This window comes from Ictidomys tridecemlineatus, chromosome 15, assembly GCF_052094955.1.
Source record: "Ictidomys tridecemlineatus isolate mIctTri1 chromosome 15, mIctTri1.hap1, whole genome shotgun sequence".
Lineage (NCBI taxonomy): Eukaryota > Metazoa > Chordata > Mammalia > Rodentia > Sciuridae > Ictidomys > Ictidomys tridecemlineatus.
Genome location: NC_135491.1, coordinates 13,708,294 through 13,952,277, shown reverse-complemented (window position 1 = coordinate 13,952,277; position 243,984 = coordinate 13,708,294). Strand labels below are relative to the sequence as shown.

Here is a 243,984-nt window from a genome sequence, read left to right as displayed (position 1 = left end):
CACAACCCCAAAATTTGAGTTTCCTCTTTTTCAGTGACTGTGGGCAGACGGTTTTCTGTGTCTCAGTTTCCACATCTGCAAAATGGAAACAATCACAGTAGCATCAGTGGGCTGTTGAATTACTTTATGTAAACAGAACGATTTTTATCAATATGACAATCTCTCATTCCAAAATCTATATCCAAATAAATATGGGCTGTATATCTTTTTTTGTGGATCAACTTGGGCCCACAAAAGTCTTAAAATCGCCCTGCTAGAAAAGAGATTTAAACAGATCGCGGCCCCATGTATTTGCTAGTGTACCAGACAATTGAAAGACCTCTGGCTCCCAGTCCCTTCTCATCGTTTGGGAGAAGATTGCTACCTTCTGAATTTGGGTTTCACCCTGCCAAAAAGCTTGGCAAGTATGCACCGGTGAGCGAGAAAAAATGGCTCCAAGCTCTATCCTGGCTCCACCTCTGTGAGAGGGTCTCAGGCAAGTCTCACCCAGGGCTAGGCTTTAGTTTCTTCAAAGGTCAACTAATACTGGTACTAGCTCTTAGTTAAGGGATTTCCAACTTGGAATTCGCTTGCTCCTCTGTATTCCTCTATTCCTCTTTTCCTTTTTTTTTTTTTTTTTTTTCCACCAGGGATTGAACCCAAGGGCACTTAACCACTGGGCCCACATCCCCACCCCTTTTTGGAGACAGGGTCTCACTAGGTTGCTTACAGACTCATTATGTTGCTGAGGCTGGGAATGAACCTGCAATCCTCCTGCCTCAGCCTCCCTAGCTGCTGGGATTACAGGCATGTACATCACGCCCAGCTGTGTTCCTAATTTCTGAACTTCCCTACTCAGGGTTGATAATTCTGACCAATGCTTCTGAGATCTCTGACCATTTTGGTATATTACTGTCTGGTGACAAGTCTGTCTCACAACACAGGGAGCCCACACGAGAGGAGAGACCAAGACTCTCAGTCATCACTGTGTACTCAGCACTGCCCCTGCAAGTCCTGCAGGGATTGGACTCTTAAGGAATATTTAAAAATTAGCTCTGGGGCTGGGGTTGTGGCTCAGCTGTAGAGCGTTTGCCTAGCACATGCAGGGCCCTAGGTTCAATCCTCAGCACCACATAAAAATGAATAAATAAAGGTATTGTGTCCAACTACAACTAAAATAAATAAATACAAATTAGCCTATTCTAGACCAGTTACTGTGGCCTACCCTCTTCATTCTCATCAGTGCCAAATAACTCACAGCCCACCGTTTCCCTACCTCTGAGTCTCCCTGGGCTAACCCTTTTAGGGCACCTGGTGAATTACAACACACTAAGACCTCATTGAAACCTTCCATGTGCTTATGTATAAACTCTTTGGGGAAACCTGTCATCAAGGACAATGGCTTTCAAACTATTTATTTGAAGACCTATTACACCCATGTGTAGATTTTTCAGAATAATGAAACTAGAATATCACCAAATGTATTTACCCTCATGTACGGTACACTCTAATATTTAATATTCTTTTTACTTTTTCAATATTGAGACCTTGCTGAACTTATTTTATGAGCCACTAATGGGTTTGAACCTTTCTATTTGAAGATGGGCAGGTTCTAGTCACATCTTTCCTGTGTTCTTGTCAAAATAACTTTCCTTTTCTGGATTTTGCCTTTCCTTATTGGAAAATAGTATTAATGGCATTTATTTAGCATTTGCTATGGCCAGGTTCTGTGTCTAATACACTACTACTGATACTACCCTGTTGCTATCTACACAGTAATCTTGAGGATGAAGTGCAATGGTTAAAGGGTTAGCTCAAGTTCCCAGGACAATTTAGGGATAGAGATAGAGACTCAGACTGTCAGATACCAGAGCCTGTTCTTTTAACTCACATCATGCTGGAAAACAGAAAGTACAGGCCCTACTTCTTGGGCCCACAAAAGTCTTACTACTTCTGGGCCCTGTCCTGCTTCAGCAAACCACCTAATTATTGTTTGAGGGCCTCAGTCTTTCAATTTCAACATCAAGGGTGATGGAAGAGAAAATTCCCTAAAACCCAAATTTGTTCTTTTCCCTCTAATCTAGTCTATGAACTCCTGCCCATAACTATAAACATGGGTTGCACATACATTTTTTGGAGGGGTGAGGAGATTTCAGATGAAATCTTGATTAACAACAAAAAAGATTAAGGATCCTTCCCTGAGGGATAAGGAGGGTATTTTCTCAAAGCCTCCTACTGTCCCAGGAGAGAAGAGATCAGGCCCCAAGCCTGTTCAATCCTTGCCACAAAAAACAGTTTCCCAATGGTGACTGGACAAACTGCATGGATCAGCCACAAAGAACCTCTTAGCCCCAATCAGAAAGACTCGCACTCCATCCCTGGGAGGTCTAGGGGTCAAAGCCTGGCAATGGTGGAGGATGCCATTAGGAGAGAACCTTCCCTTCCCTTCTACGTGGGCAATCAAGAGAGACAACCAGGAGGAATGAGAATCCCCCCTTTCTCACCCTAGTAAAGCGTTTGGGGGTTGCAAGGAGCAAGTCCACAGCGTTGATCAGATTCTTGAGTCTGGAACTTTTCATTTTAATTTAAAATATTTTAAAGAGGTTCCCATGTTATAAAGAATCATTGAAACAATATCTTCAAATCCCCAGCCAGAAGTCACTAAGCTCCCCCAGATGCTACTGTATTGGGAAGATCTTTTTAGAGTAATGTTATGTGTTTGGCAGAAGTACAGATAAGCCTCAGGGATTATGTTGGTTCCAATTTCCTCGTTTATAAAATGTTTCAAACTCTTTCAAAATTGTTAATAGAAGACACCATGCACATTGCTTCTTTTCTTTTTTCTTTCTTTGTAAGGGGTATTTAACCCAGGGGGATTTTACCACTGTGCTCCATCCCCCAGCCCTTTTTGAGACAGGATCTCACTAAGTTGTTCAGGGCCTCACTTAGTTGCTGAAGCTGGCATTGAACTTGTGATCCTCTGTCTTAGCCTCCCAAGTCACTGAGATACAGGCATGCATATAATGCCTGGTTTTACACATTCCATCTTGTCATACATCAGAGATTCCCAGTTTAAACAGCTGTGCTAGGTTGATGCACTTTAGTGCAGACTTTTGGGAGGAAGTTTTCTCAACTATCAATAAGACTGAACACCTTACCAACGTGCTTCAGAGACACAGATGGCTTCCCATCCATGTGGAATAAGAATCAAAGATTTTACCCTGGCCTCAGGGCCCTATGCAGGCTGCCCCTGCATGTTTTTTAACATCACCTCAAACTACTCTTGCCTGGACCCATGTTGCAGACACACTCACCTCCCCTGGTTCCTGCAGAAAGACAAGCTTGAGCACGGAGTGGTCCCTCTGCCTGAACTCTTCATTGTCCCCAGCCCCATCCTGATCCTTACATGATTGGCTCCTTACCTTTCACGACTCAGTCCAAATTTCACCTCTTAACTTTAGCTTGGTACCCCAAATCTGAAACAGCCTTGCTGTCACTATCTTGTTAGCATGTTTGAATCCCCTGTACAGATGTAACCTTAAAAGATACTTTGTTCATTTTGTAGCTGTCTTTTCACAAACCACTATACAAATATGCCTGTAAGGATGAAGGCCTTGTCTTGAGCATCACATCTTCCCAGCCCACAGTACAATGCCTGGCACAGAGTCAGGACACAGGGATCAAAATATAGTTTTTGACTGAATATGGTTTTAATAAGGTTAAAGCTCTGTAATGGTCTAATTTTTATTATACATCTGAACTGGTAAACTCCTGAAGAATTGAAATGAACAGTAAAGTATCTTCCCAGCCTTTATTGAAGAATTTCCATGTATCAGGCACAGTATTAAGAACTATATCCACATTTTTACTTTTTTTCTTTCTTTTTATTTATTTATTTATGTTTGGTATTGGGGATTGAACCCAGAGGTGCTTAACCACTAAGCCACTTCCCCAGCCCTTTTTAATATTTTATTTAGAGACAGGGTCTTCCTGAGTTGCTTAGGGCCTTCCTAAATTGCTAAGGCTGGCCTCAAACTTGAGATCCTCCTGCTTCAGCCTCCCAAGTCACTGGGATTATAGGCATGCACCACCACATCCAGCTCCACAACATCTTTACATATTCCTTAGGCAGAAGTCTCTAAGGCTGATTTTGCAGAAATAAACACAGACCCAGAGAGGGGCAATCCCCTGCTAAAGATCACACATCCAGAATGTTGTGGCTCCCAGATTATCTTCAAAGATACCTCAGACAAAGCCCAACCTTCTACCTGCAGCATCAGACTTCTTTATGTGGGTCCAGATTTGAGATACAGCAAAGTCTCCTTTGTGTTAAGCTAAAGTAGGTAATTTTAAAACAGTGAAACACCTAAAAGTCTACCCTATTATGAAAAATTAAAATATCAACCACTTTTTTTTTTTAATAATGTCATCAAGAAGGGAAGCCGGATGCTGTGGCACTTGCCTCTAATCCTAGGTTCTTGGGAAATTGAGGCAGGAAAATCTTGAGTTCAAGGCCAGCCTGGATAACTTTGCAAGAGCCTGCTTTATAATGAAATAAACAGGGCTGGGATATAGCTCAATGTACAACACCCCAGGGTTCAATCCCCAGTACTTCAAAAACAAAGAAAATAATTTCTCAGATACTGAAATGATTTATTAACTCTATTCACACTACTGCCACAAGATGGCACCACACAAGCTGGCCATCCCTGCTTGAACCTACTGACTAGGTATCAAGACTGATTTTTTAAAATACATGTATTTATTTTTTTGGTTGTACTTGGACACATTATCTTTATTTATTTTATGTGGTGCTGAGGATTGAACCGAGGTCCTTGCACATGCTCAGCGTGCACTCTACCACTGAGCCACATTCCCAGCCCCTAGGTGTCAAGACTTTCTAGAGCAATTGTGGGGACCCTGGTCCCCTCCCTGTTACTTCAACATTCACTGTACAAAAGGAAGTTCTTATATGACACCTAAATGCAACATCTGATTCTAAACTGCATTCTAAGTCAGAGGGGGGATAACAATAAGGAACACTCTTCAGATGGTTGATGAAATTGGAACAATGAATTTGAGTACCGTTTCTATGTTAAATTTATTTATTTTTTGTTCTGTTTTGTTTGTGATGTTAGGGATGGAGCCCAGAGCCTCTACCATGCTAGCTAGGTGAGTGCTCTACCATCGAGCTACCTCCGCAGCCCAATTTCTTGATTTTGATAGCTGTGCTGTGCTTATGAAAGAGAATGTTCTTGGACTGGGGGTGCTCAGTGGTAGAGCACTTGCCTAGAATGTGCATAAGCTCTGGGTTTTTTCCCCTAAACGCCCCCCAAAAGAGAGAATGTCCAAGGTAAAGGGAGCATGATGTTCTCTGACTTAACTCTCAAATCAGGACTTGCATACATATGTAATTGTTTCCTTATGCAGGGGAGAATTGCCAACAGTTAAGACAAGCAGCACAAATTGTAAACAACTAACCAATCAGGGTATAGATTTGCTACTTTTCTTTTTTTCTCTTTATTGGTACTCCAGATTTAACCCAAGGGCTCTTAGCCACTGAGCCATATCCCCAGCCCTTTTTGGTTTTCATTTAGAGACCAGGACTCACTAAGTTGCTTAGGGCCTTGCTATGTTGCTGAGGCTGGCCTTAGACTTGCCCTCCTTCTATCTTGGCCTCCTGAGTCCCTGAGATCACAGGTGGGCACCACCACGCCTGGCTTGTTCCTGCCTCTTTTTCTAAACATTTACAATTATATTAAAATAAAAAAAGCTCTTTTTTTTTTTAACAGCCTATAAGAATGTCATTAAAGGGTTCTTTCGATGGTGGTGCCAATGCCAGTGCCGAAAACCATCAATTTCAGAGAAAGCTAGATAGCTCTGTGTGCCTGGCACAGCTTTAAGCCCTTCACACTAATGGATTCATTCAATTCTCATAACCATTCCATGGGGGAGGTGCTATTATTAATCCTCCCATTTTAGTGCAGAAGAAATTGAAACAGAGAGGTTGAATTATTTGTTCAAGATTACACAGTTGTAGAGCTTAGGTTCTTAATAATAATACACTGTCCAGAAGGCCAATCAAGCCAGATGTAGGCTTCAGAAGGCTGAGGCAGGAGGATCACAAGTTCTAGGCTGTGGCAAGATCCTATCTCAGGGAAGGGGGGGGCAGAAGCTAAGAAAGTTGGGGATGTAGTTCAGTAGTAGGGTGCCCCTGGGTTCAATCCCCAGTAGCACCCCTGCAAAAAAAAAAAAAAAGCCAAACAAGGGGCTCAGTGGTATGTGGGCTTAGCACATGTGGGCCCTAGGTTCAATCCGCAGCACTAAAAAATAAAAATTAAAAGGTAAAGAAGACCAAATAGTTGCCAGAATATGTGATACTGGGGCTATTGCTAAAAAGGGGTAGAGAAGGCAGCTGAGGGGAAAACTTTGCTAAAACAAATGTAGGTTGATGTGTTCTGAATCTCCTGCCTCAAATGCACATTTAATCCATATCGTTTAACCAAAATAAAACAGCAGGAAAAATAAAATAAATAAAATAGGGAGATAAGGTGGCTGCTAAGTATGATATGATTGAGCCCACTAACCATTATTACGGAGGAAAAAATCAGAATGTTCCTCAAACAAATCTGGTTATTATCAATGTCCACTTTTAAATACACAAATGGCATAAATTCAAACTTATTTTTAATAAGTACTTTTTAGTTGCAGTTGGATACAATACCTTTATTTTATTTATTTTTATATGGTGCTGAGGATTGAACCCAGGGCCTCTCACGTGCTAGGCCACCACTGTTGAGCCACAACCCCAGCCCCATAAATTCAAACTTATAAAGCATAGGTACACTTCCCTTTGACCTTTACAATTTTACCCCTGGGCATTTACCCTATGGGTATGTTCACACATGAACAAAATATAGCATGCATAAGAGGCACTGTCTCTAATAGCAAAGCATCAGGAAACCAACCATCTAAGTGTCCACAGTACAATGACAGTTAAACACACCATAGTGCGTCCACTTGAGGGAATACTATGCAGTTATTTTAAAAGGAAGTTTTTTTCCAATAAGCATACTAAAAGGCATTTAATAACATTTAACATTATTAGCCATCAGGGAAATAAATGCATATCAAAACCACAATAATAAGCTACCACTTTGTACCAGGTTAACTATAATAAAAAATTCATCCGGTCACAGTGGCACACATCTGTCATCCCAGCATCTTGGGATGCTGAAACAGGAAGAGCAGAAGTTCAAGGCCAGCCTCAGCAATTTAGTGAGGCCCTTAGCAACTTATTGAGAACCTGTCTCCAAATAAAAAGTGCTGGAGATGTGGCTGAATGGTTAAGCACTCCTGGGTTCAATCCCTGGAAAGGAAGGAAGGAAGAAAGAAAAGGAAGGGAAGGGAGAGGAAGGAAGGAGGGAGGGAGGGAGAGAGGGAGGAAGGAAGGAGCTCACTGGTAAAGCACCTCTGCATTAGATCCCCAGTATCCCCCAAAAAAGTTCACTAGGGATAGAACTTAGCATGTTAGCATGTGCTTAACATGCTTGAGACCTGGGTTGGATCCCCAGCACCACAAAAACAAAACAAAAAAAAACTTAAGTAATAATAAATATTGGCAAGAATGTAGAGAAATTGGAACCCTCATATACTCCTGGTAGAAAGGTTAAAATGGTCTAGATTCCCTCAAATGGTTAAAAACAGAATTACCAATGAGCCAACAATTCCAATCCTGGTATCTGGCCAAAAGAATTAAAATAGGAGCTGGGGATGTAATTCAGTGGTAGAGTATTTACCTATCATGAGCAAAACTCTGGGTTCCATCCCCAGAAACCACCCCCCCAACACACACACACTCAAATTGAAAACACATCCAAGATAGAGCTGGGCACAGTGGCACACTGTAATCCCAAAGTTTAGGAAGCCAAAGCAGGAGGATCACAAGTTCAAAGCCAGCTTTAGCAATTTAGTGAAGCCCTAAGCAACTCAGTCAGACCCTGTCTCTAAATAAAATATTTAAAAAAAGGTCTGAGGATGTGGCTCAGTGGCTAAGCACCCTGGGTTCAATCTCTGGTACCAAAAAAAAAAAAAAAAACCAACAACAACAAAAAAGTCCAAGACAGGATGGATGGCACATGCCTAGAATCCAGGAACTTGGGAGTCTGAAACAGGAGATCACAAGTTCAAAGCCAGCCTTAGCAACTTAGGGAGACCCTGTCTCACAGTAAAAACTAAAAAAGGCTGAGGGTATAGCTTAGTGGTAAAGCAACCCTGGTAATCACCAGTACCACAAGAAAAGAAAAAAGTACAACTCACACATGAATACTTATAGTAGGGGCATTGTTCATAATAGCCCCAAAGTGTAACAACCCAAATCAGATAGATGTCCATCAACTGATGAATGGGTAAAAAAATTGTGATATACATTCCATAAAATGGAATATTATTCAGCCATATAAAGGAATACATGCTAAAATCTGAATGAACATTGGAAACATGCTACATGAAAAAAACCATGCACAAAAGGCCATATATGGTACAATTCATTTATATATGTCCAGAATAGGCAACGCTATAGAGATGAAAAACAGATTAATGATTGCTGTGGGGGTGGGGGAAGAGCAAAGATGGAAGACTTGGGGAACAGTGTTTAGGGGGTGTAGGATTTTTTTGGAAAGGATAATGAAATGTCCTAAAATTGGTGGTGGCTTCCCAGCTCTGAATAACTAAAAGCCAGTGAATTGTGCACTTTAAATAGGTGAATTGTCTGGCTTGAAGATTATATGTCAATACAGTGTTTAAAGGGAAGCTCTTTACATACTGTTATGATCTCCAAAATATATTGAGAAAAAAAAAGTAAAACACAAACAATTATTTATGTAGCTGTATAGGAAAATACAGCTGTTTGTATAGGTACAGGATATTTCTGGAACACACAGAAAGCTCCAGTAATAGAAATTGCTTCTAGAGAGGGAAACTGGAGAAATGAGGGACCCAGAGTAAGAGAGGGAATTGCTAGTTTTTAATTAACAGAGATTTAGAAAAGCATAAAGAATAACACAATGTATACCCACATGCCCACCTGCCTATATTTTTTTATTGTACTGGGTGTGAACCGAGGAGTGCTTTACCACTGAGCCAAATCCTTAGAGCTTTTTTTTTTTTAAAGTTATTTCTTTTTCTTTTTTAACTTATTTTTTAGATCATAAGTTTAAGATCAGGCTCAGCAACTTAGCAAACTCTTGACTCAAAATAAAAAGTAAATAAAATATCTTTATTTTATTTTTTTTATGTGGTGCTGAGGATTGAACCCAGAGCCTTGCATTTGCTAGGTGAGTGCTCTACTGCTGAGCCACAACCCCAGCCCCTAGACCTTTTTGTTTTCTTTAATTTTGAGACAGGGTATCGCTAAATTCTGAGGGTCTCACTAAATTGCTGGTCTCAAACTTGCAATCCTCCTGACTCAATCTCCCAAGTCTCTGGGATTACATGTGTGTGCCACCAGGCCCAGCCCTCACCACCTGCCTTTAAAGGTCATTACTAGTTGGGCGCTGGAGGTAATACCTGTATCCCAGCTATTCAGGAGCCTGAATCAAAGGATCATAAGTTTAAGATCAGGATCAGCAACTTAGCAAACTCTTGTCTCAAAATAAAAATAAAAAGGGCTGTGGATGTAGCTCGACAGTAGAACACTTACCCAGCATGAGTGAAGCCCAGTTCAATATCCAGCAACACAGACACACACACAAAATGTATACTGTGTTGAATCTCATGTGTCCCTCTCCAATCACATCCCAGCTACCCATGGAGGGAACTACTGTCCTACATTTGGGGTTTATCTTTCCCATGCATTTTATACATTTACTATACTTTAAGTATCCCTAATCAATACTGCATGTTAAACTATACATATTCTTTTACAATTGTTTTTTTCAAGTAATATTTCGACTCATTCATATTGATATGTGCAATTTAGTTTGTTTTCTTTGCTGTATAATATTCTATTCAGTATATAATATACCCAACATTGATGCCTAATTTTCCAAGATGGCCATAATGCAATTTCTCATCCCACATGCTCTTATTACTGATGCTCCTCTCACTGAGTGGTAAAGTCTATGATCCCTCCTGTGAATTTGAGTGGGCCAGTCACTGTGGCAAAAGTAAATGCAACTTTCAACGCCACATTAGAAGAGACAATAGTTTCCTCTGGTTCTTGAGAAGCTCCCTCTTGGAACCTAGCTGCCATGTTGTAAGGAAGCCCAGGCCACATGGAGAAGCCATGCATAGGCATTCTGGTCAATGGCACACACTGAGGTCCCAGCTTAGTAGTAGCACTGGTTACCACCAAATACGTGAAGAATCTTTAAGAGGACACCAGCCCCAGCTAACATCTTTCTGCAAACACTTGAGAGACAATAAGTGACAACAGCCTAATTGAACCCAGTAAACCCCCATCACCATAAAAAAAAAAATTTAAAAATGATTGTTGATTTAGGCAACTAAGATTTGAGGTGATTCGTTAGGCATTGGACAACTGGACTCTGTCACAGTCTGTCCTTTCTCCGGTTGATGGATATTTAGGTTGTTTGAAAGTTTATGCTACTACAAATAGTACTTCTATAAATACTTTTATACATGTCTTTGTGTGTATGTGGAAGTTTTTCCAGGGTACATTCCTAAGAGGAAAATTGCTGGGTTGGAGAAGAGAGTATGTCAACCTCAACTTTACCATAGCCCATCAAATTATTTCCAAAGTGGTTGGCACAAAGTTATGTCCCGTCAGCAGTGTATATACTCTCGTTATTCCAAATCTTCCCTGACACTTGAGACTTAGATTTTTGCCAGTCTACTGAGCACAGGATGGACTTATTGTGTATCTTTTTTGCCCCCTCAGTACTGGGGATTGAACCCAAGGATGTTCAACCATTGAGTTACATTCCCAGCTTTTTTTTAAACAGGGTCTCATTAGGGGGCTGGAGATATGGCTCAAGCGCGCTCGCCTGGCACGCGTGCGGCCCAGGTTCAATCCTCAGCACCACATACAAAACAAAGATGTTGTGTCCGCTGAAAACTAAAAAATAAATTAAAAAAAAATTCTCTCTCTCTCTCTCAAAAAAAAAAAAACAAAAACAGGGTCTCATTAAGTTGCTGAGACTGGCCTTGAACTTGCAATCCCCCTGCTCAGACTCCTAAATTGCTGGGATTACAGGTGTGCACCACTATATCTAGCACTGTATATCCTTTTGAACCTTTGAATTTTGTACTGTTTGCATGAATTAATTCAAGATAAGTACTTCAATGTATGTGAATAAGTGCTTTTCTGTTTTAAACATGTGGTACATATTTGGGTTCCATATTAAGATTTCATTTTTTAAAAAAAAGAAGATATGCTAGTAGCAAAAACTATATTTCACAACTAGACATTGGTGTCTCTATCTCTTTGGTGCTGGGGACAAAACCCAGGGCCTCATGCATGCTAACCATGTACTTTACTACGGAGCAACACCCCCAGCCCAAATATCTTAGTTTCTAATACTGTTAAGGAATAAAAGCAATTGGGCTCCTTGAAGACAGGGCCAACTTTAGGACTAGGGCAGGAAACATAAAAGATGAACTGGAGCACCATGCAGTGCCAGAAAGTAAGGATGTGCTGGAAAAACAAACGCCAAGCATGGTGGCCCACACCTGTAATCCCAGAGGCTCAGGAAGTTGAGGCAGGAGGATTGGAGTTCAGGGACAGATTCAGAAACTTAGGGAGGCCCTGTCTCAAAATAAAAAATAAAACAGGTAGAAGTAAGTCAAGTCAAAGAGACACAATAGCCAACTGAAAGAGCTCCAATGGCCAAACCCAGAATAATGAAAGAAGAAAAAAAGAGTCATATAGGTTTATAACTTAAAATAAATATCCATGAGTCTGGATAAATAAATATATCCAGGCATGGTGGCATATGCCCATAATCCCAGAGACTTGGGATGCCAGGGAGGAGGATAACAAGTTGAGGCCAGCCTTGACAATTGGGCGAGACCTTACCTCAAAATCAAACAAAACAGAAGCTGGGAATGTAGTTCAGTGATACAGTGTCCCCACTTAATTTATTATTTTTTTTTAATTTTTTTTTTAAAGAGAGAGTGAGAGAGGAGAGAGAGAGAGAGAGAGAGAGAGAGAGAGAGAGAGAGAGAGAGAGGAGAGAGAGAGAGAGAATGAATTTTTAATATTTATTTCTTAATTCTCGGCAGACACAACATTTTTGTTGGTATGTGGTGCTGAGGATCGAACCCGGGCTGCACGCATGCCAGACGAGCGCGCTACCGCCTGAGCTACATTCCCAGCCCTCCCCACTTAATTTAATTAATTAACAATGCTTGGTTGATTTTTTTTGGGGGGGGTGGTATTGGGGATTTACCACTGAGTTACATCTCCAGCCCTTTAATTTTTATTTTGAGGTGGGATCTCTTTAAATTGCTAAGGCTGGCCTCAAGCTTACCATCCTCCTGCCTCAGCCTCCAGAGTCACCAGGATTATGGGTATGCACCACCAGCCCAGTTTAAAAAGAATTCATTAAAATTTAAATTAAAATAAATTACTGGCTGGGTACAGTTGTGCATACTTGTAATCCCAGCAGCTCCAGAGGCTGAGGCAGAAGGATTACAAATTCAAAACTAGCCTCAGCAAAAGCCAGGTGCTAAGCAACTCAGTGAGCTTCTGTCTCTAAATAAAATACAAAATAGAGCTGAGGATGTGGCTGAGTGGTCAAGTGTCCCAGTACCAAATAATAATAATAAAATAAAATAAATTATTGAATAAGTTAATAAATCAGAAGCAACGGATCATGTAGAATTCCAAATAATTTACGTAGGTACTTTGCCCTCAAAAAGGACAGCGCAGGGCTGGAGTTGTGCCTCAGAGGTAGAGTGCTTGCCTGGCATATGTGAGGCACTGCGTTCAATCCTTAGCACCACATAAAAATAAATAAATAAAATAAGGTATTTTTAGCAACACCTCCCCCAGCTCCCTAAATGTGGACTGCACTGAGTGATTTCCTTGAAAAAAAGCATAAGATGTAAATGGAAAAAGAAAAGTAACTTTACAAAGTGAGGAACTTGACAAATATAATCACAACTTACATAAACAATGCAAACTTGGGTTGGAGTGTGAAGGCTTGATATGATAATGAAGTGGCACTAGATGGTTAAGGTCTTCTGAAAAGTTCCTGACCTCAGTCTGATCTTGAAAACACATCAGATAAGTTCCAATCAAGGGGCATCCTATAATAAACCTGACCAGCACTTTCCAAAACTATCAAGGTCATCACCCAAACCAAATAAAATCTGACCAACTGCCACTGCTAAGAGAAGCCTAAGGAGACATGCAACTCCTTATTTGATGACAATGTCACATTTGACAACATAAATGTAATATGGTATCCTGAATGGGATTCTGGAACATCATCTACTGTCATGTATATTAGAATATATAAAAGAAAACTAAGGCCATCAGAATAAACTTTGGATTTTAGTTAATACTAATGCATCTATATGGATACATTAATTATAACAAATATACCATTTCAAGGTACTATGTTAATAACTGGGAAAATTGGGGACGGGGCATATGGCAACTCTCTGTACTACCATTTTAATTCTTCTAGAACTCTAAAACTATTTTTAAAAAACCCACTAATATCTATTACTAAAAAAAATGAAAGAAAGGAGGAAAGAAGGGATGGGGAAAAAGATGAAAAAAAAACGTTTTGCTATCTCAAGTCTGTGAAGCTCTAGTTTGGAGTTCATAAAGCAAGTGAAGTTCAAAGTAGGGAAATACATCCTCTCCAGGATTCTCAGACCTTCCAAGGCAGATCAGTCTGTAGGAGCAGTATTTACCAAACTAAGTCAGTTCAGGATCCCAAAGCAAGGGACAAGGTCACTGCAGCTCAACTTCTGGCTCATCTCAGGCACTGGAGGAAGGGATAGGGAGTGGCCTGTGCCCTGGCTGCCTGCCACAGGTTCTGCAAATTCCTGTTTTCCTTTAGTATCCACTGATGTGAGCCACCAAAGGAGATGACAGGTCCAGAGGCGACCAAGACCACCGTCCAAACAGAATCATTCTGCTGGGCTGTCTCAGATCTGACCCTGGCCCTGGGCTCACTGCACTTGTCTCCTCACCTGCTCACCTGATGAAAACGGAAAGGCCCTGCATGGTGCTGCCCTTGGGATTCAACAAGTCCACCAACTTAACCAAATGCTTATTTAGTACTTCCTAGCGCAGAGGTGGTGGTCAGTGTTGGCTCTTGGCATCCCTTGGCCCAATTTCTCAAGCAAGTCTTCACTTAGAAGAGTCCAACTTCTATTCATTTCCTTTTATCTTTTTTTTTTTTTTTTTTTTTTTTTTTTTGCAGTACTAGGGATTGAACCCAGGGGTGCTCTACCACTGAGCTCCATCCCCAGCCCTTTTGATTTTGTATTTTGAGACAGGGTCCCACTAAGTTGCCAGACTGGCCTTGAACTTGTGATCTTCCTGCCTCAGGCTCCCAAGAAGCTGGCTTACAGGTGTGCACAACTATGACCTGCTTTTCCATTCCTCCTCCTCCTCCTTTTTTTTTTTTTTTTTTTTTTGTAGTTGTGGATGGACAGAATACCTTTGTTTATTTTTTTAATATGGTGCTAAGGCTCGAACCCAGTGCTTCACACATGCTAGGCAAGCACTCTGCGGTTGAGCTACAGTCCCACCTCCCTTTCATTCCTTTGTGAAATGGGGTGGTCATTATAAAAATATGCCAGCTGAAGAATACCAATAATCTTGGGGGAGAGCCTGGGTCAAATTTGCTATTGACCCACATCAGTATTTGCACTTTAAAGATATCGCTGGAGCAGGGCACAGAGGTGCAGGCTTGTAATCCCAGCTACTCCAGAGGCTAAGGTAGAAGGATTGTAAACTCAAAGTCATCCAGGGCAATTTAACATGACCCGATCCGGTCTCAGGTAAATTGGGTTGGCCTTGTACTTCAGGGATAAAGCACTTTCCTGGCACGCACAAGTCCTTTGGTTCAATCCTCCGAATCTTAAAAAAAAAAAAAAAAGCCAGACTTGGTGGTGCACATCTATAATCCCAGCAGTTTAAGAGGCGATGGCAGGAAGATTACAAATTCAAGGCCAGCCTGGGCAACCTAGCAAGACCCTGTCTCAAAGTAAAAAATAAAAAGGTTTGGGGATGGAGCTCAGTGGTACAGTGCCTCTGGGTATACGCACCAGTACCACAAAAAAAAAAAAAAAAAAAAAAAAAAAAAGATATCATTGAAGATCTTCAAATTCCCCTGAGAATTGATCCTACATGTGCTTCATTCATCATAGCACTACTAATGATAGTAAAAAATTGGAAACAATATGGATTTCCTCCTAAAAGGAACCAATTAAACAAATGAGATTGTCAGTATGTATGTGTGTTTGCTTGTGTGTACGTCTTTTCCTCTGGTTTATGTATGTATTGTATATGTAAATTTGTGTATGTGTGTGTCACATACGACTCTGTAATGTTCACACAAAAAAATTAGTAACCTTGGTGGCCTCTGGGGAAGGGATAGGGTGCTAGGAGACATGGGAAGACTCTTCATTCTTGTTCCTTTTCCATCTTGAACCATGTGAGTATATTATTTGTGTTTAAAATGCTTAATAGAATCAAGAAAAGAATAATCCAGCCCTGTGGGGCACAGCTGTTTGGGTTGATTTGGGGGAATCTCTGAGTCAAGTGAATGGGACATTGTAAGTCTGGAGAGGTTGAGAGGTAGAGAAGGCATCAGTTCTGGTCATTCTGAGGACAGTGGCAGGACAGGGCAGGACTCCCAAGCCCTGTGGCGTCTTAGAGCTACAAATGCTTCCTAGGACAAGTTGATGGGGTGTTGAGGACATGTTCACATAGATAACTCTAGTCTAAAACCACTGTCGGAGGACTGGGGTTATGGCTTAGTGGTAGAGCGCTTGCCTTGCATGTGTGAGGCGCTGGATTCAATCCTCAGCATCACATAAAAATAAATAAATAAAATAAACGTATCATGTCCACCCTCAACTAAAAAAAGTATAAATAAATAAATGGAATCACTGTCCTAGGACCCTGCCCCCATCCCCAAAGGGTCATGTTTCAAATACAGAATGGAGGCAAGACAGGGTCAAGGTAAGGATCCTGGAGTCAGCTCCCTGAGGTCAACCCATCCAGGCACATGCCAGCTGGCTGAGGCCTTCAACAATATACTCCCCTCTGTGAGCCTCTATGAAAAGCAACAATGACAGAACTTACCTGTGGTGCAGGTAAGCCTTCTGTGGTAAGTGAGCTAGGTGTGTTTTTCTATTATTATAGTTCCTATTACACATCAAGAAATGACAAGGACCAGGGGTGTAGCTCAGTGGTAGAGGGCTTGTCTTGCATGTTTGAGTCCACAGGTTCAATCCCCAATACCACAGAAGAAAACAAATTAAGTAAAATAAAGATATGAGGTCTAGTCTGATTATCACTGGCTCTCTTAGATATCCTCCAAACCCCTGCCCCCTCCTGGGTGGCTCCTTTATCAGATCCTGTCCTCTCAATAGGAAAAGGTCCACCAATTCTCCTCCAGGGACCTCCCAATCTCTCTGCTCTTACCAGCTGGTATCACCGGGCCTTCGGCTTTGGCTCCAGCCTGCAACCTACCCACTGGGAACCCTAGCAGTGCTTCACTCTCAGCATGGTCAGAACAAAGCTCCCTGATCCCCAGCCTGCTCTCTCTCCTGCCTCCCTGTCTCTGCCAATGGCTGTTCCCCAGCAGCTCAGGGGTAAAGTCTGGGTGGGATGATGATTCCCTTCTTCCAATCAGCGTCTGCTGCTGTACTTCCAAAGCACACCCTATGTCCACTGGTTTCTCTGCCCCCCCCAATGCCATGGTATCAGGCAGGTCACCTTCGTTCCCTGCCTGGAAACCTCAGTGGCCTCCACCTCTGCCCTCCCAACAATGCACTCTCCTCACAGCAGCCAGTGCCACCGATTGTCACACACGGCAACTCAGTTCATCACTCCCCTGCTTCAAACCCTCCAAAACTCAGAGCCCTCAGACCCATATCCACATTCCTCATCCTGCGTCCCAAAGCCCCAGAGCATCTGCTTCCTGTCTACCAGCCCCCATCTCATGGTAGATAGCTGCCCCTCACTGGCAGCCCCGTGGTCTTCTTCATGTTCCTTGACCCACCTCAAGGCCTTTGCCCCTGCTTCTCCCTGTGTTAGAATGTTCCTACTGAACTTCACAAAGCCACTTCTTGTATCCCAGTTCAGTCAACATGTCACCTCCTCTGAAAGGCTTTCTCATCCCATATACTTACAGTGGCCCTGGCCTCTTTCTCTTATCCCTCCAATTTTTTGGACAGCACCATCCTGTAGCCACCTTCTCCCTCATTACAGAGGCTGACCACTCTGGCCAGCCCTGCCCACCTGCTAGAACAGGCGGGGGCTGCGCAGAGTGAGGGGGTGAACAACTGAATCAACAAGAACTAATTTCCTCACAAATGGAGCCCACAGTTTGAAGAGCCACCAACAGGCAGAGTGGCAGAAACAGGTGGAATTGTGGAGGAAGGGCAGAGTGGCAGAATAGTGGCAGCATGTTGGGGGAGGAATGAATGGTGACTGTGACCATTACTCCCTCTACTCGAGGCCCACACGTGTGCAGGAGCTTGACCTTCAGTGACGGAGCCCAACCCTTAGCCAGTGCCCCTACCCCACACTAGGCTTGCAGTGAACACCCTTAGCTCACCCTGAAGGAGGGGAGAGAAACGGTTTGGAAGTCACAAAAATATATTAAATCAGCTGTTGTCTTCTCTCTCCAAACTGGCCTCCCTTCCCAATGCCCACCACCCACCACAGACTTTTAGAGAAAAAGATGCCCAGGGCAGGAAAATGGAGGTGCCCCAGCAGTAGCCCAGGGCCTGGGAAGTCCCTCCAGCCTGGGCGTGGAGGGCAGCTAACAGTCTCTACAGGCTCGACGCCACCGTCGACGAGGGGGCCGCTGGGAGGCCGGAGGTGCAGGAGGGTCAGGCAGGACGCAGCGGACAGTCGGGCCTTGCCACGGGGACAGAAAACAGAAGAGAAATGAACAGAGTGAAGAGGAAGAAAGAGAGGAGTTACAGCAATGGGGAGGGGCAGAGGAGGGAGAAAGGCTGGGTGCCAGGAGAAGGGAGACCCCCGGGGGAACAGGGAGTGGGCAGGGGAACAGGGAGCTGAGGAGCTAGAATTTGAGGCAGCAAGTGCTGCTAAGAGGGAGGAAGGGGTCACAGGAAAGATGATGGCACTTGGCACTTGGAAGAGGTAGAAAAGTGGATTCTGCCAAGGCCATGGCCAAAGAGCAGAGAACAGAGGGCAGGAGAGAAGGGAAGTCCCATAGCAGGCAAAGCCAGGCCAGTGACCAGCCAGACCAGGAACTATGGGCGGCGATTCCCCAGAGTGCTCAGGCCCAGTGTGAGTGCCTGAGGGAGACAAGCAGTGTCACCAGGAGCTGGCAGGTGGGCGGACAGGCCCTTGAGGAAGGCTCTGAAGGGACCAGGAGCCTGAAGAGGGGCCGGACACAGGCCGGCAATTCTGCCATCTGCACCCCGCCCCGCTCATGGGCTAGAAGGTCCTGCGGCCCAGTCTTTTGAACACGCTCACAGTGCCTGCATGGTCCATCTGGGCACCAAGGCCCTCAGTGGAGCTGCTCCCCCGGGGCCCCACCAGAGTCCTCTTAATGGTGACCTTGACCTCAGCCGAGGACTTACTCTTGGTGCTTGTGACCTGGCTGTCCTGGGCCTCAGGCACAAGGGTGGCCTTGCCCAGTCTCTGGATGATGCTGACTTTGGACAGAGACTCTGGCTTCCTCTCCAGCCCAGGGCGTGAGGAAAGCGTCAGGCGCCGCAGTGTTGGGGCAGCCATCGTTGTCATTGAGCTTGTGGCCTTGGCTTTGACAGTCAGTGCTGGCTGGGGACTGGCCTTGGCTGGGCCCCGTCCTAGCTTCTTCAGGACCCCAGCATACTGCAGGACAGAGCTGCTGCTGTCGTTGTCGCTGTCCCATGCCAAATCCTCATCCATCTCTGGAGTGGCCCCGAGGCGACTGAAAACTCCCGTGGGCTGTGGACATCAGAGATAGGACAGTGAGTCATGTAGTCACTCAACACACTGCCTTCCTGGAACTCAATGCTGGAAGAAACACCCATCAGTCAGATGGTGGTGACAGCATGGGTTGGAGATGACAGGGAGTAGGAAGCCCAGAGAAAGCACCAGACCTTGCCTGGAAGTTCAGGAAGGCTCCCTGGACAAGGACGTAGCTGGGCTGAGATCTGAATAGTAAAAGAAAGGGTCCAATAAAGCAGGGAAGGAACAGGGTGTGCCGCATAGAGGGATGACATGGGCGAGGTCTACAGATGAGCATGGGGAAAAGTCACTTGGTCATTTATTCAGCAAATATATCTTGAGCCCCAACTCTGGGGCCTGGCCCTAGACCAAGCAATGCTGGGGATACAGAGCAGTTCCAGACCTGCTCTCAAGGGGCTCACAGTCCAAAGTGTGACAGCAATAACTGCAAGTATGGGACTGGGATTGTGGCTCAGCGGTAGATTGCTCGCCTAACACGGGTGGGACCTGGGTTCGATCCTCAGCACCACATAAAAATAAAGGCATTGTGTTGTGTCCACCAACATCTAAAAAAATAAATATTAAAAATAAATAAATAAATAACTGCAAGTATGACAGTGAGGTGTTCTCTGAGGAAGAGTATGCCAGGGTTACAAACACCTCAGTAGAGCAGATTCCCACTCGGAGGTGTGAGCCACCTGGGAAAATAAAAGTCTAAAATAATCAGTAAGAAATAAAGACAGGGGCTGGGATTGTGCTCTCCTAGCCAGTGTGAGGCACTGGGTTCCATCCTCAGCACCACATAAAAGTAAATAAAATAAAGATATTGTGTTCAAATACAATTAAAAAAAAGAAGAAGAAAAAGAAAAAAAGCCAAAGCCAGTCAGAAATCAGATTTAAAAGGGGGTGCCTGATGGGTCTTCCAGCCCAGCTAGGAACTGGAACTGAACAACTGAAAAAGGCCCCAATCCTTTATTTAAGGGGAAGGATTCAAAGGCAGGGATCTTGAGGTAAACAGGTTATTGGGTGCTTGGCAGGTTATGCCCATCTCCCCACCTCTGGGTGGCTGTGTTTGATCCTGAGGCTTTCTCAAACTGGGAAATTTCACCCAGGAGTTCCCAGAAAAGCAGCTTCCCTGCCTTACTGGCTCAAATAAACGCATAATTTATACAACAGAAGAATGCGGGAGGGGAGGAGCTATGGGCAGCTCAACCATGCTTAGAGTTCAGAGGGACTCCAAACTCCAGCTCCACAGCCAGGCACCCTGCAGGATGGATGAGCACAGGGATGCCTCCACCTGCCTGATCCCTCAGCCACATGACCCTGAGAGTGATTATCATCCCAGTGGTAAGAGGAGGTGAGAGACAGCCAGAGCAGTGGCACCTGGTGAGCAAGGGAGTGAGGAAGGAGAAAGAGCCAAGGACCCACAGTTCAGCAAAGGTGACGTGGCCAGCCACAGCGCGATCCAGGGTATGCTCCAAACCATACTCCATGCCTGGGACCCAGGGAATTGCAGCCCACTACAAGACAGTGGGCTTCGTCACAGAGATAGGGAAAAGCCTCAGAGGGGTTTCTAGCAGAGGAGGAAGCCAGCCCATCCTGCGGGCAGCACACCCTGCTGTTGGGGAGACAGGGACTGGAAGGGGTTATCGGCAGCTGTGTGAGACCAGTTAGGAGGCTGTCACCCCATCCAGGCAGGAAGAAGTGGCAGCAGAGGTAGAGAAAGAAAGTCACCCAATTCAAGGACTAACTGGAATGGAGGAGGGGGACATCCCTAAGAAGGGGTCCTAGAAGAGGAGTGACTTTGGGGGAAGATGCTGAGGACAGTATGAGTTGGTGGGAACAGGAAACGACCGGCAGAAATCAGGACAGATTAGGACTGGACTGGAAGAGAGAGAGAGAGAGAGAGAGAGAGAGAGAGAGAGAGACAGACAGATAGACAGATACAGGTAGACAGACTACAGACAGACACGGGGCAGAAGACCCAAGCAAAGAAGGGAGCAGCCTGGGAAGGTAGGGAGCCCGTGCTGGGGCCCATAAGGGGTGAGATGCAGGAGCATCAGGAACAACATCCAGGAAGACAAGTGCTTTCAAGCCCCATGAGGCTCCACCTTTGCCAACTCACTTTATTCCCCGTCGTCGTGTCTGCCTTGGTCTCAGCACCGAGGCGGTCAAACACGGACGTTCTGTGGACACCTGTGAGGGAAGAGAGGCCATGAGACAGCACCTGCTCAGCAGCCCTGCAGGCCTAGGGCCAGGCTGAGCAATGCAGACCCTGAAGCAGGGATGACAAGGCCAGCAGACTCTAGTCAGCTCCACTACAGCCGAGTCAGCTGTACACCCGCACTACTGGCTACTGTTGACCCTCACCCTCACACCGGCTAGAGTTAGTGTGGGAAAGATCATTGCAAACTGACACCCTGACACCCCAGACTCCTTACTCCTTAGTACAAATTCATGAAATGTGTGTAAGGAAAGAGTCCTTAACTCCTATTTGTTCCTTTCTCTTTGGGGATCATGGGTCCTAGGAGACTCTGACGAATGGTAATGAGTTCTCTCAGCAAATAATAACCTAAATCTCCACCAATGGAATGTTTACCAAATCATGGTTCACAAATACTATGGAAATAAATGGCCATTAAAACCGAATGAAGAGTATAACTAATTAGAACAAATTTTAAAAAAACAATAATGATGAGGAACCAGGCACAGTGTACACACCTGTAATCCCAGAGACTCAGGAAGCTGAGACAGGAGAATCACAGGTTCAAGACCAGTCTTGACATCTTAGTGACACCATCTCAACATAAATTTATTTTAAAACACATTTTTAGTTGTAGATGGACAGAAAACCTTTATTTTTATTCATTTTATTTTTATGTGGTGCTGAGGATTAAACCCAGTGCCTCATATGTGCTAGGCAAGTGCTCTACCACTAAACTAAAACCCCAGGCCCCAACATAAAATTTCTAAAAGGGCTGGAGATGTGGCTCAGTAGTAGAGCACTTGGCAAGCATGCTTGAGGCTCTGGGTTCAATCCCTAGTACCAAAAATAAACAAATAAATAAAAAAGTAAGATGATGCTATTTGTGTTTAAAAAGAAAAAAATGTCCATATGTGAGCAGATACACACAAGTTCACAGATGTTACCCTAAACAGGTTAACAGCAACCATGGGATACAGAAATGATGGGAAAGTTTTTTTACTGTATGATTCTGCCCCATCTGAAAGTTTTTCTATAAGAACAAACGTAACATTCTTCTATTCTTTTGGTACTGGGAACTGAACCCAAGGGCACTTAACCACTGAGCCACAGAGCCACATCCCCAGTCCTTTTTGTAAATTTTGAGACAGGGTCTTGCTAGGTTTCTTAGGGCCTTACTAAGATGGCTTTGAACTTGTGATCTTCCTGCCTCAGCCTCCCAAGTCACTGGGATCACTGGAGTGTGCCATTGTACCTGGCCTCAAACACAACATCCTAAAACAATGCTACCATAACAAAGTACATCTCCATGCTACCAGCCCCCACTTGCACTGACTCTCAGTCTAACTGGCTCACAATGACAATGCTCACTTTGGGGCACCTGCCCTCACTCAGGCAGGGTCATTCACTTCACAGGCAGCCATCACTGACTCCTTGCCCCTGCCCCTCAGGAGCCTGGCTACACTAACTGCAGGACAACAGGACACAGGTGATGTGTTCCCCTCCTTTATGGCCACTGTTGCATCTCCTTGGCCCAAGGTCCCCTAAGTTCATTAGTCTACTTCTCAGCCCCCACCTGCAGGCCATGATGGGTGTTGTGCGACATAGCCAGGAGACCCACAGTCTCCAGGACACATAGGCCAGTACCTTTTGCTGCCTGCTGCTGCTCCAGGATCTTGCGGGTCCGGGGGGTGGTACCCTTGGGCATGTTGATGATGTACTTCCCCTCCATCTCAGCAGTGACACGGCGACGCTTGGTGGGAACAACCAGGCTTTCCTCCTCCCTGCGGGCCAGAGCTGCTAGGGGAGGGTTAGGGTTAGACTTTAGGCAAAGGGGACATATGTTCTTTATTTCCATATTTGCCTGACTGGACCCCTTATTGGCCCCATCACCACCAACTGAGCCCTGAAGAACTCAAAGGTCTGGGTGTCACAAGGTCACAGAAGGCACTCGGGATCTCCAGACATCGGAGGCACCCAGGCTCTCTGTGATTCACCCAAATCCAGCCCAAAAGCCCTCAGATGGGGATCCTTCTGGGTGAAGGGAAGGGTCTACACTTTCACAACTGTGCTCCCCCCCCCTTTTTTAATGCTCATTTTAGGACAACTAATAAAGCTGTATATGTATCACTTAGGCATTGTGCATAACTAAATTAAACTTCAATTAAAAAAAAAGAATTCCTCAATGTGTCAAGAGGTGAAAGAGCCAGTCACCATTATTTCAACACCTTATAAACTAATGGTAGCCTTCTTATTTGTGGCAAACAAATCAAGGCCAAAAGGGGGCAAGGCTTCCAAAAAAAAACAGGCAAAGGGGAGCCCATGTGGGAAGAGTACGATGGAACTGGCCTGGGAAACACACAGTCCCCCCTGGGCCTCAGCTTCCAAGTGCCTATGACACCACACTGTGGGGCTAGGGCCAACCAAGGCACAGGAGTAGGGCAGATCTTGGTGTCCAAAGGTTCGAGTCCCACTCTCAGCTCTCAAGGTGAGACTGGGAAGAGGAACACAAGGCAATCGTGGAGAAGCCTGAGGAGGCTGCCCATGGAACGTGAGGGGCAGAGGTCCACTGTTGGAAGGAGGCCGGAGAGGCACTGAGCCAGAGCATGCAGAGGAGATGCAAGAGATGAGTCCAACCCACGCAGGGCTCCAGGAGACCATGGGACAAGGGTGGGCTTCATTATCAGAAATGGGAAGCCCAGAGGGTTACAGACACAGGGTTACAGGCTCAGACTGACAGCTGGAAGGAGGCAGTAGGTTCTTTACCTTTGACGAAGGCACTAAGCACAGGGTCCAGCACTAATGGGGCTCAGTGAATGGCTGCTAAAAAAGACTGAGCCACTGAGTGACAAGAGAAATGTACCTGCGCCAACATGCCATTGAGCACTTCCCACCATCCTCCCAGTTGGAGACATGAAGAGAGCCCTATAGAGGTGTGGTGACTTGACCAAGTTCACAGAGGTGATTTAAGTTCAAAGGTTTTGTAGCCCCTGTAGCCTTCAAAGAACCTTGCAATATTGGGGATATGACCCCCCCCCCAAATACCTTCTGTCAACACATATTCACCTCCAGCTCTTCCCACCACCTGCCCAAGTCCCTCACCAGCAGCCTTAGCACTTTTTGCTGCCATCTTGTTGGACACAGTGACAGAGATTTTGGAAGTGCTGGTGTCTGACCGTCTGGCAGGAGTGCTGGGTGGGGAGTCTCGGTTCAAGCTGTTGGCGATCATTCGGGAGGCAGCTGAGGGGAGAAAAGAGGGGTGTCCAGTCAGGCGGGGCCCTGGGAGGAAGGCCTGAATCCAGCAGCCTCAGAGCCAGAGTGGAGAAGGCTGGCACTGGACAGCACAAGGAAGGGGCAGCCCATGTCACCCTGTGGCCGCACTCTCCTCATAATAGGGATGCTTGGAGGAGGGCTTCACCTTCCTTGTGAAGCTCACCCCTCCCAGGGCCCTGGACCTGACTCATTTCCACCACGCCTTGCCCATCAGGTGTCCAGCCCTGGGCTGAGCTCACTCCTCCCCTCCCCACGCTCCTCAGCTGGCAAGCAGGAGCCTCCTGGGCACTCTCTGTTCCTTCCGACTAGAATGCTGCTCCCCAAGTACTGATAGGCTGGCTTTCTCTTCACTCAGGACTCCTCTCAGGTGGCAATTCTCAGTCAGCACCCATCACCTCTATCGCCCTGACCCACACTATGCTTTCTTGTTCTTGTAGCCCTCAACTCTGCTTGACAGTCAGTTATATCTGTTTACTGGTGGACTCCCCCACAAAACCAGGAGTCTGTGAGGAGACATGGCCTGCTAACTGCAGGGTCCCCAGTACCTAAAGTGGTTTCTACCCTTCATACGTCCACAGTGAAGTCTACTGAAGAGATGAACCCATTGCTGAAAACACCAACATGCCCACTAGAAAGGAGCCCCTGCAAACCAATCTACAGATGAAGGATCAGGACTCAGGGAGCGGAGTCACTCAGCCAGGCTCCTGAGCAATGTGGGTCTGGCTCTAGTTGTGCTGGGGCAAGAAAGAGGTGGCCTCCCTCTGGTGATGAGTGGGCAGTCTCTGGTAGTCTGTCGTCTGTGAAGCAGGAGCGGGGATGCCTGGGGTGCGAGGGTGGGAGCTGCAGCATGCCAACAGGAGGGCCAGCCCCAGAATGAAGAAGATGGTCTTGCCTAGGGTTTGTTGCTGCTAGCTCAAGGGCATGGGTTTCAAGAGCTCTGGGGGAGCTGCTGCAGGGGAGGGAAGGGAGAAAGTCTTCATGCTGCCATTACTTTCTGACTAGTCCCAGAAGCCTCACCTCAACCCCTACTTTCTGCCAACTGGCTTTCAGATTGTGTGTTGATGTTTTCCAGGTGCTAGGGATGGAACCCAGGGCCTTGTGCTTGCAAGGCAAGCACTTTACCCCGAGCTATATCCTCATTCCCAGACTTCAGTATTTTGTCTCACTACCCTCCCAAAGCCATCTTCTTTTCCTGTAGGGACTTTTTCTCCCATAATGACTCTCAATGCACTGCTATAATTACCGATTGCTTTTTTTTTTAATAATAACTATAACATATAGAAAACTAAATTAAACCTACCCAGACCATTTAACAAAAGATGATCCTCACATACCCAGCACCCAAGTCTGGAGGCAGAGCAATATTAGTTCCTCAAAGTCCTAGGACTAGAGCTGGGCATGGTGGTGCACACCTATAATCCCAGCAACTAAGAGGACGAGGCAGGAGAATTGCAAGCTTGAGGTCAGCCTGGGCAACTTAGTGAGACCCTGTCTTAAAATAAAAAAATAAAAAGGGCTGGGAATGTAGCTCAGTGGTAGAGAAACCCTGGGTTCAATCCCTAGTACCACACATGCACACACAAATGTCCTAGTCCTATCAGACTGCCTCCCTCTCTGGAAAGAAATGCCTGGTTCCAGCCCTGGTCTCTTCTCTGCTCAGGCTCTGGTATATATCCAGGGTCAATTTCCCAGAGACATCTCTCCAGCTCTTCCTTCAGCTGGATGGGGTGGCGTTATGACCAGCAGCTACAAACTCTTGGGCTGTGTAGAATCTGCCCCAGGAGAGCCTCCACTCACAGCATTGTACCTGGCCAGGTGCACCATGATCAGGAACTTCTACAATAAAAGGAAGGCAGCTGAGACGGCCACACTTCTTGTATTGACACAGAGGGAACTATATTGCCGACAGAGGCCAGGGACCTGCTGCTTTATCATCATGACAGCTAAGTACTGTTTGGGTGGAGGTGAAACACTCTGTCTTGGCTCCACTGAATTTTTGCTTTATTTTCGTTTTGAGACCGTCTCTCATTATGTTTCCCAGGCTGGCCTTGAACTGCTGGGCTACAGCAATATTCCTGCTGCAGCCTCCCAAGTTGCTGGACTACAGGCATGCTCCAGTCTGCCTGGTTTTCCATTGAAATTGAGTTGAGTCAGGATGTCAGAGAACAATGAACTGTCCTCCCTCCTGCATCAGAGAGACACACGTGACGTGACGGATACTAGGAAGTGCATACAAGTGATCTTAGTGGGAATGCTGTTTGGAGAGCTCTTCCACACCCTTTTCTTTCTTTCTTTGCCTGTTACCCCTTCTCTTCTTAATTGCCCACTGTCTTCACTAGTTCTTAAGTATATGCGTTCTCATTTTTTAAACTTTGTTTTGGTAGTACTAGGGACTTGAACCTAGGGCCTTGCACTTGCCAGGCAAGTACTCTATCACTGAGCTCTACCATCAGCCCTTTTTATTTTTTGTTTTATTTTATTTTACTTTTTAAATATTTTTTAGTTGTCAATGGACTTTATTTATATATATATGTGGTGCTGAGAATCGAATCCAGTGCCTCACACGTACTAGGCAAGCGCTCTACCACTGAGCCATAACCCCAGCCCCACTTTTTATTTTTGAGACACAGTCTCACTAGGTTGCCCAGGCAGGCTTTGAACTTAGCATCCTACTGCCTCAACTTTCCAAGTAGCTGGGATTACAGGTGATGCACCACCACACCTGGCTAAACTTAAACTATTAACAATATTCAGAAAGGTATAAAAATGTCCTCATTAAAGATTTGAAAGACTGGCAAAACTACTCTATGCTATTAGAAATCAAGGCAGTGATGCCCCAGAGAGGGGAAGTGACTGAGAGGACCTCAAGGGGGATTCTAGGAGGCTGGTCATTTTTGTGTTTCTGCATTTGGATGCTGGCAACACGGGTGTCCTACACATAAGTCATTCAGCTGTACCATTATGATCAAACCTTTTTCTGCATATATGTTGTGGGACTATTGTAAAAATAATCACCGATTTGTTCAGTTCCCTGAATTCATGCCTTTGAGTTGGCGCTCCTACAGTGATTCTGGCCTTAGCACAAAGTGCTTATGCTGGCCAGTTGGGAAGAGCAAATATTATGCAAGCAGAGACTAAAGCTGTGCTTTACACATATCTGGGGACTGACCCTGCCTCAAAACAATAAAAAGGGCTGGAGGTGTAGCTCAATGGCAGAGGGCCCCCTGGACTAGATCCCCAGTCCTGCAAAAAAGAAAAGAGGGCCTGAGATGGCTTTGCTTCTACCTCTTAGATTGCTTTTGGGCACCCTGGAACATGTCCACAGTGAATAAGAACACACTGTAAGAACAGCCACTCACTTCCCAGTTTATTTCTCTCCCTTAAAGAGGGCTGCAGATGGCTGGGCACTATGGCCCATGCCTATAATCCCAGCAACTTGGGAAGCTGAGGGAGGAGGCCAGTCTGGGCAACTTAGCAAGATCCTGTCTCAAAATAATAAAAAGGGCTTCAGGTGTAGCTCAATGGCAGAGGGCTCCTGGACTAGATCCCCAGTCATGCAAAAAAGAAAAGAGGGTTTGAGATGGCTTTGCTTCCACCTCTGCAAAATTCAGAAGTGATGCCATGGATAACCAGGTGTATCTTCTTTGCTGACAGAGTGCGAAGAGGAAAAGAGGCCTGAATAAATGAGACTCACCACTAGAGGCACCACGGCGAAGTTCTCCTGGGAGCGGGCTGGGGCTGCAGGGCACTGACTCAGTGGCAGCTTTACACATGTCCTGTAAAAAACAGGCACCTCGATTAACACAACAGAACCAGGGACAGAGATCCGAGCAACGTGGAGGAGGATCAGAACCTGACTGCCAGAGAAGGGATGTTCAAACATTTCATTCATGACCAGGAAAATGCACTATGCACACCCAAACTGAGGGACATCCCACAAAGTATCTAACCAGTACTCTTTAAAACATCCAGAAGAGGGCTGAGGATGCAGCTCAGTGGCAGAGTGCTTGCCTTGCACAAGACACTGTGTTCAATACCCCCCCCAAAAAAAAGTGTCAGGGTTGGGATTCGGGTGTAGCTCAGTGGTACAGCACTTGCCTGGTATGCACAAGGCCTTTGGTTCCACCCCAGCACTGCAAAATCAAAGCAAAACAAAACAAAACCCTGCTGTCCTGGGGACAGATAAAGTTCTAGAAATAAATGATGATTATGGGGAAGGTACGAATTCACAATGATAAAAGTTAGAACCTTTACTGAGGCTCTACTTTAGGCAGAGTACCTGTGCTAGCCTAACACAGCCACACTTCAGGATAGGTTTACCTCTCTGCTCTTTATAGGCAGAGAACATAAGACACAGAGAGGTTAGGCCATAAGTTAATGTCACAGAGCAAATGGCTGAATCAGCTTCAGAACCCAAGTCCCCCTGCTGTGCTGCCAGGTCTCCTGCTAGATCTGCAACTGCCCTCCATGCAGAGCACCCACCTGGCGGTGTACCACCTTGGCATGCTTTAGGATGGCAATGATGTCACCCACCACAGTCACGCCCAGCTCATTCATGATTTCCTTGTTGAGATCTAATAGCATGCTCTTTTGGATCCTGCAGGGGAGGGTCAGCAGTGAGGCCCAAAGTGGGCAAGCCAGCTCCCTGCCTCCCCCCACCCAAGATCAGCCCTGTCCCCTCAAGTCACCTCACCTATTATCCACAAACATCACAGCATAATTAACAGCAGGTCCTGGAGGAATGCCGGCTTCCTTAAAGAACTGGATCCACTCAGAGGTGGCTGGGGAGTTGAACAGAGCTTGTTATTCTCGTGATTCTCTTGAGGGAAGAGCAGCACAGAACCCCAATGGCAATGGCTCCCGGAGATTCAGAGCCCATCACCTGCCAGGCCACCCGCTGAGTGCACACACCAAGGAAGGAAGCTGTCCCCTCACCACCGACTTAAACACTATTGAGATTCCCCCTCCTTTGATTCCAAGGAGGAATCAAAACCTAGGCTGAAGAGGTTGGGCAACCCACCCCAGGGCACAAAGCTAACCAGGAACAGAGCTCCCAAGCTCTCCACCTTCTCCTCACAGCTCTGCCCTGCCCTCAAGCTGCCACAGCATTGCAGGCACTTGGTCAACGACTAATTTGCAAGACCTGGGATGAGGGGTTCTCTTCCCTTCCCCTCCCCAGGCCCAGGGGGAAGGGTCACAGAGCTAGCCCACAAGTTTCAGCAAGATCCTACCCACCGTAGAAGCAGCCCTGCCTCAGAAAGAGACATGAAAAGAACCAGCATAAGCTTTGGCTTCTGGGTTCAAGTCTCAGCTCTGCCATTTCCTGCTTGACTAAGGGACTCTGGGCAAGTCAACAATGCTCAGTGCCTTGTTTTCTTCATCTATTAATTTGGGAAAATACTGTTTACTTGGGACAGTTCAGGTTTTGTTCTAAGCACTGGGAGTACCACAGGGGACAAATTGAAGTCTCTGCTCTTGTGGAACTGACATTTTATTGGTGGCATCACCAACATCCTTGGATCACTGTGCAAACTCAATGAGAAAAATCACATAAAGGCCTTCAACTGGTGGTTGGCCAAAGGATCTCCTCAACCCATGTCATCTTTTATATTTATTATTTATTTATTATTACCATTACTACTGGTTCTCCTCTCTCCTCTCACCATCACTAAACATGAAGCCGGGCTGGGGGTGTAACTCAGCGGCAGAGAGCACTTAGTATGCTCCCGGCCTGAGTTCTATCGCCAGAGCCAAAACAAAACAAAAACACATGGAGCCACTGGCAGACTCTGCCATGAAGCATTGTTATACCTAAACTTCTTTTTCTGACCCTGACTTGTCAGACCAGGTGGAAGATAAGATCAATGATCCCAAGGGCTGGGGGTGTGGGTCAGTGGTAAGGCAATTAAAGCTCTGGGTTCATTCCCAGCACTGCTAAAACAAAAACACACAACAAGACCAATGGTTCCTTGCAGGGCGGGCTTAGTGGCTATAATCCCAGCAGCTCAGAGAGCTGAAGCAGGAGGATCACAAGACCAGATTCTGCAGTCTAGGGAGGCCCTAAACAACTTAGGAAGTTCCTGTCTTGATAAATAAGGGCTGGGGATGTAGGTTAAACACCCCTGGGTTCAATCCTCTGGTACAAAAAAAAAGTGGGGGGGTCCAAGTAGACATTTTCTTTTTCACATTTTAATATCTCTAAAATAAAGATCGACCTCATAATTGATGGTGTGCCAGTTTCACCAGCAACTTCTTTCTCGTGGTGATAATAGTACACCTAACAATCCATTTTGAATTAGAAAAGATGTGGGCCAAGTACAGCAGGGCACGCCTGTAATCCCAGCAGTTCAGGAGGCTGAGGCAGGAGGACTGCATTTGAGGCCAGCATCAGCAACTCAGTGAGGCCCTAAGCAACCTAGCAAGACCCTGTCACAAAACAAAACATAAAAAGTGCGGGGGATATGGCTCAGTAGTTACCCAGTACCCAAACAAAAAAGATTTAGTATAATTTCACTCATTTTCCTTTTAAAACAACTGAAGCTTAGAGTGGAGAAAAAGACACAATTAGGATTAGGTGTTTTATGGGTGGCATGCAGGACTCAGGCACAGACCCCTAGGTCACATCTTGCCAAGGAGGACCCTGCGCAGCCAGTGTCTTTCAGTGGCCTGAGCCCTGTGGGGCTAGAGAGCAGACAAGGCTTCCTGACCTTAAGGCTCCCTCCACCAGCCCACAGGAAAAGGGCACTACCCACTGGCCAAGACGCAGGGCTCTGGATGCCATTAGCCCACAGTAGGCAATGTGTCTATGTAGCAAAAAGTACCACATAATGATTCCATTTCTACAAATGTCTAGAGCAGGCAAATTCAGAGACAGAAAGTAGATTAGTGGTTGCCAGGAGCTGGGAGAAAAGAAGTGGTGACTGCTGATGGGCATGAGGTTTCCCTGGAGAGTGATAAAAAGGCTTTGAAATTGACTGTGGTGATGGCTGTACAGCCCTGTGAATAGAGAATGTAAAAACCATTAAATTTGTATACTTTAAATAGGTAAAATGTCTCATTTATGAATTGTATCTTAATTAATCTATTCTTCAGCAGCGAAAAAGCATCACATAGGTTGGAAATAACTCTCTGCCTGAGGAAAATCCTGAAATTTTAACCATAAGATTATTGAAACCCAGTGTCCAAGGAACTGCAAATGTCCCCACCCAGCACACATCATCATCTCACGTATTACTAAGAAGGAAAACAAGCAGCCAATTAAACTGTCAAAAGCCGCTGGTTGTTAAGTTGTAGCTCCACTTCAGAAATGTTAACTGAGCAACAATGTATCTAGGAATGGGTGAGCGGGTGTTTGCTGTACACACCAGGAGGAGACAGATTCAAGAATATACATGGCAGGGCTGGAGTGTACTTCAGTGGTAGAGTGCTCGCCTATATGTGTGTCGCTGGGCCTGATTCTCAGCACCGAAAATAAATAAATAATAAATAAAAGGTCCATCAACAACTAAAAAAAAAAGTTAAAAAAAAAAAAGAAAGAGCTTCAACCCTTGATGGTGGCATTATGAACATACTGTGTCACTTTGTGAAGTACTACACAACAGCGAAAAAGAAAGGACAACAGCTATGTTTGACCACAGAGATGACCCTCAAACAAGGAAGTCAGACACCAAACAACACAGAACGGAAGACTTCATCGCGTAATTTCAAAATCCAAGACTGGGGCTGGGGGTGCAGCTCAGTCAGTGGTAGAGTGCTTGCTAGCATGCACTAGGTTCAATTCCCAGCACTGAAAAAAAAAAAATCTGTAGAATAGGAGAGTGATAAAAAGTCTGTAGAATACGAGAGTGATAAAAAGGTTTCTACTGGTGAAACAACTACACAGAGATAGAAAGATAAGGAAATATGTCCAGAAAAGATGAGAGAGTGGTTTACTCCACCTGGAGGAGCAGGTAGGACCAAGGCAGGACCCTGAGGCATCTGAAAATATTCCACTTCTTGACAAGGATGGTTAGAGGGAGTTTGGTTTTTCAATCATTCTATTGCACTATGTGTAAGCCAAAAGGTACACAAGTCAATAGATTTTCTTAAACCAAACACACCATGTAACCAGCACTCTGACCAAGAAAGAAAATATGCCCAACATCCCAGATCCCCCTACTGCCACTATTACCCCTTCCCAAGGGCAATAACTACCTTCTAAAATCATGGATTGGTTGTGTCAGCTTCTATGCTGTATTTAAATGGGATTATAATTATTTCAGATATTTGCTTTTTAATTGTTTTAAAACCATGGGAGGGCTAGGGTTGTGGCTCAATGGTGGAGTGCTCACCTAGCATGCATGAGGCACTAGGCTCCATCCTCAGCACCACATAAAAATAAAATAGATATTGTGTCAACCCAAAACTAACAATATTAAAAAAACAAAAACAAAAACATGGGAGCCAGGTGTGGTGACACATCCCTGTAATCCTAGTGACTCAGGAGTCTGAGAGGAGGATCTCATGTCTAAGGCCAGCCTCAGCAATTTAGAGAGACCCTCAGCAACTTAGCAAGACTCTCTCAAAATTAAAAATTAAAAAAAGACCAGGGAGGGCTGGGGATATAGCTCAGTTGGTAGAGTGCTTACCTTGCATGCACAAGGCCCTGGGTTCAATCCCCAGCACAAAAAAAATAAAATATAAAATAAAGGACCAGAGAAGCATTCCTGGGTTTAATTCCCAGTACCAAAACAAATATCATGTTAATGGGTTTCCTGTACTTCACTATACGTATAGTAAATCTCAAGATTCTCCAAAGCTACCAAGTAATTTCTGTGTCTGGGCAATCCTGAAATCAGAGTGTAAAGAAAATCAGGTGATACAGCTCATGAAAATCACAACAGTTAACATTTGTTGAGCTCATATGACCAAGAAATGACCTGCAGTAATCTCCAGAATGCCAGGATGCAAGGAGTATTATGATCTCCATTTCACAGGTTAGAAAACCAAGGCTCTGAGAAGCCCTGTAGGAGATCTGAAAGACATCATACTGCAAGTTCTTTATGGCTAAACTACGTAGTCAGTAGATCCAGATACATAGAAGGGGCAGGCAGCCTTGAACTGGCCCCAGCCCTGCCCCCCACCTTCGTCAGAGTACAGCTGTTCCTGCCAGTTTCCTTCCCTCCCTCCCCCTCCTGGCCATACCTCAGAAAGGGCAGTGGGGAGAGGGGGCCATCCAGAGAAGGACAGACTCACCCATAGTCACTGAGACCATCGTCTCGCTGGGCCAGACACTGCTCCCTGGAGCCTGGAACACAGAATAAAAGAAGGCCCATGAATCGCCACCATGTGAGCATACGTTCCTCTCCCAGTGCCGGCCGGCCGGCCTGCCTGCCTGCCTGCCTGCCTGCCTGCCTGCCAGAGGAGCATTCCTGGGCTAGGGGCTCACAGTCCAGGAATAGCCTAGAGCAACTGGCAGAACGTCAGCTCAGACAGAGCTGCCACCACAACTATCACTTGTGCCTGGGACAAGTCCCAGGGACAACAAATGTCCACAGCTCTGATCCCACACACCTCAAAGGTCTGATTAGAACAGGGACAGAAAAAGACACTTCCTGCCCCAAAATCTTCTTCATAAATACCATTCACTCACCCATTTACACATTGTTTACTGAGAACGTACTCCATGTGAAGCACTTAGAATACTGAGATGAACAAAATATGGAGCCTAGCATGTGCAGAGACAGGGGAGTGAGACGAGAGTCAACAAGCAAAACAGCTTACAGTGCAGAGTGTTGGAAGCTACCAGTGTTATGGAGAAAACATGTAGGGCCTGGGAGGGGACAGTCGCAATCCTCAATTGGATGATCAAAGAAGACTAAAGTGACACAGAGACCTGAAGGAGGGGAGGGAGAAAGCTGTGTTTTTTGTTTTTGTTGTTGTTTTTCATATTTATTTTTTAGTTATAAATGGATACAATTTCTTTATTTATTTTTATGTGGTGCTGAGGATGGAACCCAATGCCTCATGCATGCTAGGCGAGTGCCCTACCTCTGAGCCAGAACCCCAGCCCAAGCTGTGTAGTTTTACAGAGAAGGTCCAATGAGTCCGGTGCCCTAAGACAGGGGCTCTGCTGGCAGATCTGAAGGATGAGGAGCCAGTGTGGCTGCAGTGGAGTGAGCCAGGACAGCAGGAGCCTGGTCAGAGAGGTGGGGGGCCAGAGAGGAAATGGAAAGCCAATTTTCACTTGGATAAGACCAGCAGATGCTGAAAGGTGTTATAGACACATCAGCACCAATGGAAACTTTGCAGGCATGAATGGCAGTGTTGAAAGATAACTAAAGGAAATGACTTTCTCATGTGCTACCTGCCTCCAGGACCACCTGGCCACACTGTCTTGGGCCAAACTTACTTCCTCTCTTCCATCTCCTCTGCCCTCTCAATTGACCCTGCCCTCTTCAACCAGGCCCAGTTCCAACACTGATGCTTCTCCCTCATCTCTCCATTCTGAGGGTATAACAGAGTGGTCAAGAGTAAGGACTTTGGAGCCAGGCATGGTGGCGTGCACACCCGCAACCTCAGCAATTTGGGAGGGGAGGCAGAAGGATCACAAGCCTCAGCAACTTATGGAGACTCTCTCAAAATAAAAAATAAAAACGGCTGGGGATGTACCTCACTGGTACAAAAAAAAAAAAAAAAAGAAGAAGAAGAAGAAGAAAAGGGAAAAAAAAAAGAATAAAGACTTGAACTAGACTGCAAGGGGGTTCAAATCCAGCTGTACCACTTACTAGCTGTGTGGCCTTGACAAGTTACTTCTGCAGTCCAGTCTCAGGATCCCCTTCTGTGCACTGGTGTGGCTGGATGTTACTTACTCTAGAGGACTGCTGTGAGGGCAAAGTGGGCTATGTACCAAGACCTGGGAGGGGGCTGAGACTAGGCTTGGTGTATACTAAGTGGACTGGGAAGGGCTCTTCCTGGCCTCATCCCCTGGTCTCGCAGTCAGCCTTCCTCTCCATCAGGTGCTTTACCTGTGTCTCAGTTTTGTTTTGTTTAATTTTGAGTTGGGGGTCTCACTATGTTGCCCAGGCTGGTCTTGAACACCTGGGCTCAAGTGATCCTCCTGCCTTACCCTCCCTGAGTAGCTGGGACTACAGGCATGTGCCTCTGAACCCAGCTTGCCTCCTAGTTTCTACACAGGATGTCACATGAGCCTGTAATACCTATCTCCCATCATCCTCCTGGCAAGCTCTTCTTCCCTCTGTTGGCTGTCCCCCACTTTGTGATGCTTTCCCTCAGTTCCCACATGTGAGACTCTTTCCTTTTCCCTAGCCTTTTCTGGCTTCTGCTGATTCCATGATTGACGAACATGACCAGACATCATTTTGCACTGCACCTGACACTCATATTTACTTTCCCTTCTAGATTTTACCACGGGACAAAGATAATACAATATGCATCCCTCAAAGAGCAGGGCATGGGGCTGAGGTTGTGGCTCAGTAGAGCATTTGCCTAGCATGTTTGAGGCACTGGGTTTGATTTTCAGCACCACATATAAATAAATAAAAATAAATAAAAGTCCACTGACAACTAAAAAATAAAAATAAGTTAAAAAAAAAGAGCAGGGCATGGAGAGATGTCAGTAAGATGTCAGCAACTCACAAACCAGCACTAACAGCATCAGGACCAAAGTTAAGCATCATACTGATTGCCTTGCAACAGCCTCATGAGCAAAGACTATTATTAGCTCTATTTTAATCAATCAAAAAACTGACTCATAAGGAGCAGTCATTTGTCAAATGTCACATTTAGCAACTGACCTTACTGAGATTCAAAAACAAGTTCTCCTTGATTCCGATGCCCATGGAGTAAGTCCTTGTGAGTGCTTCCTACATGCCAGGAATTGAGTATGTAGTCAGTGACTTCTCACAGCCAGCCTGGGAAAAAAGTAAAAATGAGCAAAAAAGTCAAAAATTTTAATATGAGAGAGGTAGGTTTAAGGTTCACACAACAACACCCAGCAGGGCCAGGAACTGAATTCAAACTGTGGTTAATGCCAAACAAGGTATTACTAGCCAAACAAGGTATTACTTACTATGAGTCTGTCCTTGCAAGATCTTAGCTAATGCTTATCTGAATCCTTTAAGTATTGGTATTCTTCCCCATTGCTGTGGAATTCCCTCTTGGACCCAATTACCTTTCTCTACCACCTTAAAAGCCACTTCCAGCGCATTCTTCAGAGTTGAAATTTAACAAAATAGAAATTTTTTACATGGCAGTTCCCAAAACTCAATTAAATAACATGTACCAGATTCCATGTGCTAAGCTCTTAGATTTGGATACATATCCCAATTTTACCTCTTCCTAATCCTAGGCAAGTGGCTAAATCTTTCTGGAACTCATTTTTCTCAACTGTACAATAAGAAAGAGTATCTATTGCTAAAGGTTTTAGAGGGGTTAAATGAGCCAATAAACTCAAAGCTCTTGGAACAATACTCAGCAAGTGGTAAGTGTGCCTTAAATAAAATAAATCTTCAGTAAGCTAGGTTCAGGGTGGGACACGTCAGCTGCATGCCAAGACTTTTGACCAGAGTCTGAGGCAGAAGAATTGCAAGTTCAAGGCCAGCCTGGGCAACTTTGCGAGACCCTGTCTCAACATAAAAAATTGTAAAAGAGCTGGCACATGGTTCAGTGGTAGAACATTTGCCTACCATAGTGGGGCCTTGGGTCCAATCCCTATTACTATCAAAAAACAAAAACAAAAACAATTTGATGGAGTCGATGGGATTTGACAACATGGACTCATAGAACATAAATTATCCTCTTTTCAATTATATTTCATTCACTGTCTAAAATTTAATGGGCTGTTTTGTTTCCATTGTATTTCAGATTTTTTTTCCTTTCTCATGGCAAGCAATGCTAGGTTTCCATTAGGACAGAAATGTGAATTCCTTCTCAAATGAATGACAAAGGAACACGCAACAATCATTTTCAAGAAAAATAAAAATCTATACTACAAGACTGGACAAAATTGGCCAAATAATAAGTGGCAGAATGTCGATTTTCCCAAATGCGGTTCTGTTTTTTCTACTGCTGTCTCTGAGATTCCTTCCTCCTTTTTATTGGAATTCCCAGCTACACCAATGACTCTCTGAATCATTATCATTATAGTCCCAATCTACTGAGCTCTTGCTATGCTAAATGCTTAACGTACACGTCTCATCACAATCTGCAAAATGACCATATGATATTGAGACTGTCAGCGCAGGAAACTGCGCTTCAGGGAGGTGAAGGCACGGGCCCACTGCCACACAGTGGATCTGGGACTGGAACCCAAGTCAGTAGGATTCCAAGTCCAACAATCTCTTACGCCCAACGCAAACATCACCAATGCTAACAGTGGTATAGAAAGGCAGGGAGCACTAGGTACAAGCTCTGAGCTAGCGGCTGTGACCTGCAAGAGCTCACTTTGCATTCGACCTCTGAAGCGGGTGCTACAGTTCTATTCGGACCCCCATTCTACAGAGAAGGAAACCGAGGTAAAGAGAAAGAAATCACTCGGGGTCTCCCAGTGGAGACCGGTACTCCCTCCTATCCCACCGCATCCGGCCCAGGCCCACCTCCCCACCCCCGCCCTCGCCTCACCTGGCCCACCGGCCCGGCGCCCATTCGCGCAGCCGGCCCACCCTCCCGGCGGCGCCAACTGTCAGACACTCCTCCTTGGTCCCGGATCCCCGCCCCGGAAGCCCGCCCTCAACACCGGAAGCCTGACTGACCGCTTGCGACCGCTCTACCCCGCCGGGCCGCTACCATCGAGAGTGCGGCGGATGGTCACGTGAACGTGCCCAGGCTCCCAGGCGCTTTCCTTCACCCGACGCTAGGTAGGAGCTCAGCCAATGAGAAGGGCGCAGGCCTGGCCCCCGCCTGCCCGCCGTCCAGCCGGAGCGAGCCTGCGCTCAGGTGGGGCAGGAAGGCGGGGCTCCAGTCTAGAAGGTGCGTGTGGGGTCCCGCAGTGGAAGGCAAGGAGTGCAGGTATTGTGCGATCCGGGGCACGGCGCCCCGCTGCCTTCCTTGTGTTATCCTCTTGTCTATAATGCATCCCTCCTCTTATGCCATCCATGTTCATGTCACCCATTTCTTCTCTTGCTGTATCCCACTTAAGTCGTCACCACTCCCCTTGTGTTGCCATCACCCTCGTTCTGCAACCACCAATCCCTTTAATTCTCTTTCCTTTCCCTTAAGTCCTCATTGCCCCCTGTAAGTCGTCATTGCCTTACGTGGACTGCATCCCTCTTTTTTGCCGTTTCACCTTCATGAAATCCTCACTTCTAAATCGTCATCAAACCCCACCTTCGCACCCCCCCCGTCACTATGTCGACGTTTACCACGCTTCCCTTACGACGTTACCACCCCTTATGTCTTCCTTTCTCCCCTGCCACCACTGCTCCTCTGACAGTCGCCATCTGTGCCTCATGCTCCTAGTTTTCTCCATAGAGCCAACCGGCCGTACAGTTGTTTCTCTTCCCTCATTTTCTCCACCCTTTCCAGAGGTCGGGTTTCATACTCCCACCATATGGGGTAGGAGAGTCCATCATTTGGGATGTGTCAGTGTCCCCGCTCCACCTCTAAACGCCCAGGTACCGTGGACCAGCTTAACGCTCCTCTCCAATCCCCTTTTCCTCATCTGTAAAATACACACAAGGACATGCGTGTCAAGGATGAGCGGCAGGAATCTGCAAATCCATTTTTATGGCATGGTCAACCTGACACGGCCTTTGGGATCATATTGTTATTAACCATGTCATCCTCATCCAGTCACCTTCTTCACCTTCTCATGATCCACCCCTCCCCCTTCCCAGCTGCACTCATTCCTGTGGTGACCTCCCTCATTGCTGTGACAGACCGTGCCCCTGCAGCCACCCCACCCCACGATCTTCATATTGCCTTCACCTCCACCACGATTACCACACATGAACCTTGCTTCTGTAAATTCTTAATCCCTGTCTCTTTCTCCTGTTTTATGGAGTGACCCCACCCCAAAAATGACAGCATTCAGCTAGAACTGTGGGAGTAAGAAGGGTTCCACAAGGGAAACTACAGTTATTTTAGACCCAGGTCTCCTGGGTCTTAGTCCCAGATTCAGCAGTCCCGAGTCCTATTCATTCAGCCCATCTTGGGCAGTGTAGTACAGTGGTTAGTGCTGTGAGCCTTGGGGGCTAGAACACCCTAGTCTGACTAAGCACTTAGTACTTAAAGAGCTGCATGACCTTGGGCATGTGGCATGTGCAATATAGGAATGAAAACACAAGTTAGTCATTCAACACATATTTCTTAAGAATGTGTGTTCAATACGGTGCTGGGCATTGGGGACAAGTCAGTGAACAAAGCAGAAAAGTCCCTAGTCTTAATGGGGTTTGCATTCTAGTATGGGTAAGAGACAAGAAGTGAACACTGTAAGTAGGTAAATAGATTATTTGATGTGTTAGAGGAGGGGTGCAGAATACACGGTCAAGGTTGTAGTATGTATGTATGTGTTTATTTTGTAATGCTGGGGATGGAGCCCAGGGCCTTGCACATACTAGGCAAGTGCTCTACCACTGAGCTATACACCTTGCCTGTGATGTTTATTTTTGCTGAGTGTGTGTATGTGCTTGGTTTTTTGTTTGTTCCTTGGATTCTTTGTTTTGACAGTACTAGGGATCACACCCAGGGGGCACTCTAGCACTGAACTACATCCCAACCCCTTTATTTAATTAAAACAGGGTCTTACTTAGTTGCTGAGATTGGCCTCCAATTTGCAGTCCTCCTGCCTCAGCCTCCTGAGTGGCTGGAATTACAAGCATGTACCACCTTGCCTGGCTAACCTGTGGTTTTAAATAGGATGGTCTTATAGCTGGGGGCTGTGATGCATGTCCATAATCCTAGCAGCTCGGGAGGCTGTGGCAGGAGGATTGCAAGTTCAAAGCCAACCTCAGCAACTTTACAAGACCCTAAGCAACTTAACAAGATCCAGTCTCTAAATAAACTATTAAAAGGGCTGGGGATGTAGCTCAGTGTTAAGAGCCCCTGGGTTCAATCCCCAGGACCAAAATAAATATATCAGTCTGTGAAGGTTTTCTGAGAAAGTGACATTTTAACAAAAACTTTCAGGAGAGGAAAGAGTGGCATGGCTATCTGGGAGAAGGGCATTCTGCAGAGAGAACAGAAAATGCAAAGGCCCTGAGGTAGGAAAGTACTTAGAGTATTTAAGGAATAGCAGAAGCCCAGTGAGGGGAAGAGGTGTAGGAGATGCAGGAAGATTGTTTGAGTGACAAAGAAGACTGACTTTTATTCTGAGTGAGGGGGGAGCCACAGGAGGATTTGGAGCAGAGGAAGGACACAATCCAAAGTGACATGAAGCTATCACCCTGAGCACAAGCAGCTCCAGAACTTCTACTCAGGATGGATTGGCAAGAAACAGCCTTGTTGGAAAGAGAGTCCTCTTCACTCTGTACTCAGATATCCTTTATATTTGGACAAAGCTTCTGATACCCCCTTCAGATTTTTGGAGAGGGATGGGGTACTGGTGGGGTTTTGAGAGGCAAAAGTCACTACTATAGTATTCAGCTGGTATTGGGGAGGGTAGATGGGTGGGCAGCAGGAATTTACAGATTATAAACAAAAGGAAAGGGGGTTGTCACGGGGCCGCTGTCCCTGGATCCCTGAGACAGCCTGTGTTCCCCCCAAATCCTGGCTCCCCATTTCCTGGCTGTGCCAACCATGGAACACGTCAGCCTTTAGTTCCCTTGTCTGTTAAATGGGATTTTAAAAAGGACTGTCATAAAAATTAAGTATAGAAAGTTCTTGAGCAGAGTGGGTCCTAACATGGGAGCCTGCCCTCTCCCCCACACCCTGCACCTCCACAGGCTCACACCTCCCTCCGGGTACCTGGGTCCCTTGCAGGAGGCCATGACAGGAGATCTGCTGTATTTTATTTGCTCATGAATTGGTTCAACAGTGTATGGTTCTGAAACAGAACTGAGTTCTGGATTCAAAATCCCAGCTGAGCAACCCATACTGTGCCACCCGAGCAGGTGGCTTCCCTGAACCCTGACACCCATCTGAAAAACAGGGATGGTGATAACATTCCTCGCCCCAGACTTGGCCTGAGTTAGTTTTTGAACTAGAACATTACCCATTTCCAATTGTGATGCCACTGTCCCCTGCTTTATTTTTCTCCAAGGCATGTACCGTATGTTACTCATTCATTCTTACTCGCCCAGGAGAATTTCATTATTAGAAGGATCCCGCCCCTCCCCTTCCTTCCCCTGCCCTCTCCTTTTCTTTCCCCAGTACTAGGGATTGGACCCAGGGGTGCTACATCCCCAGCACTTTTATTTTGAGACAGAGTCTCATTAAATTGCCGTATTCAGCCTCAAATTTATAATCCTCCTGCCTCCTCCCCTTGAGTTGCTGGGATTACAGGTGGACATAGGCCTACCATGCCTGGTTAGAAGGATTTTTTTTTCCTATTTTGCACTGTATCCCCCACCCACCCCCTTTATTTGGGCGGGGGAGTGCTGGGGATTGAACCCAGGGGCATGCAACCACTGAGCTACATCCCCAGCCCTTTTTATATTTTATTTAGAGACAGGGTCTTGCTAAATTGCTGAAGCTGGCTTTAAACTTACAATCCTCCTAAACTGCTGAGATTACAGGCGTACACCATCGTGCCCAGCTTATATGGCTTGTATCCCCACTTTTTAGAGCAGGGCTTGGCCAAATAGATGGATGAGCTGGTCTCTGAGCATGGTATGTGTTGTTCCTGTGCTCGCTGGTGCTGGGGACACAGTGGTCATGGAGACAGCCTGGCCCTGCCTCTTGGGACTCATTAGCCCAGTGGAATAGACAGACATGTCACCAGGGAGTGACAGCCCAGAGAGGTCAGGGTCAGGATAAAGGAGAGACTGGCAGAGTGTCAGGGATGCGATGGGGAGGGACTGGGGACTGGGGGACCCAGAGGGGATACCTAATTCAGCCATGGGGGATAAGGAGAGCTTCGTGGAGGAGGCGGTTTGTGGGTGGAGAGGGACGCGCAGCATGGAAAGGAGGAAAAGGTGCGCTCAGCAGGAGAAGCAGCGTTGCAGGATCAGTGATGCACATGTGGTTTTGGTTCCAGGAACTGAAAGATATTCAGTCTGACTGTGGTGAAAAAATGAACCAAAGGATAGCCGGGGAAAGAGCATCCCAGGCCCCGGGAGCACAGTGAGGAGCCGGGACTTTGTTCCGAGACACTGGGGAGCCACAGAGGGTGTTTGAACTGGGATGGACAAGTCAAATTCAGATGATGGGGCTGGGGTTGTGGCTCAGTGGTAGAGCGCTTGCCTAGCCTGTGTGAGGCACTGGGTTCCATTCTTAGCACTGCACATAAATAAACAAAATAAAGTCCATTGACAACTAAAAAAATATTTTAAAAAATTCAGATGGAGGCAAGATTGGAAGGTCTAGTAAAAGCTGAGAGCAGAGGGAGATGACTGAAATGAGGACCCAGGTGGCAGAGGCCAGATTGGAGCTGGGAGACATCATCAGGAGGCCAAATGGGGTCCTAAACAAGGTCCAGGACTGAAAGAGTCAGGGAGGGCTTCCTGGAAGAAGTGGTACCCAGGCTGAGACCTGAAGAATAAGTGGGATAGCTCTTCTTAAAATGAGTACGGGGCTGGGGCTCAGTTGCAGAGCACTTGCCTCACATGTGCAAGGCACTAGGTTTGATCCTCAGCACCACATAAAAATAAACAAAGATGTTAAAAAAAAAACAAATGAGGGGTTGGGATTGTGGCTCAGTGGTAGAACACTTGCTTTGCTCTGGCAGGACCTGGGTTCGATCCTCAGCACCACATTAAAAAAAAAAAAAATGAGTACCTGGGCGGGGCGCAGTGGTGCATGCTTATAATCCCAGCAGTCTGAGGCAGGAGGATCTCGAGGGTGGACAGCAAGGATCTACAGATTATAAATATAAATAAACAAAATAAAGCCAGCCTCAGCAACAGCGAGGCGCTAACCAACCCAAGGGAGACCCTGTCTCTAAATAAAATACAAAATAGGGCCAAGGATATGGCTCCGTGGTTGAGTGCCCCTGAGTTCCATCCCTGGTCCCCGCCCCCCACCCCCAAATGAGTACCTGGAGAAGGACCCAGTTTAGGAGAGATGGTGAGGTCAGCTGGGGATGTGGTGGGTGTGAGGGGCCCAGGGATACTCAGGAGAAGCGTCTAGGAGGCCACGGAGCCTCCAGAGCTAAAGTTTAGGCAAGAGGAGGAACCAAGAAAGGGGCTTAGGATTCACAAAGGGGACCTGGGGCTGTAGTGGAGAGCGAGGTCCACAGGCCCTGTCTGATATGGTAGAAAGTTTGCACTTTGGCTCTGAGGGTCACAGAAAGGTTCCGAGCAGGAATAGGAGCAAAAAGGTTTTGAGTGGGAACTCAGATTTTTAGATTTAGTAATATTTACCATTCAGGATGGGTTTTTGGACTTATTTAATCGTTTTTCAGACCAAGCCTCTTCTCTCCCTACAGGGGTATTTATCTTAAGGGGTTCTTTGAAATAAAACTTCTACTGTTAAAAATAAAATAGAGGCTGGGGCTCAGCGGTAGCACACTTGCTTGGCACGTGTGAGGCACTGGGTTCAATTCTCAGCACCACATATAAATAAATAAAATAAAGGTCTATCAACAGCTAAAAAAATTTTTTAATTGTTTGCAAAATTAGTGTACTATTTTCTGTAGAGTTGGCCACAAACTCTTGATTGTTCAGTCCAAAAGGGCCTGCCCCATCAAGTGAAAATACGTGCCTTTAAACTTGAGGGCATTTTTTTTTTTTTGGAAGACCTGTCGATTTCTAGATGATTCGTATATGCCTCAGCAGTCTCCTGCTCGTTTTTTTTAAATTTGGTTTTTCTTAGTTATACTTTTTTTTAAAAAAGAGAGAGGAGAGAGAGAGAGAGAGAGAATTTTAATATTTATTTTTTTGTTCTCGGCGGACACAACATCTTTGTTTTTTGCATTTGGTGCTGAGGATCGAACCCGGTCCGCACGCATGCTAGGCAAGCGCGCTACCGCTTGAGCCACATCCCCAGCCCTTCTTAGTTATACTTGACAGTAGAATCCATTTGATAAAAATCATACAAGCATGGAATATATCTTATTCTAATTAGGACCTCATTCTTCTGTGTGGACACGGTGGTGGGATCCACTTAGGTATTTTTGTATGTCCCCTGTTCTTTATTCTCTGCTGGCTTGAATCCACCTTGAATTTCCCCCACTGTCAGCTGACATCCCATTATCTGTACCCACCCAGTCTGCTCTAGGCTTAGAACACAAGCTGTTTATCATTGTGAATAAAACAAGTATCATTTGGTCTAGAAAAACGTCTAGAAAAGTCTTCCCTCAAAGTTTTCCATTCTTCTGTATTTCTTCTACTTTCAACAAATATTTATGGAGAGAGTCCAGTGTACAAGACCCTGGGAAAGAGGAATAAATCAGATACAGACTACAGCTCTTTGAGGGACATATGAGTCTATTAGTGGTGATAACAGTATGTACAAGGTACTAGGGGCCACAAACCTCACCAACCAGCATCTAGCAGGGGATGGACTTGGTGTCTGCTGTTCATGATCTCCTTGACTTTTTTTTTTTTTAATATTTACTCTTTAGGTATAGATGGACGCAACAAAATGCCTTTATTTTTATGTGGTGCTGAGAATCGAACCTGGGTCCCGCCTATGCTAGGCCGGCGCTCTACTGCTGAGCCACAATCCCAGCCCCATCCTTGACTTTTTTTTTTTTACTGGGGACTGAACCCAGGGGCACTTTGAGCCACATCACCAGCCCTTAGTATTCTGAGACAGGGTCTCACCAAATTGCCCAGGCTGCCCTCAAACTTCTGTTCCTCCTGCTTCAGCCTCCTGAGTCGCCGGGATTACAGGCGTGCGCCACCACACCCAGCTTGACCTCATTGATTCTTCCCAACGAATGTGATGTTGGTATTATTTATCTTCCAGTTGATCAGAGATTGAAAGAGGCTCAGGGAAGGGAGCCTCTTCCCCAGAAAAAAACCCTGAGCCAGCAGGGCTGTGGACTGGCCCAGGTAACCATTTGGAGATTCCTGTTTAATAGATGAGACCAGTGCTGGGGCTACAGCTCAGTGGAAGAGTACCTGCCTCGCATGCACAGGCCCTGGGTTCAATCCCCAGCACCACACACACACACACACACACACACACACACACACGTACCTGAGGCCAGCAGAGATCAAAGAAGTAAAATCCATGGCCAAGGTCACTTGGCAAGAAAATGGTAAAGGCTTTGAACCAGGGCTACTGGTGAAGGAGAGATCAAAACTGCCACTGTCACTCTCACTAGGAGGTGGGATGCTCAGGAAGCACAGGTCTTAAAAGCCCAGAGGGTTCTGCTTCCTCATTTTCTGTGGGTTGCGGTATCACACCCAAAAGCAGGCATGGCCACAAGCCAAGGGGCCTGGGGGAATATTCTGTGAGTTAGAAGGGAATGCGCTTCCTGGCCGTGGTGTGCTCCACATCATCAAGAAAGCAGAGTATAAGGATTTGCCTGGGTTGGTTGCACTGAGGCCCTGTGGGAATTCTGGGGTCCTGGGAACACAGGCACCAAGGTGGGCCAAGCAGACATGCGAGCACCCACTACAGGGTCTAATTCAGTTTTATTGCTCAACCCCATCTTGTGGGGGGGGGGGGGAGGCAGATTACTTCTCCAGCTGAAGCCTCAGCCCTCTGCAGGCTGGGGTACCCCAGCTAGGTGCCTGAGCCTCATTATGACTTAATTTCTGTAGAAATTATGCACATTCCAGCCAGGCATGGTGGCACACACTCCTTTTGGCTGCACTGGGGATTGGGCCTAGGGGTGCTCTACCACTGAGCCCATAAGTTCCCATCCCTTTTTATTTTGACACAGGGCTTCCCTAAGTTGCCTGGGCTGGCCTTGAATTTGCAGTCCTCCTGCCTCAGCCTCCTGAATTGCTGGTGTTGCAAGCGTGTGCCACCACACCTGGCTTCAGAGGCTCTTCTTACCCTTGCCTTTTTTGTGTGTGTGGCATAGGGGGAGGAACACAAGGCCCACATGCTAGTCAAGCTACACCCGGCAAACCATACTGCTGACTCTATATTTTTTGTGTTAATTGCTTTCTTTTAGTCATCTTAAATTTTATATGTTCAAAACCAAACCCCTGATCCTTTTCCCGAACATACTCCTCCCTCGGTCTTCCCTGACCATTCTTCCCTGGGGACAGGCCAAAACCCTTGGAGTCATCTTGGGTGCCTCTCTTGTTCTTGAACAAACACCCAATCCAGAAACCTCATCCACTCCATGTTCAGATGGTTTCCAGAGTCCACCCGTCCTTCTCCCCTGGCTGTCCCATGCTCCTGTCCACCCTCATCTCCTGCCTGTGCGCTCCCAGCAGCCTCCCTGGACCCCACACAGCCAGAGGGAGCCATGAACATCTGTGCTAGTTAGTGTCCTAGGCGCTGCTGTAGCCACAGCTTGGCAGCTTGAAACAAAAGAAATGTGTTCTCTCCCAGTTTGGGAGGCCAGAAATCGAAAATCTCAAAGTGCTGGTGGCACGGCCACACTCCTACCAGCAGCTTTAGAGGAGATTCTGTCCCCAGCACTACACTGAGCTTCTGATGGCTCCCCATATCCCTGGGCTGTGGCCACCTCATCCCCATTTCAGCCTCCCTGGTCATGTGGCCTTCTGGGTATCTTCTGTTTCATAAGGATATTTGTCACTGTGTTTAGGGCCTACCCAAATAACCCAGGATGATCTCATCTCAAGATCCTAAATGTAATAACACCTTATTTTTCCAAACAAGGTCACACAAGTTCCAGAGGTAATGCCACTGGACATATCTTTCTTCTTTTCTCTCCTTTTTTAATTTTTTTTTTTTTTTTTTTTTGGTCCTGGGGGTAGAATCCAGGGGTCCTCACTACTGAGCTACATCCCCAGCCCCTTTTATTTATTTTGAGTCAGGGTCTCACAGAGTTGCTCAGGCTGGCTTCAAACTTGGGATCCTCCTGCCTCTGCCTCTCAGTTGCTGAGAATACAGGTTTGTGCCAGTGTGCCCTGCGCAGACATATCTTTTCTGAAGCCACCATTCAATCTACCAGTACACCCAACATCAACCTAATTCGGCTGGGAACTCACTTGTGACCCTGTCCTACTCACCACCGTCCACATAGCCCTACAGGATGTGGCTCCATCAGATCCCTGACTCACCTCCCTCTCTCCCCAGCCTACTCCACCCCAGCGCACTGTCCTCCTCCCGCCTCCCCTCACGCCTGGCCAACTCCTGCCTCAGCCTTTGTACCCTTTCTCCCCCTGAAGTCCAGGTTGTACTCTCCCTCCTTCCTTGAAGCTTTCCTCTGGTAGCCCCAACTCAGTGAGGACTTCCCTGACCTCCTTGTTAAAACTGCACCCCCATCCCTCCTCCCCAAATCTCCACAGCAGGTGTTACCTTCCTGCATATTCCATTCATCTTCAGTATCCAGGGGTCAGGTGTTAGCTCCACAAACCCTACCCTCAGGGATACCAAAATTTTCAGATGCTCAAATCCCTTATATAAAATAAAGTACACCAGGGGCTGGGATTGTGGCTCAGCAGTACAGCGCTTGCCTAGCACGGGCGGGACCCAGGTTCGATTCTCAGCACCACATAAAAATAATGGCATTGTGTTGTGTCCATCTACACCTTAAAAAATAATAAAGTATGCCTATAATCCCAGTGCTCAGGGTGCATGCCTATAATCCTAGTGCTGAGGCAGGAGAATCAAGAGTTCAAAACCAGTCTCAGCAACTTAGTGAGGCCCTAAGCAACTCAGTGAGACCCTGTCTCTAAATATAATGCAAAAAAAAGGGGATGGGGTTTTGGCTCAGCGATAGAACGCTCTCCAGGCACTGAGTCCGATCCTGAGCATCATAAATAAATAAATTAATGTATTGTGTCCAACTACAACTAAAAAATATTGAAAAAAGTTATTAAAAATAAATTGCAAAAAGGGCTGGGGATGTGACTCAGTGGTTGAGTACCCTTGAGTCCAATTCCTGGTACCAAAAAAAAAAAAAAAAGAGAGTACTATTTGCATATAACATACCCACATCCTCCTGTGTATTTCAGATCTTCTCTAGACATAGTGTCTAATACAATGTAAATGCGATGTAAATGATGGTTATAATGTATTGTTAGGGGAATAAAGGCAAGGAAAAAGTCTATACATGATCAGTACAAACATATTTTTTTGTAATATTTCCAGTCCACAGTTGGGTGAATCAGCAGATACAGAACCCGTGAGTATGGAGGGCTAATTTGCAATCTTACTGGTTATGTCTTCCCTCCTGTCTGTTTTATTCACAGCTGAATCCCCAGGGCCTAAAACAATACTTGGTGCACAGCAGATACTTAATAAATGAGTGAAACTAATGAACTTTATGAAAAAGATACTGTTGTCACCATGCCCCTTTTGCAGAAAGGGAGACCGAGGCATGAAGGTATTAGCAGTTCTCTGAAGTCAAGCGTCACACAGAGGTACTGAAGCTCAGGCTCAGTTGGGTATCTGGCTCCAGCACCCACAGTTTTAACTGCCTTGCAATCTAATCAGATCTAAACTGCCACTCAGTGGTTGCTAGAAAGATCTTTGGTATATTGCTTTGGTTAAAAATAAAAAGAACTAAAATTGGATACCCATCCTTACAGACCTGTAACCTCTGTACAACTTGAAAGCCAGAGGCCCCTGACAGTGTGAATGGTGTCTGTTCTCTTCCAGTCTTGGGTCTAGCCTGGCCATTCCAGTTCTCCATGCCCCTCTGTTGTATTTTTATTCATCTTGACTGCCCTAAGTTCACCTCACCTGCTGTTTCAACCCCACATTCTTAAATAAAACATTTCTCACCAATGCCTTCAAAAATTAAAGTCTGACATTTCCTGCCTCTCCCCCACCTCCCCACAACACTCTGGCCCACTCCTTAAGACTGCTCTGATAACCTCCTGGGTTTCAGGTCACCTTGAGCTATTGCCCTTTTTTCCTGCAGAATCCTTTTTAACCCATCCCTCTCTGGGAGAGAAAGAGATCTGGAATTCTCTTGCCTTCCACTATTGGGATCAGATGCTAATGAGGTGTTCTCCAGATATTCTTTCAGATCTGGGCTGAATCTTGGAGTGACAGGGAGAACCTTTTGAGATTTTCTTCTAGAAGAAAGAAAAAAAGCAATGCATTCCCTTAATTTGGGGGAGGGGGGAGGCACCAGGGATTGAACTCAGGGACACTCAACCCTGAACCACATCCCCAACCCTACTTTGTATTTTATTTAAAGACAGAGTCTCACCGAGTTGCTTAGCACCTCGCTGTTGTTGAGGTTGGCTTTGAACCCGCCATCCTCCTGCCTCAGCCTCTCATGTTGCTGGGATTACTGGCTTGCGCCACCATGCCCAGGTCCCTTAATTTTTTTTCATGTCTTCTTACATGTATACTTTGTGTTTTTTTTTAAATTTTTTTATTATTAGTTGTTCAAAACATTACAAAGCTCTTGACATATCATATTTCATACATTTGATTCATGCGGATTATGAACTCCCATTTTTACCCCATATACAAATTGCAGATTCACATCAGTTACACATCCACTCCTTAATTTTTTTTAAGTACTAAAACAAGCAATAGCTGTGTTCACTTTATACTTTCTTTTTGGTAGCAGAAATTGAATCCAGGGGTGCTTAACTATTGAACCACTCCCCAGCCCTTTTATGTGTGTGTATATTATGTATATATATATATATATATATATATATATATATATACACACATACGTACATATATATATACACAAATTTGGGTGAGTATCAGGGATTCAACTCAGGGGCATTTGACCACTGAGCCACATCCCCAGTCCTTTTGCATATTTTATTTAGAAACAGAGTCTTACTGGGTTGCTTAGTGCCTCCCTATTGCTGAGGCATGCGATCCTCCTGCCTCAGCCTCCCTAGTTGCTTGGATTATGGGTCTGTGCCTCCACACCTAGCTATACTTATTTCTTAACCTGTTCTGAGATGTTTTCTATACTTCTCTGTAAGTAGCTTACATTTCACAGTTTTCAAAACTAAAACGGACCTAGTGCTCTGGCATAGGCCTGTAATCCCGCTACCCTGAAAGTTGAAGCAGAAGGATGGCAAGTTCTCAAAATTTTCTAAAAGCTCAGCAGTAGAACGCTTGCCTACCATGCATGAAACCCTTGGTCCAATGGGCAACACTGCCAAAATCAAAATAAAGTAAATCAAAAGGAGAAAAAAATAGGTTTATATAAAAAGAAGAAGCAATCCAAACCCTCCCAAAATTCCACTTCCTTTCAGGCAACCACTTCTGACACTTGCTTCTCTCTAGAGTTTTCCTTTTCTGCAGGTATCTCTTGCCTTCCTGTGTGTTTGGGGGACACGGGTTCAGAGGAGAGAGACGGGAAAGGAGCAGGAGCAGGGGTCTCCAGTTTATTTCTAGAGGTGTGGCTTTAAATCCTACTTGGGAGATATGGGATTGGATCCAGAAGCCTGGACCTCAAAAATATTTTTGTCTTAATCCCTATAAAAATATCAGTTGGCTTAAACAAAGAAAAATCAAATACCGTAATCCACACAGACTCCGCCAGAAAGTCCGCCACCACCCTCCCCCACCTCTCTCTTCCCATCCGTAGCGTGGGCTGAGTCTTCTGCTGGTTTTGTCGCTTCATCTCCAAATCGTGCCATTCAACCTTGATTTTCCCCATTTTATTTTATAAGCGTTTTAATTATTAATTTTTATGTATTTATTTTTTGACTAGGTAATGCATGCCCACGGTACAAAAACTCACAAGGTTTGTAGACCAGAAAAGATGCGGGGTTCCCATTTCTCTGTGGTCTTCCCGCCCCTCCCGGGGGCTCGGGGTGGAGTGTGGCGAAGCCCATCCCCCAGCCACACACGCCCCCACTCGGGCCAGGTTGGCGGACCGCATCTGGGGGGCGAGCCCCCCTTCTCGCTGCGGTGAGCTGGGGCTGTCGGCTCGCACTGCGCAGACTCCCCGCTGCAGTGGGCGGGGCCGACGGGAGCCCCGCCCCTCCGCTCCTTACCTCCCGCCCCTGCTCAGCCTGTTGGGGCAGAAGCTGGGGCCCCGCGGAGGTAGCTGCAGACGCCTGCCGAGTAAGGCCGAGGTCCTTCGAGGCATGGGTGGTGGGGGGGATGGGCTAGGGGTGGCGGGGAGGCCCCGGTGGTCCTGGGCTGCGAGCCTGAGCTGTCTTGTGTGTTGGGTACCTGAGGGCAAGGGCAGAGGAACCACCTGGAAAATGCCCTGAGTATCCCAGTGCTAATAAAAAACAGGCACAAAGACTCGGGGCCTCCGCAGACCCCATCCAGGGCTGTCTGTGGGAGACTGTCTAGATTAGAGCTCCGAGGAAGGATAAAGGAGGGTGCTGGTGGGGAGCAGCGTGGTGACAAATGGGGGGAGGGGGCAGGGTGGACGCCAAAGGCCGGCAGGGTAAGTCTGAGTGATGTAAAGAAAGCAGAGGCGTTGGATCTTAAAAGAATTTCGAAATCCCTGCTGACCAGCGACCAGTTCCCTCTTTTTGGGGTGTCAGGCACAGTGCCAAGGGCCCCCGTGATCATGAGCAGAGGGACTCAGTGAATCCCACAAGCCCAAGACTAATCTGCCTTCTCTGATGTCCCTCAAAAGCCCAGAACACCTCACACAGTGCCTGCTTTTGTTCCCCCAGTTCGGAGACCCTGACACACCCACCTTTCCGCCTGGGCTCAGCATATCCCCCAGCTGCAAAGCAAGATGAAGCCTAAATTGATGTACCAGGAGGTAGGTGGATGGGGACTAGTGGGGATGGGCTTGGTGCGGTTGAAGGTTGGAGACCGGGTGAGCCATGCTGTCGCCCCCCTCCCATCCCCATCCCCATCTCCCAGCTGAAGGTGCCTGTTGAGGAGCCAGCCAACGAGCTGCCCATGAATGAGATTGAGGCATGGAAGGCTGCTGAGAAGGTAGGAGCCCCCTCCGATACCCTCGATCCGTCTCAGGGATGGATTGAGCTGCCCACCATGGGTCGCCTGACTGCCTCCTTTTCCCCACAGAAAGCCCGCTGGGTCCTGCTAGTCCTCATCCTGGCGGTGGTGGGCTTCGGTGCCCTGATGACTCAGCTGTTTCTATGGGAATACGGGGACTTGCATCTCTTTGGACCCAACCAGCGCCCAGCCCCCTGCTATGACCCCTGCGAGTAAGTGGGAGAGGGAAGATGGGTGGAGGGGAAGAACCCTGTTAGGCCAGGGGACCCTTAAACACACACTGAGCAGGGGCTGCACCCGGCCTCACCCCGTGCAGTGAGAGAGTGAAGAGATTGCAGGCACCCAAGTGCATGCCCACCCCCCTTTCCCCCCACATGCAGTGCAGTTTCCATGGCAGCCACAGCGTCATCGTCTCTGCAGGTCTGTGAACAAATAGACAAGCACACCATTCCATCCACATCTGTGAATGAAGACATGCACACACGCAGTCTCCCCACCACACCTCTGGACGGATAAATGCACACACACAAATATACATAGCCTCCCATCCACGTCCCTGGGCAGACAAGCACTCATCCCAGCCAGTCCTCTCCAGCCTCATGGCTGATACTGTCCCCATCACCCCCAGAGCAGTGCTGGTGGAGAGCATTCCTGAGGGCCTGGACTTCCCCAATGCCACCATGAGCAACCCCTCCACTAGCCAGGCCTGGCTGGGCCTGCTCGCCGGTGCTCACAGCAGCCTGGACATCGCGTCCTTCTACTGGACCCTCACCAACAATGATACCCACACGCAGGAGCCCTCTGCCCAGCAGGTACCTGGCAGCCTGGGCCCTGGCTGGGAATGGAGGGGGGTGACAATGGGGAGAGTGAAGGGGTTTCCCCTGATGCCCTAGGAACAGATGGGCACGTCTCATGTGGCAGATTGGACACAGGTGTTTGGAAGCAGCTGTCTGCATATGGCCCTCTGGACTGAGGGTGTTTGTCACGATCATCTGGAGACCTCTGAATGTCAGGGTGCAGGTTTGGTTACAAGGGATTAGCCTGGCAGATGTCACTTGCCCATAAGCTGCCCTGACCCCCTCACACAAAGAAATGGAAGAGAGAAGTAACAATCTATCCTTGAGCCAGACTGCTGCCTCCTTGCTATGTGACCTTGGATGGGTCACCTCTCCTCTCAGGCTTTAGATTCCTTACTTGTAAAATGAGGCCAACAGCTGGGTGTGCCTATCATCCCAGCTGCTCTGGAGACTGAGGCAGGAAGATCTTGAGTTCAAAGCCAGCCTCAGCAACTTAATGAGGCCCTAAGCAACTCAGCAAGACTCTGTCTCTAAATAAAATATTTAAAAAGGGCTGGGGATGTGGCTCAGTGGTAAAGCTCCCCTGGGTTCAATTCCTGGTGCCGAAAGAAAGAAAGAAAGAATAAAATAAAGTGGGGCCAAAAATATAACACCTATTCTTGCAAATTTTAACACAGTGCCTTGCACAGAATCTGCCCTTGATAAGCATTTGCCAATAAGGCACCCTTGTTACGAGCCAGGAATGATGACACACACCTGGAATTCCAGTGATTTGGAGGCTGAGGCAGGAGAATCATAAGTTTGAGGCCAGCCTGGGTTATTTAGTGAAACCCTGTCTCCAAATAAAAAAAATAAAAAGGGCTGAGTAGAGCACCCCTGGGTTCAATAGTCAGTAGAACAAAAAACAGAAATTCTTGTTATGATTTGCTGAAAACTTTAAAAATCAAAAAACCTTCATCACTTGAAACAACATAGGTTAACCCCTACTGTTGAAAAACATGAGTACCTGATCCTTCTGTTTTTTTTTCTCCCTGCTGTCTCTGTTTGTGAGAAGTAGACTCAAAATCTACTAAAATCTCAGGGCTCCTTAAATACCACCTTAAAAAATAAAGTTAAAAGCCATAAGAGTTCCAAGCGTGGTGACACACGCCTGTACTCCCTGGGACTGGGGAGGCTGAGGCAAGAGGATCACACGTTTGAGGCCAGTCTCAGCCACTTAGCAAGATTTGTCTCAAAAAAATAGAAACAGCTGAGGGTGAAGTGGATCAGAGCTTCAACCTGGTGGCAGTGTTCGGGTTCAATCCCCTTCCACCACTCAGTTCTCCCAACTCTGTTTCCTCATTTGTACCTGGAGAATTGTAAACAACTCTGCTTCATAGGATTTTGAGAATTCAGTGAGTTCAGGCGTCAAGGGGCCTAGAATCAGAGCTGATGTACAGAAGGTACCAGAGAATCACTGGTTCTCACTATCACTGGGGTCAGTGTGCCTTAGCCCATATTTTCCTGGACCCTCAGCCCAAGCCTCACCTCAAAGCCTGTGATATGCCTGGAGGCTCCTGCACTGACATTTCCAATGTTCTGGATCTTGGGAAGGTTCCGGAAGGGGCAGAAGGGACAGAGAGGCCTGGGGGCATAAGTCTCAGAGCAGCCAGTGACTCAAAGAGGTCAAAGTTTAAGACAGATAAAGAAGTGTTCTAATATTTTAACTTTAAGCCTTTAAGATTTATATTTAAATTATTATTAATCATATCTCAAAGCCAGATCTTAAAAAGGTGCCTTTCGAGGTGCCTTGTGGGTTTGACATCCTGGTTGGCCTAGCTTCTCCAAAACTGTCCCCTCCCCACAGGGTGAGGAGGTCCTCCGGCAACTACAGACCCTGGCACCTCGAGGGGTGAAGGTTCGCATCGCCGTGAGCAAGCCCAATGGGCCCCAGCCACAGGCGGACCTGCAAACCCTGCTGCAGAGCGGTGAGCGGGGGACGGCAGGGGTGGCAGGCCTGGAGCTGCCCACCTTGGCCCCTGACCACTGCCCCCATCGGTCACAGGTGCCCAGGTCCGCATGGTGGACATGCAGAAGCTGACCCATGGCGTCCTGCACACCAAGTTCTGGGTCGTGGATCAGACCCACTTCTACCTGGGCAGTGCCAACATGGACTGGCGATCACTGACCCAGGTCCGCCTGCATCCTGCCTACCTTCCCCCCAGGCTCCTCCCCCTCTACAGAACAGCCAGCCTCTAGCTGGACCCCTCCACAACCCAGCATCCTCTCTGCCCGTTCTCTGCGGTGGTTCCTTCCTGCTTCATACCAGGGATCCCTAAATATTCCCCATGCCAAGGGTTGCCCTCTCCCGCTCACGGGTGCCTGGGGTTCCCTCTGATCCTTGATGGCAGCTGCCAAATGTGTACAGAGCATTCAAGGCCCTGTCTACCCATCTGGCCTTCATTACACATTCCCTGTACGCCTGTTCTAAACCCAACTCCATCCTGGGTGGTGCTGGGAGCATGATGGTGACAGGTGGACTTGACTGGAACTCCCAGTTCCATGTGGAGCCTGACCAACCACCAGGCAGTGAGCCCCAAGGACTCAGGGATGGAATGGGGGAAGCAGTGAGCTGTGGAAGCCCAAAGGAGACATCTGACCGAACCTGAGGAAAGTTTTCCCAAAGGAGGTGATAACTAATCTGATATTTGAAGGATCAACAGGAATTGGCACAAGATAGGGATGGGGAAAACAGCTTATGCAGTGACATGAGGGTAAGAGAAGACAGGACATTAATTCAATTCAAAGGATAGTTCTCCAAATCCCTAGTCTCACCAATTATGCAGGGAGATGCTGAAGATACTCAGACATCTCTGTTCCTGTCCTCCTGCCTGATGGGGAGACGGGTTTGTCACCAGAAAGAATGATGAAAGAAGCCCAAGAGTGCTAGGAGAGCCCAGGGGAATGCCTGGGCAGCCCAGGGAGGCTTCCTGGAGGAGGAAGCACATCAGCCTAGACTAGACCTAAGAATGAGAAGGAGCTGGCTCTGTGCAGGGTAGAAGTTGCAGCCTATGAGAAAGTTCACGAAACCTAGAACTCTGGAATAACTGAATGATTTGCTCCAAAACTTAAGTTTATGCCTATGAATTTAAGTGGGATGGGATGGGGGAACAGTGGGCAGAGCTCAGCTATTCAGCACAGGGGCGGGAGAAAGACTGAGGGACAGAGGGGAGTAGACCAAGAAGCAGACTGGATGGAGATGTCCCTGTCCGCTGTGGGCACCTGGCTACTGTCCCTGGACTCAGCACTGCCCTCCCGCAGGTCAAGGAGCTGGGCATAGTGATGTACAACTGCAGCTGCCTGGCTCGAGACTTGACCAAGATCTTCGAGGCCTACTGGTTCCTGGGCCAGGCGGGCAGCTCCATCCCATCCACCTGGCCCAGATCCTATGATACCCGCTACAATCAAGAGACACCAATGGAGATCTGCCTCAATGGAACCCCTGCTCTGGCCTACCTGGCGGTGAGTCTGGGAAGAGTGGGACCTGTCACATCCTGGTGTGTGTCACCCAGAGTCTCCAGCTAGCCCTGCCCGGTGATTTTCAGGGAGGGGTGTCCTGATACTGGCCCTCACCCCTGCTCGCTCTGCTTACCCAGGGTCCTGGGTCTGTGTCTCAACTTCCTTGAACCTTGGTTTCATTAAGAAAATGGGTCTCCTAGTATTTCCAACCTCTGGGTGGGGGATATTTGCTGGATTCGTGCACACCAAGCCCTCCGTGTTGTTCAGCACAGCCACAGAACTTCTTTCCATTTAAGTTAAAAGTAGAGCCAGGTATGGTGTTGCACACCTGTAATCTCAGCGGCTCAGGAGGCTGAGGCAGGAGGATCGCAAGTTCAAAACCAGCTATAAAATAAAGGAGGGCTGGGGTTGAGGTTCACTGGTAAAGCACATGTATGAAGCACTGGGTTCGATCCTCAGTACCACATAAAAATAAAATAAAGAGGGCTGGGGTTATGGCTGAATGGTAGAGCCCTCGCCTAGCATGCATGAGACACTGGGTTCATCCTCAGCACCACATAACAAAAAATAAAATGAAGATATTGTGTCCACCTAAAACTAAAAATAAATAAATAAATAAATAATAAAAGAAAGGTCTGGAGATACGGCTCAGTGATTAAGTGTCTCTGGGTTCGATTCCCAGTACCTAAATAAATAGATAAATAAATTTAAATTAAACATAGCGGACAACTCAGATCCTCAGTCACATGAGTCACATTTCAAGTGCTCAGTAGCCACATGTGGTAAGTGGACAACGTAGATGCAGGACATTTCCATCACCTTAGAGGTTCTGCCAGACAGTGCTCACTTTTCCTGTAGCGGATATTGAGCACTTTAGATAAGGCGCTGCTGTTTTTAACTGCTGATGTTGCCTCTAGTTGTTGGGGGACCACCTGGATCCCCCTCAGTGCCCCTGAGCGTGTCACCTGGCCAAGCCCTGAGTCACTGTGGAGAGCATGGTTCACGGGGTCCTCTGCTACAGTGGTCCACTCCCCTTCCAAAGTCTCACTTTCCTCTTCTGTCCTGAGGATTAAAGGAGCTAGCCAAAGGGCCTGGGGTGACACTGAACATCGAGTTGCCCAGTTAGAGCCAGCTATGAGGCAAGGCAGAGAGTGAAATAGAGCAAACCATGTGCCCCAGAATCACCTGGAGGGCTTGTTAAAACCCACACGGCTGGTTCAGGATACTGTGTGCAGAGAGGCACAAGGACTTGCATCTTGAACAAATTTCCAAGGATGCTAGTGCTGCTGGATCAGAAAAGCATAATTTCTGGAACCAGGCAGCCTGGGTTCCGAGTATCAGCTATGTGACCTTAAGGAAATTGCTTACCCTCTCTGGTCCTGATTCTTCACCCTCGAAACACAGTGAGCATCTCTCCTTCATGGAGGCTTAGAATTCAGTGAGATCTACAAGACCAGGCTCATGGTGAGCTGTCCCTCTTCAGGATCCACTGTGACCATACCCCTGGCAGGAAAATTGTCTTGACTCTCCCCTCACCCCCAGAGCGCACCCCCACCCCTGTGTCCAAGTGGCCGCACCCCAGACCTGAAGGCCCTGCTCAACGTGGTGGACAACGCCCGGAGTTTCATCTACATCGCGGTCATGAACTACCTGCCCACCATGGAGTTCTCCCACCCGCGCAGGTAACACTGGGCACAGAGACAGGGCTCGGGGCAGGGAGCCCCTGCAAGTGGAGAGGGGTGATGGGACTCCAAGAGCAGGCCAGGAACCTGAGGCAAGAGGACAGATGGGGAAAGTCACAGGGAGACAGAGAGGGCCCAGGTGCTTGAGGCAGGAGAAAGGGATTCCCAGGAGAGGAGGATGGTGGGTGATGGAGAAAAGCATAAGAATATTGGGACTGGGGCAGGGCCTGGCTGGAGGCCTGAGGTAGGAGTGCAGCGGGAGCAGCCAGGGAGGCAGGGGACACAACTCCACTTGGGATGAGGGACCTGGGGGAAGAGGCCAGGGGTCCTGGGGTTGGGGCACAGGGCCGGCTTGTGATCTGGGATGCGGAGGATGACTGGGCTGGAGGAAGGTAATGTGGAATCAGTAGATAAGATGAAAGGACTGGGGTTGGAGGCGCAGGAACGATGGCCAGGAGCAGGAGATGAGGGATAGATGGAGGAAGGAGCAGGGACCTGAAGTCCACAGTGGGGTGCTCTTGAGGTTTGGGGAATCTCAAGCTAATGCAGGGCCCAGGCTTGGTTCCCCAAAGCTGAGGGTGAAGCTGTGGATAAAGCTGCTCTCCTGCACCCCGTCTCTGCCTTGCCCCCAGGTTCTGGCCTGCCATCGACGACGGGCTGCGCCGGGCTGCGTATGAGCGGGGCGTCAAGGTGCGCCTGCTCATCAGCTGCTGGGGACACTCTGAGCCATCCATGCGGTCCTTCCTGCTCTCCCTGGCTGCCCTGCGTGACAACCACACCCACTCCGACATCCAGGTGGTAAGCACCCACCCGCCCACCCCTCGGCCTGTGTGCAGGGCAATGCTAGGGACACAGCCCTCGTGGAGCTTATGTGACATCTGACAAGCAAGACCCAGAGTGAACCAGGCTGTGAGGGAGAAAGCATGGGTCGTGGCTGGGAGAGGGAAACACAGAGGAAGTCCCTGCCTCCGGCTGAGGGGTCAAGGATTGACCCCTCAAAGATTGTTTGAAAAAGTAGACATCAAGCTGGGTTTGGTGCCACAGCCCTGTGATCCCAGCTACCTGGGAGGCTGAGGCAGGATGATCCCAGTTTAAGGCCAACCTGGGCAATTGAGAAGCGATCCTGTCTCAAAAAAAATAAAAAGGACTAGGGATGGAACTCAGTGGTAGAGCATCTCTGGGTTCAATCCCCAGGACCGGAAAAAAAAAAAAAAAAAAAAGAAAGTAAGGGAAAAGAAGAGAGATCCTCAGAGATGTGATTTCAGGGATGAACAGGAGTCACTCCTGGGGGAATGGGGTTGCAGTTGACAAGAGGTCCTCCCTTCAGCTGGCATTTACTGGGGACCCACTGCATGGGGCCCTGCTCTGGCCCCAGGGATCTCCGAGGCCTTAAGACCTGGTTGCGCACACCCCTGTCTGATCCCAGGGCTTCTCTGGCTCCTGACCTGCACCTCGGGCTCCATGCCACCCTCTTACCCCTGCCCCATTCTCCACAGAAACTCTTTGTGGTCCCTGCGGATGAAGCCCAGGCTCGAATCCCATACGCCCGTGTCAACCACAACAAGTACATGGTGACTGAACGTGCCACCTACATTGGTGAGTGTCCCTAGCACGTCCACAGTTACTGAGGAAGGGACTATCCGGGCACCAGGGCGTGGCCACCACGGGGCCCTTACTCTGCGCCCCACCCTCCCTAGGAACCTCCAACTGGTCTGGCAGCTACTTCACGGAGACAGCGGGCACCTCGCTGCTGGTGACACAGAACGGGCGCGGTGGCCTGCGCAGCCAGCTGGAGGCTGTTTTCCTGAGGGACTGGGACTCCCCTTATAGCCACGACCTGGACACTGCAGCGGACAGTGTGGGCAGTGCCTGTCGCCTGCTGTGAGGCCTGATCCAGTGGACAGGCCGCGGCCTGCGAGGCCCCCATGGCCCCAGACGCTCTGGGTCCTGGTCCCTGTTCCCGTGTCCCTGCTTCTGTCTGCCCCATCGTGGCTCCACAGGCTCTGTCCTGCGCTCCCGCCTCTACCTCCACCCCCAGTGGCCTGATACTACGGCCCCGGGACCTAGCAGAGCTGGGGGAGGGATCAGCCCCCAAAGAAGTGGGGGTGCATGCTGGGCCTGGACCCCTGGCCCACCCCCCTTTCCAGGGCAAAGAGGGCCCAAGATTATAATGACAAGTAAATAATGGTCTGTATAGCCTGCGCCTGACTGAGTGCTGAACGATGGAGTATAGGGCAGGGAACAGCTGGCATGGGCCTCTGCCGGGGACATCTTATGTGCTGAGCCCTTAGTTTACCACGTGTGTGGGCTGGTATGTGCTAAGCCCTCTGCGTGTAACCAGTGTGGCCTGGCGTGTGCCGAGCCCTTGGCATGTATCACACATGGGCTGGCGTGTGCTGAGCATGCGGCGTGACCATGTGGGCTGGCACGGACCAAGCACCTGGGTAGCCAGCATGGGGAAGCATGTGCTACACACTGAGCATGCTCCCAGGTGATCAGCCTGGTCTGAACCATCCCCTATCCCAAGGGGGACCAGCATGCTGGATGCTGGAGCGTGGGCCAAACCTGAACCTTCGCCTGCCAGGTAAATTCACACCTAGCATGTGCCAAGCACAGGTGAGTGCATGCCCGGCCCAGAGCATAAGGAGGGACGAGGAACCCCGGGGCCTCTGTGTTTGGTAAGCTCAGACGAGTTGTGCTAAACACAGGGTGTTCTGGGGGGAGGTTCCACGGTGCCCGGTGCTCAGCATATTTAGGGAATGGGTTAGTGTCCAAGTCTCCTCCTCCCAGCTTCATAGCCTGCTGTATGAGCCACCTGGGCAGAGCATCGCAGAGCCAGGTCCCGGGTGCCCGCTGAGGACCCCACCCTGGACCGGAGAGGCCTCAGGCAGTGAGGACAGGGGAGGCAGCACTGATGAACGTTTCTTTATTGAACTACATGGAGGCAGCGGGGCCAAGGGCGAGCTCAGGGCCAGTGGGGTGCAACCCTCTTCCTGCCGTCCCTGGCCAAGGGGGCTATGAGCCAGACCCTGAGGGCCACCTATGGGTGGTGGTGCAGGCATGCGCTGTGGGAGGGGGGGTATGGGGAATTTCTGGATAATTATCTTTTCTGTAAGAATAATTTGTGGATTCAGGGGTGGCACTGTGGAGCAGTTCAGGTCAGAGGGATGCCAGCCCAGCCAGCGCAGCCCCCAGCAGCAGGCAGGGGGGGCCTTGCCATCAGTGGTGCCCGCCAACGTGCTGCAGAAAGCTGGTGGCCCGGGGCGGACCATGTGGGTGGGGGTGGCGGGGTGGGAGCCCCTGAGCCCGTGGCCCCCTGACTCCCTCCAGGGTCCAGTCGGGCTCACTCAGCCACTCTCCAGGACAGCTGCTGGGGTCGAAGAGCTCAGGGCCTGACCTCTGTGGGGACAAGAGAGGGGCATCAGCAGGAAGTGTTGGTGTCTGCTGGGCCTCAGTCCCACCTTCCTGAGAGGGACAAGACGCACTAAGGGCCTGTCCAGTCTGGGTCGTGGCTTCTCATAGGAGGTTACTGGGTCGCAGCGTGAAGGTGGGACAGTGTGGTGGAGCCTTGTCCTGTCCTGAGGGCATTTGTGTGTGCTGAGCCTCACGAGTCAGGGTGGCCTCGCGTTGGCTGGTCCTTGTGTCCTGAACATGGGCTAGTGTGTGCCCGGTCGCCCCACATCCTGAGGGTGGGTCAGTGGGTGTCTGCACCAGGGAGAGGTGTGTGGAAGGCCAGGCCCGGTGATCTGCGCCTGGAGCCAGCTCTGGGGAGGCCCTGGCCAGAGCCACTGCCCACTGCCCACCGTTGGCTTACCTCAGCGTCCATGGTCATGTCCTTGATGTTGGGTCCATCTCCCTCCCGCTGTGGGATGGCAGGCGGCTCCGCGGAGGCCCCTTGGCACTCGCCTTCCTCCCAGCCACTCCCCCGGCAGGGCCCATCGTCCTCGGGCGAGGCCTGGCTCAGCCGGATGAGGTTGCTGAAGTTGGAGTCGGACTTGGAGCCCGCGGGCGGCTTGCGGGCCTTGTGGCGTCCTGCTAGGCGGCTGCCATAGAAGGCCAGGATGGGCTCTGGGCCAGAGTCGGGGACCCGGCGGCCCGTGGTGGCCGCCTTGAGAGGGGCCAGCATGTCGGAGACCACATCGGCCCGGGTCTCCCCCCAGAGCCCGCGGCCGGCCTCCTGCAGGCTCAGGTCGTCCAGCTGGTCGATGGCTCTCTGCACGGCCGGAGCCTTCTCCTCCCGGAAGAAGGGCCCGCTGCCCGCCACGTTGCCCATGCCCACGGCCTCCTCCTCCTCGGCCAGCCGGTAGTAAGGTGGCCCATCTTCTGTGGTGGCCATGACAGGCGGGGGTGGCTTGCCCTCCACCTGCAGCGAGAGGCGGCAGCCGCGCAGGGACAGCTGGTAGTACCGCGTGGTCTCGTGTGCACTGCGCAGCTGCTGCATGGACACGAAGGGGTGGCGCAGGGCCGCGCTGGGGCTGATGCGCTCGTGGGACTCCCACGTCAGCATGCGCTTGATCAGCTCCACCATGCTCTTGAGGTCCGCGTGCTCGGCCAGTGCCTCCCGGTCCGGGAAGGTCAGCCGGCTGGCAGCCCCGCCACCATTCACCGTCTCGATCTGGTCCAAGGACTTGAGCATGTACTTGCGACGCTCCAGGGGACGCACCTGGTGGAGCATGGGGGACGTGGGGTTGACCTGCATCAGGCCTGGAGCCCCAGACATGCCCCTGCCCCATGTTTGACCCCAGACTCCCAGTTCTGCCCATGATCTGATTTGGGGCTCTCGGGCTGCCAAGTCGGACACACCTGATCCATCCCACCAGATGCCTTCCTGTCTAATCCAGACCTCTCCTGCTGCTGCCGGAAGGACACCTGACGATGTGCTCTTTGGTCCTGCTGAGACCTACCCAGAGCGCTCCATCCTCACCCCAGACCTCCAGCCCTCTCCAGAGCCATGGGTTCAGCCCCTGCCAGCAGTTGCCCTAAACCTCTAGTCCTCTCTGGAATCAAATGCAGATCCTCTTGCTGCTGCAGCCTCCACGCCTGATCCCAGCCCTCCAGACCTCTCGGGTCAGATCCAGACCCTTCGTACACACTAGTTTGACAACCCCTAGAACCATCTTTGATCTCACCCAGATCCTTCTGGCTATAATAGCTCCCAAGCTGGCCTCAAACTTCTGGTCCCCTCTGCCATCTAACCCAGATTCTCTTGCTACGCAGGTATGATGACGACACCATAGAAATAGCAAATGAACTGCCCACCTGGGGTCTCTCTCACATGCCTCTTTCTGTTGGAACTCTCTCACCAAACCCCACATCTGGGGTTTAACCCAAATCCCTCATGCTACACAAGTTGCTGAGCCCAGAGCCATATTTCCAGTCCCACCTTTGGTCTCACCCAGATCTTTCTTGCCATGACAAGCCCCATAGCTGATACCCCAATCTTCTAGTCCTCCCTGAGGTCTAACCAAGATTGTTCTTGATATAGCAGTCCCCCTCCACTGATTGCCCTCACCCCACCTCCCCCCCTACCTTGGTCTCAGCCAGGTAGTCAGCTGAGGACTTGAGCTGCCAGGGATTGGTGGCATCAGGGTGGGGGTTACGCTTGAAGAAGTGGTGGGCCTTGCGGGAGGCGTGCAGCAGGTGTGGCTTGGGCAGGCCCTGGGTCTCACAGATGTAGCGCACCTGGTCATACTCGTTGTTGCCGGGGTAGAGGGGCCAGCCCAGGTGCAGTTCAGCCATGACACAGCCCAGCGACCACACATCCACCTTCTCACAGAAGGGGAGCCCCAGCAGAATCTCAGGGGCCCGGTAGAAGCGAGACTGGATGTACGGCTCTTTCACATAGCGCACCTCACTGAAAATACTGGCTGAGCCAAAGTCAATCACCTGTTGAGAGGAGGAGCAGGTGGCAGGGGAGTGGCAGACAGCCCTCCACGCCTCCCCTGCTGTCTCTCACCTGGAGTCCATTTGCACCCAGCCCTGGACTCTGTCTCAGTGAGACTTCCTTCCCCATGGATGTTCCTGTCTTCCAGCCCTTCTGTCCCGTGTGTGTCTGGCTCTGTGTCTGACTCTCTGCACTAGAACTTGTGCCCAGGGCTGGGGATGTAGCTCAGTGGTGGAGCACCTGCCTAGCACATGCAAGGCCCTGGGTTCCATCTCCAGCACCAAGAGGAAAACAGACTTCATGACTGAGGGTTAGGACGCTCCTCTTCCCCTTACCCACACCTTGTTTAGCTCCACTTCTAAACGAACCCAGAATCTGCTTACTCTGCCTTCCATCTGCAGTCCCCACCCTGGTCCCCTCCTGGCCTCCTCGCTGGTCTCCCTGCACCACCTGTCCACCCTCCATCTGTCCACTTGAGTCCGATCTCCTGCCTACACCCACGTCCCTTGATAAAAGCCGAAATCCTCCCCCTACTCCACCAAGCTCCAACATTTGCCCCTGCCACTCTGTGCCCTCACCTGCACCCCACTCACCTTCCTCCAGCCACATGGGCCTCCTCACTGTTCCTTAAGCCAGACACGTCCCCTGCTCAGAGCCTTTGAACCACTTCCCGTTGCCTGGATGCTCTGCGCCACATGTCTACAAGGTTCCCTCACCTCCTTTAGGTCTTTCCTCAACGTCACCTTCTCCGTAAGGCCTCCTGCCACTCTCCCCCCCTCCTAGCTCTCTGCTTTTTGCTCTTACTGTTAACACCATCTCACGTTATTTTACTCTTTCATCAAGTTCATTGTGTTTTTCTCCCCAGCTAAAGAGGCCAGGCCCATGAGGTCAAGGATTTTGTCTGTTTTGTTCCGTGCAGCATCTGCAGAGGCCGAGAACAGTGCCTGGTACTCACTCCGTAGGGGCCTGGCAGAGGGAGTGAATGAACACGGGGCTTCACCTCCCTGCCATTCTTCAATCCTCCCTCCCTCTCTTCCCCCACGGTGGTGCTGGGAAAGGAACCCGAGTGAGTCCATGCCTGCCAGGCCGCTGCTCCACACTAGCCACACCCCTTGGCGATTGCTTCTTGCATGGTTTGTCTCTTGTCTCTGTGTCCCTCTCTATCTTTGTCTCTATGTCACCCAACAGAAGGACACCACCACCCTGAAGGCCGGGTCTTCTTCTGTCTTCACCGCCAGGCACTGCTGACCCCCCACACGGGCCCTGGGTACATGACAGGTGCTTGAGGGTCACCCTGGACAGCTGCTCTCTCTGTCTCTGTTGAGGCCCTGACTTCCCTCTGAGGTTCTTTTCATTGAGCTGTTCCTGACGGTCCATCCCCAGACGGCAGCGTCATGAAGTGGTTACTAATCTGAATTCAGAGCCCTGACCACTGGGACCTGGTTCCCGGAGAGGATGGTGACTCTGTCTACCACGAGAATGGCATCCCCACCAGGACAGGACAGGACCAGAGGGACTGAGGTTGGAACAGGATGGGGAGACGTCAGGGCCTAGAGGAGGCGCAGGAGAAGCCTCAGGTCTGGGATGGAGAGATGGAGGGATGTGGGGCCAGCAGGGAGGGAGAGCTCGAGTCCAGGAGCTGAGATGAGAAAGACCTCCGTGTCACCAGGGTGCCCCCCCCCAGCAGCTGCACTCACCTTGACCCTGAAGGGACAGCGGGTCTGATCCACCAGCATGATGTTCTCGGGTTTGAGGTCGGCGTGGATGATGGCCAGCTCCTTGAGCCGGGCCAGGGCTCTGAGCACCTGCAGGGTGACCGTCCGGATGTGACGGGCCGGGAGGGGTGCGAAGTTGTTCTCCTTCTGAAACTCAAAGAGGTTTTGCTCCAGCAGCTCGAAGACCAGGTAGAACTTGAGGGCGTCGTGGAAGAACTCGAGGAAGCGGATGATGTGGGCCTCGTCGGGGTCCAGGCCCCGCATGCAGCGGAGCAGCTTCAGCTCGTTCTTGATGATGCGGCTGCGGTAGGCGTCGTTCTTGAGGATCTTGATGGCCACCATCTCACCCGTGCTTCGCCGCCATCCCTTGGCCACTTCCCCAAAGGTGCCCTTGCCCAGCACCTCAATGATGTCGTAACAGTCGGTCTCCGACTGGATGGTGGCCATGGTGCCCCTGCTGACACACGCTGTCCTGCCCCGACCCCGGTACCAAAGGCTCTGCCTCCGAGGTCTCCCACCCCTCCGACGGCCCCGTGGCCCCCCCAGTGGGGGAAAGAGAACCGCACTCGTGCCTTCCCCTACAAGGTTGGTCCCCACCTCCCTGGCACCCCTCGGCCCCTTTGGCCACACGACAAGTCTACCAGGGGCTGCACCCCTCCCCCAAAGCCCTCCCGGCTTGGGATGAGGGGCCCCAGGCCCCCCAAATGGGTTCCAGTGTTGCTGAGTGTCTCTGGTTCTGTTGTTGGAGACCTGAGCCCTCGGCTGGAGTGGGGGTGGGGTGCCAGGCTGGGCCCCCTCCCCCACCCGGTGGCGGAACCCTAGAGAGGCTGGCTGAGGAAGGGTTGACCGACCGAGAAGGACTCGGATCATGGACCTGGAGTCTGCAGGAATCGGGGTGTACCTACAGACCAGGGAGAGAGGCAGACTTTTCCAGTTAAGGGGATGTGTGTATGCGTGTGTGTGTATGTGCGTGCGTGCGCGTGTGTGTGTGTGTGTGTGTGTGTGTGTGCACGCGTGTTCATGGCCAGAAAACACATGTGGTTGGGAGCTGTGGCTGGGGCAGAGCCAGGTTGTAGAAGGTCCTGGATACAGACTACAGAGTTTGGATTTTATTCCGAGGGTACTGGGGAGCCACAGAAGGACTTTGAGCAAGGAAGGGTAGGGTCCGATCTGAGTGTCCAGAACAAAGTGGAGAGGCAAGAGTGGAGGACCCAAACCCAGGAAGGAGTCCAGGGCAGGGCCCAGGTGGGAAAGGTTGGGAAGGATACAGAAGGACGGGCCGTGTGACAGACAGGTTGGGGGAAAAGGATGAATCTGTGCAGGACAAGGCCCAGGGAAGTATCTGAGAAAGGAACATGGAGAAGGAGCAGTTTGGGGGGAGAAGACGCTGGGGCCAGATTACAGAGTAAACATTAAGATGTTTAAACCCATAATAGAGTAGGAATTGCAGGGAAGAGAGAATCAAGGCACAAAGAACGTGGAGTTTTTTGTTTGTTTTTTGGTACCAGGGATTGAACCCAAGGATGCTTAACCACTGAACCACATCCCCAGCCCTTTTAGTTTTTGTTTGGGGACAGGGTCTAAGTTGCAGAGGCTGGCCTCAAACTTGTGACTCTTCTGCCTCAGCTTCCTGAGTCACTGGGATTACAGGTGTGCACCACTGTGCCTGGTCCAAAGAAGTTTTTTTTTTTTAATTTTAATATTTTATTTTTTAGTTATTGGCGGACACAACATCTTTGTTTGTATGTGGTGCTGAGGATCGAACACGGGCCGCACGCATGCCAGGCGAGCGCTCTACCGCTGAGCCACATCCCCAGCCCCAAAGAAGTTTTTAAAATACCTAAAAAGTCCCTTAACTGGGTGCTGGAGACAGGCATTGATTGACCCTGCGGTCAGCCAAGCTCTGAACTACCACCCTCACAGTCTCTGAGTGTCCAAGGGGAGGCTGCAGAGGCCACAGGCTCCCCAAGGTGGATGCAGGAGAGAGTCTGGGAGTTGCTTGCACAAAAATAAATAGAAACAACAGGGGAAGGGGACGCAGCCCAGAGAGGGAGTGGGGATGGACCAGGACCTTGTAGGAGCCCTGATGGCCCAGGGGCAGGAGGAGAAAGAGGAGTGGGGAAGACAGACAAGAGCCAGGGCCAGAAGATAGAAGTTTCCCTGGGAAGTTGGAAAAAACTGCAGGTGAAGCCACAGAGAAGCCCCTGTGTGTGCTGGGGGGGCAGATAAAGTGGGAGGCAAACCTAGCACGCGAAGGGGGGCGAGTGGAGCCGGCTCCTGTGGTGTGTGCTGGGGACACAGGAAGTGCGGGGCAGCCGGCCCATGGGAGAAGGTGCTTCAGTGCATGGAGTCTGCAACCCTCATCCTGAGACAAGGAGGAGGAGGTGTGAAGAGGGCAGAAGGACTGAAGTGGCACTTGGTCCTGGCAGGGTAGTGTCCTTTTATATCACAGCAGAAACATGAGGTAGGATGGAGGCCCTCGGGGGGCTTAGATCCTGAGTGGGGATTGGGCAGGGAGATGGGCGGCCCACGATCCCAAGGCTCAGCACTGAGAGGTGCTGAGGATCCCAGGATCCAGTCCTAAGAGGCAGCCAGGTGTCTGGTGTGGAGGTTCTGAACCCATAGTTCTGGACACCAGGACAGGCCTTCCTGGGTGGGGCCAGGTGGGTGGGGCAGTCGAACCAGCCTGACGGGAAAGAAGGCAGGGTGTACAGAGGTGTGCAGTGAGCAGGGGGCAGCAGCCGTCCTGTAGGAGTGGGTCCCCCCGGACGACAGATTCCCTGGCAGAGAGGTTGATCCACTGCTGTGCCCTGCTAGGGAGCTCCCCAGCGCCCTCCTCAAAGGCCTCTGGGAATTCTGAAGGGTGAGAGCAGGCGCCCTCCACCAGGGCTACCTGCCTCTTCTAAGACCAGAGGTGGCCTGTTTCTCTCTCATGCCAGAGGACCGCCTTTCTCTTCCCCTTCCCACCACCCCCTCTCCTACCACACACACAGGAAACAGGACACATGGCTACCTCTGGATTATTTTATTCACATGGCTTGGAATGATACAGGCACTCCTGCGGATGAGAGGACAGGCCTCCACCCTGCCCTGGTCAGTCGCCCACCTCCTGGCCCTCTGAGGGTTAGTGCTAGTTAACTCACACACAAAACGAGGGGAGGGGATGTCTCCGTCTGCCCAGGGCTTCAGACAGCAGCCGCCTGGGCCCCCTCCATCCTGGTGGGGCCTGGAGCCCCTGTCTCAGAAAACCCCACACTGGGCAGCCGGACCCTGAAGCCACCCTCTTCCTGGTCCCCACTTCCACTCCGGGTCTTAGGGCTTAGAGACACCCTGGGGAAGCGGAACTTGGGTGACTTCTCCCCTACGGGGGACTTGGAGGCTGCATCACCCTCCTGTCCCTTAGAGGCCTTAGAAGGGGCTGCTAGGCCCACACGGGGCAAGCGGACCCTGACCCGGCCCCGGCGACCCGAGGCCCCTTCCCCACTGCCCTCTTCTTCTTCCTCCTCAGGGCTGGGGGAACCTTCTCCAGGGGCAGACTCGTTTGGGCTGAAGCCCACCCGGGGTAGCCTGAGCTTCGGGCTCTTGACCTTCTCACCCTCCTCCACCCCCTCCTTGGCCCGCACCAGGCCAAACCGGGGCAGCCGCACCTTGAGTTTCTGTGCGGCTTCTCCTTCACCCCCTGCCACCTGGTACTCGGCGTGGCTGCCCACGGCGGGTGGCGAGAGCTCCACGTCTGGCAGCGAGAGGCGGAAGGTGTGCTCGGCCCCCGGGGGCTGGCCCTCAGTCCCCTCTCCCCTGGCTCCTGCCCCCAGCGTGGGCAGCTTCAGCCTCAGCCCCTCCTCGCTTGTGGCCACCTCATCCACCTGGGCCTCCCGGCTCAGCCCCACGTCCAGCTCCAGCTGGGGCACGGTCACGGTGGGCATCTTGAAGATGCCTTCACCCACCAACAGCTCACCACCTGCCACTTGGCTTCCAGGCAGGGACAGGCTCACCTGAGGCACCTGGACTTTGTAGCCTGCTGTGCCCTCTGCTGGAGGGGACATGCTCTTGGCCTGCTGCCCTGGGGTGCCCGCCTCCCCAAAGCCGGTTAGTTCTACCTGGGGCAGTGTGATGCCCAGTGGGGGCATCCTCAGCACCCCCTCATGGCCCTCAGTGGTCACCTGCCCAGTCGTGGACACCTGCAGGCCTGATGGCCTCACTCCACTAACGGCCACTGCTCCCTCTGCCCCTGCTTCCTCCTGAGTCCCCAGGGTGACCAACTCCACCTCAGGGATCCTAAGCTGCCCAGCTATGGACTCTGGCTTTTCCCCAGGGCTGATACGTCCACCCTGGACTTCCGCTTCCTTCCCTCTGACCAGCCCAAAAGAGGGCATCTTCAGCTTGGGCATTTTGACCTTCCCATCCCAGCCCCAGCCCTTGCCCTCCAACTCAGCTGTCCCTGGCACTAGTTCTCCTGGCTCAGCGTCCCGGCCTTTGACCCCAAACTTGGGCAGAGCAAACCTGGGCCCCTTGAACTTGACATCGGCCCCTGCCACCTCCACCTTGCCCGAGGGCAGGTGGGCATCCAGGCTGAGCTGTGGAATAGACAGATCGAGGGCAGGCAACAGGCCTCCATCTCCTGCCTCTTTGGCCTCAGCTTCAGTCCCCATCCGAGCCTTGGGGAGTGAGATAGCAAACTTGGACACCTTCAGCTTGGTGGCTCGTCCAGCCCCCTCGGCCTCTGCCTTGGCCACCTTTGGTCCTGAGAGTCCAAACTTGGGCAGGGAGAACTTGGAGGAGGGCTTGGCCTTCATCTCCGTCATCTCCAGCCGCCCTTCCTCAACCTCCACTGTGGGCAGCTGAGGAGTGACAATCTCAACAGAGGGCACTCGGAAGCCTACTTCCCCAACACCAACTGCCACCTGGGGACCCTCTGGCTGCTCCACCTTGCCCACTTTGGCCTCCTGAACCTGTCCCTCCAGGCCGAGGGCCCCCGGTAGGTCTAGTTCTACAGAGGGCAGAGTGAGAGAGGGGACACCCACACGAGCCTCACCACCCACCTCCGGCTGCAGACAAGGAAGTGTCACTAGCTTTCCTGAGACCTCCGCACCTGCCTCACCAGGTTTGCCTTGGGACGGAGGCCCCACCCTCCCCAACTTGGGCATGGTCATCTTGGGCATCTTGAAGCCAAACTCCATCCCCTCTGCCTGCTCCGCCCCAGCAGCTTTTAGCTTCACCTCCGGTGCCTTGGGAGCTGCCAGCTGCACATCTGGTGCCGCTGGCACCTGCATTTCTGGCAGCCGAATCTCTGACACTTTGGGCAGCTGCACCTCTGGGAGCTGCACTTCAGGCACAGCCATCTCGGGGACTTTGGGGAGTTTCATCTCCGACACTTTGGGCAGCTGCACCTCGGGAAGCCGAACCTCGGGCACGGCCATCTCGGGGACCTTGGGGAGCTTCATCTCTGACACTTTGGGCAGCTGCACCTCTGGGAGTCGAACCTCGGGCACGGCCATCTCGGGGACCTTGGGGAGCTTCATCTCTGACACTTTGGGCAGCTGCACCTCGGGAAGTCGAATCTCGGGCACGGCCATCTCAGGGACCTTGGGGAGTTTCATCTCTGGAACCTTCGGGAGCTGCACTTCTGGGAGGTGCACATCGGGCACAGCCATCTCGGGTATCTTCGGGAGCTTCATCTCTGACACTTTGGGCAGCTGCAGCTCCGGAAGTCGAACCTCGGGCACAGCCATCTCGGGCACCTTCGGGAGTTTTATCTCAGGGAGCTTCATCTCAGACACCTTCGGGAGTTTCATCTCTGGAACCTTCGGGAGCTGCACTTCTGGCAGGTGCACATCGGGCACAGCCATCTCGGGCACCTTCGGGAGCTTCATCTCAGGGAGTTTCATCTCTGGAACCTTCGGGAGTTGCACTTCTGGGAGGTGCACATCGGGCACAGCCATCTCGGGTACCTTCGGGAGCTTCATCTCAGGGACTTTCATCTCTGGGACTTTGGGCAACTGCACCTCTGGGAGTTGAACCTCGGGCACAGCCATCTCAGGCACTTTTGGAAGCTTCATCTCTGACACTTTGGGGAGCTGAACCTCTGGGAGTCGCACATCTGGGAGGACTGCCTCAGGCACTTTGGGGAGCTTGATCTCAGGGGCCTTAGGAAGCTTCACTTCAGGCCCTTTGGGCACCTTGACCTCAGGCCCCGCAACTCCAATACCAAAGGAGGGCATTTTGATGGTGGGCAGCTTCAACTTGCTCTCAGCAACAGCCTCAGGGGCCGAGGGCCGGGGCTCCAGGAGAGAAAGGCCAAAGGTGGGCATTCGAAGTCTAGGACCCTTCACCCTGGCCTCTGGACTGACCTTGGTTACCTTGGCCTCAGTGACTTCTTTCCCTCGGGTCCCAAAGCGGGGGAAACTGAGGCGGGGCATCTTCAAGGCCACCTCAGGCACCTCTCCCCGGGCCTCTGCCTCTTTGCCTGGCAAGGCCAGGTCCACCTCCACAGTAGGTGCTGCTACTTCCAGGGTGGGTACTGTCACCGCCACAGCCCCTTCCCGGGTCTCCAGGCAAGGAAGTGTGGGGAGAGTGGGTAGTGAGGGCAAGGTGGGAAGCTCCACTTGGGGGACCTGGATCCCTACAGCTGGAGGCTCCACAGCAGGTGCAGCAGGGGCTCCCAGCCCAAGGGTTGGCAGGTGGAGGCCCAAGCCACTGGGAGCCTCTGCTGAGGGGGCCACCTTGGGAGCTGAGACCTGAGGGACACCCTCAGCACCTGGCAGCCAGGGCCCAACCAGCTCCACCTGAGGGGCTGGGAAACGGGCTCCTGCTGCCACCTCTGCCTCTGCCTTGGCCTTCCTGGGGGGAGGAGCAGCAGCAGCCAGCCGGGCTACCTGGGCCTCTTCGGCCACTTCTCTTACACGCAGCCGAGGCAGCTGGAGGCGCCGGCGGGCAGAGGCAGCTGGGACAGGACCTTTGACAGCCTCAGCTTTGAGGCCCCGACGCAGACGGGAGAACTTGGGAAAGGAGAACTCGACGTCAACGGGGGCCAGGTCTGCAGGGGCCCCCAGGGCCCCGGGCACCACCAACATCTTCTTCTTCTTCACAGGGGACAGACTCTGGATGTTCTGGGGAGAGAGGAGAGAGGCAGGAGGCGGTGGGACAGTGGGAGGCCGGAGCAGACAGGAAGAGCCCCACTGGTATTGTATATCAGGATGGAGATATTCTGGGTAGAGTATCTTGTCCCCCAAAACCATCCCCACTTCCTGCCTTTCCCCCAGAAAGCAAAGACATTCATGTAGAATCAACAGGAGTGTGGGAACTGGACCCCAAGATGTCTAAGTCCTCATCCAGGAATTTCCCCAGCACCCTTATGGTGCAGATGGGGATTGAGGCGTGCTCAGACTGGAACCTGGCCTTCCTGGTTCCAAATCCTCCCTAGCTGGCCTGGATCCGAAGATGGGAATGCCTCTTCAAGACGGTTGAGGGCCAAGGTCTGGGGTAGATGGGACTCCCTCCAGGGGGGGAGGAGTTTAGGGACAAAGAACGAGGGTGGGATTAGCATTAGGTTAGTGACAAGACAGAGGGCAAGGATGGCCCACGTTGGCGGGGAGTGGGGCTCACGGCGCAGAGACAGGATCGCTGGGGCTGTCCAGGACCGGGGCCGGGCTAAGCACGCGTACCAGCTTGGCCACCTTGGCCCGCGGCCCCTTGATCTCGTAGCCAGCCACGGTCCCGGGCCGCAGCGCCAGGTCTCCGGTGGGCACAGTGCGCTTCAGGCAGAAGGAGACCTTGTAAGGTTCGGCGCATTGCAGCAGGCGTAGTGCGTCCTCGTACTTGAAGTTCTCAAAGAACACGCGGGCACTCAGGAGCTGGTCCCCTGCAGGTGAGGTGGAGGTGGGCAGGGCATGGGCATCTGCCAGCTCCGCCCAGCTCTGGTTCCGCCCACTTCCTGGGAGCTAACGCAGTGAAGCCCCGCCCCCGGGCTTAGCCCGCCTATCCCGAGCGCAGGCTTGAGAGGCGTTCCAACTCGACTAAGCCAAGGCCCTAGTAACGAAGCCCCGCCCATGGCTTTAGCTCCACCTCTCCCACTGGGCGCCGAACAAATCCGCAACGCTCAGGTCTCGCGGGTCGCCTTTCCACTTCTCTACCCCAAACTCACACCTCAAAAGATGACTTTGTTTTCTTTATGGTGAGAACAAAATCAGAAGGTAACTTCCGCAAGTTCCCACACCATCTATTTACCTCCCTGCTCTGCTGGATCTTTACTCCTGTTCAAGGGACGAACTGTTCTCACTCCCGGCTCGGGTCAGTTCCCCCGCTGTTTGCCCAGCGATTCTCCCCTTTTCCCACATCACCATGTGCCCTTTTTTCTACATTATCCTATCAGCATAACAATATACCATTTCTCCCATAAGAATGAATGTCTGGACCTCACAGTCTGGAGCTCCTGTCCCATAGATCTGTTTACCTTGATGACAAAAAATGTGTCGGCGTTATTTACAATTCTCCAGTCACAGTTTCCATCTGCTTACTAGCGCCCCGCTTCACCCCACATACATGAACTGCACCTTTCAAGGTCTCAGGCAGTGACCCCTGTGTAGTTCAATGGTCAAATCCCAAACTTCATCTGCTTGGACCACTTTATTTGACCCAACTTTACTCTTTTTCTCATCTACTTGTTTCAGTTGGTTTGGGGGGGGGGGTGTCACACCTTCTGGAACCCCTCTGGAGGTTGCTGAGGCTACCCTCGAACTTGCATGGACATTGGGATCCTCCTGCCTCAGCCTCTCAGGTTGCTGGGATTATGGGCATGCACCGTCTTGCTCAGCAAGTTTCTGAACTCTTAAAGACACTGTTTGAGGTGCTCAGGCCTTGGGCCTCTTCTCTTCTCCATAAACACGCTACACTCGGCTTTGGGGAATTCTTGGGAAGCTCATCCAGATTTAGGAGTTTAAGGATCATACATCTGCTGATAACTCCCCAGTGAATCTCTCCAGCCAGCACTCCCTCCTTCATTCTGGACTCATAAGGCCTCTCTGTATCTGTAGGGGGTTGTTTTCAGGTCCTCCCCTCCTAGACATCAAAAATCTGCAGATGCTCAAGTCTCTTATATAAAACAGCATAGTATTTTCATGTAAGCTACATACCTCTTCCCACATATATAAAATGAGATCTAGATTACTTAGTTATTTTTTGGTAAGGAGGATTGAACCCGGGGATGCTTAACTGCTGAGCCACATCCCCAGCCCTATTTTGTATTTTATTTAGAGACAGGGTCTCTCTGAGTTGCTTAAGGCCTTGCTAAATTACTGAATCAGGCTTTGAACTCACAATCCTCCTGCCTCAGCCTCCCTAGCCACTGGGATTACAGGGATGTAACACTACACTCTGGCTAGACTACTTATAATACCTAATGCAGTGTAAATAGTTGTTACACTGTGTTGTTTAGGGAATAGTGACAAGAAAATGTGTCTGGACGTGTTCAGATACAATTACAGATGCAATTTTTAAAAAAAATATTTTCAATCTTTGGTTAAATCCTCAGATGCAGGACCCGAAAATATGGAGGGTGGACTGTATATCCAACTGCCACTCCACATCACCTGGGTGTCCAACAAACACCTCGAATCTAAGAGGTCCAAAATACACACCTGGTCTTTTCCAAACAAGCACCAGCCCCATCGTTCCCCGTTTGTTAGACTAACAGCTCCATCCTCAGGTCGAAAATCCCTGGAGGCATCCTTGACCCATCTCTGTCCATGATATCTCACATTCAGTCCTGAAGGTTTCTCCTTCAAGGTATATCCAGAGTCCTTCTCTTCACCTCCAACAACACCGTTTTAGTCCTGAGCATCACCATCTCTTACCTGGATAATCCAAGTAACCACCTTGTTCTCCCTGCTCCCAACCCTGCCCCCTACAGTCTACTGTTATTGTAGTCATTCAACATGATCCATTCCTGTTCCTCTTCTGCTCACAACACTCACAGAATACAATTCAAAGTCTCCCCTGCTGCTGGGGAGGCGAGGCAGGAGGATTCAAAGTCGGCCTTAGCAACTTAGTGAGGCCCTAAGCAACTCAGTGAGATCCTGTCTCTAAATAAACTTTTAAAAGGGTTGGGGATGTGGCTCAGTGGTTAAATACCCCTGGGTTCAATCCCTGGTACAAAAAAAAAAAAAAAGACAAAGTCTCTGAGTAAATAGTCAACGTCTCGCCATGGCTTATTAAAGCCTTCCAAAAACTGCTCCCCACTTGCCTCTCTGACATCGGTCTTACCCTTCACTTACTGCATACACTGTCTTCCATATTCTTCCTCCAACAAACCAGCCATGCTCCCACCTTGGGATGTTTGCATTGGCTGTTCCCTCTGCCTGGAATGCTTTTTCCAGATGGCCACGTAGCTTGTTTCCTTACTTCCTTGCAGACTTCCCACCCTTCCTAGACCACCTTGTGTAAAAATGCAGTTTTCTTCCAGGCATCTATAGCACATACTCCCTTCTAATTTACCAGAGATTTTACTTATTTTAACTCCTTCTCCCCTAGATCGTAACTTATAAGTGCAGGACTGTTGTCTGTTCACTGCGATAGCCCAAGCACCTAAGTAATGCCTGAAATAGAAGGCCTTTAATAAATAGATGCTGTATGAATAAATGTGAGCTTCACTCACATTTCCTAAAACACGCCTCGCTTACTGAACCCCTCTCCAACCTCTCCAGGTTATTAACTCCTCCCCTTTTCTTCTGCCCCAACAACACAAACATTAACTAGCAATTACATAGTGCTTCCCATGTGCTACTTAGCTGTGTGCTGTTTTCAAATACTGACTTATTTAATCTACATAATAAACCCATGAGCTCAATACTAGTTGTTCCCATTTTAAAGATGAGAAAACGGTGGCACAGAAAGATCACAAGCTAGTAAACCGGGCCTTAGGGATTCAAATCAGACCAGGAGCCCCCAGAGTCAGCTCTGAACAATCACAGTGCCAAAAAAAAAAAAAAAGCCCCGCCTTTTAGAGACCACGCCCACAACCCTGAAGTCAGTTTCAGCCCTTGGGCCCGGGACAGATTCCTAACTCCACCCCCGCAGGTCGGCCCCGCCCACGCCCCGGCCCCGCCCACCTTCCTGTAGACTGAGGCTCCTGGCGGCAGGTGAGTCCTCGCGCAGCTCGCGGACGAAGATTCCTTCTTTACCGCCGCCGGCTACGTTGATGCCGCTGACCCCGGTCTGCGCCTCCGTCTCCACTATAATCTCCACCAACTCCGCTCGCCTCAGTTCCTGCAGACGGCGGCGAGGGGTCGCCATGGGACGCCAGGGCTACACCTCGCCCGGAGGTCGCCATCGCGCTTAAAAGCGGCTCTTAGGCGGGTTCCCCGGGCACCTGCCCCTCGGCACGGCCCAGGCTGGACGTCCGGGCCACTCATCCGGCACCTCTTTTAGCACGCGCGCGGGCGGCTAGCTCTCTGCACTACGGTTAAACAGCTCCGCGGGCGTGAGCGCCACTGCCAGCCCCCACCGCTGCTGTCCCGAGGGGCGGGGTTGGAAGAGGCGGGACTCGGCGGAGGCTGCTAGAGGGGGCGGAGCCAGGTAATGGGACCGGACCGTTCGGGGAACCGGGATCAGAGAGCACCTGGCGAGGTTGGGAGCAAAAGGAGTGTGGAAGAGTACCCCGGGGATGAGGAGTCTATTGGCCCCAGTTTATGAGGGGTTTCTTTGGCGCTGGGGCAGTGACCCATATTCTAAGCGTGGGATTGAGCCACGAGGAAGGGCTTTAATAGCAGCAGAAGAAGGGGCGAGGGTGAGGATAGGATTCCTAGGAAAGGGTTGGACCCCTAAGCCAGGCAAGATGAGGCAATGGGGAATGGGACTTGCCCTTGGCCCTGCAGGCTTGAATGTGTGTGACTGTGCTCTTCTGTAGACTCTATAACCTAAGACCTGCATAACGCCCACCCGGGAGGGAATCCAGCAAAGTGTGGGGTGAGGGTCGGTGCGTGGGTAAATGAATGGTGGACCAACAGTGGTGGCATTCCTGGTATTTACTGTAAATGGTGCACACTGGCTGTGGCCCAGCGGCATGCTGTGTGATTGACGTCGTTCCCAGAAGAGGAAGTGAGAGGCCTGAGTTCTGTCTAGGAATCCAATCTGCTGTGTCTCTCTGGGGGAGCACCTTGCCCTCCCTGAACCCGTTTCTCTGCTGTAAAGTTGGATAACAGAGGTGTACTGGAAGGAGTCTGTGATTATGAGCTGTGAACTAAACCAACAGGGATCAGAGGGGACAGGGCAGGGCATTGAGACCAGCAAGGACTGGAATTGAACTTAGGGCTTGAAGAGGGGAAAGCAGTTCTGAGCCTAATGCCCCACTGTGGTGGCTCCCAGAGGGGAGAGGACTGGGCAATGTGAGAAGGAGTAGGAAAAGCTGTGGCAGTGGCTGGAAGCTTATGACCATCCCTACCACCCTTTGGCTGTGCAGGCCCTGGTCTAAGCATTCTCTGTTCAGCCTCTCATTTCATTCTCCCTTCAGCCTTGGGAAGTCAACAGAGGAGGACCCTGAGGCCCAGAAAGGTAGAATGTCTTGCCTAATGTCACACAGCAAGTTAAGCCACTGGGCCTTGACCTTGGGTCTGTGGTCCCAGAACCCACAGGCCATCGTGAAGGCAGTGACCCCCTTGCCTGCCATTCCCAGCCTCAGCTTGGCTCCTGTAAAGCACACCTGCCCTGTGCCTGGCATACAGTGGGGCACATTAAGTGCCACCGTCCCCATTCTCCATAATAGCCAGGGTAGCTACCTTTAGAGGAGTCTTCCTCAGTGCCAGACTCTGCAGATGGCCCCAGGGTGAGTCCTCAAACCCCACAGATATGGGAACCATTATCTCATTTCACCAATGGGGAATTTGAGGCTCAAAGGGATGAGGTCACCTGCTCGGGGCTGCACAGCTGACATGGTGGGGAGTGGGATTTGATAATTCCAAATTCTTGTCTTTAACCACTGTACCACACTGCCTCTTCTGATGAAGGCTTTCTGCTTGGTTTCCTTAGCTTATTATCAACTCCTTTATGATCCAGTGAATTAGCTGCTTTGCATCGATTTTAGCCAGGCACTACACTGAGCCCTTCCCATCGTTATTATTTCCCCCTCAATTATATTTCCATTTCACAGATGGGGAGACTGAGGCCCAGAGAAGCCAGGAAGTGTCTCCTTGCTGTCCTAGTCTGTGCTCCCTACACATTCCCTGCAACCCCCCTTGCAGGGCCTGTGGCACTCACCTCGGCACTCCGGCTCCTGGCCTCCATGGCACTGCTGGGAGACACGTGAGCCCCGGGCTCCTGCTTCCTTTCCCCCTTCCGCTGCAGAACCAACTTCAGTTCTGCATGAAGCAGCTGCCTCTGAGCCTGGGGGACAGGGATGGAGGGTTGAGGGGATGAGGGATGGAAGCCCAGCTTCCAGGGGGAGGGCAGGGTGGGCATCAGAAGGAGAGAAAGGCCCCGCACCCCAGCTGTCCCCTCACCGCTGCCTGGGCGCAGGTATTCCCTCCTAACAGGAGCCCGGCCCCAGATGCCACACAGCTATCTGTGGGGCTCCCGGCCTTCCGCTGGGGTCTTGCTGCCTGCCAGGGAAAGATCAGGGAATGAGGCTCCAGGTAGGCAGGAAAGGGCAAGGAGGGGCATGTGGCACCAGCCAGTGCTCACCTGAGGGTCACCTTCAGCTCCTTGGGCCTCCTGGGTCCGGGGCTCTGAGAAGAATAATGGGAGCAGTATTATCAGCTAACACGCACTGTTGCTTCCGAGTGGATGACCCTCCCCACTCTATCAATGTCCTGTCCCAATAATGGAGGTGGGGACAATGAGGTTCAGAAGACCCCCCCACACACACCCCATGACAACTGGAAAACAAGAGGCAAAGCCCAAGCTGACTCCTGGGCCTGTCCAGCTGCAGAGCCCCAGGGCCAACCACCTGGACCAAACACACAATATAATGACATCCACTCCCATGTGCTCCCCGAGGTCACAGCCCGTGCCTTCCTGTGCTTTTTTAAAAAGTGAGGGGAAGCATGCCCTCCTTGCAGGGCTGTTCCATGGATCAGTGACTTAGAAGGTATAAAGTGGCCCACACGAGGGAGGAGCTTGTAAGTGTTTGCTGTTATTACCAAGAATGTCCTGGGGTCCTGACCTTGTGTCCTGTCCCCATAGGTATCATTGCACGTGGACCCCAGAACAGCTTTGTGAGGTCAGGATTGTATTGAGCCCATTACAGAGGAGACAACTGAGGCTGGGGGCAGGGGAGTCACTTGCCTGGTGGTATATATGGCCAAGCTGGGACTTGAACTTGTCTGACACCTCCAGCCCCTTATATGGCAATAATAATAATAACTAATGGTTATGGAGTGGTTATTATTGGCCAGTCCTTGGACTGAGACCGCCACCTTCTCCCTCACCTCTGAAAACCCTGTCCCCTCAGAGAGGCCAAGAGAAGTCACACAACAAAGGAGGAAGCAGCTGGAGGTCACATGCCCTCTTCTGCCACGCTGTCCCTGGGGGAATGGTCATAGATATTGTGTCCCCAACCCCCAACCCAGGTCACACAGCAAAGGAGGAAGCAGAGCTGGGGGTCACATGCAGTCTTCTGCCAGGCTCTCCTGGGGGAACGGCCATAGAAATTGTGTCCCCAACCCCCAACTCCCGGCTGGTCCTCACAGCCCCCACCTGGCATGCCAACCCGCCAACCCCTGCTGTAGAGGGAAAGGTCAGACCTCACGCGGCACATTCCCTCACACAATGGCCCATCTGCTGGGCCAGCCACATTCCACCCCGCCCACCCACCCACAGCTGCACAATGGCCCTTCATAGCCCACCAGCGGCCAGGACAGAAGACACGGGGACCCCCTCAACATCCTGAGCAACTATTCCACTAGCAGGTCCCCCACAGTGTTGGAGGGCCCCTCTCTGGATTTCCTAGGGGTCTTGGTCTATGTGTTCATCCCAGCCTCCTCTCTCAGCCCCTACCCCTGGGAGCAGGGACAATCTCTCCCAGGCTGGCTCCCATGTCTGGGGTGTTCCTCTGAGTTGGGCCCTGTGTCAGCACCCAGAGGCCTCAACGTCACCCTGGATAGGGTGGAAACCCAGGCTCGGAGGGGGAAAGTGTCCAGAGTTAGACAACCAGGAAGAGGCAGAGCTAGGGCCTGTGCCCTTGACCCTTACTTGGTACCTAACTTGCACTGGGCCACAAAACAGCTGGGCAGGAACTAGGTGGAGCAAGAGAGGTAGAGGGGACTGTGAATGCCATTTCAAAGTGAACTTGTTGGAGCCAGACCTGGCTAACTTGATCCCAGGGGGCCCCCATTTTTACCCATGAGTAAGAGAGTAAAGAGGCAGGACATCACGACTGAACCCAGGTGTGAGAGCTATCCAGGACCAACACCAGTATTCTAAACTGGGGAGTGGGGGTGAGACGGGCCCTTTGTAGGCAGCGGCAGATGGCGGGGACAGTCTCCTGGCCCAGGAGCTCCCTGCTCCAGGCCCTGGCGGTGAGAGTCACACCCAGAACCTGACATAGGAAGCCCAAGCAGGGCAGGAACAAGAGAGTGCCCTCCTTCCTCATCCCTACCTGGACAGCTGCCCAGCCCAAGTTATATTTAGCTCAGAAGTGCCCTTCCTGAGGAACGTACCCAGCTCCTGGGGTGGGGGTGGGGGCAGCTTCGGAAGGAAGCCCACTCCACCCCAAGCACTCTGTGTTCCCAGTGATGCCCATCCTAGTAGGCAGGGGTAGGAGGTGGGGGAGACTCTCTAGGAGTCCCTGAGTTGTGTCAGAGGCGGATCTGATGGGGTCTCCTGGTGAATCAAGACTGGAGCAGTGACTGAGACCCTGTCCTGGTTCATGCCTGAGTTCCCAGAATTTTCAGCGTTCCTGTTTCTTGAGCACTTACTATGTGCTTTGGCACATTCAACCCCCCCCCAACACCTCCATGAGGCAGGTACATCTAAGATATCCATTTAGACGCTGGGGCCCTTCAGAGTGGCTGGGAATTAGGGGTTGTCCCCTAGGCCCCGCCCTTCGGCTGAGCTAGGTCCACTGAGGAATCTACTGAAGGCTCTGCCCTTCTAGCGCTTTCTTCAGTAGCTGCCACCAACCTCACTTGGGAATTCTGCCTGCCTAAGAGTGTCAGCTTTCCCAGCCACGGTGACCTGGTGTCCTCAGCAGTGGGAGCTGGGGGTGACCCGACTCATTCAGGCACCTGGATATTATCTGAGGCCACACAGTGGAGCCAAGGGGAAGTGTAAGGCAGTGGCCTCTGGCTGCCTCGGTGAGTCCCGGCTCCAGCACTTGCCAGGTATGAAAACAGGGGCAAGGTCCTTCTCATCCGAGACCTCAGTTTCTTATCTGTAAAATGGAGCCAGTAAAAATGGCTTTGAAGATTCGTGAGACAAGAGCAAGTCCTCAGAACATCCCAATATAAAGTGCTCGATTAACAGAAACATCTCTGATAGCAGAGTGTATGCAGGAGGGCTCCACCTCTCCCAGGGTCTCATACCCAGCCTTTGCTCCCCCAAAACCCAAGGGGAACTTCGAGTGAGAGATAAAATCCAGCCATCTTGGGCACCATCCTCCCACCAATAAGATCACCACCACCATGCAGGGCGTGGTGGCGCATGCCTGTAATCCCAGTGGCTTGGGAGGATGAGACAGGAGGATTGCAAGTTCAAAGCCAGCCTCAGCAACTCAGCGAGGCCCCAAGCAACTCTGTGAGACTCTGTCTCTAAAATACAAAAAGGGGTTGGGGATGTGGCTCAGTGGTTAAGCGCCCCTGGGTTCAATCCCTGGTACAAAAAAAAAAAAAAAAATCACTATGTCCCCTGGCATCCTCTTCCAAAAACCAGAAAGCCTGCCCTAGCTCTTCACAGGCAGTAACTCAGGAATTCTCTGTGAGTTGGCCTCTGTCAGCCCATTTTAGAGACGAGCAAGTAGAGGCACAAAGGCTGCACAGCCAGAAAAAGGATGCAGCTGGGATTCAGGACTGGCTCAAAGTCCTCCTTCCTGAGCCCCGGGCACCCTCCCAGATCTCCCAGGACCCTGGGTCTCATTCTCAGCCTGGTCCCGGGAGGCGACCGGCTGGCTGATCTCTTACCTCTGGGCCTCCAGACACAATCGAGAGCTCCCCAGTCCGTCTGTTCAGTCCCAGCCCTAGGCTGGGGGGGAAAAGGAATCGGGAGGGGTAGGAGGGAAAGACCCCAGCCATTGGCTGCTGAGATATGATGTCACCAGAGGGTGGGCAGTGGGGAAACAAACATCCCCTTCTCCCAGCTGCATCCATGTGCCAGGGGGTGGGGACCGGGAGGCACCGCCTGTCCCTTGGCTGAGCCCAGACCTCCACCGGGAGCCCCACTTCTGAGACCTGCGCGTGGCCACCCCAACTTAGAGACTCGGCACCCCACCCCCACTGTTTCCTGGTCCCCGACCCACCCATGGCCCTGATGTTTCCTGGGGTCCCCAAGACAAACTCCTTCCTGCTCTCTCCTCTCACAATTTTGGTTTCAATCCCAGTTCAGCCGCTCCTGCCTGGCTGGGTGACCTTCCTTAGTGAGCCTTCAGTAAGTCACAGCTCATCTCTGGCCTCAGTCTCTCCATATCTAAGATGGAGCTCGTAACACAGTGAGTGCTACCTATACACATTTTGTTATTTATGGTTACACAAATTAGAGGGCCGGGTGGTCCTCTCGGGGGACTTGGGAACCCTTTCCAGTGAGACTGGGCATGGCAGAACCCTACTGCTCCATTTCATGAAGTTGCTATCTGGGGCTCCTCCTAGGTGCTCAATACTGTGTGGGGCGCCCACAGTTCTGCTTCCAAAGCAAGGAGGGTTCATGGGGCCCAATATATAGCTACAGGAGGTTGTGGGGCTGGGCTCGCACCCCCACTCTGCTGGACCCCCAAAGACCCTGCTACACTCTGCTATCCCTCCTTTTCACAGATAAGGAGACAGAGGAGGTCAGTGACTCACCCAAGGTAGCACAGCAGGTAATTGGCAGTGGCCCAGCTTTTAATCCAGATCTGCCCAACTCCCAAACCAAGGCCACCAGGCCTCACCCCAGTTCTCTGGCCCCTGGCCCGGCCCCCAGCCTGCCCTGACTCACCAGACCCCGGGGGGCGGCACAGGGAGCACAGGTACCCCCACATGCCCCTCGCACCCACTGGCCGCTGCCCTGGATGCTCGTGGCTCTTTGAGCCTGGGCCTGGGGCTGGGGCTGGGATGAGGCTGGGGGATTACCCCCAAAGCCCGAGTCAGCAGCTTCTGTCCCATTGTCCCGCCAGGCGCCAGCACCAGGCCCCCAGTTACACCCCAGGCCCTCATGCCAGCATGGGTGGCCCCTCTGTGGACCTGTCCCCCACTCCACACATAGGAGTTGGGGACTGCTCTTGAGGACATGGGGTACAGGAATAGGGTGGCTAGAGCCCAGAATACTGGGGGCCTCCCCTTTCTCTCTGAAATGCCCCCTGCCCACTCTCAGCCACCAGGGGAGGCAGGAATGTGCTGAGCTCTGGGAAATGCCTTCCTGGCCTGGCAGCCACCAAGGGGTAGGGGTGTGGCCGGAACCCGGCCAGCACCCTCCTCCTGAGCTGGGCGGGGTGGAAGGGACCTGTGGTCAGGGCTGCCATTGGGCCTGTGACCCTTATTTTACTGCAGTCTCTTCCTCTCTTTCATTGACCTCCTCAAAGATTCATTTGTTCACTTCCTCATTCAACAAACATTCGCAAGCCCTTGACCAGTAGCAGGTCCTTTGGGGCCACCAACAGACCCACATCTACCCTGGGAGGCCAGACTCAGGAAAGGATTCCTGTAGGAGCTGACATTGAAAGTCAAACTGGAGGTTGAGGCTGAGGGAGAGGGCGGAGGAGAGGGTTCCAAGCAGGGGGATCCACAGGGAACAAACCCAGAATGGCCATGATGGGAAGTCCCAGGCGGAGTGGTCAGGAAGGGCTTCCTGGAGGAAGTAGCCTTTGGGCTGAACCCGTAGGATACATAGGAGTTAATGCAGAGCAATGGGTGGTGAGCAAATGAGAGGTAGAGGGAGTGACCTGTGCATTGGCCCTTTGAGAACGTGGTTAATTGAGAGTGGGGGGAGGCTGAGTAGAGGTCTCAGGCTCAGCCAGGCAATGAGGAAAGACTGAGACTTTGTACTGAGGGCCCTGGGCAGCTATGGAAGGACAATGTACAACTGAGTTTGTTGTTGTTTTGCAGAATGGGGATTGAACTACCAGGGGCAGTTGGGCAGGGTGGTGCACGCTTGTACTCCCAGTGGCTCCAGAGGCTGAGGCAGAAGGATCATAAGTTTGAGGCCAGCCTCAGCAACTTAGTGAGGTCCTAGGCAACTCAGCAGGATCCTGTCTCAAAATAAAAAATAAAATGGGCTGTGGCTGTGGCTCTATGGTAAAGTGCCCCTGGGTTTAATCTCTGGTACAAAAAAACAAAAACCAAAGTCTTGAACCTCCAGGGACACTTCACCACGGAACTATATCCCCAGACCTGTTTTTTATTTTGAAACAAGATCTTGCTAGGTTGCTTCAAACTTGTAATCCTCCTGCTTCAGACTCCCAAATTGCTGAGGTTACAGGCCTGTGCTACCAATGTCTGGCTCAAAGGTGATCTTTTAAGTGCTTGATGGTGGATATAGTCTGAGCTACAGGTCGGGTTAGAAGGAGGTTGAAAATCTGCCTCTCTCCACTCACGGTCAAACAGAACATAGAGTTTGGGACACACTGTCCTCTGTGTCTCTCCCAGCAGAGAACCTTGCCGTTCCCAATCTTAGGGAAAGAGCTTCCGTCTTTAGCCATTAAATATGAAGCTGAAGGGCTGGGGTGCAGCTGAGTGACTGAGCACTTGACTAGCATATGCAAGGCCCTCGCTTCCACCCCAGGACAGAAAAGAGTAGGAGAAACCCCAGCAGCAGCAGCAGCAGCAGCAGGGTGACCCACGGATATGTCCCAGCACTCAGGAGGTTGAAGCAAGAGGATTACTGGGTCCCAGGAGATTGAGACCAGCCCAGGCCACATGGTGAGACCACATCTTAAAAATAAATAAAATAAAAATTGATGCTAGTTGTATTTTTTTTTTTTTTGTAAATGTCCTTACTCAGATTAAGGAAACCCCCTTTTCTGGTTTGCTGTGGGTTTTTATCATGAACAGTGTGGTGTGTCTCTGCCCAGGTTTGGTTCCTCTCTTTCTCTCTATCCTTATTCTTTGTCTCATACTGTGTCTGTTTCTCTCTCTCTCTCTCCCTCTCCCTCTCTCTCCCTCCCTCCTGCTTTCCCTCACCCAAGAGGGTGTGGCCATGGGAAGTTTGAGTTTAGGGGGTGGCACCAATGTCCTGGTTCCAGTCAAGGCCACCTCAGTAAACACAGGACATCCTGTGAGGCCAGGAAAGGAGGTAGAAGCTCCTCATGGATCACCCTCTCAGAGCCAGCCTGAGCAGAGGAGAGCTGCTGCCCTGCCCCAACACACTGCTGGGCCCCACCCGGTCCAGCTGGGGGGCACTGATGTCTCCCTAGCCCCCACCCTTCCTGCCCACTCCTGCTCCCTGGCCCTCTCCACTAAGCTTCAGTCCAGGAGCCCAGCAGCTTCCACGCCTTCCCCTAGGATCCCCCAAGCCTACTGCATCCACCATGGCCCTTCCTGACCTCCAGCATCAACCCCAGACCCTGGTCAGAGTCCCAGAGGACTATGTCCTGGCCCTCTGGCTAAAGCTCGGAGCCTCTTCCTAGACCCCTCTTCCAGCCAAACCCAGAAACTTAGAGAATCCTGAAAATGTTGTAGGGCCCCTTACCCCTTAGCCCTTGCATATGCTGTTTCCCTTTTCCCAAGAACAGCCTCCCTTTAGGGTGGCCACTATTATTGTCGCAGTTTACAGATGAGAACTTGGAGACCCAGAGAAGTTAAGAGGCAGATTGGCAAAGCTGGGTTAAACCCAGGAGGTCTGGCTTTCAAGCACAGCCTCTTCTCTTTCTCTCATTGATTCAACAGCATCTGTGAGCATCATTTCTGTAGCATGTTTTCCGCTGTGCCAGTTTAGCCAGCGATGCGCCCTTTCTCCAGTGCCTCTGGGTAAAGTTGCACAGGTTGTGCACTGCACATTGGTTCCATATTTAAGAGGCGTGTTTCAGGTGCTATGGGTTTACATACTTATTATGACAATTTTCTGGCAGGTGGAGGCCAAGTGCCTTGAGGAAGGGGTGTGTCTTTTGCACAAAAGCACCTCATGGGCCAGATCAGCCCTGATTCCATCCCTTTGGCATCTTGGGTTTATGATGGGCCTGTGCTTGAGGACCTGCTTGTCCTTCCCCAAGTCTGACCCCCTGGATGGCTGCAGAGACTCTGGTGTGCCACTCCACCCTCAAGCTCGACCCTAGGAGGCCACACCACGTCAGCCAGCAGATTCCAGGGCCCACACCATTCTGAACTGACTGGCGCTGCCACTGCTTTTCACAGAGCCTTTGTGTATTCTGGCCATGACACCCCCCCAGGCCAGCTCCCTTCTGCAAACAATTCCTTGACACCTAGGAGAGTGCGGTCCATGTCCTTGGCCACCTTTTCCTCACTCCTTCCCTCCTTTTTTACCTTCCCTTATTCAGCAAAGATTTCTGAGTACCTACTCTGTGCCTGGACCATGCCTCTTTCATAGATGGGCTGGCTGGCGGCATCTGTGGGTTTCACAGACTACCCCCAGTTTGGCCCCCAGAGGTTTCAAGAAACCAGCCCCAGCATTCAGTAAACTGAGGGCACGGGGTTGGCTGACACCCCCCATTCCGCACAGGACACAGAACTCCACACTGGACACCAGGGGGCGCTGCTGAGCTCGGCCTAGGCCCCCAAGGTCTCCATCTGGGACAAAAGCCGGAGTCCAGTTGCCCAGGCCTTGGGGTCACCAGGGATTGGAGTCAGGACCCTGAAACACGCTCCATCTAGGCACCAGCTCCCGACGGTCATCTCCACCCGCCGGCCCAGCCCGCCTCCTCCACTTCCAGAAATGGGCACCGCTTCCTCGGCTCCTCCAGGAAGTCGCGCTCTGCCCGCCCCTTCCCGGCCCCGGGGGCCGCCGCAGCTCGCCGCCTCCCCCGGCTCATCCCGCCGCCGCTCCCCGAAGCTTCCGGCCCCAGGGGAGGCACCGGGGTCGGCCCACGTTTTGCTGTCCCCCGGCTGGCGTTTCGGCGACCCAGCCCAGCGGGGGCTCCCGGGTCGCAGTCCAGCCCTCGGCTCCTCCCGGTCCCCCGCCCACCGCGTCCACGGCGACACTCCCTCCCCCCCGCAGTGCCCGGCACCCGGAGCGCTGCCCTGCCCCCACGGCCGCCAGGAAGGACGCAGCCCGGGTCCCGTGCCAGGCCTGTGAGTGTGCGGCCCCTCCCAGCAGGGCCAGGAATGCGGCTGGACCGCGGGGGCGGCCGCAGACACCCGGCGCGCTCCGGCCAGCCTATCACACGGGCAGTCAGGCAGGTGGCCCCGGCTTGCCTGGGCCTGGGTTTCTTCTCCAAGGAAAGCCAACTGCCTGCCCCTGAGGGCCCTCCCTTCGGTCCAGCCACCAAACTTGGGGACTTTATTTTGGAGGCCTCTAAAGTGCCCTGTCCTTTCCCCAAAGGGAGACGTGGAGTGGGTTTTATTTTGAAAAACTGGCGGGCACCTCCCCCTCTTTCACCAGGTTCCTGGAGAACTGTCATTGCTCTCAGAAGCAGCTCTGTCCAGCCTCCAGCTTTGTGTTGTGTTCAATTCTGGGCCACTCTGGGGACCTCCTCCCTCTCTCCCCTCAAGGTACACAAGGAAGGACTAGGTTCATTTTTTTTAAAAGTGGCCTGGGGCTTCAGCACACACAGGCAAAATGCAAACCAAGTTGAGTATGTTCTGGGGAGTTTGGCCAGTTGCCAAACTAGTTAGCCTGCTTTTGGGCTCAGTTCAGCAGTAAAGTTCATGATGTGAAACCCACCTCCCCCATGATGACCTCCCAGAGCCTCGGTTTTCTCACCTGTAGAATGGGGATCATAATAAGAATCCCCATCTTGTGGGGTTGCTATAGGATTAAGTTAACATGTCAAGTGCTTAGAAGAGACAAAGAAACACACAGACTGGAGACTTCCTAGGGCCTGGTTTTAATTTCAAAAAATGAGTTGCTATCTCCTCCCATATTCGGGAAGGAATAGCCCAGGCTGTGACCCCACAGGATTCAGTCCAGCATGGGGCCTGACCCAATCACACTCCAGCCACCAGGCCCTGTCATTCCATCACTAGGGGTCAGTCCTCTTCCACCAGCCTCAACAAAAGAAGACACATGTAATGTGCCCAGGACTGGATTCATTCTCTCCAAAGAGGCCCAAGCCCCCCCTGTCTGTGCTAGGGAGCCAGCTATGTCTTTCCAAGGGGGGTTGGTCCAGCCATCAGGCTCGATTCAGGTGCCAGACAACCATCCCAGCCCTGGGGGTCAACGCCCTGGCCCCGGCGGCCGCTCCAATGCCTGTGTGCCCACCAGCACGTCCATGAGGTAGTCCAGCTCAGCCTCATCCAACTCTGGAGCCTCCTCTTTGCCTGGCTCATCCTCAGGGCCAGGTTTGAAACCCTCAGAGGCTGGTGCCCAAAGTTCACTGTCATACATGGAGGTGTCAATGTCCTCAAATAGGCCTTCAAGCCCATCGTCCAACAGACAGCCAGTGGCTGGGCCTAGCAGGTCCAAGGCACCCAAACTGGGTGGGGCTCCTCCAATGGGGCGGCCTGGAGGCCCCTCATCTGCTGGTGGTTGTGGAGCCTGGTTAAGGTCCTCAATGTGGCTGAGGTCCTCCAGGAGGCTGGCCACAGAGGCCGAGAGGGCGGCATCAGAGCTGGCCAGGAGGTTATCATCCATGCTGGGGGCCGGGGGTGGGTTGGGCACAGATGGCAAGGCAACTGTGGGTGCCATGGATGCTTGGATACGCCGCAGGGTGTTCACCACCAGCACCAGGTGCCGTAGGTCTGGTTCACTCTGTCGCAGGCTGTGGTGAAGTTTGATCACAGAGAGGTCAAAGAGGGAGCTGGAGGCCACAGCTGGGGGTGCCTGTGCCACTGCTGGGTGGCCAGGATCCAGCCACCAGGCGTCGACTGCCAGGGTTTCCTTTTCCTTCTCCTTTTCCTCCTTCTTCTCTTCCTCCTCCTCCTCCTCCCGCTTGCGCTTCAGACCCTTGCTCAGCATTGTCTGCAGGGAGGGAGAAGCCCTTCAGTTATGGCAAGCAGATATAGAATTTACACCCTGCCCATGTGATCTTGGGCAAATTATTTAACCTGAGTCTAGACTTTCTAAAAGAACTTTTAAGTTATGGTTAATAATGATGTCTATAAGTTTTAAGGATTAAATGAGATAAACCAAAAGCACTTATAACATTGTCTGATACTGGTAATTACTGATACTCAATAATATTATTTTGTTTGCTTCTTCAGTGGACCATGTGGAATGACCAATATTCAACCTTTTAAGATAATTTCAAAAAGCAGATTTTGACATTTTGTTTTCCTTTTGTAGTGCTGGGGATTAAACCCAGGTCCTTGTGCATATCAACTGAGCTATATCCCTAGCCCCCAAAGCGGGTTTTGTATAGCATATTTACTGAGTGTCTACTATGTGTCAAATAATACACAAATACAGGAAATGCACAGATAGGGATGGGAAGATACTTAAAAGGTCCTGGAGATGATCAGTATAGGCACCTGTAAGGAGCTGACACAATGAAGGAAAATATTCGAGAGAGAGGGAACAAAAGTAAAGAAATACCCACAGGCTGGATAAGCCTGAACTGAAAAAAGACCAGTGTGATTGGTGTCCAGAGTGTGACAAGTAGGAGTCCAAGTGGGGGTGGGGAGCAGGCAGAAGAGGAGTGTGGATTTTGAGTGTGGCAGGGAGTCATTGAGGGGGTTCCAGCAGGGAGGGGAGTGGTGCTGTGAGCTGATTAGGTTTCCAGAAGATGCCCTTTGGGGCTGGGGGACTGTGGGGTGGGCCTGAGACCCATTCAGTGGCTGCTGCACTAGTAGGGACCTGTTATGCTGATGGCTTAAGAATGTTGATCGATTCGATTCAGGGCTTATTCGGGAGACGGGGCTTGCCGCGAAATCCTGCTGGACACCGTGGGTCTGTCACTGAGAGGCGTTTGAGGACTAACACTCTTCCCGGAGTGGGGGGCGGCTGGAGTTTTAGAACCCTGGCCCAACCTACGATGGGGGCCACGAAGACTGAGGGGTCCAGTCCCCAGGAGGGTTGTCTAGCAAGATCCTAAGGGTGAACCACCGCACTACTCAAAACTGGATCTTTGCCGCCTTTCCCCAAGACCTGCAGTCCGGAACCACAGGAATTCAGCCCCCACCCCGACTCCGCCCCCGACTCCCGGCGCCCCCTAGCGGCGCCCAGGCCGGCTTTCCCCCGGGGATTCCGGTCCCTCTGACCCTGACTCTTTACACGGCCCCGAGTCCTGCCTACGGTTTCTGCCTGCCACTCGGGGCCGTGCAGGCCGAGACCCCGGCCGGCGCTTCTTCGATTCTGGCCTCCCCTCGTTTCCGGAAGGCAGTGGAGGCGGCTCCTCCTGAAGCGGCGGCGGCGGGGGCGGGTGAGTCACGCAGCCGGAGCCAGGGAGCCGGCGCCTCCGCCCCCTTCTCGGGCTGCGGCATGATTCACCCAGCCCGGCTGGGGCAGGCGGCACGTATAAGCCGAGAGTCTCGATCCCGGGCATCTCGATCCGGGCAGTCCCGGTACTCATCTATCTGACCCGGGAATCGAACACACCAAAAGACCGGTCACCGGTACCCCTTCTTTCCCCAGGCCCCTTCATTTACATACCCAGCTCACTCGCTGCCAATCAGAACAAAGAGGTAGCCACCCGCAGCCAATCAGAAAGCCTCGGCAGCAGCATCGCTCGCTCGCTCTCCTTCAGCAACCGGCGCCTGGGTCGGGAGACGCAGCTCTGACTCTGGAGCACGACTCGGGACTCCTGACTACCCTTAGCTACCGCCCACTCGCGTGGCGGCCCCGCCCTTCACCCCAGGGATAGGCCCTGGACGGGTGGTGGGCGGAGCCGGCATGGGGCAGATTCAAAAGGAGGGGAGGTTGCCTTCAAGGCGCATGCCCGGGCAGCCGCTTCAGGGAAGCGGGTAAAGACCGGTGGCTATTTGCCCTGTGGGACGGTGGCGCATAGGGGCTTTTCGGCCTTTGAAAGTGCAGATTCTTCACATCTATTCATGCACCTGTCAAGCCGAGCAATTGAGGTTCTTACGTACACAGCCTCAGTAGGGGTCTACACTCTAGGCTAGAGTCGCCTAGTTTTACTATTCGCTCCGTGTGTGACCTTGGAAAAATACTTGACCTCTCTGAGCCATACACAGTCTGTTAAATGGGGATTCTCTTGCCTAACTTTTAAGCATTAGCAAAGTTAGGTGGGCGAGGTGGAGCATGCCTGTAATCCCAGCGACTCTGGAAGCTGAGGCCAGAGTGTCACACATTCAAGGCCAGCCTCAGCAACTTGGTGAGGTCCTAGGTAATTTAATGAGACTTTGTCTCAAAAATAAGAAATAAAAAGGGCTGGGGGTGTAGCGGTAAAGTGCCTCTGGTTCAATCCCTAGGACCTAACAAACACTCTCCCCAGAAAAAAAAAAAAAAAGAAAAAGAAAACAAATTGGGAAAGTTCAAATAAAATTGTATCTGTGAAGAGCACTATACCAGACTCAGCAAAGGCTGGACAATTGAATTCAGCTGTGGTTAAAGAGTACAAAGGTTAAGTGGGAATGGAATATCCCTTGTCACATCTTGGTCTCTGTTCCCTAAGTAGCTATGTGATCTTGGCCAAGTGTTTTAATCCCTTAGAGTCTCAGGGTTTCCTCTTTAGAATAAGGGTAACAAACAACATCTGGGTGTTTTGTTTATTTGTTTGTTTTTGTTTGTTTTTGTTTTATTGGTACTGGGGGGTTGAACCCAGGGGTGCTTTATGACTGAGCTACATCCCTAACCCTTTTTATTTTGATACACAGAATCTCTCAGTTGCTGAGCCTGGCCTCTAACTTGGAATTATCTCAGCCTCCCAAATTGCTGGAATTACAGATGTGTGCCTCTTCACCATCTCATGTTCTCTTGTGATACTGGGAATGAAACCGAGGGCTTCACATATGCTAGGCAAACGCTCTACCACTGAGCTATATCCCCAGCCCCCATGTTCTTATTATTTATTTATTTATGTACCAGGGATTGAATCCTGGGGTGCTTAACCACTGATACACATCCCCAGCCCGTTTATATTTTATTTTGTTTTAAAATTTTTATTTACTTATGGTCTAGGGTGGGGGGTTCCAGGGATTTAACTCAGGGGCCCTTGGCCACTGAGGTACATCCTCAGCCCTATTTTGTATTTTATTTAGAGACAGGGTCTCACTGAGTTGCTTAGCACCTTGCTTTTTGCTAAGTCTAGCTTTGAACTTGTGATCCTCCTGCCTCAGCCTCCCAAATTGCTAGGAGTACAGGCTTTTATCACTGCAACTGGCTCCATGTTCTTATTCTTAAGAGATGCCTGGTGCAGTTCAGTGGTAGGGCATTTGCCTTGCATGAGCAAGGTACTAGGTTCAATTCCCAAAAGAGGGAGGGGAGGTAGAATTTCAAGATGTCTGCAATTTATTCTTTATTGTTTTAGCAAAACAATAACAATTTCCCCAATAAAAACCGAACACACACGTGCATGTATAGATAAAGGCAATTTAGCAAAATGTTAACAACTATTAATCCAGTTGGGAGTCTATTTGTGTGCTCAGAATATTTTTTCCCTTATCTTTTCTATGTGTTTGAATTTCATAATAAAAACAGAGTAAAGAATGCTAATTTGAACCAGGCTCCTGCTAGGCAAATCCCATATTTCTACCCACAATCCATTTTTATGACCTGGCAAAAATGAGGTTCAGAGTCTCCAAGTGGCTTCTTTCAGGCTGTACACTGAAGAAGAGCTTACAGAAAACATTTGATTAACATGTACATTTTTGAGCACCTATTATGGATGGATACTGTTGATGACAGGGATACAGCACTGGATCAGGGGAGGGGATGTAGAGAGGAAAGAAATAGGAAAGCAAATGTATTCACTGATCACAAACTTTTCTGCATTTTGAACCTCTTCTGTGGACCAAACACTGAAGATATGCTAGTGAAATTGTAGATCAAAATTCCTGGTGGGAGGAGACGGACCATAAACTTAAATTACATAGTACTTTGGGAGCTGATAAGCGCTAGGGAAACCCATAGCACGGGGGAGGTAGTAATGAAAGGGAGTGCAACTTTGAGGAGGGGAAAGGGGTTCTCTGAAGGGGTGACATTTGAGCAGAGTCCCGAGGAAATGAGAGAGGTAGCCAAACTCCTGGAGAAGGAAAGAGCCCATGCAAAAGCCCTGAGGTGCTGTTGGCAGCGAGGCCAGGGTAACTAGACTGGGAGATGCCGAGGAGGAGAGCACAATCCAGGGACCTCACTCCCAGTGGGATTCCAAGACCCTGGAAGATGAATGAATGAGACAGAATGACAGAAGGGCCTGTGGCCAGGGTGGTCCCCAAGGGAGCCTCCCCGAGGAGGTGACACTGGAGATGGAACCAGAATGTGGAGAAGGAGCCAGGAATTCAAAGGCTGTGGGGAGGGAGGAAGAGCGGACCGGGGCCTTGGGAAAGGAAACCAGAAGCGAAGCCACCAGGCCCGGCTGGCCGGCCGGGGAGAAGCCACCGCCAGCTGGGGAGGGAGGGAGGGAGGGAGAAGGGTGGTCAGGGGAGCGTCCCGCCCCCAGCCGGCCGCCCCGCCCGGCCTCTGGGGAGGGAGGAGGCGCCAGGCCGGCTCCGGGCCGCGGCCACCTCCCGGGTCCGGGGCGAGCTGGCCAGCCCGGGCGGAGGGGGCAGGTGGGAGGGACCGAGCTCTGTGCCACGCCCCGGGGGCGAGCGACCCAGCCCATCCCCCGGCGCAGGACCGTGCAGGAGGCAGGTTGGGGAACGTGGACTCTGCCCCCAGGGTTCCCTCGGCAGGGCCAGCCTTTCCACTTCTGTGGCCAGTTCCTTGACAGGTGCGACATTAGGGCAGGAGTTGGGCTTCAGTTTGTTCACCTGGAAAGTGGGGGTGCTCCTGGTCCTGGCTTCGCCCCGGGTACTAAGAACCTCCCGGATTCTTCTTTCTCTGGGTTCTCTTTAGGGAAGTCAAAAAGAGAGTTCTAAGAAAAAGGTGAGTCAGGTTTCATCCCTCCTCTGCTGAACATCCTCTCTTGGCTTCCTTGTCACTCAGGGTGAAGCTGAAACTCCCACCAGACCCTTCCTGATTTGCCCCCTCACCTCCTGCACCTCTTCTCCTGGTATTCTGGCCTCTGGGTCACTCTGCTCCGGCCCCCTGACCCTGCACACTGACCGTCAGACCTACTCAGGCTCTGACCTCAGGGCCTTTTGCACTGGCTATTTCCTCTCCCTGAGCTGTAATCACCTGGCTCACCCCTTACCTCCTCAGGTCTTTACCTAAATGTCACCTTTTCTGGCCATCTCATCTAAATAGCAACACCCCATCACTTCCCCATCTTCTTCCACAATACTTATCATCACCTGACAGTCTACTGGGGATAAAACCTAGGGCTGCTCAACTCTAAGCCACATCCATGGCTCTTTTTATTTTTATTTTTTATTTTGAGACAGGGTCTTACCAAGTTGCTTAGGTCCTTGCTGAGTTGCTGAGGCTGGCTTTGAACTTGGGATCCTCCTGTCTCAGCCTCCCGAGCCCCTGGAATTCCAGGCCTGAGCCACCACGCCCAGCTTTTAGCTTCTTTTTAATGTTTATTTCACTTTCCTGCCATGATCATTCGTGCCAATGGGACTTGTCCATTTTATTCATGTGCCTCCTAGAAGAGTGCCCGGCCCACAGCAGACATGCAACAAATATGAGCCATTATTGAGTCTCCGGGATGCACACCTTGCTCTGTAAAGCAGATATTACTGTAGGATGGCGTTTGAGGACTAGCAGGGACTAGTGTGGCTAAAGCACAGGAGTAATGTGTGTGAAAGATGAGTTAAGAGAGGTGGGAGGAGGGGTGGCTATTCAAGGCCTGGAGGGTTTTTTTCCCCAATGTCAACAAATAATTTTTGGTTACCCACCTGTGCCTGCTACAGTTCTAGGCCCTGGGTAGTCGGGGAGGATACAGCTGGGCAAAGCCCAGCACCGTCTCTCCTCTCGGTTTCCAATAGAGAGGTGGAGGCTAGAGAGGCTATCATAAATGGGTAATAAATAACTTGGGATTGGGTAGGTAGGCGCTACTGAGAACAGGAGGGCGAGGTGGCACACGCCTGTAGTCCCAGCAACTCAGGAGGCTGAGGTGGGAGGATGGCAAGTTTGAGGATAGCCTCAACAATTTAGCCAGACCCTGCCTCAAAATAAAAAGGGGCTGGGGACAGGATTCAGTGGAAGAGTACCCCTGGGCTCAAGCCCCAGTACTGAAAAAGGAAAAGAAAAAAAGCAAAAGAAAGTCAAACAGGATGTGTGATAGTATGGTGGTACCCCTGGACATGTCACGCTAGGAAGGATAAGTGACGTTTGGGTTGGTGAAGCTGTAAGGAAGTGTCCTCTGGGTAGATTACTACCAAGTGCAAAAGGCCCTGGGGTGGAAAATAAGTTTGGGGTCTAAAGAGACCAGCATGATAGAGCTGAGTGGAGAGTGAAAGACGAAAGGGGGAAGTTGTCAGGAGTGAGAGTTAACACAGGCTTCGGTGGAGTTGGGGTTTTATTCTGAGTAGGACAAGAGATAACTGGAGGTTTCAGGAACAGGAAGACATGATTCAATTGGCATCCATCTTGGAATGCAGGCCTTGTGTGCTTTCTTGAGATCCCCCTAATCACTTCCTCCCTCTCTCTCTAGATTGACATCTACCTCAGGTAACCTGTCTAATTTTTAACTTAAATACAATGCCCCTCTCAGAGTGAGATATTCAGATGAACCAGAAACCACAGGCAAAAATCCTCATCCTTTCTCTGCCCACCAATGATATACTCAGGTATCGTTCCTCCTTGCAACTCTAGAAAAGTCACTTTATTTTTTTTGGGGGGGGGGGTCCTGAGGATTGAACACAAGGGTACTCTACTACTGATTTACACCCCTAGCCCCCCCCTTTTTTTTGAGACAGGGTCTTCTACATTGCCTTGGGCTATCCTTGAATTAGAAATCCTCCTCCCTCAGCTTCCCGAGTACCTAGGATTATGTGGGTGTGCACCACAGTGCCTGGGTCAGAAAAGTCCCTAATGCTGAATAAACTCACCTGGGAATGGTCATGCGGGAGTGTATGACATTGCCTTCCCTCTGGCCTCCCTTCTTTCCACCCCTACTCTGTCCAGGCCGGGTTTGTGTCTCCCAAACAAAGTATCTGTTCCTTAACTCAAGCAGGGCTCTGCTTCCTGGCAGTCTCCTAAAAAGATCTGCTTTCAGCCAGGCTTGGTGGCACACGCCTGTAATTCCAGCAGTTGGGGAATCCGAGGCAGGAAGATTGCAAGTTCCAAGCCAGCCTCAGCAATGGTGAGGTGCCAAGTAACTCAGTGAGACCCTGTCTCTAAATAAAAAATACAGAGTGGGGCTGGGGATGTGTCTCAGTGGTTGAGTGCCCCTGAATTCAATCCCTAGTACCAAAAAATAAAGCTCTGCTTTCAGGACTGGGAGGGTGTGGATGTCTGTGGGCATGATCTTTCCCTTCTGGGCCTCAACAGCATAGTTCATAACAATGAAAAGTTTGACTTTCTTTTTTTTTTTTTTTCTTTTTTTGTAGTTGTAGATGGATAGCATGCCTTTATTTCTATGTGGTGCTGAGGATCAAACCCAGTGCTTCACATGTGCTGGCCAAGCACTCTGTCACTGAGCTATAGCCCCAGTCTGTTCCACAGGGAAGTTTAAATCGATAGAAGCATCATAAACACAATGGCTAAGGGCAAAGCTCTTGCTGGGGATGTAACTCAGCCCACGGCCCTTCAGGCACTTCACCTGGCATGCCAGAGGCCCTGGGTTCCATCCCCAGTGTGGCAAAACCACCACCAAACAAGAAAGCTCTAGAGACCAACTCAATTTAAAGCCTGTCTCCTTAGTCCTTGGTCTTCCTCAACTGTGACCTTGAACAAGTGACTTAGCCTTTGAACTTCACATTTGTTTTTTTTTTGTAGTGCCCAGGGCCTCGCCCGAGTTAGTCAAGCACTCTACTGCTGAGCCACTCCCTCAGCCCCTGAATCTGTTTTCTAAGGAAAATGTGATAACAGTACTTACTGCTATATAAGGATGTAGGATTAAAGGACTTAATTCAAATAAAGTGGTTAAAACAGTACCCTCAACAAGCACTCAGTAACTGTTAGGTACAAGGATACTCCTGCCTTACCTTTAGCAGAGAAACGTGCAGGTGCCCGGGGGAACTTCCCAGGTCCCTCTCATCAGCACCTAATGAAGTTTAGAAACTGAAGGCAACACCACTCCTCTCAAAATACTTTTATTTAAAATAAAAAAAATTACAAACAATCAAAAAAAAAAAAAAAGCCACCACAAACCCTGCCTTTCTTTTTAAATAACGCGGCATGGAGCGGTTTGGTTTCCACCCTATTGCACGTGGTCCGGCCTGGTTCTGAATCAGGAAGCTGCTGGGGCTGGGGTCCTGCCAAGGAAGTGGGGTTCAACCTGGGGGAAGGAGACCAGCCCCTCCCACTCCCTCAAGAGGCAGAGCCTGGGTTTCTAGAGCAACCTGGCAGCACACCCCTGCCACTGTTGACAGGCCCCACTTTATCTTCCCTGAGGACCCAGTGGTCACAAGGGGAGTGGGAACTGGAGGAAAGGCAGAAGAAATGTGAGAAGTCAGACTCCCAGAAACAGAGTCTCATTAAGGCATTTGGAACAGATAAATTAATTCAGGAAGACCCACCTTCACAGAAGGCGGGGGTAACCAGACACACACACATGCAAGTAAGTTTGTGGAACCCTGAAATGGGAGGAAAGGAGACCGTAGTCACTATCTGGAGCCCCCATCAAAACACACGAGTTGCATCCAGGGATCCAGCCCACTGAGGCCGCCGTGAGGAAGGGTTCTGTCCCCTTGGTAGTTTTTAGGATCCTAGAATGATTTCCATGATGTGATCTAGTTCATTCCACTCCCAGGACCCCGGGGCACAGAAGAGGTTGTGAGGAGGTTCTGGGGGGGCCAGTGCAGGCTCCTTTTCCACTGTAGATGTGTCAATGTCCAGAAAGAAGTCATCCAGGCCAGAGTCCCCCAGGTACCGGGAGCTCAGAGCTTCTAAGAAGACTGGGTCAGGTTGGGGTAGCACTTCATTCTGGAGGCCTGGGGGAGCCACTGGATTCTGAGGTGCTTCCGTCTCATCCATGGATGTCTCCAACTCCCTGAGGATAGAGCCGATGGTGGTGGACAGGGAGAAATCTTCTTCGCCCAGGAAGAGGGGCTCGGGGGGCAGGGCAGGTGCTGGAGCCAAGTGAATGGCAGCCTGGAGTTGCTGTAGGGTGTTGTGGATGAGGACATGCCTGCGGAGGCTGGGTGCTCGGGGGCCCAGGCTGCGCTGGACTTTGTCTAGGGAGATACGTAGCAGAGCTTGTTGGCAGCTCCGAAGGCTTGCTGGACTCCAGTCCCACTTTTCATCCTCCTCCTCTTCTTCCAAATCTGAGTGTTTCCTCTTCAGGCCTCCCACCATGATGCTCTATAAAGAAACGAAGGGCAAGTACAGATACATGGTCATTCGGATCCCACTTTTCCAGGTAGGACTGTGGAATTGGGAGTGACTTTTTTTTTTAAAAATATTTATGTATTTTTTAATGTGATGCTAGGGATTGAACCCAGTGCCTCACATATGCGAGGAGGCAAGTGCTCAACCACTGAGCTACAACCCTAGCCCCTTGGGAGTGACTTTTTAAAATGCACATAGCCAGAATCCTACAAATTTAAGAAGGTGATAAATGCATGTGATTAAGAACACAAGATGGGAGCTGAGCGCAGGCAGGAGTCCAAGTTTCAAGCCAATCTGTGCAACTTAGTGACACCCTGTCTCAAAAAGTAGAAACAGTTTGGAACTTAGGTCAGTGGTGGAGCACCCCTGGGTTCAACCTCAGTACCAAAAAAAAAAAAAAAAAAAAAAAAAAAAGGAAATAAAACAAGACGTGGACTTTTAAACAGCTGGGTTTGAATACCCCTTATTTGCTTGTTGTGTGCTGTAACAATGAATTTACATCCATAAGAATCAATCTCTTTGGGGCTGGGGTTGTAGCTCAGTGGTAAAGTACTTGCCTAGCATGTGTGAAGCACTAGGTTTGGTCCTCAGCACCACATAAAATTAAAATAAAGGTATTCTGTTCATCTACAACTAAAAATATATTTATAAAAAACATCAATCTCCTCATCTGCAGAGTAACTCAAGATCCCAACTCAAGTCCTTCAGAATTTTTTTTTTAAATTTAACCTTTATTTTATTTGTTTTTATGCAGTGCTGAGGATCGAACCCAGTGCTTCACCTGAGCCAGGCAAGCGCTCTACCACTGAGTTACAACCCCAGCCCAGTCCTTCAGAGTTTTAAAACTATTCTCCATAATACTAATTTCTTCAGACACCTCACCCACCCCATAGGTATGGAGTACAGAGACCTGGATCAGAAGTAGAGAATTCCAGGTCTGAACTCTGCCTTGGACACTGCTCAGTTGTGTGATCTTGGGAAATGATGTGAGGTCACTTCTGTGGGACTCATTTGTAAAATGGAGATTGTGAAAATACTTTCCACCACATAGTCAAGGAGACACCTAATGTGTAATATGTACAAGGCACAACACACAGCAGAAAGTACTTAATGAACAAGAATTAATTTATTCGTTCGAATTAATTCATTTGTTCAATAGTCGGTCTCTCTCCCTTCATCCACCCTATTCTCACCCCCTGCATCGTACAGGGGATGAACCCAAGGCCCGGTGCACACTAGGCAAAGGCTTTATCACTGATTCCCCAACACCAGCTCAATAGTTGTTTTCTTTGTATTGGACACCAAACCCAGGAGCACTCTACCACTGAGCCACATCCCCTGTCCTTTTTTCCACTTTGAGACAGGGTCTCTCCGAGTTGCCCAGCTGGCTTCGAAATTGCCTTCCTCCTGCTTCAGCCTCCAAGTCGCTAGGATTACAGGCTTGGTCCATCGCGCCCAGCTCAGTAGTTTATTCGTGCTACCTGGAGAATGTTAGTGCACCTATTTGTCGGTTCTTTTTCTTACAGGGAGGTTAGTCTGTCCCTTTTCTCTTCCCTAACTGCCTGGGAGCACTCCAAAGAGCAGGGAAAGGACCTTCCTCATTCCTTCCATCGGCGCCTTCAGCTTCCCCCAAAGCGCACCCCACAGGAAAACTTGCTAGAACTCAAGTAACGCCAAGACCCGCCCCTTAGCGATCCACCCAATAAAACTTTGGTGTCCCACAGGCTCCGCCCCTCCTTAGGTCTATATTCAGCACCCAGGAACGCCCCAATTGGACCCAGGTGTTTCTGGGAAATGTGGACCAATAGCCGCCACGCACAAACAGATCAAGAATTCGCACTACAATCCCCAGAGGGCCCCGCTCGCCAAAGGGACAAAACCACGCCCCTACTGCCCTTAGGGCATGCGCACAGGGGTCCCGGTTGTTGGGGGAAGGGAACCCGGACGTCCAGCTGCCGGGCGCCAGGCGAGCCCCGCCCTCTCTTGCCTCCGGGGCGGCGAGTCTGAGCTCCACGCCCGGAACACCCCTCCCCCACCCAGCTCAACTCTAAAAGTGCTTCTCCCCGGTCCCTAAAACCCCAAAAGGTAAGGGATTCTTCTCCAGACTTCTCTCCGGTCCAGAGACCCAGGCGTTCAAAGACGACAGATGCTCTTATATCCACGTTGTTGGGGAGACTGGGATATCAATTTTGAGACCTCCCTAACCTCTCTTAATTTTCCCCTTTGAAAGGGCCCTAGATCTCAGCTCAAACTCTCCGTCCGTCTTCAAGACCCGAACATTGAACTCTCTCCGTGAGCACTTCTTCTCCGCCACAGCGTCTTGGACTCTTTAAGATCCCTTGACTCTAGTTCTCTGGTTTCACCAAATGTTCATGATACCAGCCTTCAATTTCTCACACCTTAACCAGAATACTACGGAGCCCCGAACTCAGCCCATCGGGGAAATCTAAACTGTCTTCGAATCTTTAAGACACCCTGCCCCAAAAGTTCCTTCCCCGGGTTCTCTGGCTTCTCCAATTACTCCATGTCGCAGCTTCAAATTTCCTCCATTTGAAAATCCTGCCTCACATCCCGCCCTGGATCGCGAACTCAATTCTCTGGTCCTCAAACTCTTCACACCTTATCAGTCATCTTTAATCTGCGCCCTCCACTCCCGCCCAGACCCCACCTCCACTAATCTCTGGAGCACGCCTCTACATCCCCCAACCCAAGGTAAATCCCAAATCAAGTGGCCACTCCTCACCTCGGATGCCAGGTTCGCAACGACCACCTCCTGGAAAGCCTACCGCGTACCGACCCACCAGTGCCGAGTAGAGACCTAGCTCACCTCCCGGGGGCCTCTCCTCCTGGCCTCAAACTACCCAGCTCCGCCCCGGAGCCTAGCTGCGAGCCAAGATTGGCTGGAATCCTGCCCACTGCGAGGCTCCGATTGGCTGGGCGGAGCCACCGTCGGACGCCCGGAGACCCGACCCGCCCAACCCGCCCTACTCCCCTCTCCTCCCAACCCGCCCTAATCCCCTCTCCTCCCCTCTCTTGCGCCCGCGACCATTTAAAGGATTCCGAGCGGTCAGGGGCAGAACTACATCGCTAGGGTCCAGGACGGAGGGTGGTGGAGAGCAGTCAAAGCCGCCCCCTTCAATTTAGCTACGGTCTTTGCACCAAGATCGTCAGTATTGCTGTCTACGGTCCCTTTATACCAGGCCGGGACCCCATTGCCGAGTTAGACCGGTAGGCACCCGTCCCCCTCCCTGCTTTTCAGGCGGGCGGGGCTGAGCAACTGGCAGAGGCCCCGCCCTGGGTGTTCCTAAGGCTGGCACTGTAGCGAAGCTGGGGGGGCGGATGATGTAGCTAAACGCTAGCCAATAGTTCTGCGCGGCCTGTGTTGCCTGGGCGACTACGGCCCCGCCCCTTCGCTGCCAGGGTCCTCCCTCCCTGCCTGACACTGTAAGAAGTTGCAGCCCTTTCTTAATCCCGCACACTTCTCAGCACGGCCTCTGGTGGTCCCCCGTGGAATCCCTCTGGCACTCCATTCTTCGTCTCAGGATAGCCCCTCTGCTGCTGGAAGCTTTTCATGGCTTCCCACAGCCTTGAAAATTCCAGATTCCTTAAGCTTTTGCCTCAAAGCCCTTCACGATCTGTCCTGTGATCCTCTCCCCCACGCTAGAGACATCACTTTCAGTTTTTCTAAAACTTTCAGTTTTTCTGAAATGGCTCCAGTCTTTCCTCAGCACGAATTAAGGGATTTTGTCCGCTTTCTTCGCTGCTTTATCTTCAGTACCTGCAACATGACAGTTCCGTAGCACGCACTCAAAAATGAGAATGGGGGACTGGGATTGTGGCTTAGTGGTAGAGTGCTTGCCGCGCATGCGTGAGGCACTGGGTTCCATCCCCGGCACCACATAAAAATAAAAACAAATAAAGGCATTGTATCCACCTACAACTTAAAATTAGAAAAGAGAAAGAGAGGGCTGGGGTTGTGGCTCAGCGGTAGAGCTCTCACATAGCATGCGTGAGGCCCTGGGTTTGATCCTCAGCGCCACATAAAAATAAATAAATAAAATAAGGGTACTGTGTCCAACTACAACTAAAAATTTTTTTAAAAAATTAAAAAAAAAAAGAGAGAAAGAGGGCTCTTTAAATTTATTTCCTCGTCCTGAAGTAGACTACCTCTCTAAGAATCCTTCTCCAAATCAGGCGGTGGCTTATGCCTGTAATCTCAGCAACTCATCAGCAACTTGCAGCCATCTTGGCAATTTAGTGAGACCCTGTCTGAAAGTAAAAAATAATCGGGGCTGGGAATGTAGCACGGTGGTGGAGCCCCCGGGGGGGTTCTATCCCCAGTACTGCAAAACACACAAAAATTCCAAGGTTTCCTCCTCCCAGAAGTCCTCATCCATAGGCTAGATCCGGCCAATTTTGGGTGCCCATGGTTTCCTGTGACACCCCCCACCACCACCTTTTTGCCATCCCAGTCCTGGGCCATCACTGTTTGAGCTGTGGGTTATCTCTGTCACCTACTGTTTGTTCTGTCGCAGCAGCCCCCCCCCCCAAAGTGAGGCCTGGTGTGTGTGTGGGGGGGAGGGGCGTGCCAGACTGTCTTGCTCCACGATTGGGTCCAGGCCCTGTATGCTGGTATCAAGAGGCAGCAAAGAGCAGCGGTGATGATCTTGTTGGGAGGCCACAGAGCTCATACACAGTGAAAGTTCATTAAATTCTTGGGCAATGTGACAGAGAAATGGGAGGGCAGAAATGGAATCCTGCTGGCTTCCTGAAGTCTGCACCAGCAACCCCCCAGCCCCTCCAGAAGTGTTCACTAAGGGGAAGGGGAGGTGTTTTCTTTAGCCATCCATAGAATGGAGGAGGTTTAAGACTCCTCAGGTCAGTTCTCCAGGGTTGGAATTTGTCAATCAAGTCATCCTGGTGCTTGCAGTGCAGACCTGGAAGGGATTTCTAGGGCTACAGAGGTGGGGAAATAGGTAGTGAGCGGGGTGGACTAATCCCTGTGGATTAGTCTTCCCTCCCTTCCCCCACAGACTGTCCATCTAGGCTCCTGAGAGGTTCTCCCACCTTCTCTGTCCTCCCCAAGGCCCCTGCTTGGGTTCAGCTCTCCCAGCCTCCAAGGCTGTCCCCCTCCTACAGATCCACCTCCAAACAGTAGCCAAAGAAACCCTTAAAAAACACACACCTCACTGTCCCCACCCCTGTCCTGCATAAAACCTCAGATTAAAGCTCAAACTTTTTACAATGACTTTGCACAATTTAGCCCCCATGATCCAGCTTCTTGTATCTGACCTTCTCACCTCAGAGCAGCAGTATCATTAACTGTCGGGGACAAATTTTAACTCTTCAAAGAAGCTATGTGCTTTCTGGCCTCCTGGCCTTTGCTCCTATTATTTCTTCTGCCCTAGAATCTTCTCTTGGATTAGTCTTATCAAACCAGGTCTCAGGTTGAATGTATATCCCTTTTCCACAAAACCTTTCTTGCTCTATAAGCTGGGTCAGGTACCCCCTTAGGGATGCCACTGTTCCATGTACTTTATGCATCAGAGCTCTGACCATTCTGGGTTGTCACTGTCAGTGGCAGGGCTGTCTTTCTCACTACATTATGAGATACATGGCAGTAGAGAGAGCAGGGGTCCTAGCTACCTCCTCTGTGCACAGGGGCTGGGCACAGAGAAGGGACTTGATAAACTCTTACTGAACAAATGAATGAATGAGTACCTAGAACATTGTACACAGAGACACTGAAATTCTCACAGGCAGAGAGAGTCCCATTGTCAGGTTGTCTGAATAATTTCAAGCTCTTGGCTCAAATTTTATTGTTCCTTTCTTTGTGTCTCATATCCCAGAATGCCGTCCTTCTGGATGGGGACAGGGTCCTACTCGTACTGGTGGGAGGGATAGGCGCTGTGCCCATCATACTCATCAGTAGTGAGGCAGCGCAGCATGAAGTGGCCCAGGTCATGTTTGGAGATGACCCTTGAGGGTCCTCGTCCATCCAGAGTCACTGTGTAGGCCCCAGTTAGCGGCTGGTCCCCTGTGAGGTAAAGACAGAAAGGATGGCTGAAGCCAATGTCCTTTCCCACCCCCAGCGCATGATGACTGCAAAAGCTTTGCCAGTGCCACCTGTGCCCTGCCCAGGTAGCACAACAGCCCAGAGGGACTTCCCATGTGCAGGCGCTTATCTGTACCGTTTGCTTCATCTGTTCAACAACTCCTTGTTTCTTTCCTATTATGCACCAGTGCAGTGCACCCAGTAGGGGACAAAACTGATGAGAATCTCTGTCCCCAGCAGACAGACATGCATTAGAAAAAGGCAACTAAAGCAAACAACTAAAGAGACAATGTTAGGAGGAAAGAGAAAAATCAGAGGTCAGGCTGGGACCTAGGGTTACAAATGGGCCAGCTGAGCCTTAGAGGAAGTCACCTCTCAGGCGTGCAAAGTGTCACTCTCCAGTGGTAAAGGCTGGATTTGCTATGGATCCCCCCAATTCTGGGTGCTTTCCTGTCTCTGGACCTCACTGGGAGGACTGAGTGTCAGGTCTCAAGTATGATTCTGTGTTTTCCAGGCCCTGGAAGAAGAGACACATTCTGTGACAATGAATTGGTATGTTCCATGCTAGAGGTACAACTAGGTCTTTTTTCTTTACGGTGCTGGGGATAGAATCCAGGACCTTGTGCATACCAGGAAACACTCTACCAGGCCCAACTAGATCTTCCTTAGTAGGGACAGTGGACAGGTATAACCTGACTCTGGAGAGGGCATCTAGTGGCTGCACTATGATAATTAAAAATTGTATCTGACAGCAACCAACTAAATGTAGGGATCATATGTGATATCACCTGTGCAGGGGCAGCCTGAGATCATGTGCAATAAGGAACACATACTCACCCATGTGGCATTGCTGCCAAAAATGTCTAATTTGTATCAAAGAATAATCTAGAATATGGGACATTTAAAAAGAGCCAGGTGTGATGATGCATGCCTGTGGTGCCAGCTAGTCAGGAGGGCAAGAGGGGAGGATCTCTTGAGTCCAGGAATTGGAGACCAACATAGTGAGATCCCACCTCAAAAACAACAACAATAAAAAATAGAGCTGGGCTCGGTGGCATACAGCAGTAATCCCAGCTACACGGGAGGGTGAGGCAGAAGGATTACAAGTCTGAAGCCTGAAGTCAGCAATTCAGCAAGATTCTGTCTCAAAAAATAAAAAGGACTGGAAATGTACCTCATTGTTGACCTAGGTACCACAACAAACAAATAAATGTTTAAAAATAAAAATAATACTTGGCTTGATTAATATTATGGAAAATGTTGTTGTTGTTGTTGTTGTTGTTTTTAAAGGGCAGGGGATATTGTTTCAGATTAAAGGGGAAATACAACTGAATCTTGATTTGGGGTAGAAGAGGTAGGTTGAAAAGATATTTTCTGACAACTGGAGAAATTTGAGAATGGGGTGGATAAGGAATGATGTAAGAGTTAATGTGGGGGAGGGGGCTGGGGTTGTGGCTCAGTGGTAGAGCGCTTCCCTAGCACACCTAAGGTACTGAGTTCTATTCTCAGCACCACATAAAAATACATAAATAAAATAAAGGCATTGTGTTCATCTAAAACTAAAAATATTTTTAAAAAAGAGTTAATGTCCATTTCCTTAGGTGTGATAACAGTTCTTATACAAATATCCTTCTTCTTGGGAGATGCCTGTTGAGGTATTAGGAATGAAGTATGACATGGCTGAAAACTTCTCTCAAATAGTTCAGAAATGTACACACACACACATACACACACACACACACACACACACATACCACACACACACATACTAAGGGGAAAATATTTATGGAGAGAGAGGTTCAGGACATGGCAATATATTAACTAATAAACCTAGACAAAGGGATCTCTAATGCCTCCAACATTTCTAGAGGTTCAAAAGTTTTCACATACACCAGAAAAACAAAATCTACAAACACACATGGAAAACATCCTAAAATATACTACTCTGTGTCAACTACTTTTCAGACATGATCTCTGAGTAGTCATTTCAAACAAGGTTAAGAAGTAGAATAATAGAGGCTGGGGTTGTGGCTCAGTGGTAAAGCACTTGTCTGGCAGGTATGAGGCCTTTGGTTTTGATCCTCATCACCGCATAAAAACAAATAAATAAAATAAAGGTATTGTGTCCATCTACAACTAAAAATATTAAATTTTTTAAAAAGTAGAATAATAGAGCCGGGCATTGACAAATACATCTGTCTCTCTCTCCATTATTTATCTATCCCCGATAGAAATGTATGCCTCATGAGAACAGGGACCACATCACCAGCACTTAAATGCCACCTGGCACCCATTCACAGGTGAGAGGCATTTGTTGAATGAATGAGCCTCTCCCTAGGCCTGACTCTACTGCTCTCAGAATGGGTTCCAGACCTGAGAGGGGAAAAAGAGGTGCAGTTGTGTTTTACCTTTTCATTCTCATTATGATTTGGGTCTGGAATGTTCCCCAAAGTCTCATGTGTTGAAGGCTTGGTCCCTAGAGCAGCAGTGTGCTGAGGTGGGGCCTTCGAGAAGGTGACTGGATCTTGAGGCCTCTAACCCCATCAGGAGGTTAATCCATTGTTAGATTCATAATTTGATGTCATTACTGAGAGATGGTAGAAATTTGGGGAGGGGTCTACTTGGAGGAAGGATGTCACTAGGACAAGATCTGGAGGGGTCTAGTTTATTTCTTTTTCTTTCTTTCTTTTTTTTTTAGCTCCTAGGGATTAAACCCAGGAGCTGACCTACCTTTCCCACCCCTTTAATTTTTATTTTGAGAAAGGGTCTCACTAAGTTGCTGAGTCTGTACTTGAACTTGTGAACCTCCTGTGTTAGCCTCCAGAGTAGTTAAGCTTACAGGTATGTGCCACCATCCTGGATGGAAGGATATATTTGTATTTGTCCCCAGTCCCATTCTCTCTCTCTCTTTCTGTGTGTGTGTGTGTGTGTGTGTGTGTGTGTGTGTGTGTGTGTGCTTTCTGGCTGTCATGAGTTCAGCAGCTTTCCTCTGCCATCTTTACAGGCATATAAATAAAGGATTCAGCGGACCATGCACTGAAATCTCTGAAACCCTCAGCCAAAATAGACCTTTCCTTCTTTCAATTGCTTTTCTCAGGTATTTGGTCACAGTGATGAAAAGTTGACCAACATGCTCTATAACATGACCACAAGTGTGTTTCCCCACATTAGTTCATCTGACAACTACTAAGCACCTACAACATGCCAGGCTTTGTATTAGGCATTAGGAACACAGCTGTGATCCAAACAAGATAAAACCCCTACTTTGGGTGGGGGGTGTAGTCAGTGGTAGAGACCTGACCCAACAGGTGCAAGGCCCTGGGTTCCATCCCAGTACCACAAACAAAAACCCCTCTGCTGTCAAAAGCTGACGTTCCAGTGAGGGAGACACATACTCAATAAGATAAAGAAAGCATCTATCTTCTATGTGTGGTAAGTTTAAGTCCCTTCTTCTTGATTTAGGTCAGCCCTCATAACGTGTGTCACCCACCCTCTGGCCCTGGGTGCTGAGGATTGAACCTAGGGTCTTGGGCATGCTGAGCAAGTGCAATAACTTGCTTCTAATCAACAACATGCATTGGAAGTAGCACTAAAGCGGCTTTTGATACCAGGCCATAAAGATGATATAGCTTCCATAAGGCCCCTCCAGAGACTCTCACCTTGGGGATCCAGCTACCATGGTGTGAGGAAGCCCTGGCCACATGGGGAGGCCACCTGAACATATCCAGCTGATGTCTGCATCAACCAGCAGACATATCTATGAGGAAGCCTTCCACTTGACACTAAGCCCAGCCACCATATGACCACAGCACTCCTTGAGACTCCCAAGAAAGAGCCACCCATTGAGCCTAGTTACCTCCCAGTACTGGGTTACAGTCACCATAAACAATAGTAGTGGTTTCACATTTCTACATTCAGATGTCTTGTTAAGCAGAGATAACAGCATGTCAGGAGATGAAGAAGGGAGATTAAGTAAAGCAGGGAAGACAGGGAAGGGTAGGAAGCATGTTTGCCTTTTTTGTTGTTGTTTTTTGGAGGGGCACCTGGATATGAAATGGAATTTCTTTCTTTCTTCTTCCTTTTTTTTTTTTTTTTTTGACACCGGGGATTGAACCCAGGGTTCAATCAAAACTGAGCCACATCCCCAGACCTTTCTTTCTTTTTTTTTGGTACTGGGACTGAACTCAAGGGCATTCAACCACTGAATCATATCCCCAGCTCTTTTTTTTGTATTTTATTTAGAGACAGAGTCTCAGTGAGTTGCTTAGGGCCTTGGTAAATTACTGAGGCTGGCTTTGAACTTGAGATCCTCCTGCCTCAGCCTCCCAAGATACTGGGATACAGACATGAGCCACCAGACCCAGCTGAACTGGGAATTTCATGATGTGCAATTGCCAAGGAAAGCCTTGTAGATCTCTTCAGAGGGCAGATGGGAACAAGCTGGCAGTGACAGGGCTGATGGGTCCCAGCTCCACTCACCTATGTGTGGTGGCATCACGGCCACGTATTTCAGGCCTGATTCCTGCAGCACTTTGTGCATCCGGATGTGGTCATCAGTCACGTCCTGCAGTCGTGGGGGCACCTTGGCTGGGTCCCATAGCAGGAAGGCTGATAGGGAGACACAGGGCAGGGTCAGCCTGTGATGTTTTGACTTGGGGCCAGGACAAAATGCTACAGTGGCTCACTGCAGCCTTACAGTGAGTTGCAAAGGTAGATCTCTTCAGCCGCTTCTCTCTCAAACCCCACCTACGAGCAGTCTGCGGATCACAGTGATTCTAAATCTGACCTCCCGTTCTTCTCTGGTCTCCTTGTCCCTGACTCCCATCCCTCCCAGCCAAGGGAGCCTATGAACACCTGAGTCAGGTCCTGTCCGTGGATCTCACTCAGGGTGAGAGCCAAGTCCTCAACAGGTTCAGCCCAGAGTCCCCAGCTGATCTGGCCCCATCAACTCCCTGACATCACCGCCCAGCATTTCCCTTCCAGTTGGCCTGTGCCAGCCACGCTCCACCCGGCAGCCTTTGCAAGGGCTGGTCCCTCTGCCCCAGTGCGATTCCCTCTCCCTGCTTTTCCTTGCACACTTTGGTTAAAGGTCGCCTCTCAGAGCAACTTTCCCTGAGCAGCCTACTTAAAATTGCAACCCCGCCCTACCGACCACCCCCTTTACTCTGCCTGTTCTTTCCCCCCTGGTATCCTTCCCAGCTTTCACACCAAAGTCACCCTTGGGCCTAATACACTCCCTCCCTCCCTCCCTTGAAAGCTAGTTCCACAGACAGGGACTTTGTCATGTTCACTGTCCCATTCCCAGCCCTTAGAAGGGCTGGAACCCTGTAGGTGCTCAGTACATATCTGAAGGCATTCCATAGCCTAGCCGAGGCTCCCTTTTATAAAATGCTAACCAAGTCCCAACCCTGCTAAATGCTTGTTTGTTGCTTTGTACTGGGGATTAAATCCAGGGCCACTCAACCACGAACCCACATCCTCAGTCCTTTTTAATATTTTATTTAGAGACAGGGTCTTACTAAGTTGCTATGGCTGGCTTTGAACTCATGATCCTCCTGCCTCAGTGCCTCAGCCTCCCGAGCTGATGGGATTACAGGTGTAGGCCAGCCCCAAGCTAAATGCTTTAGGAGCAGTTTGGTAAGATGATCAAGAGCTCGGTTGGGTCTGAGTTGAAGTTCTCGGTCTCCCGCTGGCCAGCTGCCTGTTTCTTCATGTGTAAACTGGGGTGATAGAAGATTGAGTTGGGGCTGGGGACGCTGCTCAGCAGCAGGACAGGTGCTTAGCATGCACAAAGCCCTGGGTTCCATGCAAATGGTTATGATGAGGTCTGGCACAGAGCAAAACTCAGTCACTGGTCACTGTGATTGTCCCATTGGTTCCTGGACAGCATGAGTCCCTCTTTACAGATGAGGAAACCAAGGGCCTCTCTCTTCATTCAGCACTGAGAACAGCCTCTCCCAAGGAGCAATCACAAGTCCAGTCTGTCTTTTACCCTGGGTTTCTTTCTAATCCTCTCAGAAACCTCCTTAGAAAACAACTCTCCCCAAACTGTGATGGATTAACTCCAGCTCCTAAGAGGACAAGGGTCTTTCTAATCATGAAACTTGAACCTGGAGGGAATATTTGACTCTAAGATTTAGGGACTAGAAAAGGCCTAGAGTTGATTTACTTGGCTGTGACAACAGCATTGTGTTCTAGAAGACAAAGTCCCTTTCTTAGGAGTTGCTGAAGGGTGGTCATGTAACTCCACACCAAAGAGTTTGGGAAAAGAAAAACAAAAATACTTGTGTACATTTATTTGTACACAGATAAGCCAATTATGATAAATTTTAACAATTTTCTTGGCAGTACTAGGGATTGAACCCAGGGCCTCACACATGCTAGGCAAGCATTCTACCACGGAGCCACATCCCCAACCCTTATAACATTTTCTTTTGAGATACGATCTTGCTAAGTTGTCCAGGCTAGCCTGGGGACTTTTGATCTTCCTGCTTCAGCCTCCCAAGTTGCTGGGATTGCAGGTGTGCACTACTGTGCCTGGCAATATCAGCAATTTTTGAATCGAGATGGCAGCAATATAAGTATTCATTCTATTATTTTGTGTTTTTTTTGTTTGAATTTTTTTATATGCCAGGCATGATGGTAATCATGATGGAACCAATAATCCCAGCTACTCAGTAGGTTGAGGTAGGAATATTGCAAGTTTGAGGCCATCTTGTGCAATTTGGTGAGATCCTGCCTTAAAGTAAAATAAAATAAAGGGCGGAGGATGTAGCTCAGTAGAGCCTTTGACTAGCATGTGAGAAGCCCTGGGCTTAATCCCCAGTACCAAAAATAGAAATTTATAATAATAATAAATATGGAAGATAGATGTGGTGGCATGGGCTTGTAGTACCAGCTATCTGGGAGGCTGAGGCTGGAAGGTCACTTGAGCCCAGGAGTTCGAGACTGGTCTGGGCAACATCATGTGACCTCATCTCAAGTTGCCTGTGCATGTGGGCACGGGGACACACAAACACAAAGAAAAGGGGGAGGGGGGAGAGAGAGAGAGAGAGAGAGAGAGAGAGAGAGAGAGAGAGAGAGAGAGAGAGAGAAATCAAGAGCAGACCATTACAGGTCTGGGATTATTTCTCCATTTCAAAGCTTGAAGGAAAAAAAGCCATAAATGATTTTTCCTCCTGCCCTCCCGCTGGGCATGGCTGCCAGGGCTTTGGGCTTGCTGCCCCTGCTGCCTGGAGAACCATTACCCCCACCACACAGCCTGCCCTTGCGCCACGTCCCTTCCCAGGAGGCCATCTGTGGGATGAAACACAGGTGAGGGGGGTGGACTGTGGAGACAGGAGCCAAGTGCCTCTCCCTGCTCTGCCAGCCACAGATGTGTGAACTTAGGTGATCCAGCCAGATGGCCTTCCTGTGCCATGGCTCCTGAGCTATGCCAGGGAGACGATAATAACAATAGCTGGCATCTCCTAAGCACCTACTATGTGCCACTTTGTGTATAAGCACCCAAAGGGGTTTTGCAAAGATTAAGTGGCTTTATCTCATAAGAATCTAGCATCCAGTAAGTGCTCAATAAATACTGCTAGCATTCATTGCTCTTTAATTTTTTTTTGTGTGTGTGTGCTGGAGATTGAACTCAGGGGTGCTTTATCATAGAGCTACATCCCCAGCCCTTTGTATTTTGAGACAGGGTCTCCCTAAGTTGCTGAGGCTGGCCTTGTACTTGTGATTCTCTTCCTGTCTCAGCATTAATTGTTCTTGTTATGCACCCTGTAACCTTTTTTTATTACTCAGGACAACTATTATTGTTGTTGTTGTTGTTGTTGTTGTTATTACTATTTTGTGGTGCTGGGGACAGAACCCAGGCCCTATGCATGCCAGGCAAGGACTCAGCCAAATCCCCAACCCCTTAGGATAACTATTCGTTTAAAGTCCATCCCTCCATAACTGGGAGCCCAGGGGCAGAGAGCCGGTGTGCAGCCATCCTCTGCCATTCTGCAAGGCTCCCCCCGACCTTTCCTGGGCCATCTCCTTGGGCTCCCATAGTTCCCTCAGGCTTCTCTTGGTCTGGCCCTGACCCTATGCCTGTTCCTTCTCCCTCCAGCCCTGTTTCTCTGGGATGTCAGTGTGACCATGACAGTTTACCACCTCTCTCCCATCTGGACTGCAACGTCCAGGACTGTGTGGGTCACCATTGTGTCCACCGCATCACTCAGCAAGGTCAAGGCAACAGCATGGCAACTTAGAAGAGCTTCAATGTCACCTTTCAGAGGGCCCGTCCCGTCCCCGCCCTCTAGTTCAGCCCCCCCCTCCGTGACCCTACCACCCACCCGAGGTGCAGGCCACGACCTTGTCCACTCCATGAGCCTTCATGGCCGCCACAATGTTCCGGGCGCCCTCGGACATCACTGTAGTGGGACCTTAGAGGGGACAGAGAGTGGCTGTCACTGGTGGGCGGCGGCGGCGGTGGTGGCAGAGGTGGCAGGGGTGGGGCTGGGGGCGGGGGTGGTGCTGGGGGTCGAGGTACAGGAAGGGGCCGTGGACAGAGGGGGGGCTCAGTACTGAGATCAGTGCCGGTGCCCAGCAGCACGATGACAGCATCCTGCCCGGCTACGGTCTTGTCCACGTCAGCTGCCTGACGAACGTCACCAACTATCACATGGTTTGGCTGGGGCCCCTCCGATGGCAGTCTGGAGGTGTCCCGAACCAGCACAGTCACCTCATAACCTGTGGGCAAAGGGAGCAGAGAGGCAGGTCAGTGGGCTTGTGGGCTGGCACTCGGGCTCCAGGTGCTGGGCCCTGGAGGGTGCCATGAGCCCCCAAGTTCATCCCCCAGGTCCCCTGTTCTGGAGCAGAGATCTTAATCATTTTTGCTGTTCATCCACAGTTGATGTCCAGCTAGTTGTGGGCGATGCCTTCATGCCCACATACAAACAGTCTTCACCAGAGGCTCCTTGCACCCCACACCCGCCACCCTCCAGCTCTATGCTGCCCCCAAAGTGACCAGTGTTGAGACTGGACCCAGACCCTGGCCTCACTTGTGGAGGCCCAGCCTTCCTTTAGTGCTCACTAATGTACATGTCTGAAGACACGAACGGTGTGAACATACTTTTTACACAACCAGACATATGAAAAATTGTGCTCTATGTGTGTAATGTGATCTGTGATGCATTCTGTCATATATAACACATTAGAATTAAACAAAGAATTCAAATCAGTACTGTACGTGATCAAAACAAGACAATTCTACAGGACTGTAATGGATCTTATCATTTGGAAAAAATTCCAAACATTATTAAATCCTATTTTAAGGGTCGTAATAAACATACTATTGATCAATGTAAAAAAAAATTTGAATATCACCTTAGTATGTCCCTTCCCAAAAGAATTTTGGCTAACTCTGTCTCCCTAGACCCCACACACACACACACACACACACACACACACACACACACACACACTTTTTAAAGTTCATATTTAACATATTTCTTCCTTTGTTTTAAATAGTGGCAAAGGAACTTCATGTTTTGGTGTATTGTTATGGTTATATTTTAAAAATAAAATGATTAGTCATGATCTCTAAACGTTTGTGACCTCTCCAGTTCATGTTGGAGGTAAGGTTTTGGGGAGGCAATTGGGTTTAGATGAGGCCAGGAGGGCAGGGTCCCCACGATGGGCTTACTGTTCTTTTTTTTTTTTTTCCTTTGGTACTAGGAATTGAACCCAGTGGCACTGAACCACACCCCCATCTCTTTTTCATATTTTATTTTGCAACAGAGTCTTGCTAAGTTGCTGAGGCTGGCTTTGAACTCAAAATCCTCTGCCTAGAGAGCCACTGGGATTGTCATGATTGCTCTTGTAAAAGGATAGATTCATAATTTGATGGCATTATTGGGAGGTGGTAGAAACTGGGGGAGATGGGACCTAGCTGAAGGGAGTGGGTCTTGGGGCACACCCTTCAGGACTAGATCTTGTCCCAGGCCCCTTCCTTTGGATTAGACAATTGTTTCTTCTTCTTTTTATTTATTTATTTTTTTTTAGTTGTAGTTGGACACAATACCTTTATTTTTTAAATTTTATGTTTATGTGGTGCCGAGGATCGAACCCAGGGCCCCACTCGTTCTAGGAGAGTGCTCTTCTGCTGAGCCCCAGCCCCAGCCCCTAGACAGTTGTTCCTTTTTTCCCTCCCTCCTTCCTTCCCTCCCCTTCTCTCTTCTCTCTTTGAGACAAGGTCTTACTAAGCTGTCCATGCTAGTAGCTCCAAACTCCTGGGTTCAAGCGATCCACCAGCCCCAGTCTCTTGAGTAGCTGGGATTACAAGCACACACCACCACATCAAAAACACAACCAACAAATGCAAAACCAGATAAACTGCAAATCATCAAAATTAAAACCTTTTATCCCTCAAAAGAAACCATCAAGGGCTGGGACTGGGGCTCAGCGGTAGCACACTTGCCTGGCATGTGTGAGGCACTGGGTTCGATTCTCAGCACCACATATAAATAAATAAAATAAAGATCTATCAACAAACAAGAAAAAAATTTTAAAAATTAAGAAAGTAAAAATACAACCTACAGAATGGGAGAAAAATTTTGTAAGCCTATCTGATAAGGGACTTGCATTTATATAAAAGGACTTTAATAACACAATGCTAAACATAAATGACCCAACTAAAAATATACACAACATCCTTTGAATAAGATACCCAAATGGCCAAGAAGCCCATGAAAATAGGTTCAATCCCATTAGCCATCATGGAATGCAAATAATCAGAGCCACAATGAGATATCACTTCACAGCACTTGCATGGCGAGAATATAGAGATAAACGCCCACGATCCTGCGAGGAAATGAACCTCAAGCGCTGCCGATGGCCACACAGAAGGGTGCAGCTGCTTTGGCAATCTGCCTGGCAGGTCTCCAAAAGATAAAACCCAGCGGTACCAAATGACCCAGCATTCTCAGATGTATGCCCAGGAGACACGAAAACATGCTTTTCACACAAAAACTTGCACATGTATGTTTATAGTAGCATTATTCCTAACATCTATCAACTGCTTAATGGATGAATGCAGTATCATTGGGCAACATAAATGAATGATATGCTTCAACATAGATGCATCTTGAGAAAAAAAATTTTTTTTTTTCCCCAATTTGAGAGAAGACAGTCACAAAGAACCAACATCATGGGGCTGGGGTTGTGGCTTAGAGGTAGAGCTCTTGCCTAGCATGCGTGAGGCACTGGGTTCGATTCTTAGCACTGCATATAAATAAATGAATAAAATAAAGGTTCATCAATATCCAAAATAAAACATTAAAAAAAGAACCAATATTATATGATTACATTAATATTAAATGTCTAGAACAGCAAATTCATAAAAACAGAAGCAGGGAAGTGGTTCCCTAGGGCTGGGAGAGGGGTTGGGCTGGAAAATAGGGTTTATTTTGGGGATGACAAAAATGTTCTTTTTTTTTTTGGGTACTGGGGATTGTAGTAGAGGCTGGGGTTATGACTCACTGGGTTCAAGCCTCAGCACCACATAAAAATAAATAAATAAAAGTTTGTGTCCATCTATAGCTAAAAAAATTTTTTAAAAATATATTTTTAGTACTAAATGGACACAATATCTTTATTTTATTTTATTTATTTATTTTTATGTGGTGCTGAGTATGGAACCCAGTGCCTCACATGTACTAGGCAAACACTCTGCCACTGAGTCACAATCCCTGTCCCCTTTTATTTTTTATTTTGAGACAGGGTCTTGCTAAGTTGCTTAGGGCCTTGTTAAGTTACTGAGGCTGGCTTTGAAATTTCGATCCTCCCGCCTGAGCCTCCTGAGACACTGGGATTATAGGAGTGCACCATCGTGCCCAGTGTCAAAATGTTCTAAACGGATTATGAGAATACTTGCGCAACTCTGAATATGCTGAGAACCACGGAATGGTATATTTTAAACGGGTGGATTATATAGTGTGTGAATTATAGCTCTATAGTGCTGTTAAACATATAAAAGTGCCGGGTGCAGTGGCACACGCCTGTAATCCCAGCCATTTGGGAGGCTGAGGCAGGAGGATCACAAGTTCAAAGCCAGCCTGCAATTTAGCAAGGCCTTAAACAACTTCGTGAGGGCTGGGGATACAGCTCAGTTGGTAGAGTGCTTGCCTCACATCTCACATGCACAAGGCCCTGGGTTCAATCCCCAGCACCACCAAAAAAAAAAAAAAAAAAAATGCTTAGTAAGAGCCTGTCTCAAAACAAAAATAAAGGCTGGGAATGCAGAGCTCAGTGGTTAAGCACCCCTGGGTTCAATCTCTGGTACCTCAAAACTAAAACAAACAAAAAAATCTACAAAAGCAAAACCAAGACAAAATTAACCAAAAGTTTAGCACAGAACACTGAAACACGCATCATCTGATTGTTTGCTGTCAGGCCTTTTGATCATCCCACAGTTTTACCCCTTGGCCTGGACCAGCCCTGAGTCTTGTTCCTGGCCCTTTCCAGGGTCTTCTTCAGGCTCCTGAGCCCTGGCCTGCTCCCCCCAACCATATTCCAGCCATCTCCAAGAGCCTCTGCTCAGAGGCTTCCCACAACCCGACCTGAAGCCCACCACAGAGACTTGTGATGGCCTCAGGGCTCTCAGGATCCGCCCTTTCCTCCTCTCCAGGGAACCGCTGCATTTCTTTCAGTTCCTCCAACACAACCTGCTGCTCCCCCACCCCCACCCCACCTCCTGGCTTTGCACACACCATCCCTCTGCTGGGACACCCTTCACCCCCTTTCCCCAGGTCCCCCAGCCACTGGTGCTTCCTCTGCCATGGCTCCCCCTCTGCTGACCTGCCGTAAACCAAGGGCCCTGGGAGTCCACTGCCACCGCCCTGACCTTCTACACACAGGAAAACTCAGGCTTTATCATCTCAGGGACCCAGGTTCAAACTCTGGCCCTACCGCTTTCTGGCTGAGGAACCTGCAGCCCCTTCCTCCATCAGACCCCAACTGAATGAGAGCACCCCACCCAGCAAACCCGTCCTCCATGACCCCCTTTTCACAAAGGGAGAGCAGCAGAGGTTTGCCAGGAGCCAATGTGGGCATTGCCTAATTACCCGGTTCAATCCCCAGCACCACACAAAATAAGGAAATATAGAAACCTTGTAATGTTGCCAAAAGCCCTGAAGCCAATCCAACAACAAGGATATGGTTTTGAGAGGAAAAAAGACGGTTTATGGCTTTGCTAGCAAAGGAGAAACAGAGGGGACTCCTGTCCCAAAGGTTGTGATTCTGCCCATCAGCAGGAACAGGTTTTTTTTTTTTTATTTTTTTTTTAAGAGGTAATTCAGAGAAAATGAGATTAGAGAGGAAAGAGATCAGGGAAAAGAAGATCAGGGAGGAGAAGATCAGAGAGAAAAAGGCTGAGAAAAAAAAAAAAAGTAAGTTTCAAAGCCATAAGGGATATAGTCAAAGCATCAAGTGAACCCCCGTTACAGTAAGTTGTGCGTATATCTTTTTCTTTTTTAAAGTACTTATTGATGGGCACTCTACCACTAAGATAACACCACTATCCCCTTTTTATTTTGAAACAGGGTCTTGCTAAGTTACAGACTCTGGCCTTAAACTTGCGATCCTTGCTGAGGGCCATTGCCAAGTAGGAATGACGCATTGAAATTTCCTTGCCAGCGTACCCCATGTTAAATGGAAATTTGCTGTGACATTGCATGTGTCTTTGAGAAAGGTGACCCTGCTCAAGGACCAGGGTGGATCCAGGTTTAAGGTGTATCCTGCAGATTTTAGGAAGTATCCCGGTTTAAGATAATTTGGGTTTAAGGCGTTCCTGGTTTAAGACAATCTGGGTTTAGGGAAGTTCCAGGTTTAAGGTTATTGCTGCTGGGTATAGGGCGTTCCTGCTGCCTGAGTTCCCATTGAGTTCTCGTGGAATTGAAAAAGTATTTGGGACGTGAATTGTGCAGGCAGAACTTGGATTTCCTCAGAACGTGTTTGTAGAGGGCCGGTGTGAGTTCGGGAATGAAGAATTGCTGTTTGAATCTACAAGGTGTGTGGTGGCTCGTGATTCTGTGCCCAGCCAAGACTGCTGCAGATCCTCCTGCCTCAGCCTCCTGGGTTGCTAGGATTACAGGCACATGTCACCATTGCAGATGGGCATATATCTTTTATATATATATATATATTTTTTTTTATATTGGGGATTGAACTTAAGGTTGTGTTCTGAGCCACATCCCCAGCTCTTCTTTTTATTTTGAGACAGGGTTTGACAGGGTCTCACTGAATTATGTAGGGCCTGTCTGAGTTGCAAAGTCTGGCCTTGAACTTGTGATAACTTGTGATCCTCTTGCCTCAGCCTCCCGAGTCACTGGGATTACAGGTATGTACCAACATGCCCAGCTGCATAGATCTTTTTGAGAAACATGTTGTTATAGTCTGAATGTTTGTGTTTTCCTCTAAAATGCACCTGATCACCAAGGTGACGATATTAGAAGCGGGCCTTGGGAGGTGGGTTATGAGGGTATTGCTCTCATGAATTAGAATCATGCCCATATCAGAGACCTCAGAGAGCTAGCAAGCCCCTTGCACCATGTGAAGATTCAGCTATCAGACGGCTGGCCCTTATCAGGCACCAGCAGGGCCTTGATATTGAATTTCCAGTCTCCAGAACTGTGCAAAATGTACTTCTGTTGTTTATGATCACATAGTTAAGGTATTTGTTAGAGAAACCCAAACAGACCCAGACACGTCCTTCCAATCGTGAGAACTTTGAACACAGGCACAGCACAAGGGTCACTGTGGGTTTTGACATTATTAGTGATGAGTGGCAATACTCATAAAGATCCCCTAAAATGCCAAGGGCTGTGCTACATGCCTTCAATGAATAAATAGATAAATGGGGTATTTAAAAAAAAAAAAAGAATTTTAAGTCCCCAGCACCATACAATTTTTTAAATACTTAATAACTTAATTCACATGTATCTTTTCTTTTTGTGGTACTGGGGATTGAACCCAGGAGTGCTCTATCACTAAGTCACAACCCAGTATTTAATTTTATTTTGAGACAGAATCTCACTACAGAATCTCAAAACCTGACTTGTGATCCTCCTGTCTCAGCCTCATAACTCACATTTAAATTTAAAGGGCCAGATGTGGCCAGTAGCTACCATATCAAATAGAATGGATTCACACATTTTACCCTTTATAAAGAACAAGACCCAGGCTTGGTGGCGCATGCCTGTAATCCCAGCAGCTTGGGAGGCTGAGGCAGGAGGATAGTGAGTTCAAAGCCAGCCTCAGCAACTCAGTGAGGCCCTAAGCAACTCAGTGAGACCCTTTCTCCAAATAAATACAAAATGAGGCTGGAGATGTGATTGAGTGGTGGAGTGTCCCTGAGTTCAATCCTCAGGTACCCCCCACTCCCCACCAAAATCCCAAGAGTGTTCATTAGTTATTTCCAAGCCTTTAAAAATATATATATATAGAAATCTCTTCCCTTATTTATTGTTTCTGTTAATTTTATTTTGAAATAAATGACCTATAAAGAAGTTTCAAGACCCAGATTTCTCATTTTGCTTTTGCCTTATCGCTCTCTCTTTAAACATAACATGCATAATTATATACATTTGCATGTACATATATTTATACATGTATATAGAAATACATATTTTCCCTCTGATTATGAGAATAAATTCCAGAGGTCAAGCCCCTTTAAAGCTTTTTGATCTCAATCTTTAGTATAAAATGGATTTCACTGCCTAACCCAGTGCACACATATATAATTAAAACAAAACTTTCACAAAGCTAACAATATGTGATACATTTTAATACTGTTGGAACTTAATATATTTCAAAACCTATATGACCTACAGTTTGACAAGCATCAGATTACAATTCTACAAAGTAGCTATTATCATGCCTATTCTGAGGATGGGAAACTGAAACACCATTTTTTAGGTAACTGGGCCAAGGCCACACAGCTAGTAGGAAGAGAAGGTAAAATTTTATACATAAGCAAGTCTGACCCAGAGCCTAAAGAATTCAGAGCTAGGCTATAACGGAAACGGAATCAGCCAAAGGATATTTATTGATCACCAACTGCTCAATGGCTACCGTTCAAAGCACTTCCCATATTGTCTCTACTTTAATCATTGTAAGTGACCCAAGGCAAGTACAACTAATTTCATCCCCACTTTATAGATATCTAGGCACACAGTGAATCTAGCCACACAGTTCTAGATGACAAAGCATACGGTCACACAGGTGTTTAGTGTCAGAGTTGGCCCCCTGAAAGTAGGCAGGCTGACGCTAGTTTGTGCTTGTCAGGAATCTTGACCTTGCTTGAATTACACTGAGATAAATAAAATCTCAATTCAATTTTAGGTCAGGGTCGCCCCTAGACTCCAACTCTCATTCCCCTAGGTGCAGTTCCAGTCGTGACCAGCAGGGTGGGCAAGCGGGCCCTAGTGGTATTGGGGATTAAAGGTGAAGAAAACATGGAAATCCAGATATTCGGGATGACTCAGCACTTCTCAACTTCTCCCTCTTCCTTCCCCAGCCTACCCTAGAAATGCTGATCAGCAAATGGGTTTTCACTGGTCTCCCTTCCCACAAGTCAAGATCCTCACAAAGTGGGGGGGGGGGGATGGAGGGGGAAGCCTGCCTAATGAGGAACTGTTTCAGAAAAGTCCCAAAGGAGGGCTGGGCTGGGATTCTGGTGGCCTCCACCCTTTTGGGTCGTGCAGATAGTCAATATCTTCAGAGTTACCAATGTTTGCAGGGGTGGGGCTCTATATCTTGAAGTCCCAGGCCCAGCCGGAAGAGGGTAAACTCTGGACTGGAGAGGCAGAAGGATCCTGCACCCTCTTCTGGAGCAACTCTGAACTTTCAGCCTTTGGTGACTTACCTAGGACTAGTGCTCACAAGTCCTGACTCACTCATGTCTCTGTGACCTCTTCCTGTTAGGTGCTCACAGCAACCTGCCTCCTAAACTTTCCTATTTCCAGCTCTGGTGTCCAAGCCCAAAGCCCATGGACATTTTTGGTGCTTACGCCTATGAACTGGGTTCAAATCCCAGCACTGCCACTCACCAGCTGTGGTATTGGGGCAGAATTTCTGGGCCTCAGTTCTCATCTGTCAAGGGAGGCGGGGAATACTAGTTCCCCCTCCAAAATGAGGGCTGCCTGGATTTAGCGAGAAGGCACGGCTAGGCAGCAAGCCTTTGCTAACTCAGTAAACCCTCTCTGGGTGTGCTAATGACAATCACAACCACAACCACAATCACATTTCATAAGAGCTCTGGATTTACTGTCACTGGAGTCCCCTAGGCTCCCATAGCCCATTTCTATGCCTTGGACTCACATAAAACTGAATATCACAGTTTCACCCATTTCTGCCCCGGCACCCCCAAACTTGTTTCGCTCCCTGAAGCTTCACACACTTGGTTGGGACACTGATGACCCCAACCAGCCTGTGCCCGGCTCCAGCCCCACGATGTCTCTTCCTAGTGCTCTCCGGGTGGACCCTGTGACTCCCCCTCCCGCCCCGGCTCATGCCTGCTTGCACCGCCTGCGCCATGGTGGTGAGCCCGGTCCTGCCAGTGGCGCCGAAGATCGCGATCTTCTTGACAGCCATGCTTCGGGGGTCCTGGATGTGCAAGGCCTGAGACTCTGGACGCGCGGGAACCCTATGACTGCTGGGCGGCACTCTCCGCCCTTCCCAGTCGGAGGGGCGGGGCGGGGCCAGCTCGGAGGGGCCCGCCTCTGCCCCCCGCACCCGGCTCGAGTCAATTGGTGTGGGCGGGTGGAAGCAACAGACCACGCCTTCCGCTGGGAGGAAAGCTAGTCAACTTGCAGTTTTTTTTTTTTTTTTACTGCCTAGCACCACCCTCTCAGACCGCCCTTTATACTTGGAGGAACGCCGCCCGCTTGGAGGGGAGCAAGTGGGCGGGGTCAGGAGAGCTGGCCGCTCGGGGCCCCGCCTCCGCGCTCAAGCCGCCGGGGGGCAGGGGCGGAGCGATGAGCCACGCCCACCAGGCTTTCCTGGCTCACGCCCGTTCTCCCAGGACCCGCCTGCAGTGGTGGTACTTGCACTACTGCTCAGGGTCTCTTACAACAAACAAAGGGAGAAGTGAGGGAGGACACTGTGGGTGTGTGAGTGTGACACTGGGTAATGAGTGCCTATGCACCCGCGTGACCTTAAGTAACCACAAGGGAGAGCATGATTGTGGATGACAGCTTGTGTCATTCTTGTGTTACAATGTGACTGTGAATCCACGTGTGGTCAACATTGATGCTCCCTGTAACCTGTGGTGACACTGTGGATGACAATGTGTCAGCCTGTGTGATATGGTGTGAGATTTGTGTAAGTTATAATAGAGTGGGAGAATATTGGATTGTGACGGTGTGTGACACCACATGTGTCAAGTAAGGGTGTGTGTGTTACCATTTGAGTACATGGCTGAGGGTGTTACTGTTGCTGGGATGCTATTCGTGACTTGTAACTGTGTGATGTGAGTGTGTAGCAGTGCAGAATGTGTCACCCCATGGGTCTGAATGGTGTGACAAGTTTGCGTGTGTAAAATTGCACCACACTGTGTGATTGTGAAGCCGTGCACGACGTATGAGTATATAACAGTTTGTGATCCCCGGGGGAAGGTGCGACCGTGTGTGACATGCATGGTTGTGTGTACCACCACATTGGTGGTGGTGGAATCGTGCATGTATGTCAGAGTGTGCAATGCTGTGTGTGACTTCGTGTGACAGTTCGAAGGTTTGACCCTGTGTGACTCCATCTGAGGGAGTGACACTGTGTGTGGATGTGGAGAGTGTGTTTGTGACGTTGCAAGTGACCCCGTGTGTGTGGCAGTGTGGGAGTGTGGACTGTGTGTGACGCTACCTCAGCCTCTCTGAGCGCAGCGGTGTATAAACGCGAGGCCCGGCGTGTGCCAGTGCGGGGACCCGTGCTGCAGGCGGCCGGGGCGCCGGGGCCCGCGGCGGGAGGGGGTCCCGGGGGCGCGCGGAGCTCGGCGGCGGCGCGAGCGGGGGGAGGCGCGGCGGCGGCGGCGCATGCGGATCTGGCGGAGCGGCCGGCCGGCGGGGCAGAGCAGAGCCGGGCCGGGCCGGGCCGCGGACGCCCACAGGGAAGGCTGTCGGGTGCGGCGAGCAGCGGGGACAGCAGCACCGGCGGCCGCGGGCTCAGGTGAGCGGCGTTGGGGCCCACGGCCCCTCCCCCAGAACCTCCTCACCTGCCTGAGCATCCTCCCCCGCGCCCTGGGCACGGCCTGAGCTCCCGGGGTCTCCCTTGATGGGTGCAGGCAGGAGATCCAAGGCGGAACGAGCCCCTAATCCCCAGCCTAGCCCAGCCTCCGCGCCATGCGTGGGTCTTCCCTGGGGCCTGGTCCTTCCCAGGCCCCCCTCCTCGGGCACGGTGACAGGACCGCGGCGACAGAGAGGCGCGGAAGGGTTAAAGCATCGGATCCCACCCGAAGCCCTGCGCCGGGCCAGCCTTTGCTGAGGCTGGCAGGACAGCCCTTCCCACCTCCCCCCTCGCCTTCTCTCCTTTCTCCATTCAACCACCACGTCAAGGCCAGAGCTGCTCTCCCGGCCTGACCGAAAGCTCACCTAGTGCCAAGTGCCTGCCCAAGTACCACTGAGGAAACAGTTGTGACCACCGTTCAACAGGGAAGGAAACTGAGGCACAGAGAGGCTAGGTTAAAGTACATCGAGAATAAAGCAGGATTGAACCTATTTCTGCCCGACTCCAGTACAGGCACTTGGACTTGCTAAGATGTGATCAGACACTGGAGAGAAATAGTGGGCTGGGGGTGTAGCTCAGTGGTAGGCCATTTTTCTAATATGTATGAGGCCCTGGGTTCCATTCCCAGCATCACAGGAGGGGAAAGGAACAGCAAGAAACATGTATTGAGGATTTGCTGTGTACCAGGTACCACATTCCCTCTATCATTAACTCATCTTCAAACACTCCTAGGATTTTCACGGATGAACAAACTGAAGTCCAGAGAGGGGAAGTGACTTGGCCAAGGTCACACAGGTGGTGGGTAGCCATGTGCCCCACTTACAGCTTTCCATGGAAGAAGAGAAGAATAACAATGGATTTTGGTGTGCCCACCAAAAGGGATTATCTCTACCACACTGACCACAACCCAGGCCCTGGCTGCCTTCCTGAGATGTAGTGGGTTAGAAGACCAGCACAGAGACACACTCTTGTCATTCCAGCAACTCAGAAATCTGGGGCAGGAGGATTGCTAGTTTGAGACAGTCTAGGCCACTTGTCAAGACTTTGCCTCAAGGGCTGGAAATGTAGCTCCCTGGTAAAACACCCCTGGATTCAATCCCCAGTACTGAAACAAACCAAACCCAAACCCAACCAGACCTAGGGGTTAGCAACTGTCCAGGTCTTTTGAGAAGGGTGCCATTGATCTAATCCCCTCCTTTCTTAGTCTTAGAACAAGGTCAGAGGTCCAGGAGGGTAGAGATGTACCTGATATCACCCATCTCTTTAGATCTCATATTTTCAACCTGGCATGTTTTAAAGCACAACTCTCAATTCAGATAATATGTCAGTGGGCTATGGCCACAATAATGTTGCTTAACAAATCAGCACCGATCTGAGCGTCTTAAAGCACATGTATTTAGCCGTTGAGTCTGAGTTCAGTGGCTACCCAGCTGAGCAGTTCTGCTAGACTCTCTGCTGGTGCACCTTCATGTTGAGGTCGCAGTAGGGGGCTGCTGTAGCTGATCTTGGCTGGCATGTCTGTGGTCTTAGACTTGGTCTAGCCTAAACGTGTCTTTCTCATGGCCATGGTCAAACAGAAGCAGAAGCATATAAGATATCTTGAGTGAGGCTCAGAACTTCCACACATACCAGCACTTCCACCCAATTCTGTTGGCCAAAGCAAGTCACATGGTCAATCCCAGAGTCAAGGGGTGGGGTATGCCCTCAAAACACTCATACCTTTTCTGCCTTAACCAAGGACACTGAAAGGTTAAATAGCAAAGGGTGTGGCTTCAAGGGTGAAGAAGTAAGGCTACTAATACAAGCATTCTGTCACAGTGCCTATGTTTGAAAACTAGTTACTTACTAGCTGTGTTACTTGGGCAAACAAATTAATCCCTTTGTACATCAGTTTCCTTTTCTGCAAAATGGGCCTAGTAATAACTGCTCACTTGTGAAAATTACATAAAAGAATGCATATAAAGTACCGAGCACAAGGCAAATGCCCAATAAATGTTCATTATAGTTCTTGTTACTGCATTATAGAATTCTATTACTAACGATGTTATTGTTCTAATAATAATACCAGTGACAATTGCTGAGCCTCTACCCTGTGCCAGGCATTAAGTCATCAAGCACTTTATTGCAGTCCCATAAGTGGTCAGGGTAAACATTATCATCATCCACTTGCAAGACAGAGAAACCGAGGGTGAGAGAGGACCTAGGACGCATAGCTAGTCACCGTTAGAAGGGAATCCTCTGAATAAAGGCACAAGATGGCTTGTGCCTTTAATCCCTGTGACTTGAGAGGCTGAGGAAGGAGGATGGCAAGTTTGAGGCCAGTCTCAGTAACTTATAGAGAGCCTGTCTCAAAAAAATAAAAAGGGCTAAGGATGTAGTTCAGTGGTAAAGTGCTCCTGGGTTCAGTAACCAGTAACATGCAAAAAAAAAAAAAAAATGGGTTTCTGAGCTCGGGCCTGTTTCCAGTCCTAACCTGCCTCTCCGCATCCCCAGGCCTCATCTTCCCCCATGGCGCAGGTTCCAGGGGAGGTGGACAACATGGAGGGCCTGCCCGCCCCCAACAACAACAACCTTGCAGCTCGCTGGGAGAGTCCAGACCGGGGCTGGGAGCGGGAACCTCCAGCTGCTTCCACAGCAGCTGCTTCTCTCTTCGAGTGCTCAAGGATCAAGGCCTTGGCAGGTACCTGGGGACCAAGGGAGAGCTGGGTGGGCCTAGGGGAGTGGAAGCGGGAGGGGGCTGCTGGGTGGCGTATGTGCATTGTGGTGCCTGAGGGCCTTGATGGCTAGGAGGGTGGAAAGGAGTCGTACTTAGCGCCTGAATCTCCAGGCCAGTTGTGGCCAAGGGAGCCTTCCACAGTGCAGGCAGTGTTCTGTCTCTGTGGTATCCAATAGAGAAACCACTAGCACACATGGCTTGAGCGCTTGAAATGTGGTCAGTGCCGCTTGGGGGACTGTTTTGCATTTTATTTAGTTTTAATTAATTTAGATTTAAATAGCCACTTGAGGCTCATGGCTTCTGTGTGTGGCAGCACAGCCTTAGAACTTTTGAAATGTACAATCCCAGACACATGAGACTTTGAAAGCAATGTCTTGGGATCTCCAAATGCAGAACCGTTGGGATTTTAAGACGTTGAAATGTCACACTTGAGGATTCTTCAGAGTTGAGACCTTTAGAGACGGAGACCCTTGTCGCAGATTTTAGACATTTTAATCATTGGCCACTAGGATCTTAGCTAGGATCTTAGAGCCTTAGAAACGTAAACTCTAGCAGGCACAGTGGTGAGTACCTGTAATTCCAGTGACTCAGGAGGCTGAGGCAGGAGGATTACAAGTTTGAGGCCAGTCTCAGTAACTTAGTGGAGACTCTATGTCTCAAACATAAGAGGGCTGGGGTTGTAGCTCAGTGACAAAGCTACATTTTCTTGTCATTATAGTTTTTAGACTATATTGTCTAGGGAATAATGACAAGAAAAGAGGTCTTATACATAGATCTATTAATGGAATTTTCAAAAGTTTTGAGCAAAGTCCTCTAGGAAATTTGGTGACATACATGAGTCAGTGGACTGGGGGCTCTGGTCAACTGGGTCCTGGTCACCAGCTCCAGCCATGAGAAAATATGGATCCAAAGTTATTAATTCTGATAATGACCCAAAATTTCCCAATTAAAAAAAATCGTGTGCCACAAATTATGAACCAGATTCAACCCATGGATTGCCAGCATTTTCTGACCTGGAAACCTAGACTGATATAAACATATAGTCATGGAAACTTAGAATTATACTTTTGGACACTTAGAACCCTAAAAACGTAGGAAAACATCAACTTAGAATTCTAGAATGTATTGTTCTGTGCCTGGTCCAAGCTGGGCAGTAGCAGGGACATGGTGATCATTCAGCCAGCCTTGGTCCTTCCCTTACAGGGTCCTCAGTCCAGTGGGGACTGACTCAGATCCAGCCAATAATTTCCAGGAGTCAGGATCAGGATGGAGGAGGCACAGGCAGAGGGCTATGAAGGGGAGACCCAGGGAAGACAGGAACCCAGAGGAGGTACCTGAAAATCAGCCTAAAAAATCAAGGCAGGCTTCCTGGAGGAGGAGATGCCTAAGGGATGAATAGGGTGAATTCTGGAGTAGAAGAATGTTCTAGGTAGAAGGAACAGCCTCTACAGCAGCTGGGAGGGGGGTGAGAGAGGTGGAATAAACACAGGGAGCGGGCAGTGGGAGCCAGACCTTAGGGGCCTCAAGGGCACTGGGGAGCCATGGAGAGACTTTAAGTGGAGGGGGATGGAGTAAGATAAGAACTGAGCATTCTTCACATCTTAGACCCATGCATGCTTCAGAGAGCATCCAACCTCAGGAAATGTGGGGATCCCCCTTTAAGGAAAAAAAATTTTTTTTCCCTTGCCCACTTAAATGATTGTAGTGCAGTTTTCTTAAGAACTCTGCTGGACTCTCCTGTGCCTGAGTTTTCATATCCCTCTGCAACGAAACCGTCCGGCATGGCCCTCCTCAATCTGCATGAAGCCCCTTCTTGCTGGAACCACTTTGCTGCTCAGTGCAAGCAGGCCATGGGCCACTGCTTGTGTTTCTGTCCTCTCTTTCTTTTCACACTGGGGGTGGAGCCCAGGGCCGCGCCTGTCAAGCAAATGCCCTACCACGGAGCCACACCCCCAGCCCAACTGCATTTCTTTTGCATCTCTTTGCCCACTTCTCTCAGCGGTTTTGTCTATTCAGACTGAGGCAGGACCTGTGGAAGGAGTCCTCCACCACGTTATCTTACATGAAGATGTTTGAAAATAGTATTAGGACCTCAGGTTCAGAGAGTTTCATTCCTAAAGCCACGATTTGTGGCTGTCGGTGATCATTGGTCTGTGTGAGGCCCCTCTCCTCTTTATTTATTCTCTCTTAATCTTATGTCTCATCCTGATTCCTTCCCCCACACACACAGGCAACCATTTAAATAGTTTTAATGTGAATTCTTTCCTTTGCATGTGGATGATTTTGCAAAATGTGTCTTGATAATTAATGTACATGTGTGTATAGGTATTATTTTTGGTACTGAGGATTAAACTCAGGGGCACTTACCCACTGAGCCACATCCCCAGACCTTTTTTGTATTTTTTTTTTAATATTTATTTTTTAGTTGTGGTTGGACACAATACCTTTATTTTATTTATTTATTTTTTTTATGTGGTGCTGAGGATCGAACCCAGGGCCTCGCACGTGCTAGTTGAGCACTCCACCGCTGAGTCACATCCCCAGCCCGGCTTTGTTTGTATTTTTAGAGAAAGGGTCGCACTGAGTTGCTTAGGGTGTCGATTGGTTTCTAAGGCTAGCTTTGAACTCATGATCCTCCTGCCTCAGCCTCCCGAGTTGCTGGGATTACAGGTGTACACCACTGTGCCTGGTATGTGTGGGTGTGTATGGTTAATTTTTAAAATTATAACAATATAGTGCATACACACAGAATGGCAGAAAAAGTTCAGATTAAGAGTGCTCACTATTTCCACAAATGAGCACTTGCTTTTTAACCAGCATTTTTATTATGTTACTCAGTTTTCTTTCACTGTAACAAAATGCCAGAGATAATCAACTTATCATGAGAAAATATTTATTTTGGATCATGGTTTTAAAGATTTCAGTCCACGGTCCATTGGCCCTGTTACTTCTGTGCCTTCGCTGGGGAGGAAGCACGTCATGGTAAGGAACCTATTGTGAAGCAAAGAAAGAGGAAGGGGTTAGGGTCCCAATATCCCCTTCAGGAGCAGGACCCAGGGACCAACAGATCTTCCACTAGGCTCCACCTCTCAAAGGTCCCACCACCTTCCAACAGGGCCATGATCTGGGGCCAGTCCTTTACCACATGGGCCTTTGGGAGACCCTTACTCCAACCACAGCACATGTCAAGAATCAGAATATGGCTGGACGCAAGGGAGCACCCCTGTAATCCCAGCAACTTGGGAGGCAGAGGCAGGAGCATTGCAAGTTCAAGGCCAACCTCAGTAATTTAGTGAGACCCTGTCTCAAGATAAAAAATGAAAAGGGACTGGGGATGTAGTTCAATGGCAAAGTACTCCTGGGTTTAATCACCAATATCAAAATGATGATGATAATCATATTATTAATAATGCTACCACTAACAATAATAAAGAAATAAAATAAAAATATAAAAAGAACTATGACAGTCCCTGGGAAGTTCCATGGGACTACCTTCCTATTAATACAACCCAAGTGTAAACACTCTTGTAACTTTTAACGGCACGGGCTTGTTTTGCTAGTGTTCAAACTTGACATAAGTGAAAACATACATTGGGCACGCTTCAGTATCTCACTTCATTTACTCAACATTATGCTTGAGAGATTCATTCATATCGTCTATAAGCTGTTCCTTTTTCTTGCTGTATGGTTTTCACAGTGTGGATTTACCTATTGATACTCCCTTGAGTTGCTTCTAGTTTGAGGTTGCAGTGAAGGCTTTTGGTGGGCAAAAGCTTTCATTTCTGGTGACTACCACCCGGGAGTGAAACTGTTGGGTCATAGAGTAAGTATATATCTAACTTTAGTAGAAACTGATGGTTTATATCATTTTACATTCCCACCAGCACTGTTCGAGAGATTCACTTGTTGTACATCCAACCCCTGGTAGAGCCAGTCTTTTTGATTTCAGGTATCTGGGCCGATGTGCATTCTGTGTGGTTTTCTTTCTTTCTTTGGTATCAGGGATTGAATGCAGGGTTGCTTAACCACTGAGCCACATCCTCAGCCCTGTTATATATTGTATTAGAGGCAGGATCTTGTGGAGTTGCTTAAGGCCTCACTAAGACACTGAGGCTGCGTTTGAGCTTGTGATCCTTCTGCCTCAGCCTCCCGATGGGCTGGGATCACAGGTGTGCCCCACCGCGCCTGGCTTCTATTATGATATTCTTTGCACTTTCCTGATGACTAATACCAACTCATGAGGTGGAGCACGTTTGCATAAGTTTACTGGCCATTCTGATATCCTCCTGTGAGGGGCCCTTTCTCGTCTTTCACCCTTTGCCTTATAAAATTATCTTTTCCTTGTGGTTTTGCAAGAGTACAAGTCTATATATATATATATATATATATACTGTGAATATTTTTCTTCCACTTGGTGGCTTATCTTTCACTCTCTTAATGGGTCCTTTTGATGAGCAAAATGTCTTGATTTTAATGTAGTTTAATAATTATTTTTACTTATTTATTTAGGGTACCAGGGACTGAACTCAGGGGCACTCACTGAGTCACATCCCCAGCCGGTTTTTGTATACATATATTTTTAATTTAGAGACAGACTCTCATTGAGTTGCTTAGTGCCTTGCTTTTGTTGAGGCTGACTTTAAATTTGCGATCTTCTTGCCTCAGCCTCCCAAGCCACTGGGATTATAGGCGAGCGCCACCACACCCAGCTCAGTTTGGTAATTATTAAACAATTATTTTAAGTTGGGGTTGTAGTTCAATGGTAAAGCCCTTGTCTAGCATGCATAAGGCTCTGGGTTCAGTCCCCAGCACTGCAAAAATAAATAAATAAATAAATGAAAAATTAAAATTAAAATTAAAAATAAATGAGCAAACAAAAAAAACAGGAAAGAAAGAAATCTTTGCCTAACCCCAGGTCATGGAGAGATATCCTACCATGTTTTTTTTTCCTAAAAGTTTTACTGTATTCCTTTTACATTTAGATTACAAGCTGAATGTTTATTATTATGTACATTGTGGGTCCACTTCATTTTTCTCCCATGTGGAGTTGTCTCAGCTCCATTTATTGAAGGCTGTGCTTTCTCTACTAAATTTGATGTCACTTTGTCATGAATTTGGGGACGATATATCTATAGGGTTTGTGAATGTAAGTATTGGTAACTGATGCAAATTTTCGCATGCTCTAGATTGTATTCTTTTTGTTATTTTCTCATTCAGCACTGAGCCCTAGGGCTCATCCAATGTGGAGAACCATGAGTAGATCTAATCTGCTGCTTCTGGACACTGCATGAGGCCTGCTTAGTCCATTTTCTGTTGCTATAAGAGGATACCTGAGATTGAGTATTTTATAAAGAATAGATGGTTCTGGAGGCTGGGAAGTTCAAATGGATGCTCAGTGGATGCCTAAAATCTGCCGTAGTACCAAACCATGTATATGTTAAGTTTTTTCCTATATATAAAATGACAAAGTTTAATATGTAAATTAGGCACAGTAACAGATTACCAATAAATGCTAATAGATAGAACAATTATAACAATATGCTATAATGAAAGTAATCTAAAACATGAATTATCTATTTCTGGAATGCTAATTTAATATTTTCAGCTCACTTTTGACCAGGGGTAATTAAAACTGAAGAAAGTGAAATTCTGAATAAATAGGGACTACTGTATACTTAGGATTCCTGGGTCATATGTAACTCTATGTTTAACTTTTTATTTTTATTTTAAAGAAACATTTTAAAAATATTTTTTTAGTTGTAGATGGACACAATACCTTTCTTTTATTTGTTTATTTTTTATGTGGTGCCTGGGATCGAACCCAGTATCTCACACATGCTAGGCAAGTGCTCTACCACTGAGCCACAACCCCGGCCCCTATCTCTAGCTTTCTAAAGGAACCACCAAACTATTTTTCTAACTCATGGTTCCATTTTATATTCTCATGAGCGATGTACAAGTGTTCCAACCCCATGTCTTTGCTTATGATTATTATCCCCCCTTTTTATTATGACCATCCTAGTGGGTATGAAGTGGTATTTCTTTATATATATATATATATATATATATATATATATATATATATATATATTTAATACTTTTTTAGTTGTTGACAGACCTATATAGTGTTTATTTTTTTGTGCTGTTGAGACTCAAACCCAGTGCCTCACAGATGCTGGGCAAGTGCACTTCCACTGAGCCCCAGCCCCAGTCCTTATTATGGTTTTGATTTGGCATTTTCCTAAGGGCTAATGATCCCAAGCATATTTTCATGTTCTTATTGGTCATTTGTATATCTTCTTTGTATAAATGTCTATTCAAATCTTTGTCCTTTTTTTTTTTTTCTTTTTGGTACTGAGGATGAAACTCATAGGCACTTAACCACTGAGCTATATCCCAAGCTCTTTTTTTTATATTTTATTAAGAAACAGGGTCTCATTGAGTTGCTGAGGCTGGCTTTGAACTCCTAATCCTTCTCCTGCCTCAGCCTCCTGAGCCCCTGGGATTACAGGCATGCACCATCCGCCTGCCTCTTTTGTCCATTTTTAAATTGAGTTTTTTTTTTTGTTTTTTTTTTAAGAAAGAGTGAGAGGAGAGAGAGAGAGAGAGAGAGAGAGAGAGAGAGAGAGAGAGAGAGAGAGAGAATTTTTTTTTAATATTTATTTTTTAGTTCTCGGCGGACACAACATCTTTGTTGGTATGTGGTGCTGAGGATCGAACCCAGGCCGCACGCATGCCAGGCGAGCGCGCTACCGCTTGAGCCACATCCCCAGCCCCTTAAATTGAGTTTTTAAAAATCATCTGTACTATCTTTGAAACACCCTATGAACCTGTAGTTATTTCATAATTAAGTTTTTTTCTTAAAGGCCAGGAATGATGTAATCCCAGCAGCTCGGGAAGCTGAGGGAAGAGGATCACCAGGTCAAGGCCAGCCTCAGCAATTTAGCAAGGCCCTAAACAACTTAGCAAGACCATTTCTCAAAATAAAAAATAAAAAGGGCTGGGGATGGAGGCTGGGGTTGTGGATCAGTGGTAGAGCGTTTGCCTAGAATGTATGAGGCACTGGGTTAGATTCTCAGCACTGCAGATAAATAAATAAAATAAAGATCCATTGACAAATAAAAAAATTATTTTTAGAAAAGATATGGGGATGTGGGCTAGTGGTAGATCAACTCCAGATTCAACCTCTGGTACCAAAAAAAGAGTTAAAAAGGGCCGGGGTCGTGGCTCAGTGGTAGAGCGCTCACCTAGCACATGTGAGGCGCTGGGTTAGATCCTCAGCACCACATAAAAATGAAATAAAGATATTGTGAAAAAAAAAAGAGTTAAAAAATTGTTGCCTGGCCTTTCTTTCTTCCCTGACTCCTATTAGCTGAAGCGCCAAGATCCTCAGAGCACAGGATGGAAGGAATATGGAATCCACATTGACATCCTTGCTAGTCTCCCTGACAGCTGGGCTGCTCATTTTAGAACTATTCAGAATGAGGGAATAAGCTCATATCTCTTTTATTCGACTGTGTTGCTAGGCCTATTTGTTATAACAGCTTAGCATATACAGTTATAGGTAAAATTTCATTACCAAACAATAGTTATAGTTTTTAGTATAAAACTATAATAAAACTAGTTTTTATTAGTACAGAAATAAAGATGTCTACTTTTTTCAATCATTTGAAATTTCTCAATAATTACCTTTTTATAGATGCATTTTGTTATACCCTTGAGTATTGCATTTTACACCTAACAGTAGAAAATATACATTGACTGATCTGTTTTTTTTTTTCACTTGGGGGTTACCAAGAATTGAACTCAGGGGCACTCAACCACTGAGCTACATCCCCAGCCCAATTTTTGTATATTATTAGATACAGAGTCTAACTGAGATGCTTAGTGCCTCCCCATTGCTGAGCCTGGCTTTGAACTCATGATCCTCCTGTCTCAGCCTCCCGAGCTGCTGAGATTACAGGCATATGCCACTGCGCCTGGCTGTTTTTTTTTTTTTTTTTTAAAACAACAACAACAAAAAAAAAAACATCAAGTTGTATTGGCTGGGGCTATAGCTCAGTAGCAGAGTGCTTGCCTAGCATGTGTGAGTCACAGGGTTTGATCCTCAGCACCACACAAAAATAAACAAATAAAGGCATTCTGTCCATCTACAACTACAAAAATAAAAAAATAAAAAAACATCAAATTGTGTACTTTATTTTCGTGTGGTGCTGAGAATTGAACCGAGTGCATCACACGTGCCAGTCAAGCACTCTACCACTCAGCCACAACCCAAGACCTGTTTGTTGTTGTTGTTGTTGTTGTTTTTTTGACAGAAAAGATATTAAGTTAGGGGCTGGTATTGTGGCTCAGCGGTAGAGCGCTCGCTCACCTAGCACAGGCGGGACCCAGGTTCGATCCCCAGCACCACATAAAAATAAAGGCATTGTGTTGTGTCCACCTACTCCTAAAAATAAATATTAAAAAAAAGACATTAAGTTAGGTATTTGTAATTTTACTTTCTAATAGCCAATGCTAATGCCAAATCACAGATTCTGGCTAATAGTAAAGCCAAAGTGGAGCCATCTCCAGAGTGGAACCAGAATGAGAACGAATAGATGCAGGTTCGCGTCTGCTGGTGGCCAGCTATGTCAACTCAAGGTCATCACCCCTCTCTGGGCCTCTGTCTCCACATTTGTTAAAAGAGGGGTTTAGGCAAGATCTAAATTTCTTCAGTGGGTCCTGGATCCCTGGGTGCTTGGGATCTAGGCCTGAGGGGGACAGATCCATGACAGCCTTTTTGCTATGTAATTTGATTTCACTCCTGCCCAAAGAAAGTCCCTAGAGACCTACCCTGGGCCCCCTGGATGACAACTTCATCGAGGACAGTGGTGTGAGGTTCTGGTTTTTGTGATCACAATCTCCTTCGTGTGAAGCAGGGGTCAGGAGAGGAGATGCCCATGAGGCCAGGCAGGCCAGTTCATGAGAGAAGGAAGGGTCTCCCCAAAGGGGGCGGTGGCCTCAGCTCCGGGAAGGCAGCCTCGTTGGGCTATTAGTGGCTGCATCATGGGAAGAGGCCAAAAATCTGGATTTTTTGAAAAGACAAAATCTATTTTTAAATGTTGGCAACTGATCTACGTTTTTATACAACACAGTGGAGGAGGGCAAACAAATACGTCTCCAAGGGCCGTTCTGACCTAAGATGACACTGAATGTGAACTGTGTTGATGTGTCAGGCCACCATGGGGGGGATGTCTTTGTCCCTCAGGTACCTGCTGTAGGCCCAGGTAGGCTGCCCTGCTGTGAACGGGCTCCCCTCTGCTCAGAGACCCTCAGTCTTCCAGTTGGGTTTGTCCAGCAGCAGGACATTGGGGAGGAGATAGGAGTCAAGGGATTTATTACTCCCTGCTCTCTCTCTGCCTGACCGACTTCTGCCACTGCCTGCTTCCTCTCCCTCCATTCCAAGCTCCTACCAAGATGGCTGCCTCCCTCCCCTCTTCTCAGCCTCCCCCCTGCCCCAGTCCCTGGGAGGGGTCTCTCTGGCCCTAGTGGGTTCCCTCAGCCCTGCCCACCCCTCTGTAAATAGTCCCTTCATCAAACTCTCCTCAATTCCACCGCTTTGAGGGAAGCCATTTGCTTCCTGCCAGAACTCTAAATGACACAGTTACCTTTGGGTTGTCAAGACTCCAGGACAAATGACAACTGTCCTACTTTCGCCCTTGCACTCATATTGAGTGATTTTTGCCATTTACTTACTCTTCTCTATCGTGATGATCAGCCATCACAAGGAAAATAGATTTCCTTAGAATAAAGCTTTATTTACATATTTATTAAATTTATTCATTTATTTAATAGTTTGAGACTTGTACGAAGCAAAGGGATGATTACGCTTTCATTCATTGCTGGCTAAGGGGGAAAAGAAAGAGACTTCCATGTGAAATCATATGCTTGGCCATTGGTCTGGAGAAAGACTGAAAATGAAGACACCAAATAGGGTACCCCTGTGGGGTTGGCGGACTCTTCGTATCTGCCAGGGAGAAGAGCCTGGCACAGCTACTCCAAACGCTACCTGACGCCCCTAGGTCGAAAGAAATTAGAGCATCTCCCCATTAGCCAGCAATCTGGCCACTTGTGTGCACATTTCCAAAGGCTTTTTTTTTTTTTCTTTTTTCAAAAGGAGCCATGTGAGCATGTTGAGTGAGGGCGATCTGTTGCTGGGAGGAGGTTCAAGGTCGAGGGCAGCCTGGTTGTCCATCCCTGGGACTGGATCAAAGGTTGTGTACACACCGAGGTCCCCGCTATGGTCTGAATATAGCTGATCCTCTCTGAGACTCACGTTGGGACCTGGTCCTCCATGCAGCAGTGTAGAGGGGTAGCAGGGCGTTGACGAGGCGATGTGGTCCTTAAGAGAGATGATTGCCTTGCAGGGTGCATCGGCGCAAGACTGCAATCCCAGCAACTTGGGAGCCTGATACTGAGCATCTCAGAATGTAGCCCTTGTGGATAAAGAGGCACTAATGTATACCTGAGATAATTAAAAACTTATTTTCACCCCAGAATCTGTACCCAAATGTTCATGACAGTATTGTTCATAATAGCTAAAAAATGGAAGTAACCTAAATGGCTATTGTCGGCTGAATGGATAAAATGTAGATTATCCATACCATGGAATATTATTTGGCCTTGAGAATGAATATAATACTGATCCCAGATACAATATAGATGACCCTTTAAAACACTATGCTAAGCAAAAGAAGCTAGACACATGAAAAGGCCATATAATACATGATTTATTTATTTTTTTATAAATTTCTTTTTTAGTTTTAGGTGGACACAATATCTTTATTTTATTTCTGTGTGATGCTGAGGGTTGAACCCAGTGCCTCATGCAGGCTAGGTGAGCAGTCTACCACCGAGCCACAATCCCACCCCAATATACAACTTAATTTATAGGAAATTTCCAGAAGAGGCAAATCCATAGGGCAGAAAGTAGATTAGTGGTTGCCAGGGACCAGGGGAAGGAAAGGGGGAGTGAGTGCAAATAAGTCTGGGGTTTCTTTTTAGGGTAATGAAAACATTCTGATGTTAGTATTGATGGTCACATCACTCTGTGAATATACTAACGACTACTGACTTTACATGCTAAAAGGGAAAATTTTGTAGTATGTGAATTATAGCTCATAGTAAAGGTGTCATTAAAAAAAAACAAACAAACAAAAAAAAATCCCGAGCATGGTGGACCTAGCCTGTAATCCTAGCAACTCGGGATGCTGATATGGGGATTGCAAGTTCAAGGCCAGCCTCAGCAGTTTAGTGAGGCCCTAAGCAACTTAGCACAACTCTATCTTAAAATCCCTGATACTACTACTACTAATAATAATTTTTTAAAAGATAGTAAGAAGCTGGGCGCATGCCTATAATCCCAGTGGCTTGGGAGGCTGAGGCAGGAGGATCGGGAGTTCAAAGCCAGTCTCATCAATTTAGTGAGGCCCCCTACACAACTCAGAGAGGCTCTGTCTCTGGGGATGGGGCTCAGTGGTTAAGTGTCCCTGGGTTTAATCCCCAGTACAAAAAAAGAAAAAAAGCAAGAAAGATCCTGAGCAATTTCCTTATAAGTAAGCGAGGGAGAAGCTGCACATCCTTCCACTCCCCTTGCTTTGCGGGGGGGGGGGGGGGGGGGGGGGGAGAGGGGTGGTGGTGGTGGTGGTGGTGTGGTGGGGGGGGTGGTGGTGGCTGGATTTGTAGTCAGCTCTCCCATGACTGTTGCTGAATGATGTAGGAACCATTCCTGTCCTCTCGAGCAGCTTGGTCTAGCTTGTTCCTTCTTAGGCTTCACTTTCCCCCACCTGTCCATTCTGTCCTACTTTTAGTTTTTAATCAATCATCCAAGATGCCCCCCTCCTCCTCCCATTCCCCTGCTTCTGCCCTGGTCCAGTCTCATCTCTGTCTCCTGGGCCCTTCCCAATCTTCTCCCTGGGTTTCTGGCCGCCCTTCTTCCCCCCTCTGCTCTACTCCCCACGCAGCCACCTGAAACACACCTCTCATCCTTGCCTTCTGTTTTCATTGCTGTGACCAAAAGATGTGACCAGAGGAGGGAACACAGAGGAGGGAAAGTTTATTTGGGGCTCAAGGTTTCAGAGGTCTCAGCCCGTAGAAGGCCACCCCATAGCTCTGGGCCTGGGGAGTGGCAGAACATGGCAGGGGAAGGGCAGGGAGGAGGCAAACAGTCGGAACATGGCCATCAGGAAGTAGGGAGGGCTAGCTCTGCTCACCAGGGTGAAATACAAACCCCAGAGGCGGCCCCAGTGACCTGCTTCCCCCAGCCACACCCTGTGGGCCCACAGTCCCGCCGCTGTAATCCATAGCAGTGGATTAACTCACTGATCAGGTGAAGGCTCTCACCGCCTGGTCACGTCGGCTCTGAATTTCTTGTATGGGCTCACACATGAGCTTTTGGGGGACACTCCATTTTGGGAGACAACACCCTCCCCTTCCTTAACCTACACAGCTCTGCAGCTTTCACTGATGTGTTTTTCTGAACAGGAGTAGAAAGGCTACTCAAATATTGAATGAACCAACGAATGACTAGGGCCACCTATGGTGGCAAAACAGGTGCCAGTGGCAACTCATGAAAACTTTGAAGGACAGGGACCTTCTTGCTACGTGGGCAGCCCAGGGTAGGGGAAGGCGTCCTAGGCTGGAGGAGCTGCCTGTGCCCACACCTGGGCTTGGACAGGGGTTGGCCAGTGGTGGGGGTGGGAAACGGGGAAGGGAAGCTGCGGCCCCTGGGGAGCGGGGCTCATCAAGGCCTGTTCTCCAGACGAGCGGGAGGCCGTGCAGAAGAAAACCTTCACCAAGTGGGTGAACTCGCACCTCGCCCGCGTGGGCTGCCACATCGGGGACCTCTATGCGGACCTCCGGGATGGCTTTGTGCTGACTCGGCTCCTGGAAGTGCTGTCGGGGGAGCAGCTGGTGAGGCCCTGAGGGGCTGGGGAAGGGGGAGGGGTCTGGGGTCTCACCGTGGGGCTTGGACATGGCTGGATTCTAAGGGGCTCAGCTAAGGGCCTGGAAGAACACCGTGGAAGGGCACTGTGGGTGAGAGGCGCCTTGATTCTGATGGGAAGGGCTGTGGCGCAGGGGTGGAGCTTGGAATGGAGGAGCCTGGGATCCCGTCCGACTAGCAGGCAGTGGTTCAGCGGAGGAACCCAATCGCCAGGAGTGGGGCCATGCTGGGGCTCCATCCAAGGGAGCAGGCTAGTGACGAAGGAGGAGATTTATTAGAAGGCACCGCCAGGGTTATTAGATTGCCAGGGGCAGGGCCATCAGGGCACCACTCAGTTGTGATGTCAGTGGATGAGGGCGCAGCGATCTGAAGCTGGAGGCAGGGTTCGATGGCAGGGTGAGACCTAGCCCTGGGGGTCTGGGGGTGCAGACCGCATTGCATGGGTTTGGCTTGTTGTATGGGCTGGAGTTGAGTTTCTGGGATTGGATGGGGCTCCATCTCAAAAGGTGGGGTTCTGATGGGGTTGAGATTCACTGAAGAACTAGGGCCCGGAGCTGGCAGTGTCAAGGATTAGAGCTGCAGAGCAGCACGCGCCTTTGGAAGGAACAAGGGGAAGAGTCCTGGATTGAGTCGGAGCTGGGTTGGAATGGACGTAGCTCTAGACAGGGGCCTGAAAGGGAGGCAATAAAGGATGTGGTCACAGGATTACTGGAAACTCTTGTGAATGGGTGCAGCCATCCAGTGGAAGGGGCGGGGCTTCACGACGAGGGGTGTGGCTATCAGGTTGGAAGTGAGAGTTAGGGGAAGAGATGAGGTCAGGCATGAGAGGAGGCGACCCTTGAAGGGCTCTGGCTATGAGAAGAAATAGAAAGACTAGGGCCTGGATCTTAGAGAAGATGAAAGGGCGTGGCCTGGTCTTGAGCCCCGGGGGCGTGGCTATGTGAGAGGCGGGGCGAGGGTGCGTGACCCTGGGCCAGGCCCGCTTTGCCCAACGCCTTGCTCCTCCAGCCGAGGCCCACACGGGGCCGCATGCGGATCCACTCGCTGGAGAACGTGGACAAGGCTCTGCAGTTCCTCAAGGAGCAGCGTGTGCACCTGGAAAACGTGGGCTCGCATGACATCGTGGACGGGAATCACCGACTCACGCTGGGGTTGGTCTGGACCATCATCCTGCGCTTCCAGGTGATCCCCCAGTAACCCCTGCCCAGTCTGCCCCTCCCCCAGGGCTTAGGAGCGCATCCCCCACCCCTTTACCCAATCCTCCCAAAGCATTTCTAATATGTTCCAGGAGGTAGGGATGAAAATAATGAAAAAAATGTCATTACCACCCCTTCAATGTGATCATCATTTCTGTATTGTTCATTCTAGGGACCGTGCTAAGCACTTGACATTTAATTCACACAGCAACCCATAAATTAGGTCCTATTCATTATTCCATTTTACCAATGAGATAACCTATAGGTGAAGTCATATACTCAAAGTCACAGGTATTGTGTGGGATTGGAGTCGTAGTTCAGAGCCGCACAATCTTTTTTTTTTTATAATTTTATTTTTTTATTGGTTGTTCACAACATTACAAAGCTCTTGACATATCAGAGCCGCACAATCTTTTGATGTTGCTGTTGCTGTAGATGGACAGAATACCTTTATTTTATTTATTTTTATGTGGTACTAAGGATCGAACCCAGTGCCTCACACGTGCTAGACCCAGATCCACACAATCTTGCTTCAGTTCAGAAAGAAAAGACAAATTTTTCACTTTTATGGAGCTTACATTGTAATAAGGGGGACATATGATAAATACATAAATAGACAAGACATGCGTAGGAAAAGATAACTCTAGGCAGAGGAGAAATATTTTTTGGGGGGAGTACTGGGGATTGAACTCAGGGGCCCTGGACAACGGAGCCACATCTGCAGCCCTATATTTCGTATTTTACTTAGAGATGGGGTCTTGCTAGGTTGCTTAGTGCTTCACCATTGTTGAGACTGGCTCTGAACTCTGTATCTTCCTGCCTCAGCCTCCCAAGCCGCTGGGATTACAAGCCTGCACCACTGCACCCAGCTGGCAGAGGAGAATTTCAAAAAGCTTTGCAGAAAAGAATAAATTACTACAAATCAGTAACAGAAATATAAATATAAAATATCAGGTTGGTGTTGCGATTTTAGACATGGTAGTCAGAAAAGTGCTGGCTGAGAAGCTGATGCTGAATGACAGAAGAGGAAGGGAAAGACAGGCGCAGTGGCGCACGACGGTGCTTCCAGCAACTCAGGAGGCTGAGGCAGGAGGATGGAGAGATTGAGGCCGAGTTCAGCAATTTAGACCCTGTCTCAAAATTAAAAAGTAAAAAAGGGCTGGGGAGAAAGTTCAATGGTCAAGTGCCCCTGGGTTCAGTCTCCAGTTCCAGAAAAAAGAAAGCAAGAGAAACAAATCAGGAAACCGTGAAGGGAGAAGGCATTCTGGGCAGGGGGCGAAACAGATGCGAAGGCTCTGAGGAGGGAACCGCTTGGCATGTTGGAAGTACCAAAGGAAGAGCAGCGTGGCTGGGGAGGAGAGGCAAGGGGGAGGCAGGGAGGAAACGCGGTCAAGGGCAGGGGTGGTGATTTGTGGTAGTGATTTGGGTTTTAGTCGTTTAGAGACAGGGAACCATTGGAGAGTTTTATCCAGGGGAAATGCGTAATCAGATTTAGAAACATCCCCCTGGGTTGGAGGTGGTCATCCAAGTTGGTGGCCAAGAGCCCAGGGAAGAGACTAGATCTAGACCAGGGTGGGGTATAGGGAAGTAAGGGGGGGCAGGAGGGGAGGACACTTGGAAGATGGAGTGGAGGAGCCATAGGGAAGGGAAGGGGAGAGGTGTCCAGGACCCCATGGCCTGCTAGATGCTCTGGCCTGGGGACCAGGGAATGGTAAGGCTGCACTGGGACAGGACAGGAAGGAGGAGCAGGTTTGGGGAAGATACCGAGGCCCGTCTGGGACACGGTAGCTGTGGATCTCAGAATTCAGGGGGAGGAGGGATTCCATCGGGCCGTGGTATCCTGGGATGGAACTCAGAGGACAGGCAGGGGCTGGAGGTGGGTATGGATGTCCGTGCAGAATGGGGGAATGAGACTGGGGGCAGGTCACAGCTGGTGGCTACAGCCCTGCAGCAGGTCTGGAATCCAGGAATCTTGAATCCCACCTGAGGCTCTAGAACCTGCTCTAGATTCTCTGCCACTAGTGCTTTACCCAACAGCGGCGGAGTGGGATGCCGCAGCAAACAGAATAGATAAACGTGGCCTCTGACAGTCCCTGAGCTTTCACCGGTCAGTGGGAGGTGGTAAACCTCCTGAGTAAATGAAATGCGGGGGTGGGGTGGAGGTAACAGAGCTGGTGAGGAAGATGCAGGATCTGGATGTGTGTTGAGGTTTAAAACTAAGTGGCCAGCAAAGGCCTCCGTGAGCCGGTGATATTTTAGTAAAGACCTGAGGGGGAGGGGGGGTGCATGCTGTAATTCTAGAAGCTTGGGAGACTGAGGGAGGAGGATCCCAAGTTCAAAGGCAGCCTCAGCAACTCAGTGAGATCCTATCTCTGAATAAAATATGAAAAAGGGTTGGGGATGGGGCTCAGTGGTTAAGTGCCCCTGGGTACAATCCCCAGTACCAAAGATTGGTGGTGGGGGTAGGGGAAGACTTGAGGGAGAGGAAGAGCCAGGTGTGAAGCCTGTAATCCCAGTCACTCGGGAAAGCTGAGACAAAAGGATTAGTAGTTCAAGGGCAGCTTGGGCAACTTGGTGAAACTCTATATCAAAATAAAATAAAAGAGTGGGGATGTAGCTCAGTGGTAGAGTTCTTGCCTACCATGTGCAAGGTCTTGAGGTCAAATCCCAGCACTGAAAAAAACCACAAAAACAAAACAAAACAAAACAAAAAACCCTTAAAGTACAAACGAAAGACCTGAGATGGACGTGGGGACACACACCTGTAATTCCAGATGCTTAGGAGGCTGAGGCAGGAGGATCAAGAGTTCAAAGCCAGCCTCAGCCACTTAGCCAGGCTGTAAGCAACCTAGGGAGATCCTGTCTAAAAATAAAAAAATAGGGGCTGGGGCTGGGGTTGTGGCTCAGCGGTAGAGCACTCACCTAGCACAGGTGAGGCCCTGGGTTTCATCCTCAGCACAACATATAAATTAATAAATAAAATAAAGGTCTAGTTTCCAACTACAACTAAAAAAAAAATATTTAAAAAAATAAAAAATAAAAAGTGCTGTGGATGTGGCTCCGTGGTTAAGCACCCCTGGTGCCTCAAACAAACCAAAACACCTGAAGGAGGAGTGAGCTGTGCAGGGATTTGTGGATTTCGGGGAAAGGATGTTCCAGGCAGAGGGAGGAGCCGTGTGCAGACACCGAGGTTGGAGACCTGGTGAGCTGGCGAGGAGGGGGGGGGGCTGTGGGGTGGAGGGACTGTGGAGGACCGGCCCAGCCTGAGCAGGGAGAGGTCAGGAGGCCTTCCCTGTCCCCTGAGTGGAAGGCGCCTCAGAAGGCTTTGAGGGGCCCCCTCTCCCTGCCATGTTGGGCAGAAGCTGTGGCCCAGGGCCAGGGAGATTAGGATGAAGGCCACCACACTAGCTCAGGTGGGACAGAGTGGCAGCTTAGATCAGGACAGTGGCCTGGATCTGGAGACCTGAGCCCCTGCCCCCAGTTGTGTCTCTCCTGGCTCACTCCAGAGCTCACACTCCTGAACCCCCACCTCGTCCCCGCGCCCCTTGTCACCTGCCACTCTCCCTGATAGCAACATGGCCGGGGATCTGGCAGTCTCCAGCCCTGCAGGCCCTAGGAGCCTTTTCTTTGTGTCCTTCCAGATTCAGGTCATCAAAATTGAGACCGAGGACAACAGAGAGACGCGCTCGGCCAAGGACGCTCTGCTCCTGTGGTGCCAGATGAAGACGTCTGGGTGAGCCCTCCTCAGGGGCAGGCCAGCCTCTGGGGTTCCTTTCAGACAAGAGCTTAAGGTGGAAGTGATGACCTGAGCGTCAAAACTGACAGTGAAACTGGTGAACTGGTAGAAAGGCCTGTCCGCCTCTCTCAGCTGGTCAAACAGCCGAAGGTCAGGTTCAAGTGTGGAACTCCCAGGCTCCTTAGAGAGACGTGCAGGAAACTGGGGGGCTGAGGGCTGGGGATGGGCCCAGGGGTAAAGTGCTTGTCCGGCCTGCATGAGGCCCTGGGTTCAAATCTACAAGCACGCGCGCGCGCACACACACACACACAACCACACACACATACACACATTTACACACCCACAAGCGGGGGGGGGGGGGGGGCTGTCCCTGACCTCTGCCTTCTCTCTCTTTCCCCTTCTCATCCGGCCCCTCTGGAGATTTCACGGTCACCTGCATAGCGCCCCTGCCCTGTGTGCAAGCTCTGGCCACCAGACCCCTGAAATCAGCCACCCCTCCATCTGGGAGGGCACTGCCAGGCTCATGCAGCCTGGGCAGCCACGTTCAGGGTCCTGGGAGATGGTGGGGATGGGCACAGGCTCTAGTGGGCATGTTCCCTTAGGTCCCGGCCTTCTGTCCTACGGGATGGACAGTGGCCTGAAACTCAGGTGCCTTCTGGAGAGGAAGGCGGCCAGGCAGGGTGGGTGGAGCTGCGCTTTGTTTGGCTGTCATCCCATCCTTCTATGATGCCCTTTGTTTGCTCCCTGTTCTCCGGGGCCCACCCCCCTCTCCCCCTCCCTCCCTCTCTCCCTCTTCCCTCTCCCCCTCCCTCCCTCTCTCCCTCTTCCCTCTCCCCCTCCCTCCCTCTCTCCCTCTTCCCTCTCTTCTTACCTCCCTTTGCCTCCTTTTCTCTGCCCTCCTGTCTGCTCATCTCCCCGTCTCTTCCCATCCATCTCGCCTGTCCTTCCTGTCTGTGTGTCCATCCATCCGTCTTTCCACATCCTCGCTCCCTCTCTCCTGACTCTTTCCCTCTCTGCCAGTTACCCCGAGGTAAACATCCAGAATTTCACCACCAGCTGGCGGGACGGCTTGGCCTTCAATGCCCTCATTCATCGGCACAGGTACCAGCTGGCTTGGGGCAGAACGGTCCCGCCCTGCACCCTACCCCGTGTCCCCACAACTGCTGCGCACAACTGCACACACAGAGGGCTCGTCCCTCCACCTCTTGGCATGCAAACACACTTACTTCCTTTTATGTATGTGCCTTTCACATTTTCACACAGGTATACACACATACACACACACACACTCCTACTAGGCCACATACCCTATCAACATGTGTGCTGTTGCACAGAATGTGCACACAAATGTAGTTGCCGAAGCACACACACAAGCAGCCAGAACCTACTGCTTAGATGTCCCAGAGTGGGGAGCTCATGATGTTGTGGTCTGTCCATTCTGGTGTTTATGCAGTGCCTTCCCCATCAGAAAGTCCCTCCTCAAGTGGTACATATACACAATGGAACATTACTCAGCCATAAAAAAGAATGAAGTTATGGCATTTGCCAGTAAATGGATGGAACTGGGAAATATCATGTGAAATAAGCCAATCCCCAAAACCCAAAGGCCAAATGTTTTCTCTGTTACGTGGATGCTAACACACAATAAGGGTGGTGTGGTAAGGAAGAATAGAGGTACTTTGGATTAGCAAAGGAGAATGAAGGGAAGGGAGGGGGGTGGGATAGGAAACATAGTAGAATGGATTGGCTGTTACTATCCTATGTGCATTTATGATTCCACGACCAATGGAACTCTCCATTATGTATGCCCAGAAGAATGAGCAGTTACACTCCGTATGTGTATCATATGTCAAATACATTCTACTACCAGTATCACTAATAAGGACAAATATAAAATATTTAAAAAATGAGCGCCAGAGCCCCCTTCCTGGTTCTTGCACACTCACATATTCATACCTCAGGGCTCGGCCCAAACTGGCTGAGGGTCAGGCACCCAAAAAGTTACTCCATGTCAAGATCATCTCCATGACAGATTGGGAAACCGAGGCCAGAGGCTGGGAGGAGCTTGCTCATGTGTGGCAGAAGCCAGTGCTCACCTTCTCCTGCTGGGACCACATGTTCCCTCAAACCCTCGTCTCTCACGTGGACACATGCTCATCTGCACGGGGAGGCCCTCGCTGCCCCACGGAAACTCACAAGCTGTAACCTGGGTCATGCTAACAACATTCACCCAGCGCTGTCTCTATACCAGGCATTGTTCTCGTGCTCTTCACCAAGTCATTGAGCAGTTAAAGACCCTACAAGGTCTTTGCTCTTATTATTATCATTGGGGGGTGGGTACTGGGGATTGAACTCAGGGGCCCTCAGCCACTGAGCTACCTCCCAGCCCTGTTTTGTATTTTATTTAAAGACAGGCTCTCACTGAGTGGCTTAGTGCCTCACTGTTGCTGAGACTGGTTTTGAACTCATGATCCTCCTGCCTCAGCCTCCCAGTCGATGGGATTACAGGCAAGTGCCACCACACCTGGTTGGCCTCTGCTATTATTATTCATATTTTGCAAATGAGAAAACCAAGACACAGGGAAATGAGGCACATGCCCAGGTGACAGTGAAGATGTGACCAAACTGGGGCTCAAATACCAACAGGCTGGCTCCAGACCTCACCCTTGTAATCACCACACAATAGTGTATATTAACATATGTAGGTAGGCGAGTGTTTGGCACATGTACATGGCCATCACGTGACCCCCGTCAGGGCTGAAGGCATTTGCATTGTTGGGTAGTTTCACACACAGGCAGGTGCCATGTGGGCTCAGTCTATTCCAAGAGCACAAGGGCTGACCCACCACACACCTGTGCACACAGGCCAGCTCACTCGTGTCCAGTGACGAATGCAAACACACACACACACACACACACACACAGGTTCGCAGGTGGCTCACACACAGGAAGTGCTGCACAGTTCTGTCCCAGCACGCACAGCTTTGCCCTTTGCTGGTGTCCCCACTCCCGCCCCTCACCCACGGTGGGTCAGACGAGGATACTCTTCACTTGCTTGCCCACTGGCCCTGGAGGCCCCCTGCTGCCTGCCCGCTCTGTGTCCCCGCCCAGGCCTGACCTTGTGGACTTTGGCAAACTCACCAAATCCAACGCCAACTACAACCTGCAGAGAGCCTTCCGCACAGCTGAGCAGCACCTGGGGCTGGCGCGTCTGCTGGACCCCGAAGGTGAGTCCTGCATGACCCCAGCCCAGGCTGCTGCTTTGGAGGACGCCCAACTCCATGGCTACCTTCATCCCAAGTCCTAAGGCCATTCCAAATCCACCGCCCTCCCCAAGCCTTCCCCTTCCTCACCTCCAGCCTCTCCCCTTTCCCATACCCACACCTCTCCCTCTCTCTGTCCTCAACCCCAGCCCCATCCCATCCCATCCCAACTAACTCCTCTTCTCCCCATCACCAGTTTTCTACCCAACCTCGTCCTCAACCATCTCCCCCAGGCCCGACCCCCCTTTTTCCCCATCCCAGTTCCAAACCCAACACCATCTCTGATCCAACCCAATCCTCCTACCCCATTTTCAAAATTGTCCCCATCCTCCAGCACGTCTTCAAATTCCAACTCCATTCCTACTCCCCGATCCAGTGCCTATCTAGTCTGATCCACAGCTCGACTTCTTCCCCAATCTCCGTCTCTTCTCATCCCTTCCCCGACTTCAGCCTCACTCCCAGTCTGTGGTCACTCCCAACACCAACCCTGGCTCCGAGGTAATGGCCGCTCCCTTTTCCTGAGCATCGACTGTGTGCCGAGCACAGGCTGGGGGATGTTATCAGAACTGTTCCCTTTCGTCCTCTTGCTGCCTGGCTCGGAGAATTGAACACGCAGAGAAGTCAAAGTCACTTTCCCTAAGTCACATTGAGAAGTAGTGATCGGGGCTTGATGACCCCAGAATGCACGGTCTCGGTGGGTCCTCTACCCTCTGCCTCTGAGAGCTGCACTCTGTGCTCAGAGCCTGGCACATTGGGCAGATACGAACACCGAGCAACAGAGATCCCAAGGTCACACACCTAGAAAAAGTCATTATCATGCCCCCCCCGCCCCCCAGACGTGAACATGGAGGCTCCCGATGAGAAGTCTATCATCACCTATGTGGTCTCTTTCTACCACTACTTCTCCAAGATGAAGGCCCTGGCTGTGGAGGGGAAGCGGATTGGGAAGGTACGAGAAGGCAAGGGGTGGGGTAGGTGGGACCCCAGCCGGGGGAACGTGTGGGATGAGGCTGACGGAGACTCCTTTGCCGGGTCAGGTGCTGGACCAGGTGCTGGAGGTGGGCAAGATCATAGAGCGCTACGAGGAGCTGGCGGCTGAGCTGCTGGCTTGGATCCACCGCACCGTGGGCCTCATCAGCAACCAGAAGTTTGCCAACTCGCTGAGTGGGGTGCAGCAGCAGCTGCAGGCTTTCACGGCCTATTGCACCCTGGAGAAGCCCGTCAAGTGAGATCCAGCACAGAACGGGGGTGGCGGCTAGAAGGCTCAGGACAAGGCCACTGAGCTCATGCCCCTTCAGGTTTCAGGAAAAGGGGAACTTGGAGGTACTGCTCTTCAGCATCCAGAGCAAACTGCGTGCCTGCAACCGTCGCCTTTTTGTGCCTCGGGAGGGCTGTGGCATCTGGGATATTGACAAGGTGAGGTTGTGGATGGAGGAGAGAACCAAGATTGCTTTGTATAGTTGTATATGTTGTGCACTACTCAAGGGAGGCATAACATTGTAGATAATATGGATGGTCTATTATTCTGACAATTTTCCATGAGGAAGCAACATATTTTTCATAAAGTTGCCATAGATATATTATGAATGGTCTCAGTCAGAGAAGGAGGCCCATTAAACTGGGGGGAGTTGTTGAAATATGACTGCCTGCCTCCTCTTGTCTCCTCTAGGCATGGGGCCAACTGGAGAAGGCAGAGCATGAGCGGGAGGCTGCCCTACGGGCTGAGCTGATCCGGCAGGAAAAGCTGGAACTCCTGGCCCAGAGGTTCGACCACAAGGTGGCCATGAGGGAGAGCTGGCTGAATGAGAACCAGCGCCTGGTCTCTCAGGTACAGGTGTAGGGCTTGGCTCCGGGGGAAAGGGAGGGAGGATGGGCTGATGTCTCTGTGACTAGAAAGGGAGACTTGATCTCCTAAGCAACAGGGAAGGGCTGGTTCAGTCTCTTAGGTGACAAATGAGGGCAGGCAGGGAATCCTGAGTGAATGGTGGGTAAAGGGAGGGAATTTGATCTCCAAGGTAACAGGAGAGTGAGGCTGGTCTCCAGGGTAACTAGAGGGGAACAGAATTCATCTCTTTGGAAATAGGGGAAGTGTTTAACTCAGCTCAGAAGTGAGAAGGGAGGTTGTATCTGTTGCCCAGGGTAACTAAGGAGGGTAGAACTGGTTTCCTAAGTAACAGAATAGCGTAGACCTGGTCCCCAGTCTCCAGAACAATGGAAACATGGGGTCTGTTTCCTGGGTAACAAGTTGGGGTTAGAAATGTAACAGGGAAGGGTGGGATGGGTCTCCAGGGCAAATGGAAAGGTAGGCTGGTGTCTAGAGTAAGAGGGGAGGATAGGACTGATCTCCAAGGTAGAAGGGGAAGTGGCACTGAGTTTGGGGGTAACTAGAGAGGGTTTGGCTGTTTCTCTGGGTGACAGAGAAAGGTGGGACTGGTCTCCAGGGTAACTGGGAAAGGTTGGCTGGTCTCTAGGGTAATGAGGCAGGCAGACCTGGTCCCTCTAGAGCAATGAAGGGGAGAGGTTCCAGGGTCTCTCAGGGTCAAGGTAACAGGTGGCCTGCTGAGGCAGCAAAGGTGAGAGTCTGGCCTACACTGCCCCAGGACAACTTTGGGTATGAGTTGCCAGCAGTGGAGGCAGCCATGAAGAAGCACGAAGCGATTGAGGCGGACATTGCAGCCTACGAGGAGCGGGTGCAGGGTGTGGCAGAACTGGCCCAGGCATTGGCAGCTGAAGGCTACTATGATGCCCGGCGAGTGGCAGCCCAGCGTGACAGCGTCCTGCGTCAGTGGGCCCTGCTGACTGGGCTGGTAGGTGCCCGGCGGACCCGACTGGAGCAGAACCTGGCCCTGCAGAAGGTTTTCCAGGAGATGGTCTACATGGTGGACTGGATGGAGGAGATGCAGGTGAGAGTGAGGCCGGGCATGGGGGTGGGTGCCAGGAGCACAGGGAGGGGTGTAGACCCTGAAAGGATTGGCAGAGAGGTCGAGATGGAGGGGGAGAGGGAAAGCCAGGAAAGGAAGAAGAGAGAGAGAGACAGAAATGGAGAAATCCAGGAACGGGGACAGATTAATCCAAAGGGAAATAGTGACCTTTTGGGAGAGAGAAAAAGAGGGAAGCAGAGAGAGATAAAGATGAAATGACAAAGATAAAGACACGGGAGTGGAGACAGAGTGGGAGATGGAGCAGAGAGAGACGGAGAGACAGAGAGAGGAAGGCAGAGACAGGACACTGGGACAGAGATGGAGCCTAGAAATGTGGAGATGACGCGAAATGAAAGCATTGAGAAAGAGAGTCAGGCAGACAGGGGACAGCAGCCACAGGGAGCACGAGACAGAGATCAGAGTTCCAGACAGCGGGTCGGGCAGCAGAGGGCTGGCGGTGGTGCAGGGACAAGGCCAGTCAGAAGTGTGTGTGTGACACTGCCCTCACTTGCAGGCTCAGCTGCTGTCCCGGGAGTGTGGGCAGCACCTGGTGGAGGCGGACGACCTGTTGCAGAAGCATGGCCTGCTGGAGGGGGACATCGCTGCCCAGAGCGAGAGGGTGGAGGCTCTCAATGCTGCAGCCCTGCGTTTCTCCCAGCTGCAGGGTGAGTCCGGGGTCGGGGACGGGATGGAGACTCACAGGATGGTGCCAACAGAGGCAGTGATGACTTCTGAAAGGCGGAAACAAGGAGTGAGTGAGCATCTGAATGGAGGTGAGGGCCACACACTGTTAGGAAAATCTAGCAAAAGGTCCAAGGAGAGCCTTGGCCCACTGAATTCTATCCCCATTGCTCAGCCAGTCATCGTGGTATCAGTCCCCTCAAAGACTTGGCCTGAGAAAGAAGATGCAGGGTATGGATGCTGATGGGCAAAACCAGGACTGGCTCTAGAAGGTTCCCAGTTGGGTCTTTGCATCGGCCACGGGGAACCCTGGGACATCTCATTAAGAGAGTGCTACAGGGGCTTGCTGGTAGGCTCTGGGCTTGGGTTAGGTGACTTGAAGGTGACTCAATGCAGTGTGTTTTGCTGTGAACCGAAAGCTGTCAGGACATGGGGGAATCAAGTGGTCCAGATCTTAATCATTTTGCCTGAACCGTGGGAGGAACAGAAGGAGAGTGCACCTGATCGGTGGTGGTTATTCGCCTCAGTGGGGCAAGGGAGATACGTGGTCACTTTTGTGGTTTGCTCTGTGATTTGGGTTTTGTCTGTGGCCAGGCATGACTGTGACGTGGGCTTGGTTTTGTCCCACTCCCTGCCATCACAGATGGCCTTGTCTGATTGTGTTCTGCGAGATTCCTGGTACTCGTCGGCTGGCTGTGGTGCTGAGGGTTTCTAACCCACCTGGGGCCATGTCACATCCTAAGAACAAACGTTGAGGTTTCCTTCCAAGCCCAGGAGAGGATCTCCCCATTTTGGCTTAGCCCCCACTCACCGGCATCCCACCCCCAGGGGAGGCTGTTGTGACCTTCTTTGTCTGAAGGATGTTTGTCCCAGGAAGCTCCTGTCATTCTCCTTTTGGAATTTCAAGTAGCATTGAGAAGGCAGCAGTGTGGAGCACAGCTGTCCCCATGCCTGGAGGCAGCCCTGCCTGATTTGTGGTCCAGAGTGTGATCTCTGATTAGCCATTTGTTACCTGGTCATCAGCAAGCTGTTTCTCTCCCTTGAGCCTCAGTTTCCCTCTCTATAAAATGGAATCAGCAAGGATACTGGTCCCTTAGGATGGCTGTGAGGATCAAGTGACTACGTATCAGAGTAAGGGCTGGATACATGGAAGGGGTGTTGCTTTAACTGTTGTTCAGTCAGATGCTGTGACATTTGCAAACATCAGTGAATGTCCATAACTACAGAAATGCTGCATTCCATCTAGGGCACTGTCTCCCACACTGTTTTGACTCCCTTATTATCTAGAGTTCACACAAATGCACACACTGATACAAAAGTTTTATAAAACAATACAGAACTAGCTGAGCATGGTGGCACACACCTGTAATCCCAGCAATTCAGAGGCAGAGGCAGAAGGATCACAAATTCAAAGCCAGTCTCAACAACTGAATGAGACTCTGTCTCAAAATTCAAAAAAATAAAATAAAATAAAGAGGGCTGGGGATGTAGCTCAAATAAAGTACTCCTGGGTTCAATCCCCAGTGCCAATGATATTAATAATAATCATCATTATTATTATTCAATACTTCTCCTTACCTTGTGTGTTGAATCCTGATTTTGTTTATTTGTTCTATTCTAATCCACTAAAGAAAGGTTGGCTATGACTCATTATATAAATTTCAGAGTTGTCTAGTTACAAACCAGAGATCCAAGAGGAAGATTTTTTTTCTGAAATATTCCAGAAAAAAAGGAAAGTTGAGGTCATCACTGGGGTTAGTAGATAAAGCAACAGAGACTTAGAGAACCCAGAAACATGGTTTAAGAGCAAGAAAGTTTCCTTTGGCCCAGCTCCGATGGAAACACAATTTACTCTCTAATATAAAAATCTGAGATGCTCAGAATCCACCCATCATTCAGCCATATGTCACCCTTTTACTAGGCTGCAACTGGGCTCCCACCTGTGATGGACAGAGGTGGGAATGACCCAAGAAAGCTCCCAATCAGTGAGAGGGACCAAGTCAGGCTGGGATGCGGGGAGCAGAGAAGACTAAAAGTTCAGAGGACGTGCTTGCACCAACCGTGGGGTTTCAAGATAGTCACCTGAAGGAGGGGAGGCGTGACATGGCCACTGAGGAAATCACGCCAAGGGCAGGTTAGGTAGCCCCCACCGCACCACCTCCCTTTAGGCTGGTGCTCAACTTGGGACCCTCCCCTTCTCCTGGCCCAGGCTACCAACCCTGCGACCCGCAGGTCATCTGCAACCGCGTGAACCACGTGCACGGCTGTCTGGCGGAGCTGCAGGAGCAGGCGTCGCGGCGTCGCGCGGAGCTGGAGGCTTCGCGGAGCCTGTGGGCGCTGCTGCAGGAGCTGGAGGAGGCAGAGAGCTGGGCCCGGGACAAGGAGCGCCTCCTGGAGGCCGCGGGCGGCGGCGGCGGCGGCGGGGCAGGCGCGGCGGGTGGCGCACACGACCTGTCCAGCACCGCGCGCCTTCTGGCGCAGCACAAGATCTTGCAGGGCGAGCTAGGCGGGCGGCGGGCGCTGCTGCAGCAGGCCCTGCGGCGTGGCGAGGAGCTGGCTGCGGCCGGCGGCTCCGTGGGCCCGGGCGCAGAGACCGTGCAGCTGGCGGGTCTGGCGGAGCGTGCGGCGAGCGCACGGCGCCGCTGGCAGCGACTGGAGGAGGCGGCGGCGCGGCGCGAGAGGCGGCTGCAGGAGGCGCGGGCCCTGCATCAGTTTGGCGCCGACCTTGACGCACTGCTGGACTGGCTCCGCGACGCTTACCGCCTGGCAGCCGCCGGCGACTTTGGTCACGACGAAGCGTCCAGTCGCCGCCTGGCACGCCAGCACCGCGCTCTCACCGGGGAGGTGGAGGCGCATCGCGGGCCGGTGGGCGGCCTGCGGCGCCAGTTGGCGACACTGGGGGGCGCCAGCGGGGCCGGACCTCTGGTGGTGGCACTACAGGTGCGTGTGGTAGAGGCCGAGCAGTTGTTCGCCGAGGTGACCGAGGTGGCCGCACTGCGGCGCCAGTGGCTGCGGGACGCGCTCGCCGTGTACCGAATGTTCGGGGAGGTGCACGCGTGTGAGCTGTGGATCGGTGAGAAGGAGCAGTGGTTACTCGCCATGCGTGTGCCCGACTCGCTGGACGACGTGGAGGTGGTACAGCACCGGTGAGCACGCGCTTGTGGCACTTCCGGGTTCCTGTCCCCGCTGCGACCTCCCTGGGGTCCACAGTGAACACATTCTCTCAGGTGGAACCAGAGGTTCCAACCTCAGCTTCACCCTTAACCAGCCTTTTGACAGTTCTGGAACTCACCCAACCTCTCTGAGCCTGTTCGCCCATTTGTAAAATGGTGTTGAGGATAGTCCTATGTCACAGGCTCATGATGAACAGGAAGCACATACACACCTATGAAACACTTAGCCAGTGCCTGGGGGACAGGGAATACCCACCCACAGCATTTGCTATTGTTACTATGAGGTTATATTCACCTGGCATGAAATTACCCACCTGAAGTCCTCCAGAGACGCGCCACCTCAGCCTGCCCCTGGGACTCCCGTTGTCGCTGCACAAATGTCATCTCTAGCTAATCAAATAGCTCCAACCTCTGTCACTTTTGCTTCTTTCACTTGCTTTACACTTTACACTTCATCACAGCACCCCCACACACACACATGTCACACTCTGATTTGTGCTGACTTAGTCACCAGCATTAAATTCGTGGGTGAATGAGGCCTGTTCTCCCTCTGTCTCTCTCAGCCTCCTGTCCATCCTTCCACCCATGCATTCAGCAGGGGTGGACTGAGTGCCTGCTCCCGCCAGGTCTTGTGCTGGGCGTTGCTGGGAACACGGGCTGCCCCTTGCCCATACTGCATCCACAGCTGCCCAGCTATTTTGAACATGTTCGGTTTAAAAAGATCTCCCAAGCTGCCATGGGGAGGGGGTGTAGAGGGGGTGAAAGGAGTGTCTGGGAACCCAGAGAAACAACTGGGTTGGGGACTCAGATGGTAGGGACAGGCCTTGGCCACAGCAGGAGGCCAAGAGGACAAGCCATGGGCTGACAGGCTGGATTATTGTCCAAAACAAAGCCCAGGGGTCAGATCTGGGAGATAGTGGAACTGTTCCCTAGCTCAAGATTGTGGAGAGATGTTGTCACAGGTTGAGTCACAGTGGGTATGAGAGCCCCAGGGAGGTTTTTAAGGTTGGAGACAAGTTCACAAGGAAGGAGGTTGAGGCTGAGGGTGAGCCGTGGAGGTCATGGATTCAGGGGCTTGGGTAGAGAGTGGGGAAGGGTGGGATGGCACCAGGAGGTGTAAGGGAAAGCCTGGGGACCCAGTACAGAGTGCCGAGGAATCTAACGTTTAAGCAGCCTGTAGAAAAGGAGGAGCCAGCAAGGGAGTCTGAGAGGCGAGGCTGGAGAGCTAGGAGCACAACCAGGAGAAGGCAGTTTTGCACAAGTAAGAGGTGGGCAGGTCCCCTGGGTCCAGGCCTCTGAGCACCTCCATCCTCCATCTGCAGATTCGAGAGCCTGGACCAGGAGATGAACAGTCTGATGGGCCGTGTCCTGGATGTGAACCACACGGTCCAGGAGCTAGTGGAAGGGGGTCACCCCAGCTCAGATGAGGTACGCTCCTGCCAGGACCACCTCAACAGCAGGTAGGTGGGGCTGGGGCTCGAAGTCCTTCCTGGTACCTCATACCAGTCACTCAATCATAGAAATCAAAGATGTGTTATTTCAAACACCTGAGATATTAATGGCCACCTGATAAATCAGCAAAATCTTGACCAAAAAAAAAAAAAAAAAGCAACACCCAGTGCCAATAATGATGTAGTGAAATGAAGATATAATGCATTTCAGTTGACTGCTAACTGAGTTGTTCAGAAAGGATTTATCGCATATCCATTATCCACCAGGAGTTTTCCCAGGCACGTTAGATACCTTGTTTTATCTCCCAGTATCCCAATTTCCATAGTAAGTCTTCAGAATTTAGAACTCTTTAAGAGTAATAATGAAGTGGTCATTTCTCCGGAAACACAACCGGCAATCCTCTCGGTGTGAATGTGGTTCATAGATGGAGACGCAGATCTGAAGAGGGGAAATCAGCCCGGCATGGGGGTGCATGCCTGTGGTCCCAGCTCCTGGGGAAGCTGAGGCAAGAGGACAGCTTCATCCCAGAGGTTCTAGGCCCCTGAACAACAGAGTAAGATGCAGTCTCAAAACAAAGAAGAAGAAGAAGAAAATAAACCCAAAGAAGTGAAATCCTCACCAAAAGACTACCAATCAATAAGTAGGAGTCAAACCCAATTCTGCTGAATCCAGAGCTGGGGTTCTTTATCACATGTATTCAGTCTTCCTAGAAACCCTATGGGATAGAAATTAGCCTGTGTAAATATGTCTCAGAGAGATGAAGATACTGGCCCAAGGTCACACAGCAAGTTAGGGCATGAAAGCTGAATTTGAAGTTGAATATCCAGAGACTGCTTTTTCCCCCCTCTGGTGCTGAGAATGGAACCCAGGGCCTTCCACGTGCTAGGCAAGTGCTCTACCAAGGCATACACCACCCTACCCAGATAAAATAAATAATACATAAATTTACTTGTGGTTTTCTGGTACTGGGAATGGAACCAGGGCCTGGGGCTTGCTAGGCAAATGTTCTATTACTTTTCGCTTTAAGTTATTTTGTATTTCACAAAAATATAGTGAAAAGAGTGGCACTGTTTTGTGCTTTTGCAAATCTCTTTAATGTCTGGCTTGAGAGAAAGAAGCTCGGCTCTCAGGGCTGCTTCTGCATTCATTCTCTGACATGCGGCCTCTAGAAGACCGCACCAGAACACGGGGAGAAAAGAGAGTGAAGCGTCCTTAGCGTGGTGGTATAATTGTGGTGTAAGTGGAGACCCACCTTAGGACCTCTCTCGCATTACCCATTAAGAACAGCTGCTCTAAGCACATGTGCAGGGTGGGGTTCCATTTTACACTGGCAGAAACTGGGGCTCAGTGTGATGAAGCGACTTTCCAAGGTCGCACAATGGCTGGCCGGCCAGGGACTGGATTCCACCGAGGGTGGCTGGGTCCTCTGCGTCCAAGAGGAGTCCCTACCCTCCTCAAGTCGTCCTCTCTCCCCTGGGCAGGTGGAACCGCATCGTGGAGCTGGTGGAACAGCGAAAAGAGGAGATGAGCGCGGTACTGCTGGTGGAGAACCACGTGCTGGAGGTAGCCGAGGTGCGCGCCCAGGTGCGCGAGAAGCGGCGAGCCGTGGAGAGCGCACCCCGCGCTGGCGGCGCCCTGCAGTGGCGCCTCAGCGGCCTTGAGGCTGCTTTGCAAGCGCTCGAGCCGCGCCAGGCGGCCCTTCTGGAGGAGGCAGCCCTGCTGGCCGCGCGCTTCCCCGCACAGGCGACGCGGCTTCACCAGGGCGCGGAGGAGCTGGGAGCCGAGTGGGGCGCGCTGGCCAGCTCAGCTCAGGCCTGCGGCGAGGCGGTGGCGGCGGCTGGACGTTTACAGCGTTTCCTGCACGACCTGGACGCTTTCCTGGACTGGCTCGTGCGCGCCCAGGAGGCGGCGGGCGGCGGGGAGGGCCCCCTGCCCAGCAGCCTGGAAGAGGCGGACGCGCTGTTGGCGCGCCACGCGGCGCTCAAGGAGGAGGTGGCCCAGCGCGAGGAGGACTATGCGCGCATTGTGGCAGCCAGCGAAGCGCTGCTGGCGGCAGACGGCGCCGAGCTCGGCCCAGGCCTGGCGCTCGACGAATGGCTGCCACACCTCGAACTTGGCTGGCACAAACTGCTCGGCTTGTGGGAGGCGCGCAGGGAGGCGCTGGTGCAGGCGCACGTCTACCAGCTCTTCCTGCGCGACCTACTCCAAGCGCTCGCTGTGCTGCGCAACCAGGTGCCCGCTGGCGGTGCTCCGGGGTGGGGACCCAAGGCCTCGGGAGATTGTGGGGGCAGGAAATGCTTGGGAGGTGTGATTGCGGGGACCACCGGCCTCAAGGCTTATTCGAGATGGGTGGGAGTTGAGTGGAGCCATTTATCCGAAAGACTAGATTTTGGATCAACCAGTGTGAGTACGTGCGGCAAGTTAACAGAATTTGAGGTTCATGTTGAGTGGGCTGGTTTGGGGCTTATGGGAGGTGAGTTTGTGGGTGATTCCAAATGAGTAGTGCATTGGGGTATTTATTGGCATGGCTCCCTAGATTTGTGGATTATTTGGAAGGAAATAAGAGTATGAGGTTGGTAGATAATGGTTAAATAGGGTTCAAAAATGACCTGGGGTTGATACAAAGGACTTAAATTGTGGAGGGAGGTAGGAAGCTGAGAGGTTAGGAGAGTCAGTAACAGATTGTGGATTATATGGTTATGGGTGCCCAAGTTAGCAAGTTGTCCTCATTATTGGGAATGACAATGGTGGAGAGAGTGACTAGCTTAAGGAACTAAGTGTTGTGGTTATCTGGGGACAGCTGTTCCCGTTTGGGGATCATTCTGGGAGGGGAAACCAGATTAATTCCCAAGCTAGATTGAGGATTTGGGCAATAGAACACCCAATTTTCAGATTGTCCAAAAGGAGATACCCCAATGTTTAGGGGTGATCTTTGGTGTTGGTTATCTTGGCAATGCTGACCCAGCAAGGGGGAGTATGATGAAGGTATTATGAAGGTAGCAGGGGGAATGCTAGACATCACTTGAATGGTGAGGTTATTAAATATGAAGCCCTTTCAGATTCACTCATCAGTCAGAGAACTAACCCCAGAGAGGGGAAGGATTTCCTTGAGGTCACACAGCTCCCCTTTGGTCCTCATCAATTAACCAAAGATTCTCTGATGAACTGGGGATGTGGCTCAGTGATAAGATGCTTGCTAGCAAGCACAAGGCCCTGGGTTCCACCTTGAGCACCACCAAAAACAAACACACACACATAAGTCTCCCAAGTGTCCCCTCTGTGCCAGGCATGATCTTTGCACTGGACACAACTCAGGAAACAAATCATGGGGGGCTGGGGAGATAGCTCAGTTGGTAGAGTGCTTGCCTCACATGCACAAGGCTCTGGGTCCAATCCCAAGTACTACCAAAAATTTTAAAAAGAAGGAAACAAATCACAAAATCCCACCCTCATAGGGCTGACATTCAAGTGTGTGCGTGTGTGTGTGTGTGTGTGTGTGTGTGTGTGTGTGTGTGTGGTGTGTGGACAGTAAGCAAGCAACGCCTACACATTACATGAGGTGAGAAATAAAGCAGGGTAAAGGAGCCCAGTGGGGTGTTGACAGTTTGGGCCGGGTGGCGAGAGACCTGAAGAAAGGAGGGACAGACGACCAGGCAGAGGGACCAGCGTGAGCAAAGGCCCTGAGGTGGACCATGGCTGGCACGTTCCATACCAGCGCGGGGAAGGAGCAGAGTGGCGAGCCAGGCTGGCAGCCTCTCCGGGTTCTGGAATGGAGGGGGCTGACTTGCGTACCCCTCCGCCTTCCCAGGAGGTGGCGCTGTCTGGTGTGGAGCTCCCGGGCACCGTGGAGTCGGTGGAGGAGGCGATAAAAAGGCACCGGGATTTTCTCACCACGATGGAGCTGAACCAGCAGAAGATGCAGGTGGCCGTGCAGGCGGCTGAGGGCCTGCTGAGGCAGGGCAACGCCTATGGGGAGCAGGCCCAGGAGGCTGTGGCCCGGCTGCTGGAGAAGTAGGTCCCCCAGACCCCAGGGGCATGGAAGGTGGGGTCTTGGCACCGGGGAGGGGTGAGGTAGACCAGGATCTATCTGCCTCCTTTCCATTCCAGTTTTCTGCTTCTCTGCCCTTCTCTTATTTCTATTTATTTCCATATTGTCTTAGATTTCATTGAAGTGGATGTTTTGTAACAAGGTAACAGGAAGTGGTAAACCAGAAAGATACAGAGGATATACAATGCCAAGTTTCTCTCCAAAACTTGAAATCCCGACTTGAGGTTAAAATGTGAACTCATTAGCTGGGCACCAGGATGCATGCCTGTAATCCCAGCAACTTCACAAGTTCGAGGCCAGCGTCAGCAATTTAGCGAGACTCTGTCTCAAAATAAAACAGGGCTGGAGATGATGCTTAATGTAGAGCACTCCTGAATTCAACCCCAGTACTTCCTCCCTTGGAACCCCTTGACTCTCCAGATCCCATAACTAGAGACCACCTTAGTGTGGGTTCCCGCTTTCTAGATGGTGATTGGATGGTGATGTCCCTTGCCAGGCTGGTTGTCAAATATTTTGACTGTGCTCCTGCCTTGGCCCCAGGCGCTCAGTTCTCTAGGAAGCACCCAGAGTGTTTCCATGTGTCTCTTTCACACTTCTCTTGCACCTAATTCTCTGCTTCTGTCACCACCTGTCACCACTGCCCTTTCTGTCCTTTCACTAATCAAGCAAATTCATTTATTGAGCATCTACTGTTCCCAGATGCTATTCTGGGCCTGAACACACAGTACCACTGCTTCTCCCAAATCCCTGCCCTCCCACAGAGAGCTTCCTAGCATCTCCTTCAGGCCCAGCTCTTTCTCTCTTGTCACTATCAATTTTCCCTGCCCCCCTGGTGGCCCCAGATTTGTCTTCTCTGTGGCGTGATCCAGGCTGTAAGAGGGCCCAGTGCCTCTCCTTCAGTCTTCCTGTCTTCTGATGGCAAAGGAACCTTATGGCTTCACTCCACCACTCATGGACCTGAGACCTGAGCCCTTCTCTGATTCAGGCATTCTTCCCCCCAAATGCCTCTGAGAGGCGTCTAAAGGGGTCTAAAGCTGGAGGTATCTAAGGGACACTGTTATGGGGATCCTGGCTCTGGGGTTTCAAACGTGTCCTCTAGGTTCCTCTTTCCAGCCCCAGATCCTTCCTTCCTTTGAGCCACATTGCTTGGGCACCTGCGTATGCCAGGCTCTGCAGAATGAGCAGGAGGGGCCCAGGGGACTGTCAGTCCCTGACTGCTCATTCATTCCTTTTCAGTCATTCATTAATTGCTCCTTCCACCTTTCTGCTTATTCACTTAATCTTCAATCAGTTACACGCACTGAGCCCAGCCCTGTGTGGGGCAGCACTGGGCGCACAACCCTTGAGATTCAGGGTGAGTCACTGTCTCTTGCACCTCGGCTCTCTGGGGACCTGGCCCAGCCAGTGTGTGAAGTCTCTTTCTTAGCTACAGATTCTGCCCATGAGGTTCAGAGGGGAAGTAGCTTACAGCCAGGATGTGGCCTAGCCACTGTCGCTGTCTCAGCATCATGGAGAGGAGGATTTTCTTTCCCTCACCTCTAGGACTGCTGTGTGACAGTCTGGCAGGTGGAGCCCTGGAGGACTGACTGCAGATCAATTTCAGAGGCATTTCCTATTTCCTGGCTCCTGAGCCGAGCCAGGCCAGGAGGCGGTGCTCTCTCAGTCCCTTCCTGCTACTTCTTCCCGTCTGCCTCTGGCTCTCTAGAAGTGTCTCCCCGCACACCGTCTCTTTGCCCTGTCTGTTTATTTCTGTGTCTGTTTCCTCCCGCTCCATTTCCTTTCATTTGCATATCTGTCTTTTCTTCTGCTGCTTCTTTTAGATATTGTCTTTTTTTCTTCTCTCCTTCTCTCTGCCTCTGGGTCTCTCCTGCCTGCCTGCCTTCCAGCATCCATTCATTCAACAAAGATACATTGAGCACCTACTAGGTGTCAGGCCCTTTTCTAGGCATGGGACATTCAGTGGTGAACAAAACAGACAAAAATCCCTGCCCTCAGGAAGGTGACACCCTACTGTGGGAGAAGGACCAGATACAAAGGAACATCTACAGTGTGTTAGATAGTGTCAGTGTGCCAAGGAGAAAACCAAAGAAAGAAAACCAGAAAGTGGCAGGGAGTAGTCAGGAGGGATCTCCTGAAGAAAGTGGCATTCGACTAGACATTGGGGAAAGGCCATTCCAGGCAGAGACAGCTTGTGCCAGGCCCTGATCTGGGAGCAGCTTGTTAAAGACGTAGCAAGGAGGCCACTAGAGTCATGGCAGAGTGGGTGGGTGGGGGGAGAGTGGGAGGAGTGGGCAGGGTGTGTGTGTGTGTGTGTGTGTGTGTACCCATGTGTAAGGCCTGCAGGGCCCAGATGGGCTGGGAGGGAGACCTGGGAAGGACTGTCTCATTCCTTTGCTCCCTCTGCCTCTCTTCTCTTTCCCTGGGGGAGACAGAAGGCAACCAGACAGGCATGCACCCAAGCTGATGGGGGATGACCTTGTACCCTCAGGCCTTTTGGGGCATTTGACCTTGCACTTCAGCAAGAGGCCAGGCTTCCTGAAGCAGGGGTGCTGGGCCCACATCCAGTCTGGCCAGTTCACTTAGGTCAGGGACCTCCCTGTGAGGACGTTACCCCAGCTTCCCTCTTTCCTCTCTGGTGCCCACCAGGTTGGTCTGTCTGTCTGTCTTTTCCTGGTGGCATCTTGCCACATCTCTACCTGCCCCTCTCTGAGTTCTCCTGCCCTGACTCCCTCTGGCCCTCTGCCTCCTTCTCTTTTTCATTGTCTAAAACTCTATTTCTCTGTCTCTGGCACCCCCTCCTCCAATTCTTTTATTGTCCTTCCCCATTCTCTCATTCTCTGGCTCTTTCTCTTTGTCCATGTCTCTCTGGGTCTTTGTCAATGATTCCCTCCTGAGGTCTCTGTTTATTTTTTGTCTTTGGTCCTGTGTCTATGAGTATGTCTATTTATCTCTCACACTAGGTCTTTGTTTCTTCACATATGTCTGTCTCTCTCTCTGGCATCTTACATCCGTGTGTGTGTGTGTGTGTGTGTATGTGTGTGTGGTGTGTTGGAAATAGAACCCAGGGTCCTTGTGCTAGGCAAGCACTCTTCCTCAGCCCCTGTCTCTGAATATCTCTTGGTCTGTCTCAAGACCTGTTATCCCTGGGCCTCTGTCTATCTATCAGTCTATCTCTGTCTCTATCATTTTCTCTGCAGACGTCCATCTCTTTCTCTCTCCCTCTCTTTCCTCTCTCTCTGGTCCTGTCCCTGGCTTTATCCCACTAATGTTTCTTTGCCTTTTCCCACGTTCCCACCGTGGTCTCTTCTTTCCCTCTCTGCCATGCCCCTACCCAACCTGCTGCCCTTGTGGTCCCGCTGCTAGTGCCTCCCTCTACCTGGGCCTCTCCCCAGCCCTTCTCTCCCCATCCCCAGGAGCCAAGAAAACCAGCTACGGGCTCAGCAGTGGATGCAGAAGCTCCATGACCAGCTTGGGCTGCAGCACTTCCTCCGAGACTGCCACGAGGTAGGACCTCTAGCTGTGCTGGGGACAGTGATGCCCCCTTTCAAAGGGAGAGAAGTGCTCCCAGGGAGAGATGGGGGGCGGGGACGCCCCGTCTAAGTGGGTCGCAGTGCGATGTTCACTCTCTGCCGCCAGGAGGCGCGCGGAGCTGGGGTGCAATGCGCATGCTCCACAGATCCCAGCCCGCCTACGTGGGCTCTGGGGTGGAGAAAGGGAGGGGCCCCAGGCGCCCCTGGCAACGGCGCGCGTCCGCGACAACGGGTCCCGCGGGGACGAGCGCTGATCTCACTTTTCTCTCCAGAGATCTGTGAGAAGTGCTCTGCTCCAGGAGAGGGGCAGAGTGGGGTGAGAGTAGGGGTTGAAGCCTTTGGAGTTTGGGAGTGGACCAGCTGCCAAAGCACTTCTGTGATAGATGGTCCTGAACAATGCCTTAGCCCCTTTAAAAGTCTCCAGGAATCAAGCTCTTTCTCCTTAGGGATGACCTACACACACACACACACACACACACACACACACACACACACACACACGGATGGGCCCAAATCAGAGATGGTCCAAACTCCCTTTCCCAGTGGAGACTGTTCAGGAGCCTCGCTGCTTTCCCCTCCTTCCCATAGACACCGTTCAGGACTCCAGCCACATCAGATGGCCCACTAACCATTTTCTTAACTCCACGAAAAGAGGTGGGCCTGCCCCCCAATTCCTCTATCTATGAGACCCAAGATCATCTCCTCCCCATGATGACCCAGGAGCCAAGTTTCCTCCAACCAAAGATGGTTAAGGAACCAGATCCCTGCCCTCTTCCCACCCTCAACTAAAGACGGTTTGACCCTCTCCATGTTGAACCCCCCCATGGGAGATTATTCTCCCCAGAAATGAAAGAGACTAGTGCCTCCACGCCCCTCCCCCATAGCCGAGGGAGGCCAGGATTGAAGCCCTTAGAGCGGAGTCCAGGAATCCATGTTCCCTCTCCTTCCCACTGGAGACTGCTCTGAAGTATCATAAGAGATGTTCCAGGTCGCCCTCCCATTCCCTACCCCCATATGGTGGCCAGAAACCTGAGCCTCATCCCATTAGAGATGGTTCGCGAGGCCCCTCCAGCTGCTATTCAGAGTCCCCACCCTCACAAGGCTGAGATAGTCCGGGACTCGAGCCCCCCTCCCGCCATTAGTCCAGGAGGCCCCCCTCGCCATGAGATTATTCTGGACCATGGAGCAACGATCTGAGATGGTGCAGAAATCCCCCCAACCCGAATTTCAGAGAGGGTGATGATTCCTCCTCCACCCCCAACCCAGGCCTCGCAAAGAGGCGGGCAAGGAGGCAGGCAGGGGGCGCGCGCGGGCGGGCGCGCTGCCGCGGCGCGGGGGCGAAGGAGGGGGCGCGCGTCCGCCGGAGGCTCAGCTGTCGCCGCCGCCGCCGCAGCCGCCGCCGCCGCCGTCGCAGTGGAGGGGCGAGTGCCCGCCCGCCCGCCGCAGGGACGCCCCGCCAACGCCTCCGCAGCTTCAGGTCTCGGGGGCGCGAGGGCAGGGGGCTGGAGCGCGCCCCCGCAGAGATGGGCGAGGGAGGGGGGCTCAGGGCGCGTGCCCGCCCGCCGGGGCCGCGGGAGGGAGGGGCGGGGGCGGCGCGGGGGCGGGCCAGGCCGGCGCCAGGACCCCCGCCCTGGGGGAGGGGCAAGGACGCCGGGAGCTGTCCGCGGTGCTGGTGCTGGTGCTGGCAGGACTGAGGGGCCGGACCCCAGGGGAGGGAAAAGGAACAGGGGGGACTTCCAAGGCTACTCCCAGGGTAGTCTGGATTTTCCCTGGGGATCGAGGGGGTTTCAGAGTCTGTAGGGTGCACTTCTCCGAGTAATGAGAGGGGCCTGGTATTTGCCCTGGAGTTGGGGGATTCTCTGTCTTTGGGGACGACTTGCATTCCTGGTTCCGTCGGGGTTTGTCAGCCTTGGATGTTGGGGGCTAGTCACTTTTGCGGAGCTCTTCTTTGGGCTATGAAAGTCTTGGATTTGCTCCAGGTCTGAGGGGCTCTGATTTGGAGGGCTTTTCCTTGGTTGTTGGGGAATCAGACTTTGCCTTTGGTGTTGAGAGGGGGCAATTGCTTTGGGGGGATTTACCTTGAGGACGGGATACTAGCTCCCTTAGCGGCTTTGCCGTCACTGTGGGCTGTGGTTGCCAATGGACTTTTCCTTGCCTGTTGGGAACCTGTGAATTGAGTTCGGGAATTCAGCATTTAATTTGGAGTGTGTGTGTGTGTGTGTGTGTGTGTGTGTGTGTGTGTGTGTGTGTGTGTTTTATATGAGTGTGAAGCTGTCCTGACCCCTGGGGAGCCCTGTGCCCAGGATATGAGGTGGGGTTTGGACCGCTTGGGGTTTGTCCTTGGCTATGACTGCATTTGCCTCCCTAGACTGCTGAGCTGGAGTCTGTTTTTTTTTTTTTTTTCCAAGAGGGAGGAGGAGTATCTTGTGACTGGAGGGGGGAGGAGAAGAGGGAGGAGCCAACTGCCCCAGGTGCCAGGTTTGGTCATAAGTGGGGAGGTTCTAGCTTGGGGAACAAGTTTTTCCTTGATAGGAAGGAGGTTCAGAAAGCAGCACTGTGATTGGTCTTGTAGGTAGTGACAGGAACCACTCTCAGTGCTTGCATTTTGGATGATGGGTTTTGTTGGTGGACAGGAGGACTAGAACTAGCTCTAGGTTTGGGTTGGTTGTCTTAGGAGGTTTGATTTGATCCATACTGGGGAGTCCAGGACTAGATTTGGGGGTAGGCAGGTTCAGGGATCTGGAAGGCATCCTTGTCACTCACATTTGGGGAACTGGCTTAGGTTAGAAGCATGAACTGGTCATGGTTTGAGGAACTGTAGCCTTAAAATCCCGGGGCTAGATTTGGAGTGCCCTGTATACTCATTAGGGGTACTGGATCTTAATTTTAGGAGATGATCCCACTCCAGCTTGGAAGGCTGGTTTCTTAGGGATCTAGGTTTGGCAATAGTTGAGAGGTTGTTCTGGGAGTTGATCTAGCCATCATGGAGGGCAGAGGCTGGATTCTTCAGTGGGAACTTCAACGGATACTCTCAGAAAGGGGTTGAGGATCTTGAATTGGTTCTCATTAGGGGTGGCTAAGACTGAGTTGAAGGGCCTAATGTTACTCTGGGTGGGGCTGGGGCTGAATGGGAAGTTAGCTAAACTAGGACTGGAGAACTTACCTTGGGGATTGACGTCCCTCCAGTGATAGGAGGCTGACTGACTCAGGAGTCCCACCTGGGGGCTGGCAGGGTAGAGGAATGCTGCCCCCAGAACAGGAGAGCCACAGGGTTTTGTGTTTGGGGGCCTCCCCTTCATCTTACTCCCAAGAAGAGCTTAAGTCCCCCCACCCCGCCTGCAACATAAAGGCTCACTTGCCAAGGTTTTTCCACTTCTTCCTCCTCCCCCCACTCCCTACCCCTAGCACCCCAGGACCTGGACATGGGACTTCCTGAAGGGGAGGGGGGACTGGGCCCCGGGTGGCAGGGAGGGGGACCAGCTTAGCCCTCCTACCCCCCTGCCTAGCTGGATGGCTGGATCCATGAGAAGATGCTGATGGCGCGAGATGGTTCTCGAGAAGATGGCCACAAGCTGCACAAGCGATGGCTCCGGCACCAGGCGTTCATGGCCGAGCTGGCTCAGAATAAGGAGTGGCTGGAGAAGATCGAGAGGGTGAGGAGTCGAGGGGCTTCTCTGTCCACATGCTGGAGGCCTCCAGGGAGCTCATGAATCACTTCCTACATTCTCTACTGCTGTCCTTCTGGCCTCAGTACCCCTGAACTGGTTCAAGCCCGCCTCCTGTCTGCTTCTAGCTTTTTGACTTGAAGTGATTCATGTAACCTCTTCAAGCCTCAGTTTGCCTATCTATAAAACAGCCAGATCTCTTCTAAATGGTGCTTATAGCATCCTCTTTGTTAACTCTTTTACCCATTCTCATGACCTCCTCCACCAGACTTCCTTCCACACCACTTGGGGTATCTAAGATAGAAGGTTGAAGCATGCCTGGGAAGTGAGCTTTGAGTTCTGTATCCACGTTTCTGTCCCTAACTCCCTGCCTCCCTCTCTCTCCCCATTATCTCCCTGTATCCCCTTACCCCACTCCACATTTTCCTGTCCCTCCCCATCACCTGCCCTTTTCTCCTCACCTTCTGCTGTCTGCTTACCTGGGGCAGGAGGGCCAGCAACTGATGCAGGAGAAGCCGGAGTTGGCAGCCTCCGTGCGGAAGAAGCTGGGTGAGATCCGGCAGTGCTGGGCAGAACTGGAGAGTACCACCCAGGCCAAGGCCCGGCAGCTCTTCGAAGCCAGCAAGGCCGACCAGCTGGTGCAGAGCTTCGCGGAGCTGGACAAGAAGCTCCTTCACATGGAAAGCCAGCTCCAAGATGTGGACCCCGGTGGGGACCTGGCTACAGTCAACAGCCAGCTCAAGAAATTACAGGTATGGACAGGCTGCCCAACTGGGGGCTCCGTGCACCACCGTTGGGTAGGCAAAGGTCAAACCCTGCCTGAGAGACTTCAAACTGAGGGGATTAAATGCAGGAGTCTATTTGAAATGTGTGGACGGGCTGGAAGAGCAGAAAGGGAGTGCCGAGGTGATCCAGCTAATAGGAACTGTGGGAAGCATCCACCCCCCATCTGGGCCTGGGGCACAAGGGAAAGAGGGGCCATTGAGAGCCAAGAAGTGGTGGGAGAATAACCAGCTCAATGAAGGTGTCTCAGGATCCTGGCCCTATTTCAAGAGTGGAGAAACAAAGGTCCAGAGGTGGGGGAGTGGCTTTGCCCAGGGTCATATAACATAGTTAAAAGCTTCCTCACTTGTCAGCCTATGGGCTGAGTACCCACTGACCCCTCCCAGCAATCCTAGGAGACTGATACTATTATTAGCCCTATTTTACCAATGGGGAAACAGGCACAGAAGGTGAAATGTTTGGCCCGGTGACAGTCACAGCTTGGTAGCTGGTCAATGCCCAGGGCATGATGGTCTGATGTGGAATATGGCTTGAAGTGTGAATATAGGTGTTGCTTCCTCCCTCCCGAAGTGTGCTGGCTCCTGTCTTTATATGCCAGGAGCAACGCCTGGCTGTGGCCAAGGAGAGACCGAGGACCTGAGAGGGGGCTGTCCTTGCCTAGGGTAGTAGTGGCAGAGCACTGATTCCAATCCTGGTCTCTCAGTTCTTTGCTGTACCTTCTGGATGTGCCTCTGCACTGTTCAGCTAGAAGCACTTGGCATAGACTATACCCAAAGAAGAGAAAAGAAAAAACCTCAAGTGTGTGCTCATAATCCCAGTGACTTGGGAGTCTGAGGCAGGAGGATCACAAGTTTGAGGCCAGCCTGGGCAATTTTGCAAAATCTTGTCTCAAAATAAAAAAGTAGAAGGGCTGAATTAGCTCAGTGGTGGAATGCCACTGGGCTTAATCTCCCTCCCATAAAAAAGAAAAAAGAACACAAATAGACTGATAATAAAAGCAGAAGTCACTGATTAGTATTTATTTATTCATTTATGCATCAAATATTTATTAGGCACCCACTGGTGTTGGAATACAGCAGGAGACAAATTGGATGAAAGGTCACTGACTTCACAGGGCTCGTGTCCTGGTGAGGAAGACGGGCAAAGTAGCACAGAGAAAAACAGATCTCAATGTGGTGGCCCTTGAGGTCAGGACTTGATACACCGAGGCTCTCACATCTTTATCTCCTCCTTTAGACACTTAAGAGTTAGCAGATCTTCAAAGAGCCCTTGTTTGTGTGGATTAGACCTATTGATATTTACCAGGTGAAGAGTGAAAACAGAAATGTTCCAATTATTGATTCACTTTATACAATTTAAAATCCGTCACATTAACCCCAATGGCCCTCTTTCATAGACGAGAACTTTATTTAAAAAAAAAAAAAAGATAGTGAGAAGATTGGCGTTTCTATGTTGGCAACTCGCCAGTCAGGAATAGAAGAGCCAGCCTCTCCCACCCGCTCCAAGGCCCAGTCCATTGATACCGCCTGGGTCCTCTGGTCTCTGAGAAACCCCACTGTATCCTCGTGAGAGAATGAGAACGCTACAATCCAGTGACACTTTTTCAGTTATCCTCAGGTACCCTTGAGAAAGCCACAGCACAGAAAGGATCCATGACTAGCCCAAGGTCACACAGCTACCAAGTGACTGTTCAGTAACATGCTTAGTTCCCGTCCACGTTCTCCCCTGATACTCCCAGACCACAGTGCGAAACTGTAGTGACCCTCTTACTGGTCTCAGAAATCAATCATACGGAGGTGCAGACTCCACTGGCTGGATAGGCAGCGGACACACAGAGGTAACTCAGACACAAGTCTGCTCTGAGGGAATGTTCTAGAATGAGAGGTGAGAGTGAGGTGAGAGTGGCCAGTGGCCTAGGTGGTCAGACAGGAGTGTGCCACCAGAAAAAGCTGCCAAAGGCCACAGGACAAGAGCCTACATGGAGGAGGCAGACAGACTGGGTTTCCAGTCCCAGCTCTGGCATGTGCTCTCTCCTTCCCTGAGCCTCATCTGCCACCTTAAGATGGACTGCATCACTGGCACGGTGGCCTACACCGTAATCCCAGCAGCTCGGGAGGCTGAGGCAGGAGGATCACGAGTTCAAAGCCAGCCTCAGCAAAAGCCAGGTGCTTAGGGACTCAGTGAGACCCTGTCTCTAAATAAAATACAAAAAAAGTTCAGTGGTTGAGTGTCCCCTAGTTCAATCCCTGGTACCAAAAAAGGACTGTACCTGTGTGAGGCTCCCCGGGTCAGATGAGATCGTGCACAGAAAGGACACAGTACAGCGCCAAGGTGCAAGAGGGGTGGGGAGCCACAGGCAGAGCAGCCAGGAGCCTTGACCTCCCCGTGAGAAGGAAGGGAAGGACTAGGAAGAAGACAGCCACCAAGGCAGAAGCTGGGACCCTTAGTCAGGCAGAGCAGCCAGCCCATGGTGCCACCTCAGGGAAAAGCCAGGAAATAATATCTCACTTGACTCTCCTCTTTCTTTCCTGTCTCTTGCTGGGCTCTCCTGAGTCCCATCTTTTTTTTTTTTTTTTTTTTTTTTTTTTTTTTGCTACCTGGGATTGAACTCTTTTTGTGTTTTATTTAGAGACAGGGTCTTTGTGAGTTGCTTAGTGCCTTGAGATCCTCCTGCCTCAGCCTCCCGAGCCTCCGGGATTACAGGTGTGCGCCACCATGCCCGGTTAAAAATTCTTAGTGCTATTTGAACGTGGGATCCTGCATTTCCAATTTGCACTGGACCCTGCAACTGCTGTAGCCAATCCGGAGTCCAACCTACCTGGAGGCCAGAGCCATAAGCCAGTCCATGCCTTGCAAATAGTGGAATCGTCTCTTCCCCTCCCCCTACCCCAGGACAGAGAGCAGTGTGGAAAGCTAGGCTGCGGGTCAAAAGGGGCAAAGAAAGACATCTGACAACCATTATCTCTAGGGTTATTGCTTATTTTACCACGATCACTAATTCTCCTCCAGCAGCATATGATAGTGGCTACAGGCACAGATTCAGGACTCAGGCAGGCCTGTATTTGATTGGGCTTGAACCCTATCAGTGTGATGCTGAGCAAGCGACTGCCTTTCTCTCTGAGCCTCAGGCCCTTCCTCTGATTAGTGACAAGGACCCCAGTGCTAACTCTCCCTTTGACACTAGAACTGTGGTGGACAGTACCACATCACAGTCAAGGGCATAAATGCTGGCCTGGGGCCAAGCCCTGACTGTGGGACTCACCAACTGCATGGCCTGGAGACATTACTTATCTTTGTGCCTCAGTTTCTTCTTCAATCAAATGGACACACTCATAAAGGTCATGACCTCCTATGTACCTTGCGAAGATGAAAATGCAGAATATAGAGTTTCAGAATTGCAGCCCCAGCAAGTCTAACTGAGGTTAACTGCCTTCAACCCGAGGGTATGACCTTACCATATGGTATCCAGAAGTTACTCCAGTTCATCATCTCCCCACCTTTGCTTTGGTTCTATTTATGTGATTCTTGGTTACTGTGTTTTTGCCCGGATCCCATGTAGTGCATTACCCCTTCTCCATGCCCACGTCCTCTGCCAGCTGAGGCTCTCCCCCGCCCCCATTGTGCAGGCGCTCCGGATTCCTCCATCCTGGCCAAGCTTGGCATCATCAGACTTTTTAGATTCTTCTGGGTGTGAGGGTGGGCAGTGACAATTCACTGTGGTCTGTGCATCTTTGCATTTTTCAGGCCTGGTGATCTTGGGCATCCTTGTCCCTCTTTTTGGCCACTTAGATTTTAGGAAGGGGATTTAAGGTCTCTGGTTTCAGCCAGAGTGTACTCTGGGGGAGGGAGCATTAGTCCCAACCAAACTCAGCAGCCCATGAGATGGGGTCCTCCTTGTCCAAACAAGATGGGACAAAGGACTGACTGACAGCCGGAGGCAGTTCCAGCACAGGACTCCGGGGCTTTTTCCCCAGCAGAGGGAGCCCAAGGCAGAGAGTGACCCAGTGGGCCACTGGCCCCAGATGGAGCCCAGCTGGGCTTCGGGAGCTGCACTGGGGAAGGGAGGGGCCTCCTAAAGCCCTGCTGTCCCCTGGGGCCTTCCTGCAGGCCCAGGCACTGGGGGTTTGCAGGAGGGAGGGTCTTGGCCGTCCAGCTTGGCCCGTGTCCCAGCTCCCCACTCAGTCTGTCCTTCTGCCTCTGTCTGGGTGTCTCTTCCTTCCATTCTGCTTTCTCAGGCTCTTCTGTCTCATTTCATTTGAATTCTCTGTCTCTACCCACCTCCCTTGATCCTCTTTTATCCTTTTTGGGCTTCCCCTTGTCCCCTCAGCCACTGCAGCAGGGACTCTACCTTCCAGGTCCAGGCCATGTGACCCAGAGTCCTCTCTCAGGGGCCCCTGCCCAACTGTCCTTTACTGGTAGCGAGACCAGATGGTGGAGCCCCAAGTCCTGCTTCCTAGCCCTCAGGGGCTGGCCACCTGGTCTGGCTCAGCCAAAGACTCCTGCTTAGAGGGCTGGGGGCCGGTCTCCTGCCACCTGAGGGGCACCAGCAGGAAAATTCACTGGAGGTTCTGAGGCTGCTGGGCGGAGTCTCTGGAGACCCTGGCCACGCCCACCTCCACCCTACCTAAGGCTCTTTCTCTGGCCAAGGAAACCCCCCCTGCCCCTTTTCCTTCTCTGTTCCACTTTCTATGTCCAGCTCAGTGTCTTGATCCAGAGCTTGAATCTCCATTCCCCTACTGTGTGATCCAGGGCACTGACCACACTTCTGTGAGCCACACTGCCCAGTTATAGAGAAGCTTGGGTTTTGTGATCTTTTGGTCCTGGGCTTAAATTTTGACTCTGGTAATTTCTACTCTGGGCCAGCCGCTCCCTGAGCCTCCGTCTCTTCAACTGGAAACTGGGAAGGCAGCAAGGTGGGCCCAAGCAGCAATAAGGTTGACCTGGGGGTCAGGGCTTGCTGTGTCCTACCTATGGGGTCCCTCCCACCTGAGGCTGTCCATTTTGAACACCTATTTAATGTGCATCTTTTTTTTTTTTCAAACATGGGTAAAAGATTCAGAAGCACAACGGTCATTAAAAATACACAGAAATGTTCAGCTTCCTTTGCCACTAAGGATAATGCAAATTAAAATAAGTAAGCAAGAATCTCACCTTTCAGATTCTGTTGTGTTTTTAAAACTTCGATGTCTTTTCAAAAAATGAATACAAAGTTTATATTATATATACCATATAACCATAAAGTGCAAGTTTTAAAGCTCACAATTCGGTGGTCTGTGGTAGATTCACAAAGTTGTGCGACCCTCGCCACTAGCAATTCCAGAACATTTCATCATCCCCCAAAGAAACCCGTATCCACTAGCAATCGCTGCCCATCTCCCTCCCTCCCAATATCTTTTGTATCTATATGGATTTGCCCATTCTAGACATTTCACATAAATGGAACCAAACAATATATGATCCTTCATGTCTGACTTCTTTCGCTTTACAAAATGTTTTTTCAAGGGTCATCCATGTTGTAGGATGAATCACTAATTCCTGGTTCCTCTGATTTTATTTCTTTTTTTTTTTTTTTTAGAAATTTTAATATTTATTTTTAGTTCTCGGCGGACACAACATCTTTGTTGGTATGTGGTGCTGAGGATCGAACCCGGGCTGCACACATGCCAGGCGAGCGCGCTACCACTTGAGCCACATCCCCAGCCCCCTTTATTTCTTATTTTTACTGTTTTTTGTGGTGCCTTCTCTCAGTGTTGTGGTGAGAAGCTCAAATAGAAGGATATTACATAAAAAGTAAGACATCCTCCATATGCAGTTCTACTCCTCAGGGGTTTATTGACTTTTAAAACTTTATCCTCTGTCCTTCTAGAAATATTCCATGCACGTGCGTGTACACATACACACACACACACACATACGGTGTGTATCCCATACTAGAACTTGCCTTTCTTTTTTTAAAATATTTTGTTTATTTAGTTGGACCCAATCAAAATCTTTATTTTATTTTTATGTGGTGCTGAGAATCGAACCCAGGGCCTTGCATGTGCTAGGCAAGCGCTCTGCCTCTGAGCTACAACCCCAGCCCAAACTTGCCATTCTTACTTCACAAAATATCCTGGACATCCTTCCTTGTCCCAAATTTTATCTTCTTAAAATTTTTATTGGTGCTTAATAATTATACTGAATAGTGGGTTTCATTGTGGCCTATGTACATAACATAATGTAGTCAATTTAATCCCCCGGACCCTGTTCTTTTAAACTGTTGCATAATATTCCACAGGGTGGTTTGACAATCTCCTCTCCTCTCTCCTTCCTCCCTCCCCTCCCCTTTTCTCCTCTCCCCTCCTTTCTCTTCTCCTCCCTTCTCCTCTCCTCTTCTTCTTCCTCTCTCTCCCTCTCCCTCTCCGGCTCCCTCTCTCTCATGTGTGATGCTGGGGATGGAACCCAGGGCCTCACACATGCTAGGCAAGTGCTGTACCTCCATCCTGACAGTCTGTCTAACCAGCTTTCTGTTCAGAGACCTTTGGGCTGTTCCAACCTTCTGCAGCAAGCATTCCTGTCCATACATATTTGATCCCATGTGCAAGTAAGTGTTTCTGTATAAAATGATCCTTAAAGTAAAATCTCTAGACCAAAAGGATATGCATTTTTTTTGATGAATATTGCCAAATATTCTCCTGAAAAGACAGTGGCCACACCTGTTGGTTGAGAGCTGTCTTCTCCCACATGTTTACCATCATTAGACACAAGCTTTTCATCTCTGCCAATTTGAGCGGTGGGATCCTGGCTTGTGATTTTTTTTTTAAATTTTTAAATATGTCTTAATTAGTTATACATGACATTAGGATGCACTTGTGCACTTTGATATATCATGCATAGATCGGGTATAATTTCTCATTTTTCTGATTGTATGTGTTGTAGAATCACATCAATCATACAGTCATATATGTACTTAAAGAAATAATGTCTCTTTCATTCTACTATCCTTCCTATCCCCATATCCCCACCCCTCCCCTCCCTTCACTCCCCAATACCTAATCTAAGGTAACTCTATTCTTCCCAACACCGCCCCTGCCTTTATTGTGAATTAGCATCCACCTATCAGAGAAAGCATTTGGCCTTTGTTTTTTTTGGGATTGGCTTATTTTGCTTAACATGATGTTCCCCGGCTCCACCCATTTACCCGCAAATGCCATAATTTCATTCTTCTTTAACGCTGAGTAATATTCTATTGAATATATATACCACATTTTCTTTATCCCTTCATCTATTGAAGGACACCTAGGTTGGTTCTGTAGTTTAGCTATTGTTATTTTTTTTATTAGCATTTTCCTTAATAGTGGAGGTTGAGTGTCTTTTTGTGTATTTAGTGACCATGATATTATGAATCTTATACTCATGTTTGCAGGAAAAAAAAAAGGATACACATTGAATAGGTGTTCAAAATATGTAGCATTAAAAGAAATGTAGCATCTTTTGCAGAAGTAGAAAAGTACCAGTCCCTGGAATTAGCCCATCTCAAGTCAGGAGGCCACTTGCTGGAGGGTTTTCTTATAATGAAAAATTGGAGCTTATAACCATGAAATCTCAGACCATACTTAAGTTTCCTGAGTTCTAATATATCGTACTGTTTCTGTTCATCACTGTGATGATTTTTAGGAAGAATAATCCTTTGTGAAGGAGATCCTAAGATGACTGTTCCTTTTTTCACTTCTGCATCTTGTAATTGCACCTTTTAAATTTCCACCTTGTGTGGTTTTGATGTGTTCTAAAGTCTGATTTTTTTTAACCCATTTTTATTTCCTTATGAATTGTGAACTCTATCAGCTGGGACTCTCGGGTGGATTGATCATTTAAATTATAGCCTCAGGAATCTCTTCACTTCTGCGCCCCACTTTTGTGTGTTGGGCTCATTCTCTCCCAGGGGGTGTCTTCCCTCCAGGTGACAAGACGGTCCCTAGTACCCCAGGCCTCCATCCTCTCAGCTTAGGGACCCCACGGGAGGAAAGTGGGCCTCGGCTGTGGTGCACAATTTTCCCAGCAGAAGTGGGAAGACTTTCCGTTGCCTCTTCTGAGGTCACATGCCCAGCCACGTCAGTCTATTGGCCAGAGTGATTCCGTGTTCTCATTGGCCGGGCCTGAGTCACATGACTGTCCTTGGACCACAGGGTTCTCTCAGCCCCTAAGGAAGCTGGTAGAGTTTTCTTTGGCCCTGTTTAGGTCTTCCTGCCCCAATCCTGGGGGGCCAGGGGGAGTTCATTGTTCCGATTAGCCCCACTTGGGCCACAGTGGGACTCCAGATTCTGATGGCTCCTCAGGACCTGAGAGTAGGATCCCAGGCGCCGGGAAGGAGGGACTTCATGTTGGACAAGCAAAGCCAACAGCTGTACACTACAGAACCTTGGAGTAAAAGTCCTGCCTTGCTTCTTGAGTTTTGGTTTACAGTCATTTCTTGTAATCTGTTACCACTTAATTTTATTATGATTTTGTTTTCTTCTCTAGACTTCTTTCATCTGTTTAGAATCACGTAATATGTAAATATATTCTTTTTGGCAAAATGTCTTACTAACTTCGAAGTCTTCAGTAAAATACAAAAAAATTAAAAGCTCATGAATACTTAGATGCAGCAGCACGCCTCAGTAACCCCAGCAACTCAGGAGGCTAATATTCACCTCCAAATCCCATACTCCAAAAGAACCCTAGTTATCATTTTGTGTACATCTTTCTAGATCTTTATCTATGTATTTACAAATGTGCCTGTGTTTTATTTATTTTCATGTTTAATTTGAAGTTTTTTTTGAGAGTTTTAATATTTATTTTTTAGTTTTTTCGGTGGACACAACATCTTTGTTGGTATGTGGTGCTGAGGATCGAACCCGGGCCGCACGCATGCCAGGCGAGCGCGCTACCGCTTGAGCCACATCCCCAGCCCTAATTTGAATTTTTTAATAAATAAATTTTCATGCTTCAGACATCAAAAACTGTACAAAAAAATCCTACATGAATTTTTTTCTATCCCCGTTATCTTTTCACTAGGTTCTTATGCCCCCATGATAGGTACCATCTGTTATTAACTTCTTGTTTACTCCAGGAAATTTTTATGCATGCGCAATTCACTACAAATTTATATCATATGGAGGATCTAAATTGTTCTTTCCTCTTCACAGTAACTCTTCTTCTTTATTCCTTACTCATGAAGATTTGTTTAACCATTTAACTCTTCTTTTTTTAATATTTGTTTTTAGTTGTAGACAGACACAATACCTTTATTTTACTTATTTTTTTAATGTGGTACTGAGGTTGGAACCTAGTGCCTCCCACATGCTAGGGGAGTACTCTACTCCTGAGCCACAACCCCAGCTTTAACCATTTCACTCTTGATGGGCATTGAGGTTGTTTCCAGTTTTTTCCCCTGTTATAAACTTCACGATGGTGAAATCCTTGGACACACTATCTTTGTGCATATGTGCCAGTATTTCTTTAGATAGATTCATAGAAGTGGAAGTGCAAGTGCTGGTCAGTTGTATGCATATATTATATTTTGATAGGACCTGCCAAATTGTCTTCCAAAAAAGCTCTGCCAATTTATACTACCACCCACAGTGGCAGAGCATGCTCTTCTCCCTGCATCTTTGCCAACACTAGATATTATCTGTTTTTTACAGTTTTGCCAGTCTGATGAGTACAAGAGGATATCTTGTTTTAATTTTCTTTTTCCTGATGACTGCAGAGACTGGGCATCTTTTCACATGTGTGTTCCCTGTTTGCATCTGATGCTTATTTTTTAAAACATTTTAAAAAAATTTTTTAGTTGTAGATGGACATACATTTATTTTACTTATTGATTTTTATGTGGTGCTGAGGATCGAATCCAGTGCCTTCTGTGTGCTAGGCAAGCGCTCTACCACTGAGCCACAACCCCAGCCCTGGTGCCTATTTCTCTTTTGTCCCATCTTTTTTTCTTTGCTGATGTCCCACTTTGAATAAATCATAATAGAGGCCTATTGTGTGCCAGGCACTGTTCTGGGCACTCAAGAATGCAGCAGTGAATGTGACACAACCCCTGTCTTCAGGGAGGTCACATTCTAGAAGCAGGAGAGCATTAAAAACTCATGAGTAGCTAGATGCAGCAGCCCACCTCAGTAATCCCAGCAACTCAGGAGGCTAAGGCAAGAGGATTGCAAGTTTGAGGCCAGCCTCAGCAACTTTGTGGGACCCTTAGCAACTTAGTGAGACCCTATCTCAAAATAAAAAAGGGCTGGGTGTAGCTCAATAGTAAAGTGCTCCTGAGTTAAATCCCCACTAATGTGCATAATAATAATAATAACAATAATAATAATGCACATGAGTAAAGACAGTCATTGAATGGTGGTGGTAAATATGGAGGCGGAGGAAGCAGAATACAGGGAAATTATCTGATTAAAGAAATCAATTCTGGCTGGGGATGTGGCTCAAGCGGTAGTGCGCTAGCCTGGCATGCGTGCAGCCCGGGTTCCATCCTCAGTACCACATACAAACAAAGATGTTGTGTCTGCCAAAAAATAAAAAATAAATAAATATTAAAATAAATAAATATTAGAAATCAGTTCCTTGTTCTAATTCCTATCAAATATTTTTTTCAGGTTGTAATTTGCCTTCTAACTTACATCTATGAAAATTTTGTTGGTTTTTATGTGGTCAGATTTATAACTCTTTCCCTTTATGGGTTTAAACTTGGAAAAGTTTTCTCCATCCCAAGATTATCAATGCAACTTGCCTGGGTTTTCTTGTGGATTTACTTATTCCATTTACGTCTTTAATCCATCTGGGACTGTTTTCAGTATAAAGAGCAAGGAAGGGATCCAGCTAAATTGGTTAGCCAGTTGGCCTATGACCGTTCGTTAAACAGCCCATCTTTTCCTTGGGGATTTGTAATGACATCTATAAACTATGTTAATTCTCCTGTGTATTTAGGACTGCTTTTGCACTTTTGGTCTATCCCTATGGCACATCGACCATCCAAACCACTCTAGCTTTGTATTTATGTTTTATGTCTGGCAAGATTAGCTCTTGGACAAATTACCTAACTTCCCTGGGCCTGTTTCCTCTTGTGTAAAACGGGGGCACTATCAACCTTAAAGGGTTGTTCTGGCAATTAATGAATGAATGGACCATTTCAGTCCCGGGGTCAGGTAAGCCTTTTTGAGAAGGAAATATTTGAGCTGAAATCTGACTGACCAGGAGGAGTGTGTCTGGCAGAGGGAGCAGATAAGGCCGAGCCCTGGGGCAGGAGGTAGTTTAGGGGGTTGCAGGATCCCCTCCCCACCCGCCCCGGCATGGTGGCGCTTCTGCAGGGGACTGAGTGGAACGGTGGGCGGAGTGGTTTGGCCGTCATCATCAAGGTACTGGAGAGCCACAGGAGGATCCGACCCGCTGACCCTGCCCCTGTTCCCGCAGTCGATGGAGTCACAGGTGGAGGAGTGGTACCGCGAGGTAGGAGAGTTGCAGGCGCAGACGGCGGCGCTTCCTTTGGAGCCGGCGAGCAAGGAGCTGGTGGGCGAGCGGCAGAACGCGGTGGGCGAGCGGCTGGTGCGCCTGCTGGAGCCGTTGCAGGAGCGTCGCCGCTTGCTGTTGGCCTCCAAGGAGCTGCATCAGGTGGCTCACGACCTAGACGACGAGCTGGTGAGGCTGGGCGCCAGGACCCCGGCGGGAATCAGGGGCGGAGTTTCGAGAAGGGTGTGGGACGAACCCGGGATCTCGAGGTTCGAGGACCAGCGGGGGCTGGGTGTGGGGGACGGGGGCGGGTCTGAGAGTGGAGGGCACCGACAGACTCAGTCATTCATTCACTTGGTCATTTACTCTTTCCTATTCATGCTCACTTTCAACCACTCATTGAATCATTCATGAAGTCACTCATTTATATACTCACCCGTTGATTATTTCTTCCTCCACTATTTACTTATTACTCATTATTCGCTCATTTTCTCGTATCTATTCATTTCCTCATTCAATCACTCCCTGATTGGCTTGTTCATTCATTCACTTTGACTAATTTGTTACTGAATTATCAGTCTGGGCCCAGCCTGTGGACCTGGGGTCCACAGGTAACCAGTGCAGACCCTGCTGCTGGCCATAGAAGGTTCAGAATCCAAAGGGGAAAGCAGACTTGTCCCAGATAGTGACAACCCAGGGTGGTTAGGACCATGATGATGAGTGTAAGGAGCAATAGAAGCCCAAGAAGGTAATTGACCAAAGTTCTAAGTCAGGGAGAGCTTCCTGGAGGAGGGGATGTCTGAGCTGAGACCTGAAGGAAGAGCACAAGTGAGAAGAAATGGGAAGGGAATTCTAGGAAGCAAGACCTGCATGCGCAAGAGCCAGCGGTAAGCAGGAGGCTGCCCAAGTGCAGAGAGCAAGACAAAGCATGTCACTAGAGAAGGCGAAAGATGTGTCTGAGCTTTTAGGCAAGGAAGGCCACTGGATGCCATGCAGAGGGCTTGAGTGTTAGTGGGACACAGCAGTCTTTGGGTGCATCTTCCCCTTGACTTACTCCTTGTGTCCTCTCCAGGCATGGGTTCAGGAGCGGCTGCCACTGGCCATGCAGACAGAACGAGGCAGTGGTTTACAGGCTGTCCAGCAGCACATCAAAAAGAACCAGGTGAGCTGAGCCAGGTGAGGGAGTAAGTTAGGACACAGTTGGATAACAAGTGACAGAAAACAACTCAAGGTGGCTAAAAACCCCTGAAAGAATTTATTAGCTCTTGTCATTGAAAAGACTGTGGACAGCAGGTCCAGATACATCCAGGTGCCGTGTGTGTGTGTGTGTGTGTGTGTGTGTGTGTGTGTGTGTGTGTGTGAGAGAGAGAGAGAGAGAGAGAGAGAGAGAGAGAGAGAGAGTGTCTCTCTCTCTCTCTTTTCCCTTCATATTAACTTTGTTCTCAGACCAACTTTCCTCTCTTTATCTGGTGATGAAAGGCCTCCAGCAGGTTCAGATTACATCCCAGCAGAAAAACCAAAGAGAATCTCTTCCTCTCAAAAATTTCCATTAGTCCCAGGGATAACTCCTATTGGCTCAACTTGGGTCATGTGACACCCCCCTGCCCCCAGCTATTCATGATGGGATTTGGTTGGTTCCTTAGTCTAGCTAGGGCTGAGGGCCTGGAACCTGCTGGTGGAATGAGCCTCAATTAAATTACCTGGCTTGAGAAGGAGACAAGGGGGTTCCCCAAAGGAAAAGGAAGGTCTTGTGACTAGAAGTAAGGGGAATGGCTTTGGAGCAAGGAAAAAATCCAACAAACAAAACCTCAAAATACCCATAGGGGAGGTTGTGGCTCAGCAGCACAGTGCTCGCCTGGCAGGAGTGAGGCACTGGGTTTGATCGTCAGCACCACATAAAAATAAAATAAAGGTAATTTGTGTCCATCTGCATCTAAAACAATTTTTATATGTCCTTAGGGGCAAAAGATATAGATAATCAGAGAGCGGTGCTGACCCCTAAGTTGAGCAAATTGGGGGAAGGAGCATTTGAGCCCCCCAAATCTCTGGTTATCTGTTCACCTCTTGTGACCCCATTTCTACATCCAAATAAGAGGACAGTTGGTCTAGAAAAGAGGTTCTCAAACTGTGTAGCAGAGGACTAAAGCCCAAAGTAAGGCAAATAATAGTAATAATATTTGATGAAAGACATTTAATATGTAGCTAAGTACTGCCCACTGGGAATGGTGGCAGGGGATATGTGGATCACTTAATTCCCTCAACAACCCTATGAGACAGGTATTGTCATTTTATTTCCCCCCATGTTACCCATAAATAAGTTGGTAGAATTCAACACAGAAGGATATCAGGGAGTTGGGGCCACAAACTCTTTTGAGAAGTTCATGATCATGATTGTGTTGCATTAAATGAAGTTCTTTCAGAGATTGGAGTCTTTCTTAGACTTTACTTTTTTATCTTAATGAAAAAAAGCCTTTGACAGTGTTGGGAACAAACAGAACTGCATGGTCCTTGTCACAGTTGAGGAAACCCAATCAAGAGCACTTAATGTTTAAAATGTGGGGTGGGCTGGGCTGGGCTGTGTGTGCAACGAGAGTGCTGGATCTATAGGGGCTGCCGAAGGAATCATCGAAGCTCACATTGATTGAGCCACACATGCAGGATCAACAGATATGGACGGCCAACTACTTATAAATTATACTTCAGCCTGGTTTGCAAGCCTCTGTTTCAACCTTTGGATGCTGTCTTGTATCACCAAATTTATTGGTTGAGGGAGCAGTCTGGAGCCAGCCTTCTGTGTTCAAATCCTGGCAGCCTTAACTAGCTACTCATACTTGGGATCCTAGCTTCTCTCGTTGCTTGCTTTCCCACCCACGACATCGGGGTATGAGTTAGCGAGTAAGGGCGAACCGCTGATGTTGTAACTGGCCTGTGTATCTATCTGGTAATCGATGGGAATATTTGCTAATTGTTCCGCGGGCCGTGCTGGTCACCGAGGTAGGTGATCATGGCCTTGAGGAATCTCTGAATCCTGGTCTCCACTCGGACCTTCCAATCCCAGGGCCTGCGGCGGGAGATCCAGGCGCATGGGCCGCGCCTGGAGGAGGTGTTGGAGCGCGCGGGCGCGCTGGCTTCGCTGCGCAGCCCAGAGGCGGAGGCCGTGCGCCGTGGCCTGGAGCAACTGCAGAGCGCCTGGGCAGGACTGCGCGAGGCGGCTGAGCGGAGGCAGCAGGTGCTGGACGCCGCCTTCCAGGTGGAACAGTACTACTTCGATGTGGCCGAGGTGGAGGCGTGGCTGGGCGAGCAGGAGCTGCTCATGATGAGTGAGGACAAGGGCAAGGTGCGCCCAGGCTGGGGGTGCTGGGGGCCTTGGGGCGCAGGAGCCGGGGGCCGGCCTCTGCCGCCTCATCGCGGGCGCCGTGTGCCCCCAGGATGAACAGAGCACCCTGCAGCTGCTCAAGAAGCACCTGCAGCTGGAGCAGGGCGTGGAGAACTACGAAGAGAGCATCGCGCAGCTGTCGCGCCAATGCCGGGCGCTGCTGGAGATGGGGCACCCGGACAGGTGGGCGGGCGGGGGCGGGGCCAGTTGGGGGCGGGGCCAGTTTGTAGGGAATGGTCCAGCAGGTTCAGGATCCGAAGGTTAGCTCTTGGCAGGGCCAGAACTGGACATTGGGGCTGGAGCCCTCGGATCTTGGCCACTGGGAGGGACGGGAATAAAGAGGCACTGCACAGGCATGGTTTAGAGGGCGGGGCCAGTAGCCTTGGGATTTGAGTGCTGTAATGGGCCTTATTGGGTGTAAAGGGGGAGGCGACTGAGTTAGAGAAGTCATAGCCGGGAAGGTGAAGGTCTTCTTTCTACCCAGTGTCTGGGCAGTGTTTGGGAGGACAGAAAAGCCTGGAACGCTGAGATTGGACAAGGGGATGGGACCTGAGACCTCCTGATATGGCTAGTGTCACCTCACCAAGCCTCTGAAAATCTTTTTCTAAGGGTGGGATCTAAGAGGGGCGCTGAGCAGGAGCCCTGTTCCAGTGAATCCCGAGATTAGGACTGGAGGTAGGGTGGGTTGGCTGGCCACCCAGATCACTGGATGAGAGGGACAAGGGATCAAAGATAAGAAACTGGGCCAAACAACAACAACAAAAGGGACAAAAGCAGTAAAAGAAATTAGGCAGTTCCGGGGGAGTGGAGGTGAGCTTCTCAAGCTCTGGAGGCAGAGCTTCCTCTGGTGCCGAGATCCAAGTCCAGAGCTAAGGAATCTGAGATTTGGCAGAAAACAGCTCTGCTGGAGGGAAGCTGGGAGGAAATACCTTGGGAGGGGGAGATGAGGAGGTCACAGCACTGCCCCAGAAGTCTCCTGTCCCTCCCCCTCCTTCATTAGCGAGCAGATCAGCCGGCGGCAGTCTCAGGTGGACCGCCTGTACGTGGCGCTCAAGGAGCTTGGGGAGGAACGAAGGGTGGGCCTCGAGCAGCAGTACTGGCTGTACCAGCTCAGTCGCCAGGTGGATGAGCTAGAGCACTGGATTGCTGAGAAGGAGGTGGTGGCTGGTTCACCAGAGCTGGGCCAGGACTTCGAGCATGTCTCGGTAAGCATCATTAGGAAAAACAGTGGCCACTGGGTATGCTCCTAATATTCTCTGGGCCTCAGTTTCCCCATCTGTAGCATGGACATAATAATAGCACTCACCTCATGGCTCCACTGTGAGACAAATGAATTAATATGACGTAAAGTACATAGAACCCTGCACAGCATAGTCAGGGTCTTGCACAGGATTAGTTATTAATACTGTACCATCATTACTATTTTATTATTGTCATTTCTATTATTGCTACAGAGTGTTGGATATTATTTTTTATTATAATGACAATTATTTTTGTCATGACTCATGCTCCTCACATGATAGCAAGTTGGAGGGGACGGGTACATGCAGCACCTTTGCCCACTTGCTGTGTTCCCCCCCCCCCATACATCCTGGTGGCAGGTGCTGCAGGAGAAATTCTCAGAGTTCGCCAGTGAGACGGGCACGGCAGGACGTGAGCGGCTGGCAGCTGTGAACCAGATGGTGGATGAGCTGATCGAGTGTGGCCATACGGCAGCAGCCACCATGGCTGAGTGGAAGGATGGGCTGAACGAGGCCTGGGCCGAGCTGCTGGAGCTCATGGGTACTCGGGCCCAGCTGCTGGCCGCCTCTCGGGAGCTGCATAAGTTCTTCAGTGATGCCCGAGAGCTTCAAGGACAAATTGAGGAGAAGCGGAGGCGACTGCCTCGACTTACTGCCCCACCTGAGCCAAGACCCAGTGCCAGCTCCATGCAGAGGACCTTACGAGCCTTTGAGCATGATCTGCAGCTCCTCGTGTCCCAGGTGGGGCGATGGTGGCCATTGGGCAAGGTGGGAGGCATGTGGGCAGCTGCGCAGACAAAAGTCAGGCTGTGGAGGAGATCAAAACGAGGCAGTGGGACTAATAGAAAATAGACCTCAGAATAGGAAGAAATTGGACTGATTGTATGGTGCATGGAAATGGGGTAGTGACAGAAAAAAATGAGGTAGTAGGGCTGGTGGAAAAGATATGATGTTTCCATATATAGTTGGGCAGTGGTTCCAAGTGAATGGTAAGATCCCAGTATGGTAAATTTAGATGGAGGATTAAAGCATAATTTTGAGAGGTTTAAGAGAAATTTGGCCGTGGGCAGATAGAAATTAGACAGCAGGTCTCTGCTAAAAATATTTTTTCTGAAATTATTTTGATATGGAAGAGCTGAATGGAAAAAGGCAACAGAGCTAACAGAAATTAGGCAGAGGGTCTGACAGGAATTGGGAGGTGGACCTAAGAAATTGGGTGGAAATGTAGTTGTGGGCCTAATAGAACTCAGGCAGCAGGACTGAAGGCAACTGGTTTGAAGGCCTAAAAGGAGATAGAAATTGGACAATTGTTTTTACAAATCATATAGATGACTGTTAGACATAGGACTCAGAGAGATAGCAATTAAGTGATGGTTCTGTTAGAAATGGGGGTGGAGTGGGTAAGCAGGACACAGTGCCACATGCCTGTAATCCCAGCTACTGGGAGACAGAGACAGAAGCATCACAAGTTGGAAGCCAACTTGGGCAACTTACGGAGATCTTGTCTCAAAATAAAAAATGAAAAGGGTTGGGGATATAGCTTAGTGGTAGAGCACTGCTTGGCATGAGGAAGACCCTGGATTTCATCCCCAGCACTGCCGAGGAAGGAAAGAGAGGGAGAGAGAACAGGAGACTGTAAATTGAATAATGTTTCTAAAGGAACTCGTCTACTCGTCGGCAGTGGGTCTGAATGAATAGAATGCAGGTTGGGAAACATACCCAGTGGACATCAGGGCGGCAAGGGGTTTCCCGGGAGAAATCAGATTGCTCTGAAACAAGAGAGAGGTGGGCCTGCCTGAAAAAATAGGTGGGAGACCAAAAGAAATCAGGCAGTGGTAGATTTAAAAGAAGTCAAAACCCAGAAGAAGAATCAGGAAGCAAACATGAGTAGTTGGTAGTGAGTGTACAGGAAGTCAGAGAGCAGCGGCCAGAGGATCAGGCAGCAGGTAGGAGGGAAGCCGGGTCCTGGGATCTCAGCGCAACAGGCTCCGCACTCAGCCTGCAAAGGGGGAGGGAGAGGGTGGAGCCTAGGTCGCTCGCAAGAAGGGGAGGGCGGAGCCTGGGCGGGGCCTGGGCGGGGCGGAGGGCCGCCGCCAGACGTGGCTCACCCTTCAGGTACGGCAGCTGCAGGAGGGCGCTGCCCAGCTGCGGACCGTGTACGCGGGCGAGCACGCCGAGGCCATCGCCAGCCGCGAGCAAGAGGTGCTGCAGGGCTGGAAAGAGCTGCTGGCAGCCTGCGAGGACGCCCGCCTGCACGTCAGCTCCACGGCCGACGCCCTGCGCTTCCACAGCCAGGCCCGCGACCTGCTCTCCTGGATGGACGGCATCGCGGGCCAGATCGGGGCAGCTGACAAGCCCAGGTGCCCCTCATCCCACCTCGGGCTTCCTACGTGCCACTGGCAGCCTCTCTCAGCTGTCCCCCGCCCACGAACAATCCCCTACCCATAGGAAACCACAACAGCCAGTATCTGCATGGCACCCCATATGCCTGTCACTGTTCTAGAAACTTCACGTGCATTTGGACCCCTTTGGGGACTGGCATTGGGGTCTCAGAGCATGGGGCAGCCTCCTGCTCTCTGTCCTTCCCAGGTGCCTAAGACTGCCCTCCATCTCCGGGTGTTACAGTATGGGATGGGCTGGGCCAGGTTGGGTGCAGGGTAGGTGTGGTCTCTGTCAGGGTGGAGGAACACTGTGACAATTCCCATATCTTGGGGTTAACCTAGTAGGCACTGATTTACTGCTCACATAGTGGCACAGTGTCAGTGTCCAACAGAAGCCAAACCTGTCCCATCATAATTGGGAACCAGGATCCTGCCATTTGGCCCTGGGGGTCATTTCCTCAACCCTCTCAAAGGGAAAAAGACAGCAGGAGGGTCTCACATGCTGCTGGTAAGTTAGCCAGTTTATCTCCCAGGGAGGCTGAAGGCGGAGACCAGCAGTGTGCCCAAGAAGAAAAGGACCTGGAGAGGGTGACATGTGGTATTGTTTCTGTGCTGGTAGGCCTTGAGCCTTCATCCATTTACTTAGTGAATATTTATTAGGTGCTGGAGATGGAACCCAGGGCCTCTCCAATGCTAAGCACATGCTCTACCACTGAGCCGTTCCTCTCCAGCCCCTAGCAAATATTGACTGAATACTTGTTGTGGGCCATGTAGTGGACAAGGTCAAGCCCTTGTCCTCCAAGGGCGGAGAGAGGCAACAAATTGATAAACAAGCAAGTCCCTAATATCATTTCAGAGAGTGAGAAGTGCTACCAGGAAGCATAAAGCAAGGTAAGGGAACCAGGTGACACTGGCATTATCTCCCTGAGGATAGGATGTTTGAGTGGAGGGAGACCTGACTGAAGTGCTAGGTGAGTCAGGTTAGGTTTGGGGGAGAAGGAGACTTCCAAAGACCCTAAGGTGGACTAAGCATGTCTGAACAGGAGCCAGAGTCTCACCAAGGCTGCAGGGATGGAAAGGCGGAGGAGTGAGGAGTGGCAGAAAGTGAGGCCAGAGGGCCAGTAGGGCCCTGGAGACCAGGAAAAGCTTTGCCTTTTCCCTGATTGAGTTGGCAGCCATGGGAGAGTTGAGAGCAGGGAGGAAGGTGAAAAGTACATCAGTGGGGAATAGACTGGAAAAGCAAAGGGAGGAACAGGTAGACCAGCCTGGCTGGTCCAGGCGAGAGCCATTGGTGGCTTGAGCCAGAGTGGTGTTTATGTCAAGATGAAGAAGAAATCCCAATTTTCAGACTTAAAATGTCTTCGTGATGAGAAAATTTAAGTATCCAATATACAGAAGTAGATATAACAACATAGTGAAGCTGCATGGGTATTGAGAACATGTGACTAGAATAATCAACATCCTACCAGTCTCATTTCAGCTACTCTCCCTCCATTTATGCTGTGTTGTTTCAAAACAAATCTCAGGCTTTGTATCATTTCACAGCATATATTTTAAAATTATAAGTGTCCAGTCTTCACTGATGGTCAGGGGGGAGGGAAAAGGAAATGACTAGTCATGGATGAATGATAGATGAATCTACTGAAATGGAGAGGAGAGAGCACATCTGTGGGATGGACAGAATCCGAAAGGTCACTTGACATGTTAAAATTAAAGTTCATTACAATGTGGGGCCTTCAGAAATAAGTTTGGACACATTATTATAAAACTATAATTGCTAACTGGTGGAACCTTCAGAAATTTAGAATTTGTGTTGGACATTGGATCGTTTACAATGGTCCTGTCCAATAGTTATATATTTCAAGCCACAAATGTGAGCCACATATATAATTTAAAATTTTCTTGTAACCACATTAACAAAGTAAAAGGAAGCAAATTAAAATGAATTTTAGCAATACTTTTCTTTTTTTTTGTACTGGGTATTGAACCCTGAGGTGCTTTTACTATTGAGCCACATCCCTAGCCCTTTTTGAGACAGGGTCTTGCTAAATTGCTTTAGTGCCTCCTGGAGTTGCTGAGCCTGACCTTGACCCTGACCTCCTGTCTCAGCCTCCTGAGTCTCTGGGATTACAGGTGTGCACCACCCTGCTGGGCAACAATACTTTTTTTTTTTTTTTTTGCACAGTATTGAGGACTGAATTCAGAGTGCTCTACCACTGAACTACATCCCCTGCCCTTTCTATTTTTTTTTTTTTGTTTTGTTTTGAGACAGGATCTCACTAAATTGCTGGGACTGGCCTCAAACTTGGAGTCCTCCTGCCTCAGCCTCCTGAGTCACTAGGATTATAGACATATGCCACTGTGCCTAGGCAGCTATACATATTGGTTGACCCTATGTGCTCAAGGTAATCAAAATCAACATTAATTAATGTTAGTTAGACTGGCAGTGGTGGTATGGGCATGAAGTCCCAGGTACTCAGGAGGCTGAAATTGGAGGACAGCTTGGACCCAGGAGTTGGAGACCAGCCTGGACAACATAGCAAGACCCCATCTCAAAAACAAAACAAAACATTAATAAGATATTTTGTATTCATTTTTATACTAAGTCCTCAAAATCTGGTGTGCACTTTACGTTTTCAACACATCAATTCAGAACTACCACATTTCAAGTGGCAACACGTGTCTAGTTTTTAACACACTGGACAGCACAGAGTTGTAGGGTTAGAATCATCAGCTGGTGGAAATTTCACAAGCATAGCTCTAGCAAGTTAGAAAAATTGGACTTTGAAATCCTAGAAGGTTAGAATCACAAGTATGAAACTTTGACACCTTGGAAAATTGGAATCATTGATTTAGTGAAGACCACTGGACCCTCAGAACTTGGCCATAGAAGGTAGGTATCCTGAGATGCCATGAAGCATCAGCCTCAAGGGAACTGATGGGAACTGCATATATGGGTTGGGCTGAGGCTGACTTCTAGTGGCTCAAATCCCTGTCACTGCCCACTGTAGGGATGTGTCATCGGTGGAGGTGCTCATGAACTACCACCAGGGCCTGAAGACTGAGCTGGAGGCACGGGTGCCTGAGCTGACTGCCTGCCAGGAGCTGGGGCGCTCCCTTCTGCTCAACAAGAGTGCCATGGCTGATGAGGTAGGGAGGGGCACCTGGGGTCCTCTTCTGCCCCCCAGGTTCCTTGATGTGGAAGCCACCCCTGACACCCCTTCCCACCCACCCACCACACCCAGATCCAGGCACAGCTGGACAAACTGGGAACCAGGAAGGAGGAGGTGTCAGACAAATGGGACCGCCATTGGGAGTGGCTGCAGCAGAGTGAGTGGGGATCCAGACACATGTGGCTCAAGGACACAAAGACATGCTCCAGCATGTTAAGGCCCAGAGGATGACATGACCACATTTTGCACACCACCCAAGAAGCGCACATAAAGGCCTGGGAGGGTGGATGACGGGGTGCCACTGAATCCTTCATGGCAGACTCCTAGGGGAGAAACTGGGACCTTCAAAATAACCCCAGCCCCTGTTACTCCTGCAGAGCCCAGAGTGGTCAGGACTGGGATGGGGAACCTGCAGGGTGTGGAGGGCCAGGGAGGACAATTGCTGCCCCCAAAATGGTCCCTGTGTGCTCCCAGTGCCCTTACCCTGCGTGTCTGCCCCTAGTGCTGGAAGTGCATCAGTTTGCCCAGGAGGCAGTGGTGGCTGATGCCTGGCTGACAGCCCAGGAGCCACTCCTGCAGAGCCGGGAGCTGGGCAGCAGCGTGGATGAGGTAGAGCAGCTTATCCGGAGACACGAGGCCTTCCGCAAGGCAGCCGCAGCCTGGGAAGAGAGGTTCAGCTCTCTGCGACGCCTGACTACGGTGAGCACTCCAGATCCTGCCCTCCTGCCCCACACCCATCCTGCATGAGAGAGACACACCTGGACTTGGTGCCTAGTCCCTTGTTGAATGAGGGCTAAGAGATCTATACTGTGCTCCCAGTGGGGCTGGGGGACAGACCTGACACTAGACAATGACAGTACAGAGAGTCAGGGATGTGATGCAGAAGTACAGGCAGAGGGCTAAGGGCTAGAATGGGGGAGGCATAGGGCACCATGGGAGCCTAGAATTGTTTGCCCTGGTCTGGGAGAGTCCCATCTGAGACTTAACACAGTTAAGAAATGCAGAGTGCTATGACATATGACTGTAACCTCAGTGATTCTGGAGGCTGAGGTAGGAGGATCAGAAGTTCAAGGCCAGCCTCCACAACTTAGTAAGACCCTGTTTCAAAATTAAACACAATAAGCAGGGCAAGGTGGTACATGCCTATAATCCCAGGGGCTCAGGAGGCCGAGATTAGGAGGATCCCGAGTTCAAAGGCAGCCCCAGCAAAAGCCAGGGGCTAAGCAACTCAGTGAGACCCTGTCTCTAAATAAAATACAAAATAGGGCTGGGGATATGGCTCAGTGGTTGAGTGCCCCCGAGTTCAATCCCGGGTACCCAATAATAATAATAATAATAATAATAATAATAATAATAATAATAATAATAAAGCCTGGATATGCAGCTCAGTAGTAGAGCATCCTGAGTTCAATCCCCAGGACATGGGTGGCAAGAGATGAGGCAAAGAGACCATTGTAATAAAAAGTTTTTTGAGTTCCTGGGTGGGAAACATTAAAGAAGGAAGAAGTTTAGAAAAGCACCCAGAGAAAACGTTGATTTAGCTGATTCCTACAAGAGCAAGAGGTGTTTGCAGGAAGATCGGGGATCAAGCTCCTGGCAGAAAGTGGGGCAGCGCGTTGGGCATCTTGTTTCTTCAAGGAACTAATAGGTTTAGAGGTGAAGCAGAAAACCCAGAGTGCCTGTCAGACCACTCACTCTCCGCACCTTCCCGCCCCATCCTGTCTCTGGTCCTTCTGTCCCCAGATTGAGAAAATCAAGGCAGAACAAAGCAAGCAACCACCCACTCCCCTGCTGGGGCGCAAGTTCTTTGGGGACCCCACGGAACTGGCGGCCAAGGCGGCACCTTTACTGCGGCCAGGGGGCTATGAAAGGGGCTTGGAGCCCTTGGCCCGCCGGGCCTCGGACACGCTGTCAGCCGAGGTGCGGACCCGGGTGGGGTACGTGCGCCAGGAGCTCAAGCCCGAGCGCCTCCAGCCGCGCATTGACCGGCTGCCGGAGGTCCCCGGGAGGGTAGAGCCTGCGGCCCCTCCGGCCGCACCGGAGAACATTGCAGCGGAGACTCCCGGGACCCCTGCGGCTGCGGAGCAGGTCCGGCCCAGACCGGAGCGCCAGGAATCAGCGGATCGCACGGAGGAGCTGCCCCGGAGGCGGCGGCCAGAGCGCCAAGAATCGGCTGACCAACCCGAGGAGTCTGCGCGGAGGAGGAGACCAGAACGACAGGAATCCGCGGAGCATGAGGTGGCACATAGCCTTACACTGGGCCGCTATGAGCAGATGGAGAGGCGGCGCGAGCGGCGCGAGCGGCGGTTGGAGCGGCAGGAGTCCAGCGAACAGGAGACGCCCATAAGAGGAGAGCTGGCCAAAGGGTGAGGCCCCTCATATCCGGGGAGAGGGAAGGGGATTAGCAAGAGCACCAACAGCCGAGAAGGCCCAATGGCGAGGCTTCTGGGTCCAGACCTTCTTGGTATCCACTTTGCAGAGGTGTAAACTGAGGCTGAAAGAGGGTAGCAGATATGCCCATTGTTCCACAGGGCAGCTCTTCCTGCAGAATGAAAAGACAGTGTGCCTTCCTCCAGGGGCAGTTTTTCAGCTACTGGGTCCTGCATCAAATCCCCTGGGTGTCCCCTGGTCTGAATTCTGTCCTCTGCACTGATTATGTTTCTCCACTGGGTGGAACCATCACTGCCTTAATTGGAGAGAAGGCCCTTTATTACAACTCTCTCAACAGCATTATGAATTGGGGGATATTGTCATTGTCATTAAATGGATAGGACAACTGAGACACAAAGAGGGCCAGTCATTCAACTTGTATAAATCAGGGCTGGAGCCCAGGTCTTTCAGATTCCAATGTTAACAAGAGTATAATATGCAGATTAGTCCAACCTGCTATGTCCCCAGAGGACAGGAAACAATGACTTTAAAAAATGCCTGTTTCATGAACATTTGCAAGTGTCTGGGTGGCATGTGCTGGGGATAACAGTGACCAAACTAGCCCCAGTCCTACCTTCATGACACTCAGTCTAGTGGGAGAAACAGACTTGTTACCAGACAGTGATGACCCAGAATGGGGATGGGGGAAAGTCCAGAAGACTTGGTAATTCAGGAGGCAGATGCAGAAATGTGACTGTGTTCAAAAGCTTGAAGGAACTAGTTTGCTTTTATGCTGCTTAAAACTCAAAAGTGGGGGGAGCTCAGTTTTCCATTCAGCAGCAGTGCTTGGGACACTCATGGGGTATAAGGTGCATATCTGCAGAGGACAGCTGAGAAGTGAACAAGGTCTTGGCATTTCAGGATAAGGCATGAAGCCTCCTCTGTACAGCCAAGAAGGTCCCTGGGAGAAGGCATCTGAGTTCCACTGGGTCTTTCTGTCCCCTCCTCCCCCAGGAAGGCCACCCTGGCTGACATTGTGGAGCAGCTGCAGGAGAAAGAGGCGGGCCCAGGGCTCCCGGTTGGGGTGGTAAGTTGAACCAGAGGATGGGTGGGGGTATGAGGACACCCTCTCAGAGCAGGAGTCAGGTTCTCAGAAGTAACCAGTGCCTTGCCCTGAGCCCATCCTCCTACCTGGACCCTGCAGAGTCAGCGTGGACTCTCAGGACCCCCAGAAATCCTGCCAATTCTGAAAATTTCTCCCTTAAAAAATGGGACCACGGATCCAAGAAACCCTTCCATTCCCCCGCCCCTCCACACATACATAAATAGGGTCTAGTTCCCCGCCCAGCGGGGTCCCAATTTTCATCATAGATGGCCACATACACACCGAAGGCCCAGATTTCTCCCCACAGGAATTCCTTGCATCCCAACCTCTTAGATGTAGCGTCTTCCTCCCACGAGAGGAAGTCCAAACCGATACCAAGACTCGTTGGGCCTCCAGCCCAGAAGTCCTCCCATACTCGCCTCCAAGACATATGACCCTGCAGACGGATGGGACCCCAGACCCACGGGTTCCCCTAGACAGAAGCCCCTCCCCATGGACAGAACCCCTCTTCCCCCTCCCTTCACACAGCCGTCGCTGCCTCAGCCTCGCGAGCTTCCCCCTGGCCGCCTGCCCAACGGGCTTGAGCCGCCCGAGCGGACACCTCGGCCGGATCGGCCGCGGGCGCGGGACCGGCCCAAGCCGCGACGGCGGCCGCGGCCACGAGAGGGTGGTGAGGGCGGGGGAAGCCGGCGCTCGCGCTCCGCCCCGGCCCAGGGAGGCTCCGCCCCCGCGCCTCCGCCACCGCCCACTCACACAGTGCAGCACGAGGGCTTCCTGCTGCGCAAGCGCGAGCTCGACGCTAACCGCAAGTCGTCCAACCGGTGAGCGCGTGGGCGGGGCTTTGGAAAATGGTGGTGGGGGCCATGTGCAGAGTGTCCAATGAGCGAATAGTTGGGCCAGGGAAGGGGCGGGCTCATCTTCAGAACCTCCCACCGGCGGGGGTTAGGTTGGAGCCCAAGGGAGGGCGGGGCTCAACCTCCAGGATTCCAACTTGGGTACGAGAGGGGCACGGTGTAGGATTAAGGCGTCTTCCGGCTGAGTAGGGGAGCTTAAACGGAAGAGGGACGGTAATGTGAAAGCGAACAAATTGGGACCCAACTCTTATAGCGACCAACCCAGGAGCTGAGTACAGCTGAGGAGTAAGCTGGAGTGAGTAATCAAGTGCCAATATTGTGCGAAATTGAGCCTCAAAATCTCATCCACCCAGAGTGGGATGGTTTTAAATGGGGAAGGTGTGTATGAGAAGGGGCGGTGCCGAACTCTCGGCTGAGTGGAGTGTGTTGGGGTAATCTGAAATAGGTTTCCAAATGAGGGCTTAACAGTTTGTGTGTGTGTGTGTGTGTGTGTGTGTGTGTGTGTGTGTGTTTACTCTTGGATTCCAGTTTCTGGTTGTCCAACACATTTTTGGCCAACTGGAGGTAGACTCTGGGGACAGGTGGAGCCAGACAGGATAGGCTGGCCAGTGAGTGGAGTGAGGCTTAGACCCAAGACAAGAAGTGGGCAGAGCCGGTTCAGACTGTGCTGATGGGGTATGGAGGGAGTCATTCTTCCTTGTCCCTAGGCCAAAGTGGGAATAAACAGGGGCATCTGGTATATTTTGCTCTAATCTAAGATAAATTTCTCCTGGATTGGGGCTTTGGCTAGATAGGGAGCAGGAATTCCTCATTCCAAACAGTAAACCAATAGATTTTCCTTGAAGGAACTCCGTAGGGGTGGAGGAATGGGGTAGGGGTTTGTGTGGGATGAGTGGAACAAAAGCTACATAGGAGATAAGTCTTGCCTTCAGGAAATTCAGTATGGAGAGGAAAAGGAAGAGCAAGCCCAACAGTGGCCAGCCTGGGTGAAGGCTTGGTTCTGGGAATTTTAGATGAACCTCTTAGATCAGGCTTAGATCAGGGACAGCCATAAGGAAGAGCCTCCTGGTCATGTGGCCTCACTGGCTAAGGCAAAGGCCCAGAGGTTGGAAGTCTCAGCACTTTTAGGCCATGAATATGTTAATGAAGAGTACTGGCTCAGAGTGCTCCAGCTCTGCCTTGAGCCCTGTATTGTTACCTTAGGTCGTGGGTGAGCCTGTACTGCGTCCTCAGCAAGGGGGAGCTGGGCTTCTACAAGGACTCCAAAGGCCCAGCATCAGGGGGAACACATGGTGGGGAGCCACTGCTCAGCCTGCACAAGGCCACCAGCGAGGTGGCTAGTGACTACAAGAAAAAGAAGCATGTCTTCAAGCTCCAGTGAGTCCCTCAGTGGGCAGGAGGGAAGGATTCCAGGCCCAACTTCCCCTCCCAGCAGGACCCTGGCTCCCTTGGAGCACATTTGCGTTGGGGGCTGGGGCTTGGCCTCTTGGGATCTCCTCAAGTCCTATGTTCTCTCCTGTAGGACCCAGGATGGCAGTGAATTTTTGCTCCAGGCTAAAGATGAGGTGAGATCTGGTCCTTTCAACCCCATATGTGACCTCAAAATGACATAACTGCCTGGCTGGCTCCTTGTCCAGAGTAATGGACTATAGAAGGGAAGCACACCGACAAAAATTCTCAGGGATATAATGGGAAAGCCTACGGGCAGTGAGAGCCCAGAGGGGAGGTTCCTAAGCCAGGAGTAGTGAAGAGGAGTTCAGGAGGCCCTGATGGTGAAGTCCAAGGTTAACAGCTGGAGGACAGAGTTCAAGGAGTGAGGTAAATGGTACCAGAAAGGATCCCAGGAACTGAATCTCCCAGCCTGTTATGAGCCACTTGGAAGAGGTTGAATTTTTGTTATAAGGGCACTGGGGAGCCATGGCAGAGTTTTGAGCCAAGGAAGGTTGAAGTGATGGGTAATAAAGATCCTTTTAATTACCATGTTCAGGGTAGATTGAAGGGGGTAACAGTGGGGTTGGGGAGCCTGTCCAGCAGTTGGGCAGGACCCAAGAAAGCACAGAATTGGAACATGCAGGCCTGTGGGGAAAGGAGGGAAGAGGTAGGATAGATGAGAACAAAAATGGACATTGGAACTGGGCTAAGGAGTGAGGTCAGGGGGAAGGATCAGGCATGGAGGTGGTTTCAGGAAATGTTGAGAATAATAAATAACACTTCTTATCTCAATTAGTCCTTATAGGAAGCTATGAAGTAGGCCTTATCCTCTGCCTACCTCCTTTTACTTATCTGTAAAATGGAGATAAAAATAGTTTCTTATCATAGGGTTTCTGTGAGAAATGAGTTGATACATGTAGAGCACTTAGCACCTTGCTTGGTAAGTGTCTGTGCTCTGTGTTTGGACAATGTACTTATCCCAGGTTTTGTTGTTTACCTTTGTAGTGGGAGTTACATATTGCAAAAGTTTGAGTGAATGAATCCACATAAGTGCTGAGACAGAGCCTGGCACATGCTATTTAACTATTTGCATCCTCATTATTACCCCAATTTAATAGAGAAAGGAACTGAAGTTCAGAGAAGGCAGTCTGATTCAAGATTGATCTACTACTCTATTTTCTCTCTTCCAAATATGGACTCTGTGCCCTATTTTCTTCCTTCAGGAGGAGATGAACGGTTGGCTAGAGGCTGTAGCTGCCTCAGTGACAGAACATGCAGAGATTGCACGCTGGGGCCAGACACTACCCACAACGTCCTCCACAGACGAGGGCAACCCCAAGCGCGAGGGAGGGGAGCGCAGAGCCAGCGGGCGCCGGAAGTGACTCTCCTACCCTCAGGACCTGACAAGTCTCCCCGCCCCTCCTCTCTGCACTGTGGGCACAAAGACACTTTCTCTTCCGCAAGGGCAGGGCCAGGGTCCCTAGTTCCAGCACTGCGGACGCGCCACGATGGGCACTGGAAAGGAGGGGATTTCTCCTGCACCCCAAAATGTGGTGGGGGGATTGCTACCCCTATAGCCATATCTCGGCCCCTTCCCGCTCAACATCCCTACCCCAGGTGCTGGGGCTCCATTATTTTTATGCAATAACTGAGCTTGGTGGGGGCGGATAGGGGGCCAGTTGAGCCAAACCCCCTGCCCCTATCTGCAGATCCTGCCCCAAGAAGCTGGGGTGGTGGGGGCGATAATTCCTGGCCTCCTCTCCGCCCTAAGGATGGGCACGGGGGCGCTGGTGAGGTCCCCTGGACCATCCAGGGTGCTAGGGGGTGGGGAGGGGACAGTCCCTCCCTGCCTTTACCTCACTTCCAATGCTGCCTTGATCTCTGTCTGGGAGGGGGGAGTGAAGGGCCCTAGCCCCTTCACTCTGTCGCCTCAGAGCCATGCGGTTAATTCTTTAGTTTATTTTTGCAAAACGTCGACCTCCCCCTCCCCCCGCCCCGCATCCGCGAAGGCTTTTAACGGGAGGGGCGTCAAAGCTCAAAATTGTCTTCCTCTCTCCTCCCCCCTCCACTGTAAATGACACTTCACGAGGGGAGGGGTGAGGGGAAGCCCTCCCCCCCTGCATGCTTCTGGCTGGAGCACCTCCCTGGGACTTGGGGGAACTGGGTTGTGGGCAGCCCCCCATGGCCGCCTGGAGAAGCCGCTGGGGCCCGGGGGTGTGGGACGGTGTGGCGGGCGCACACTGTATGTACCTATAATAAACCCTTTGGCTTTGACGGTCTATGCTGGTTTGTTTGCATTTCTTGGGCTGCCCCCGTGAGGATGGAAGGATGGGCAGGTGTCGGGGTTGGGAGTGGGATTCAGAGAACATCAAGATGTACCCTGTGGTATGGGTTAATTTTGGATTCTAAATATATGCACATGGACAAGTCACCTAGTACCATACCTAAAATGGGCCGAAGAAGTAACTCAACTTCCCCGAAGGAACTGCCCTGCCCGCCCTGGCCCTGTCAAAAGCCAGGAAAGGCCGGTTCCTTTAAGGAGGCGAAGAACTTAGCTGCGATGAGCAAGCTCTTTGTCCAATCGCCAGTGTCTCGGGGAGTCTCCGGTCCAATGAAGACGCGGTGAGGGCGGGGTTTAGGTACACACCCGGAAGTGGGCGCAGGCCTTCTGGCTCGCCGGGGGCCATGGCTGCGGTGGCTACTGCCGCCGAGGGGGTCCCGGCTCGCGGGGCTCCTGGGGAAGTGATTCATCTGAATGTGGGAGGCAAGAGGTGAGTGTGGGAAACTCCTTTAGGCCTCACCCTTGGCAGCTGGGCGCGTGGTGGGAGTACCCGCCTCTCCTGGGGGGAATCCCTGTCCATCAAGAGTTGCTCCGCCCTCTGCTGGAGGCGAGGAGCCTGGAAAAACACCTGGGAGACGGGAGGACCCACTGGATTTGGCGCGAGTCCGCACGGTTCCTCGCTCCCTCACCGTCGTCGTGTCTTGCGTCCACTTACCTTACCCGCTTAGATTCAGTACCTCTCGCCAGACTCTCACCTGGATCCCAGACTCCTTCTTCTCCAGGTGAACGGGAGAGCGAGTTTGGGGCAGGTTGGAAGGGGAAGTTGTGGAGAGCCCTAATTGCCACCGCTCAATCACCTCCCCTCCCGGGCCCCTGACACCTGCTTTGTTTCCCCTTCCTGTAGTCTTCTGAGCGGGCGCATCTCAACTCTGAAAGATGAGACCGGAGCGGTGAGTAGGGCAAGAGCTGAAATGGGGTGGCCTACTGGAGGAGGAACAGGACCCCCACTCAGTTTTGCTCTTTGTCTTGTCCATCCTTTGTCCCCCTTTCCCACAGATCTTCATCGACAGGGACCCCACCGTCTTTGCCCCAATCCTCAACTTTCTGCGCACCAAAGAGCTGGATCCCAGGTCGGTGTGAATAACAGGGAGTTCCCCCGCCGTCTAGGCCTCTTATGAAGTCTTTTGTCCCTTTCAGAGTGTTCACTTAAGCTCCATTCTATTAGAATGGAGTCTTGATCAGGTTTAAATTGCTTTTTATTTAGCATTCCCCCAACACACCCACACATTTTCACCACCCATATCTTTGCTCCTTAGAATCTTGATCCTGTCAAAATTAGCTACCCTTCATCATTCTCTATACCATTTCTGAAAACTTCCTCTTAAAAATTCTCAGCCCTGCTGGGCTGGTACACACCAGCACACCTGTAATCCCAGTGGCCAGAGAGGCTGAGGCAGGAGGATCACAAGTTCAAAGCCAGCCTCAGCCACTTAGCAAGGGGCTAAGCAATGAGCCCCCATCTCTAAATAAAATACAAAATAAGGATGGGGATGTGACTCAATGGTCAAGTGCCCATGGTACCAAAAAAAAAAAAAAAGAGAAGAGAAAAAAAAAATCCAGGCACAATGGTGCCTGCCTGTAATCTCAGCAGCTGGGGACCCTGAGGCAGGAGCATCAAAAGTACAAAGCCAGGTTCATAAACTTAGCGAGACCCTGTCTCAAAATAAAAAATATAAAGGGATGGGGATGTGGCTTAGTGGTTAAGTGCTCCCGAGTTCAATTATCGGTATTAAAGACAAAACAAACAAACAAAATAAAAAATTCTGCCCATTCCCATGCCCCAGACCCTGATCTTTAGTCAATTCTACTACTCAGGGGTGTCCACGGTTCCAGCCTGCTCCATGAAGCCCAGTTCTATGGACTCACTCCACTGGGTAAGTGGGGACCCCCAGTTAGCATCCTCATTGTATGGAAAACCAGCCTTTACTGAAGCTTCCTAAATTCTCCCTGCCCTTGATACTCTCTCCTGCAAGAGGGTTGGATTAGAGCTGAGAGCATTAGATTTATCCCTGGCTCTGAGGGGAGTGTTCTGCAGAGAAGGAGGTAAAGAGGGGTCAAAGGGGTCTGCCTTCATACCCTACAAGTCCCAGCTTTGAGTTCTTCCATTGCAGTTCGTCGTCTGCAGCTGAGGGAGGAATTGGATCGATCTTCTTGTGGAAATGTTCTCTTCAATGGTTATCTGCCTCCGCCAGGTGTGCACTCCCAATGGATGGAGGGAAGAGGGGGTGGCCTAAAGACTACATTTCCCACAAGTCTAGCCCTTGGGTACTGTTCTGTGATCTTTAGACATGATGGGAGTTGTTATTTCTGTATCAGATGCTTGGGCTGATTCTTGGAAAGGAAATAGGAAACAGCAATTTCCTGAAGACAATGGGCCAGTTAGTTATCCTAAACTCCGAAACCTGTGTTAGAGCCTGATGGGTTTTGTAGTCCAGGCTTGATTTCCTTGTGGGAAACTTTGAAAGAACTAGGGTCTTTGGCATAGAGTGGAGAGCAACATTAAAGGGGCCACTAGAATCCCCAGGAGACCTAAATCAGCCAGTCTACCTGTTGTGAAAATTGTGCTCAGAGGTTGTTGGGAACTTTAATCTACTAGGCTTTGCTGGCAGATTGGCAGAAGGAATAGAGTGGGGAAATTTAAATATATGTGTTTTATTTTCCTGTCCTTAGTCAATATCTACTACTTTCATGAAATTTGCTGAATGTAAGATTTATACTATTATTTTCCTTGGTTTGTCTTCATTTTCAAAAATATCATTTTAAACAGAAGCTTTATAGCACTACTTTTATACCATCAATAACAAGGCAGACAGGAAAATAAAACCCAAACATAGCAGCATCATTAGATTCCGGGTAGATGCTGGTGCCTGCCAGAGGTGCAGCTTTCTGTTTATTAGGAGGAAGATTAGCAAATATTGAAGAGGTGTTAGTATCACAACAGCACCAAACTGAGCTTGCTCTGTGATGGGCTCAAGGACACTGAAAAATAAGTAACCCACTGTGAGGCTCAGTGGCATTGAATGGCTTGTCCCAGCACCAGGATACTGTGCTCCATATGTAGGGAAACCGGTATGTGTGAGAGTTCAAGTGCTTGTAGCCTGAAAGCCATGATTTCAATTACTGTCACTCTGCCACTTACCCCCACTCTAGTGTTCCCAGTGAAACGGAGAAACAGGCACAGCCTGGTAGGGCCCCAGCAGTTGGGGGGACGCCCGGCCCCTGTTCGACGGAGCAACACGATGCCCCCCAACCTGGGCAATGCAGGGCTGCTGGGTCGGATGCTGGAGGAGAAAGCCCCTCCCTCCCCCTCAGGTGAGTTTCTGTCTTCTGGGAGCTCAGGAAAGCTGGTAGGCTCCTGGGAGGCCCTGTGACCTGCTCTGATCCTTCTCTTCCCCCCCCCCCAAGGGCAACCAGAAGAGCCGGGGATGGTACGCCTCGTGTGTGGACACCACAGCTGGATTGCGGTGGCCTATACCCAGTTCCTTGTCTGCTATAGGTGCTGAGAGGGGGGGGTGGCCAGGAGGCTCTGAGCACTGTGGATGGACAATCAGGGCTGGCGGTGAGGATCAATGACGTCCTTCCAATCCTACAGGCTGAAGGAAGCATCTGGCTGGCAGCTGGTGTTTTCCAGCCCCCGTCTGGATTGGCCCATCGAACGCCTGGCACTCACAGCCCGTGTGCCTGGTGGGGCTTTGGGTGAACATGACAAGATGGTGGCCGCAGCCACTGGCAGTGAGATCCTGCTGTGGGCTCTGCAGGCAGAAGGTGGTGGCTCTGAGATAGGTATGACCCCAGACCTTTTCTAGAACCCCCTGCCCTGTGGAATTCGGTGGCCTGTTACAAATTCTCCAACCCATAAGAATGCTCTGTTTGATATGTTTGCTCCATTGAGTAACCTACCCCTTCAGCATTCCATGTCCTCTTGAAATTCCTTGGCCTATTCAGAAAATCCACCACTTGTAATTCTCTTCTCCATTAGAGCCTCTGCCCTGTTAGATCTCTTTGCTGTGTTGGAATGCTGCATGACACTAGACTCTCCTGTTTGAGCCTGTTTGAGTCTGTGTGGCTGAGAACCTCTGACTTTTTAGACCCGTCTTTCCCCCTGAAACAATCCTCATAAGAATCCCCTGTCACCACCAGAGGTTTTTGCTTTGTTGGAAATCTCAGTATGTTAGAAGTCCACACCTCCCGGGAGTCCCACATCCATCACAAATCCCCTGTGACTCCTGCTGGAATCTCCTACCCTGTGAGGATTCCGTGGCCCAGTGGAATCTTCTGGCACCTTGTGTTGCTGCTGCCATTCTCCTCCCCGCTGAAGTCCTCCTTTCCCCCCACAGGGGTCTTCCACTTGGGGGTGCCTGTGGAGGCCTTGTTCTTCGTGGGGAACCAGCTCATCGCCACAAGCCACACAGGGCGCATCGGGGTGTGGAATGCTGTCACCAAGCACTGGCAGGTTAGAGTTCTGACCAGTCCCCTTCCCAAGTGTCCAGACTGTATCGACTCAGGGTGTGGTTCTTCTCTGCCCCACTGTCCCTGGAGAGAGGCAGAAAACCCAGTGGTGGGCCAGAGCCTGCAGGTGTCTGATAAAGGCCTGTGGAGCATCGAGGAGGGGAGACAGAGCTCGCACGAAGGCTGGATGGTTTTGGAAAGGAGAGGGGGTTCTCTGGGCGCTGGATGGGGAAGGAGGTGCTGGGAGGTGATGTAGGAGGCAGGAACCCAGAGAGAGACATGCGAACATCTGTCACTCTGCACTCACCCCAGGCCAGGTCCAAAATGTTTTAAAACAAAAAAATCTGCAGCCAGGCATGGTGGCACATGCCTGGGATCCTGGTGGCTGGGGAGACTGAGGCAGGAGGATCCCAAGTTCAAAGCCAACCTCAGCAACTTAGCGAGACCCTGCCTCTAAATAAAATATGAAAAAGGGCTGGGGATGTAGCTCAGTGGTTAAGTGTCCCTGGGTTCAATCCCCACTACTAAAAAAACAAAAAACAACAACAACAACAACAACAAAAAACCCTCAAAACAACAAACCTGCAGTTTTTTTTTTTTTTTTTTTTTTGTCCTACAAAACTGAGTGCTTGGGAGGCAGAGGAGACAGAGAAACAAATAGAAACAGAAAGTCAGAAAGTGGGCACAGAGGAAAGCCAGGACTAAATGACTGAGGGGACAGGGGACATAGAGACACAGGGGGGATGGATTATAATCAGGAATAGAGAGTAGAAGAGAGGCCAGGAGACACTCAGGGACAGAGGCATGAAAGGGAGTCACAGGAAGAGCCAGAGGAAGGTGGGCAGAGAGAGGCTGGGAGAAGTGGGCCGTGGGGCCCGGGTAGGTTCTGGGGAGGAGGGAGGGCCGGCACAGCCCTGCATCCCTGCGCTGCCTGGCCCCAGGTTCAGGAGGTGCAGCCCATCACGAGCTACGATGCAGCCGGCTCCTTCCTCCTCCTGGGATGCAGCAACGGCTCCATCTACTACGTGGGTGAGCAGAGGCAGCCCTGGATGTGGGAGGGCAGGGCCAGACCAGGCACCCACAAACAAACCCACCCTCTGCCCATTCCAGATGTGCAGAAGTTCCCCCTGCGCATGAAGGACAATGACCTCCTTGTCAGCGAGCTCTACCGGGACCCTGCAGAGGATGGGGTCACTGCCCTCAGTGTCTACCTCACGCCCAAAACCAGTAAGCTCTGACCAGCTTCCACCCTGCCATTTCCAGCCAGGCCCAGCCTGCAGCTCTCTCCCAGCTTGTCTAATATGTCATGAGATTTATCAGAAGGAGGGACAGATTCGGTTCTCATTTAGTCATTCAACAAACATTTCCAATAAGCAGTATTCCAGGTGCTGAACCGGCCTGCCTCTCTGCCAGAAGCACAGTGGACCACTGGCCATTCATCTTTGTATTTCTTTTCCATCTCTGATCAGGGCATGTTGTGCATGTTCATAAAACCAAGAGGATGCATGTTTTATAGTGGACAAATCCAAGTTTTTATTTAGGACAGTTTTTTTTTTTTTTTTTGGAACCCGGGTCACTTAACCACTGAGTTATATCCCCAGCCCCTTTTTTCTACTATTTATTTATTTATTTTTGAGTACCAGTGATTGAACTCAGGGGCACTCAACCCTTGAGTCCCATACACATATCTTGTATGTGCATTTTATTTAGAGACAGTGTCTTGATGAGTTGCTCAGGGACTCACTGAGTTGCTGAGGCTGACTTTGAACTCTCGATCCTCCTGCCTCAGCCTCCCGAGCTGCTGGGATTACAGGTGTGCGCCACCGTGCCTGGCTTATTTTGTTTTCTTGATGTTAAATGTAGAAAAAAGGTAGACTTTAGTTTTCAGACAATTTGCATACCACAAAATTCACCTTTTTTTGGCAGAGCTAGAGATCAAACCCAGGGATTTGCTAGGCAAGCACTCTACTGAGTTACACCCCCAGCCAAATTCACCATTTTGAAGTGCACAATTCAGTGTGTTTTAGTATATTTAGAAAGTTGTGTGACCGTCACCACCATTCGATTCCAGAACTCACCAGTCCTCCCTCCTGACAGCCCTGGACACCACTTATCTACTCTCTGTTCCTATGGATTTGCTCATTCTGGACATTCCATGTAAATGGCACGAATCCTGCAGTACGTGACCTTCTGTATCTGGCATTTCTCACTTAGCATAGTGGTTATTTTTTAAATGGTTTGTGCTTTCTGATCTTCACCTACCCCAGGTTGCAAATTGAATTTTGCATCTTGGGTAAAAAGGGTCTCACTTAGTTGCCTAGGCTGGCCTTGAACTTGCAATCTTCCTGGCTCAGCCTCCGTCGTAGCTGGGATTACAGGTGTGGGCAACCCTGGCCTGGCCTGCCCAAGGTTTGATGCCTATCTAGGTTACTGTGTGTAACACTAATCCACGGCCAGTGGGTATAAAATGAATGTGAAATATGGAAACCACGTTCCTTAACTTGGTTCATTAAGTTTCCGAGGCTCTCAAAATGGAAAGTCGGCTGCAGCCGGAGTCCTCAGACTCACTGGGCCACATTCTCGTGGCTGTCTGTCTGCCTGTTCTGCCCCTTTCTCCGATGCCATCTCTGTTTTTCTGTCTCCATCTCTGTAACCCTCCATGTGATTCCTTCGCAGTCCCCACGCCTCTCTTTCCCCACCTCTCTTCCCTCTTCTACGGGCTCCGTCTCTGTCCCTGGGTCTCTGCTCTGTGCCTTTGGCTCCTGGTGCCTCCGTCACCCACACCAGCTCACCACTTCGCCCTCTCCCTTCTGGCTTTGGCTCTGTTCTGTGCCGTGTCTTTCTCTCTGCCCTGATTTCTGTCTCTCCATGACATGGGGCCTCTCTTTGTCCTTGGCTTCTCACCAGGTGACAGTGGAAACTGGATTGAGATCGCCTATGGCACTAGCTCAGGGGGAGTACGGGTCATCGTGCAGCACCCTGAGACGGTGGGTTCAGGGCCCCAGCTCTTCCAGACCTTCACTGTGCACCGCAGCCCCGTCACCAAAATCATGCTGTCAGAGAAGCACCTCATCTCAGGTGGGTCTCCCCGCAGGTGACCTGCGACAGCTCAGGTGGGAGTATGAAGCCGGGAAGCTAAGGATTTCCGTGGGAGGGGGATGCTGTGCAGGGGAGAACCCACCTGGGAGGGTGATTGCAGAAGTGATAGAAGACTGTTAAGGAACCGGCCTGAGAGGGAGTGAATTTCTAGAAGGTGAGGAAAGAACTCATCAGCTGAATAAGCATTTATTGAGTACCTACTGTGTGCCAGGCATAGGGGATACAGTGACGAACAAGACAGACCAAGTCTCTGCCCTTGGGAAGTTAACATTGCAGTGGGGATGGCACAGGAGATAAATAAGTAAACATGTAGCTGGGTTTAGCTCATTGTTGGAGTTTTTGCCTGGCATGCCTAAGGCCCTGGGTTCTATCCCCAACACTGCTAAATAAGGAAAGAAAACCAGGCATGGTGGCTCAGCTACTCCAGGGGCCTGAGGCAAGGCAATCTCGAACTCAAGGCCAGCCTGGGCAAAGTAGTAAGACCCTATCTCAAAAAAATAGAAACAAAACTAAATAGTAACAAATAGGCACTGGGTGACGAAAAGGGCCATGAATAAAAATGAGGTGGTAGCCAGGTGCAGGGGCACACACCTGTAATCCGGCTACTGGGGAGCCTGGGGCAGGAGGATCACAAGTTTGAGGCCATCCTAGACAACTTAGCAAAACTCTGTCTCAAAATAAAAAGGGCTGGGGATGTTGCTCCGTGGTGGAGTGCGCCTGGGTTCATTCCCCAGTGTCACCAAAAAGCAAGGTGAAGTGGTATGTGGCTATAAAATGTCAACCTAAATAAAACAGAGTCTTCAAAGAATAATGAGAGGAATAGCAGAGAATTGCAATGGGAACGCGTGGCCTAGTGAACTCTGGGCACATTCCAAGAAGTGCAGCAAGGGGGCCCCGGCTCCTCCACCATACTGGGGATTGAGCCCGGGGTGCCCGACCATTGACTGTACTTCCAACCTTACTAAGCTGCTGAGGCTGGCCTTGAACATGTGATCCTCCTGCCTCGCCTCCGGAGTTCCTGGGGTTGGCAGAGTCTTTGTGATGGTTACTGTCAGGCAGTCGGCCATAGGAACCCTTCCTTCACGGCCTCCCAGCTTTATTTACTCTTGTGTTAGAGTCGACCCAGGGACTCCGTTTTCACTCGGATAACTTCCACGTTTCCTTCACAAGAGCACAGGGGTTGTGGAGAGGGATGGGTCAGGCAGGGCCTGTCCGAGGAAGAAGGACCTTTGAGCAAACTTGAGGGGATGAGCAGTGCAAAGCAGCAGGGGCAAGCATTCCAGGCAGAGGGAACAGGCATTGCAAAGACTGAGGTGGGAGGATGTTTGATGTGTCTGAGGAAGAGCAGGGAGCCCCTGGGCCTGCGGTGGGGTAAGCAACAAGGGAAATGCGAGATGAGGGCAGAGAGGTGACAGGCAGCAGCCAGGCGGGGGGACGGGGGAACCCCTGAGCAGAGGAGGGAGGTGGCTGACTTAGGTGTTCCCAGGCTGTTTCTGACTGCATGTGGGAGAAGACTGTGGGGACAGAATTGGAACAGGGAGCCCAGGGAGGGGGCTGCTGTGATGGTCCAGCAGGAGATGAGACAGACAGGACCAGGGTGAAGGCTGTGGACAGGGTGACTAACATGAGATTAGGCTCTGGAACCATTTTTGAGAAAGAGCCAGCAGAATTTTTGGCCATTTGGAATTCTGGGGAGAGAAGGAAAGAATGAGGAGAGGGCTGGATCCTGGCAACTCTGCAGGGCTCATCCTGGGGCTCAGGAAGGCTGGGCAGGGTTGACACCACAGCCAGCCCTGACCTTCCATGACCGGTCTCCGCAGTCTGTGCCGACAACAATCACGTGCGGACGTGGTCTGTGACGCGATTCCGAGGCATGATCTCCACCCAGCCCGGCTCCACCCCACTCGCATCCTTCAAGATCCTGGCGCTAGAGTCAGCCGATGGGCACGGTGGCTGCAGTGCTGGCAACGATATCGGTGCCTACTGACCCCTGGCCCCCTCCCCACTAATGTGCTGGGCCCAGTGGGCTCCCACTGACCCACTTACCTGACCCGCCAGCTGACCTGGTCAGCTTCCACTCCATTGATTGCTGACCCCCATTGACCTCTACTGAGTTGCACCTGACCCCTCTCGACCTTCGTTGACTCCTCTGTCATCCCCATTGATTCCCATTGCCAGCCACCTGGCCCAGGACCCCTCGTGGACCTAAACTCTACCCCCTCCACCAGACCCTGGCCAACCCAGGAGCCTGAGGGTGGGGCCAGGTCTGGGAGGGTGTTCCACAGCGGGAAGGGGCAGAGCCTTAGGGTCTGGAGGCCCAGGGGGCCCTGGCCAGCCCTGCCCCTGCTTCTGCCTGTCCAGGCCCCTACGGTGAGCGGGACGACCAGCAGGTGTTCATCCAGAAGGTGGTGCCCAATGCCAGTCAGCTCTTTGTGCGTCTTTCATCCACTGGGCAGCGGTGAGACTGGTCCGCCAAATGGGGAGGTGGTCGGGGGGGGGGAGGACAAGGTGCAGCTGGGTCTTGGAGGCCAGAAAGCGGTCCTAGCCAAGGGACATGGAAGGAGTGAAGGCTGGCAGGGCGAACGGCCCAGTGGACTTGGCGACAGGAGGGATGAAAGGCGCGAAAGGCCTGGGGGAGGCGAAGCTGGAGGACTCTCAGGCCAGTGCAAGGGTGGGACGGGGTGGGCAGAGTCGTGGCTGGACGGGGCCCAGGAAGCTGTAGGAGCCCAGAGCTCTGCTCACTCTGGCCTGGAGGGTGGCTTGAAGAGAGGACTCTGAGCAGGAGAGAGGAAAGAAGGGCAGGAGAGTGTGCCCGGCGAGGAAGCAGGAGGGCAAGGACTGAGTAGACCCAGAGGCCAAAGGCCAGGGGCCTGAGGGGGGGTGGGCGGCAGGAGAGGGCAGGTCTTGTCTGTCATGTGGAAGAGCCCAGGCGTCCTCCGGGTGTAGGAGCGTCCCAGGGACCTGAGGGCCAGCAGGAGTCGCCTCAGAGGCCAAGACCCAGGTGCCTGGTGCAAGAGGGAGGAGGCAGGTGTGGAGAGATGCCAGGTGGCAGCGGGTAGCAGGTGGGGGAGGCCTCTAGATGAGGCTTGAAGAGGGGAACAGGGACAAGCAGCAGATCTGGGGAGATTCTGAGGCGCAGTGGGCATCATGGTGAGTGGACAGGGCCGGGGTGTCCAAGAGGCCGCTGGTGCTCAAGGAAAACATGGATTGGCAGCCACAAGGCTTAGGGGTGGTGATTGGAGGGGCAGGAACTGAAGCTATGTGGTGAGGCACCTGGGAAAGGGATGCGGGGACAAGGGACCCAGCTGGGTTCTGACTGCAGGGTTAACCGCTCACCCCCTTACACCCCCTTAGCGTGTGCTCGGTGCGCTCAGTGGACGGCTCACCCACCACCGCCTTCACCGTGCTGGAGTGTGAGGGCTCCCGGCGGCTGGGCTCCCGGCCCCGGCGCTACCTGCTCACTGGCCAAGCCAACGGCAGCCTGGCCATGTGGGACCTGACCACCGCCATGGACGGCCTTGGCCAGGCCCCTGGTACTCGCCACCCTACCCCAAACCCAGCTAGCCCTCTCCCGCCCAGGCCGTCTGGAACCTTCCTGGGCATGCTCCTTGCCCACGCCCTTGCCCTCTGGCCCCCTGCCTTCTCCTTTGACCCCTTTTCCCACCCGCCAACCCCTCCATGCCCTTCCCTCAGCCGCTGACCCTGCCCCTCAGTCTCTGTGCCCTCCCACCTGTCCAGCCCTGGTGCTCGCAGTGTGGCCCTGCCCCTTGCCCCCCAGGCCCTGTCTCCCCTGAACCCTGCGTCCTTGCCCCTCAGCAGGTGGCCTGACAGAGGAGGAGCTGATGGGTCAGCTGGAGCAGTGCGAGCTGGCCCCCCTGGCTTCCTCTCGGGGCTCTCTGCCCAGCGCCTCGCCCCGGGCCTCCCTCTCCAGGTAGCTGCAGTGAGGGAGGGGACAGCGGGGAGGCCTGGGGGGCCACTGCCGGGTGCCGGCCCTCACTCTCCCACCCCTCAGTCTACACTCAGCCTCCAGCAACACCTCCCTGTCTGGCCGCCGCGGGAGCCCAAGCCCCCCGCAGGCAGAGGTGCGGCGCCGTGGGGGCAGCTTCGTGGAACGCTGCCAGGAACTCGTGCGGAGTGCCCCAGAGCCCCGCCGGCCACCAACACCAGCCCCTCGGCCCTCCACGGGGCTTGGGCCTCCCCTGACGCCTCCGAAGAAGAATCTCAATGAAACTTCCTTTTGAACACAACTGCCACGGTGCCTTTGGATACCCTGGCCCTGGGGAACTCAGGTGCCTCCTCCTGGCTTTCTGTGGGAGCCCTGGGTTCAGGGCCAGGTCCTCCTCAGAGTGGTCACTGTTACTAGGTCCCAATCTTCCCTGCTTTTCTGGAAGCCAAAGCTGTCCTTTCCAATAAAGTCCTCAGTGCCAAATCCTTGTTTGCATTCTTGGTGGGTTTTGGGATCCCCAGGAACAGGGTGAAAGAGAGGGAGCCCTGATCAATTTCCTGAGTGTAAACAGAACAATCTGCCTCTCCCGATTTCAGCAAAAAAGGGAATGTATTGACTTAAGTATTGGCTTCAGGCATGGCTGGATCCAGGGATTCAGAATGTCTTTCTGTCTCTTGCCTTTACTTTCCTCTGGGATGCATCATCTTCAGTCAGGTCCTCTGTCTCTCTCTGGGGCAAGATGATTCCATGAAGAAGCTCCTAAGCATTTCTCTCTCTCTCTCTCTCTCTCTCTCTCTCTCTCTCTCTCTCTCTCTCTCTCTCTCTCTCATGAGTCAGAATCATAGGATAGATTCTTATTGGTTGAATTGAATCAGATAAGTATTCCCAAGTCAATCACCCTGGCCAGTGTGAGGAAGGGCTGCTGTTGTCCCAGCTTGGGTCACGAACCCTCATGAGCTAGGAGGTGAGATCAGCCCCATGTAAGCAGAGCAGAGAAGCAGTTCCTGAAAAGAGAATTAGGGCAATGTTACTTCAGAAAAGGAAGGATGGGTAAAGGCAGTCAGAAACACTGATGGCAGCTGTCATTGCTGTGTCCTTAACATTCGTACCCCAGATCTCGACACTCCAAACATCTTGTCCAACATCCCTGGATGCCCAGTCCCTTTCCTGTGTGGAGACAGTTTTAGCTCAATCTAGCCTGATGTTTTGAATTTTCCCTCCAAAATCTTACCTGTTCCTCTGGTCACATCCAAAGGGAGGTTTTCTGCATCTTAAAGAGGAGAGAAAGTGGGCCAGACTAGGAGCAAGGAATTTTAGAATATGCTAATCCAGAATTTCTGGAATATTAGGGTTTCTGAAACATACTGGAGAGAGGTCTAGAATGCTAGGGAATCTAGAACCTAGGGTTATCCTGGAGTGCTAGTGGATTAGCAATATTAGGGTTCTCGACTGCAGATCAGGGAACTAGACTGGTGATGCTTCTGACAAAAAGACCTGGAAGAAAGTCAATGATTCTAGAATAGGAAAGTATCAAGAAATGCCTGTGACTCTCCACTAGTAGAAATATTTCACTTGGATTCTAGCATGCTATGAATTATTATAGGATACAGAAAAAAGTCTGAATTAATAGGGCATCTTGAGAATGGGAGAGGCTGTGGACCGTTAAGCCTTCCACAGCATTAGAGGGTTTGTTTGCATTCCAGGAAATCTCTATGGCATGAGTTTCTAGATTGTCAGAGAATTTAGAACACAAAGGGAGACCTAAAAGGTGAGTGATTCTAAAACCTGAGTGTTCCAGAATGCCTATGCATCTCAAGGTCAACTTTGTTGTTGTTGTTGTTGCTGTTGTTGTTTTCATGGGCCAGGATATTCAAAACACTGGGAGATGTTTGAATGTTAGGAATTTCTTGAGTGTGGGTGTGGGGGGGGGGGCTTAGAATGTCAGGGAATATCAAATGATGTTTGCAGGTCTAGAATATTGAGGTCATTTTTCCCATGCCAGGGAACTCTTGTTTTTCTGGAATGCTCATGATTCTAGAAGTAATAGAGCTATGGAGTGTGGTCAAATATAGAACACTGAAGAGTTTTTTTGGTTTTTGTTTTAATCTAATATTAGGAATAAAACAGTGTGTGGATAGGAAGAAGCTTCTGGAATGCCAGGGATATCCAACTTTGAGGACTTCTAAAGGGTTGAGATCAGATCAGGATCCAGGGACAATATAGACACAAACCCAGGAGCTAGTGAGAGATTGGGAAACGGGGACTCCAAAATCTGGGGGGAAGGGAAGCTGATTCCATCCCCGGAAGTTGCAGTGGTGAGCCAGAGGCTGTTGCCTAGCAACGAGCATTGAAGATGCCCTGGATCCCAGGCAGAAGGGAGAAATTTCAGCAGCGCCCCCAGCAAATGCTCCAGCCACAGGGTAGGAGGTGGGGAGGGAGGAAAAGGTGAGGGATACTATGTCTCTCAGGGCCACGTGAGCAGGGATCTTGAGGCCAAACAAAGGCAGGGGAGACGGAGCACAGTCAGTGGGCAGAGCGGAGCACTCCATCATCGCACTGGGTCAGTCCACGAATGACCGTGAGTGAGGCTTGACTGCCACCCTTACTGCTCTAGGGGGCTGTGTCTCTGGACGGTGGGTGGGCCCAGATTTCTAGGTGTCAGTGTGGGGTGGAGGCGTGGATTGCTGTAGGTGGCAGTGACAGGTCTAAGTGTGGTTATGTGAGTCATGTGTGTGCTGCTTCACGGGGGAGGGGGTGGCAAAGGGATCTCCTGTCCGCGTTGGTCCTGCACACCTTCCATTGGAAGCAGCAGAGTAGCGGGTGGGAGCGAAGCTGAATCATTTTCTGTTATCCTGAGATGAGCCCTGCTGTCAGGGTGTGTGGCCTACTACCTGGTTTGAGCACTGGTGTACCGGGCTAACTCTATAGATGTAGAAATCTTAAAAATTAAACTGCTTTGAAGAAATGAGGCCTGGAACTGAGAAGTGGGACAAACAGGGAAGGGGGGGGCTTGGGATCCTATGTGTGGGACTGTGTCCCAGTTCTCTGTAAGAAGGGGTGTGGCTTGGAGCTCAAAAAAGGTGACTAGGGGCGGGGTCTGAACGTCTAGGGCTGTGCCCTTGGGGAAGGGGCGGGGCTTGAAGTTTGGAGAAAAGAGCGCGAGTACCTTGAATTTTATAAAGGAAGGAACTGAACTTGAGACGCTGTGCGTTTGGAGGTTGTGAGCAGGACTTGAAGCCTGTTATTCACTAAAGAGGGTGTGAACCGGGCCTACGGCTCCTTATGGCTTGGGATTTCTAACAGTGGAGGTCCTTAGGCCTGGAACTCTCGAAGGAAAAAGTCTGCAATTCTGGGAATGGGAGTATGCTCTTGGGAGACTTTAAGTTTTAGGGCAGGAAAGGGGGTCTGGTATCTTCTAGGGGCAGGAATGGAGATGGGTGCAGGAGGGTTCAGAGCTGGGAGTCCCCTGGGAGCAGATTTGTGGGTCAGGGATGGAGTCTGGGTCGACTGAAGAGCAGAGGTTTGGAGGAACAAATTTTCACAGGTGGTGAGTCTGGAACCACGAAGGATAGGACCTTGGAAAGGCCCAATGTGGATCTGAGCCGTTCATATCAGCCAGACCTGGGGCCTAGTGCAGGATTGGCATTCATTCCCAGAACCTTAAGCGTGGGGGGGGGGGCTCACAAGGGAGCTTCTACCCTTTACAGCAGCGAGAGAGCTCAATTCCGACCAAGTTACCCCAGGGATGACGCCTGCCAGCAGGAGTCTTGCTTAGGGGTCCTTGCTCCGCCCTCTTATCCCTACCAATTGTAAGCACCCCTCATTTTGGGGCCCCTGCTCCACGAGAAGGTTCACAGAGTCAGTACCTAACTCTTGACTTCCTCCGACCTCCTGGCGTACTCGAGACCGCAGAGCCCCCACCGGCACCTGTCAGTCTATCCCCTCCCTTGCCACCTCTGGATTGGCAGCGCGGGGAGCGCTAGCAGTGCAGGGTTCTGATTGGTGGGAAGTTCGCAGCCCCCGGCGCGGATTATGGAGAAAGTGAGTCGGCCTGGGGCGGGGGCGGGGGCGGGGCTGCGAGGAGCCGGACCCGCTGGACAGATCGCCAGCCAGGACCCTGGACTCCGCGCCGGACAAGATGCGGCGCCTTGGCCTCAGAGGCCGCCGCCCCCTGCTGCTGGTGCTGCTGCTACCGCTCCTCTCAGCCACCGCCGCCACCGTGGGCCCCAGTCCCAGCCCCAGCCCCAGCCAGGCCGTCCAGGTCCCGTTGGTTTCGAGTCGCCCGGCCGGGTAAGCCGCACTGCAGACCCTTCTTCTTTGTGCCCCCTGTACTCCAAAGTCTGGTGATCTGGGGGAACCAGAACCTTCAGATTTAGGGGAACACGAATCCACTGCTTCAGTGAAAGGATGCGTAGACCATGATTCTTGGATCTCTTTCGGACCCCGATTTTGTAGGAGTGAGGATCCGGAGGGTACTGAGACTCTAAGAGGAGGGTCCTTCCAATGGTGCGGAGATGGATAAGGCTCCAGGGAATCCTGGGGTTTATTGGGGAAAGGTTTTGAATTTTAGAATAAGAGAGATGGGTGGGGCTCTCCAGCTAGAAAGGAATTCCCCAAGGTTTTTTAGGTGCTCAAAAAGGAAGGGTGTTAATTATGAGGTTCCAAAGGACTTTCTGCTGGAATTGAGATGTTCTGGATTTCTAAGGTGGGGGGCACTGTATTAACTTAAAAGGACCTTTGGATTTTTCTAATAGAGTAAGAAGACGTGGACGCTTGGGTGGATGGCGGAGGGACTTGAGGAGAGGGGTGTGAGTGTGTTGGAAGGGGAGTTCTTCAGGTTTTATTAAGGTTGGGGATGCTCTATTTCCCAGAATTAGAGAACTCTAGGTACCAGTGATTTCGCGGCAAGAGATCTGGGTTATCCTGTAGACTGTAGATTTGGGGGATTAGAGTCACCCCTACTGTTTGCGGGTGACGAGATCGAAGGAAAATCTGCCCAACACCCTCACCCCCCGCCCCGGCGGCCTTGCGCTCGGTTACAAAGGCTCTGGGCTCTGCTCCCGCCTAGGTCTCTGCGAATGCGTTTAGTAACCCGAGCCGCGCGGGGGGCGGGGCCGGGAAGGGGTTAACCGGGAGAAAACACGGGAGGGATGACGGCGGGATTGGGGGTCTCGGAGGCTTCCCCCACTCTGGCGGCCTCCACCACCGGGTCCCACTCGTGTGAAAGGATCCCACATGGTGAATATCCCTTTCTCAGAATCCTCCACTGATTTCCCAGGGCCTGAACCGGCTCACTTGTCCAACGCCTCCCCTTAGCCTAGGGATAATGGACTTGTCTGGGGGGCCCTGGCGACGCACTTTTGCTGGAGTTGGAGGCTGAGCCACTGAGAAGCGCTGCGCGCTGAGATGTTTCCAGGAACGACCCCTTCTTCCCGGTCAATCAGAAAACAGGTCCAAAGATCAGGAGACGCTGGTTGCAGGACACCCAGCGTGCAAGAACAGGAATGGGAAAGAAGTCGGTTCCTGGGATTCTTAGTCCTGAGTTGTGACTTCTTCAGTATCGCGTTCCACCTCAGCACTCTGATGAACCCACAGTCCAAAGGGATGCCGCTGAAGTCTGTGGACGTGGCGCCACCTGCCGACCAGACTCAGGATGACGGCTGAGTCCCAGCTAGGGACGTAAGGGAGGGCGGAGTTCTAGATCCAGACAGCAGAAGCTTGGAAATGCACTTAGAAACGTTCTTTTGTTATTTTTAAAAAACATTTAAAAAATATTTTAAAATATATTTCTCAATAAGGCCTAAGTGCCAATCCTACTTCATAAGACACATAAAAGTAAGTTTCCTCCACTCCTGGAGAATCTAAGCCAATATTCCTCCTAACATTGTATAGATGGGAAACTTAGACATGCAGAGAAGTGCTCCAAGTTAGTCACAATTATTCTGAGATTCCCTCAAGCCTTGTCTTGGTTCCCCCCAGATCTCCTTTGGGGAATTCTGGGGTGCTAGGAGTCTGAGTAACTTCCATGCCCCTATTGATAGCGTTGCTGCTTGTCGCTGCTGCCTAGGCCAGACACCCAGGAGGAGCCGCTGCATCCGAGGTGGGTTCCTCTGAATGAGGGGAGTATGTCAGGGGGTGAAAGGAGGTAGCAGCAGAGGGGCAGGGGAGGGAGCTCCCTTTTTCAGCCCTCATCCCAGTTGGAGAGCTGGATGCACTTGATGGAGGGAGAGACTCAACTCCCTCTTTCCCCACTTAGTCCCTGGCTGTCTCCAAAGCCTCCTGCAGGGTCCGAAGCTGCCCGCCTGAAAAGTGCAGAGACCTTCAGCGGTGCCTCTCCCCAATACCTCCCGTGCCAAGTCCCAGCCCCAGCACAAGGAAGAGACAGGTGTTCCTTAACTGGCAGCCACTGACGTGAGTCTGTGATTCCTCCTCTATTAGATCCTCCCTTGGGAAATGCCAGCTTTGCCACTATTTCCTCTCTCCTTCTCTTCTCCTTCTCTCTTTTCTGTCTTTCATAGTTTTTGTCTCAGTTTCTTCTCCAAGAGTCTGAAGAACACTCAAGGCCTGTTCCCCATAAACCGGTTGCCAGGAGAGTATTGGGCAGAGCCGTTACTGGGAGACCTTCTCCTAGTGTGGGATGCCCTTTTCTTGCGGGTGGGGGTCGGCTTAACTGCGGTGACTGTCGCTTCTCCTCCCCTTCCCACCCAGACTGCAGGAGGCCAGAGATCTGCTGAGCCGACGGCGGCCCCGAGGGCCAGGGAGCCGGGCACTGCAGAAAAGGAGGCCCCCACAGCGCGCCCCTGCCGGCCAGACCCAGGGTAAGAACATCCGCCCTTCCTCCGCCTGGGGGACTGGGGGTTCCGGGCCAGATAAAGCCGTCTGGTTCCCACGGTCTAGCCGCCGCCTACCCGTACCCCCCCACACACACACCCTTCAGCATTGTAGCTGAGACCACCCCACCCCCCAGCACGCGGCCACCTCTACAGACCCCCCGCGTCCGGCTGTGCGAGGTGAGCCCGGGACAGGACTAGATTCAGTCCAGAGGTGCTGACCCGTCGGGGTGGAGATGGGTGGGGCCGGGAAGCCAGGCGTCCGGGCTCCCGAAGAGAAGGGCGCTGGCCCAGAAGGGAGCGAGGCCGAACCAGTCCAGACAACAAAAGCGATTGTGCGGGTTGGCGCCTGCCAGAGCACCTAATGCCCAAGCTTGCGGGGAGTCTGGGGACGACAGGCTCCCCCGCCCCCGCACCTCTTCCCCGGACCCTCCCCTGCTCCTTCTCTCCTTCTATAACTCCAGACCCCCAGGCTAGAACACCCTCTAGTCTCAACCACCCTCAAAAGTCCTCCTCCTGCTGTGGCCTTCAGCCCAGATGTGTCCCCTCCTCCCTAAAGTCTTCCAGATGTGGGCCCCGAGCCAGATGTGAGGACCCGCGCCCACAGCCTCAATCCATTTCTTCCCTTTATCCATTTTCACTTCGTCTACCAGGTGTGGGGGTCTTGGCCAGATTTGGCTGCATCTTCAAGTGTGTCCCACCCCCATAGCTTCCTCTCCAGGATCCGGACTCCTAATTCCTTCTCGTGCCCATGTGCACGGACCCTTCTCCCTCAGATGTGCCACCTGGCTGCCTAGATGCGCCATAATAGCCCTCTCTCTAGAGAAGTCTCTCTGTGTGCCTAGGGTAGAGAATCAGCCTTTAGCTGTCTCCCCAAATGCGGCCCCCACTACTCTTCATGAGTTTCCCCTTTATGGATTCAGCTCCGTCTGGGGGGAAAACCTGCCCGCCCCCACCTGTTCCCTTCCCCGCCACTCCCCTGCGGGCCCCATCCACTTGTTGAAGCACGGGTGGGGAGAGGGGGGGCGCCCCCTCCCCCTTGTGAGTCTAGCGCCCAGCCTTTGCGCCTCTGGCTAAGCGCCCAGCCCCACGCGCCCCCGCGCGGCCGCCGGGGAGGGAGTGGTGGGGAGGGGGGGGGCCTGAGCGGGGGCGCGGCCGCCCTCCCCCGCGGGCGGGCGGGCGCGGCCGGGCCCCTCGGGCGGGCTGGGGCGGCGTCGCGGCGGAGCGCGGCGCTGCAGCCATGGCGGGCGGCGCGCGGCTGCTCTGGGTGCCGCTATTGGTGCTGCTAGCGCAGCTCGGGCCGCAGCCCGGGCTGGGCCGTCCCCGAGAGCGTCTCCGCGTGCGCTTCACCCCGGCGGTGTGCGGCCTGCGCTGCATCCATGGGCCCACCGGCTCCCACTGTACCCCGACCTGCGCGCCCCGCAACGCTACCAGCGTGGACAGCGGCGCGCCCGGCGGGGCGGCCCCCGGGGGACCGGGCTTCCGCGCCTGTGAGTGCGAGGTGGTGCTCCCCGAGGGAGGGTTTCCTCAAGGGAGAAGGATCCCCAGAGATGGGGAGACAATCCCCATGGGAGAAGGAGTTCAGACTCTGTCGTACTGGGGAAGCTCTGGGAACTTACGGAAGGGGGCTCCTAAGTCCTGTTTGGAGGAGTGGGTCCGGAGGGTCCTGCTTTTGCATGCAATGCGTGTTCTCAGGGACCTGTGGTGTCCCACCTGAGGGGGTAGGGGACAGTTTCCTGCCTTCGAGTCAAAGTCAAAGTGGGGATCTCAGAATTGAGGAGCTTAAGAGCTTTGAAAAAGGAGCCCAAATTCTGAGCCTCTTCATAATGGTACCTCAGAGATCAAAGGAGAGTTTCAGGGTTGCATGGGGGAGTCTCAGTCTCTGTGTAAGGGTGGGAAGGATTAGGAGAGTCCGCATGGGATGCCTGTGAGGGAAGAACTTGGGATGAGAAGAGCTGAAAGGGAAAGGGCCCAGGGAAAATGTGTGTGGGAGGGTGTCTCTCAAGACCTGAGTTGCAGGGAACCCACGTGCGACCGAAATCTAGATAGGAGATCTGTGGAGGGGGCGCCCCCTGGGGGAAGAGGAGACCAAAGAAGTGTGCACCCGGCACCCCTAAACATGGGGAGCCATCAAGAGGTTCAGGTGAGGTGGGGAGGGCGTGCCACCTGTTGTCCCAGTGTGCTGGAATAGGTAGGCTCTCCAGGATCGGGTCCTCCCTGCCCCCTCCCTACCCCTTAGGCCCACTGAAGTGGGGAGTGGGGGCCCCTGGCGCCGAGAACTCGCCCAGCCTGGCCCCCAGCCAGCCCAACCTCGGCCCGGCCGGCGTGAGCTCATCTCCCGCCTGAGACCCCGCCCGCTGCCACTCCCTCTCTCCTCCCCTTCCTCCCTCCTTCCTTTACTCCCTCCTGGCCCAGCCCCAACGCGCCCGTGCCAGGCGCCTTGCCCAGGCGTGTGCCAAGCCCTTGGAGGCGCAAGGAGGGGCATGTGAAGGGGAACTGACCTCAGCAGGACCTCAGTGTCCTCAACTCTCTGTTCTTCCAGGGTTTGGGGACATGGTGTTGGCCTGACCATTCTGGTGGCACCCTGGGGTGTGGGCACTCTCAAAGAACTGTGCTAGAGGCCTGCATTCAGGCTAAGAGAAGACAGAGAAATGCCTTCCAAAGCTAGAAAACACTCCTAGACCTGGCTGAGTTGCTATCACCCCATCAGAGACTGCTCCGATTTTAGATTCTTGCTTCCTAGGCCCAGAGCTCCAGGACCCCATTAGAATACCTGAAGTTCTGGTCTGACTCTCCAAACTAGGGGAGCCCAGATTCCAAGCTTCCTCCCCACCCCGTCAGAAGATTCCAGACACCAGTTCCTCCAGTAAAATTCCCTTCCAATCTTTTGAGGCAATCTCCCCAAACTGTGCACCTCATCAGACAACCCTAATATTGTTCCTCCACTACTTCTCCCTACCTCCAGGAGAAACTCTACATCACAAGCCTTATGCAGTGATAACTCCACTCCCCAGCTGAATTCTCTTCCTAACAAAAGGCTCCCCATTTTCTTATATTTCCAGCTGAGCCTTCCCCAGTTCCATCACATTCCTGATTTCTATCTAAGTCCTGTACTTTCAGCTGATGTTCTCCCCAGGAACTTTAGATCTCATGTATTCTCAACCCTAGAATTGGTCTCTATCAGGGATTCTCCCAATAGGACTCCAGACATTGTGCTTCCCCCATGCAGCCATTAATAAAAAGATTTGGGCATCTAATCCCTTAGCTGTGAGGAGAGGTTGTTTCCCCAGTATCTTAGGGTCCCAGCCAGTTGAGTCTTATGTTCTGGAATCATCCAGGAATTCCATTTCTTCATCTAAACCCTGTTCTCAGCACGCTCAAACGCCATCCCCTAGCAGGCACTGGAGTCCTGTTCTCTAGATGACTCTCCCCCAAAAGACTTGAAAGACTCCTTTGGATGAGAACCTCAGTTTCCTCTAAGCTAATCTTTCCCTGATCCATCCCAGAATCCGTGAACCATCTTTGAACTCCAGACAACTGCCCTCTAGTTGATCTCTTCCCAGAACTCCTGTCCCCTGACCCTTCTAAATTGAAGTGTCTTCCCCTGTGTTTTCCTCTCTAGAGTTGTGGCTCAGAATCCCATACTCGCCTCCCTGGACAGCCTGGCCGCCTGCCCCCTCCCCTGCGCACAGCTGTCTCCAGCTGTTTTCGGCAACCCCGGGGGGAGAAAGGGAGGGGGTGCCCTCGAAAGACACGTCCGGCCTCCTTTGGCTCAACGGTCCCGGGGCTCCCCAAGGGTTCGGAATGCGGAGCCGCCGCCCTGCCCCCGCCGCACCCCTCTCTTTGTTTACCCCGCCGCACAGCTGGCAGTGCCCCGCCCAGAGGTGGCCTGGGGCCCAACGAGGACGCGCAGAGGGGAGAGGAGGCGCGTTCCCGCGTGCTGCCCCGCCCGGTGCTACCGGAGGCGGGAAGGCAGAGCTAGAACTTTGGAACCCGAGTCCGAGGGGAAGTGGGCGGAGACAGGGGCGGTGGGAGGGACCAAGACGCCAGCCATCCTAGAGGTGAAGCGGGAGGGGCGTTAGCGAGCCCGAGCAAATCAGAGTGAGGAAAGGGGATGGGCGGGGCTAAAGGTGTCAGGTTAGGCGCCTTGATCAGGCGGGGTTTAGAATCAGGCTGGTGGAAGGTGATGTGGGCGGGACTAGAAGGGAGGCCTGACCAATGGGTGTAGCTGGACCCTTGTGCACTGGTTCTGAGAATGGGGGTGGGCATAGAGTGCAAAGGGGACAGAGTTGGAAGCGGGGAATTATGCCAAGGAGTAACTAAGATGAGGTTTGAGTTGATGGAAGAGACCAGAACTGGCTTGGAGGGATTGAAATAGCAGAGGACCCAGCCAGACGACGGGAGGCAGGGCTAAATGCTAAGGAAGAGCTAGCGTGGGCTATGGGAGGCTGAGCCAATCGGCGGGAATGGAGCTGTCTGGGCGGAGCTGTAACGCCGTGTACTCCGCTAGAAAGAAAGTGGTTCTGTGGAACTCGAAAACAAATGGAAGGAAAGTGAATGAAGAGCCAGAGGGCGTGGGGATACCACCTACTGGGTGGAGCTATTTCATAGACGGACGGGGTTGGGCGGGACCACAAGACCGCTAAGGCAGAGAGATTTAGAATGAGTGATATCTTAAGGGACTGCTTATAATGTTGGGGTCTGAGCTAGCTTGGATGCATTGACCTCTGGGGTATCTGCCAGGCATAGTGCTCACTTTGAGTGTCCTCACTTTCTCCCCGTCCCAGTTTTGTGTCCATTGATCTGTCACAACGGCGGCGTATGCGTGAAGCCTGATCGCTGCCTCTGTCCCCCGGACTTCGCTGGCAAATTCTGCCAGTTGCACTCTTCGGGCGCCCGACCTCCGGCCCCAGCCATGCCAGGCCTCACCCGCTCCGTGTACACCATGCCACTGGCCAACCATCGCGACGATGAACACGGTGAGGAGAGTGTGGCCAAAGTCCCCTGGATCCCTCTGAAAACCGTCTCATTCATTGTTCCTCGGACCCAAATCTTGCTGTCTTCTCAAGTACTTTTCACCAGCTCACCCATCCATTTCTAGCCCCAGTCTATAAGAACCCTTGTGGACATTCTTTTGCCCGCTCTGACTCCTTCCAGGCGTGGCGTCTATGGTGAGCGTGCATGTGGAACACCCACAAGAGGCCTCGGTGGTGGTGCACCAGGTGGAGCGTGTGTCTGGGCCGTGGGAAGAGACGGACGCCGAAGCGGTGGCTAGGGCTGAGGCGGTGGCGCGAGCGGAGGCGGCGGCGCCCTACACGGTGTTGGCACAGAGCGCACCACGGGAGGACGGCTACTCCGATGCTTCAGGCTATGGTTACTGTTTTCGGGAGCTGCGCGGAAGCGAAGTGAGAGTAGGCCGGTGGGGAGGGGTCCCAAGCATGCCACCGCACGGGGGCGCGCTCACCCAACACTTCCCCACAGTGTGCGTCACCGCTTCCCGGACTTCGGACTCAAGAGGTCTGCTGTCGAGAGACCGGCTTGGCCTGGGGGGTTCATGACTGTCAGCCTTGCTCAGAGCACCTGGGTAAGCCCCAAGAGGTCTCCGAGGTGCTCGGAATCAAGGAGGGAGGCGAACTTCTCTCTCCGTACTCTGCCCATAGATAAATCCTGTTTACAAATTCTAGTTACCTCTACCCGGTTGTGGGGATCAAGTCTAGATCTATCCATACCTTTCAGTGTCAACCACCTCGTTTTCTAACTCTGGCAACTTCTTTTCTCAACCTGCTTTTATCCCCATACATTCACCTCTGGAGCCTCGGTATTTATTTTCTCAGTGCCAATTTAAGGCACTTCAAACTACACCCAACATCCTTCAGTCCCTCCCACCACTTAGGCTCCGCCCACATACCGCCCAGCCCACCTCTTGCCTTTTTCCACAGGGAACTCCAACCGAGTTGGTGTTGCAGATGGGCCTTGTCCAGCCGGCTTCGAGAGGGTTAATGGGTCCTGCGAAGGTGAGGAGCACGCGAGAGAGGGTCTTGGCTCTAAGGACGGGGCTGAATCAAATCCCCGACTTAGGATGATTTCCCCAAACTTTACAGATGTGGATGAGTGCGCCACAGGTGGGCGCTGCCAGCACGGGGAGTGTGCCAACACGCGCGGCGGGTACACGTGTGTGTGCCCCGATGGCTTTCTGCTCGACTCATCCCGCAGCAGTTGCATCTGTGAGTTGCCAACATGGGGCTGAAGCAGGGTCCCAAACCACCCCCATCCCTGACCTCAAACCACATCTCAGAGCATTCCTGAACGCTTAATTCCCTCAGACCCCCCAGATCCTTCCAACCCGTGTCCCTCCTCTATTCGTCTTAGATCACACTCAGAACCTATCAGATTCTCCTATACTTTCAGATGACTTCCTGTGAGTCTTCAAATTCTCCACCAGTCCCTCAAATCCAAAGCTTTTGGATCCAGATCCCTTCAGATTTCCAAACTGTCTTGAGTTCCTCTTAGACCTCCAAATCCAGCCTTTCCCTTCGACTACTACATCACCTTCAGATCCTGAGATCTTTCTCAGATTCTCTCTTTGACCCCTCAAACTCATCCCATAGCCCCCAGAGCCCTCAGCTTTTCTTCAGACCCTTTAGACTTACCCCAAATGCCCAACACCCCCACCTCACCCTCTTTGGACCAATCCCCTACCTCCCAAATCCCTCAGTTCTGAAGCATTCCCTAGCCCCTGAAGAATTTCCTTCCTCTCTCCCAGCCCAGCACGTGATCTCAGAGGCTAAGGGGCCTTGCTTCCGCGTGCTCCGAGATGGCGGCTGCTCTCTGCCCATTCTGCGCAACATCACCAAGCAGATCTGCTGCTGTAGCCGTGTGGGTAAGGCCTGGGGTCGAGGCTGCCAGCTCTGCCCACCTTTTGGCTCAGGTGAGTGCCTTCTGATGAGCCTAGCCCCACTCACAGAGTGCTCAGTCTAAGCTCTGCGACTCACTACCATTCTAACCCCACTGGGCCCTATCGTCAGCCAGGCCCTCAACCTCTGAGGCCCGCTGGACTCCACTAAGGACTTCCCCTCCATCCTTAGCCACACCTGCTCCATCACCCTGAGGCTCACCATCCTGCAACTGGGCTGTCTCCTGAGAATCATCCTCAGTCCCCAAAATATGCAACCCTATCCCAGAGCTTTGGCCAAGTCCCAGGCTCCTGAGACACTGCCTTCAGCTTGGGCTCCCCTTTTAGGGCCCCCTAAGACATGACCCTTCCTGGCATTCTAACTTCTGCTAAAACAGCCCCACAAGAGCTGTTTTCTGATGTTCAATTTGGTCCCTACAGGCCACAAACCAAACTCTGCCCTCAACCCCACTCCCTGCCTATCCCAAATGGGGAAAAGCTCTCATGGTCCCACCGTTAGCCTCTGAGATGTTGAATTCTTTTGCTAGGGCACCTTGCCATTGTAGCATCCAAGCCAAACACCTGACGCACTCTCAGCCTAAACCCCACACCCAGCCAAGGCCCACCTTTAGATTCCCTCTTTTTCATATACCCACCTCTTGGGCCCTCTTCTAACTCTCCCCCTTTCCTGTTCCCAGAGGGTTTTCGAGAGATCTGTCCAGCTGGCCCTGGTTACCACTACTCAGCCTCTGACCTCCGCTACAACACCAGACCCTTGGGCCAGGAGCCACCTAGAGTGTCCCTCAGCCAGCCACGTGCCCCACAAGTCACCCTTCGGCCTCCCATAGGTGAGGTGGCTTCTGAGGGAGGGGGTATCATTTTCAAGGTATTTCCTCAGGGAAAGGAAGAGAGAAGCCAGGACACCCAAATTCAGGTCTTCACTTCCTGATATACCTTCCTTACCAGGCTCTCTGCCCACACATAGACCTGAGCCCCGGCCTGAGCCTCGGCCTGAGCCCCGGCCTATCCCTGAGCTTCCCCTGCCCAGCATTCCTGCCTGGACTGGTCCTGAGATTCCTGAATCAGGTGCGGCAGAAAGATTTGAGGGTGTTGATGGGGATGGGACAGGTGAGATTCTGGGGGAAGAGGCTCCAAGATAAAGATACTAAGAAAAAAAAGAGAAATAAGAAATCGGGGGGGGGGGGGGGCTGGGGTTGTGACTCAGTGGTAGAGTCTTGCCTAGCACATGTGAGGCACTGGGTTCCATTCTCAGCATCACATAAAAATAAAAATGAATAAAAAAGGAAGAAAAGAAATGGGTCAGAAGAGATAAGAATGCAAAGGGTTGGATGGCAGTTAGATCAGGTGCTGGAGTATGAATTGGGCTCAATTCTGTTAATTGAGCAAATCTTTTAAACCCTGTGTGAGTCAGTTTTTTGTTCTGTAAAATGGGAATCACTGTGAAATTTTCCATGAGAGATTGCTGATGTGTTGGACACATAGTAACTGCCCTGTTACTGTTAGATAAGTCATTATTTTTTGGAACTAGTCAAAGATGGATACCTTTGGGTGGGATTGTGAACAGAGGATTCTGGCAAGGACCTGATGAGAACGTCCTATGTTAAAGGAGAGCAGATTCCCATCCAAGACTGGGCTTGAGGAGGAGACATGCAAGAAGGTGTTTTAGGCAAGAGGACTTGAGGGGATTGTACTGGGATAGAAGGGACAAAGAGTTCAGAATTGCGGGAACCTGGCCTGACTCCGCCTCCCCCCCCCCCCCCCCCCGCCCAGGTCCCTCCTCAATCGTGTGTCAGCGCAATCCCCAGGTCTGTGGCCCAGGTCGCTGCATACCACGGCCCAGTGGTTACACTTGCGCGTGTGACTCGGGTTTCCGGCTCAGCCCCCAGGGCACCCGCTGCATCGGTAAGCTGGGCTGAAGGGCGGAGCTGGACCGGGAGGGCGCTCTACCCTGTCACCTCGTGACCAGTCCTCCCTCCGTGCCCTCAGACGTGGATGAATGTCGCCGCATACCCCCGCCTTGTGCTCCCGGGCGCTGCGAGAACACGCCAGGCAGTTTTCGCTGCGTGTGCGGCCCGGGCTTCCGAGCCGGCCCGCGGGCTACCGAGTGCCTGGGTGAGAAATCCGTGCCGCCCCGCTCCAGGCCGCACCCAGCCTGGGTGTGGCTTCTGCTCGCGGTCCAGAACGGCCCCCTCCCTCCTTCGCCTCCCCACACCAGTCTAGTCCTTCCACTGCCCTGTCCTGCCGTGGCCCCAGCCCGCCTGGGGTCATCTCTCTCTCGGCGACACGACAGCCCTGCAGCCAAATAGGCTCTTCCTTTCGAGGCCCAGTCGGGGTTCGACTGCCCAGCCCGGCTCCGCCCTCCCGTTGGCTCCGCCCTTTTGATCTCCTGCGAGTTCCCCGCCCTCAGGCCCCGCCTCTGTCTGCTGCATCCAGTTCCCTGACCACGACCCCTGATTCCACCCTTGTCACACCAGAGCCTCATCCCCAAACTGCCGCCCCCTTCTCTTGCCCCGCTCCTGCCTTTCCTTTCTTTGCTGGGTCCCCAAAGCTGCTCTCTCTTCCCACCCTTACCTTTCCCAGGCTCCACCCTCCCCCAGTTTGCCTCCTCTCACGGTCTCCCTTTCCGACTCTGTCCTGGAGGGGTCCCCAGACCGTGCCCTGCCCTCCCGGCTCAATCACGGTCTTCGTTTTAAGCCCACTCACACACCCCCAAGCCCCGCCCTTGCCCTTGCCCGCCCCTCTTTTCCCCAACTACCTATGCCGGGCCACACACCTTCCTCCGCGCCTCCGCGGACTGTCGGTCTCAGTCCAGCTGCCCGGTTCTGCCCACAGACGTGGATGAGTGCCAGCGCGTGCCGCCGCCGTGTGACCGCGGGCGCTGCGAGAACACGCCAGGCAGCTTCCTCTGCGTGTGCCCCGCTGGGTACCAGGCAGCACTGCACGGAGCCAGCTGCCAGGGTGAGGAACTGAGGGGGTCAGAAGGAAAGGGGGCCCAAGGGGAAGGGTATAGGGGCAGTAATGAAGATTGGGGAACTGAGCAATGGGGCGAAGGGAGGCTGACTACCGGGAGATTGAGGCTGGGTTCTGAGAACGAGACGTGTGGCTTAGAGTGACCCAGGCATGGAAAAGGCCAAGTGATGAGAAACAGAAAGACTGAGTCTGGAAGGTGGAGAAGCACAGTAGGAGGGATGGAGAAGTCAGTAATTGGAAAGGGGAGCAGAATTATGGAGGCTAGCTAGAGAGGAGGCTAGAGAGGCAGAGTTCTAGGAGCCAGCCAGCTAGCTTAATAGGGATTGATGGAGAATGGAGAGGAGGAACGATGGAGGGTGTAAAGTCAGGGATGGAGGCCAGGTACATGGATGGATCATGGGACAGGAAGGGGGAAGGGGACAAAGAAAAGCAGTGATGGGGTCCCCTTGCCCCACACAGATGTGGACGAATGCACGCAGAGCCCAGGCCTATGTGGCCGCGGCGTGTGTGAGAACCTGTCCGGCTCTTTCCGCTGTGTTTGCCCGGCTGGCTTCCGGGGTTCGGCGTGTGAAGAGGATGTGGATGAGTGTGCCCAGGAGCCGCCACCCTGTGGGCCAGGCCGCTGTGACAACACGGCTGGCTCCTTTCACTGTGCCTGCCCAGCTGGCTTCCGCTCCAGAGGGCCTGGGGCCCCCTGCCAAGGTGAGGTGCTAGGTCCAACCCTGCAGCCCTGCTACTTGCTGTGGGGACTAGATAGTCATTGGGGGTGGGGGGTGTCAGAGAAACCAAGTGATATGCTCCGTGATGGAGGCCAGGGGCAGAAAGGTGGGATACTGAGAAGGCAGGAGGATATGACTCTAGTCTTCGCTTTCTTAAAATGAGAATGTTCCCCATTCCTCTTCCTTTTTGAATGATATGCTTGTGCTTATGGGAACCCTGAAGAGGGGAAACTGAGGCAGGGAAGGCAACACAGAGGAGCCGGTGCCTTAGCTTCTGTATCAGCTGGAGAGGCCATAAATAGGGAAATAAGGAATGGCTTTGTCATTTGAGAGGAGGGGGCCAGTCTGGCAATGTTCAGCAGGCTGGGTCAAGACAGGAATGTTGGGGTGGGTAGGGATGGCAGGGGATCCAGGCCCCTTCCCTAGCCTGACTGATCTCCCCTGCCCCAGATGTGGATGAGTGTGCCCGTAGCCCCTCGCCTTGTGCCTATGGCCGGTGTGAGAACACAGAGGGCAGCTTCCAGTGTGTCTGCCCCACAGGCTTCCAACCCAACGCTGCTGGCTCTGAGTGCGAGGGTGAGGCCGGGGAGGGAGGGAGGTATGGGGGTGGGCGAGGTTGGCATGGGATTGTTCCTTCAAGACCACTTTCTCCCCTGTTCCTCAGATGTGAATGAATGTGAGAACCACTTGGCATGTCCTGGACAGGAGTGTGTGAACTCACCTGGCTCTTTCCAGTGCAGGGCCTGTCCTTCTGGCCACCATCTGCACCGTGGCAGATGCACTGGTAAGATCAGGCCTTGACTGTGACCTGCAACCTGTATCATGACCCCCTGACCCAGATGGTGACCCTGACCTGAACTATAACCTCCTGATCAGGACCTCAATCACCTTACCTGGACCACAACTCTCACAATCTGATTATGATCTGCCTAGACCACAGACCCCTGAACAGGTTGTGATCCCTTACCTGGTCCATGACTCTCAACCCTGAATGTGCTCTCCTGACTGAACACTAAACTTGACTGTGACATTTCATCCTAACCTTTATTGATAACCCACGACAACTTTGATAGCAGTTAATCTCCTGACCCTGACTGTCCCCTGACCATAAATGTGATCTGTGACCCTAACCATAACCCTGCCACAACCCTGTCCCTTGATCTTGTCTCCCTTACTGCCCCTGTCCTATCTCAGAATCTCTTCCCTGGAACCGGGTTAGGTCATTATCCCTGACCCTGACTCCTGATTTGAGGCAGAATCCCGGACTCTCACTGTAGCCTGTGATCCTAATGAATTTTCCAGTCATTCATTGACTCTGATCCATTATTCAGCAGAATCCCATAGATGGTCTTGATTTATGACCCATGTGCCATTTCAGAGTCCCTTTGCCTAACCCCAGGATACTGGCACAGGGAATTTCCAGACACCCAAACCCACAGGAATCAAATCCCAGTCCCCAGGGCTGCCATGGAGTCCTCATCCTGTTTTCTACTCAAGGCATTTTCCATCACTTCCCCCAGACCCCTCTGCTCCAAGGGGATGTGTTCAGTGTGCCCCTAGACTGGACCCCTTCTGAAACCCCTGCTCCCACAGATGTGGACGAATGCAGTTCAGGCGCCCCCTGCGGTCTCCATGGTCACTGCACTAACACCGAAGGCTCCTTCCGCTGCAGCTGCGCACCAGGGTACCGGGCGCCATCGGGTCTGCCCGGGCCCTGTGCAGGTGGGCAGGGTGGGGACAACAGGAGAGCCTGTCGGTGCTGAGATAGGCCTACTGGGGATATAGAAGTTGCAGTAAAGGACTGAGGGATCTGGGCGTGAGGAGTGCACTCGTGTAATCTCAGCGATTTGGGTGTCTGAGGCAGGAGAATCTCAAGTTCAAGGTCAGCCTCAGCAATTTAGTGAGACCCTGTCTCAAAAAAATAAAAAGGGATTGGGATGTGGATCAGTGGTAGAGCGCCCCAGGGTTCAATCCCCAGTACCAAATAAATAAACAAACAAAAGTGGGGCTGTGGGAGGAGTTTAGGCTTGGGTTGTGCGGGGTGCTGTTTGGGGGCGGGGCCTAGTTCTGGAGGGCCGGGTCAGGTGACCCCGCAGCCCAGCTGAATCTCGGGCATTCCTTAGACGTAAACGAGTGTCTGGAGGGCGACTTCTGCTTCCCCCACGGAGAGTGCCTCAACACCGATGGTTCCTTTGCCTGTACTTGTGCCCCCGGCTACCGGCCCGGACCCCGCGGAGCGTCTTGTCTCGGTCGGTACTCAGGCTGGTCCTGGACAAGGAGTGGGTGGCCTTCTAACAGGAAAAGGCGGGACAGGGAGAAGAAGGTGGAATCCCGGGGACTGAACTTTATGTCGGGGGGAGCGGGGCCATGGGGGGTCTCAAGGTGGTGACGGGGAGGGGCGGGACACGGGCAAGGGCGGAGTCTGAAGTTGGGCAGTGATTGGAAAGGACAGTCCTAAAGCCCCAGGTTCGGGGCTTGCAGGGAAGGAGGGTGCTTGAGGCGGGTGGGGGAGGGCGTTAAAGGCCTGGAGCGTGGAGGGGCGGGGAAAGGGCGGTGGAGGTGTGGCCTGGGTGTAGGCCGAGGAGGAGGTGGGTCTGGGTTTTCTACGATTGATCCGCAGACGTGGATGAGTGCAGCGAGGAGGACCTTTGCCAGAGCGGCCTCTGTACCAACACCGACGGCTCCTTCGAGTGCGTCTGTCCTCCGGGACACCGGGCCGGCCCAGACCTCGCCTCCTGCCTTGGTGAGAGGCCGCGCCCCGCCTTGATCCCTCCCCACCACTCCTTTTTGCCATGCACCTCGGCCTCTTCCTCACCGCTTCTTCACTGCCCCTCTCTGCTCCCTGGCATTCTCCTTCCTGCTGCTTTCTTGACTCCCTTAACTTGCTGGCCTCCTTTGCTTCTCCCGTCTGACCTCCTGGCCTCCCTCTTCAGATATTGATGAATGTCGTGAGCGGGGCCCCGCCCTGTGCGGGTCTCAGCGCTGTGAGAACTCCCCTGGCTCCTACCGCTGTGTCCGGGACTGCGATCCGGGCTATCACGCGGGACCCGAGGGCACCTGTGATGGTGAGACGAATCCCTCAACTCCATCCCCCAAGAGAGGTTCCTGGAATCCGCTCCCATGGGGACCGAGGAAGGACATCTTGCCCTATAAACTTGGAGAAAGGGGGCTCTGGGGTTGTGGCTCAGTGGTAGAGCACTCGCCTAGCATGCATGAGGCACTGTTTTCAATCCTCAGCACCACATAAAAATAAAATAAAGATACTGTGTCCACCAAAAATTTAAAAATAAATATTTTAAAAAAAAAAACTTGGAGAAAGGGAAGGGGCCCCTAACCAATGCACCCTTTACCCCATCCCGCCGTATCTCTGGGGCAGAAAGAAGCCACCATTGTGGCCTTGTATTTTCTTATAGAGGCAGGGGATGGAGGAGATACTCCTATCCCCAACCAGGGCAAGCCAGAGCCACCTGTGCCCCCTCTGTAGTTTGAGCCTAGTCTATTTTTTAAGGAAATAACCCACAAAGATATCTCTTGCCAGAACTGTTGGGACCTGCCCCTTCCAGTGGACCTATGGATAAAAACTTCTTCAGGCCACTTTGCCTCCTAACATAAACAGGGACATGCCTTCTTCCCACCCTCTACCACTCCTCCGCTCCTACCTGTCCTTCCAAAGAGGCCCCACCCTGGCTGTCATCCTTTGCTCTTATGAAATTCCCCCAAATTTCTTCAAGCACTAGGTCTTGCCCCTTTAAGCTCTGGCCCTTCCATTCATCCCTCTTGATTGTTCTTTCCCATTCCACAGACTTCTGCAGCCCTTGGAAACACATAGGCCCACACCTCCCCATCTTTCCTCTGCCTTCAGACCTATCCCTTGAGTACTCTTCTATTTTGCAGGTCTTCCCCCTAACTCTCCTCCACCCCTCATTCCTCTCTGGCTCCCATCCCTCCTTCAGACCCTGGCAGAGGACTGATGGGGGCAGGAGGAGCTGGGCTAATCACATGTGTGTGTGTGTGTGTGTGTGTGTGTGTGTGTGTGTGTGTGTGTGTCTGATTCCTCCTCGCTTTCTTGCAGATGTGGATGAATGCCAAGAATATGGCCCTGCAATTTGTGGAGCTCAGCGCTGTGAGAACACCCCTGGATCGTACCGCTGTACACCCGCCTGTGACCCAGGCTATCAGCCCATGCCAGGGGGTGGATGCCAGGGTGGGTACCCACTGGATGTTGGCTGAGATGTGTGGAAGGGGTGGAAGGTTCAGAAATGGCCTAACTGTCTGGTGATTGCAGATGTGGATGAGTGCCGGAACCGGTCCTTCTGTGGTGCCCATGCTGTGTGCCAGAACCTGCCTGGATCCTTCCAATGCCTCTGTGACCAGGGCTACGAGGGGGCGCGGGATGGGCGTCACTGCGTGGGTACGGGGCTCCAGGGGGTGGGCGAGAGCAAAGGGTAGGGGGAGAGGTGGAGCAGGTCCTGCTCCTGTCTGTGTATCTGGAGAAACATGAACTTAGGATTGTAGAATTTAGCTCTTGCAACAGAAGATCAGCTCCATATCAGTCAAAACTCTGCTAGTGGCAAGTGACAGAAGCTTTGTTCATTTGAGTTTTATTTTTTTCTGAGAACTTTTAAAAATATATCTTTTTCTAATATGTTATGAGGAAAATTACTAAGCATAACAAATTGAAAGAACTGACAAATGTACACCTGTATGCCTGTGATCTAGATTCTCTTTTTTAAATCATTTTCTTTATAATTGCTTTCTCACACACCTATCCATGAAGCCATTTTAATTTTTTAGGCAAATTTGAGTAAATTATAAACTTGGCATGGTGGTGCACACCTGTAATTGCAGTGACTTAGGAGGTTGAGTCAGGAAGATCACAAGTTCAAGACCAGTGGGCAACTTGGTGGAACTTCAGTCTCAAAATAAAACAAAAAAGGGCTGGGGATGTAGCTCCATGGTAGAGCACTTGCCTAGCATGTGCCATGCCCTGGGTTCAATCCCTAGTACCACAAAAAAAAAAAAAAAAAAAAGAAAGAAAAAAAAGGTAAACTGTAGGCATCAATACATTTCCTCCTTGATTCTTCAGTCTTCACATCATGAACTAGAGTTCAATGTATGTTTACACATATTTTCATTTGAGGTCCAATTTGCATACAGAAATGTGCATGAATCTTAATTACATATTTCGTGGGTTTAAAAAAAACAGGCTTTATTTCTTTTAAAAAAGAATTAAAATTGCAAAGTTCTGGGATATATTGGAGCTCTGGTATAACTGGATCTAAGAATATACCAAGGCTATCTCTGTCTCTGTGTCCCTCTCTCAGTTCTGCTGTCCTCTATGGGGTTTATTTTTAGGCAGACTCTCTCTTCATAATGACCAGGGTGGCCCTAGCAAGACTGAGCTAGCATCCTTAGTTGAACTGTGCTAGATCTAAAGGGGAAGGTTCCTTTTCAACATTTCCAGTGAAAGTCCCAAAACTGGGTTTAATTGGCCCAGTGTGGGTCTAAACCAGAGAAATGCAGTAATCTGGTTGATTCTGCCTTAGAGTAGAATTAGTCCTATTCAAAATAAATTAGTTGAAATTGGAGAAGCACAGAGTTCCCAAGGGAAAATCAGGATCTGTTACCAAAAGGAAAGTACAGGATGGGATCTGGGCCATTAAAGAAAGTCATTATATTTATTTGAAAGCTCATACTTTCAAATTTTTTGAACCACAAAAGGTCATAACCATTGATTCTCTTTCCCTTGTTATTTCCTGCTCACAGATGTGAATGAGTGTGAAACACTACAGGGTGTCTGTGGAGCTGCTCTGTGTGAAAATGTTGAAGGTTCCTTCCTCTGTGTCTGTCCTACCAGCCCTGAGGAGTTTGACCCCATGACTGGACGCTGTGTTCCCCCACGGACTTCTGCTGGTGAGACTAACATGACTATTTAACTGGTGGTGGCTGGTTGTACAGGAAAATTGATGTACAGCTGCCACCAGTTAAATGCTACCATGATGAACTAGATGAACTCTGTCACATTCCTTTACTCAACAATGTTCACAGGGCATACGCTGTGTTCAGGTCCTATTCTGGGCACTGAGGACAACAATGACTGAGAAAGATAATTCTCTGTTCATAAGGGGCTCACCATCCAATGGGGCAGACAGAGATATCATCAGATAGTGATAACCCAGAGGCATCAGGACTGGGAGGAAGGAAGCTAGGCCAGCAGGAATACACTGGCTGTGATGGGGAAAGCCTAGGGACTTGGAGGAGGTGCCTGACCTGAGAAAGAGGAGGGAGGGCTTCCTGGAGGAGACAATGTCTGAACTGAGAGCAGGAGGACGAGTGGAAAGGAGCAGGTGTTGAGAGGGGGTATTGGGCAGAGGACACAGCAAGAGGAAGGGCCTACGAAGGCAGGAAAGGACCTGGCATGCTGAAGGAGCAGCAGAAGCTCACATGGCATGAGGTGGAGAGCAAAGGAAGGGGGAGAGGCAGGTGCCAGAACACACTGGCTCACCCAGGAGGTTGGACTTTGCCCCAGGGCATTGTTGCACCTGTTTTAAGCAGGAAAGGTGCATAATAGAGGGGTGACACTGGAGGCTGGGACAGGGATCCAGAGAGAAGAGGACAGGGCTGGACCAAGGCAGGGGCGAGGGAAGGGGAGGGAGAGAAGGTGGGAGAGAAACCCAAGAGGCTATAGGGACAAGCCGTGGGGCTGCCTGGTGGGGCAACTACCCAGGAGGAAGCCTAGGTCTGGGGTGAAGACTGGGAGCCAGTTTGTCAGATGTGAAGATGGTGGGGCACCCAGGCCAGGGAAATGTCCTCCCCCACAGCGATGGGAGAGACACCTGGGGAATTGTAAGGCTGGGAGGCCAAAGATGTAGACACACAGGTGAGAGTGGTAGAAAGAGAACGACAGGTGGTGAGAGGCGTGGAGTCGGATTCTGCCACCAATGGCTGGCACCCTCTGGGCCTCAGTTTCCCCACCTCTGACATCCGGGGCCTGGGGGTGGGGTGCTGGGACTCAACCCATCCTAAGTGAAGCCCCTTGGTGGTTCCCCAGGTACATTTCCAGGTTCACAGCCCCAAGCACCTGCCAGCCCTAACCTGCCACCGGCCAGGCCTCCCCCACCATCCCCACCCCGCAGACCCAGCACACCCAGGCAGGGTCCTGTGGGCAGTGGGCGCCGGGAGTGTTACTTTGACACAGCAGCCCCAGATGCATGTGACAACATTCTGGCACGGAACGTGACATGGCAGGAGTGCTGCTGTACTGTGGGTGAGGGCTGGGGCAGCGGCTGCCGCATCCAGCAGTGCCCAAGCACTGAGACAGGTGGGTGGTAGACTGGTGGGTGGACGCAGGGCGGAAGGTTTGGGTGGGAATAGAGAGGCATGAGAGTAGGAAGGTGGGCACATTTGGACGTGTCATTGGGTACTGATACTGCCAGGGTAAGGAATGAACCACCAGCTACCAGGTGGTTGTGGGTGGGCATGCAGCTGAGAAGTGGTCACTAACAGGCAGAGGCCTGAACACATGGGCAGGAGGTAAAGGTTAGCACAGGCGCCCCAGGGCAGGGGCTGGGATTCTGAGGTCCTGGCTCAGCCTTTTCTCTGTTTGCAGCTGAATATCAGTCATTGTGCCCCCATGGCCGGGGCTACCTGGCACCCAGTGGAGACCTAAGCCTACGGAGAGGTGAGGCCAGACTTCATCCCCCACCCCCTATCAGGCCCCAGATCTGTCCCACCCTGTCTGTGTCTCTTCCTGTTTCTCTCTGTCTTTGGCCCTGTTTCTCTGTATCCATCTCCAACCCCATGCCCATCCCCACCCTCTCCGGTCTCCAGCTCTCCCTGTCTCTACTTCTGGTTTTCTACTGCCCTCTCTCTGCCTTGGTTTGTCTTTCCTGGTCACACGCCGCTGTCACACACTCCCCTCACCCAGCTGATCCCACACCCGGGCCTTCTCCCATCTCTCCTCACCCTTCCTGCAGATGTGGACGAATGCCAGCTCTTCAGAGACCAAGTATGCAAGAGCGGAGTCTGCGTGAACACAGCCCCAGGCTACTCTTGTTACTGCAGCAACGGATACTACTACCACGCTCAGAGGCTGGAGTGCGTTGGTATGAGCCCCACCTCTACCATCTTCCTCCCTCTCCCCAACCCCTGGCCAAGCCAGCCCCAACTCGGTAGGCGGCCATCACAGCGGGAAGTCCTTCCTGGAGTCTAGACTCCCTCTATCACAGTGTCAGTGCTTGGGGAGAAAGAGAAATTGGAAGGGGATGGGTAGGTGGAGAAGGCCGCCTCTTAACCACTCCCTCTATGGCTCCCTAGATAATGACGAATGCGCCGACGAGGAGCCAGCTTGTGAAGGAGGCCGCTGTGTCAACACGGTGGGCTCTTATCACTGCACATGCGAGCCCCCACTTGTGCTGGACGGCTCGCGGCGCCGCTGCGTCTCCAACGAGAGCCAGAGCCTGGGTAATTCCGCCCCGGCCGCCCCCACGTGTTCCAGCCCCCTGGCTCCGCCCCCGCCCGGGGGCCAATCTCCTTTGGCTCCACCCCACGGGCCACGCCTTTGTCGGGTCACGCCCCTCGCGCTCCTGGAGAAGGCCACGCCCCCTCGGCCCTGCAGGCTGTCTTTGTGTGGATCTCAGAGGCAGCTGGCCTGGTGGTTGAAGTTTTTAGAGGCAGTCTGCCACTTACTGGCACGTTGCATATCTCCTCTTGGACCTAGTTTCCCGCTTGCGTGTTGAGTGACTAGCTCTTACCTTACAGTGTAGAATTTTATTTTATTTGTAATGACAGAAGGGAGCCTAGCCTTACTGAGTGCTAAATGATTGCTACCCGTTAGTAGTTTTCTGTGTGTCTAATTCTCTCTGCGTTTCTATCTTTTGGATTTGTAACTTTTTTTTTTTTTTTTTTAATATAGTGCTGGGAATTGAACCCAGGGCCTTGTGCATGCGAGGAGAGCACACTACCAACTGAGCTATATCCCCAGCTATCTTTTGGATTTTATATGCATATCTGACACTCTCTCAATCTGTCTTTGTTTCCAGGTCTCTCTTTCTCTTGGTCTCTCTATCTCATTTGGTCTTTTCTTTCTCCCTTTTGGTCTCTGTGCACTTTCCTCCCTCTCTTTGTAGACCTCTGTCAATCTTTCTTGAGTTTCTCTCGGATTGGCTCTCTGTGTCTCCGCATTTCTGTTTTTGCCCTCTGGCCCAAAGTCTCTTCTCTCATTTTCAAGTGAAACCTAAAAATTCAAACAGTTCCTGTGTTGCTACAACATCCCCCTCACCATGAGACTTCAAATAATGCCCAGAGAAGGGAAGCAAAGGCCCTAAGTTCACAAAGCTCTCTAGAGGCTGGAATTGGGTAGCACCTCTCAGATCCCATCTCCCAGGCCTCTTCTTCTGTCCTCTCCTCCTACACAACAGTCTCCTGCCAAAACAAGTCCTGTCCTTAATGCAGAACCCTGGACCTACCTCAAAGGGCTTCTGAGAGTCACATCACAGCTGAGAAGAATCTGTTGATAGGCAGAAGGTGGCTGGGCTCCAGCAGGGGAGGGGGCTCAGCACTTGGGAGGATGCAAGTGCCTTTCCACCCTGATACATCCTGTCACCATCTGCAGATGACAATCTGGGAGTATGCTGGCAGGAAGTGGGGCCTGACCTCGTTTGTAGTCGCCCACGGCTGGACCGGCAGGCCACCTACACAGAGTGCTGTTGTCTCTATGGAGAAGCCTGGGGCATGGACTGTGCCCTCTGCCCTGCCCAGGACTCAGGTACTGCCACTAGCCTAGGCTGCACTCCAGATCCTGCCCCTTAGGTTTCTAATCCAGCCAGGCCTTTGGACTTCCCAGTCTTGGAACCACAGATCCTCCCAGTTGGCACCTTAACCTCCTTATCACAGTCCATACCCAAATCTTAGTTCCCAAATAAAATCCCAAAGACTTCCAAGTCTCAGTGACACAAACCCTAAGGCCAGATTCAGCAGATCCCAGAGTTCCAGCACCATAGGCTCCTGGAGTCTGATCTCTTGTACCCTCAACTCCTGGTCTCTAAAACCCCAAGGCACAACCTTTGAGATGCCCTCTCCCAAATCCTGGACCCTAGACTTCATACACCAGTTGCACAGACCCCCCAACCCTGGCCCACAGACTGCTAGGTCTTCAGATTTCCAGGTCCCGGTGGCTGAGACCCCTCCCATGCATCCTGGCCTAATCCACAAAACACCTTTATCTCATTGCTCGCGGTCCCTAGTTCTAACTCCCATGGACCCCCTAAACTCTAATTCTTAGCTGTAGTATTCAGTACTTGATCCCAGTACCTCTGAATTACCACCTCAGCCTCCAGACTCTCAATCCTGACACCAGAAACCCCTAATCCTACTCCTCCAATCCAGCACCCTCCTTTCAAGTGCTTCCCACCCAGGCCTCAGCCCAGGGTCCTTCCCATCCTCTGGGCTTCTCTTCCCAGGGTCGGGGCTGTGGGTGGAGGGGGTGGGTGCAGATGCACACAGAGCTGATTGTGTGGCTTTGCTTCTGTTCACAGATGACTTTGAGGCCCTGTGCAATGTGCTGCGTCCCCCTGCATATGGCCCCCCTCGGCCAGGTGGCTTTGGGCTGCCCTATGAGTATGGCCCAGACATAGGCCCCCCTTACCAGGGCCTCCCCTATGGGCCTGAGTTGTACCCACCACCTGTGCTGCCCTATGACCCCTACCCACCACCCCCTGGACCCTTTGCCCGCCGGGAAGCCCCTTACGGGGCACCACCCTTCGACATGCCGGACTTTGAGGATGATGGTGGCCCCTATGGTGAATCTGAGGCTCCTGCACCACCCAGCCGGGGCATGGGCTGGCCCTATCGGTCCCGTGACACCCGCGGCTCCTTCCCAGAGCCTGAGGAGTCCTCTGAAGGTCGAGGCTACACAGGTGAGCGCTGTGGGCCAGTGATGAGGAGTGGGGCCTACAGAGGCGAGGCCGAGGGAGGGAGGGAGAAGCTGAAAAAGAAGATAGGCCGAGAGACGGGGCAGAGATGGGAGCGATAAAGAGGACCAGAGAAAGACCCCTAGACCAACCGAGGGGAGGGGACGGAAAAGCTAGGAGAGCCAAATGAGGTGGAGCTCATGGCGCCCAGCGCCCCCGAGCTCTGGAGCAGGAGGGACAGTTTAGAATGAGACCCATGGTGGAGCCAAGGGCACCCACACTGGGACGTTCGGGTAGAGTGGTTGGGTGGGGGAATGAGGAGACCAAAGCCCCGTTTCCCTGGGTCTCCACAGATGCCCTGGCTGAGCCCTATGAGGGGCTGGAGGCCGAGGAGTGTGGGATCCTGGATGGCTGTGCCCACGGCCGCTGCGTGCGTGTTCCTGAAGGCTTCACCTGCGACTGCTTCGATGGCTACCGCCTGGACATAACCCGCATGGCCTGTGTCGGTGAGGGGCAGCAGGGAGAGGCAGGGCTCGCCCAGAGAGGGTGGGGACTCTGGTGGAGGTAGGTGGCCAAAAACCAGCTCCAAGGGGGTGATTCTTAATTAGGGGTGAGTCAGGGCTGGAGGAAGGCAGGGCTTGACCACAGGGCGGGTGGGGCTGGGCCTAGAAGCAGAAGGAGGAGTAGAGTCCTGCAGATTTCTAAGGACCACCAATGGTACCTTGGACGATTTGCCTGGCCTCTTTGGAAAGCCTCCGTCTTTCCATCTGTAAAATGGGAATATTAATCTATGTCTGTCAAGGCAAGGATAAAGCCAAGTGATGACAATCTGGAACTCTAGGGGAATCTGATAGACCTCAGGCTCAGTCCAGCAACTTGCTTTGTGACCCTTGAGAGCTCACTGTCCCTTGCTTAGCTTTTCTCATCTGGAAAATGGGTATAGTCAAAGAACCCAGTTTACAGAAGAGTTGTGAACATCATCAACACTTTCCTAATAACTGAGACCTATGTGTAAACTGAGGTTCAGAGAAGAGAATTGAGTCCCCTGAGGTCTCACAGCCAAGAAATAGCAGGGGGCTGGGCGCCCAGAGACTGGGAGACCTGGCCTGAGAACCTGCCTGGTGTAGGCTTGCTGTGTGACACCGGGCAAAGGGATTTCCTCCACTGGGCCTTGGTTTATACATCCGGGTCAAACAGGATCACAGGAGCTTCCTCATAGGGGTATTAGGAAGATAAGGTCAATACAGGTGACGTGTTTACCATAATATCTGGTATGAGGAAAGTGTTTACTGTTGTTGATATTATCAATATTATTTTCCTAGCAAAAATCTAGTGATGTAGCTCCCATACCCATCTTGGAAAGCTCAAATTGAGGCACAGAGCAGTTAAGCCACCTGCCAAGGCTCACACAGCCAGAAGGTAGAATTGGTCGGATTTAAGTCCAAACCAGACAGGCTCAACATCCCACATCCATACTTCTGCCCCACTGAGTCCCAGGGACCAGGGAGGCTAGATGCTGGGTCCTCAGCCTTGAGCAGCACTCCTTCAACCCCCTCCCCAGACATCAACGAGTGCGATGAGGCAGAGGCAGCCTCCCCACTCTGTGTCAACGCGCGCTGTGTCAACACCGATGGCTCCTTTCGCTGTATTTGCCGCCCGGGATTTGCACCCACACACCAGCCACACCACTGTGCGCCTGCGCGGCCCCGCGCCTGAATCCTACCCACGCCTGCCCTTGGGACGGTGCCCGGCACACCTGCAGCCTGTTAGTGTGCATGCGCACCGGGCATCCGCTGGGATTGAGATAATGGACACAGGATGAATAGACTCTAGGAGCGAGGTCTTCACTCTTCCCACCACTCCCAGCCCCTCTTGCCCGTGCCCTGGGCCTGGTCTCTTCCTAGGTTCCCTTCACATTTCCTTTCTGTTTTATAAAATGTTCAATTAAAAACACCTATTTTGTACCTTTGCCTCTGCCTTTCTTTTTTCTCAAAATCTGGCTCCAGAGTTTGTTCTTTAGTCACTAAATTACATACACACACTGATGACATGTCTGACTCAATTTCCGTGTCTCTGAATCTACAATTTGATGTATGTGGTGCTGGAGATTGAACGCAGGGCCTCACACATGCCAGCGAGCCTTCTGCCAACTCAGCTACACCCCCTGCCCTCTGTCTTCTCCCCCACCCCTCTCTCTCCAACCCGGCTGACCCAAGGGCACTGAACCACTCAGCCACATCCCCAGCCCTTGTTTATTTGGAGATAGGGTCTTGCTAAGTTGCTGAGGCTGGCTTTGAACTTACAGTTTGCCTGCCTCAACCTCCTGCCATCAGAGCCTCTGTCTCTTTAACTGTCTAGGTCCTGCCTCTCTCCCAGCTGTATTTCTCTGTCTTTTGCCTCATTTTCTCTGCCCATATCTCTGACTTTACATCTCTCCCTGTCTATCATTCTCTTTCTTTGTTTCTCTCTAATATCCAGAAAGATCTCGCCTCTGGGTTTTTAATGCCTTCTCCTGGCCCTGTTGGTAAACCCCCTGGAGCCTCTTCCATGTCTGGAACCTGAGGCAGGGAGAGAAGGGAGCAGCCTCACATCCTGCTTTCTCGATTGGATGGGGGCCCAGATTTCCTCTACTCCCCAAGGACATCTTAAGCCATTCTGGGACAAGTGGAGTACAGAGAGGGACAGGAGTCCCAGGAGAGGTGAACCTGACCCTCCAGCTGGGAACTGGCTGTGGACAGATGAGGGAGCAGCAGTCCTGGCCTGTGGCCTGTGCTGGGACACGTGGAGGCGGGAAGGAGCTGTGTGTGATGGTCAAGTCCCGGCAGTCCTTGTCCCCTGCCTACTTCTTGTCCATGTGGCGACTCCTCCCTCTCTGAAAAAAACAACAGCTTCATCTCCAAAAAGCTCAGGGCAGGGATGGGGGGTGTGGGGTAGGGGAGTGCAGGGGCCCCTGGCACGGGGACAGGCTGACCCTAAGAGTTCACCCACCTGTGATGCCCCTTTCCGCAAGGTTTCAAACTCAGATGCCTGAGGGTCTTCACAAGTGACGTGACCAAGCTGGACGGGAAAATCAAAGTATAATGAAGGACATTCCACCCAGGGATGGGGGTGGAGCAGAAAGGGAAATCTCATTTTAAATAAGAATGTGTTTTTTACAACAATCTGACCTGTGAGGCACCAGTTTTAATGCTAGGGGTCTAATTTCAGTTTGCATAAGTGGAAAGGGGGGCTCCTCTGAACCCCACCCCCTGCCCACCTCCCAAGCTTTGGGGAGAAGTTGAATTCCTGAGCGACCCCAGTGACTACAGAGCGCTACTCTCCAGGATGGCTGGCGATGACTAAATCAATGGTTATATAGTCCCCCAGCACAGAGCAAGGGCTCCGTCACTGTTGTAACCCTGGGTGGGCCTCCAGGAAGGGCTGAGTTGTGTTGCTGGTCAGATGGTGAGGGCAGATGGCTAGGTCTTGTTCTTTACCAATTTTCCCTCCCAGGGTGGAGGAGGAGGCCAGACTCTATCTCGTCCAACAGAACAGTGAGAGACACCAAGCACAGGGACAGAGGTGGGAGGGGTGTCAGGACACAAGAGCTCAAGGCTCCACAAAGTGGGGTACACAAGCCGGTACTAAAAATCATGGAATTCTACATGTCAAATGAGTGAGTTGTGCCGTGTGTGAATTATAACTCAATAAAACTGGGGAAAGAAAAAAAAAAAAACACTCTACAAAGGGGGCCAGGAAGTGACTGCAGCTGACAGGGGGGAAGCCAACCCAAACACTAACCCTCACTCATTCATTCAACAAATATTTTCCATAATACTTGCTTTGTGAGTGTTGGGAACATAAACAAATTCTAACCGAACCCTAGGGGGTGGGAGCTAGGGAGGGTTCCTGGAGGGGCTGTCTGGGCTGAGACCTAAGCAAGGTTGGGAAATGAGCCAGATGAAGGGGTGGGGGATGGTGTTCCAGTGGTGTGACCAGAGTCAACAGAGACCTGGAGGTAAGGAAGGCAAATAAATGCCTCTCTTTGGGTGCCTCAGTCCTGGGTTGGACAATGCTGGTAAGTGACATCTGGGGTGTCTAAGCCATCCCTGGCCACTGCTTTTATGGAGCTCCAGTTGGGGACGCAGGCACATGGCCACATATAACCTGTGCTGTGAAGGCAGAGGCTCAGGTAGAGAGGTCAGGGCTGTGTGGGGAAGGTCAGAGGCCACGGGGTGCTGGGAGGAGGTAGCTGATCTCCTCTGATCGATTTCTTCATCTGAGGAAAAGCTTCCTAGAGAAAGAAGACAGCTCCAGTCTAGAGTCCTTGATTCCTTTGGGAATCCATGGAAACCTCTGGACATTCACGGAAGAAAATCTCAAATGCATGTTGTAGGTAATTTCCAAATATTCCCATTCCCTCCCTGGGAAACTCCCGTGGCCATCCCATTTCCCCCACAACTTGCTGTATGGATGCCCCAGGAACCGGACCGGTGACCAACGGTGCTAGAAAATTTGTGAGCTCTCATTTCAGCCTCCTGGGGATGGATGCAAAGGTGGGAGCCGACCGCTGAGCCACACATCCCTCACACCCCTCGCTGGGCCTGGAGGTTGTGCCAAGGGTCTAGTTTTTCTCCTGTCTACGTCCCCCACATTAATCTCCAGCCCTGGCCCTGAGGCTTTTGGCACTGGCCGGGATCGACGCGTACTCCTCTGGAATGTCCAAAGGGAACTGGTCCAGCCGGTCGGTGCGCCCGCGGGACGAGCTCCACAGCGCCCCCCGATGGTCGCAACACGCTGTGGCATTCCAAGCCGGCAGCGGCCCCTACTGGCCGATGCTCATACAGTCATCAGCGAGCGCTAAGCTGGACGACCCTTTGGTCTACAGAATGGGGTCCTTCTCGTGGTCGTGGTCATCGTCACCAACATCTTTAATAAAGAATACATAAAAACGCTTTCTACATGTCAGGCACTATGCTGCTTTAAAATATCATCTCATTAGAGGCTGGGGTTGTGGCTCAGTGGTAGAGCGCTTGCCTAGCATGTGGGAGGCACTGG

The 243,984-nt window shown here is 50.9% G+C and overlaps 10 protein-coding genes and 1 long non-coding RNA gene across 33 annotated transcripts; 5 read left to right on the top strand and 6 right to left on the bottom strand.

Moving 5' to 3' along the window:
* Positions 1-17,776: 17,776 nt before the first annotated feature.
* Positions 17,777-38,287, bottom strand: C15H19orf47 (chromosome 15 C19orf47 homolog). Of its 5 annotated transcripts, none has more exons than XM_040278871.2 (11): positions 38,199-38,287; positions 36,374-36,490; positions 33,813-33,864; positions 29,272-29,359; positions 29,061-29,175; positions 28,273-28,354; positions 24,372-24,545; positions 22,953-23,105; positions 21,228-21,298; positions 18,751-19,099; positions 17,777-18,058 (listed from the first exon to the last, which is right to left on the bottom strand). In XM_040278871.2, exons 2-11 carry the CDS (start codon positions 36,416-36,418, stop codon positions 17,961-17,963), a joined length of 1,227 nt encoding a protein of 408 aa, XP_040134805.1. In that variant the 5' UTR covers positions 36,419-36,490; positions 38,199-38,287; the 3' UTR covers positions 17,777-17,960. The 5 variants fall into 5 exon arrangements, with proteins under 5 accessions (XP_040134805.1, XP_013218831.1, XP_040134804.1 ...); XM_013363377.4 differs by having other exon boundaries at positions 22,953-23,102; positions 24,408-24,545; XM_040278870.2 differs by having other exon boundaries at positions 17,777-19,099.
* Positions 38,288-38,427: 140 nt separating this feature from the next.
* Positions 38,428-60,801, top strand: Pld3 (phospholipase D family member 3). 6 transcript variants are annotated; one of them, XM_005336430.5, is made up of 13 exons: positions 38,441-38,585; positions 51,412-51,444; positions 52,337-52,428; positions 52,533-52,607; positions 52,698-52,840; positions 53,257-53,440; positions 55,272-55,392; positions 55,470-55,597; positions 56,726-56,926; positions 58,466-58,605; positions 59,238-59,403; positions 60,102-60,201; positions 60,303-60,801. In XM_005336430.5, exons 3-13 carry the CDS (start codon positions 52,402-52,404, stop codon positions 60,488-60,490), a joined length of 1,473 nt encoding a protein of 490 aa, XP_005336487.1. In that variant the 5' UTR covers positions 38,441-38,585; positions 51,412-51,444; positions 52,337-52,401; the 3' UTR covers positions 60,491-60,801. The 6 variants fall into 6 exon arrangements, with proteins under 6 accessions (XP_040134802.1, XP_005336487.1, XP_005336489.1 ...); XM_040278865.2 differs by having other exon boundaries at positions 38,447-38,546; XM_040278868.2 differs by lacking the exon at positions 51,412-51,444 and having other exon boundaries at positions 38,428-38,546.
* Positions 60,802-61,517: 716 nt separating this feature from the next.
* Positions 61,518-66,707, bottom strand: Hipk4 (homeodomain interacting protein kinase 4). Its single transcript, XM_005336434.4, has 4 exons — positions 66,187-66,707; positions 64,135-64,491; positions 62,420-63,268; positions 61,518-62,004 (listed from the first exon to the last, which is right to left on the bottom strand). Exons 1-4 carry the CDS (start codon positions 66,649-66,651, stop codon positions 61,825-61,827), a joined length of 1,851 nt encoding a protein of 616 aa, XP_005336491.1. The 5' UTR covers positions 66,652-66,707; the 3' UTR covers positions 61,518-61,824.
* A 2,507-nt stretch (positions 66,708-69,214) lies between these two features.
* On the bottom strand, positions 69,215-83,396 carry Prx (periaxin). Of its 2 annotated transcripts, XM_005336435.5 has the most exons (7): positions 83,307-83,396; positions 79,873-79,916; positions 79,692-79,790; positions 79,450-79,575; positions 77,307-77,463; positions 73,866-74,062; positions 69,215-73,310 (listed from the first exon to the last, which is right to left on the bottom strand). In XM_005336435.5, the coding sequence occupies exons 4-7, from the start codon at positions 79,474-79,476 to the stop codon at positions 69,390-69,392; spliced, it is 4,302 nt and encodes a 1,433-aa protein (XP_005336492.2). In that variant the 5' UTR covers positions 79,477-79,575; positions 79,692-79,790; positions 79,873-79,916; positions 83,307-83,396; the 3' UTR covers positions 69,215-69,389. The 2 variants fall into 2 exon arrangements, with proteins under 2 accessions (XP_005336492.2, XP_077888184.1); XM_078032058.1 differs by lacking the exon at positions 79,692-79,790 and having other exon boundaries at positions 83,307-83,352.
* Positions 83,397-89,292: 5,896 nt separating this feature from the next.
* On the bottom strand, positions 89,293-92,173 carry Sertad1 (SERTA domain containing 1). Of its 3 annotated transcripts, none has more exons than XM_078032076.1 (2): positions 92,014-92,173; positions 89,293-90,384 (listed from the first exon to the last, which is right to left on the bottom strand). In XM_078032076.1, the coding sequence occupies exon 2, from the start codon at positions 90,379-90,381 to the stop codon at positions 89,641-89,643; it is 741 nt and encodes a 246-aa protein (XP_077888202.1). In that variant the 5' UTR covers positions 90,382-90,384; positions 92,014-92,173; the 3' UTR covers positions 89,293-89,640. The 3 variants fall into 3 exon arrangements, with proteins under 3 accessions (XP_077888202.1, XP_077888204.1, XP_077888203.1); XM_078032078.1 differs by lacking the exon at positions 92,014-92,173 and adding an exon at positions 91,657-91,949; XM_078032077.1 differs by lacking the exon at positions 92,014-92,173 and adding an exon at positions 91,623-91,645.
* Positions 92,174-98,662: 6,489 nt separating this feature from the next.
* Positions 98,663-102,818, bottom strand: Sertad3 (SERTA domain containing 3). Its single transcript, XM_005336437.4, has 2 exons — positions 102,659-102,818; positions 98,663-99,888 (listed from the first exon to the last, which is right to left on the bottom strand). Exon 2 carries the CDS (start codon positions 99,880-99,882, stop codon positions 99,286-99,288), a length of 597 nt encoding a protein of 198 aa, XP_005336494.1. The 5' UTR covers positions 99,883-99,888; positions 102,659-102,818; the 3' UTR covers positions 98,663-99,285.
* Positions 99,884-103,993, top strand: LOC144370815 (uncharacterized). The gene is made up of 2 exons (XR_013430778.1): positions 99,884-102,000; positions 102,146-103,993. It is a non-coding gene; the product is annotated as an uncharacterized LOC144370815 (long non-coding RNA).
* Positions 103,994-105,689: 1,696 nt separating this feature from the next.
* Positions 105,690-123,750, bottom strand: Blvrb (biliverdin reductase B). Its single transcript, XM_078032079.1, has 5 exons — positions 123,520-123,750; positions 114,533-114,697; positions 114,301-114,390; positions 110,450-110,578; positions 105,690-105,952 (listed from the first exon to the last, which is right to left on the bottom strand). The coding sequence occupies exons 1-5, from the start codon at positions 123,596-123,598 to the stop codon at positions 105,795-105,797; spliced, it is 621 nt and encodes a 206-aa protein (XP_077888205.1). The 5' UTR covers positions 123,599-123,750; the 3' UTR covers positions 105,690-105,794.
* Positions 123,751-125,009: 1,259 nt separating this feature from the next.
* Positions 125,010-199,049, top strand: Sptbn4 (spectrin beta, non-erythrocytic 4). Of its 7 annotated transcripts, XM_078032053.1 has the most exons (36): positions 125,010-125,164; positions 127,715-127,901; positions 140,740-140,891; positions 141,931-142,104; positions 145,760-145,851; positions 146,875-146,955; positions 148,966-149,081; positions 149,954-150,066; positions 150,155-150,342; positions 150,416-150,533; positions 150,787-150,945; positions 151,718-152,020; positions 152,553-152,703; positions 154,929-155,865; positions 157,215-157,352; positions 158,826-159,576; positions 161,153-161,355; positions 164,806-164,896; positions 168,429-168,575; positions 169,076-169,339; positions 180,804-181,028; positions 181,912-182,001; positions 183,898-184,176; positions 184,268-184,398; positions 185,216-185,420; positions 185,817-186,197; positions 187,572-187,816; positions 190,849-190,987; positions 191,083-191,167; positions 191,513-191,709; positions 192,754-193,376; positions 194,395-194,467; positions 195,014-195,306; positions 196,543-196,716; positions 196,862-196,904; positions 197,994-199,049. In XM_078032053.1, exons 2-36 carry the CDS (start codon positions 127,730-127,732, stop codon positions 198,150-198,152), a joined length of 7,692 nt encoding a protein of 2,563 aa, XP_077888179.1. In that variant the 5' UTR covers positions 125,010-125,164; positions 127,715-127,729; the 3' UTR covers positions 198,153-199,049. The 7 variants fall into 7 exon arrangements, 6 of the variants coding, with proteins under 6 accessions (XP_077888179.1, XP_077888180.1, XP_077888182.1 ...); XR_013430776.1 differs by lacking the exon at positions 195,014-195,306 and having other exon boundaries at positions 197,994-198,091; XM_078032054.1 differs by lacking the exon at positions 196,543-196,716.
* Positions 199,050-199,389: 340 nt separating this feature from the next.
* On the top strand, positions 199,390-211,088 carry Shkbp1 (SH3KBP1 binding protein 1). Its single transcript, XM_005336439.5, has 18 exons — positions 199,390-199,541; positions 199,780-199,833; positions 199,956-200,001; positions 200,108-200,181; positions 200,927-200,985; positions 201,223-201,303; positions 202,262-202,423; positions 202,517-202,607; positions 202,704-202,894; positions 203,449-203,564; positions 204,502-204,589; positions 204,671-204,787; positions 206,468-206,638; positions 208,480-208,635; positions 209,021-209,117; positions 210,014-210,192; positions 210,476-210,590; positions 210,672-211,088. The coding sequence occupies exons 1-18, from the start codon at positions 199,456-199,458 to the stop codon at positions 210,898-210,900; spliced, it is 2,112 nt and encodes a 703-aa protein (XP_005336496.2). The 5' UTR covers positions 199,390-199,455; the 3' UTR covers positions 210,901-211,088.
* A 1,855-nt stretch (positions 211,089-212,943) lies between these two features.
* On the top strand, positions 212,944-240,911 carry Ltbp4 (latent transforming growth factor beta binding protein 4). Of its 5 annotated transcripts, none has more exons than XM_078032048.1 (33): positions 212,944-213,025; positions 216,673-216,705; positions 216,881-217,016; positions 217,314-217,423; positions 222,223-222,414; positions 222,593-222,840; positions 222,917-223,019; positions 223,375-223,449; positions 223,537-223,659; positions 224,199-224,363; positions 225,026-225,175; positions 225,294-225,413; positions 226,119-226,250; positions 226,335-226,460; positions 227,181-227,306; positions 227,778-228,020; positions 228,488-228,613; positions 228,702-228,821; positions 229,631-229,759; positions 230,161-230,286; positions 230,658-230,780; positions 230,971-231,102; positions 232,110-232,241; positions 232,323-232,448; positions 233,804-233,950; positions 235,089-235,358; positions 235,647-235,718; positions 236,014-236,142; positions 236,354-236,500; positions 237,651-237,803; positions 238,573-238,953; positions 239,301-239,453; positions 240,509-240,911. In XM_078032048.1, exons 1-33 carry the CDS (start codon positions 212,959-212,961, stop codon positions 240,661-240,663), a joined length of 4,770 nt encoding a protein of 1,589 aa, XP_077888174.1. In that variant the 5' UTR covers positions 212,944-212,958; the 3' UTR covers positions 240,664-240,911. The 5 variants fall into 5 exon arrangements, with proteins under 5 accessions (XP_077888174.1, XP_077888177.1, XP_077888178.1 ...); XM_078032049.1 differs by having other exon boundaries at positions 212,984-213,183; positions 216,647-216,705; positions 216,891-217,016; XM_078032051.1 differs by lacking the exon at positions 228,488-228,613.
* Positions 240,912-243,984: the final 3,073 nt, after the last annotated feature.

What these genes read in the sequence shown, in the direction of transcription:
- Sertad3 (XM_005336437.4), bottom strand. Translation starts at nt 99,882, where the DNA reads ATGGTGGGAGGCCTGAAGAGGAAACACTCAGATTTGGAAGAAGAGGAG.
- Blvrb (XM_078032079.1), bottom strand. Translation starts at nt 123,598, where the DNA reads ATGGCTGTCAAGAAGATCGCGATCTTCGGCGCCACTGGCAGGACCGGG. An exon ending in GGTCGTGGCCTGCACCTCGG is followed by an intron (nt 110,579 to 114,300) that starts GTGGGTGGTAGG and finishes TCTCCCTATCAG; the next exon opens with CCTTCCTGCTATGGGACCCA. An exon ending in CGTGATGCCACCACACATAG is followed by an intron (nt 105,953 to 110,449) that starts GTGAGTGGAGCT and finishes TTTACCTCACAG; the next exon opens with GGGACCAGCCGCTAACTGGG.
- Prx (XM_005336435.5), bottom strand. Translation starts at nt 79,476, where the DNA reads ATGGAGGCCAGGAGCCGGAGTGCCGAG. An exon ending in CCAGGAGCCGGAGTGCCGAG is followed by an intron (nt 77,464 to 79,449) that starts GTGAGTGCCACA and finishes CGCCGTCTGCAG; the next exon opens with GAACTGAGGCGAGCGGAGTT. An exon ending in GGGCCAAGGTGGCCAAGCTG is followed by an intron (nt 73,311 to 73,865) that starts GTACGCGTGCTT and finishes CTCTCTCCCCAG; the next exon opens with AACATCCAGAGTCTGTCCCC.
- Pld3 (XM_040278868.2), top strand. Translation starts at nt 52,402, where the DNA reads ATGAAGCCTAAATTGATGTACCAGGAG. An exon ending in ACTGGCGATCACTGACCCAG is followed by an intron (nt 55,598 to 56,725) that starts GTCCGCCTGCAT and finishes GCCCTCCCGCAG; the next exon opens with GTCAAGGAGCTGGGCATAGT. An exon ending in GAGTTCTCCCACCCGCGCAG is followed by an intron (nt 58,606 to 59,237) that starts GTAACACTGGGC and finishes CCTTGCCCCCAG; the next exon opens with GTTCTGGCCTGCCATCGACG.
- Hipk4 (XM_005336434.4), bottom strand. Translation starts at nt 66,651, where the DNA reads ATGGCCACCATCCAGTCGGAGACCGACTGTTACGACATCATTGAGGTG. An exon ending in GCTGTCCCTTCAGGGTCAAG is followed by an intron (nt 64,492 to 66,186) that starts GTGAGTGCAGCT and finishes TCCTCTCAACAG; the next exon opens with GTGATTGACTTTGGCTCAGC. An exon ending in ACATGACCATGGACGCTGAG is followed by an intron (nt 62,005 to 62,419) that starts GTAAGCCAACGG and finishes TTGTCCCCACAG; the next exon opens with AGGTCAGGCCCTGAGCTCTT.
- Shkbp1 (XM_005336439.5), top strand. Translation starts at nt 199,456, where the DNA reads ATGGCTGCGGTGGCTACTGCCGCCGAGGGGGTCCCGGCTCGCGGGGCT. An exon ending in AGCCCCTCCCTCCCCCTCAG is followed by an intron (nt 202,424 to 202,516) that starts GTGAGTTTCTGT and finishes CCCCCCCCCAAG; the next exon opens with GGCAACCAGAAGAGCCGGGG. An exon ending in CTGTCACCAAGCACTGGCAG is followed by an intron (nt 203,565 to 204,501) that starts GTTAGAGTTCTG and finishes GCCTGGCCCCAG; the next exon opens with GTTCAGGAGGTGCAGCCCAT.
- Sptbn4 (XM_078032053.1), top strand. Translation starts at nt 127,730, where the DNA reads ATGGCGCAGGTTCCAGGGGAGGTGGACAACATGGAGGGCCTGCCCGCC. An exon ending in GCCCTCATTCATCGGCACAG is followed by an intron (nt 146,956 to 148,965) that starts GTACCAGCTGGC and finishes GTCCCCGCCCAG; the next exon opens with GCCTGACCTTGTGGACTTTG. An exon ending in GAGATGGGGCACCCGGACAG is followed by an intron (nt 184,399 to 185,215) that starts GTGGGCGGGCGG and finishes CTCCTTCATTAG; the next exon opens with CGAGCAGATCAGCCGGCGGC.
- Sertad1 (XM_078032076.1), bottom strand. Translation starts at nt 90,381, where the DNA reads ATGCTGAGCAAGGGTCTGAAGCGCAAGCGGGAGGAGGAGGAGGAGGAA.
- Ltbp4 (XM_078032048.1), top strand. Translation starts at nt 212,959, where the DNA reads ATGCCCTGGATCCCAGGCAGAAGGGAGAAATTTCAGCAGCGCCCCCAG. An exon ending in GGGAGCTGCGCGGAAGCGAA is followed by an intron (nt 222,841 to 222,916) that starts GTGAGAGTAGGC and finishes ACTTCCCCACAG; the next exon opens with TGTGCGTCACCGCTTCCCGG. An exon ending in ATCCCGCAGCAGTTGCATCT is followed by an intron (nt 223,660 to 224,198) that starts GTGAGTTGCCAA and finishes CCTCTCTCCCAG; the next exon opens with CCCAGCACGTGATCTCAGAG.
- C15H19orf47 (XM_040278870.2), bottom strand. Translation starts at nt 36,418, where the DNA reads ATGGGCATCGGAATCAAGGAGAACTTGTTTTTGAATCTCAGTAAG. An exon ending in CCAAGGTGGTACACCGCCAG is followed by an intron (nt 28,355 to 29,060) that starts GTGGGTGCTCTG and finishes TGTTTTTTACAG; the next exon opens with GACATGTGTAAAGCTGCCAC. An exon ending in GCAGCAGCAGGCAGCAAAAG is followed by an intron (nt 21,299 to 22,952) that starts GTACTGGCCTAT and finishes CTTCCCTCACAG; the next exon opens with GTGTCCACAGAACGTCCGTG.